Raw genomic sequence first — 288358 nt, forward strand, 5'->3', positions numbered from 1 at the left:
GGTGAGGCAGAATACCAAAGTGGCAGGGAGTGGTAGAGGAAAGTTTCTCAGCTCATGGCAGTCAGCAAATATGGAGAAACAGAGGAAAGGCCAGAGACAAGATACAGTCCCCAAGGGCATGACTCCAGTGACCTACTTCCTCCAACCACGCCCTGCTTATAGTTTCTAACACCTCCTAGTAGTTCTTTCAGATTATTAATTAATCAAATAGATTAATCCACTGATGAGGTTAAAAGCCTCATGGTCCAATCATTTCCCAAAAGCCCTACTTCTGGATGCTGCTGCACTACGGACCAAGCCTTTAAGCTTTTCAGAGACATTCCAGATCCAAACCATAGAAGCAGCCAAGTACACTCAATATGTTAGGACTCTGTTACAAGTGAAGGAGTCCAACTCACAGAAAAGATGGAGGTGGGTGATGTTTACTTATCTATTGGTATATGGGTCACATAATTAAAATTCAGGGTTGATGTAAACTTTGGCAAAACTGGATACAGCATGTTTTGTTTTGGATATGATTTGAGTATGTCCCCCAGAGATTTATGTGATGGCAGCTTGTTCTCCAGTGTGCCTATGTTGAGATGGTGGAAGCTTTAAAATGAGGGCTCCTAGTGCAAGGTAATTAGATCATGGGGGCTTATCTTAAGAAGGAATTAACATAATTCTCAGGAGACCTTGTTAGTTCCTTTGAGAGCTGGCTGTTAAAAAGGGTAAGTCTGACCCTTGAGTCTCTCTGATTTCCTGTCTCACCATGTGATCTTACCCTTCTTCAGGTACCATTTCCCTTTCTGCTTTGCCATATTCTCCACAACCAGAGGAGCCTTTACCAGAAGTTAAAATACCTGATCTTGAACTTTCAACCTCCAAAACTTGAGCACTTTATGCAATACCCAGCCTCAAACATTTGGTTATAAAATATATACAGTTCTCTCTCTCTCTCCCTCTCCTTCTCTCCTTCCTCCCTCCCTCCTTTCCTCCCTCTCTCCCTCCCTGCTTCCCTCCTCTTTTTCTCTCATCACTGGGTTGTCTTTCTTCTTCAGCAGGCTAGTGGTGGCAAATATGAACACTAACAGTTCATGTCCTTCTTTTTCCATGTCTCATTTTTACAGACAGCAATTCCAGAGAAAATAGAACAGATCCAACAAAAGTCCCAGAGATGCTGCCACCTGGACCAGCTTGGGTCATATGTCCTTCCCATATGTCCTTCACTGTGGCCAAAGTGAGTCTGATTGGCAAATCCAGGTGACCAGCCTAACCCTTGTAGTGGGAAAAGGTTATCTAATCCCAGAATGGGACTATTGCCATATCCAGTCCCAGAATGGAAAAGGTGAGACCTGACAAAAATAGTAGTAATCTACTGAGATCTCTCTAGTGGACAGCTGCCATTTTTTTTATGCACCCAGTACTTTTGAACATCCATTCCATCTGAGTGTCTACCACATGCAAACTAGATTTTTTTGGGCCCGGGTTGTAGCTTAGTAGTAGAGTGCTTGCCTAGTATGTGTGAGGCCCTGGGTTTGATCCCCAGCAACACATAAAACTAAATAAAATAAAGGTATTATGTCCATCTACAACTAAAAATATTTAAAAAAAAAAAACAGATTTTTTCCCCAACCTCCCTTGCAGATGGAGTACAGGCACGTGACCCACATACAATGGCAAAAGGCTGAATTGGAAGCTCTTGAAGCAACAATGAAGGCAGGCTACAGAATTCACTCTGACAAGGGTGAATAAGTGAGACTGGGAGCACAGGCTGATCCAGGTTTGAAAGCTGGCAAGAATGGAGACTTGTACTTGGCTTCATTACTTTCACTTCATTTTACTTCCAAATCAGAAAGCAAGCAGGAAAGAGGACACCAGTGAGTGATCAGGGTTCTCCCATTGCCTCATGGATTCCTTATGCAGTTGCAGTAAAAGCTTGGAAGCCCAGGAGCCCTAAGAAAGAAATATTTCAGGCCAGAGATGTTCAGAACTTGAAGATCACTGCTCTTTATATTATTTTGGTGGAGGGAGGGAGGGGAGAAAACCATATGAGCAGTTAAGTATCTCTCTCAAGGCTACCTTGCTGTGTAATCCAGGGGTTATAATCACACACTGGGGTATGCAGCATGCTAAGTGGCAGCCTAATGTTGCCTTATTCTGTGCAAGGAAATTCTTGTTGCATCACATTTTTGGATACCTGTGTTATTACTCTTACAAAGTCATTGACTTACTCCAGGTTGTCACACAGCAGACCCAGCCATGCCCACCCCAGTGGTGCCAGCTGTTTATCCAGTGTCCAAAGTTGGTAGAGTGGTATGACATCTTCTAACATGTTCTTTTTGACTTTACTGGCAAGAGGTGGATTCAGTTGTTAACACCCAAAAACTATGCCTAATAGAACCTCCTTGAAACACTCCTGGCTTTCTACTTTTCACATGAGAACAAGAAGGCTGGTAAGAAGGCAAGGTAGGCTGTTTCATCCTTACTGGAGTTCAGATCAACTGGATTAGGCCACCATTACCACACATGTGCTCCACACCTGTTCTAAATGCTCCAGAACATTTTTAGTGAAAAGGTCAGGTTGTATATGGAATGGAGGTCAGCAAATACACTCCATTCTTAGCTACAAGAAGAAACAGGGCTTTGCTTCTTAGGCAGATTTCTGGGCAGAATTTGTGAGGCTTTGAGATAACTGGAGTCTTAGTTCAATGGCTTCTCAATTATTTTCACCTGTTCAGAATAAATGGAACTCAATTCCATTGGGTTCTTTAGAAATAATAGTTTCTTTTCCTAACCCTTATCTACATTCTCCATGTACATTGCTTATTTATAAATTAATTTCCTCCCATGTATTTATTCTGTTCTTTAAATTATGCTAAAATATAATTTATATACAATAAATTACAGTGTGTGAAGTATGCCAAATCTTGATGTACAGACTTGAGATACAGGGTATTTCCATCCCCCCAACATGTCCTCAGGACCCCTGTGGCCAAGGATCTCTCCCTCCAGTCCTGGACAACCACTGGTTTACTTTCTGTCACTAGAGATTAGATGACATGTTCTAGAGTTTTATATAGGACGAATCATGCAGTGTGTCTTTTTGCCTAGTTCCTTTCTCTGGGAATAGTTGTTTTGAAAGTCATTCATGTCCTTATGTATTGTGGGCTGTGTTATGAGTTAACTGTTTAACTATTTATCTGTGGATGGATATTAGGTTCTTTTCAGGTTTTGACATTATTAATAAGGCTGCTACAGATATTTGTGTACAAATCTTTGTATAGAGACTTTCTGTTTTACAAACTTGCACCTAAGTGAAAAAGAAACCAGCTTTTTACAAAAATTCCTGCTCTCCTCAAACTCTTTGGGTGCCCCCTGGGACCCTCTTTCTCCTCTTGTCCTTACTCTGACTACCCGCCAAGTCCTCCTAAGCATGGAAGCCGCGGCTGGGGTCTGGCTGGCTTTTCATAATAGGATGTGACTTTGGAAAATGCCACCACAATGCTGACTAATCCTGTGCCAGTCCTAGGGCATGGGTGAGGTTATGGCTACAGGGTAAGTTTAGTCCTGTTTGCTGTAAAACTCCAACAGGGGACTCTGGGGGAGAACAGCACTTTTTAAAGTCTTCTTGCCCCGTTTTTCTTATTTTCAGTGTTTCTTACACCCAAAAGCTATCCAGACCTCCCTGCAACTTCCCACCAAATATCCCTCTCCTAACCCAGCCCTTGATGCCTGCCTCACACCTGACTTGTGCCTGATCTTCCTCCCCGCTTTTTTTTTTTTTTTTTTGAACCCAGGGAACTTTACCACTGAGCTATATCCCATCCCTTTTTTCAATTTTTATTTTGAGACAGGGTCTTGCTAAATTGTTTAGGCTGGACTTGACCCTGCAATTCTCCTACCTCAGCCTCCCCAGTGACTAGGTTTATAGGCATGTACCACCATGCCCAGTCTCTTTCCTCTTTCATTAGCAGCTCTCTGTTTCCAGTGTATATCTTCTGGCTTCTCTCATTTCACCTGTCCCCCACCATTTAGAACTTCAGCTTACATTATAAGACCAACCAAACAGGCAGACTTGAACCTTCTGCACCAGTTAGGTTTGGCTGCTTATATATGAAACCCAAAATAACATAAATTCAAGGAACAAAGCTCCTTTCCTTCCCCCATTCACAAAGTCCATAGGTGAGTGGTCCAAAACTGAAATGATGGCCATCAGAGAGACCCAGGCTCTTTCTACCTTTTGATCAGCCATCTTTGCACATGACATCGATCCTTAAGGATACCTTATAATCCAAGATGGCTACTGAAGAACCAGAGCCTTTTTAATATTCACTTTCCAGCCAGAGGGAGAAAGAGCACAGTGGTAAAAAGGGAACACTTCTCAGCCCATTCAGCTCCTTGAAACTGCCTTGCTAAAAGCCACTTCTCCTTACCTCTTGCCTGGTAGAACTGACAGCGCTATATCAAGCTACAAAGAAGGTTGGGTGGCAAATGAGAAAGGCATCCCCTAAGCTGTGGGCTTGGCTGCCCTAAAGAAAAATATGGTGCTATTAGGAAGAGAAGGATAAACAATAGCAACTGTCAGTTGCAACCACCCCGAAGGTAAGGATTTGGTAAGGCATGGTCTGCCAAGGCAGAGCTAAGTGATCAAAGAGAATTCTCTTTAGAGAACAGGAGGAAGAGAGCCATTCTAGTCTTCTGATGAAACAGTGTGTCTTTCATGCTCATGACAATTTACATATTTACTTGTGCAGCCATGTATTTAATGTCTGCCTCATCCCCTCCCCAAAATGCTCAGCAATCAGCTCCCCTACTGCATTCCCTTGAATTACCAGTAAGTCTGACCACATCCAGGCATAAAGCTCAACCCAGAGAGGACAATTAATAATTTGTTGAATGAGGGGAGATTCCTTATTGAGCAAAGATATCGTTCCTTTGTTGTTAGGGATAATCATCAGTCAAGTAGATTTAGTAGGGTCCAGGCTATAAAACCATCAGCTTTGGACAAATATGACTGAATCTGAGAGATGGAAGAAGAAACACATCTTTATTTTATTAAATTAAATAAAACTGCTAATTTTCAAATCCACTACCAACCACATGTTGACCAGAATTCTAAACCCATACTTATTCACTCTATTTGAGCAAAATGTGGTTTTGTTTTTGAATTCCTATTGTCAAGGTATAATTTACATGCAATAAAATACATGTGTTTTCACTGGAATTCAAAATATATATATATATATAGGCACTGGAGATTGAACCAAGGGATGCTTAACCACTGAGCCACATTCTCAGCCCTTTGTTTTATATATATATATATATATATATATATATATATATATATATATATATATTTAGAGACAGGGTTTCCCTGAGTTGCTTAGGGCCTAGCCAAATTGCTAAGGCTGGCTTTGAACCCACAATCCTCCTGCCTCAACCTCCCAAGCCCTTGGATTTACAGATGTGCACTACTATACTCAGTAGGATTCAATAATTTTTGATAACTATATATACCTGTTTAAACACCACAGTACTCAAGACATAGAACTTTTTTCATCACTTCAGAAAGTTCTGTCTTGTCTCATTGCAAACAATCCCCATTTTTGGTCAAAGCTGATTTGCTTTCTGCCACTATAAATCAACGTTGCTTGTTTAGAAGTTCATATTTTCTATCTGGTTTCTTTCAGTTACCATAATATATTTGAGATTTAATTGTATTATTACATTATTAAATATGTCAATAGTTTCTTAGTTTTTATTCATGAGTAGTATTCTTATGTTCGAATATCACAGTTTGTTCATCCATTAACTTGTTGACAGGCAAGCTTTTCTACTTTTTAACTACTATCAGAAAAACTGCTGTAAACATTTGTGTACAGGTTTAGTGTGGATATTTCTCTCCAGTAAACTCTTAAAAGTGGAATGGCTATGTCATATGGTCAGTGTATGTTTAACAGTTTTGCTTTTTGGGGAAATCTTTTCAATCAGCACATATTAATTATACATATTAATGGGTTTCAAGGGTGTAGTTGATCAAATCTAAATACTTTTTTTTCACCCTCCCCACTTCACGCTTAATATTTAATTGCCAGATTAAGCAAAAAACAAAAACAGGACACAGTTAAATGTGAATCTCAGATAAGCAATGAATGATTTTTAGTATAGGTCTCATACAATATTTGAGACACAGTTACACTAGAGAAGGTATTCATCATTTATCTGAAACTCACATTTAATTGAATGACCTATATTTTTTTCAGGTAATCCTATTTTGATAATTCTAACAAAATCACTAAGTTTGAATATATCTGGCTTCATCATATTTATTTAATAATGTAGGCTTTTGATAATAAATTTAAATAATATAAACACACATTAAAAAGCAAATGCTCATGTGATAGTTGCACAACTCTAACATGATAAACACCATTCTACAGGACACTTCAAGAGGGTGAATTGCTGTGTATGTGAAGTATATCTCAATATAGCTTTTTTAAGAAATGTGATCACACTGCTCCAAAGCCTGGGCTTCCTGGCTCTTACAAGTCCGAGTCTTCATCCATGAACCCAGACTGTCTGCAAGAAGTGAGAACCACAAAACATGTCCCTACTTTCAAAGAATGTGCTATTCAGTTGAGAGTGCAGAGGGAAATCACAGAGCTTGTTATTAAGGATCAAAAGGAATGTCCCAGACAATAAGCTCTTGAACTGTTTGAAGCTAACAGATCACTGGAGACTGGCATGCAGCAGAGAAGGCTTTGTGAGCTTTGAGCCAGGTGTTCAGTAAGAAGGATTTTACTAAAAGAGAAATGGAGAGAGTTTTCTTTGCAAAGAAGCTGGCATGAGCCAAGATGTGAAGGCAAGAAAGCACAGGGCATGTTTGGAGGTAGGGTGGTAGCAACCAGTTTGTAGTGGGCTGCCTGTACACACTGGGAACTAAGGCAGTGAGGTGGGTGTTAGCCACATCCAACATGAAGCTTTGTTCTCAGTTGCATTAGCAGTGGGGACCCAGGTCGAGGTCTTGAAGCCAGAGTGGTTTCTTAAATCTTGGCAGAAGTGTGCAGGGTAGATTGGAGGAGAGAAGCAAGGATATCACAATGCAATGGTACCACAAAATGAGTGGAGTAAGGACCCGGACTCCTGTGCAGCCACAGGACAAGCAGGAAGAAAAAAATGGCAGTGTTCAACTGGATGAAGACTTGAAAGGGTGACACTGCCATGGAGCTGAGGGAGAGGGAAGAGTCAGAGGGGACTTTAGCCTCCCACCAAGAGCGAATGGATAGACTTATCCATTCAACAATATATAAATATATCAAAACATCACATTGTACCCATAAAAATGTTCAATGACATGTCAATTAAAAATAACACTGAAAAGAAGTGATTGTGCTCCCTCGAGTCCTCTTTTCCTTCCCCCAGAGGTAATCACTGTTTGGCTTGAGGGGTGCCCTTCTCCTCTCAGCATGCACAGGTCACACTGTCCTGTCTATAGTTAGTTTTACCAGAGCTTTCCCACTTGTAGTCCTCCTGGGTCACACAGGTGAGAATCCACACCTACATTCCCCAGAATCCCCTTCTCTGTAAGGTTCCAAGTTTGCTTATGAGAGATATTTGCTCATATCCACAAGGAGGAAGAAAAGGAAAAGGAGAGGCCATTTTCCTCGGGAGGCAGTTGCCCCAGACAGGTAGGAAATGTGAGGTTCAAAGCAACTTGGAGAAACTGTTCAGTTTGGTCCTTCAGACTGAGACCATCAGCTGCAGCTTCCCTGATCTTCCTTTCCCCAGTCCTTTCCATACTTTCCCTCAGTGAAACCCCCATCCCTGGAATGTGTGGACACTCTTCTGATATCCTGACCAAATCCCATACAAAGATCTACCTCCATCTTTTTTAACAGCTGCATAGTATCCCACTGTATGAACATGTCATAATTTATTTAACCTCTCCTTTATTGATAGATCTTGGGTTTTTTCCAGAAGTTTACTAACACAAATAGCATCAGGATATCCTTTTTAGACCACACACACATGTACACACAGTTATTTCTTCACCAACCTCCTTAAGCACATGACTGCTGAGTTGTGCTTTTTGTGTGTTTAAGGAAGTTTCCATCACGCCAACATGTCACATTCTTAGGTTCCTGTGACCACTATGAGGAAGAGGAGGGGAAGGGAACCCTGGAGGCTGTAATGTTTAGATTTTCTCTTCACTGTCTTCAGTTCACTAAATATAATCCAGCTGTTAACAGAGGGGCTCCTTGAAGCATCCTCTAAATTAGGGAAAATTTTTTTCAAACATCTATGCAAGTCTTAGTTGCCTTCTAATCTCTTTTTGTTACCTGGAGTAGAGGTCTCTCTCCCAATTAATTCTACCTCTTAGCCTTTATGTCAGTCAGCTTTGTGTTGCTGTGGCAAAATACCTGGAAAAAGAACTTAGAAGAAGAAAGATGTATTTGGGATCAAGGTTTCAGTCCATGGTCAACTGGCTGCATTGCTGCAGGCCCTTGATGAGGCAGAACATCATGGCAAAGAGAGCATTGTGTGGGGAAGAAAAGAGAGAGAGAGAAAGAGGACAGGGACAAGACATACCCTCCAGGGCACTACCTGAAGTTTCCACTACCTCCCAGTAATCCATTCGGCTATGAATCCCTCAATGGTTTAATCCAGTGATGAGGTTAGAGCCCTCATGATCCAGTCACCTCCCAAGAGCCCCACCTCCGAACAATGGTACACTGGGACCAAGTCTTCAACACATGAGGAATACTTCATAACCAAACCATAATCACCTCTGTTCCACCATCATAACCTCTGTTCCACCCTAACAATTCACAAAAATTGGGGAAAAAAACTTGAAATTTCCAATTTCCTTTCTTCTTTCACCATTGTCTAAGGACTACAACCCAAACTAAGAGAAATCTACTGCTACAACCTTCCAACCTCCATTACCACAGGGCTGAGATCCAGTCCCCCGACCCATGCTTGGCTTCCTAGCCTCTGTGTTAGTTCCATGGCTTTGTGATGAACAGTCTTCCGGGTCCTATAGTGCCCTTATCCTGTATTGTGATGTATAGCCATCACCCTGAATCCATGAAGTTGAACTTCTAGCTGCACTAATGCAGCATCTGACAGAAATATGTTGAGCATCCTTTCTGTTGCTGACACCAGAGTAAACTATCACCAACAACACCACCACCACCATCATCATCATCATCTTACAAACCTCTCTGGGCTAGCTTCATTTTTTGAAGCCCTAGAGTTGAACTGTAAGATCATATAGGTCTCCAGTTAATGCCCAATTATACTTTGTTTTGTTTTTAATAAAATGGATCCTTCCTTCCTTCCTTCCTTCCTTCCTTCCTTCCTTCCTTCCTTCCTTCCTTTCTTCTCTTTCTCTCTTTCCTCAGTACTGGGGATCAAATCCAGGGCCTCATTCATGCTCAACTAGTACTCTGAAACTGAACTACAAACCATAATAGTCTTTTTTTCTTGATCTTGCAGATTTTTTTTCATTTTTTTATGTTTTGCCTTCCTATCCCCAGTTGTGCAATGCTACCAACCCCATTTTCTAACTCCTGCATTGGAAGTTTTCTTCCTCCACCTTCTCCCTCTCTGAAAGATTCCCACCCCTCTCCATTAGTGCCCTCAATTGCATAGGGTTCCTAATGAAACTTCCAGCCTACTTTGCAATACTGTTTCCTTCAGGCTGCAACATTTGATGACAGTTTATAAGCAAAAATTTCTTTTTTAAAAAAAATTACATTTTAGAAGTAGTTGGACACAATACCTTTATTTTATTTATTTAATTTTATGTGGTGCTGAGGATATAACCCAGGGCCTTGCATGTGCTAGATGAGCACTCTACTGCTGAGCCACAATCCGAGCCCAAACAAAACTTTATTTTACTGGAACTTGGTAGGCTGAATGAATAAGTACTATTCATAAAATAGCATAATATTGCTGTCAGCATTGTTTCTAAAGACTTACAAATACTGCACTGTTGGTATTAGTAAACATTTGTTTTGAAGGTTCAGTTTTGGGGTATTCTTTTTTCTTTTTCTTTTTTAGGTACCAGGATTGAATCGAGGGGCAATTTACTACTGAGCTAAACCTCCCTAGCCCTTTTAATTTTAATTTTGAGACAGAGTCTTACTAAATTGCTGAGGCTGATCTCAAACTTGAAGTCCTCCTGGGATTATAGGTAGGCACCACCACACCCAGCTAATGTCTGTTTTATCAACAGAAAACTATGATCAGAAACAGGAATGGTATAGAAGTTATAAGCGTGACCTTGTAATTACGTGATTTTCCAAAACAATTTTTCTAACTCTACATATATCAGCTATCCTTTGTCCTTTGAAATAGTACTTTATTTATCTCATCATAGTTGCCTAATTTCTATTTACTTATGAGATTTAGAACAGAAGAACACAAAAAAGTCACTCGAAACAAAAATTTTAATTAAATTACTAATGCAGAAGCAAAAAACACTGGCCTGCTATCATTACTTAAGGTGGGATCAATATAAAAATGTTTGCTAATTTGATTTTTTTTAGTCAATTACATTTATAGTATTCAATGATATCTCATTCTATAACAGTTTGTGTATATGTATATATATATGTGTGTGTGTGTGTGTGTATATATATATAATACATATATACTTTTAAAAATTATTTTATTTGTTTATTTTTTATGTGGTGCTGAGATCAAACCCAGTGCCTCACATGTGCTAGGCAAGAGCTCTACCACTGAGCAACAACCCCAGCTCTCTCTATATATATACTTTTTAAAAAGTGGTTTCTCTACTCTTCCAAATCCCACTATGGCCAACACCTTTTTTAAAAAATATTTAGTTTTTAGTCTTAGATGGACACAATGTCTTTATTTTATTTTTATCTGGTGTTGAAGATCGAATCCAGTGCCCTGCACATGCCAGGCAAGTGAGCTACTGCTTGAGCCATAGCCACAGCCCTAGCCAACACCTTTCTGAGCACATTATGAGGCCCAAGGTCAAGTTTCTCCTTTGGCATGTTCTAGAGTATAGCTCATCCACCACTTGAAATGCTGGAGATTACTTTGCAAGGTTTTATATTAGTAGTTAAATGTGTATTTTATTAAAGATTAGAGAAAGCATAACTAAGCCAGGCATAGAGGTGCAGGCCTGTTATCCCAGCAACTCAGGAGGCTAAAGCAGGAGGATCACAAATTACAGGCCAATCTCAGCTATTAAGCAAGACCCTGTCTCAAAATAAAAAATTTAAAAAGGGGTGGGGATGTGGTTCAGTGGTTAAGCACCCCTGGGTTCAATTACCAGTACCAAAAGAAAAAGAAAAGAAAAAGTAAAAGCATATCTAACAACTTAACAAATTCCTAATTTTATGGGTACTGTTGCTTAGATAAAGGATAGCTAATGTATGCAAAAACAAATATTAAGTAAAAAATATGATAAATGGTACCCAAATATGACAAAACTATGAGGTGGTTCAAGAGTGGCTAAAGTGGAGACAACTTTGCTCTTTTTCATTGTGCTTGAAACACTGTGGTTCTTCATCAGAGTTAAATAACATGATGCCCTGGTCCTCATCCATCCTTTTTCCTGCTCTATTCAACTCCTCTGCCATGGGCATAGCAAGCTAACTTAGTGACTGGCTTTTTGTTCTCCTCTGTTTCCTGGAGCACTGAGGCAGAACTTGCCTGCTGGATTAATCGTGCTGCATTTGACTATCAGAAAAGATCATTGGCATATCTGTTTCTATGATTTTGATTTATTCTGCTTTTGAGGAAAGGTATAGTAGCGTCCTGTGCAGCTCCAGAGTCCTGTGCAGCTGACTTAATGTCACAGGGTTTGCTGGCTGGAGGCATTTCAACACAAGGCTCAGGCCCCTACAGAGGAAATCCCATGACTCCATGGGACTGCCCTAGTTACTCTTGTGCCAGAATCTGGTAGTCAGTAATACTGCTTAAGTGAATAGATCCTGAGCCATCTTTTTGTTTTCTGGGAATTTTATGGAAAGAGTGTGCTTAATCTTGGAGGATTTGATTCAATCATTGTCACTTACTGATTCAATTTTTTTTTCAAAAAGAATATGAGATAATTTAAAAATGCATTCAATAAGATAAGATATTTAGACTAGTAGATAAGGAAATAGGGGCAAAAGGAAAATGAGAACAGGAAAGATACAGTAGAACTAAGAGTGAGTACTGTACCCCAGATATGAACTATAGAGGCTCCCTTTGCTGGTGGTGTGACAGAGTTTGCTCTCAGCTTATTAGCAACAAGATAATGAAAGCAATAATGAATTATGTATCTCACAGCGTCCCTAACATTTTCTTATAAAAAAGAGAACACAACTAACCAATTGCTTACAGAAGGCTAGGAATCCCACATGCTGAGATCAGAGAGAAGCTTCTCTTGTACACATACCTTCAACAGAGCCCTGAATGCTTTCCCTGGGATGTGCCTCAGTACAGCTGTTTCATTCATTATCCTTTAGCAGACATGGGGCTTCAAGAGTGAGCATCACCAATCAATTCTACAGGGAACCAAGACTATGCCTTTGGGGAACACATTTCAGCTGATTAGCTTAATTTGTGGGCAAATTCTGGACAGTCTCCACTTTGTTATCCACTGCTCCATAGACACTGTTTCTCAGCAAGCTCTGCAGACTCTCCAGCATCCATGAGTTCAGAGAAATGCAGTTGTTCCAGGCTGCAGGACCATGTAATTTAAGGGGCTGAGCTGGAGGTGAGCTCAGGACTGGCTCTGTAATTTGTGGTGCTCAGCATAAAGTGCAAATTCAGGGTTCATTGTTCAAAAAACCAGAGGAGGTAAGCAGGTCTCTGAGTGACAGGAGGGTGCTGATGGGAGAATCCTGTGCCCTTAGATGCTGTTCCGCCATACCAGATCCAGAAGAACTGCCTGAGCTAGACAGTAGACCCAGCTCTGCACCACTAGCTAGAAGTCACAAGGCCTTGGATTCAGGAACATCTCAAGCAGGAACCACCAAAGAAAATTTTGAATTCTTCATTCATTAAATGCATATTTATTGAATGCATACTAACTAGATCAAACACCAATCTTGAGACTTGGAATACAGTCAAGAACAAAACAGACTAAAATTCTACTCTTAGGAGTTTACATATTACTTGTAGGAGAAATTTTTTCTTAAATGAAAATTTTTAAATTATACTGTATATAGGAAAATGATGAGTACTATGTAAAAAATACAAAAGAAAATAGATTATACTGTAACTATTTATAGTTATTATAAATAGGGTGGCCAAGTAGTCTCACTGAGAAGGGAACCCTACATAAAATAAAAAAGAGGCAAGGGAGGAAGCCAAGCCAATACCTGGGGGAACAGCCAATGCACAGGCCCTGAGGTCCAAAGGTACCTGTGGGTTTGAGCCACAGCATAGTGAGCATGGTGGGCTGGGAAGAGTGGTGTGGGATGAGGTCCGAGAGGCCACAGGGGCCACAGCACAGGCCATGGCAAGATTTTTTACTCTGAGTTAAATGGAAAGTCTTTAGAAGGGTTTGAGCAGGGCCATGATCTTTTGAGTTTTTTGTTTTGTTTTGTTTTGTTGCTGTTGTGTTTGGTCTCAAGATGATTCTTCTTGCTGTCACATTGAGAATACATGGTGGAAAAATCAGAAGAAGATAGTGTAATGCAGCAGAGAGCAGCTTCTTCACTTGCTGTGACAAAAACACCTGACAAGAACAATGAGAGGATGAATCATTTACTTGGGGGCTTACAGTTTCAGAGGCCTTAATCTATAGGTGGCCAACTCCATAGGACCTGGGATGAGGCAGATCATCATGGTGGGAGTGTGTAGCAGAGGAAAGCAACTGAGGACATGGCACCTGGAAGCAGAGAGATCTCTGCTCAACAAGGACAAAATATATACCCCAAAGTCACACCCCAGGGACCCACCTCCTCCACCCATACCCTACCTGCCTCCAGTTATCACCCAACACAGTAGCCCTTTCAAATTATTAGTCCACCAAATGGATTAATCCACTGGTTAGGTTACAGCTCTCATAATCTAATCATGAGCTTTCATGGGGCACCTCATATCTAAACTATAACAAGAGATGACCAATATTAGAAAGAAAGAGGTGTGTTGGTGTTGAAACTGCTCCAGCCTAAAGAGTAGGAGTGTCTGCAGTAGTCACCAGCCTTGGATATGAGGGCTGGCCCCATTGTGTGAGACAGAAGACAGAGGCTGGAGCGAGACTCTGGGGAAGGGACAAGCTGACATCCAGCCAGACATCGACTCTCCTATAGACTTGCATCGTCTGGATGTTTCATACAACAGAGTTAGGTAAAATATGTCACAATGTGTGCCTACACCTTTCACTCAGCATGTTTTCAAGGTTCCGTGTTGTAACACATATGAGCACCTCATTCCTTCTTGGGAATGGAAGATATTCCACTGTATGGATAAGTCATATTTTGTTTATCCATTAATCATTTCTATCTTTTGTTTGTTGTAAATTGTGCTCCTATGAACTTTAATGTACAAGATTTTGTTTCAATTCTTGGGATATAGGAGTGGAATTGCTGGGTCATATGACAATTTAATATTTTACTTTTTTAGGGATCCAAACTGTTTTTTACTATGGCTGCACCATTTTACATTCCCACCAATAAAGAGCTTGGGTTTTGATGTCCCCACATCCTCATCAACACGTGTTATTTTTCTTTTCCTTCCCTTATTTCTTTCCTCCTCTTCCTCCTCCTCCTGCCTCCCTTCCCCCTTCCTTCTCCCCCTCTTCCTCCACCCTGTCCCCTCCTTCTCCTCTTCTTCTCTTCTTCTTCCTCTCCTCCTCATCCTTCTACTCCTCTTCCTTCTCTCCTCCCCTTTCTTTCCTCCCCTTCCCCCTCCTCTCCTCCTCCTTCTCTTCCTTTTTCTTTTCTTCTTTCTCTCCCCACCCACCAACTCTCTTTCATTCTCTCTGTCCTTCTTTCTTGGAGTGATACCTCAGTAATTCACTGTGGTTTTAACCTACATTTCCCTAATGACAAAGGACAATAAGCATCTTTCTTGTGATTTTTAGCCATTTGTATATCTTCTTTAGAAATGGGTATTCCAGAGAACTGGAGTCGTCCCTGAATAGAGTATTGGAGGGCCTTTTTTTCCAGTATTGTTTGTTTTTCAAGTGTGAATTGAGCCATGGCATCTCATAGAGTAGATGCAGATTTATTAAACAAATGAACACTGCTGAGATGGTCACTATTCTATTCTCCATTTTATTTAGGAGGAAACTGACACTCACATAGCACTAAGTGGAAGAGTCAGGGCCATTAGATCTTTCCACAGAAAGCTTAATTTTGGAATAAGGTTAATGAGCTTATGAGGCTCATGCAAGAATCACACATGGGACACAAAATCTGCTCATCAAAAATAAGTTCCTAGAGGCCAGAATTGTAGCTCGGTATTACAGTTTGATCCCCAGTCCTACAAAAAATAAAAGAAAAACATAATAGCAAAAATAAGTTCCTATTTCTCTATCTTCCTGATAGTCCAGTCTATAATAAAGTTTCTGAAAGGGAGTCTGATCTTTCTCAGCCCTCCAAGAAGACCTTCTTATCTATCACTTCCTACCCATCAGTCCTCTTCACTCTGCTTGCTCTTCAAAAAAAGTCTTTTAAAAGTGGCTCAAAAGTTTCCTCCTCCAGGTAGTCTTCGAAGATTGAGCCTACCATACTCTTCAGTGTCTCCAGCCACCTGTCAATCTATGCCTGTTGATGACAGGCTTTATGGTCTCTGTATAATACCTCTATGCACATCAAAACTTAAATGTTCATGTGGCGTTATTCATAATAAAGTGGAAGCAATCTAAATGTCCATCAAATGATGAATGGATAAATAAAATATGTAATTTATACAATGGGAAAAAGCAGAAATCTCTATTCCAGTCACAAAGAGGCTGATAGAAGAGACTAGGACATTGTGGGTCCTGTAATCTAAGAAAAGGCAGATATCTGATGGTGCTGTTAGGTGAGATGAGAACTGAGAGTGGACCATGAGTTCTGACATCATGGAGCATAGTGACCTTGACAAATGCTCTCCAAAGGAATGGGGGGAAGAGAAACTGCATTAGGCAGTTTTTTGCCACCATTACCAAAAAAACCTGACAAGAACACTTTTCAAGGAGGAAGTTTATTTGTGGTCTCACAGTTTCAGACATCTCAGTGCACAGACAGCCAGCTCTATTGCTCTGAGCCTGAGGTGAGACAGAGCATCTCTGAAATGTGTGGAGGAGGAAAGCAGCTCAGGACTTGATAATCGGGAAGCAGAGACTAACCTTGACCAAATATAAACCCCAAAGGTGCACCCCCCAAAAAACCTATGTCCTCCAGCCACACCCTACCTGCCTACAGTTACCATCCAGTTAATCCATTCAAGTAAAATAATGCACGGGTTAGATTAAGACTCTCATAACCCAAATTTTACCTCAAAACTTTCTTCCATTGTTTCACGCATGAGCTTTTGAGGGGACACCTCATATCTAAACTAAAAGAGTATGGAAGAGGGTGTGAAGGCAGCATGTGGATATTCTTTTGACGATCTGGGCTACAAATAGCAGCAGAGATCTGGAACAGCAGCTAGCCAGGAAGAAAAGAGGAATGTCAGTCCTACAACCACAAGAAACTGAATTTTGCTAACAACTGCAGGAGCTTGGAAGATGACCCTGGGATCTAGAAAGGAAATCAGCCCAGCTGACATCTTAATCACACCCCATGTGACCCTGAGCAGAAGATCCAGTGAACAGCAGAAGATCCAGTGAGGTTGCTCAGATTCCTAAATCATGAAAATGTGAGATAAGAACTAAGATGTGAAGAGAGGATTAAGTACAAAGTGATATTAAGGAATTATTGTTAAAATGTAATTTGTTAACATGTTATAAAATATGTTTTTTTATTTTGTATTTGGGTTTTTTAGGATCCAGGATTTGCTTAAAGAATAATATCAAAGAAATAAATAGATGAAAAATGTAGGAATAAATTATGACCAAATATTAGTAGTGATTTCATGATAATGTTTTTATAATAAAATTAAGATTTGGGGGCTGTGATTGTGGTTCAGAGCACTTGCCTAGCACATATGAGGCACTGAGTTCAATTCTCAGCACCTTATATAAAAAAATAAAATAAAGGTTCATTGACAACTAAAAAATATTTCAAAAATAAGATGTGTGTGTTTGTGTGTGTGTGTATATGTGTGAGTGTGTGTTTGTGTGTGTGTGTGTGTGTGTGTGTATGTGTGTCTGGAGAGAAAGAAAGGCCACTCTCAAAGCCTCCTTCTCCTCCTCCTCATTTCTTCTGTGGTAATTTCACTTTATCTCACTGACTAGGCTGTTCTCTCTCGGCTTGCTGTCTTTCTGCAGGATGTGCCTGTTAAAGCATACTTTTAGAATCTTCTCCTCATAAAAGTCGGGTTAAGCCTTTAACCTGCAGCCCTATGTGTCATGGCATCAGTAAGAACTGACCCAGAAAAACAGCAATCTCCCCTCAGGGGGTCTGCTTGAGGCCCAAGGGGCTGACATGTCATAGTACAATGACTCATTCGGGCCCTGGTGGGCCCTCCTGGTGCCAGCCCCAGCTGTCTTTCTCACCACTCTGAGCCTCCTCCACCACCTCGGCCCAACTTTCCTTCTTTCTCAGAAACCCCATTCCCTCAGCAGAAGCCACGTGTTCCGCTCAGGCCCCATCTGACAGCTGTGGCCCCTGGCCCAGCCCCACAGACCACCAGTGTTCCCTTTCACAGGCTCTGGTGTGTTCCTGCCAGAAAAGTCCACTTCCTTTACGATCCTCTTTTTCATGGTGTCACTTTTTCTGGCCTTGTGTATCATGCCAATTCCTTGCACACTTGATGAAAGGATTCAGGGGCAGAGAACTTGAATCAATGGGGTCTTTTTATTTTTGAACATCAGTAAACAGCACAAATCAGTTCAATGAGTTCAACCCCCTCAGTTATTTTCATGCTTACTGCAGTCCCTGCCCGCCATTAAACCCTCTGAAAATGCCTCTTGTTACCGCCAGCTAATGAAGAATGTCGTTCTTTTTTCTTAGTTTGAACACACTCCAAAATGTTGGCCTGAAAGATCAATTTAACATTGGAGAGGCCCAAATGCAAAAATCTTTAACCTTCCTTTTTAAACAGTTCATTGTCGTTATTCTAATCGTTTTCTTTCCTCCTCATTTTATTCTGCTCACTGGTAGTATTTTGATCTGTTTAGTAGTGCAAAGTGCAACCTTTTATTTCCAAGGCTCAGAAAGACGTGCCAAAATCCTTTCCACTGATTAAGGTACAAATAATGTAATTAGAGATTAAAAGGTCCAGTTAACCTATTAACTTTCCTTCATCAAAATGGACCCCTTAGGCTCTCTCTCTTTTTTTTTTTTTTTGCCAATCTCAACATTCAGGTCCAAGAGGGACAGTCTGCAGAATATTTAGTGTTACTAACGGAGAACATGGTGCTCCTTGTTTTTGACTAAAATTAGTCAGTGATATATTAATTGCCTAATAAGTAAAAATCATAGGAAAAATATCCCTAAAACAAGGATTTAAGGGCTGAGGGGATTACTCAGTGGTAGAGGAGCACAGTACTGCCAAAAAAAAAAAAAAAGATGGGGGGGATTTAGAACCAAAAATATATATGGTCTCCAGTAGTTCTGAATGCTTAATATCTAACAGGAAAGACCAAACCTTTCTTCCTACTTGAACTTTTAGGAGTGTAAGTTAAGGCTGCAGGTGACATAGCTTCACCAGATACTTCAAACACCCAATGAAACCCTCAGCACAGTAGGAGGGTTCAATAGAAAAGTCTGGAATCAGACAGCAGGGGTTCAAATCCTAGCTCCAGTGATAACTAACTATGTGATATTGAGCAGATTACTTCACTCTCACTCTCTGTGCCCTGGTCTCCTCATCTGTAAAATCAATTAAGAGTTCCTACCCCGGAGGGTTGTTGTGAGCATGTTCCCAACTTGGGGAAGTGACCCTCACTGTCACCACCTTTGTGTCCCAGGTGGATGATAGTTAGCTCTCTCTGATTCAACCTCACACAACCCTGCCACAAAGATTTTCCCCACCTACTGCTCCAGGCCTTTCTCAGGCTTCTTCTCCCTGATACCTGCCTGTACCTGGCAAACCTCCTGCATTTGCCCTTGTCACATGGTCTGCCACTCCCATGAGAGGACATTACCCTGTGGCATGCTAAACCACCAAGCCTTCTCTTGGAAGCAGCAAAGAGCAGGAATCCCTCAGGCCATAATATAAAGCAGAGCCATTTTCCAAGTGCTCTTTAACTTTTGCTGTAGTAGCTGTTGGTTATGAAGGTAGGTGAAGAAAGTTGAATTAATTTTATCCTTCAGTTCAGGATACATTTTTGCCATTAATCCATGTAAGTCTTTTTCCCTTATATTTTATTTATTCTTTTATTCACTTTCCTATTTCCATATCCTCCCAGGTCACTATTCTGCTTCCAAAAGTATTTGGGTAAAGGGGCTGTTGTTGAGGCAAATGTGAGTCTCTAAGTTACTAAAGGACATGTGAAGCACCCCCTGGTCTCAAGATCTGGGCTGCTGAGGACATCTAGACTCCCCTAACTGCTGCCTGATGCCCTGGGTTACATATCCTTTCATTTGATTATCCCCTCCCCCAGGAGATGGTCACCCTAGTTGCTTCTCTGTATAAAAAACCAGAAGGAAAAGAAATTTCTCAAAAGATAATATTGAGAAATCTTGCTACTATGTGGATAAAAATAAAACTGGGTCTCCACCTAATACTACATATAGAGTGAATTCTAGATGGAACGAAGATCAAAACATGAGAGTTAAAACAGTGACATTTAACAAAAGAAAATATAGTGGAATATCTCAGTGACCTGGAGAAAGATGTTCTTAAACAAAATTTCATAAGCATAAAATTTCTTCACCATCTTTTCCATCCTGTCTGGCTTTTCAGTCCTCTGTTTCCTCTGAGTCAGACTTTCTCAACTGCAGAGAGATTACCTTCCAAGGACACAGACAGAAAAAAAAAAAAAAAAAAAACAACTTTAAACTCTATCTTTTCCCTACTTTGTTTTTTGTCCTGTCTGATAACAGGGAGTCATTTTGTTTTCTTTTGTTTCTTTCTAGGCTCCTCATTTGCCCAGGTCAGGCTTGGCCAACTCTGGCTGTGGGCCAAATCCAGCCCACCACATATTTTTATACAGATAAGAAAGGCTTTTATCTCTTTACTTAGTTGAAGGGGAAAAAACTCAAATTAAAATATTTGTGACCATGAACATTATATAAAAATAACTTTCAGTGTCCATTAATAAAGTTTTATTGGAACACAGCCAGGATCATTCATTTACTATTGTCAGTGACGGCTTTCTCACTACGACTGCAGAGATGAGCATTATGACAGAGGTCATATGGCCCACAAAGCCAAAAATATTTACTATCTGGCTCTTTACAGGAGAAAAATTCCCAACCCTGCACAAGACATGTGCCCCTCGAGGTAGGGAACATATCCAATATATCTTTTATTTCCCTGATTGTTTAGCATAGGACCTTGCAGATAATCAGTGATATTTCTATTCTTTGAACTACTTTTTGCTTCAAGTAATAGAACACCTGTTTGAAAGGGTTTTGAATTCTGGTATGACAAGAAAGCTAGAAAGAAGACTGGTCTTGATTCCAACTCAATAATATTAGACCAGGGCCCTGGGTTGGTGTCTCTTTCCTATGCCCTCACAGTTTCAAGTTGGCTGCTCCACCTGCTTGGATCATTTCCTCATGTGGGCATGTTCCAAGACAGGAAATTGGCAGAGACACAGGCAATGGACTTAATCTAGTATACTGCCATGTGGCATAATGATGTTTTGGTCAAAGACAGTCTGCATATGTAATGGTGGTCCCACAAGGTTTCATGGAGCTAGGCTGAGGATGGAGCTCAGTGGTTGATCTAGCATGCATGAAGCCTTATCACCTAACGACGTCGAAGCTGTTGTGACATTACTCACATGTTTTTGGTGACCCTGGTGTAAACAAACCTATGGCACTGCCAGTTATATAGAAGTATAGCACAAAGAATTGTGTATGGTACATAATAATTGATAATGATAACAAAAGACTATTCTACTGATTTATGTATTTACTGTGCTTTTTGTTATTTTAGAATGTACTCCTGCTACTTATTTAAAAAAAAAAAAAAAGCTTACTGGAGAACAGTGCACTACCCTACCCCTGCAGCAGACTCCTTCATTTCTTGGTTGCATCAAAAGGCCACATAGAATGATTGACTTCTGCCATCTAGGTTGTGTAAGTGTGGATGTTCCCACACGATTACAATTGTCTAATGACACATTTCTCAGAATGTATCCTGTCATTAAGCAACACCTGACTGTACATCTCTCCTTATAGGGGAAGAAAATAATCTGTGGAGCTGCCCCCAAAGCAGACTTCCCTCTATTGCATTATCAGAAGTGGATCATAAGCTCCCTTAGACTGGGGCCTGGACCCCTTCCCTTGAGAACCAGAGATCTCATCTCCACCAAAACTCCAACAGCATCAGGGAATGAGAAAGAAAAGAATAGGTCTGAGATAGATAATGAAAACTCTCCCCCAGAGCTCACTAATAGGGAGGCTGAGATTGGGGTTTTTTTTAAGAATTTAACCTTTATTTGTTATTTATCTGTTTTTTATGTGGTGCTGAGGATTAAACCCAGTGCCACACGCATGCCAGGTAAGTGTTCTACCACTGAGCTATGGCCCCAGCCCAAGAGGCTAGTTTTTGACCTTGATAAAGCAACCCAGAAATTTGAACTATTTTTTTTGTGTGTGTGTGTGTTGAACGAAACAATAGTTTAATTCCAGCCTTCTCTAAGATGAGTACCTCATTTTAAAAGAGAATGAATGACTTTCAGATAATTTCAGGTGCTTTCCAAACCAAAGAAGCACAAAAGGAAGCTGAGTCACTTTATAAGTCCGATTGTCCTTTCTAATGAAATTTAATGTTCTACAGAAAGGCCCCTTTAGCTGCTGGACAGTCACATGGAGCAAGGCCATAAGTTGAATAGCATCCCACAGGGCTTGTATAGGCAAAGCTCTTAAATTCATAATGACTAACTTGTCAAGATCACAAGAGTGCTCTCTTGCAATGGTTACACAAGCTATCAAACAGAACTAGAGTAATGGTTTATAGCCAAAGTGCACACGGAGCACAAAAAAAGAAAGGCTGGGATGTGAACACACAGGTTCCAAGGAGACCGGGAGCCAAAGCTCAGCATGTGACCCTGGCCCCCATGAGTCAGAGCCCATGAGCATGCCCTGACAGATGGCTCCTTTGATTCTCCAAACTCTATGTTACATGTCCTGTTTATGAACCTCTGCATGCTGGGCTCAGCAGATGTGCAAAGGAAGCACAAATAAGGACCATTAAGGAAGGCAGCATAAGTTTTAAAACTAGAAATCTTCAAATATCCACTTGATAAAGTTTTTATATGACAGTATTTATATACTCCTTAAAATTTTGGTTGGACTGGGACTGGAAGCATGGCTCAGTGGAGAGCATTTGCCTAGCATATATGAAGCCCTGGGTTCAATCTCCAGCATTGCAAAATTAAATACTAAAATAAATTTTGGATGTTCTATTTCCATACCAGTGATTCTCAATTATTTCCATTTGTGACATGGGCAGGATCTGTCCCACACTCTTCCCTGTCCTGTTCTGATCATCCCAGCTGCCTCTAAGACCCGGGTGTGAACACAGATGAGTCAATTCACACAGTCCTCTCCCAGAGGAACCTGGAGCAATTAGGGGCTGTGGTGAGAAATTACAGATTATATGAAGCAAACAAAATGCTGGTTTTTACAAAGGGAATTGCCTTGACTAGTGCACAGTTCTGGCTCTGTCCATGTTCCCTAATGTCAGAAGATGGTGAAGAGTTGCTTAAAACAACAAATCACATCTAAGTTGTTAAACTTTGAGCTTAGACAACTGCTATGAATGCTAGCCTATCCATTCTTCTCCCAGAAATTCAAAAATATAGGGTATCCTCTCCACGCCAAATGTTGAAATTTTAGGGTACTCTTATCTCCCCACAACACACACACACACACACACACACACACACACACACTTCAGTAGAATTTACATTCCATGAAGAATGGGTGGAAAATAGGGAGGCAAGAAACTCATGTCAGCTTCCAGCCAGTCTACAGGTCCTTGGGTGGAAGCTGGACAAGGTCTGGAATGCTGGTCTTGTAATAGAACTTTTCGTTTCATTTGGTATAGGTAGGCACATTCTACCAAACTCAGTTTCTTTGGTCTCTATTTCCATATTTAGCCTTTACTGAAAGGTATTGGGTAAAACTCCCATTTCATTTTTCAGTCATTCCATGTAAAAGACTAATGAAAATATACCATTTAGCTATATAGATTTATCAGTTTTAGATTTACATGATTGCTCTAAGGAAGGTAAATAAATGTATGAGAAAGTTATAGTGAACTGAGAAAATGCTGAAGATGGAGGGTAAGGTAGAAAACTTCTGAAATGCAACCTCTTTAAAAAACTGATCTGTTGTAACAAGGGAGAGCATGTTGTCATGTATGTGAGCTAAGGTATATGGCATTACATTTATGTAAATGTTTTCTGTGAAATCACTTAAACTTTTTTCAGAATTTTCCCATATATACTGAAGTCAGAACAAACTTGCTGCTTTTTATGTCCATGAAACTTCATCTTGTAAATAAAAATTGGAATGGCCCTCTCTTATTGACATAGACCTGCACACTTTAGTCAACAAGAATGTTCTGTAGTCTGTTCTATACCTTGCCTTGCTAAGAGTTTGAATATATTTCTGTTTAAATCCTATCAATTTTAATGAATAAAAACTGTTTAAAAGTTATTCGAAGATGTGATGCACTGAAAAAGGAAGTAATAGCACATATGTGTTATTATGGCCCAAAATGTACCTAAATCTAAGCATAAGACCACTCCAAAATGAGGAACATTTTATAAAAAACAGGCTAATACTAATATTATGAAAGATAAAGTAGGCTGAAGGAACACATTCAAGATCAAAAGAGATAAAAGGAACAGAACAACTAAATGCAATTCAGGATCCTAGATAGGAGTGGTGGTGCTCCAAAAGATATGATTGGGGGCTACGGGTGGCAGCTCAGTGAAAGAGCACTTGCCTAGCACATGTGAGGCACAGGGTTCAAACATCAGCACCATAAAAATAAATAGATAGATAGATAGATAAAAGTATTGTGTCCATCTACAACTAAACATATTTTTAAAAAGATTGCAATGATAATATCTTGGCAAATTTGAATAGGTTTGTTGACATTAAAGTTTCCGATTTTGATAATTATACTGCACCAATGCTAAGAGGATATACTTGATCTTGGAAACATCAACTAAAGAAAATAAAAGTAAATGAGGATTGGGGTTGTGGCTCAGTGGTAGAGTGCTTGCCTAGCATTGTGAGGCATTGGGCTTGATTCTCAGCATCACATATAAATAAAATAAAGGTACATGGCTATATATTGGCTGTATATTTTTTAAGTAAATGAGCAGGATGTCTGCACCTTACAGTTCATTTAAAAAACATAATAATGGCAAGTGTGCATATGTACATGTATATACTACAAGTATGTGCAAATTAAATATCATGTAAGTGTGACCAAATTTTCAGATCCGTGAATATGGAGGGTACATGAGAATTCTTGTATCATTCTTGTAACTCTTCATATGTTTGAGATTATTTCAAAACAAAATAAAAATTTTTAGTTATGGCTTCATACCCTGCACTTCTGAAATCAGTTACTCTGAGAGATTTTATTCTGCATTGACACTGAAACATTATCTTGAGCCAGACGCTGATGACTAAGTTGAGATCAAAAAGGTTTACAACCAAGTTTTGCAAGATTTATTTCTACTTTGAAAATAATGCTGGAGACGGACAGTCGGGTGTGGGAAGTAGTCATTAAATCAATTATGTGTAATGGGAACTCAACTTCTATGTTTCCTCTTTATCTCCACTCCTGGGAAATCAGTCAGGGGAAAAAGTACCTGATGTACATGAAAACATCCTCCCTCTTCTACTCACTTTCCTCACAAATCAGGGTGGACTCTCCACGCAGCTAACTGGCAAGCAATGTCACTTTTACAACTCGCAGGCATATGCACTCCCTTGGGCTGAAGCTCCTGAGACTATCCCTGCTCAGAGAATCCCAAGTCACAGCCCCTCATGAAGTCATTCATGTTCCTCCAGAACTATGCTGTCCAGTATAGTAGCCACTGGCACGTGCAGCTGTTGAACACCTGCAATGTGAGGTTGTATATTGACAAGTGCCCTAAGGGCCGCGGGTGTAGCTTGAGGGTAGAGTACCTGGGAAGCATGCACAAGGCCTTGGGTTTGATCCCCCCGCTCTGCAACAAATTCAAATAAATTGACACATGCTGTCCAACACACACTGGATTTCAAAGGTGTTTCATGAAAAAAAAGTTTGTAAAATATAAATAATGTAGTAGTTGATTACCTATCAAGGTGTTTTAGATATATTGTATTAAACAAAGCACGCTATTCAGATCATTTTAATTATTTCCTTTTACCTTTTTTATGTGGCTACAAGGAATTTTAATTTATACATGTGGCTCACATTATATTTGTATTAGTGCTTGAGAGATGAAATGGAACAGCCCTGTCCTCCAAGCCCTCGCTATGCACCCTGACATGTTTCCATCAGAGCAGGGACAAGTGCTTCTCCACCTGACTGCTGCCTCTGCTGGGCTGTAGGCTCCCTAAAGCCAGAGCCTTACTCTTTACACCCTTGGTTTTTAGCCTCACCTCTGCCTCACCTGATCAAGGTGTGTTGTTGAATTAATTGTTCATGTTCATTCTTTTTGGGTTAAAGTGAAATTCATATTATAATATTAGCCATTTTATTTATTTATTTTTAGTTGTTGATGTTAGCCATTTTAAAGTGAGCAATTCAGTGGCATCTTATACACTGATAATGATGAATAACCACCACCTCTATCTAGTGCTCAAATATTTTTATCACTCCAAAATAAAACCCATTCATCAGTCACTCCCCATTTCTATACTCCCTCCCTACAGCTCCTGGAAATCGCCAATCTGCTTTCTATTCCTATGAATTTGCCCTTTCTGGACATTTCTTAAAAATGGAATCACACCGCATGGGACTTTTGTGTCTGGTTTCTTCCCCCAGCATAATGTTTTTGAGATTAAGCCACATTGCAGCATGTTACCAGTATTTCATTCCTTTTTTTTTAATATTTATTTTTTAGTGGAACACAAATCTTTATTCATTTTTATGTGGTGCTGAGGATCGAACCCAGGGCCCCGCATATGCTAGGCAAATGCTCTACCGCTGAGCCACAACCCCAGCCCTTTATTCCTTTTAAAAAATATTTCTTCTTCTATTCATTCCTACATGGAATGCTCTCCTTCCAGGTCACTTTTGTCTTATCAACTAAACTCATGGTTTAACTAGGTCAATTCATACTCTTTTTTTTTTTTTTTTTGTACCAGGCATTGAATCCAGGAGTGCTTCACCACTAAACCACATAACCAGCCTTTTTTTTTTTTTTAATATTTATTTTATTTTTTTTGCTGTAGTTGGACACAATACCTTTATTTTGTTTATTTTTTTATGTGGTGCTGAGGGTCAAACCCAGGACCTCACATGTGCTAGGCGAGTACTCTACCGCTAAGCCACAACCCCAGGTCCCCCCCAGCCCTTTTTTATATTTTATTTACAGACAGAGTCTCACTGAGTTGTTTAGGGCCTCGCTACGTGTCCGAGGCTGGCTTTGAACTCTCGACCCTCCTGTCTCAGCCTCTTGAGTCACTGAGATTACAGGCGTGCACCACTGCACCCAGCTGCAATTCATACTTTTTCCATAAACACTTCTCTGTTTCCTTCATCTTCTCTAAACTCCTGTAGTTCTATCTACATGACTTCATTTAAATGTCACATACCAGTAATGTTTAGGATTGACTTAAAACTAATCCAAAAGTGCCGGTGGGGGGGTAGGGGTGGATGAAACACCACTGGCTCTATCCTCCCTCTCCCTATACTGTCATCTGCAGGTGATGGAGATGTTGTTCATTGTGTTATTCTCTCTATTTGGGGGCTTTGGGGAAAGTTTCCACAATAAAAAATTCAATTTTAGAGGCTAATGCCTTATCCTCCCAATGAGATCCTGGGCTCCTCTAATTTTTATTCCTGCCTTAGAGGATAATAACTTATATAGAAAGATAGCCCTCCACTGGCGCTTGCTGAATTAATTCTATCTGATGTGTAAAAACTTCCATCCGGAAAAAAAGCTGGATTTAGATGTGAGGAAAAAGATCCAAGGTGCTAGTCTATCTCGTTTCCTGGCCTTTCTTCCACAGCCAAACCTCTTTTTGATTTCTGATCTAGCTACCCTTCTCTTGGGCTTATCATTGATCTCCAATGAATAAATGCAATGCTCTGGCCCGAGTGTTCTGAGATGTTTCTGGATAACCCATAATTATCATAAAACTGGAAGCCAGGTATGTATTCTGATTCTTTTTGTGGCTCCCTCCCTTCTTTCTCAGCATAGATCCTATTTTGTTCTCCTTCCTGGGTCCCACCGTTCTCCTCATTCCCCATGGCCTCCTCTGCTGCAGTGTGGCTGGGGTGTTGTAGCTCAGAGGTAGAGCCCTTGTCTGGTGCATGCAAACACAATCCACAATGAGCACTCCTTCTACACTAACGATTCAGAGAAAGTTCTCTAAAACCAAAACTAGTACGTAAATAGTGTGGTAATCCACATTTTTTCCTACAACCACTGCTCTTTCTAATTTTAAGTGGGGCCAGGAACTCCACAAGAAGAGTCATGTCAAAAAAATGTTTGCAGCCAGCATCCAAGAAGAAAAATCTCTTTTCTCACATCTGGTGTCTAATTCCTTCAGGCAGAAAATCAGCTAAAACGACAGCAGTTATTTCCACTTTGATTGTAGAGGCAACCGAAAGGGACACACTTACCTTTGAGATCCATTTTCTTCTCATTTCCTGAAAAGTAAGGAGAAAAGATTTTGATGGGAGAGTAATTGCAAAATTTAGCAAACCTTGGAAAGAAGGAACTTTAATTACTCATTCGTGCGGAGAATACCCAGACAGGAGAGATGGAAGAACTAGACACAGAGCAGAAGTCTCTGAGTCATTTGCTAATGCTTAAATCTGAAAACCGTGACTCTGATTATGATGCGTTAAAAAGCCTGCACTTGGCAAGGCAGTCACATGGGCTGGCTCGTTCCCTCCCCCACCCTCTCTCCCCGAACTAATTCCTTTATCTTTGGTTTATTCTTGCCTTTCCACTCTGCCAAATATCAAAGGTTTTGTTTCAACAGGTCTGTAATCTGTAATCTTTGGGAGGTACTTTCCATTTTTGTTCCTATTACCCACATTCTTCAAGAATAAAACTCTCTGCCAAGTCACCTGCTATATGACTGTGCTAGGCAGAATAATAGCCTCAAAAAATCCACTTCCTAACCCCCCGAACTGTGACTATGTTTTATGGCAGGGTTGGGGTAAAGCTTGCAGATAGAATAACCTAACTGGGCCCAGTGGTCCCATAAGTGAAAGAAGGATATGGGAGAACCCATGTCAGGGAATGAGATATGAGGAAAACCCAACTAGTTCTTGCTGCCTTTGGAAATGGAAAAAAGTTACAAAATAGGATATGTGAGAAGCTTCTAGAAGCTGGAAAAGTCAAGGAAGCAGATTTATCACTAGCGCCATTCTCCTGACACTCCAATTTTAGCACAGTAGTCCCATGGCAGACTTCTGACTTTGAGAACAATAATCAGTTTGTATTGTCATAAGCCTTTGAGTTTCTGGCAGTTCGTTATAGCAGCAACAAGGAACTAATACAATAGCTTTTTACAAGCGATGGCAGGGAAGGGACCTTAACTAATTTTTATGATCGAACTTAAAAACACCAGTTTGAACTGAGCAATTTCTAAAACTAGCAATGTTAATACCGACCTGGGTGATACTTGTGTGTGGTGGATGCCTGCCACTGCTTGTTCCTTTGAGTGGCTGCTGTCATCACATCCTAGGTACTCCTCAAGTTGGGGCTGAGGCCACCAGGAAGGGTGTCAGAAATCAAGATGCTTAGAGGCAAGTAGTAACACTTACCAAAAGTTGGCTATTGTTTGCCTGCCTTGGTATCATTTCTTTTTTATTTCCTTCCCTCCTTCCTTCCTTTATTTTATTTTATTTTTATACCAGGCATTGAACTGAGACGTGCTTAAAGCGTTGAGTCACATCTTCAGCCCTTTCTATTTTGTATTTTGAGACAGGGTCTCTCTGAGTTGTTTAGAACCTCACTAGAACTGGCCTCGAACTTGCAATCCTCCTGCCCCAGGCTCTCAAACTGTTGGCATTACAGGTGTGTCATTTCTAAATAGAGTAATTGTGTCTGTAATACCAAACAATTCAGATGTTTCCCTTTTTTCAATCAATTATTTCAATCTTTTTTCACAGTATGATTTTTATTTTTCAAAAATAAAACAAAGTGTAGATACTCTTTATCTCAAAGAGCCCTGTCTCCAATTACTTTATATATTGTCAAACTCTGGTCATTAAGGGATAAATTATACAATTTGTAGTTCTTTGTAATTAAGAACTTCTGGTGAGAGAGAGAGAGAGAGAGAGAGAGAGAGAGAGAGAGAGAGAGAGAAAGGACAAGTGAGCTTCCAGTTTCTTGTTCACCTCTGTCCAGCACCAACCTTTGACTCTTGCCCTGTGTCACTGTCTCTCCTTGATGGGGCAGAGAAGGCAAGAAAACAAAAGAAAATTTAGTCATTGTGACTCCCTAAACAAAACTAAGGTTTTCTTATGGAAGAGTTTAACATTTCCAATTTATTTAGAGACAGAGGACACTAATCCAGCCAAAAATACAAGCCAGGACTGTGTCAGCAACAAAGAGCAATAATATTTAGTAATAGTAGGAAGTTTTTCCTAAATTGAAAAGCTTTTTTTTCAACTGTATAAGTTATACATATTAGGTGTGGTGGTGCACACCTGTAAGACCAGTAGCTCAGGAAGCTGAGACAAGAGGATCAAAGGTTCAAATCCAGCCTCAGTGAGACCCTGTCTCAGAATAAAAAATAAAAAAGGCTGGGGATGTGGCAGCGTGAATGCACCCTTGTGTTCAATTCTTGGTAGCAAAAAAAAAGTTACACGTTTTGTGAACAGCAAATAGAACTATGTAAATTACATGACATAAAACCAATAAATATTCCCATGATTCACTTATTCGTCTGTATTTGAAAACAGTTGTCTCAATCATGGATTATGGGCTCATTTGCCTATCTTTCCCTTGATATTTGCTTCAAAGGCTCTAAAAGGAGCTCTAGGCAGCTGCATATGGCCCAGGTGTAGGAAATTGGCTGTCTCTGCTCTACGGATTTCAGTTTCACAGACTCTTTCTATTCCCCTCTAATACAATCCAAACATAAACCAGTACTCCACATTTTCCCCTCATTCCCAACAAGGACTTCTAATGCCCTGAAAATGGTCACATGGATGTGCTTTGGAGAAAGATCACATGCAATAGAGTTCATGTCATCTTTGACTGTATAAAATTTATATTTCAGGCCAGCTTGTTTTTACGCCAATGCCTGCTTGCCATAAAATGAAATAAATATGCAGTGTGTTTTATGTAACTGACCCTGAAAGATATAACATGCACGCACATGCTTTAAGAACAGTCACCTAAGATTATGCAGGTTGTTCTGAAAGTTATAAGGAATCGCACTGATATTCCAAATGTGCTTCTGAGTAAATTTCTCAACTACTGGAAACCTGTGCAGCTGTTTCCAGCACATTCTGGCACAACATCTACATTATTAGCTATATATGTATAACACTATCTCAAATGACTGGAGAGACCCTCCCCATCTGTCCCCTCTCGGGGAAGGGAATGCAGAAGCATCTGCTAGTGTTGGGAGCTGATCATTCTAAAGTACAGAAGAAGATCTATCCTCTGCACATGAGCTGAGTGAGTGAGGAACCAAAGCAAGTTCATCATCAATGAGGATGGAGAACTGAAGTTTTATTTGGTGAAGAATATTAAAATGGGGTCATAGGATAGGAAGTTCCTCTAAAACTAGTAAATATGAAATTACAAAATCCAAATTGGGCACATCCAAATATCGAATAAATAGATGCCTGGGGTGAGTGAGTCACAAGCACATGAGCTGTAAGAGGTTGAATTCAAGAAAACAGATCAGGCAATGCTGCTTAATACCATCACATGATCTGCCCCGAGGCCCTGTATTTCATTTAATAAAGAGTGGGGCACGGCGGAGCCCAGAAGAACACTGGTGCTCTCCGTGGATGGGGCCAGAGGAATTGAAAGTTACATCCTGATTGCCAGGGCAATTCAACATGGAATGTCTCTACTGTGTCCTAGGATTTCTGTTTCTGGCTTCTAGACTGCCACTTGATGCAGCCAAACGTGAGTAATTCTATTTTTATGTTTAACCCCTCCTCTGACTGTTGGCTAGGTGATGGATAATAATATCCTCTGAGCTGACCTGGACTGAAACTCCCCAGGAAGCATTCACGGATTCGGACTCATTCATTTCTCCTACAAACCACTGGGAATGTTGAAACTACTGCATCCTCCAACCGCAGCCTTGTTTCAGGCTCATGGAAAATAGAAATCATGCAGCCCTATGGAGCTCTTTTTTCATTGCCAATTCCTCCTCTGCTGTTGCCAGACAGGGGTTGAAAGAGGGAGGATGGTCCCTGTCCCTAGAATAAAGTAACTCTACCAACAAAACTTTGTCTGGCTTCCTTTCAACAGCATGGAGGCAGACCTCAGATGAAATGGGGGCTCAAATCTGGAGACAAGCTCTTTCACACCCTATCCAGAAACTTGGCTGAGCTTTCTCTGCAGACCTATAGGAGCTTGCTTCCCCTTCTCTGAGGTTACTGAGAGAAGGGCTGACACCTGCTTCTCTGCCCTGGTTATGCTTTAGAGACTGGGGCAGTGTGTGTGCACTCCTGGGCGTGTGGTACTGGGGATTGAACCCAGGACCCTTTTACCATTGAGCTATATCCCCAGTCCTTTTTATTTTTATTTTGAGACAGTCGTGCTAAGTTGCAGTGACTGGCCTCAAACTTGAGGTTCTCCTGCCTCAACCTCCCTAGTAACTGAGATGACAGATGTGCCCCACCGAGCCAGCAAGACTGGGCACTTACAACAATGTTGATGCCAATCAATGAAATCGGCATGTTTGAGAGTGGGCTCAGCCTATCCTCACTTAAAAAGTGCTCTTGCCCTCCAGATGTGCAGCCAGGGGTGGGAACCACTGAGGTGGAGTGTGCCCACTTGTTTAGTGCATGGGTGACCCTGTTCCTCCGGGAAGAGCAAGCTAGTAAAGAGTGAAAGTGATCCATGCCTCTCCCAGAAGGTCCACCCCACCTTGCTCCAATAGAGCAGTGACCTTCTAGGGGTCCTGGTTCCTCCAGACAACTCCACCGGGGGTCGGCGAAGGTAGGGGTGGGTTTGAGCACCCTGGAATCCATACCTGACTGGTGCCCAAGTGTGTAGTCACTATGCTGGCCACTTGGTTTATGTCACTCAGGTAATGCCCACAACCGCATCCAGTGCTTTTGATCAGTGAGTCCAAACACAAGGATCTTGGCCAGCTGGGGCCAGGTGGCACTGCCCAGTTGGTATTGGTGTTTGGCTCCTTGGAAGAGCGCTGGGAGACTGAGGCTGTGATTGTCCCTCTTCCCAGAGGAGGAGCGAGACCATAGAGAGGGCAAGGAATTCAAGTGGAGTGTGCCCAGTGGAGTGGCAAGGCCACACAGCTGGTAGATGGAAGAGGAAAGAAAACGGCCATCTCAAACACTGTCCTTCCTGCCAGGGCTTGGAGGACCCACTTGGGTCCCCTGCCAGCAGGGCTGGTCCCCGAGTGACTTAGCTTCATTGAGTTTTCATTTCCTTTTACCAAACTGGTGATAAGTTCTTGTGAGATCAACTAACAAAAGGTGCTTGGCTAGGAGACATACGTGGTGGAAATTCTTCTCCTCTGAGATCTGCACCCCGATCCAGCAGACCTCCGAGGACAGACTCCCCAGGAATCTGCATTCCTGAGAGATTGAGATATGGGCACACAGACAGGTCCATGGGAGCCCCTGCCCTGATTCCAGCTGTGCTTAATAAAACAGATTAACCAGAGGATGAATCTGGGCTGTCAGTTTGAGAAGAGTCCCAACCTATTAGGCAGTGTTACAGAGCCCAGACATTCCTGGGTTCCTCTTGCCCTAGACTAAATATTCTGGCCCAAATAAATAAGGGTAGATAGCATTTAGCAGTGTGTCAAACACCGAGGGACTTTGAACCGTAGTCTTGGCAATCACAAATCTGTTCTTTGGAATCTGCCTTTTACAAAATGCAAAAAAGTTGATGACAGAGTAGGTAAAAAGCAGCCCCAGACACCTGCTCTCTGCTGGTGGGCAGAATAGGGAGTGGTGAGTATAGAGGGGGAAGCCCACCCAGCCGTGGGCCACTCAGTCCTACCTTCTGCCTGTGTCTCCTCCCCCCACATTCACACTCACTTGTTGCTTCCTTTTAGAGCCTGCATACAGTTTATTTATCTTATTTTCAAATCTGACCTTTCCTTTTGAAGTAATTATACATTCATATGAAATTGTAAGAAATAATAGATCTCGATGCACCCTTCATCCAGTTTGCTCCAGTAGTGAGATAAGGCAAACCTGGTATCATAACCAAGATATTGACATTGAGATAGTCAAAATACAGAACTGGTCATCACCACAAACATCCTCATGCCCTTTTATAGCCAAATCCACTCCCCCTCCACCACTTCCCATACCCTAGCAATCACAAATCCATTCTCCATTTTTATAATTTTGTAATTTCTGGAATGCACGCAAATGGAATTATTCAGTAGGTGACCATTTGGCACTGGCTCTTCTTTAACTCAACATAGTTCCCTGGAAATTTACTGAAGTTGCTGCATCTATTATTTGTTCCTAGCCGAGCACTGTGGCCCATGTCTATAATCTCAGCTCCAGAGGCTGAGTAGGAGGATTGCATGTTCAAAGCCAGCCTCAGCAACTTAGCAAGGCCCTAAGCAACTTAGCAAGACCCTGTCTCTAAATAAAAAATAAAAAGGGTTAGGGATGTGGCTCAGTGGTTAAGCGCCCCTGGGTTCAATCCCTGGTACCCCCCACTCCCCCAAAAAAAGTTTGTTCCATTTTACTGCTGAGTAGTATCCCATGGTCTGTATGAACCAGAGCTTGTTGAATCATTCACCCACTGAAGGACATTTGGGTTATTGCTCTTGGGTTTACTCTGAGTAAAGCTGCTGTGAATCTTCACGTACAGACTTTGATATGAACATAAGTTCATTTCTCTAGGATCATGTCAAAGAGTCAATTGATTGGTTGTACAGCAGTTGTGTGCTGTTCTACAAGAAATCAACAGCCTTGCTGTACCATTTTTACATTGCCACTAGCAATGGCTGACTGTCCCTACTTCCTCTGCTGCATTACTCTTTATTTGGGTCAAACTGATAGATCTATGGGGGTTTTTCATTGTAGTTTTATCAGGCATTTCCCTACTGGCTAATGAAGTTGGGTATCTTGCCATGTGATTATTTGTCATCTGTATATTCTGTTTGTTGATATATTTGTTCATGTTTTTTAGTCATTTTCTAATTGAATGGGTTGTTTTTTCAGGTTAAATTTTGAGAATTTTTTATATATGAGAATACTACTCCTTTGTTGGAAATGTGATATGCAAATAATTTCCCCTAGTCATTAGCTCTACTTTTCATTCCCTTACATAGACTTTGATAGAGCAAATTTTTTGTTTTAATAAGGCCCAATACATCAGTATTTCCTTTTATGGTTTATACCTTTGGTATCAAGTCTGAATTCTGGTCTAGCCCTGAATCCTGAAGGTTTTTGTCTATGCTTATTACTTTTTTTCCCATCACCTTTTGTTGAAAGTCCATCTTTTCTCCACTGGATAATTTCTAAATCTTTGTCAAGAATCAGTAGGCCATACTTGTGTGGGTCTATTTCTGGGCCCCCTATTCATTTCCACTGACCTATGACACTCTCCTTTTAAGTTTATATTTTTCCTTGACTTTTAACATTTAAAATCAGAGGAGAAATCTGTGTTTTGATTATATTTCTGGAAATTCTCTCAGGATCTGAGGAAGAAGAAGACTCTTTGAAATAGAAAGAACTAGTCGTGAGGATGAAAAGATGTGAATCTTCATTTCCACTACATTAAAGATGGCCCTAGGTGAATCATATCAGTCTCTAGGCCTGGCTTTATTCATCTGCAAAGGGAAAGAGTTCATTCCTTGTGACTCAATTAAAAGTGAATTTCCTATTACAAACATTTATTGATAAACATGAATTTCCTGTCCTCACTCAGTATCTGTTTCCAAATAAGAATAATGACAGAATCATATAGCATTTGGGTTTTGTCTAATTTGAAGGTCCAGGAAAAAACATATGACCTGAGGTCAGACAGCCAGTTTAGTAGCAGAACCGAGGCTAGAACCTAGGTTCTATGACACCTAGTTCAATGTTCTCTCCCATTCCACCTGACTCCCTGTTAAGAGGGGACAACAAAATGTCTCTTCCTGGGGGAAAAAACAAACAAACAAACAAAAAAACCTCTTTCTCCTGCTGGATATAAAAGAGCCAGGCTCAGTGACACATGCTTGTAATCCCAGTGACTCAGGAGGCTGAGGCAGGAGGATCAGAAGTTTGAGGCCAGCCTCAGCAACTTAGTGAGCCCTGTCTCTAAAGGAAAAATAAAAAAAAAAAATTGGGGATGTAACTCAGTAGTAGAGCACTCCTGGGTTCAATCCCCAGCATCATCAAAAAAAGGAAAAGATAAAGGAGGTCAGTAGCAAACATTCAATATAGCTTCTCTGAGCACCCACTAAATACCACACCATGTGATAGACCTTTTCCAGAGCTTAAGAAAACAGAGTTTTGGGCCTTTAAGAGTTTGTGGCCAGGTCAAGCCAGCACTAGATTAATTGATGAGACAATGATTTTTAAAAGCATATGATTAGTGGCTGACCAAAGATTTCAGGTAATTGACATTTGGCTATGAACGAAATACTGTAATTCTGAAAGGAAAAAACAGGGAGTTCGTTCTCTCGTGTCTCTTTTTATAAGAGAGGAAACTTTGTCCTAGAAGCTCTCAACAGATTTCCTCTCCGCTTTCATTGCCTAGGATTTAATCGTCTGCTTCTGCCCAAACTGTAAGAAACGCTGGGAAAGTGTCTGAAATTTTGATATGTTGTAGCAGAGCCTCTGTCAGGAGTGTGAACAGGAAACGGCTGCTAGTAGCCAATCAACCAACCTGCTTCAGTCTTCAAAGAAAGTGGAGACCACGTGACCAGAGTTGTCAGGCAAGGAAGACATCAACAATGAAGATCAGAAAGAATTTTAAAGGAATTATAATATTATAAACTCTAGAGCAGTCATTCAAAACAAAATAAGACAAAGACATACAGTTAATAAGCCGGTAGTAAAGAAAGAATGGAATACAAATAAAATCCTAAAAAGTACAGCTAGAGAAGAAAGACAGGAAAAAAGAACAGATGGGACCACCAGAAGACTTAAATTGCACAGTATTCATAATTAAATTAAATATAAATTATCTAAACACTTCAAGTACAAGGTGGAGATTTTTTTCAGACTAGATTTGCAATAACAGAGCCAACTAGATGGTGTCTCCAAGAAACCCATTTCAAACATAAAAATGCACCTAGGTTAAAATTTTTTTTAAAAAAAAGAAAAAATATATATACCAGTTAAACACTAAGCATTAATATCAAAGTATTTTTCAGAACAAAGAGTATAACCAGGGGCAGAGGATCAATTTCTAATAAGAAAAAGATCAACTCATCAAGAAGACTTAACACATCTAATTGCATATATACCTAAAAACAGAGCTTCCAAAAACATGTAGCAAAAACTGACAGAAATAAGCAAATCTTTGACAATGCACAATTCTAAAGATTTCAAGATTCCTCTCTTAGTAATTGAAATAACAAGTAGACAAAACATCATCAATTAGCTTAACATAGTTCCTTTTTTTTTTTTTTTTTTTTTGTAGTATGGGGACTCAAACACAAGGTCTTGCACCTGCTAGGAAAGCACCCTGCCACTGAGCTCTAACCCCAGCCCCAAATATAACTCTACAAGTGCATAGGGAACATTCACCAAGCCAGATTATATTCTGAGCTGTAAAAAATTTCTTTCACGGTGGGATCTCCAGACCTGGTATGTGTCTCTTGGAATCTTGGAGGCATTCTTGAGCCTAACTTTCCTTAGCCAACAGCATAGTTCAGACTGGAAAAAAGATGCAAAAACTGGTCTGGAGAACACTGGCATCCGAGTTTTCCTAAGGATATTGTACCAAATCCAAATTTTCGGAAGATATAAGAAGCCAAGAGATGTCGAAGAAATACTGGCTTTCAAAACATTTTTTGGTTCATTTAAAGTACATAAAAGACATGGGTTCCAAATGCTGTATGCAAGTTATTTCCAGTAAACTCGTTTTTTAAAAAGCACCCTCTGTTTACTTGGCATGCTAGCTGTATTATGGATGTGCTTTCCAACGGTATGAAATGAAATCTTCTTTAACCATTGTTGCATAAGGACTAAATGAGGGATGGAATAGACAAAGTAATTTGTTTTTCAAATATCAACACAGGATTTCATGATGTGCTGGGCAATGAAAGGTATCCTGGTTATATGAGGAAACACAACCAATTAAATGGCTGGTCTTCCGATGAAAATGACTGGAACGAAAAGCTCTATCCCGTGTGGAAGAGGGGAGATGCAAGGTGGAAAAATTCCTGGAAAGGTAAGCCCAATTGAACCCCCACAACTGGAATGTCTGACTTTAGCAAGTCTTGGAGGTTACAGAGTTCAGGCTTTCTCCAATGACAGCGCTGTTACTTCCAAGTGCATGGCACCCGGATTTGATGATCTCTCCTTTATCCCGACTGTTTCACTTTCTAGACCACTTTCTAATCTTAGAATTTTCCAAATTTATAATGCTTGAAATATTTTGGAAAGTCAGCAGGTTTAGTCTCAAACCTTTCTAACCAACGTGGGAATGGTCACCTTCAGAAAAATGTGGTTCATCACAAAGCGAATATCTTTCTACTTAGATAAATAATGAGTCCTTCAGTCCTTGGGTATTGAGATGAAAAAAAAATGTGAACTTTTAACATTTGTCTCCTCCATCCCATTGAGCAGATTTTTTTAATCATCATAAGTAAATATTCTTTCAGTGGTTAGAAAATTCTTTCACGAGTCCGATTTCTGTTTATCTTCTAGAATGTTTTATTCTGAAAGCTAAAATAAGGAATTCAGAAAATAAATTTATTACAGCATAAAGAGACATATGGAGCCAGGTGATGTGTGCCTGTAATCCCAGCTATTCTGGAGGCTGAGGCAGAAGGATTGCAAGTCTGAGGCCAGCCTGGGAGACATAGCAAGACCCTATCTCAAAAACAAAAAAGTCCAAAAAGACATATGGATCCTCTGGACCTTATCAATTGATTAAACTTTACTTTAAATGTTTATTAATGGGTGAAAGGTAAAAGATCAGTGAGCTCCATTTCTTGTTGCCCTAGGAGGCCGTGTGCAGGCGGTCCTGACCAGTGACTCACCGGCGCTGGTGGGCTCAAACATAACCTTTGCAGTGAACCTGGTATTCCCCAGATGCCAAAAGGAAGATGCCAACGGCAACATAGTCTACGAGAAGAACTGCAGAAATGGTGAGAATGCAGTAGTTCTCCTGAACTACAGGAGACCCGTCTCTACCCCTTAATGCTCACAGGTACTTCTGAAAGGGCAAGATGCTGCTGCTGTCCTTGCCACCCTCCTCCTTGTGCTGGACAACAGCGAGGGAGAGTGTGGTCCTACCAGGTTCCTTCATCAAATCAACAGCAGCTTGGATCCCTCTTTAAAAACTACACTGTCCCACCCAGCTTTTTCTTAGTGTCCAGTTGAATGGACAACCTCATTGATCTCAGATTATGATTTTATTACTTGGAACTTTTTTTGGAGATCAAAATTGCCTATTTGACAGATGTTTGCTGATGAGTTTAATTTCTGCTGATCAGTATTTCTCAAGCAAATGTTATGTGGCTTGCACAAATGCTTAAATGTGTATTTTGGGGCTCTTAAAGAGATAAGCTCTTTAGCCAGGCATGGTGGCACATACCTTTAATCCCAGCAGCTCAGAGGCTGAGACAGGAAGATCACGGTTTCAAAGCCAGCCACAGCAATGGTGAGGCATTAAGCAACTCAATGAGACCCTGTCTCTAAATAAAATACAAAATAGGGCTGTGGATGTGGCTCCATCAAGGGAAATTATCTTTTCAAAGCTGTACATTCTTTTTATTATTATTATTATTATTATTATTTTATTCTTACGTGGTGCAGAAGATCGAACCCAGGGCCTTGCACGTGCTAGGTGAACACTCTAATGATAAGCCACAACACCAGCCCTAAAACTGTATATTCTTTTTTTTTTTAATTTTTTAATATTTATTTTTTAGTTTTCGGCGGACACATCTTTGTTTGTATGTGGTGCTGAGGATCGAACCAGGGCCCCGCACAAATGCCAGGCTAGCATGCTACCGCTTGAGCCACATCCCAAGCCCTAAAACTGTATATTCTTAAAAAAGAAAAAAACAGCTAATTTACTGAAGCTTATTCTTCTATCAGTGCTAAAGCTATTCGATGTCTTTATAATCTGATTTTATTATTTAGAGTTTTTATTAAACTGTTGATGAGTTCATGCCATATTTTTTTTTACCTTCTCCCCTGGAGAAAACATTGAATTCTATATGGAAAGGGCTTAATTTTTAACACATATTAAGTAATATGGTCTTTTTTGTTTGTTTGTTTCTTCTTTTTTAAAAAAGCTGATTCTTATGACAATCTAGTCCTGTGAGCATTTTTATGGGAAATAATCCTTATGAAAATGTTTATAACTATCTATCATCACTAAAAAAAAAAAAAAGAAAGAAAAGAAAAACTAGGAATCTTTACAGAAGTGACCGATTCCAGGTGTAAGGTAAGAAAGTATAGGCCATCCTGAGACATCTGTTGTGCCAGAAAATAAGAAAGAGCTCACAGACTAACCAGGTTATGTCAAAAGGACACAGGAACCAGCTCAAAGATCTTCCATTGGCCGTGTTTGGATAATTTAAATATAAAAAGCAACAACAACTAGTAGATTCATAAAGAAAAAGGGTCAGGCACAGTGGCACACACATGTAATCCCAGTGGCTCCAGATACTGAAGCAGCGGGATCATGAGTTCAAAGCCAGCCTCAGCAAAAGTGAGGCACTAAGCAACTCAGTGAGACCCTGTCTCTAAATAAAATACAAAATAGGACTGGGGATGCGGCTCTGTGGCAGAGTGCCCGTGAGTTCAATCCCCAGTACCCAAATAAATAAATAGGCTTTTCAAGGGTTGGGGATGTCGCTCAGGGGTAGAGAGCTTGCCTAGCATTGTGAGGCCCTGAGTATCATCCCCAGAACTGGGGAGGAAAAAAAAAAAAAAAGATTTTTCAAAAATATCAGTGACAATAAATAAATAAATAAATAAATAAATAAATAAATAAATAAAAGAGGGTAAGGGGACTGTTCTAGATGAAAAGATATTGACCATTACTTGTTTAAAATGGAAAATTTCATACACACAGAAAAATTGAAAGCACCCAGATACCTTCCACCTACGGTCAACAATCTAAAGTTTTTGCTATATTTGCTTCTCTCTGTAAGTTTATATTTATATCTGCATAGGTATAGATATAGAGATTAATTTATTGTCGCAAAACAAAAACTAAAAAGGGCTGGGATGTAGCTCAGGAGTAGAGTGGGTTCAAAACTCAATATGGGGTAGGGCTGGGGGGGAGTTAATAAAATATTTAATTCAGAGTTGAGCATGATAATCATGTCTTGTTTCTTTCTCTGTTCAGATTCTGGCTTGTCTCTTGACCCGTATGTTTACAACTGGACATCCTGGTCAGAGGACAGTGACTGGGGAAGTGGCCCCGGCCAAAGCCAGCACAATGTGTTCCCTGACGGGAAGCCTTTCCCTCACCACCACGGATGGAAGAAATGGAATTTTGTCTACATCTTTCACACAGAAGGTTAGACTTTTACAAACTCTTTTAGCCTCTTCTTTGCCTTTTAAAAAAAATTTTAAGCTTCACACCAGCTGTGGGGCACACACCTGTAATCCCAGTGACTTGGGAGGCTGAGGCAGAAGGATAATCATTTTTGAGGCCAGCCTCAGCAGTTTAGTGAGACCTTATCTCAAAGTAAAAATGAAAAAAAAAAACCCACTGGAGATGTAGCTCAATGGTAGCCACCACCCAACTCCCCAGATATAAGTCCCCAGTACCAAAAATAATAATAGAGAAGAATAATGAGAAGAAAACCTTAACCCTCTCTTTTCTTACACTAAAATTGAAATGATAACACCAAAACTTTAACAACAGTTACTCCATTAACTCTCCTGAGTTTGAATGGACATAAGAGAGAAAAATAAAATTCTGCTTGACCTTGCTAGATCTCCAGGACACCAAAGAATTAAAATGAGAAAAGAAGAAAAAAAACAGATCCAGTCAGTCTCTCTCTCTCTCTCTCTCTCTCTCTCTCTCTCTCTCTCTCTCTCTCTCTCATTTTTTTTCCAAAACAAATCACTCAATTATTTAGGCAGAACCAGTAATATGAAAAAACCTATTAATATTTATTCATTCAGATGACACATGGATGGGCATTTATTCATTTATTCTTTAATGTCCTCAAATGAATTTTTAAGAATTAAATGTATGCTCTTTGAGGGGAATTTGGGAAATGCAGAAAAACACAAACAAAATATACACTTCATCCATTGAACATGATGGTGTTTTCAATACTAATATTTCCTTTCTGTTTGTTGTACCTGGAATTGAACCTAGTGTCTTGCACATGCGAGGCATGTCTTAAGCTACATCCTAGGCCTTTGGATTTTATTTTGAGACAGGGTTTTGCTAAATTGCGAAGACTCCCCTCAAACTTATAATCTTTCTGCCTCAGCCTCCTGGGATAATAGCCATGTATCATAGGGCCTGGAAATATTAATTTGTCTTTTTTTTATACCAAGGATTAAATCCAAGTGCACTGAGCCACATCCCCAGCCCTCTGTCTTAAGATTAGAATGTATAGCTGTTTTTGCTTGCTATTACGAGCTACTATCATTAAAAGCTACTATCATTAAATGTATACCTGTTTTTGCTTGCTATTACAAGCTACTATCATTTACATTATTTTAATGGCTGCATAATATTCCATTATGTAAAAATAATATCATCTAATTACTGTTCTTCCTTGACATAGCCTACCCTCTCTTTTTATAAACCATAAATGGTGTTCTCTTTGCTTTATTAGTGGAAAAGTGATTTATTTTAGGAGAAGCAAATTTAGGTTATTATTAGCAAGGCTGCTAAATTTTTAATTTAAAATGTCACCAGAGGGCTAGGGATGTAACCGGGGTTAGAGTGCTGTTAGCAGTGCAAGATCCTGGGCTCTATCCCCAGTATACAATTAAAAAAAAAAAAAAAGGCTACCAGGCAATGTTTGAAACTACTACCAAACAGCTTCCACATCTCTAAATGTTTCTTCTTTCCTCATAAATTAGAGAATGTTTCTTTCTCCTCAATGAACTTATTTATATATAAAAACAAAATCATAATACATACTTATTATTAAACAAAGTACAAAATGTCAAATATTATGCCCATCAATTGCTTTAAAGCTGTTTTTTCAATTCCATCTTGGTCCTGTCAGTCAACTCACCAAACATGACTTCCTTGACTCATCAAGGGTGTGTTCTGACTGTTTACATGGAGTCACTTATCTTCACTACCACTCCTGGCACCATGTAGTTAAGGGGTTTTTGAGGGAATGGGATTTTTTGGTGATGCTGGGGATTGAACCCAGGGCCTTGGTGCATGCTAGGCAATCACTCTACCCACTGAGCCATATCTCCAGCCCCCAAGTTGAAGTTTAAGTTAACACTCTTTAGCCTAGTTGCGGTTAAGTTCCTTCAATTTAACCAGATCAGATGTCTTTGCTTAAAAGTCAGTCTTCAACCTAGAAATTGCTGTTTTTCTATCAAGACTCCCGTGAATTTCCATCCTCTACTGAGGTCTCAGAGTTTAGTGATATTCCCAACTCAACTAAGTTTGATCACATCTCTCAGGGCTGGGTTTAACATTTTCCACTTGTAAAACTATTCCTCCATTCCCTCTTCTATCTACATCTTTCTCTTATCACTTACTTTATCTTTATATAGTATACACACACACATACACATATATGTGCTGGTTAAATGTGTGTGTGTGTGTGTGTATACATATATCTTTATATAGTGATACTGATACAAATACTATCAGAAAGTAGAGGATTCCTGTGCCTCTTTTTTTTTTTAATCCTGTTTAACAATATAGCTGTAGTCATATTGTCAACAAATTAAGGTAGAACACCTCACTGTTACATTAAATGCATTTTATTTTTTTATTTATATATGACAGCAGAATGCATTACAATTCTTATTACACATATAGAGCACAATTTTTCATATCTCTGGTTGTATACACAGTATATTCACACCAATTCGTGTCTTCATACCTGTACTTTGGATAGTAATCCACCATCATTTCTAACCCCATGCCCCTCCCTTCCCCTCCCACCCCTCTGCCCTATCTAGAGTTCGTCTATTCCTCCCATGCTCCCCCTCCCTACCCCACTATGAATCGCCCTCCCTATATCAGAGAAAACATTCAGCACATTAAATGCATTTTCTGTGGGAAAAAAAATGTGTACTTCAAGTGCCAAATCACTTCAGTCATGTACAGTATTTACTTGTAAACTGAGGGCCAACTGTATTATCCCAATAAATAGCTCTTTTCATTTTAACCAACAACCCACAATGATGTGTGTACACTGTGGGTGCGCTCTAGAAAGCGCTACATAGAAACCATCTTCCTTCCTGGAGCAGCTCTATCTTCCCTTCCCATCATCCCTCCTCAGGGCATTCCCTCCATGGCAGTCACTGGTCTTTCAGAATCAACTTCTAGAAGGATGGTGTGATGTTGCAGGTAACTAAGAACGTCCATCTCCTTGTAGGTCAGTATTTCCCGAAGTTGGGACGATGCTCCGTGACAGTTTCTATAAACACAACCAACATGACGCTTGGCACCCATATCATGGAAGTGACTGTCTATAGAAGACACGGCTGGTCGTACATGCCCATTGCACAGGTTAAAGATGTGTACGTGGTAACAGGTGCGTGGTGTTGTGGGCTCTGAGGATGAGGCACATGGCTCTTCTGGGGGTTAAGAAAGAGCACTGAGTCTCCTGGGTTAGGTTATGATTCACCTGGGCCCCTACCCAAGCTTAATTATGTTGTCTCCCATCTATGTTTTCCAGAAGAACGTGGGAAAACTCTAGAAAACTTACATACAAAAAGGAGAGCATGATGCTGTGTTACCCCTAATTTTTAACCTAAAAGCCTCACCCACTTGAGATAAAGCCTGGTGCAATCCTTCTTCTTTGTGATGTTTTTTGTAGATGAGATTCCTGTATTTGTGACCATGTCCCAGAAGAATGATCGAAATTCATCGGATGAAACCTTCCTCAGAGACCTCCCCATCAAGTTTGATGTCCTGATTCACGATCCCAGCCACTTCCTCAATGAGTCTGCCATTGACTACAAGTGGAACTTTGGGGATAACACTGGCTTATTTGTTTCCAACAATCACACTTTGAATCACACGTATGTGCTCAATGGAACCTTCAACCTGAACCTCACAGTGCAGGCCGCCGTGCCTGGACCTTGCCCTCCACCTTCACCCAGACCTCCAAAACCAACCTCCTTTTTAGGTAAGCATTTTATGGAGGATCCTGGAGGGAAACTCTTTTTTAACATTTAAATTTTTTTTTTAGATATACATGACAGTAGGGTGTATTTTGACATATTATATGTTTGTGGATTATAACAGTCTAATTGGGATCCCATTTTTGCAGTTGTACATGATATGGAGATTCATTAGTTGTGTATATACGGAGGAAAGTTATGTCTGATTCATTCTACTGTCTTGTCTACTCTGGGGAGAGATTCTTTAGTGGCTAAAAAATATTGATGTATGTTATACACACACACACACACACACACACACACACACACACACACGTTGTGCTGGGGATCAAATCCAGGGTTATATTATTAAACCCTGCTTAAGTTAAGGGTCTGGGGCAGCTCAGTGGTAGAGTGCTTGCCAAGCATGAGCAAGGCAAGGTTCAACCCTCAGCACCATACAAATAAACAAATGCCTTTTGAAAGAGTTGTGTAGAAACTCTGCAACGATTCCACTTTGGACCTGTTGATTTTTTAAAACCACTTTATCCCCATCTTAAAGAGCAAGGAAGAAAGGAAAACGTGTTTAAAGTCACTTTCCAGGTAGAATTTGATGACATGTACTCGGCGCTTTGACGCTCCTAATTTGCGCTGCCTCTTGCTATGTATGTGATGCTTTCCCTCTGGGAGCCTGTCACATTTTTGTTTAGCTCCCATTTTCCATATCGATGAGAAGACACACTGGCCTCTTGTAAAGTTGGGCCCTCTGCATTTTTCCTTCTGCCCCCTCCCACAGTACTGATCCCACACTTATTCTCCTCCCCTACCCTATCCACTCTCATCCAGTGTCCCATGAAGGCATAGCTATACTTGAGAGCAACTGCCAAATGGCTCAAGCAAGAATATGCTTGCAGACCTTTCTGGACCAGCAAGCCTGGGCCACTCCAGCCATTTCAGTTGCTCCAGATAATAAAGCTTGATTAATCCAATACCACCTTCTATTAATAGTCTGTGAAGACATTCAAGAAGTTCTTCAGAGGCCACTTTGAAGAGACTGGCTCCCATCCCCACTACCCCATGCCAGGGCCACCCTTCCTCACTGGGTCATTTGCTCATCTTAGCACCCCAGGCTGACATCCTCTCAGTGGTCACAAGAGGGCGCCATGACCAAACCCAGCAGGAACACTCCATCAGGATGCCTGCCAGTGCCTCCTGTGGTTGTTTCTACCAACACTTGTTGGTTATAAATAACAAACTCCTCAAGTGTAAGTAATAAAATGATATCTTGTTAAATCGAGAACATCTCCGGTTGGGGTTGTAGCTCAGTGGTAAGCACCTGCCTAATGAGGCCCTCAGTTCAATACCCAGTTCCAAAAAAACTAAATCAAGAAATCAAGACACTGTATGGTATTAGTACTGACTCTGATTGTTTTTTGAAATGTTTTGAATTACAAAATTAATGTACGTTCCATAGGGAAAAAATCAAACAAACAGCAAAGTCTAGAGTAAAAAGTAAAAGTCCCTATTACATTCTCCTTCCTAGAGTTAAACCCTGTTGGAGTTGGCAGTGGGTTTTTGTTTGTTTGTTTTGCCATACCAGAGTTACATCCCCAGTCCTTTTTATTTTTTATTTAGAGACAGGGTCCCTCAAAGTTGTCATCCTCCTGCCTCAGCCTCCCAAGTAGCTGGGATTCCTGGTGTGTGCCACTGTATCCAAGGACTGTTTCTTTTTTTTAATATTTATTTTTTAGTTTTCAGCGGACATAACATCTTTGTTTGTATGTGGTGCTGAGGATCAAACCCGGGCCGCACGCATGCCAGGCAAGTGCGCTACTACTTGAGCCACATCCCCAGTCCCCAAGGACTGTTTCTTTCCAGATCTTTTTCTGTGCATTTACAAACATATTCTGTATATACATGTATATTTATCATTTTGGGTTTTATGTAAGTGGATTCATGATAGATAAGCAAACTGTGTAAATATGTTGGATATATACTTATACAGTTTTTTAATGAACAACATCATAGATATCTTTCCATTATCAACAAATATTAATCTATCTCACTTTATTCAATTACTACATAGTGTTTCATAGGATGTAGATGTTATTGTTCATTCTCTTTTTGATGTGATAAGGTTAATCCTAATTACAATTACAAATACAACTGTACTGAACTAGTTTAAATATATAACTTCATTCTAGTTGTTTTTGTTTTTTTGGGTTTTTTTGTACTGGGGATTGAACCCAGGGGTGCTACACCACTGAACCACCCCGGCCCTTCATTCATATTTATATAAATAAATTTATATAAATAATATATATAAATAAACTTAGGGAAAGAGTCTCATTAAATTGCTTAGAGCCTCACTACATTGCTGAGGCTGGCTTTGTACTCTCCATCCTCCTGCCTCAGCTTCCCAAGCCACTGGGATTACAGGTGGGTGCCACCACACCTGGCTTTCATTCTAGTATTTCTGCAGATGAACCAATTTCTTTATCTATAAGTATTGATGGTCTTCCTTACAACTAAGAACAGGTGTAAAATTCTGCTATCATTTTTCCTAAGTTAGACCATAAGACAAACTAGTAAACCTTATGAGTTAGTTAAGTTTAATTATGAAGGGAAGTTTCCTGGTTGGTTTTTATCTAAACGTGTTTAATCAATCCCCAAATGCCTTGAAGCTGTGCAGGGAGGGAAGAGTGGGGCTAATTAACAGGCACTGAAATGGACCAGCCTTGGGGAAAGGCATCAAATCTTCCTAAGACCCCCTTGTCTAACTTCCTGACATGTTAGGATAAAGCTAGTTGGGTGGTAATAGGAGTCAACTCATGGCTTTTAAAAGGGGTCTTTTCTTCTAGGGGCGGGGGGTGTAGCTCAGTGACAGTGGTGTGCGTCTAGCAAGGGTAAGGTCCTGTATTCTGTATTCAAGCACTGCAAATAAATAAATAAACAAATGGAATTTTTTCCCAGAGAACAATTCTAACTGTGCTCTCAAATTAATGGGCTTGGATTACTGAGCATTATATTATTATTTGTCCAAAAATGATGCACCCCCTGCTTTAGCAAGGGGCTTCATATGGAAAAAAAAAAAAAACAGCTCAAAACAGAACCAAGTGCAACCACAGTCATAAGATGGTTACAGAGTTGAAGAGGTGATGACGTTAGCTGATTAAATCATGGGGCAGGTGTGTGTGCACTATTTTTGTCACAGAATGCTCTTTCCTTAGCTGACAGTGCTCTTGTTTATTTTTCAGATTTTTTGGGAGAGAGGGTACCAGTGATTGAACCCAGGGATGCTTAACCGCAGAACCCTTTTCTATGTTTTATATTGAGACAGGGTCTTGCTAAATTGCTAATGCTGACTTTGAGCTCACGAGTCTTCTGCCTCAGCCTCCCAACCTGCTGGGATTACAAACATGAGCTACTACGCCTGGCCATTTTTCAGATTTTTGTGAGAAAATCTAAAGCGATCCTTGTAAGACTGATGCTGATCGGTGTAATATAATATGTGTGGTATATGTGTCTGGATATATGTAAGGATCTGAATAGATACCATACATAGGTTCTGATATATATTCACATGTATACATATATACCATATCCTATCATATTAGACTTACATAAAGAATCAAACTGGGTGTGATGGCACAAACCTATAATCCCAGCAGCTCAAAAGGCTGAGATAGGAGGATCATGAGTTCAAAGCCAGCCTCAGCAACTTACCAAAGCCCTAAATAACTCAGTGAGACCCTTCTCTAAATAAAATATCAAAAAGGGCTGGGGGTGTGGCTCAGTGGTTGAGTATCCTCGAGTTCAATCCCTGGTACAAAAAAAAAAAAAATCAAGATCTTTACCTCCCATTCTACCATTCTCTGGGTAACAGGGACATAATTACGGAATTAAGGATAAAATGTGCCTTTTTTTCCATCTTTTAAAGTGTTCATTTCTTTTTATTAACCCTTTAATCATACCTTGACTTTGTGGATATAATATCTATAAAACTCCATGTGCATTTTATAAACTCTCTACATAAGGTAGAATGACTGAATCTTATTATTTGGTCTTTTTAAAAAATAAGTTTTGTTTTAAAATATGACAAGGTCATGGTTCTATGCTCTAAATTCTGCCTGCCAAGAACCTCAGAAGAAGGAATTTTGTCATTTTCTGGGGAAGAACTAGTGATCTTAAATGTCCTGCACAAACAAATCTATTTCTATAAAGTATATCAGCCTAGTCTTGGGAGAGACACTTCCAAATGACCACTGTGAAACTCAAGGGACATTCCCAAGAGCCTGCAACAGCCTGTCCTGATAATCCACTGCAGTGCCAGGACCTCTCTAAGATCCACTAAGCAGCATGCATTTCCCAACTGTCATGAAGCACTAGTTTCTGGAAATGTGCTGAGAACAGCTCTGAGAAGCCCTTTCCAGGCACAAGAGAGTCACAGGTCATGTCACCCACAGTCACAGAAGCCCTGGAGAAATCTCCCAACTGGCTTCATCCTTACATGTCATGAAGCCAGATAAGGGGCTCCTAGGAAGCTTTGATCTTCCCCAAGGCTCGTGCATTTCAATGAAATGAAACTAAAAAGAAGGGCTGAGGATGTGGTTCAGGGGTTCAAGCCCCAGCACCTCAAAAAAATAAATCAATAAAAAGAGATGATAGGGGCATATTTTCAGCACCATATTTCCTTTCTAGTCTTTTCATCTTGTTCAGAGAGTGGCAACACCTTTAAAATGATAACTAGTAGGACATTAGAGTCTTTGCTCTAATTATACTCAACACTTATTCATGTCTTACATTCTCTTCTCTTTTTTTCCCATAATTTTCATTACAGTAAGATTCTTAAAATGGATCCTTTGGAACTGTGAGTCATCCAAACAGAGAGAACTAGAAAACTGATATTTAAATATTTCCTATGGGGCAGCCATATGAGAAGCAGGTTTTATATACCTTATTTCATTTAAGTTTCATGGTTCGACCCTGGGAGGACTATAATTTTTATTCCTGTTTTATATATGAGCAGATAGAGGCAAAGTTAAGCTATGTGGCTATGGTTTCAAACAGCTAAATATGAGTGGTGCTAGAATTTCGGCCCAGAATGCTTGCCTCCCAAATTCAAATGTGACTTCATCCATCATGACCTACTTTATTTCACTGTAATCCTATATCACAGATTTTTTAAATTTTTATTTATTTTTTTGGTATTAGGCATTGAACTCAGTGCACTCGACCACTGAGCCACATCCCCAGTCCTATTTTTTATTTTCTTTAGAGACAGGGTCTCACTGAGTTGCTTAGTGCCTTACTGTTGCTGAGGCTGGCTTTTAACTCAAGATCCTCCTGCCTCAGCCTCCCAAGCCGCTGAGATTACAGGAGTGCACCACCGTGCCCAGCTTGTATCACACATTTTAATGTGGCTTCAACTTTTCATTTGTTCCCTGTGTTTAAACAAGATATAGGATTGTGTTTGGGGCTTGGGGTATAATTCAGTGATAAAGGGCTTGCCTGGCATGGGCAAGAATCCTGGGTTCCATCCCCAGCACTACCAAAAAAGGGGGTTGGGGATTGTTTATTTACATAATTTAATAATTATAATACCTTATAGCCCTCACATCTGTATGAATCTTTATACATTTAGTTCAAATTTCTGCATCAATTTAAGTATGCAATTCTTAATTTTTTTTTCAACATAGCAGATAGATAAATGTTTAAATTTTCAGTTATATCCAAAGGCTGAATGTTTTCCCTGGTACACAGATGCTAATTCACAATAAGGGGTTGGGGAGAATACACAAGGGAGGGGGGAGAATAGGGGTAGAGTGAAGGGAGGGGAGGGAGAATAGGGGTAGGAATGATAGTAGAATAAATCAGACATTATTACCCCATGTGCATATATGATTGCAGGACCTGTGTAACTCTACATCTTGTACAACCAGACAAATGAGAAGTTATACTCCACTTATACATGATGTGTCAAAATGCATTCTACTATCATGTATAACTAATTAGAACAAATAAAAGTATGTATATTAAAAAATAATCTTCATTTCTGTCATGTACATCTGTTACATTCTTAGCAAGTGTTTTAAAATCTTATTATTCAAACACTCCAGTGCCTGCTGGTGACAACTCCCTGGAGATGAGCGAGACTCCCAATGGAAACTGCCAGATTAACAGATACGGCCACTTTAGAGCCACCCTCACCATTGTAGGTAAGGCTGAAGGCCAGTGGGGAAGGATGCCAGAGTCTACCAAGCTCACCTATCACTTTACTTTCTCTAGAAGGGTAGAGGTGGGGAGCAGGGACATCCCACTGGGTCCAAGGTGATGCCACAGGTGCATGAACAAATGCTCTCCTAGTTTCCAGATTCCCTCCTGCCCACCTGGGCCTTCCTTAGACATCCTATGGAAGTGAGCCCTGTGTGGCCCATATGCTAAGGAGCTTCTCTGGACCTAAACTCCATGTGTGCATCCCAGTAATCTGAATGATTAGGGGGTGAAGCGGGGCCAAGATAGAGTTGCCACAACTTTTACTCTCTTCTTCTGGCTGCTTTTCACAATGCCATCCTTCTTAAGTGAAAAGGGGAAATGACCAGCCACCCACGACTGTGCACTTTGGACACTACTTCCAAGGCATCCAGCAAAGTAGACAGGAGGGACCAAAGCCCAGCCTGTGCATCCTGGGCTAAGCCACCTCTGCCTGGGAGCTGGCCTCACCTGATGTGGGGCTGCATCAGCCCAGGGGTCACCTTTTTCTAAAACATCTACCCAGAGAGGTTGTACTTTCTAATAGGTTCTAGAAATAAGAATCTAGATTGGACAGAAGAATAGTTCATTGTAACTTTGGAAATGCTTCATGGACATGCATCCAAGACTATGATCTGGTGTGTTTCTGTTGGCAAGAAGACGGTCTCTATTTTTTCCTTTTCTTTTTCCTTCCTTCTTTTCTTCCTCCTTCCTTCCTTCCTTCCTTCCTTCCTTCCTTCCTTCCTTCCTTCCTTCCTTTCTTTCTTTCTTTCTTTCTTTCTTCCTTTCTTTCTTCCTTTCTTTCCTCATTCCTTCTCACTAAGGAGTGTGTCTTAGTCCATTCCTCTATAGTACCGTACATACGTGGTTTATATATTTCTCACAGTTCTGGAGGCTGGAAGTCCAAGATCACAAAGCACTGGCAGATTTGGTGTCTGGTGAAGGCCCACTTCATGGATGACCATCTTTTTGTTGGGTCCTCACATGGAAGAAGGGGCAAGGGAACTCTTTGGAGTCTCTCTATAAGGGTACTAATCCTATCTCCTACCTAAGGCCTTGCTTCCTAAGACCTCCCTTGGCTAGGATTTCAACATAAGAAGTTGAGGGGACACAAACAGTCTACAGCAGAGCGGTTGTTTTCTTTTTGTTGTATTTTGATGTGTTTTTGTATGGTGGTTCTTTTGCTAGAGGGAATCCTAGAGGTTAACATCATCCAAATAGCAGATGCCCCGATGCCCAGACCAAAACCTGACAACCCCCTGATGGACTTTGTTGTGGCCTGCAAAGGAACGTAAGTATATGTCTCTATTGGAGGGATAGGTCAGAACAAAGACCCTGGGTCTGAACAGAGGCCTGGACTGCCAATCGTTTTCTCTAATTTAAACAACCATTTATTGCTGGGCACAGTGTCACACACCTGTAATCTCAGCAACTCAGGAGGCTGAGGCAGAAGGATCACAAGTTCAAGGCCAGGCTGGGCAATTTAGCAAGACCCTGTCTCAAATTATTTTTTAAAAAATACAAAGATAGATAGATAGATAATTGGGGAACACCCCTGGATTCAATACTCAGTACTGAAAAAGTAAGTAAGTAAATAAATAAATAAATTCCTATTTTTTAGAAACCCAAATGAGGAAGGACTTATGAAATGCCACAGAAAGTGCTCTCGAGCACATACTTAGTTTGTTAAGAGTAGAGAAATGCTCACTATTTTTAACTGTTGATAGTTGAATAATAATTATAGCAACTAATATTTAACATGTTCTCAGTTATATAATTATATCAACTAATATTTAACATGTTCTACATCTTCTTCTCATATTAAATCCTCACAACAATCACAAGTCTCTCCATCTGACCAGAGGCGCGTGAGGCACACAGTGATCACAGAGCTCACTCACAGATCCACAGTGGCACCAGCAGAACTGGGCTAGCAGCCAGAGGTCTGGCTCAGAGCTGGTTGGTCTTCAGCTCCCTGGGGCCATTCCTAGTGGGTGGAAGCCAATGTGAAACTGTCATGTGATAATCCTCTCTATACAACTTACAAAGCTTTTTCTAACATAATTTGATTTCCTATGATTTGGTCATGACTATATACAATAAAATACATATAAATTAGTACAAAATATATCAATTAATTAAATATATCTTGACAAATCAACTAATTTAACATGTATATAATTTAGCTAATAAAAATATGGATGTGTCTAAATATAGAAAGTAATCAAGAGAATGGAATAGTATAAAGATGTGACCTCATTTGGTAGGAAGGAATATAACTAAGAAGATCTCTGGCTTGGGGAGATGAGTAGAATGAACTGTTTGTATGACCTTGGACAAGTTATTTCCCCTCCCTAAGCTGGTTTGTCACCTGTTACACTGGGATAATATTACTTTCTTCTTGAGCCCAGAGGGACAAGCAAGATCATATCATGTATCTAAACCCAGCTCCTTGCACATAGCAAATCCTGCATGGTGTGTTACTGGACCAAGACAGGGCCCACTCCAACATCTAATAATATCTTTGCCTAACACCTAAGCCATGGGCACCTTTAGACTTTCCAGGGAGCCAGAATACAAAATATGTGAAGAGGGCTTCACATATTTTCCATAGTCCCTTGCCTTGGGAGACGTCATCTCTTCCTCCTCTGTCCTCTGAACCTCACTTTCCTGAGAATGCAGAGGAAATAGTAGCAAATTCCCCAGGTTTATTCAAGAGTAAACCAGGCGTGACAATTCAACATCAGATGATTTGGGTAAGAACAAGATGGGGTTCAATTTTACAGAAACATAATGCTTTTTTTAATTCTCTATGAAAAACTGACATTACATTCCTCTCTCCACCCTCTGTGATCTGTGTGTTCTCCCCCACCCCTCCCACGTCACAGCATCCCCACCGAGGTCTGTACTGTCATTTCTGATCCCACCTGCCAAGTTGCCCAGAATGTAATCTGTAGCCCTGTGGATGCGGAGGAAACCTGCCTGTTGACTGTGAGAAGAGCCTTCAGTGGGTCCGGGACATACTGCGTAAACTTCACCCTGGGTGATGACACAAGTCTGGCCCTCACAAGCACCTTAATCTCCATCCCTGGCAAAGGTGAGGTGTGTGTAAGGTTTCTATGAGCATTTCACGTTGTAAGTCAAGTGTCCAGTAGTAAAGCCATTGAGGGCTTTGCTGACAATGTTTAATTTTATTTCAGTGCAAAATTTATTGAGCTCTGGTTAATAAGGATTTGAGAACTGGCATTAAAATAGAACCACAAATCTACTTAGGAAAGTGATGAGAGAAAGAGAGACTCTATGAAATAGTGGCCAAAGAAAAGCCTTTTGATGAAAAAAAAAAATCAGCTGTTAACCATGGATGAGTAATAATGGAATATGATCACTGCATGCTTGAATAGATTTGTATTTCAAGAGGAAAATGTAAAGGCCAGGATCAAAAAGTAACAATGCTCTCCAGTGGAATGATAAGAAAGGAGAGGCTGAAGTCACATTTCTATGAGGGTCAACTGGGTAGATATGAAACTAAGAGAACGAGAAACCCAGTGGACCCTCAACTCCCTTCTCACTTGGCATGTGTCCTTTCTTTCCGTTCCCCCAATCTACCAAACATTATACTGACAGTAACACACCAACTTGCCTGCCCTTGAGATGTTTGCCAGAAAAACTACTCTTGGCCCTCCTCAATCTTGAAGAGGTAAAATCTCAACAAAATAGACTAAAGAATTACATTAGATGGGGCAGGAGTGGTAGCTCAGAGCTCTTGCCTAGTATGTGTGAGACACTGGGTTCCATTCTTAGCATCACATATAAAAAAATAAAATAAAGGTCCATTGACAACTAAAAAATATTTAAAAAGAAAAAGAGTTTCATTAGAAATTTGCATTTACTGGTGGTACCCTATTTCCCCCAGTCCCCAAATTAATGCTCTACCTAGTGGCCCTAACTGAATCTCAGTTGGAGCTGACTTTGTGGTCTGACTGAGGATCGAACCCAGCGCCCGGTGCATGCCAGGCAAGCACGCTACCGCTTGAGCCACATCCCCAGCCCCCTGACTTCTTTATGTCTTAGGAGAAGTGCTCTTTGGTGGAAGGGACAGGAAAGAGTAATGTATACACAGTGTGCTAATTTTACTCCTTAATTTGAGTATTGTCAGGTACAATCTAATGACTTGCAACTCCTTTGGATAAACTAAAATGTACTTATATCTTTATTCACTAATCATACAAAGGGCAGCTTTAACCTCACTGGAAGAAAAGTTTAAGAAATCATACACATACAACCACGTGTCTTTTGATAAAAGGGACACGTACTGAGAAACTCACCATTGGGCAATTTTGTCATTGTGGGAACATCCTGCCATGCATTTTGACAAACCTAGATGGCAGAGGTCAATCACTCCACTGGCCTCTTGATACCATCAAGCTATGTAGTTAAAACAGATAGATGAGGGCCTGGGTTGTGGTTCAGTGGTAAAGCGCTTGCCTGGCATGTGTGAGGCACTGGGTTCTATTCTCAGCACCACATAAAAATAAATAAAAATAAAGGTATTGTATTCAGCTACAACTAAAAAATAAAAAAATAAGAATCTACAACTAATATATATTTTATTATTATTATTATTATTAACCAGATAGATGAGGTGCTGCCAGCATAATATGAAACATTGATTCTTGGTAAACTTTTTTCTTTTTATAAGTAGAAGGCACACACTCTAAAATAACAACAGAAAGCATAGTAAAGTATAGGATTACATATATCAGTAACATAATTTTTATCATTATCATTATCATTATCAAATATTATGTGCTATACATAATCATGTGTGCTAACTTTTATACAACTGGCTGGGCAGCAGCTTCGTTTGCACCAGCATCACCACAGATTGTGGGTACTGCTTTGCAGTATGACATTATGATGGCTACAACATCACTAGGTGACATAAATTTTCGTTTCGATTGGTGTATCATAGGACCACCATTGTATATGTGGTCCATCGTTGACCAAAATGTTGTTATGCAGTCAGTTCTTGGTAGTTAGTATGAGTTATTGTTAGTGAGATTCAAGGTGCAGATTTAAGAACAAAAACAAAGATACAAGGGTGTCCTGCTTCCTGCAGGGTAGGATGGGTTGGAGCCTGCGTAAAGAGCTGGGGAGGGCAACGAAGCAGCCAGAACTTCTGCATCTGAGTGACTGTGGACTTTCAATGCAGTCACCTCTGGGAACTGCTGAGGCTTTCCCTCTAGAGCTACCACAGCTCCTTGGAACTACCTCTAGAATCATAACTCAATTTACTAACCTTCCTCGGTGCTGGCAGACTGCTGATGTCTTGTGTGGATTACATGTTTAGATATTAATTTTCCTTTAATTATTCCTATAGCGAGAGATCATGCCGGGTGTGACTTAAGCCATTTTCAAAAACAGAGTAAAGGGGACAGGGGATGCCCAGCATGTGTGAGGCCCTGGGCTCCATCCCCAGCACCGAAAGAAAATGAATAAAGGAAGCTCGGGAGGAAATTTTTAATCCATTAGATATTACAGCTTGATAATTAGAGTTTCAAAGTCAGATTATCAGAAATAAATCATGGCTCAAAAGCAAATTCATGGACTTTGGGCCCACACTATTTGATCCAATGAACATTCATGGAGCATATTTCAACAAATAATCATTAAGCATCTACTTCAGACCCAGTACAGTTCTGTGCACAAGATAAAACTCTAGATACAGGATCAAGACAAAACAAAAGTCCCTGATTTTCTTAGCTGTGACAAACGTTACAAAAAAATTTTTTTAAAACATGACATTTAATCATTTATTTAAACACTGAATTAAGCAACACTCAGAGCCAGAAAAGTTTGAGAGAATCCCCACCACCACCACTGAGGGTTTGGGGTTTTTGGCACTGGGGTTTATTATTATTAAGCATTGGAGATTGAACCCCAAAACATAAGCCACATCCCCAGCCCTTTTTACTTTTTTTATTTTTGAGGTCTCACAAAGCTGTTGAGACTGGTCCTCCTGCCCCAATCTCCTGATTTGCTGGAATCACAAGCAGGCATGGTGGCATCCCAGTCAACAGTGAGCTTTTTTGCAGTGCTGGAGATTGAACCCACCGCCTCATGCAAGCTAGGCAAGAACACTAGCACTAAGTCATAGCCCAGGCCCAGCAGTGAGCTTTTTTAGAGGCCAACCAGGACACTAAGCAGAGAAATCACCTAAATGGCTCCAGCAGTTCTTTAGAGCTGCCTGTGATTGGCTGCAACTGGGCAGTTGATTACATTCTCCTAAATTAGGTTTCCGTGCTGTGGCTTACCCTCTAAGCTTCCCTTTGTTAAGTGGGAACTAAGAATACTTGAACAGCCTCAGGCCATGAGCCTTTTCCTTATTTAAGACAGTCAAACAAATAAGCAAGAGAGTATTGTGAGGAAAAGGAAGCCAAGCCCGGGAATGGAGAGCGAGGAGATCAGGAGGTGAGAAGACGTCCTACCCACTCAGGGGCACCTTCTCAGTGAAGGGCCTCCTATGAGAGGGACCCAATCACAAGGAGAGGCCCATGTAGATCCTCAGGGTTCGTGTCAGGGTCTGGTTGTATTCTGTGTGCTGGGGCAGCCACAGGCAGTTTAGAAGCATGGCCTGGTTGTCACGTTAGGAGAGAAATATATGTAAAGAATTAACGGCAATAGAGTCCTCAGGAAGAGAGGCAAGCAGGGTAGCCTCAGAATCACCTGGGAGGCAGCATGTAAGAGGGAACTTGAGATGAGCCATGTCCTGACATGAGAGGTTGTAAAGGGTGTCAGGAGTAAGGTCAACTCCCAGATTTTGAACACAGCCTGAAGGTAGATAGTGGGAAATGAGGTCAGAGGCAGGAACTGTGGATCCCTGGAGCCCTTCACCACCTGGGTGCAGCTCAGCAGAGACTTGAGCAGGTGTCCCCAGGCCATGACATTGCTTTCTCTGAGCCCTTAACACAGTGTTCCAGACACAATAACTCATTCTCTAAATGGAAGATAAGCTGACCCAAAGACTATGTATTATTTAATGGAAAAGATTACCAAGAGCCTAGAGGGAGCCATACATCTTCCGTGATAGCTCCCTTCCTCATTTATTTAATGGCATTACAAGTAGCATGTCCTCTAAGTGAAAGATGTAACTAATATGGTCCTGCTTCTATTTAAGACCCAGCCTCCCCTTTAGGAACAGCGGGTGGTGTCCTGATCTCTGTGGGCTGCCTGACCCTATTTGTTGCTGTGGTCGCCATCTTGGTGTACAAGTAAGTTTTGGGTTCTAACACTTTAAATCTCTACGTTATATTGTCAGAAGAAATGTGCCATTTCCTTTTCTTTTTCCTTTCAAACATTTGTGTATGAGAAAAAAAATCTTCCACGGAATCCTGAATACCAAATTGGCCTGTTAATTTTGCTGTGGTTTATTTTAAAAACCTACAAGTGCTACCAGATGTCCATAATGTTACATCTATGTAATGTTTAACATGTAATTTCAAGTCATAGTAAGCAGGCACATTTCTCGCATGAAGAGAAAATAACTATTTTCATAAAATGCCAATCGTGTTACAAGTCATACATTAGATTAAATGGAATTAGACTTTTTGTACCTGACGAGAAAAAGATTGTAGAAAGTAATGTATTTTAGCTGACAAGCTTTATTTAACCACTGTCCAACACATCATTTTCAGAAAACGTAAGGAATACAAGCCAATAGAAAATCATCTTGGGAACGTGGTCAAAGGCAGAAGCCTGCATGGTTTCCTCCACCACACGAAGGCGGGCTTTTTCTGGGGAAACCAGGAAAAAGATCCACTTCTCAAGAACCAACCAGGAACCCTTTAGATCTTCAGCCTAATTTCTGACTGAGAGCCCACCTCAGTGCCATCTATGTAAGCTGCATGGGAGTGAATGACTATTAACTCTTTTTTCCTAAAGATTATTGTAAAATATATATATCATGATTGGGGGGTGGGGTTTTTTATATCTTAATGACACTTTAGAGAAGTGGTAAAAAAATTTAGCAGGGCTTCCTTTCATTATTTGCTAGGATTTACATAGAATGTCTTAGGTTATTTGTAGAGTAGACTGTTCATTAAAATCTGACCCAGGTTAACTAGAAGGGGAGGCTGGGTACTTTCTCCATTTAGCTATGTGCATAAAACCAAAGTATTCCTAGTCTGAAGATTATGTTCCAAGCTAATTGAATTCTATTTTGTTGAATATGCATGAGATCCTGACAGAAAAATAAGGTCCAAGACTTTCATATGATGTACATGCTTGTCATACTCAGAAAAATAATAATAATCTAATAAATAGGTGTGAGTATTGTATTTTGATGACAACCTGCCTGCCCAGCTGAAGGAAGGAATATTATTCATTCATTTATCCCACAGACATACATTTAGTGCTTTCTATATACCAGATATGGTGCTAGGCACATGACCCTGTACCTAGAGAAATTTTATATATATATATACACATATGCACATGTATGTACATTTCTGTGCACATATTTGGAATCATGTTATGATTTTCAAAGGAGACTTCTAGTTTTCCTACCAGTTTCTCTGTTTAAATGATATGGAAACTTGATCAATGAGGATTTAATCTCCATTTATATCTGAAATTATCTGTCATATGTTAGACATAACATTAATTTTATCTTTCTTGAAAAATAAATTGTGGGAAGAGACAAGGCCTTGGTATTGTAATTGCCTTTCAATTTCATTTATAGTTTTTGACAGCTAAAAAGCTCTCTATCATCACCCCAAAGCATTACTAACTGAATCTCATACTTTCTAATATATATGTATATATATATTAAATTTCAATTAAAAGGTTTTTAAAAAATATTTTAGTTGTTATTGGACCTTTATTTTATTTATTCATTTATATGTGGTGCTGAGAATCGAAGCCAGTTTCTCACTCTACCACTGAGTCACAACCCCAGCCCTCAATTTAAAGTTTTAATATATACATGGATTTAAACAACCAATCTAAAATAAGAGATCAGGGCTGGGGTATAGCTCAATGATAGAATACTTGCAAAGCATGCATGAGGCCCTGGGTCAGATACCCAGCACTGCCACAATTAATAATAATAATAATTAAAAAGAGACTTTCTATAAGCAATTTTTTTGGACTCTGAATAGTCAGTAACATATTAAAAATAAAGACAGAAAATAGAATGCTATGTCACAGTTTGGCAAACTTTTCCTGTAAAGGTCCAGCTAGCAAATATTTTAGGCTTTGTGGTCTATACAGTCTCTGTCACAGTTATTCAACTTTACCATTGTATTATGAAAACAGCCAGAGATATTGCATAAATGAAAGTGCATGACTGAGTTCCAGCAAAAACCTATTTATGAAAACAGGTGGTACACCAGCTTCAGTCCATGGACATAGTTTACCTGTTCTGCACTAACAGAGCCTAAATAGACAGCAGCCAAATGCAATCTGAGACTCTAGATTGGATCCTGGCTTGGTGGGTGGGGGAAGCAGCTCCGAAAGATTTGGGGGATAACTAGAGAGATTTGAATGCTCCCTGGATGCTATATGGTATTACAGAATTAATGTTAATTTTCTTAAAAGGTAGTAAAGGTATTATGGAGACCAACATTTAGCCTCGTTCCCTTGGATTCCTGAACTTTTTTTTCGGAAATCACTTCCAAAGTATGCAAAAATTGTTCAGCAGGAATTGTGTGAGTTCTACTCATTTGTGTGATGACTGTAGGGCAATGGCTGTCAACCAGGGATGATTTTTTCCCTTGCCAGGGGACATTGGCAATATTTAGAGATATTTGTAGTTCTTACAACTGGGGCGGGGTGCTACTGGCATCTAGTGGGTAGAGGCCAGAGATGCTTTTAAATATCCATCCATAGGGCAGTCCCCCCCAGTGAAGAATTATCTGGCACCAAATGTCAGAAAATATGCTATATAGGGCTGGGGATGTGGCTCAGGCGGTAGCGCGCTCGCCTGGCATGCGTGCAGCCCGGGTTCGATCCTCAGCACCACATACAAACAAAGATGTTGTGTCCGCCGAGAACTAAAAAAAAAAAATAAAAATATTAAAAAAAAGAAAAGAAAATATGCTATATAGTAACTGAAGTAGTGCTGGGTGTAGATATAAAAAAGACAATTTGAATCTGAACCCAGCCCTACCACTCAAAGCTGAGTAAATCCAAATGTGAGCCTTCCCTTTCTCAGTCTCCTCATCCGTAAAGTGAGTATGAAGTTTCTTCCTGACTTCAGAGCTGCTGAAAATCCATCTTCAGGAATAAAAGTACTTTGTGTATGGCCCAGTTGTATATACTCTGTGTGAGGCCTAGGGACAGAAGCAGTGCAGAGAGGCTTTATCATTTTTGTGATTAAAGGCCAAGACATTAGTACCTTAAGCAGAAAAGTAATTTCAATTTACAGCAGAATCACCTGGAGCTATGTTGAAACAGAGATGGCTGAGTCCACCCCAAGGGTTTCTAGTTCAGTGTTGTGGGATGGGTCCCATAATTTGGATGTCTTACAAGTTCCCAGGTGATTGTGATACTGCTGGTCCTCAGGCAGTTTTTTAAAATTTGATTTGAGCAATTAGTCTTGCCATCTGCTCTTCCCTTCTCCTATCAATAGGGGGAAGCAAAGAGCAGCAAATATATGGTCACCAAGGAAGCAGGTGGAAATCCTCATCAAACCTCCCTCAATTTCAGTCTAACAAACGGCAGCAAAGAAGGCTGAAATAGTAAATTATTTAGATTTATATTGTCCAAGTGACCCTGGCAACTAGTCATTTAACTTCCTCTGAATCACTATCTGTAAAATGGAGAAAATAAAAGATAGTGGGATGGCTTGATTAATGTTTGATGAGAATGGGGAACTTCCAAAGAAAGTTGTATGTGTAGGTAATAAATTATTCTCGGAATTTCTTATTCCTTAGAAACTTTTTAAAATGTCTCCATTTTAAACACTCCTGAAATTTTTATAAACATTGTTTGCCCTCTTTGAATTTTCAATTTTTCAATAGTTTAGAAGGCAGAATGTTCAAGGTGCTCATTACACCCAGAATGTACAGTGACTCCAAAGCCAAGTGACAGGCCAAGGGTGGACTGATGAGAAGACAATCATCCAGAGGGTGAAGGTGACCTCCCTCTGGCAGGAGTCCTGGTGGAGGGAGAAAAAAAAAAACCTTAATTTTTTTTTCAAAGAATGGGCTCAAAAGCTGCTAGAATAGGTACCTAAAAAATTCAGAGGTCAGCTTATATAAGACATACCCCTGATGGACTGATTTTGATCATTCAACCATCATTAACTGAGCACCAGTATGTTCCAGGCTCTGATCTACAAGGCAAAGTAGTGACAAGAAAAACACAGATAGCTTCATGGAACTTAGATGCCAGACTAGTGCAGCATGCCACTGTGAACAGGTGGGTTCACTACAGTGAGTGCTGACTTCTGATTCACCCCATCCTGGACACCCCATTGGCCTCAGCTTAATCCACAGGAACAAAAAAATCCCCTTCTGGTTAGAACTGAAAGGCCACTCCCTTTGTCCTTAGGATTCTGGAATAAAGTTTACTTTGGAACCTTCCATAGGCTCTTTGGAACTCGGATGCCTTAATGTTATTTTAACCAATTTTCATTCCATGTGTAACTTCCCCACAAATATGATGTCACTTCACTAATTAAAATGTCTCTCTAATTTATGATGTAATTTCCAACTGTTAATTGCAATCATATAGGTTTTAATGATACAAATTACATATCAAGACTCAAGCTTATTGAGTTCTTAATTGTAAGGTGTTATTAAAATAAGTACCTTTAAGGTGAAAAGAGATTAATCACTGCTGAAATGTGGCAGCAGATTTTGTGGCTGTGGAGGCAGTTTTAAAATTCGATTTGGAATTGAGTAGAGGAAGATAGGTAGGGCTTTAATTGAGAGCCTTGAGCTCCAACCTGACATGATGTCGTCCCTAGCTGGGTGGCTGGAAGCCAGACGTTTCTCCTCTGTCCTGAAGCTTCCTCATCTATCAAATGGAGCCAAGGAGAAGGGAGGAGTTAAACTAAATGCAATCTAATGTCTCTGGGTTCTAATACTCTACTGTGCAAAATGGAGAGGATAGTTCTATTCAGTTTCCTTACGGAGAAATGTCAGAACAATTGTATTCTAAATCAGAAGTTGGCACATTGTAGCTCCCCAGCCAAGGTCAACCCTCTGCCTGTTTTGCGTGGGCCACAATTATGAAAAATCACTTACAAATTATTGGAGGAAAAAATCAAAAGGATAGGGCTGGAGTTGTAGCTTAGTGGTAGATCACTTTGCTGGGTCTCACACACACACAAAAAAGTACTATTTGTGACATAAAATTATATGAAATACACTGAATTGTGTCCTTAAAGTTTTATTAGAGGGTTGAAGATGTATCTCTGTGGTAGAACACTTGCCTAATATGCTCAAAGCCCTGGGTTCAATCCTAGTACTGTAAAAAATAAAGTTTTATTGGAACCCAGCCGTGTTCCTTCATTTACATATTGTCAGCCACTGCTTTGCATTTCAGCAGTAGAGCTGAGTATTTGTAACAGAGGATGTATGGCCAATACAGCCTAAAAATATTTGCTCTGTCACCCTGTACAGAAAATGTTTGACAAGCTGTGTTCTAAAGCATTGTCAGATTCTGTTCTGCACTGAATTAGGAAAATAAGAATTATTCAGAGAACTTTAATTACATGAGGTAATTTTCTTGGGTGCTTGAACAGTCTGTCATGTTTTTCTATAATAATGACAAATGCTATATTTTGTGATATAATATGTAATTGCACATTGCTTATGAATTGTTATGTAGGTATGTCATAACAGGCCTACCTGAAGAAAAAAAATATGAGTACTCACAGGAGAAGTGATAAATAGGGGGCTGGGGCTGGGGCTCAGTGGTAGAGCGCTTGCTTAGCATGTGTTCGATCCTTAGCACCACATAAAAATAAACAAATAAAATAAAAGCATGTTGTCTATCTACAACTACAAAAATAAAAAGGGAAAATAAAACGACAAATAGGAAAATCACAACACCAAGGACCAAGTGATGGGGCTGAGAGTGTAGCTCAGTGGTATAGAAGTTGCCAAAATGCAGGAGGCCCTGTGTGGGGGTGGGGGGAATGATGTTCAGAACAATAGGAAAGACAACCCAAATATCCACCAACAGTCGAATGGAAAAAACAGTTGTGATATACAAGGAAGTGCAAATAATCAGCCAAACAAATGAAACTACAGCCTTCACAACAAGAGGAATGTTAGAGTCTGTAAACAAGTCAAGATGGCACCTGGCATTTTGCAGAGGGAGTGGTTTGTGAAGTAACGCCAGCCAGCCATTAAGTGTGGAGATTCCTTATTGGTTGACTGCTGTATCTAGTTTATGTTAATTAAGATAAGCTGTGTGGAATGTATATATACCCCTCCTGTCCTACAATAAACGGCTTCCACTCCTGCTGTATCAATGTACACAAGTTCCTCGTCACCCCCAGGTTATTTTGCTGCAGCCTGACTGCGGCAAGGGAAGATTCTCATTAACCATGTTGACAGAAAAAAAAGCAAGTTGCAAAAGAATACGTACCATGCCATACCAGTTATACAGTTCCCCGAAGCATGGAAAACTAAACAATATGGGAACACATACAAGCATAGGAAATAAGCCTATAGAAAAGAAGGCAAAATAATTATTATATAAAATTCAGCACAGTGGTCCTCTCTGAGAAGGAGGAATGGGGTGGTGTGGGGTGCAGTAAGGGGCAAAGAGGGGGCTTCCCTAGCATTATGATGTTGCACTCCTAAAGCTGACCCTTAGGCTCATTTTACTGTTATCTTTTATAGTACCTATGTGATATACATGTTTTTAGTAGTCTTTAAGTATTGCTTATTTTTATGTAGAATAAAATAACCTAAAAAGAATTTTAGAATAAAGACAAACTGAAAAATTGGCAAAGGTTAGCGAACAGACAATTCGCAGAAGAAGAAATTCAAATGCCAATAAACATGAAAAGATGTTCGTTTGGGGCTGGGATGTAGGATGTAGCTCAGTGGTAGAGAGTTTGTGCTGGGGATCCAACCCAGGGCCAAGAGAGAAAAATTCGACCGCACTTGTAACTAGGGAAATGCAAATGAAAAGAACAAAGATGTGTCAATAATAAGCCACTGGTGCAGTAGAGTAGTTATTTAGGTAAAGTTTTGAAATATTTAAAACAATATCATAACTTGTTCATGCATACATATGTATGTGCACGAGATGGTCTGCAGAAAACTCGGGGCTGTGGTTATCTAGGATAGAACCCCCATAGGGAGGGGTGGGAGGGGCTTCAGCTAAATCTGTAACAGTTTCTTTCTAAAGGAAAAAAGATCTAAAATAAATAGCAAAATAAAGATTTGCTAAATCTGGGTGGTTCATTGGTTTCTCTGCACTTTTCTGTTTGAAATTTTTTATAATTTTTAAAAAGAATGAGTTATGGACCCTCTTTTCATTCCTCATGTGCTGTCTGAACAAACTAATAGGAATCTATTCTGTTCAAAACTGTTCAGAGCTCTGACTTCTTGGTCTTTTTCTGAAAAATCTGCTTCAGATGAGGTTCCTATGGACATCAAAAACACTCCAAGGGGCATCAGGTTCAACAGTCAGGGGTATTTTCTTTGTTTGCTTTTTGTTTTGTTTTTGTGGTGCTGGAGATAGGTCATGCATGCTGAGCTTACCACCGAGCCACATCGCAAGGCCCTGCCAGTGACATTTTGATTCCAGTCTTAGCCTGAGTGTCCCCTAATGTTTCTGAAAAGAGCAGAGGAAGTATCTTCAGCAATACTATTTTGTCCCCTGAGGACTATCTTTAAAATGATCTTAAATGATGAACTCTTCTAAGATGACTTCAAGTAGGAAGCCCTTATAAGTTTGTTTTTTAAAATCAAACAAAAGGCCAAGTGCAGTGGCCTGTAATCCCAGGGGCTCGCAAGGCCGAGACAGGAGGATCCCAAGTTCAAAGCCAGCCTCAGCAAAAAGAGAGGTACTAAGAACCTCAGTGAGACACTGTCTCTAAATAAAATACAAAAAAAGGGCTGAGGATATGGCTTAGTGAGGGATATGGTAACCCCCCCCACACACACACACAAAAAAAAAAAAAAACTAACAAAATATCTGTTGTTTCCCCTACAACAGTCTTCCATCAGGTGAACACTTCAGGCATGGATTATAGTCATGTCTTCCAAATGTTTCTCTCAGCGCTCATGCGTTTCTTTCTCTCTCTCTCTCTCTCTCTCTCTCTCTCTCTCTCTCTCTCTCTCTCTCTCTCTCCTTCTCTCCCTTGGCCACCTTTTAAAAGATAACTGGAGCCACCAGTGATGAGGCACACACCTGTAATCCCAACAGCTGGGGAGGCTGAGGCAGGAGAATCATGAGTTCAAAGCCAGCCTCAGCAACAGTGGGTTGCTAAGCAACTCAGTGAGACCCTGTCTCTAAATGAAATGTAAAATAAGGCTGGGGATGTGGCTCAGAGGTTGAATGCCCCTGAGTTCAATCCCTGGCACCCTACCACCACCCAAAAAAGATAGCTGGAATTGTCAAGGCAGCTTTGAACAACCTTCAGTGGCCCTCCATCACCTACAGGGAAAATCTAAACTCTTGGTGTGATTGGATAGATTCAAGTTTAACTGTGAAACTGCTACCTTGCATGATGCAAACAGAGCAGGAGAACAGGAAGTTGGTTTTCCAACTAATGCCTGGGGCCCCGTGTTTGGGATCATGACCTACATAGATGGTCCTTCACTGTGTTTGTCAAGACTACAAGGGAATACAGGCACTCTGCTGTCTGTAGCCCCCTTTCTCTCCACCCTCATGGACCACTACTTTTTTTTTTGCTAAAAAAGCGTCAGTCTGGCCATTTGTTTTACTCACTCTCTGGAATCAAACATTTCATTCACCCGTCTCCAGGCTTGGGGCTCTCAGGGTTCCCTTCACTCTCCTCCTTCCCCACTCAGCATTGCGTTGTTGACAAGAATGTTTATGGTGCTAGCCTTATGCCAGACTCTCTGCTGAACTTCTTTAACACAGTCTGAGCTGCTTGTTTAAAATCAAGATGAGTCCCCGTTACATTTATCCCCTGATTAGTGATGTAAAATAACTGCTTTATTGTGCTCACAGATTCTGGGGATCTGGGTTTGGGCAAGGCGCAAGAACCCTGTTTCTCCTCTATAAAGTCTAGGACCATAGCTGGAAACACTCAAAGAGCAGAGGTTGGAATCCTTCCGAATCTTCTTCACACATGTGTCTGGGGCCTGGACTGGAATCACTCGAAGGCTGGACTGACATCACCCGGGGCTAACCAGGTTGTTGTAGTTGTCATGTGTCTTGGACTTCTCACAACATGAGTGGCAGAATCCCAAGAGGGCCATTTGAGAGAGCCAGGGGGAAGCTAAGTAGCTTTCCCCACCTAGACTCAGATGTCACATGGTGTCCCTTCAGCCTTACTCTATAGGTGGAGACACAAAATCATTCAAATTTAAGAGCAGGGGACATAGACCCCACCTCCAAGTGCAAAAAGTGTCAAAGAACTTGTGGTTATGTTTACAAATGCCCACGAGGCATCATTCTATTGAAGCGTACACTATCCTTTAAATCCTTTCTTACTACTTTTCTGTTTCATGTTTGTTTTTTACTTCTCTATGTAGAGAGTCCAGGAAAGCCAAAGAATTTCTCTGGGGGACTGGAGACTGAACCCAGGGCCTCACACATTCTAGACAAGCACTCTAACACTGAGCTCCACCTCCAGTCAGTCAAAGACTCAGTCTTTCACAATCCTGAAATATCTGGTCAGCCCCTTTCTGTCATAGGAAACCCTTTGAAGATATCTGACTTAATATAGTAAGCACTGAATGGCTGCTTCAAGCCAACTCCCTGATTGACATCTATACAAAATCCCACAAATCACAACTTCGGGGCTTTAGGATTCTCTTACAGGATTTACTGATGCATATATTTAGCCAAGTGTGGTGCCACATGCCTGTAATACTATAATCTCAGCAACTCTGTAAACTGAGGCAGGAAGATCACAAGTTTAAGCAAGACCCTGTCTCAATATAAAAAATAAAAAAACAAAGGGCTAGGAATGTGGTAGACTGCCTGGGACACAATACCCAGCGCCCCCACCCCCACCAAAAAGAAATCTTTTTTTTTTTTTTTTTTTGCATTTAAAACTCCTAACACTCAAACCTTCCTAGCTTCTTCATGAGCATTCCCTGTAATCAGATGGGTAGGGGACCTCAGAAGAATATGCTTCAGAAACTCACATTTATACATCCCCTCTCTGTTGAAAGCTACTTTTTGAAGGTGGGTGGGAGGAGTGGGTATCAGGATTGAACTCAGGGGCACTCAACCACTGAGAGCCACATTCCCAGCCTTATTTTGTATTTTATTTAGAGTCAGGGTCTCAATGAGTTGCTTAGCACCTCACTGTTACTGAGGCTGGCTTTGAACTTGAGATCCTCCTTCTTCAGCCTCCCAGGCCACTGGGATTATAGGAGTGAGTCCTGCCACCGTGTCCTGCTGAGGAGCCACTTTTGATGTGGCAACCTGGTAAAGAAGAGCAGACCCAATGTAAAAGCAAAAGTCAAACAATATGAAGTTCAAGTCCAGTGTGGGTGTCCTCACCAGGCTTCCAAGTGGGCTCCCCAGGCAGCTGAAAACACCTTTCCTGGTGTTTTTCCCACTTGTCATTACCTGTTCAGCCCAGTGCCTGAACATTTCCCTGAACACAAATTGCATAAAGAGAAAGAAAAATTCTGGGGAGTAGTCCTTGAAAGGAACTCTGGCTTAGAATTCCTCTCTACTGAGATCTTTTAAATATAGGATTGTTTCAACTGATTTCTTAAAATCAGTGCAGGCCAGCTGATTTGCCCAACTTTAGGCCTTGAAGTCACAGCAGTTGCTACTGTGACACGGTGGCACTGTGCCCCCTACCAGAACTGTTTCCATTTTAATTACATCATAACCATGCTATTTCAGAACTCTAAAGAGAACAAATGGGAGCTAAAAGAAGAAAGCAACCATTCCCAGTGCAGCTCAAGTTAGGAAGCCTCTTTCAGCAGAAACCTCTCATAGGAACCGTATTTTAAAGAAAACAAAGGGCAAAGTAAACTCTTTGATTTTCATAAGCAAGACTGCTCCATCCTGACATGATGTGAGACTACATAAGATTCCTTGTTTCTTTTTCTTCCCTCCAGTACTTTTTTTTTATGTGAGAGTGGGTCTCCCTATGTTGCCTAGGCTGTTCTCTAACTCAGGGGCTCAAATGATCCTTCTGCCTCGGTCTCCCAAGTAACTTTGCAGTTGTGTGCCACTGCATCCAGCTTGTAAGATTCTTCCTAACTCATCTTAATACATCCTTAGGTTTAAAGAGAGATAGCTGAAAAGTATACTCTCTTACATACTGCGTTTTGGTTTGGAGCTTTGATCTTGTAAATGCCAAAAAAAAATGGTCTAATTTCCTCACCGTTGAGCTCATCAGTTGAATCCCTGGTTCACTAGGCATGTAACTTTGAAACTATTTTTTCCTGTAACCTTCAGATACTTTGATTTGCAAGAAAAGTTTATTTTTTCCCTAAGCATTTGTAAAGTAGTGGAAATAAAAATAATGAATTAAACAACTAGACGCTGAAAAGATATTTGTACTTTCTTAGGTTCTTGCTTTTCTCAAGCAATTAATGCAATTTTATCTTTGGGGATGGGAATTCATCTGTGTGACAAACTGAAAGTTTTTTTTCTGGAAAAAAATTACAATTTATGAGTTCAAACAAAAACAACAACTCAGTCTATATGGCACTTCCCATGATTCTTAGATCCCCCCTCAAGTTCAGAGCCTCTTTTTCAAAGAAACTCTCAGCAAACCGAGCATGGTGGCGCATGCCTGTAATCCCAGCAGCACCGGATTGCAGGTTCAAAGCATCAAGAGAGGCCCTAAGCAATTTAGAGAGACTCTGTCTCTAAATAAAATAAAAAAGGGCAGAGGATGTGTCTCAGTGGTTAAGTGCTCCTGGATTCAATGCACAGAATCAAAACAAACAACAACAACAACAACAAAAACTGCACCGAGAGGCTGAAATCAAAGGAGGTCAAGATGAGGGAGCTACCAGCTCTTCACTATGTAATGGGTGTTTTGTTTTATTTTGTTTTGTTTTTAGTGTCAGCTGGAAATGACTTTTGGGGGGAATTTTTTAAAAAAAAGATAACGTCTGATTGATGTGGCAGGAAACTAAGGAGATTCATTGATGGCCAAAAACTATCTAAGAAAATACAGATTATGCTGGGGATGGAGCTCAGTGCAGAGTGCTCACCTAATATGTATGAGGCCCTAGGTTTGATCCCCAGCACCTGAAAACAAACAACCCCTGGCCCCACCAAATCTACAGGAAAAAGCAAGCAGTGGGGCCAGAGGCTCCCCTGGGGGACACGCACGTGCACATCTCTGCTGGCCTTGGGCTTGGGTTTAAAGGCTCTGCTCTTTGGGATAAAGATAAACAAATAATGAAGCCTGGATGAGATGAGAGAAATGCTCCCCTTCCACACATACTCCCTTCCGCATAATATGGGATCCCTGGATGATACGTTCAGTGGGTGAAGCAGAGAAAACTCACCCCTGGAGGGAGGGTGGAGACCTGTGCCTCAGTTGGCGAGGACTCTAAGGCTGGTGCTAAAGAATAAAATGAACAGTCCCCCCTCAGAATTCCTAACCCTGAGCCTGTACTCAGGTGGGTCTAGAACTGGGATTCACATGGAAAAACCTCATGGCTAAACAGTTCATTTAAAGTGGTTCTGGACACCTAGTGCCCCCCTGCACCTGGCAGAAGCCATGCAAACTTTCTTTACTGGAACACTAAACTTCAGTGAACTGCCACAGATATAAATGCGATGATGTGGGACCACAAAATTAAAAACAACAACAGCTCATACATGTACAAACAATCCTTTATGAATGAGTCAAGAGAAGTAAAAGAAGCAGGCTGGCAACTGTTGCAGAGATTGGAATGATCAGATATAAGGTATGAATTAAATATATTTTAGCTGAGGATGGTGGTGCCTGCTTGTAGTCCTGGCTACTGGTGAGGTTGAGGGAGGAGGCTTGATTGAGTCTACCCCACCCTACAGAACAAGATCCCCGACTAGCTGGGTGTGGTGGTGCACACCTGTAATCCCAGAAGCTTGTAAGGCTGGATCCCAAGAGGGTCGAAAGTTCAAAGCCAGCCTCACAATTTAGTGAGACCCTAGGCAACTCTGGGAGACCCTTGTCTCTAAAATAAAAAGCTGAGGATGTGGCTAAACACTCCTGGGTTCAAATCCTGGTACCAAAAAAAAAAAAATTCATATACAGCTATCAAAAAAATGAAACTCAAAGTGTGCTTAAAGGAGTAAAAATCAGAGTCAACCAACATTGGCTCAATGGACTGCTACCTAGAAGCTTCTTGAGACCAAAATCATGATCCTAAACATTAGAAACAGTGAGCAGAATCTGGGCTGTGTTTTTTTGTTTTGTTTTGTTTTTTGTTTTTGGTATGGAAAATTTCAAATACATACAAAAGGAGAGTAAAACCATGATGTAGACATAATCTAGCTTCCACAACTATTCAATTCATAGCCAACCTTATTCTATATATATCATTATCACTTTAGTTCTAAAGGAAATCCCAGAAATTAAATAATTTTATTCAAAATATTGCAGTACATATTTCCAAAAATAAAAACTCCTTAAAAAAACCCAAAAGCACAATGTAATTATCTCATATAAAATAATTAACAATTTCTCTACCAAACACCCAGTTGATGTTCAGATTTCCTTGATCATCTCGTAGTTATTTTGCAGTTTTGGTTTTTTTCCCACAGCACAGGAAATTGAACCCAGGGCCTCGAGCATGCAAGGCAAGCACTCTACCAACTGATATACCCCTAGCCCCTGCTTTAGTCTTTTAAAATGGCTTAACAGCAGACTGGACAGAGATAGAGAGAGAATCAGAAAACTGGAAGCTAGATATAAAGAATTCTCAGACCATGTGTCATTGGGCTAGGAATACAAAAGAATCCCAGCAGAACTGAATAGAAGTCTAGACACAGATTTATACCATCTGACACAGGTGACACTGAAGATCAGTAAGGAAAGGAGGAATCGTTCAAGAAATGCTGCTGAGTAATTAAATATAAATGTTGGAGAAGAAAGAATTCTTACCACACGCCACACACAAAAATCATTTCCAATTGAACCAAGGACTTAAATGTAACAGGTAAAACTTTAAAAATTTTAGAATATAATGTCTTTATGATTTTAAAAAGATAGGATTTCCTAAATATGACAAAATATCTCAAGCCAAAGCCTAACCATTTGACTTCACTGAAACATTAAAAGACAGAACAAGAAATGTGAAACTTCTTGCCATCAACTGGGAGAAGATGAAAGCATATATTTAATATGTATAACTGATGAAGAATTACCATAAAGAATATGTAAAGAATTATTCAAATCAACAAGAAAAAGACAAAGGAGCAAAGACACGACTAGGCGTTTCAAAGAATTATTATAAAAATGGTTCTCAATTTAATAATGGTTCCACTTCTGAACAACTTTCCAGTGGTTCAAAAATGAAACATTAAATAGAAACTATATGTCAAGTTTTGATCTTTTCCCCAGTTAGCAGTATGTGGCACAATGCTATCTCTGATGCTGGGCAATGGCAGTGAGCCCTAGCTGCCAGTTAGCCACTTGATCATGAGAGGAAACAACCGATACTCTGCAGTACAGTGTTGCTAAGCTAGGATGTTCAGTGTTCACTAGGTTAGATGTACTGAAGACATTTCCTTCCTTCCTTCCTTCCTTCCTTCCTTCCTTCCTTCCTTCCTTCCTTCCACCCAGGGACACTTCACCACCAAAGAACTTTCCCAATCCCTTTTTATTTCTTATTTTGAGTCAGCGTCTCTCTAAATTGCAAAGGCTGACCTTGAATTTGCATTCCTCCTGCCTCAGCTTCCTGAATTGCTGGAATTACAGGCATATGCCACTGTGCCTGACCTGGATGCATTTTCAATTTACCATATTTTCAATTTATAGTGGGTTTACAAGCATGTATCCCCATCATAAATGTAGGAGCATCAGACAGAGACAATTGTCATAAACCTAATCATCACAGTTTGGGGATGTAGCTCAGTGATAAGAGCACTTGCCTAGCATGTACAAGCCCCTGAATTCAATCTTCAGCACTGCAAAACTTTTAAAAATTCAAAAATCATATGAACTGGGGGCTGGGGCTATAATTCAGTGGTAGAGTGCCTGCTGAGTCTGCGTGAAACCCTGAGTTCAATCCCCCAATACTGCCCCCCAGTTTCCCCCTCCCCCAATTTACATGTTGAAGTTTTAATCTCTAATGTGACTGCATTTGTAGGTAGAGCCGATAAAGAGGAAATTAAGGTTAAATGAGGTCATAAGGGTAAAGCTATGCATCCAATACAGGATAGGAGGGGGATTTTCCCAGGCTGGTCTCTAACTCATAGGCTCAAATGATCTTCCTGCCTCAGTCTCCCAAGGTCTTATCTCATGCGGTGATGCGGCAGGGACACTGATTGGGTTTTTGAGTCAGGAGGCAGCAATGTCTCTGAATCGTTATTTAATACCACAATTCACAATTTAATACCAGGGACAAAATATTCCACAGGCCACGTAGATACAGATGTAAATCCCAGGGGATTCTCTGGGTTGACATCCATGGTATTCTGCTGACCTGGAACATCAACCCACAAGCCTTCCAATCACATTCCCGTAGAGATTGTCATCCTCTGGAGTTCAATGTGAGTGGACCCCTGAAGTCGAATGAAGAGGGGCACTGCAGAAGCCTTCTCTTTTTCTCTGCTTGAGGCCCCACATCTGTTCAAATATTGCCTCCTGGTGGAGGCTACCCCAACTCTGGCAGAACTGCTGCTGTGCCCTGCAACATTTTGTATCTCCTTTTCAAATACAGGTATTGATGACATGTACTCTAATCTTTTATTATTATCTTTAGTTGTAGATGGACACTATGCCTTTATTTAATTTATTTATTTATCGTGGTGCTATTTTTATGTGGTGCTGAGGATTGAACCCAGTGCCTCACACATGCTAGGCAAGCACTCTACCGCTAAACCACAACCCCAGCTCTAATCTTGACCTCTCCTACAGTCTGGGAGCTCCTAGGAGGCAAGACCTGTATTTCTTTCTCTTTCCCCTCTCTGTCCTAGCCCAGTGCCTGGTTCAGGAATGTTTGTTGGCTCCAGCCTTGGGGACGGTTTGTAAGGAGGGGTGAATTACAGGTCTACTCAGAGTGACCCACTATCTGTAAACTATATGCAAACTGCTCTTACATAAACTGTTCCTCAGTGGGAGGAGAAAATGCAGTTCTCATTGCAAGGATGAGGTACAAGTCGGCCTGGTAGGTCTGCAGCTTTCTAGCCATTCCTGTAGACTATGAGAGAGGCAATCTCCTGGCTGCAGACAGAGATCAATAATCGAAGGGGACAGGTGAGTGTTCAGAGGCCCAACTTCCGAGCAAACAGTGACTTTGAAGGATGAGAAAACAGTGCCGACAAACACAACTGAGAGAGGTCAGAGGCAGCACTTTGTGCCAACAAATAAGAATGTGGAGAAATGGTAGAAGAGGTGCCTCCTCTGGTAGGAATCTTCTGTGTGAGGTTTCGAGATGCCCTTGTCGTCATGAGGGAATCCAAGGAGGTCTGGAAGCTGCCTCCACTAAGTCCTTCTAGGTTCTTGACTGTGTGACAGAACAGATTTTAAGGATGGGTCAGGTTTCAACAGAGAGGAAGAGCTTTCTTAGAAAGTGAAAGGCAAGCCCCTCTGGTGATGCATATCTGTTATCCCAGCTACTCAGAAGACTGAGGCAGGAGGCCAGCGTGGACAATTTAGCAAGACCCTGTCTCAAATTAAAAAAAAATTTAAAAGGCTGGACATGTAGCTCAGTGATAGAGTACCCTGGGGTTCAATCCCCAGTAACTCCCTCCCTCAAATTGAGATGCACCACCAGGGTTTAATGTTGAGTTTTTATTAGGGCATACAATCAGGTGGAGTATGTATGAACCAAAAGGGCTGGACTTTTCTCACAGCTGGGAAATATTGAGCAAGGTCGTGTATCCCCATTAGGAGGTCTGGTCTGGTATGTAGGTTTCAGCTTACGTTAAGATCTCTGGTGGTTGGTGGAGGTGATTTGTGTGATCGGACAAGATCACACAAATGGTTTGACCAGATGTTATCTCTCACCTCCTGAGGTTAACTGTCTCTTTCTATTGAGGTCTTGTTCCTGTTTTGCAACATTCCAGAAAATTTATAGGGAACTAGAAAGTGACAGAGAGTCATTTTATGAACTGTGTAATATGTCCTTACATTTTGGCCCTTTTCTGTCCTTTGAGATTCTTTGTACAGTTCACAAGTTGTTCCAAGTTGTTTGTTCTATATTTTAACAGGAATATTTTTCCTAAAGAGACTCGGTGTTCTTTGCGTATATCTACATTTGTATCTCGCCCTCAAGTAACAGGCATGGTACTTCCTGAGAAGCCAACATTCATCTTAATGCAGGACTCAGTGTCCACCTGGACCAGACTCCCTGTCCTCGCAGCACACAGGACAAAGCTGGCAAACCAGCACAAAATATCTGAGCAGACACCTCAGATCGCCTACCCTGGGAGCCTGGGGTGCAGTACCCAAGGTTTGTCTTCTCTTTAAAAGGATTTTATACCCTTTCCATTTAGGTTTACAAAGTGGGTGACAAAATCATTTTTAAATAGAAATATAAAACGTGAATTCATAGTATTTACAATGTATGTAATTTATAAGAGAGGTCATTTAATCCTAGCCCTTCAAAGCCTCAGCCATTCTCTGAAGAGAAGAAATGGTACACAGAGAGGGGAAATCCAGGAGAAATGATTCAATTTAAATGACAGGAATATTCACCAACTGCCTAGTAGTGTCATGGGCTGCCCTGTGAGGTTGGGAAAGGTTGCCCAGACCGTGGAGTAGCAGTCCCAACCTTTTTTATTATAGTGACTTTTTGCTCAAAAAATTGTGGCTCTTTACATATTAATCATTGAATAGACACATGACAAAAAGCTGATTTGAACTAAGCAATACCTTTAAATAACCTTTCGTTGAATTCCAATAGTTTCTACTGTTGAGAGCCACAGCTGAAGGGGCCCCAGCAAACTTCCAGCTGATTGGCTCACCATGGCCCCAGCAAACTTCCGGCTGCCAGCTGATTGGCTCCTCTGTGGTGATGCTCATTGGGCTGTTTCCCCCGCCCTTTCAGACCACGGAGCTGCTCATTGGGGGACTCTTTTGGCTCCGCCCATGCGACCCAGCCAATCGGCCTCAAGAGTGGGAGGAGTCGGGGTTGAGAGGCTCACAGGAAGCCTGTGATGGCAGTTGGGTTCTGAGGGAATTCCTGAAGAGCTCTTGTGGTACATCATGTGTTCTAAAAATAAAGTTTGTTTCTGCTTGATAAGTGGCTCGTGAATTGTGCCCAGCCAGACTGCAGCATTCTACCTCCATTTGCTTAGGAAACATGTTTACTCCCTCCAAAGACAATGTTTGATGCATCTGTGGGTTTGAGGATCCTTTGTCGTCAAAAGGAGGTTCAGGGTCCACAGATTAGGAAATACAGGTGTATAATAAATGCATGTGGGGAGTAAGCAAAGGTTAGACTTGATAAACTCCCCAGTCCCCAAACTACATGAATTCAGTCACTCACCTATAACACAACGATGTGCCAAACATTGTGTTATTGGGCCTTGTGGTCCAGTTGAGGGTAAATTCAAGAAAATTGCTCAGTTCTTCTCTACTTCAGCCCCTGTGTCTTTTTTCTGGGCCAGTTTGCTTCCTGCTAGTCTGTTTTTTTGTTTGTTTGTTTGTTTTTTAAGCAGGGCTCTGTGAGAAAAATTCTCTGTGACTGCAATTTCCTACAAAGCCCAGGAAACAAATTTGGGAGCCTTTTGGCCTTACTGCCAACAGAACACATAGGAGGCTCCTGGCATCAGGAATGTAATTAGGGTCTATAACAAGGAAGCCCGTGGAGTCACGAACCTGGTTAATTTATAATTCCTGACTCCTTCAGAAAGCTGATGTGGGCCTCAATCCTTCCTGAGTCTTAGTTCCTCCAAAGGTAAAGATCATTAAACTACCACCCCCTTCTATTCTAACTTTAAAAAGTAACAAGATCTGAAAACAAAGTCCAACAATAGATGGTCCAGTTCTCAAGGAGTTGGATATTTGCATTTCTGAGGACGTCTCTTACAGATAATAGCTATTTCTGAGTCTTTACCTCAGGTAAGAGGTATGACTTGTAAAAACAAGCTTTTGGTAATTGACATTAAGGATACAGTGCTGGCACCATAGTTTCTGAAATTATATGATAAAACACTGCTGTCTGGAATGGCATCCCTGAATATCCCAGTCTCACCTGCAGATTATTAGGCACGGGTGTCACTTTGCATATAGACACAGCTTAGCCATGTCAGTCAAATGAAACTAAGAAACTATGGATGTAAAAGAATGTTAGTTGTGGTCTTAGAAATTGCAGTTCAGGAGACATAGGTCCATAGAGTTCTGAATCATTTTTCCAAAGAAGGCAGGTGTAAGGAGCATCTGCCATAGACATGCTGGGACATGCTTGGACTCACTAACTTGCTGGACATTACGAACAGCAGCCATTGAACTGCTTAGTCATGTCTGCTTGCAATTGATAAAGAACTGTAAGGGGGCACTAGCCATAGGCATGCTAAGCAATGACTGGTTACAATTGATAGGGAGCAAAGCTCCATGGACGTGCACAAAGAACATGCCCAGCTGCAATTACATCACCTCACTGGACACCTCAATGGACATTGACTTTCATTGGGTGTAACCAATCACCCACATACACCACCAACTTGGAACTGTATTTAAATTGCTGGTCCTGCCACATTGAAGAGTTTTGCTTCAAGGACATCAGTGAGACTGGCCTCCTTGCTGACCATCCCTGGACTGACTCCACCATTCCCTGAGGTCCAGCCGTCAGCTGGAGAGAACCACCAGACAAGGACAATGTCTGCTCTTTGGCTAAGAGAAGTCTTATGGTGTTGGAGGTATTTTGGGGCTTGTGGTTGCCCTAGGTTGCATTAATTGTTTATATTTAACAATTGGTGTGATTGAATATGCACGTGCATTTAAAGACAATTCACCTCTGAGTAATTATTAATAGCGCCACTTGTGACAGCAGGGAAGATGGGAACTTATACAAGCAAACTGTTATTACAAGGCAATAAAAATTCTTTTGTAGGAAGAATTCTGTTAGAGTTGAGAACAGGGGCTGTGTGACTGATAGAAGATAAGAAAAAGAATGTATGTGCTTCATAAAAATGTCCATAAAACAAAAATCTAATAGTCTCTTGAAATACATATGTAGTCTTGGGGCACAATGAAATTATCTATTCCAGATGCCTACACTCAAAGGGTGGAGGTGACCAAAGTTCATGTTTCTAGGCGGCAGCTTGAATCATGCATCATAAGTCCTGCCTCCCTAAAAGCCTCCTGATTCCATTCAGAAAAAGCTCTTTTAATGTCGCTTTTATTTTAATTTTCCTTTTACTTTCACAGGTATCCCTCCTCTCCCAAGTATAAAAGTCCACATTTATCTTAACATGTAGATTTCTAAGGACCCTGAGACTGCTTCTCAGCCTTGATAGTAACCAGAATGTGATATTCGTAGTGAAGCCTAGAACAATGTTTCTAACAGGACCTGATTTTTTCCAGACTACACAACTCTTGTAAGTGATTAACCATGACATCCTCAGTTCCAGAAACATTCTCCTGTCTCTTGAACAAGATCATTGAGATATGCAATTGCTAAACTATCTATTTCTAGAGAGCACTGACCCCATTTCCCCTGGTCTCTTCTTTGGTCTCTTAGACTCATGGGACACAAGCATAAGCCTTAAGCCAAGACCTTTCTCTTCCCTCTACTGAAATGCAACCCACCTTTTTCTTTCAATTAAAAACAATTAACTTTTAGTTATACATGACAGTAGAATACATTTTGACTATCATACATACATATAACTTCCCATGCAACCCACCCTCTCTTGGGTGCAGCTTCCTTGGCTAATTTCAACCACATGTGTGTGCCTGATGGTCTTTTTCAAATGGGTTTTATCAGAATGACTGAGTACAAGGCGTTTCCTTCCCATGAGGCCAATTTGTAGACATAATATATAGTCATGCATCTTATAACAATACTTCAGTGAATGACTGACTGCATATACAATAGTGGTCTCCTAAGATTATATTTCCTCATGCCTTAGCCATCTTAATTTGTGCAAGTATGATATCTGCATAATGAAATTGTCTGATGATGTATTTTCCAGAACATATCCCCATCATTAAGTTATGCATGACTATTCTAATTTCCTCATGCAAGTACTATGGTATATACAATAATCTTTGATGGCAAATACAGGTGGTGAAGCAGGTTTGGGATGATCAGAAACAAGGGTGAGATCATGGAACAGAGGGCAAAAAACTGGGAGAAACATCAGATTCACACCTATGGGAAATGGAATTGAAGACAGTGGGACTGAGAGGGAGTTACGTCTCCTCTGGGAGGACAAAGGAGACATAACTTTATTTGTAATACTTTTCCTTACTTTCAAAAATAACTTCAAGTGATTGAAAAATTTGAGTTGGCCACACAGGTGCTTATATTAGTTTCTGTATTTTATGAATATTTCTATTGAATTAGTGTTTGGAGTTCTTTTAAAGAAATTCAATAATGTATTGGACATTTTTGGAATACCTACAATGTGCTTGGCAGAGTTTGAAACAGACTGAATTTGTGCCCCATCCCCATTTGAAATTGGGAATGGCTTTCTCATGCTGAGTGGAGGCCGGGGGGCTGCCCTAACTCTAACAAGCACCAAAGAAGATTGGAACCTGTGTCCACTTAGTCCTAACACAGGCTAAATAAATCTGCATTGCACATTTTCTACCTTTTGTCACTTCCCTGCCTTTTCTTCTTTAAAAGTTCTACTTAATTTCAGGGATTTTGAAGATAGAATTTTTGGAATAAGTTTCTTCTCTTTCCCTCAAAACTGGCTATTTTCCTTCCAATTTGAATTTCAATATTTCTAGAGCAGCCAGTGTCATAGCTTAGCCTGTTTCCTCCTCAGGCACTATTACAGCCCCAGGGCAACATGTTCCAGGCAATGGGGATATTTGCCTACTTTCACTGTCCTCTCTAGGAAACTTCCTTTCAGGAAGTCACTTTTTTTTTTTTCTTCCAGACACCCTACTTCCAGTTTCAGCTTGGCTATTAAGTATGTGACGCTAGTCATGTCAGTGTTCCTCATTCTCACGGTGCTTCCACTGGCGGAAACTCTTCCATTCAAGGGTGTAGATGAACAATGGACTTAAGAACTTTTCCCATAGGGTACTTTACACCTCTGCCTTCTACCCCACGTTATCCAGGATATTAGATTTTCCTCATGGGATTTCAGATTTTCAAAGGAATATTGAATGTTTTTTGGAAATGGGAGAGGGTAAAAATTACGTTGTTTTGAAGTGTGGGGGGGGAGTGTCTGGGATTGAACCCATAGCCTCGATATGCTAACAAGAGCTCTGCCACTGAACTACACCCCAGAATCAGAAAATTTATGTCTTAATTTGCCTTAAGTAGTACGGGACAAAGAAGAGACACAAGAAGAGAGAGAAAACTCAAGGTCAGCTGTCACTAACCAACCATTAACTCCCTAGAAAACCTACTCCCAAGTTAGCCAGTCCTTCTGGGTCACTGCAGTGCTGCCATGGCTCGGGACCCCGCCCACGGCCCCGGCTCCGCCCACGGCCCCGGCTCCGCCCACGGCCCCGGCTCCGCCCACGGCCCCGGCTCCGCCCACGGCCCCGGCTCCGCCCACGGCCCCGGCTCCGCCCACGGCCCCGGCTCCGCCCACGGCCCCGGCTCCGCCCACGGCCCCGGCTCCGCCCACGGCCCCGGCTCCGCCCACGGCCCCGGCTCCGCCCGTGTATCAGACGCAGAAATTCCAGGCCGTGCGGGATTGACTGGGCCAATCGAAAGATGCAGAAGCTGCTCGGGCTCCATGGAAGCCCCGCCCCGCGGCGTGACGCGCTGCGACGGCGATGGAGTTCGGTGTTTGTGCGGCGCGGCGCCTCGGGCGGCTCCTGAGGCTCCGGGATGTCTCGCGGCGTGCACCACTACCGGCTGCGGTTGTGGGACCCCGGCTGCAGCTGCTGGCTGTGCGGCGGCTTCCCGCGAGACCAGCGCTCTGCCGGGCCAACCTGACCCCGGGCCTTGTGCGTGGCCTGCACAATGGGCCTCAGCAGGAGGAGCGGACACCCGGCGAGGGATTCCCAGAGCTGGACGTTTCAGGTACGGGGTGGAGGGAACCTCTCTCCGGATAGCTGGGAGCCAAGTCCTGACCGAAGAGGTCGTGGGTTCCCTGCTTTATGTATTTCTGTTAACGAATCACGTAACTACAGAACCAGAACAAGAAGGTTCTTCAAAGGTTGCTGCCGCCAGCCTTCCTGTTTCACGTGGAAGAAACAGGCCAGAAGATGAGCTGTAGTCTTATTAAAAGCGTCAACCGTGGCATGGCCACACCGGACCCTGGGCATCAAAACGTCGCCGTACTCCCCTCCCTTCACTCTCGACCTTAGGTCCTGGGAAATGAGATGTGAGATTCTTAGGAAGAACCAGGGGCGGGGGCCAAGGTATGCGTGAGAAGCGCCAATAAGGTGAATCCCAGTTAAATACTGTAATTATTGCAAATGTTTTTAGAAACTTGAGAAATGGTAAACAGGTTATATCCAAGAAGTAATAGCCGTGCACGGTGGCGCCAACCTGTAATCCTAGCGACTCAGGGAGGCTGAAGCAAGAAGATCTCAAATTCAAAGCCAGCCTCAGCAACTTAGGAAGACCCTGTCTCAAACAATTTTTAAAAATTTTAAAAAGGGCTAGGGATGTGGCTTGGTAGTTAAGCACCCTGGATTCAATCCCGGGTACCAAAAAAAAAAAAAAAAGTTTATTAAAAAAAAAAAAAGAAATTGTAGACTATTAGAGGGCGAACTCTTGATGAATTTAGCTTCTAGGTCCTTTGGAGTCAGCTTTAGCACTTAGGTAAGCTGTAAAATTATAGGTTCTAGTAATACTACAAGCTGAAGAAGTGAGTGTTGAAATCTCTACATGAAAAAAAGATTTTCATAGGTAAAAATTGCTAATAACCCAAATTGCTTTATGAGGAAAAACCTTATGAGTCAGTTTTTGAGAATCACTTTAGCTCTTACTGATTGATCATAGCCCACACTAGTTCTATTAGGACCTGTTTCTTCATCTCACTTGAAGGTTGTGACTATTTGAGATCCCTTCTGGCTCATAATTTTATAAACCTTTATGGCAGGGATTTGATTTAATATGCCCCAGAATATCATCTCCTTCCCAAATTGTGCTACTGATTTTTTAATAGCATTTCTTTCTTTTTTTTAATATTCTATATCTGTTCTTTTTTTTTTACTTTATTATTTTTTATGTGGTGAGGATGGAACTCAGTGCTTCATCTGCACTAAGTGCTCTACTACTGAGCCACAACCCCAGCCCCTTTAATAGCATTTCTGTGTTTGAAATGTATTGCTCATTTTAGTTATAGTGACTAGAAAGTCATTTGTCACTGACCTACGGTTCTACTTTGCATGTGGTATTAACAAAGGAAATACAGTGGCTGTGTGTAATCTGAGCAAATCATGAAAGCCGAGCAATGCTATATGAAACTACTACCCAGGTTCAGCTTCCAGAAGGCCTAGGCCCTGCCATCTTTTAGAACATTTTGAATCTTAACATCCTCTTAGAGGAGCAGTTTTAGTCTCCTCTGGGAGGCATCTGCATCTCTAGGTGCATATAGGTCTCTTTCCTACTTGTACATGTCACAAACAAATACTTGTGCCTTTCAGATCATACTGGTCCCAAGTTTGACATCGATATGCTGGTTTCACTTCTGAGGCAAGAAAATGCAAGAGACATTTGTGTGATCAAGGTTCCTCCAGAAATGAGATATACAGATTACTTTGTGATTGGTAGTGGAACTTCCACCCGACACTTACACGCCATGGCCTACTATATTGTGAAAATGGTAGGATGCTTTATTTTCTTTTTTGGATCATTAACTAAGTGGAATAGTGTCAGTGTCAAAGCTGAGCAAACATTTACAGAATGAATCATTAAGAATAAATTTTTAAGAAGCCCAACTTCAGAATTTGTAAAAAGTGTATTTTATGTTCTTTGGTAGTGAAAGGTTTAGGAACAGTGTCCAGCCTTGTTGAGTCAGGCTATTTCCAATTTTTGACTCTTGTGACCACTGAGAAAAAAGTTAAAAAACAAAACAAAACAAAAAAACCCGAAGGCAGGCTAGAAGACAGTATAAGCCAGAAGCATTTCTAAAACAGCACTATTATACAGTAGCCACTAGCTACATGTGGTATTTATAATTGTAAATTAAACTTACAAATTCAGTTCCTAACTTGTACTAACCACACTTCATGTGCTCAGTGGCTACATGTGGCTGATTGCGACCTTATTGGAAGTTCATAAAACATTTCCATATTTGCAAAAAGTTGTCTTTGTTGGCCTAGATTTTTAAATCAAATATTTGAGCACTGTGCTCAGCCTGGGGAAAGTAGTGAGATGGATGTATTCCTTGCCCAGTGAATTCACAGGTACTAAATACTAAGTCTAATTACTAATTAGGCTTAGTATGAATCAGAATAGGGGGTGGGGCTATACTTGGAAGTTTCTAGCTGATTCTGGTACAATTCTAGAGTGGAATGGACTTCTCTTCCCTGTTGAAAACTGGCCAAAGAGAAGGCAGTTAAGACCAAAAGTATAGCTGAAATTGAATTGTGAAACAAGGGGTCTGAAAATGCCCTGATGTAACATGTTAGAGCAAATTCCAAAAACATAGTTAGATCTGGGAAGAAAACCAGGAGAGCAAGAAGAATAATTATCAGACAGTGTCTCTATCATATGCAGTATTAGGATGGAGTAAGATAAAGACTTAGCAGTCACCATTAGATTCAGGACTATAAAAAAAAAAAAGACTGCGAGGTTTTTCAAAGAGGTTTCTGGAAGAGTAGAAATAAGGGATTAGAAGTTATTTTTTTGAAAATTCTAGATGAGAAAGGAGAGAAATGCTATGTCAAGAACATTTTGTTGTTTGTGTTAGAATATATATAATGAAGCACCTACCATTTTAATCATTTTTGGGTATATATTTGTTGAGTAAGTACAGTAACATTGATGTACAATCATTACTTATCTTTCATCTTCAGAACTTTCTTCATCTTGCAAAACTAAAACTGTAGCTATTCAACAATAACTCTTCATTCCCTCTTCCCCAACTACCATTCTACTTTGTTGCTCATGAATTTGACTACTCTTAGTATCTTACATGAATAGAATCATATAGTATTTGTCCTTTTGAGACTAGCTTATTTCACTTAACATTGTGTCTTCAGGGTTCATCTATGCTGTAGCATATGCCAGAGTTTCTTTTTTAAGGCTGAATAATATTCTATTGTATGTATATATTGCATTGTTATTCATTTACCACTGATAGGTTGCTTCCAACTTTAGGCTACTGTGAGTAGTACTACAATAACACGGTATCAAAATACTTGTTCATATCCCTGCTTCTAGTTCTTTTAGATATAGTGGAATTGCTGGTTCACATGGCAATTCTGTTTTTCAATTTGGCAGGGAGGGGTACTGGGGATTGAACTCAGGGGATCTTGACCACTGAGCCACATCCCCAGCCCTATTTTGTATTTTATTTAGAGATAGGGTCTCACTGAGTTGCTTACACCTCACTGTTGGGGAGGCTGGCTATGAATTTGCTATCTTCCTGTGTCAGTTTTCCTGAGCCGCTGGGATTACAGGTGTGTGCCACTGTACCCTGCTTATTTTTAATTTTGTCTTCCAACTAGTCATGTTAAAGTTTCTAACTTCTCCAGATAGTAGCCAAAACAGTTTTTGTTATTTTTTAATAATAGTCCTTATTATGGGTGTAAAAATAATACTTCATTGTGGTTTTATTTGCATTCCTGCTTAGTGACGTTGAATGTATTTTTATTTTATTGAGCGTTTGGAGGAATGTCTATTTAAATAGATAATTGTCTTTTTTTTTTTTTTTTTTTTGTGGTATTGGGGATTGAACCCAGGGCCTTGTACATGTGAAGCAAGCACTCTATCAACTGAGCTATGTCCCCAGCCTGACACTTGTCTGTTTTTAAGTATTTGATTTTTTGTTGTTGTGTTGTAGGAGTTGTTTTCTGGTTATTAATCCTTTAACAAATTCGTAATTTGCAAATATCTGCTTCCATTCTGTGGGTAGCCTTTTTGCTTTGTTTGCCAAATCATATTATACAACTTTTCAAAAATTTTCTTCTACAAGTTTTATAATTTTAGGTCTTATGCTTAGGTATTTAATACGTCTGGGAAGGTACCAGGAATTGAAAGCAGGGATGCTCTACCACTGAGCAAAATTCCAGCTCTTTTTAAAAATTAAAAAAAAAAAAAAATTGAGACAATGTCTTGCCAACTTGGTGAAGCTGACCTCAAATTTGCAGTCCTCCTGCCTCAGCTTCCCAAATTGCTGGGGTTACAGGTGTGTGCCACCACACTCAGCTAAGCATGCACACTTCCTTTTTGCAGCAGTAGGGATTGAACCCACGGACATTGAACTATATTCCCAGTCCTTTTTATTTTGAGACAGGATCTTGCTAAGTTGCCCATATTGGCCTTGAACTTATGATGCTCCTGCCTCAGCCTTCTGATGTGCCACTGTGCCCAGCATTAATCCATTTTAAGTTAGTTTTTTTTTTTTTTAAAGAGAGAGTGAGAGAGGAGAGAGAGAGAGAGAGAGAGAGAGAGAGAGAGAGAGAGAGAGAGAGAGAGAATTTTTTTTAATATTTATTTTTAGTTCTCGGCGGACACAACATCTTTGTTGGTATGTGGTGCTGAGGATCGAACCCGGGCCGCACACATGCAAGGCGAGCATGCTACCGCTTGAGCCACATCCCCAGCCCTTAAGTTAGTTTTTATTGATGGTATAAGGTTTTCCGTGTGTATAAATCTTCCCCAGCACCATTTGTTGAAAAAACTAGCCTTTTCCCATTTAAGATCTCAGTACCCTTGCAGAAAATCATTCAACCACTTATGTGAGGGCTTTTTTTTTTCCTTTTCTTTTCTTTCCTTTCTTCCTGGATTTTATTCTGTTCCTTTGGTCTATAGGTCTGACTTTATGCCAGTACTACAAGTTTTGATTACTTTAACATTGTACTAAGGTTTTAGCTTTGTTTTGTTTTTGCAGGGGCGAGGACATGAGGTGGGTCCTGGATATTGAAATCAGGGCCTGTTGGGCATGTCCTGAGCCACACACCCAGTCTCTATACTGTTCTAAAACCAGGAAATTTGAGACCACCAACTTTGTTCTTTTATAGGATTGTTTTAGTTAGGGTTAGGTTAATTTTTCTACTTTTTCAAAAAACATCATTGGATTTTGATAGGGATTGAATTGAATCTGTAGATTACTTTGGATAGTATTGACTTCTCTACAATATTAAATCTTCCTTTTCATGCACACAGAATATTTCCCATTTATTGATGTCATCTCTTTCATCAATGTTTTTTGTCTTTTGATACTAGGGATCGAACCCAGGGGTGAACCACATGCCTAGCCCTTTTTATTTTGAGACAGGGTCTTTCTAAGTTACTCTGGGCCTTGCTAAATTGTTAAGGCTGGCTTTGAACTCATGATCCTCCTGCCTCAGCCTCCCAGGTCACTGGGATTACAGGCGTGTGCCACCGTGCCCAGTTCATCAGTGTTTTGAAGTTTTACTGTAAAAGTCTTTTTTGCCTCCTTTGCTAAGTTTATTCTTGGTATTCTTTTTGACACTATTGTAAATGAAATTTTTTCTTAATTTCATTAATTTTCATTATTATTTGAATATAGAAATGCAACTGATTTTGGTGTCGGCCTTGTATCCTATAGTTTTGAATTATTAGTCTTAACCATGTTTTTGGTGGCATCTTTAGAATTCTACATTATGAGATCACATTGTCTGCAAACAGATAATTTTTCTTCTTCCTTTCCAATTTGGATGCCTTTTCTTTTTCTTGCATAACTATTTTGGCGAGAACTTCCAGTAGTCTTCTGAATAGAAGTGGGCATTTTTGTCTTGTTCTTAGAGGAAAAGCTTTCAGTCTTTGACCATCTAGTATGTTAGCTGTGTGCTGTTTATATGTGGTATATGCTGCTTATTACATATCTTCCTTTTATTACCAGTTTGTTGACTGATTATATCTGAAAGGGCATTGAATTTTGTTAAATGATTCAGTTCAGATGATCATGTGGATTTTTTCCTTTATTCTGTTAGTGTGATATATTACATTGATTGGTTTTCATATGTTGAACCATCTTTGTATTTCAAAATGAATCTCACTAGATCATGGTATATAATCCTTTTAACATACTGCTAAATTTGGTTTGCTGATATTTTGTTGAGGACTTTTGTATTGATGATTTTCCTATCAGGGTGAGGTTTGCCTCAGAACAAGTTAGGGAGTGTTCACTCTTTGAGAATGATTTAATTCACCAGTGAACCTGTCTGGTTCAGGGCCCGGTTTTTTTTTGTGTGTGTGTGTTTTTATGGTTGGGAGATTCTGATTACTAGTTACAAGTTACAGGTCTATCCAAACTTTGTTTCTTCATAAGGTAGTTTGTGTATTTCTAGGGAATTTGCCTGTTACACCTAGGTTGTCCAATTTGTTGTATACAGTTGTCTATAGTATTCTTACAATCCTTTTCTCTTAAATTGGTAGTAATGTCTTCTTTCACTTCTGATTTTGAATTTCCTCCCCCCTTAAAGATTTGTCATTTTGGTTGATACTTTTGAAAAGTCAAATTTGGGCTCACTAATTTTTCTATTTTTTTTTCCTGTCCTATTTTTTCCTTCCTTCTGCCAGCTTTTTCATTTACTGCCTTATGGTATAAATTTAGGTTGTTGATTTGTAATCTTTTTTTAGTGTAAGTATTTACTATGAAATTTCCCTTTTGTTGCATCCCAGAAATTTTGGTATGTTAACTTTCATTCCTCTCATTATTTTCTATTTTCACATGTGATTTCTTCTTTGATCTATTGGTTAAGAACATGCTGTTTGATTTCTACATTTGTGGATCTTCTAGTTTTTTTTCCTGTTGATTTCTTTTACTCCATTGTGACCAGAAAACACTTTGTATTTCATTCTTTTTAAATTTAAGACTTCCTTTGTGGTCAAATACCTGATCTATCCTGGAGAATTTCCTATGTGCATTTGGGGAAAATGTGTATTTTGCAATTGTTGGGTCCGGTTGGTCTAGAGTGTTGTTCAAGTCCTGTTTCCTTACTGATCTTCTGATTACTCTGTCCATTATGGAACAAGAGGTATTAAAGTCTGTTTTTGTGCTGCTGTCATTTCAGTTGTCAGTAAGGTTAGGAGCTCTGATGTTATAATTGTTACATCTTCTGGGTAAGTTAAACCCTTTGACCTTATGTAATGTCATTTGTCTTTGGTAATATGTTTTGATTTACACTAATATCAGACAAAATAGCTGTATTGAGAATAGACACATGGATGATGAAGTTCCCTAAACATGTCCTGAAGCCAGATGAAATTAAATCAATAGCACCGAGATCTTGCCTTAAAATAGGAAAGTGACATCTGTCTTCCCTGAGAGTGAAGAAAAGGCATATTGGATATAAGGGATGATACAGATGAGGACCAAATGTTGAGTGGGCACCTTGGTGAATGAATAGGGTGGTCCTCTCAGGACTTACACAGGAGGATTTGGCAAAGAGGTATAGAGAAGATAGGAGGGAGATATTTTCCCTAAACCATTAATATTGGGGCAAAGTACCAAAACTAGTAAGCTAGTTTTCAAATTCAGGCCAGACAAATGCTACTGGATCCTCAGTAAGAGCAAAGACCTCTTCCCTCCTTTTAATATATGGACTGACTTTCTTTCAGTACAAACACCTGAAACGTAAAAGTGAGCCTTATGTTAAGATCGAAGGGAAGGATACTGATGACTGGCTTTGTGTGGATTTTGGTAAGTTATTTGGGCATATTTTACAGATAAGTATTGATATTGTTTAATATTGAGTTGATTTTAGCTACAAAAGGATTGAGATAAAATTGCTGAGTGCATTTCCAAGTAAGATTTTTGAAATTTTTTTCAAGTAATAAAAGTTCTGTTATAACTCACATGGTCTTTTTCACATGTGAAGTCTTATATCTAACAAAAGTACGCTAGATGAGACACTCTTGGAGGGAGACATACTGTATGGTGTATATGTAACTAGTCACTCAGGTCTGGAAGGATAACTATAGACACAGAAGTAGAGGAGATCCTTTAATGGTAGCAGAGGAAGGCTTGGCCATAAATAACTCAAATGAGAGCACAAGGCTGGAATTTTAAAAAGATACCAGGTTGTAGTAGTGAGTATAGCTTCAGAACAGCTCCCAACAAGAAGTTAGAGAAAATATCAAGAACTGAGGGGTCTGAAATTTTATCCTACTTGCAAGCTTGTAAGTTGTCCTTCCATTGTCATAGGTACTGGTAGAAAACATAAGACTCTTTTGGAGTTAGGACAGTTAGCAGCAGTAGCGGTAACCAGCATCATCAATTTTGTACTTGGTCTTTGAGCCCCGATCTCCTAGGACAACAGAGGGGCCAGATGACACACGTACAGAGTTTTAAGAGGAGCTCTGAGATTATTAAGATGATGTTTATAACATGGAGGAAGTGGGCTTGCTTGGCTAGAACTTCATGGGTGTTCATGATGACTGATGTGTAGGAATTGTCAATATAATCAAAGCAAATACAAGCTGTCTATCCCTGAGGTCGCAGCAGAATTTCCTGTAGTTTTAGCATTGGTCCTGTGTTGACTTTGATTTTTGTTAATTTTGCTTAAATGCAAGTTTTATTCTATGTAATGAATAGCCAAAATATTTATTTTTAATAACACAAAAGTATATCACCATTCGTGGACCCTATAACTTTTGAGGTGATAGAAGGCAGTAGTAAATACCACAGGATATTCTTTTAGTATAGCACTTCTACAGCCTTCACAGAAAGTAAAATATTATGTTTATCACCATTAATATTTTAGATTGGGTAATTTTGTTGAGTCTGGGCGATTATCTTGTATATCAGAGGCTATTTAGCAGTATCCTCCCCAATTGTGGCAATCAGTGTCCCTAGACATTGCCCATAATGCCCCCGAGAACCACTGCTGTCCTCTGTTCTGGAGGGAAATTCTGTCTTTCCAATAAGACAATGCACTATATAAACAGCCTTGGAAAGACAGTCTAGAGCCAAAGGCAGTGAGTACTTTCAGAAATATTTAAGGAGAATTGTTTCCTATGAGAAACCTGACAGATCATTTCCATCAGAAGTTTACATATTGACATCATGTACCTCTTTATATGATGGATGCAGTAAGGAACACACAGCATCATTTCTGTGGTATGTTTTGCTGGATTGAGGTCTGCAATTTGCCTATCTAAAAAGCTCCTGGGTGATGCTAATCTGGGAAACCACACTTTGATAACCACTGCTCTAGTTCCTAGATCCTAAACTTAGAGTTGAGAGTCAAGAGTAAACCAATTGTTTTCTTCATTAATTCTTATCTGTCTCTGATAGGCAGCATGGTGATTCATTTGATGCTTCCAGAAACCAGAGAAACCTATGAATTAGAGAAATTATGGACTCTACGTTCTTATGATGACCAGTTAGCTCAGATAGCACCTGAGACATTACCTGAAGACTTCATTATTGGAATAGAAGATGATACTTCATCCCTAACTCCAGTGGAGTTCAAATGTGAATAAACTTAAGATTGCTTTGAGTCAGATGAATTGGATTGTCACTTCTTGGAAAGCAGTTCCTAAATTGCACCTCCTTGTTAGAACAAATCTTATCTACCCTCATGGTTGTTTATGATGTGAATTGCTGATACAATCAAATCAAAACAAGTTGTCTATCCTGATCAGCTACCAAACCAAAATTTCCTGAGTTTTTAGCATTGGTCCCTGTGTTGAGACTCTGCTCAGATTTTTATTAATTTTCCTTAAATGGAAGTCTTATGGAGTGGCCAAAGTGTTTTTGTTAACACAAAAGTACATCACCATTCACTGACCTTGAGGTGATAATAGTAGTAGTAAATACCACAGAATATTCTTTTAGTATAGGACTTCTACAGCTTTCACAGAATGTATTAAGAAAAACCCTTGGAACCTGTAGTCACTAATTTGTATGTAGTAGTCTAATCAGTGTTCACATTAATGTGCCATGGATGAGAGTAAAATCTACAAGTATTGGTGCCTATTTTGAAACCAACATTCTGTTACTAAAAATCCAAGTTTGTAGACTAAATATAAAACATTCACATTCACCTGGAAACATTACACAACAGGCTGTATCTAATGATGAAAAACTTTATTCTGCATCAAGGTATCTGGAAAATGAAGCTGCATTTGGGGCACATTATAGATGAGGAATGATCCATACATGGGGAATACAAAACTCAATTATAGAATTATTTCTTAGCTAGTACCAGATACTCCAAATTACAAATGCTTAAGTGAAAGTAAAACATGATTTGCCACACTAAAAGGCTAGAAGTGAAATATGGCAGAATTTAAACCAGCAGATATAAATGCAGCACCTATCTGAATTAAAAAAAGAAAAATACTAGAAAAATCAAATATTGAACTCTGGCCTTAAACACATCTCACCTGAAATCCAACCAAAAGCCAGTCTGATTTTTAGCAGTTTAAATTCATTGTATTAAAAAAAAAAAAATGAATGCTAGGTGAATTCAGTGACAAAAAGGGCACTTTTTTGCTAAAAACTACAAAATTAACTGGTTTTCTGAAATATTTAGGAAAACATTTTAAATCATTGTCAGGTCTAATATGATATTGCTAATCTTCAGAAAAATTTACCTAAGCATGTAGAAATTCATCTTGAATTATGAACGAGGCAAAATGATTCTTAAAGGGTTATGTAATGCCTTTCAGATTATAATAACATGATGACTGTGATCATCTCATGAACAAAAGCAACACAAAAATTTAGAGAGCAGCGTGGCCTAGAGACCACCCATACCCACACAATTGTACATCACTGGGCTTTGCCATTGAGTTAAGGAATGGGCAAACAATTTCATTATCAAAGGCCAGATGTTTTCACAGTCATTCAAATTATATTCCCAAAACTATTTTCTTGCATTCTCTACCTTTTGACTTATTTTCAAATAACTGGTTGCAGATTACACAGAAAATCTGCTATATTCTATTTAATATTTTAGTTTTTTTTTTTTAATCCATTGCTTAAAAATCTTCAAAACAGCTTAGTGAGGATCATGACAGCGCCAGGCATAAGGAGATGTAGCCCATTTGTTGCTTTTAGACACTGTCACACCATCTGTCTCATTGGTCTTCGCAAAGCAGTTCTTTAGGAGTCTGCTTAAAGCGTAGACCGATCGGTCTGAAGTGTATTGGCAAACTAAACATCCTATAAGACAAGCTGGAGCTTGTTTTTTGTTATTTACTTATTTATTTTTTTAAAAAACCTTTCAAAGTTTTGCATTTTTTTGTTGACGCACTTTCTTTAGGTAGTGATAGTCAAAAGCACAAAGCATTTATGCATTCAGTCATGTAGCTAAACAAAAACCTGAAGTCTCCTGAAGCCATTTAAACTAGCCATTCCAAAACCTCCTGTCACCACATTGCTCTGTTAGTACCATCAAAAACCTCCCAACTATAAACAAAGGAATAAATGGTATTGCTGCTCTCCAAATATAGGCACTGCTCCATATCTTTGAATATTTACTGGATTTTCCAACTAATAACTGTCAAAAGCCTCAAAAAAAAAAAAAAACTCCTAAAATTAATTTTCCAGCTTTACTGTCACTAGCCAGAAGTAAAATTCCATTCTCAATTATTTTCCTGTTCACTAATAGCTGTTGAATTTTAATTTTTAAAAAAAATGGTTGGACTTTTCTTTATAAAGTATATAAAATTTTCAAAAAAGGAACAATTTTGTTTTTTACTGTATTACTGAATACCTGAGGTAGTTGAGTAAAAATGCACATTTAATACCCCTGCCAACACCATTCAGCACTTCCCTTAGGTTATTCATGTTAGTGTTAGATAAAAATAAAAAGGTTTTCTATGCTAATGGCTTAACATTTAAGTTCCTGTGATAACCCTATTCTGATCCAATTTTAACAACTGGATTTAGGAGCAATCTATTTTAATTAATTTGATGAATTTAGCACATGTACCTTTCAAGCGAATTTCTGGCATTATGGGGGAATATTTAAGAAAAATTAGAAAATTTGTTATGCTGTGAAACTCCAACAAAGGGAAGTGCAGAGCTCTTCTCTTTCCCTCCCTCCCCCATTTACTTTTTTTTTTATTTTATTATTTTTTTTAAAGCTGGGTGTTATACATTTCAGAGAGCATAAAGTATACATTCTCACAGAGACAGGAGTTCAAAAGTTGCCTGGTCCTCAGAAACAACTGGCTAGGTAAAAACTTGTGCATGTGATTCTGGATGGGGTCAGCGCCCGTCTGTTGGTTAAGCAATCTGTCTTTGGTTTGGCATCTGCCTCTGTGGTGGGCTGTTTCCTGAGCCTTTACTTCCGCCTTGACTGAGGTGGTCCACACTGCAGAGCTTTTTGCTGTTGGTGCTGCTTTACCTGAGTCAGAATTTCCTGAATTTTTCTCTGGGCAACCTGCAAAAAAGACAGCTTAAAAAATCTACCTGATAGAAAGTTACTTTACTGTTTCAGCAACTTCAAATAAAATGCATTTTTTTTTTGGTTCTTTTTAATTTGACCTCTCTATACAAACATGGAGCATACCTTTTTCTAATTAGGATTAGAACACATTTGCTTATTAGAAATATATCCTAATCAGTTTGCTAGTCATCTCTGAAATCATCTGCCAAAAGGAAGACTAAAAGTGTTAAGCATCAACTAGGTGCAAGCAACAAGAGAGGCTGAGGCAGAAGGATCATTTGAGCCCAACAGTTTGAGGACAACCTGGGCAACACAGCAAGACCCCCCTCTCCCCCCCCAAAAAATAACACAAATGTGTTAAACATCAATCATTTTTGTGTGGTATACTCATGGAGGATTGCTTCCAGTTGAGAGAATCAAAAGTGATTACATTATTTTAGAGTCCACTTGCCTGGCAAGCATAAAAGTGACCAGTTATTTTGACAACCACTTGGTCATTCTCATCAGGTGTCTGGTCACGGGGGACAACAACTTCAGCACTTGACAAATTCTGGAGTTCATTCACCTGAAATAGACAAATACACATGATTTTAAGTGGCATTTTAAAAAAGTATCATTCCCAAGCACTTATTGTGTGCCAAACACTGAGCTATAGTTTTTACAAATTTCATTTAATCCTAATGATTCAAGAGCTTAACTGTTTTGCTCTCATTTGATTTTGTGCTGTGTATAGACTCTGGGGGCATTTTAGTAACTGAGCTACATCCCAGTCCTTATTATTTTTTAATTTTGAGACAGGGTCTTGCTAAGTTGCTGAGGTTGGCCTAGAACTTGGAATCCTTTGGCCTTAATCTCCCAAGTCACTGGATTATAGGTGTGTACCTGGCCTTTGTTTTAAAACATGGGAACTAAGGCTCATTTGAAAAAAAAAAAACTGATTTAAGCCCATTTATACAAGTGAATGGCAAAGTTAGATTGAAATCCTGAAAATCTGATTCCAAAGTGTGTGTTCTCCATTACTTCCAATTTGTAAATAGCTTTGGATATTTCTTAGAAAAAGAACCGACATCATTTGTTTTTTTCAGTTATAAAAGTACAACTTATAAATGAAATTTTTTCAGTTCGTGTTCAGTGTTAACATTCTTAACATTAATGCTGAATGCCTCTGACTAATATGGGACAGTCCTCTCACAGTATTCTGAAAGATATATTACTTTCACTAGTATCCAACATCCACATTCAAGTACAATAGGCACTCTTATCCAAACCTTGGTCAAGATGGTCCTGCTTTTTATAAATTAGCCAAAATTCAGGGATTGGAACTCCCAAGTACCTTTCAATGCTTTCCCTTTCATACCACTGCACAGGTTTTGCTGAAGTACTTGCCGTTTTGCCTCCTTTTCCAATAACTCTGCCAGCAGCAAAGGATGGCACTCTGATATGAGCTTCAAGTTTCACCTCTTCTTTAGGACTAACAAAGTTTTCTTCTTTAATTTTTCCATAAATTCTTCCCTGAGCCTATAGGTGAGAATATAGCTGATCAGAGAATATAGCTGATTCATGTTTGAAATACATAAAACCAATTACCCTTTAAGTTGGCCTAGCTCCAACTGGAATAACCCTTTGTAATGATACACCTGTATTTGGAAGACTGTTGAGAGTAGTTTAAGAGACAAATTACGAAAAGAGTGACAATACATGCACCTTGGGTGAGATGATTCAATGATAAAAGGATAAGCTATATTTCTGATGAAAATAGGCAAGTCTAATGAATAATTTGTGTCAGATTTTATTTGCTCTCCCATCCTGAAAGGTAAAACTTTTTATCTGACGATGAGAAATTAATTGCCTTTTAAAAGCAAGAAAGACTGGAAAAAACTACACAGCCAGCTACACCAGGTTCATGAAGAGCCAAGCTCATGTCTAAATGAGCCAGTAAGAAACCTGCTGAGAGGAATATTTCTATTTAACCATGTTTATCAATGTTATCCAGGTGATTTCTGTTTTAAATAGGCTACAAAATCAATTTAATGCACACTCCTGATATTCACAACCAACATATCTCCTACCACATGCAACTAGTTATTACATATAAGAAACTACTTCCGTTATGTACAAACATTAATTTGCTCTGGTATACACCAAAGGAAAAAGTCCCAAGAGTTGGTCGACTCTGACAAGATGTCAGGCAAACCTTAAAAACAAAAGGTGGTTAGCATTTCTGCACCAAAAGTGCAGGCCAAAGATGTACATATTACCTAATACAATCAAAGGACACTAGCAATGTACACTATCCTCCAAAATAGAAGCTCTCGAATGAGAAAAGACATGGATTAGGTTAACTATTCCTTAGACTTCTAAAACAACATTCATTTGGAATTATCACTGATCACATAAATGAGATTTAACCATTATAGCTTACAGTGTTATATTTAACTTAACTGTAAACCCTGGGAATTGCAAGATACAGGGAAATAACTTTGAATTTCCCATCATACAAACATAGTAGTTCCAAGATAGTAATTTCAGTTTTAAAAGAGCAAAAGCTCAAATCTAAGGAGAAACATGCAATAACTGATGTTTGTATTTACCTTTTAAGATTTAAAATTAAGAACCCTAAAGGTTCAGCATAGAAAGTAATTTTCATAATTCCAGAGTTATGAGCTGCTTAGACCACAAGGCTGCTGTGCAGGAGTCCATTTCTTCACCTAAATGTGAACCAACTGTACTCACATCTCAAAGCACCCCCTTTATTTCCTATTCTTTCTGTAAATGAAGTGAAAACAGCTTTGGATTTTTAGTTTAAAAAAAAAAAATGGCCTGAAAGAGAGGTCAAAGGAATGATGGGGGAAAGGGATAGGATGCTAGGAGTGGGTAGAATGCCTAGGACACAGGAGGTCCTGGGTTCAATCCTGAGTGACCCACACCTGTAAAAGGGTGGGGGTGGGGGGAGATAGTGAAAGTGGGTGATTGAGGGCTGGGGTGTGGTAGAGTGCTCACCTAGCGTGGGCGAGGTCCTGGGTTCAATCTTCAGCACCACAAAAAATAAAATTAATTAATTAAAGATATTGTGTCCAACTACAAAAATAAATTTATATATATATATATATATATATATATATATATAAAAGACAGTGGGTGATTGGCACATTTCCGATATGCATGTGACATAGGCAGTGTTACTGGCCAGTTTAGAGGTAAGGAAAAGAAGGCTTAAAGTTAGATGGCTGTCCAATTATACAGCTGCTAAGTGGTCAGTTAGACCAAGATATATGGGTTTTGGATAAACAACAGAATTTAGTTGCTTTTATCTAAGACAAGGTGTTCCATACTAAATTTTTTAATTTGTTCTACTTAGTTCCATATTAAAATTTAAAATTAGAAATACATTCATATTTGTGAATTTGGCATGGTCTCAGTTGGTTCACCTTGGATTGGCTGTATACCACTACCAGTAGCACACTGATATTGTGCTGCTCAAGTTTTAAGCACTATTCTAAGCACTTTGTATATTATTTAACCTAATCTACGTTAGGTTGTAAATGTTTTTATCTTCATTTTATAAGTGAGAAACTGGTCAAAGAGACATAACTTGCTCCAGGCTTCAGATGGTAAATGCCAGAGCTGGGATTTAGACCAGCAAACTGGCTGCCATGTCTGCTTTATATCACCCTGCTACATTACCTTTGTGTATACAAGGAAAGGCCTTCTGGCCCCAAACTCCAATAAACATGTGCAGTGGTTCACAAAGGTCAAATGCTATGAGAGCCCCTGCTCTTCAGGCCTCTAAAATCCCATAGATTAGAGTGAATTGTGGAGAGTCTATGGGCAAGGGGTAATAGAGTTGATTCCAGAGTAAGATGAAAGGGGGACCTTTTGCTTGTTTGTTTGTTTTTGGTGGTGCTGGGGATTGAACCCAGGGGCCAAAGTGGGGCACTTTAATTCAAGATTAGAACCTCTTGGAGACAGAAAACTCTGGGCACACATTTCCAAGGCACATATATTAATAGGAAAGTTTCTAAGTTTCCTCTTAAGGTCTCTCCTTCGCGTTATGATAGAAGGGTGTTGAACAAATCACCTTTGGGAAACAAATGGAACAACCATTACAGAACTCAAAATTAAAGGCTTTTGGTTTATTTTTAAAATACAATTGAGTTGTGGTTCCATTCTGATCTTAGACACGAAATTTCCATTTTTTTTTTTAACTCAGTAGATTTTTTTATTCAAAATCAGGAATTCTGAGAGAAGGCGGCATTATGGTTCTTTCTACCATCTGTAGTCTGGGGGCATATACCTTGAACTGAGCCTCTGGTGGTCCAGTGATAATCACCATCCTCACTTTAGCATCTGGTGCTTCAGCTGGAGCGATCTGTAATAGACCCATCACCAACGGGTTATGATACTTTCAGGTGTCATTGATAGAACACTTAGGCCAACCAGCTTGACATTTGCATGACTGACCCGAAATGCAGAATTTAAAGCCTTCTGAAAGGAAATTATGGAGAGGCAGTGATTAATATGGGTTCATCAGTTAGAGCTCCTGCTATATACTATAAACATACACTATGCCTATCTGATGTAAACCTAAACATTCAGACTCTCAGCCAACCTGCCCCACACCCTGATGAAGAATGACCTCTACCTTACAAATGGGGAAATGGAAGGCTGGAGAAGTTGAGCAACCTGGCTCATGAACTCAGTGGTTTGTTTCCATTGAGAACCACTGGTATTATTAGCATAGGCAAAGTGTGGCCCTTGATCTGCTTGCATCAGAACCTCTTGGGTTTCCAAGAGACCTTCCACCTTATATTTTGAGGCTACTCTATCCTCTTTTATAACTTTCAGAGTTGCTGAGCCCCTTTTACCTAATTTAAATAAAAGGAAGTCTTGCTTTCTTAAGCTATTTGTACACATTTTTTACTAAGTCCACAAATCAAAGATTATTAGTAAATTATCCCCATGTATGTTCACTAAAATAAAATATGAAATAAACAAACACTGATTAAGTGGGAGAAAGGTGAACTTGGGCTTTTCTATTTTCACAGAATATATGAAATCACACAAAAAGCCCCAACTCGGGAAAGTATGCAGAAACTTATATAGAGAGAGGAACCAACATTCCACCAAGACCTAGGACAAAAGGATTTGGGGACCAGTTGCTAGAAGTTACTTTAAAAGAACTGGTTAGGCATGATGGCACTTGCCTATAATCCCAGAAACTGAGGCAGGATGATCATGAGTTCAAAGTCAGCCTCAGCAACTTAGCAAGGGAGACCCTAAGCAACTTAGTAATTCCCTGTCTCAAAAAAAGAAAGAAAATTTTAAGAAGCTTTCAGTGGTTAAATGCCACTGAGTTCCTCTTATCAAAAAATAAAGAAAAAAATTGCTTGACATTTACTATACAAAATACAATAAATAACTATGTAATACAAAAAAACAATATTGCATATAGGAACAGGAAGCAAAAATACCAAATTGCACCACAGTGATGATCACTGTCAATTATGTGATACATTCTAGACCTTTCCCCACACAATTTACATCAAAAATATCTATTTTTAATGAAGCCTTGCGTTCTCTCTCCATAATAAAGCTAACATCTCTTGTCACCTACTTTATGCAGGGCACTGACTGGTATTTGAGTCTATAAATAAACAAGCAAACAACTACTTGTTTTTAATCAAAACTCTTTAAGGAAACCACTATTTTAAAAAAGGTATTCAATTTTCCAGCTTTGTTGTTTTGTTTCAAATACCTTTGTTTATTGATACTGGTGATAGAAGGCTGGGACTAACTGCACTCTTACATTTACGTTAAGAATATAAATTGCTATACTCTTTCAAAGCCTGAAAAAAGCACATGCCCTCTGACCCATTAAGTCTACTTTCCATAAGCTTAAACAAATAAGGCTGTATATCTTATTTATCACTGTACTGTTTATGCAGGATAAACGAGGAATGATCTGAATGTAAAGTAAATGAACACAAATGATAATTTGGTAATAACTAAATATTACATCCCTAATAAAGTAAAGTACATGGAAATTTGTCCATATGTAAAACAATACCAAGTATTGGGAATGGTGATGAATTTTTCAGATTATGCATTTCAGGCTTTTAAGAAACAAAAACATTTTTTCAGCCTCATTAGAAAACATTCATGAAAGCCAGAAAGTAGAACTGAGCCTCTAATACCCAATTCTTATTCTGAAATGTTCACTTCAGTTTTTCCAAAACAGATCTACTAGGGTTTTTTGTTGTTGTTGTTGTTGTTGTTGTTTTAATGTGTCAGAATTTATTTTTAACTCAATCAGGAAACTAGGAGGATAGGAAAGGTGTTTCACCACTTGATCTTTTACCATGTCTTTTCCTTTGCTCACTTATTTATTGCTATACAAGAATATATAAGGGCTATTTGTTTTGATTTTTAATTATTTAATTTATATATAGTAAATTCTGTCTTTTGGTGTCCTGGTGTAGGAGGTGACAAATGCATACTCATGTATCCACCACCACAATTAAGATACAGAACACTTTCCATCACCCCCTAAATCTCTTCCAACATCTTCATTATGCTCAACCCTTCTCTGCTTCCTTCACTTCCAGCAGCCACTGATTTGTTTTCTTTCTGTCCCTATATAGTTCTGCCTTTTGTGAAATTATCATATAAATGAAATCATACAATGTGTGGCTTTTTGAGACTGACTTCCTTCTCAGCACAATACATGAGAATCCTTGCAAATTGTTTTATCAATAGTCTCTTTTCATTGCTTAGTAATATTTATTGTATAGATGGACCACATTTTATCCATTCACCAGGTTTCTTATTTTGGGACAGTTATCAATAAAGATGATATAGATAACTTAAGTATAGTGTGGTGTGTGTGTGTGTGTGTGTGTGTGTGTGTGTGTGTGTATGTGTGTGAGTGAAAACCCAAATTTTCATTTCTCTTGGGTAAATATCCAGGAGTGGGATTTATGAGTTGTATGATAAGTGTACTATGTTGTATGTTAATATTAATTTTTAAAGGTTCATAAAACAGTCAAAATAAAACCTCTGACTGATGTTTTCCTGAAGAAAACTATAGATACATCAAGCTTTTTAATATTATGTTGTTTTAGCACGTCAAAATACAGAATCTTCAAAAAACACACTGTTATATTATGGCAGAAACATTAACTGTCTTCTGATATTTGTTACTCTACTGTCTGTAATAATGAAATGTTTAGCTAACTATACACAGTATAGTTATATACACTATTTCCCTAATGCCCCTTCAGCTTCATCTGGCCAAATCCTGAGGAAATGTCCCTAGTAGAAAGGCTTTGTTGTGTCCTACTTGCCCCTTCTGGCTTGGACAACAGACCAGATTGTTTGAGCACTGAATGATGTCTTCTGGGATCATGGGAGTCCAAGATCACACCTGGCAAAGATGAACTCGAAGGAGCTTAGAAGTCCAAGGTTTTGAGGAGCAAAGTAACCAGCCAGCCCTGGATTTCTTGCCTCCCGAATCAGTCTGGAGGTTAAGCTACTGTTGTTTGGGGTTTTCTGTCAGGCCCTATGTAACCAAGACTACCTCTAACATTCAATTCAAATTATTAAGTGGAAAGATTTATCTTGGGGCTGGGGATGTGGCTCAAGCGGTAGCGCGCTCGCCTAGCATGTGTGCGGCCCGGGTTCGATCCTCAGCAGCACCACATACCAACGAAGATGTTGTGTCCGCCGAGAACTAAGAAAAAATGAATAAATGTTAAAATTCTCTCTCTCTCTCTCTGTCCCTCTCACTCTCTTTAAAAAAAAGAAAAAGAAAAAAAAAAGAAAGATTTATCTTTCTAATTTGCTTAAAGAACCAGGACAGCCACAGTTGGCAAAACAGTACCTTAATTGAAGCTCCTGCAAAGCGAGAAAGCTGTTTGATGTGCTGGCCCTGCTTGCCGATAATGGCGCCGACTGAAAGAGCTGGGATAAACAGATGTACAGTCTCCGTTTCTGATTGCTGATAGAAAAGAAAGCCAGAAAGTACATGTTTATTTGCTACAAATCAGGGGGGTTTGTTTTGTTTTGGGTTTTGGCTTTTAATCATCAGCTTTGGCATGAGCACATTCTCACATACAGTACAGGTATTAGAAAGGTTAGAGAGGAGGAGAAACTATCAAAACAAGTTGACAAGAATTTATCCCACAAGTCAAGAAGGTCTTATATTCATTCTGAAACCATTTGTATTTCAAATTCCACTTTTCTGTACATGATTTTTTTTTTTTTAAAGTACCAGGGATTAAACTCAGGGGCACTCGACCACTGAGCCACATCCCCAGCCCTATTTTGTATTTTAGAAACAGTGTCTGAGTTGCTTAGCACCTCGCTTTTGTGAGGCTGCCTCAGCCTCCCCTACCACTGGGATTAGAGGCTTGCGCCATTGCACCTGGTTCTATACATGATTTTCTGAAAATTTAAGATGTCACAGAGTTATAGATTTAAATGATACACAGACATTATAAAGTTTAAACAAACATTAAAGAAATAATATTGCCTTAAAACCAACAATCTTCCAACCACTATATCCAAAGTAATTTCTTTTTTTTTTAGTCTTTATTTTTTTTTAGTTGTAGTTGGACACAATACACTTATTTTATTTATTTTTATGTGGTGCTGAGGATCGAACCCAGGGCCTCGCACATGCTAGGTGAGCACTCTACTGCTAAGCCACAACCCCAGCTCCCAAGGTAGTTTCTTGATAAGTAAAAGAAATTCTGGACTGTAGAGCAACACAGCAGCATTCAAAGATGCCAACTCCACACCTCATCTGTGTAGGTTTCACTTCTTAAATACATGGTGAACTCTCCTCTAAGAAAAACACCCAGGTCTCATCATAAAGAACTAAATCATGAGAAAACAACCAATGTCATTCCATTCTCATTACACTAGCAGAGGACAGGATTAGAAGAGGACTAATTCACCTTAGTGGTAAAATGCTGTAATTACTTTCCCATATAATTCCTTATTCCTTCTATTTCTGTCTTCCCTTGCATTTTTATATATAAGTGAATTAGAAAACGTTCTGAAGGCTAACTCTTGTAAGGCCGTGTTTATATGGATTTCATCTGAATACTCATTCCTACACCTAAAGCCACCTGTGCCCTTTAACAGAGCCATTCTCGAAAGCAAAACAAAACATTCAGTGACTAGATTCTTTAAAATGCCAATTAGAGGTTCAGTAATGTTACCAATGAACTTAAAAGTTGTAAAGTATAGAAGCCATACTCATATTTATACAGTTTATACTTGTTTACTTATCTTAGTAAGAAAAACACTTCCAAGGATAATTCCAAGAAAAGTATTACAAGAAATATTTTTAAGATGAGCCACAATAGGATATGCCAAGTAAAGCAAAATATGCATTTATTTAAAAAACTATATATATCCGGGAGCTGGGATTGTGTGGCTCCGTGGTAGAGTGCTCGTCTAGCATGGGCGGGACCAGGATTTGATCCTCAGCACCACATAAAAATAAAGGCATTGTGTTGTGTCCACCTACACCTAAAAATAAATATTAAAAAGAGAGAGGAAAAAATAAATATATATACCTAATAAGCTAACATTTCTAAAGATGCTTGTAATAAGAAATTTACATGTGAATGACTACGTAAAAACATTTCAGAATTATCTGTTGAATCTTCTTATTCCCATTCTAAAGGACGTATGAATTTATTTCCCAAGCACTGAAGTCAATCCATCAATACTGTAAAATATACACCAACATACACTGCCATAAAATGTTTCTAATTTCTAATATTTAAACCGAAACACTTCTCAAATTTCTAATGCCTTGAACAAAAAGTATGCCAACAGTTTTGCTCAAACCAGGGAAATATTTGCAATTTGATTATTTTAGAAAATTTTTCAAAATCAGAAATTTGCAACACAAGGCTCTGACATTTTTATTGGGTGTGGAAACAAATTTTGTGCCACTAAATGTTGATCTACCAAAGGACACCATCACTCTTACCACAAAAAAATTATTACTGGCATTAATGGCTCCATATTCTTTTTGTAAGCAGAGTGAAGGCAGAGAGCAAGGCATCACAAACACTATAAGAGAGACTGATAATCAACTGCAGAACCCCTCATAAAGATGAATAAGCTGTCCGACTTATCCCTCCACAAAGACTTTTCGGAGCTTATTTATTCTATGTCACAATCTATACATGCTACTTGGTAAGAATTTGAACCATGTGGATTTAAATCTGAGAATCATTTTCCTTTTCTTTAGACTTCCATCTAACATTTATGGATAAAAATTAGTCCTATATGGACAATTGTTGGGTCAGAATCTTGTTATTCATTTTGTTTGTACCAAGGAACAAACCTAGGGGCGCTTAATCACTGAGACACACCTCCAGTCTTTGTTTCTATTTTTGTGTTATTGGAGACAGGGTCTTGCCAAATTGCTTAGGGCCTCACTAAGTTGCTCATGCTGGCTTTGAATCTGCCTCAGCCTCCTGAGCTACTGGAATTATAGGCATGCACCATGACACCCAGCAGAACCTTGTTATTTTTAAAAAATTTTCAAGAAAAATCTCAACTACTGTATCATCTTAAGTTTAAAGGAAAGGTTCAGTTACATGTTTAAATTAAAAAAAAAAAAAGTAAGTCTTTAAATTTCTTTCTGCTGAACAAAAAGATTAAAAATTTATTGGGCCATGGTAGAGCATAACTATAATTCCAGTGACTCTGGAGGCTGAGACCGAAGACTGCAAATATGGCCTGCCTCACCTTGTCTCCAAATAAAAAGGACCGAGGATGTAGCTCAGTGGTAAAACGCCCCCAGGTTCAATCTCCAGTATCAAAAATAAATTAGTTAACACTATAGAAACAATAAAAGGGCTTTTCTTTGAATACAAGGACTGACTTTTGCCTACAAACCCAATAAAATGGAAATGCAATATAGGAAGTGATACAGATGATACCTAGACAAATTTAAAGTACAACAGTATGCAAATGAACATTAAGATAGCAAAAATGTGTTAGGAATTTAAGTCAGAAAAAAGTAAGCTGACCAAATTACATAACTTCACAATCAATCAGTTATCTAAATAAAGTGCCAAGTCTAAATAGTTTCACTAGTTAGTTCTTTCAAGCCAAATGCTCAGGAAGAATGACAAAATCCTAGTTAGCAGACAGACATGGAAACTAGAAGCAGACAGGCACGTTTAATGGGCAGACAAAAAGTACTGACACTATAAAGAAACAAATGGGCAGAGTACAAATAGTATGTTCTAATTGCTTGTCTACATTGATCAGATACTTTTAATATCTTCCTATGTCACTATTTCACTCTTCCAATAGAGTATTCTCTTGAATAGATATACCTCACCCAATTTATCTCAGCCCTAAAGGCAAATGCACATAGATTCGGTTGAAACATGAAAATTGGAGACTATCTATCTATCTGTTTATTTTTTACTTGCCAGGGATTGAACTCAGGGGCACTCGACCACTGAGCCACATCCCCAGCCCTGTTTTGTATTTTATTTAGAGTCAGGGTCTCACTGAGTTGCTTAGTGCCTCACTTTTGCAGAGGCTGGCTTTGAACTCCTGCTGCCTCAGCCACCCCAGCTGCTGGATCCCACAGCATCTGGCTGAATCTTTTTATTTATTTTAGTTGTAGATAGATAATAAAGGTATTGTGTCCATCTTTTTTTTTCTTTTTTTTTTTAAGAGAGACAGAGAGAGAGAGAGAGAATTTATTAATATTTATTTTTTAGTTCTTTGTTTGTATGTGGTGCTGAGGATTGAACCTGGGCGCACGCATGCCAGGCGAGCGCACTACCGCTTGAGCCACATCCCCAGCCCCATGTCCATCTTTTTTTTTTAATCAAACCCAGGGCCTTGCACATGCCAGGCACTTGCTCTACCACTGAAACACCATCCCAGCCCTCAACTGATTCTTTGTAGACAAATTTTTGTGCCCTTGTTCAAACACCTCCATGATACAGATTAAGAACTACTGGGTTTGAACATTTTAAATCAATAATTATCAAATTGTCATCTTGTTTAGTCTACATAGAATTCCAGTTATTCTGTACCACTAGAATTCCAATTAAGACATTCATGGCACTTTTGAATGCTAGCTTTGTGTTTTTTAATGAATAGTGAAAAATGGGTAAAAAGAACACTGAGCTAAAATTGAGGTTAAGAGGGGAATAACTGATGAGGGAGCAGGGTATGTGGCAACTGTGTGAGAAGATCTGTTGAGTTTGTTGTTTCAGGTACTGTGCCTGAACTCATTTGTACCTCATGACTAATAACTGATACAAACTATTGACATTTTCATTTAAGAGATGAGAAAATGAATTGGAGAAGTTAAGTCATTTGTCCAAGGTCATATGACAGATGGTAGAGAAAGGAGCCAGACTTGGGTATGTTCTAAACCATATTCACAAAAAATCAGTGTGTATCCTTCTTTCAACAGATATGGATGTGCCCTGTGGAAAATACAGATATTTTGGCTCTTAAGAGCCAAACAGCACTGTTGTTTGAGGTGGGGCTGTTTTCCCTTTCTTATGACTTCCTTAGTCAACTGCACACAACCAAATATTATGCATGTTCGAGACACTTAGCAACTTAAAATATTAAAGAGTTTCAGTTCCCTTATCTTCAGTGACAGTTAATTTTCCTGCTATATCTGAGGGTGCTTTTATACCACCTTCAGAGTTAAGTTTTCAGTTTGTCACCAATTCATAATAGTACAATTGAATTTTTAAATATAAATCTTCGTCCTTGTATAAATACTTTAAAGAATTTATGTCAAGGGGCTGGGACTGTGGCTCAGCGGTAGAGTGCTTGCCTAGCACGGGCAGGACCTGGGTTCAATTCTCAGCACCATATAAAAATAAAAGCATTGTTTTGTGTCCATCTACACCTAAAAAATAAATATTAAAAAAAAGAATTTATGTTAAGACCTACTGGGTCAGAGAGCACAAACATTTAAAACTGACTTCAACTAATTATGCCAGTTCATTTATTTCATGGTCAATTAGCTTAATAAAGAAAAAGAGAGGTCATATCCTTAATTTTCATGAAAAGTAAAGCAATGTATGAATCGGGACCCCATGCCTAGTTTCCTATAAATGAAAACCATTTGAACTCTGTTCTTTATCTCTTCCTTTATCTTTGTCCTTAACCATTTAATAGTTAACGCAAAATTCAACTTCAGGGAATATTCCTGACCTACCCCTCTCTGATCACTGAAGTTTGTTTCTTTAGTATACGTGCAAATAGATGAGCTAACTAAATTTCTACTATTTATTACTTGATAAAATTCTTTGGTTTTCCCCATGTTTTCCAGGACAGTGTAACACATTGCAGGCATTAACACAGTTCTCGGTTGAATTACGTCCCCCTGTAGCTCTAGAAGCCTCCCAACTCTGAACTGTAAAAATTTGTGATAAGGCCCTATCCTGCCAAACTTGGCCAAATCACTTCTGTTGCTTTTCATCATTGAAAGGCACCAAATAAAATCATTTCATTCTTTAGTACTTCTAAATATAGTGCCTTTCTTTGGAAGCCTCTAGTATGCTATCCAGTCCCCTAAATCATCTATCTTTTTAAGTCCTTACTTTGTAACTGGATAAATCAAGTAAATTGATGGTGACACGGACCACAAACTCTGCTCCAATTTAGCATTATTTTGTCATTTTAGTCCTACAAAGACCATTAAGTAAATCATGACCATTTTTTTAAAAAGTAGGGTAGGATCTAAACATTTTTATCTTAAGAACATCCAGAACATGTCCTATATAATACAGGAATCTACTTTGCTGTAGTTATTGGCTTGATGATGATAAAGACCTTTTTAATGGGTAAGACTAAATCTCTTGTGTAACTAGCTAGACTCTACCCCATAGTACTTCATCATAACTATGTGATTACTTCTTGGGCCTCATTCCAGAAAGAATTTTATGGTGCTTATAAAATATACATAATCTATAAAGATAAAACAATGGTGGGCAAAGAAATAAGAGCATAGAATCTGAATGGTAAATATATATTGATGCCAAAACTACTGTTATTATACAAATTTTGCTCTAAGCAGGAAGTTTAGAATTAAAAAAATAATAATAAATCAGTTGTATGACTTACCAGATCTAAGGGAAAAAAATTTCATTTGTTTAGTAAAAACTTGTTTTCCTGGTACTGATCCCAGAGACCAGCTTCTAAATCTCTTTAGAAAATAGTAATTTAACAGGCATTAAACTCAACAACATTCTCAGAGTCAAAATCCCAGAGCCTCAAAAGCACATCCCGAGCATGTGCCTTAGCCTAGAACACATCAAAGACAGCTGCTATGAGAAAACTCAGGCAAAAACAGGGCTGAAGCCTCAAAAGCTTAACAAAAGCAAAACTCTCTTCCTGACACAGTGATGAAAGGCTACCGTGTTTTTGTTTTGTTGATTTCAGGGGTGGAAGTACAGAGCTGTCAAATTCGATATGAAGATTAAGAATAAATTTTGTAAGCAATATGTGGAGCTTTGGAAAAGGAATGATCATCAGGAGAGAAGGGCTGAAAGGACCAAAATAGAAAGGGCAAATACATAAAGAATCAATACACACATGTAAAATCAGCTAGACTGGGATGAGAACAGAAGCAACAGAACCTGTCAGTGGGAAAAGGAGTTAGAAGGGAACTCATTTTCTGTAATTTCCTCTGTTCCAATTTCTTATCAAGCACCTCCCTGGCCACAAATTATTTTTCCAAGGAGATTTTCCTCTGAAGATACCAGATAGTTCACATAAGCATCCTGTCTACTTGAAAATCTGGCACAATTCATTCTTGGGTGGGACTCAGCATAACAGGCCATGTTTTCGGGATTTGAACATCCCAGTAAGCAGATAATTTCATTTTTACCTACAAGGCTAAACGGCCAGAAGAATGGTTGTGAGAAGCCTGGGAACTTGAGTTTCAGACTTGGGGGATAAAAAAACTTTAAAATAAACAATCCTTGCATCTAAGGAGACATTCAGTTGTACTATCCTGAACCTTCCTTTGTAAATCCTTTTCTTGACATGGTTTTTGGGGGTGAATGATATTCACAGGACACAAGCTGCTTCCCAGTGGATTTCTGCCAGATTCCCATCAGCAAACCTTCCTTTGGACTCCTTGGCAAACTCTATGCTGTGGCTTGAAGTAACAGAGCAAAGCTGCTCAACTGGAAGTTTGCGTAACTGAAGTCTGCCAATGAATAATTCCTAATCATCTATCGTGAAGAGACAGAAGTATGAGCAAACAGTAAGGTTAAGTGTATTTACTTTGTGGGGGAAAAAAACCTAAGACATCACACAGGCACGGAGACTTGCATTTCAGCCAACAAGACCAGCCTCCAGGAACCTGGACTGAGGCCAACGCTTCCCTTTGGCTTGTTCCTGGGGTTTTTTGCTTTTGTTTTTAATGGATTTTGGTCTGGAAGTGAAACCAAGTTTACTCAATTCTATAACCTGAACAAAAATATTGAAGTACTTAAAGAGAAAAAAGTGGAGGGGGGAGTTCCTTCCCATAACCAAGGTGTCTTAGGAAATAACAAATGTATGCAATGAGTTATTGAAAATTGTTCACTGAAAAGAAAATTTGGGTGTGTGTGTGCAGTACTGGGAATTGAGCCCAAGGGTGTTTTACCCTGAGTTACATTCCCAGTTCTTTATTTTGAGACAGGGTCTTGTTGGCTCTGAACATGCAGTCTTCCTGACTCAACCTCCCAAGTTGCTGGAACTACAGGTATACGCCACCTCACCCAGCAATATTTTGTTTCTTTTTTTAAGAGAGAGTGGGAGAGAGAGTGAGAGCGAGAGAGAGAGAGAATGAGAATTTTTTTAATATTTATTTTTTAGTTCTTGGCGGACACAACATCTTTGTATGTGGTGCTGAGAATCGAACCCGGGCCACACGCATGCCAGGCAAGCGCGCTACCGCTTGAGCCACATCCCCAGCCCAATATTTTGTTTCTTAAAGAGTACTTTTTATCATGTATAGCTATAATGGATTAATGAAAGTATTTTTTTTTAAGTACTCTTAAAAAAAAAAAAAAAAGAGATCTTTCTTAGCTCTGTCATGGGCAGAAAGTTAGCTATTTTAAAGTTACACAACCTTTCTGGGGACTTCTGAGAAAACTCCAAAGAGACTATCAGAATGGCGGAGACAGCCCCTGGGCTTACTTCTGCCAGCCCACCTGCACGCTGCCAAGACCGTCCAGCAAGACAGTGTGCACTATGCCAACTCCAGTTCTTATTCTGCTTTACTAGCTGCCAATTCCCTCTTCCCGACTGTTTGAGCATTTCTGAAAGAAGCATTTCCTGTCACTTATAAACTAGAAGTTTGCCAATTAAGTACTGTATGAGCCAGCTGCCAGGCAGGAATTAGAGACCTTTTGTGTGTTGCAAGAACAAACTCTGTGGCTCTATTGGAAAAATCAACCTGGCAGGTTCCGGGAAAAAGAGAATATTGTGGTAGGATAAGTGGGCAAAGTACTGGAATGGAACAGAGGCAAGGGATTTATCCAAAGACAAGATACAGCATTCTATTTTCATGTTACAAAGAAAGAATGAGTAAACATGAGTAAAGAAATGAAAACATTCTAAAACAAAGTATTTCTAAAAGAAATAGTAGAGTCAGTTTCTTTGGTACATTTAGCCATCAAAACCTAGTTCTTTGCAGATAGTATCCATTTAAAATAAAAGTAGGGATTCATCGTTAATGTACAGGACATAAAGGATTAAATGATCTTTTGGGGGCCCCAAAAGATCACCAGGGAATTGAACTCAGGGATGCTCGATCACTGAGCCACATCCCCAGCCCTATTTTGTGTTTTATTTAGAGATAGGTTCTCCCATAGTTGCTTAGCACCTTGCTTTTGCCGAGGCTGACTGAACTCATGATCCTCCTACATAATAAGCCTCCCCAGTTGCTGGGATTACAGGCGTGTGCCACCGTGCAGGGCCAAGCTGATCTTAAAATGATATCACAATACTATGATATTCAACAAGAGTAAAAAGAGTCAAAAGGAATATAAGAAACAACAATAAGCAAAGAAATTAATACTGTTTGATGAATTTAACCACTGCCTTTAAAAATAATAGTTTATTTGTATTTTTTAAAGAGGTAACTACTAAGCAGACATTGTTTTAGTTAACTTCTTCACTGCTGTGAGCAAAAGACCTGACAACAATTTAAGAAGGAAAAAATTTATTTGGGAGCTCATGATTTCAGAGGTCTCAGTCCATAGATGGCGGACTCCATTCCTCAAGGCTCAAGAACATCATGGCAGAAGAGGGAAGTGGAGGAAAGCAACTCAAGAAATGGCCACCAGGAAGTAGAGAGAGAGCGCTCCACTGGACAAGGACAAAATAGATACCCCAAAGGCACACCCCCAGGGACCCATCTCCTCCAGGCACACAGTACCTGCATATAGTTACCACCCAGTTAATCCCCATCAATGGACTAATATACTGGTTAGGTTAAGGCTCACATAACTCAATCATTTCACCTCTAAATCTTCTTGCATTGTCTTAAACATGAGCTTTTGGGGGACATCTAGTATCTAAACCATAAAAACAACAAGAACAAAAAAAAAAAATACAGTAGTACCCCTTTCTCCAGTCCTAAAATTGGGACGGTACCAAACCCTACATGTTCTATGCTTTTCCTACATATATCTATAAAGTTTAATTTATAAAATTAGGCACAGCTAGAAAGGAATAACACTTTCAAAAATAGACCAATTAAAACAATGTGCTTTAATAAAAAGTTATGTGAACACTGTCTCTAAGAGTCAAGAAAATATTAATATTTTTGGACCACTGACTGCAGGTAAAGTAAAACCAGGAAAGCAAAACCACACATGAGCAGGAAATACTGTATGGGTTTAGAAAAAGAACAAACCTAAAAATTAGATAGTGAAGGCAAAGCTCATTCCAACTATGTACTCATGAACCCTGCCTTGAAGTTACATACTGAAACACAACTTCAATGTTAGAGACACAACATAGTCCCCTGAATATTGGTATTTACCCCCCCCCTTTTTTTAAAGATGAAAATAACCTGTAGGAGTGGAATCTGGAACACGTAACTTGTAACTTTCTCCAGAATGAATCTAGATCCTCTTCTTTATGAGAGGATTTAAGTTTACTTCCTCCCCCAGGCTCTGGGAGGTTCCTTAAACAGGTAATAATGCTAAGTGGGACAGAGTCAAAGAGGTGCTCCCAACATCTATTCTCCTTTAGAAACAGAGCCTGTGTTTAATGAGCACATTTCTGCCCTCTTGTAGAGTGTGCCTGCTTCTCTTACAGCAAGATAAGGCCAGGTATTATTTTCTGAACAGGATAATGCTAGTGGGAGTGTAAAGAGCTTCCCTTAGGCTCTGACCTTAAGTAATGCTGCCACCAATTTTGATTTTTTATGCTTCTTGCTCACTGGAATAAAACCCAGTGTCTAGAGGTTAAGTACCCTGGGCCAGGGGACACACACTTAGTAGAGTGCAGAAGGTAGACAGAATCATCACCACCTCAGACAGTCTGTGCTTGAATTCTCATGAAAAAACTCATTTAAGTCACTTTTTTTCTTGTAAAACAGCTAAGTTGAATTCCAATATGTACAGCTTGCCAAGGTAGATTCAGAAGAGTGAAAACAGATGGCAGCACCCCACATAAGTTTTTGGCCTGTATGTATTTAAGAGTCAGAATGACAAGTGGCCCAGAGTTAAAGGGATACGTCCATTCACTACTTTTTAAAAAAAAAAAAAATATTTATCTTTTAGTTGTAGTTGGACATAATACCCTTATTCATTTATTCTTATGTGATGCTGAGGAACAAATCCAGGGCCTCACATGAGCTAGGCGAGTGTTCACCACTGAGCCACAACCCCAGTCCAATCCATTTACTACTCTTTAAAGTAAACATTGATCAAGATACAAAGAGAGACAGACACCAGAGGTGGGCATTTATGCTTACCCAAAAATGTATTCTGACATGCATTGGTGTTGACAGGGAATATTCTTGCCACCACTGAAGTCCTCTCTAGTAAACATTCCTTGTAGACAACAGTTCTTGGCAACAAATGAGCAGCAAAAAACTCCTGATGACCATTCTAAAACTGCAAGTCTCCAAGCTCCCACCTGCTCCACTGAGGTTCAGTTTAGGTATGAGGGTAGGGTTCTTACCCAGTTAGGACAGAGCAGCTGTTGTTAGCCTTGGCTACCCACTGAAGTCACCTAGGGAGCTTTCAAAAGTGATGGCTGAGCCAGGCAAGGCATTGCACACCTGTAATCCCAGCAGCTCAGGAGGCCGACACAGGAGGATCACGAGTTCAAAGCCAACCTCAGCAAAAGCGAGGTGCTAAGCAACTCAGTGAGACCCTGTCTCTAAATAAAATACAAAGTAGGGCTGGGGATGTGGCTCAGTGGTCCAGTGCCTGAGTTCAATCCCGGGTATACCACCCCCACCCCCGCGAGCAAAAGTGATACTTGTGCCTTGGCCTTACCCCTAGGGTAATCCAATTCAAAAGTTGTTGAAGGACCTTTATTTATTTATATGTGGTGCTGATAATAAAACCCAGTGCCTCACACATGCTAGGCAAGTGCTCTACCCAGGCCAGTCCGATGGCCTAGGGTGATTCTAATGTGGGGGGGGGGGGGATTCCTCTTGAGGCAGGAAGTAATTAACACTGTACAGAAGATTGTGGAAAAAATAAATGAAAAGGAAATAAAAAAAACAGTACTATATGATTTGTACAAAAAACAGTACTATATGATTTGTACAAATGTCAGAAATACGAAACTTAACTGAATCAAAGACTCCTGAGAAGATACACATTCTCAAAGTGCTGATGACTACTTACTCATCGTAAATGAGAAGTCTGACAAACAGTACCTGAACTGTATGGCCAAATTGAATGTGAGGAATAATGAGACAAACTAATATAATTTATTTCCTGATGTGACTTCCTGCCACCCCTAATAGATATGCTCTGAACCTAATAATATGGAGGCAATCATACAAATCCTTAGAGGCATTCTACAAATCATCTGGCTTTTTTTTTTTTTTTAAATGTCAGTGTCATAAAAAAGTGGAAAATGGGACTGGGGGTACTGTTTGAGATTTCTAAAAAGGACTAAATAGAGATGTGAGAACTGAATGCAATTCATCATTCTTAATGGATTCTTCATTGAAAATACTATTTATGATATTATTGGGACAACTATAGGAACTCAAATATGGACAGCATATCACATAATATTGTGCCATATTTTCTGAGAGTGATGATGACATTGGTTTTTTAGATAAACATTCTCCTCCCATCTCTGGTACTAAGGGTGAACCCAAGGGTGCTTTACCACTGAGCTACATCCCAGCCAAGGTTTCCTGAAGTTGCTGAGGCTGGCCTGCAACTGGCAATCCTGCCTCAGCCCCTTGAGTTGCTGAGATTATAGCCATGCACTACTGCACCAGCAGAGTACGTAGACGTTTTTGAAAAAAAGTTCAAATAGAACAATGTTCCATTACTAATTAATCATCTATTGGGGCTGGAGTAGGACTAAGAGATGAAGCTAGCAATAGGTTCAAACCTACAGAAAAATTAGTAGGTGTTAATAAACATATGTTAAGACATTCACAGCTGATCAACTGCTCCAGCCCGACAGATGTCAGAATGACCTTTCTTCTACCTTTAACATTTTGAGCGGTACCTCCTAACAACTGAGGGACATGTCCAGGTGTATATTTGAGGATTTCATTTTATCAAAGACATGTAGAATAAAGCATAATGCCTACCACTATTCCACAATGAACACATGTGCCAAGATTGTCCTTGTTTTATCCGGGTAAGATCCACCATTTCCTTCATCTGTCCTTGAACAGCTAAGGTGTTCTCAGATCCTATCTTGCTGCAATATTTCCACCTTTACTATGGCAGCTTCTGTATCTTCTGTTCTCATGGTTTACTTCTAATTATACTTAATTTGACTTAAATGTCTCAGGAGAAGCAAAGATCACCTATTCCAATGAGATCTTCCTTACATTTACTTTTGGCTCACTTTTAGTAGAGTAAGTAAACATCATTGGAATCTTCTTCCCATTCTTAAAACAAAATTGTTATTTAGGTCACTCAGGTATTTAAGATCATAAAAGCGCTTCAAAAATTATTCTCAATATGATCTTACTTTTCTTGAAACATTCTTCATTTTCCTAACAACACAGGAACCTAATATACATAATATTATCAAATGAGAAAACTGACTAAATCCAGAAAATATTAATATGCATTATCTTCTATAATTTCTATATTTTTAAAATAGCTACATAATAATTCACTTTAGGAATTTTTGCCAATAAAGCATCCATATAAAAGACAAATGTCCAAGAATGTTCAGTTAGAACACACTATAATAATGTGAGGCTTTGGTGAATGGAGGCTGTCATCAGCAGAGATAAGAAAAAGTTAATGGGGCTGGGGATGTGGCTCAAGCGGTAGCGCGCTCGCCTGGCATGCGTGCGGCCCGGGTTCGATCCTCAGCACCAAATACAAACAACCATGTTGTGTCCGCCAAAAACTGAAAAATAAATATTAAATAATTAAAAAAAAAAAAAAGAAAAAGTTAAAGGAACACTTCAAAGGGAACGTGAACATCGGAGCAGTTAAGTGATTTGCCCAAAGAGAAGTCTAGTTCAGGGCATTCAGCAGAAGTGTATATTAGATGTGACCTTCTCCAGCACAGAGTTACTTTATGTAATCAGTACATTGTATCATTTAGTAAGGGTCACTACACAGAAATACCAGGGATATATCCCCCTACATTCAACTTTATGATAAATGAGCCTATTCATAATAAGATGGTGGAAATATTAAAATTTAAGAACATATACTCTCAAATTCCTATTTTAGCCCTTCGCCAGTTTTCATACAATTTGAAGTCTGTAGACTAGAAACATTTGACCTGAAAGTTTTTAGACTTCATTCATTTAGTTCAGGTTTTTCTTTTGCAGGTAAGAAAACAGATCCAGAACCAAGAGGACCTTTGGTGACACAAACTCTCAGCAGGGCAAGGCTAGACCTCAGCTCTGCCTCCAGGGCTCTTTCCACTAGACCCCTTTAGCATGAAAGTTCAAATAAATAGGCAGCTACTTAAGAAAACTTCAGGTAATGCATAATGAATCTATTTGTACTTGATGTCAGTTGAAATTTGGGGTTGATTTGTTTCTTGATGAAGTCTTGCTATGTTGCCTGGTCTGGCATCAAACTCCTGAGCTCAAGCAATCTTCCTGTCTCAGCCTCTTTGAGTAATAGGGACTATAGGCATTGGCCACCACACATGGCTTACATTTAGCTGAAATTTTTGTGGTTGTCCTCAGCCTTGTTACATGGTTTCCAGGCCTGAACATACTAGAAATGACAGGTATGAAGAGACAAAAGGAAGATAAAGGGACAAAACATGGACAATCTAGTAATCTGTCTTCTCTATAAAATTTCATGTCAATACCATTTTACTCACATATTTATTCTACACAGCGATATAATGGTATGCTCGACCTATTCCACTTGGATGTTTTTCTGAACGGGTAAGACAGCCAAACAAGGAGGGAGGGATGTAAAAACACATTGATGACAAAAGACCCTAGAAAGCTGTTATTTGAGTGTCTTCCACCAATTATGATTGAAAATGCACCTAAATTACAAACTACTTTCAAAATACTTTATCAGATGTCTGCCCTGATGAAATTATGTTCATGCTATGCCTAGTCTCCTATTGCTGACCTGAGAGAAAACATTATTCTTAAAGACTAGATATAAAAATAAGTTTTCTTATAGAATCTACCAAAGGTCATTTAATATTTGCACATACAAAACAGAACTGTAGAAAAAAACCATCCTAGCTCACCGATTTAAAAAGTACAAATACTGAAAATGGAAAGCATGCAGTTTTTCCTGATCTTTCAAAGCAGTTAACTTTCAGATGACAAAGATGAAGGAAGCCTTTTAAAAATCCTTTCCTTCAACATTTAAAAATAATCTTTTCCTTCTCCCATAAGAGCCACAAACTCTTATGCTTTTTAAAAACACATGTTGACAATCCTACTATCCACAGTTTTCAAAATAACTCATAGTCTATTACTTTAACTAGGGTTCAAATGACAAGACCTAGAGAGTTACACAGTAGTTGTAAGCTGATAATAGATCATATGAGCCTGTGATAGATCATAAGGGCAGACACTTGCACTGCAAGAGGATAAGAGCCCCAGACACTATCAGCCTGGTGAGTCAAGGACAAGGAAAGGAAATTCTCATTCCTAAAGTGACAAAACATAATCTAGTAATCTGTCCTAATTAGCACCGAATCACATTACTAGTACCAAGGATGTCTGACTGCATCCATCTGCCCACATTCCACTCAACCATAAAGCAAGCCAAGGCCAATGATCTTACCTCAAACTGTGGGTAGGGAGGAGTCATAGCTGAAGGGGGCCCTGAGGTGGGAGGTGGCATCCCTGAAGTGGGTGGGAACAGACCCAAGGCATTCAGATTTAATCCAGGAATTAAATGTGCTTGAAGCTGTAATGGTTTAAAAAAAAAAAAAAAAGGTTCTTTAATTTGACAATTAAAAGAATCAAAGGAAAGTGAAACGCTTTTTTTTTTTTTTTTTTTTAAATATAATAGGGATTGAACACAGGGATGCTTTACCACTGAGCTACATCCTTAGCACCCTTCATTTTTTAAAGAGCCAGGGCCTCACCAAGTTGCTGAGGCTGGCCCCAAACTTTAGGTCATCCTGCCTCAGCCTCCCAGGTTGCTAGGATTACAGGTATGCATGACTGCACCCAGTGGAAGCGAGCATTTGTGACAATATTCAGATTGTGTATTATGTGTATTTTGTATGATGGCATAAATTTCAGAACAAAGCAAATATTCCAAGTGACTATACTTCAGTAGATAATTTACATCTGTTTACATCTCTAAGTATCTTTAAATCTGAGATGATTTGCCCCTGCCTAGATCATCAGTTGCCCACAGGTTTTTCAAGGAGAGGGAGCATGGCCTTCCTTTCCCCCACTAGAAAGAAATTGCTTAGCCAAAATGGTACTGTCTGCCGTGAGCACTCCAAAAATACGCAAAGAATGCCTTGAATCAGTTGAAGGGGTGCACAAATAAGAGCTGCTCTCTGAGAAGCACACCAGGTGCACTCAACCAGCTGTAAAGAGATCTCTACTCCTTATAAAACCCAGCACTCCTGGGGTTTCAGGCCTAAGAAAGTCCAGCGCTTTGGAAATCAGGACCCAACACCATGTTAGTACTGCCAACCAAATCTTTGGAATGGATACAGGAACCAGAAGGGAATTTTAATTTTAATTTTATAAAAGCTGAATAAGCAAGGTGGAGAGTAGAACTAGGCTTCAGTGTATCAGAAAATCTTTGCACAAGGCCTGGAGTTGGAATTAATCCCAGTTGATTAATCCCAGTTGAAACATTAGATAGCAGTGATGACATTAAGGTAGGCAGGCTGTCATGTGGGGTAAAATTAACATTCTAGGTTTTTCTCACAAAGGTAATATTGTCACATTTCCCTTCTTTGTTTCATATGACAGGTCCAATTGATGAATTTTGTTAATGATTTACTTCAAAATTTAAGATGGACTTTTGAAGTGTTTCATGTTCAGAATTAATCAATCCATTAAGGAATGTCATAATTTGCTTTAATGATACACTACAAATTATTTTTCATTTTATTCATTTATTTTTTAGTACTGCAGTTTGAACCCACGGCCTCACACATGCTACTGTACAAGTACTCTACATTCCCAGCCCCTAAACTTGTATTTTTAATAGTAACTTGAAGCCAATGCTCTAAAGTTTAGACGTTTGCTAAAATCACAGAGTGTGCCAAGCCTAATGTCAAAGACTGTTCTTTCCTACTAAGCCAGGGTACTTGGTATGGTGCTAAAAACCCATTAAAATCATTTCTTCTGATGCTACCACTAAAGAGACTTAATATCAATGCAAGGAAAAACATCTTTTAACTATTCATCAAAATAAGCACAACTCCTTCATATTAAAACTAACATTCATAGAAGCAATATCATTTTCATAAGACTCCCTGATTTTCTTCATTATCTCTTCCTCAGCTTTGGCACATGTTTCAACATTGCCTTTAACCGTAATGGTGCGTTCTGGATTATACAGCGTCAATTCCTGCAATCTGTAGATTGAAAAAGAAGAGAAAGATAAAGAATGGAAATTATAGGAGGAAGACAGTTAATAATTCAGTCACAGATAGCAATTAAAACCAAACTATGGATCCTGGCATTGTGTAAAAGTCGGTGGTCAAACACGATGGAAAATGAGTAAGCCCCAAAAGACATGAATCCAAGCACTGCAAAGCTACAGAAAAGAAAAAAAATTTCCCCTCCCATCCTCTCAATAAAAATCACTGGGTATATATACTTTAAGCCCATGTTTTAAATATAGCTTGCTTATTGACCACTTAAAGTCAAACCATTTTCATAATTTAAAGTGAATTGAAAAGGAATTATTAGAAGGATGGACAGATTTAGTGGAATCCAAAAGCATATAACCTTTGTATTGACCAACTCGTAACTGGCATTCTCATGCAATTGCATTTTCTGGGTAAACAAGCAAGGAAAATGCATGGAAATATTCCCAAAAATAAATCAGAAATTATTGTCTACATTTAGTTTTTATGAGTATTTTTAGAATTTAGATTAAAGTAGAATGGAGAAAATAAATCAATCCATATTGACTACATTTTTAAAATGGTCCATTGATGACCATTCCAACTACAAAAGAGTTGGATAGCAAAATTCAGAAACTCCCTGCTTAGCCCAGGTCCTGCTAAAGCTTCAAAATCTACAAAAAGTTACATCTGAGAACACCTAACAAGCTTAAACTGGTCAACAGCCTCAAAAAAACAAGTATAGACATTTACCATGGAAAACAGAACTATTTAACACAGATTGAAAGAATATGTTGCATTGGTACAGCTCTCCTTCATACTCCTAGAGTTAAAGTCCCCATTTTCACTATTAGCAAATGTTGTAGACTAAATTTGAGTCAGATATTATTTCTTCTTCTCAAACTTACTAGAAATGTAAACTAAATAATGAAGAAAATGGAGTCTATGAAGTCTCTTCTCTTGGACTAGTTAAAGTAGTATAGAATTCTAATCTCCAGTCTCAGCCCAGCCCTGCCAAGCATTTTGTGTTACAATTTTATCATTCTTTTCTAGTTCATCAATTTCATCCCACCTTTTTAGGTCCTCAGATGAAAACTAGGGTACTCACCCCCAGAAAAGAAACCTCTCCATATAATTTCAGAGCATTCACGGACTTCAGGTGTTGTAGCCCGCCTCCGAGATGATGCCCCTCTCCAAGTTATCTGTAGTCCCTACACACATGCTGAAGAAGGCTGACTTGTTTAAACAACATTAGGAAATGATATGAGAGTAACTTCTGAGATGCTGTCATAAATAGACACTGCAGCTTCTACCACACTCTTTCTTGGATCATTCCCTCAAGGAGGAGAGTATGAGCTGTCTGTCTAGGACACTTAAGCAGCCCTGTGGAGAGGTCCATGAGGTGAAGGGCTGAGGCCTTCCACAAACAGCCAGCATCAACCTAGCAACATTATGAGACCCTGAGCCAGAACTATCTCACTAAGCTGTTCCTGAATCCTGAACCACAGAAACTGAGCAATCCATGTTCATTACTGTCCTGAGCTGTTATAATAATCTGTTATACAGCAAAGGATAATAAACTAGATAGCATATTACAGTTTGAGGAATACAGGAAGAAAACGCCATCAAGACCTCAGCTAGAAAATATGAATGAAAAGCATTTAGATGTAACTGTCTTTTGTGAAAACAGATATTGCTTTCGATATAGATTAGAAATAGTAGGCAAGTAGATAGAGTTTGAGAAACTGTCTAAAGGTGACAGTACAGATTAACAAACAGCTGTAAAGAAGTAAAAAGCAGAGCTTAATGTAAAACACACAGTAAAAAAAATGCAAGGCTGCACTTACGGAGATATTGTGATTTTAGTATCTGTGTCTTGCTCAATTTTTTTAAGATTTCTTCCTTCTTTACCAATAAGACGGCCTACAAAGTTATTATGGGCTAAAATCTTCAAGGGGAGCTCTTCTGTGCTGTAGATTAAAAAGAAAAAAGAAGTCAAAATCAGGGAAAGTAAACCTACTCTTGGATTTTTAAAAAAAATTTTTTTTTAAAATTCATTAAACATTGACTTCCTACCTACCAGATGGGAAACGTTATGCTAAGTACAGTGCTGACAATTAGCCTACATTTTAGCAATGCATGAATACAGGGAATGAAAAAAAATAGCAAGTTATTTGAATAAGAGTTAATTTTTGAAATTGTTTTTCTTTTATTCACTTCAGGGAATATCTACCTTCAAAGACATATTCTCTTAATGAAATCCATACTCCTAAACCCCTAATGCCAGAACACAAAGGCATGGATACAAAATAGTGTGATCCTAGTATAAATTTCAAAATACATACCTGGAGTGTTATGGTTGGGATATGAGGTGTCCTGCAAATGCAGGAATGTTCAGAGGTAAAATGGTTAGATTATGAAAGTTGCAATCAAATCAGTGGATTAATCCATTTAATGGATTAATAATTTGGAGGGACTAACAGGGTGGTAACTGTAGGCAGGAGGGCATGGCTGGAGGAAGTAGGTCACTGAGGGCATGCATTTGGGGTTTAAGGGTCCAAGGCGTGGTCCCTCTCTCCCTCTTCACAATCCTTTCTCTGCTTTCTGGTTGCCATGAGCTAAGCAGCCTTGCTCTGCCATGCCTTTTCTACATGATGTTCTGCTTCACCTTTGGCCCAGAGAAATGGAGCAATGGACTAAACTCTGAAACCATGAGCCCAAAATTAACTTTTCCTTGTGAGTTGTTCATGCCAGGTAATTTGTTCACAGTGATGAAAAGCTAACTAACACATGGAGATGAGTATATAATTTATAGAAGAAACTTAACAATGGTACTACTTTGGGGGATAAGAACAGAAGATAGATGTTCCTATTCCTTTTACTGTGCATTCTGTATCTTGCACAATTTCTAAACTATATACATATCACTGTTTAAAAATGTCACTAAGGTTATCAGATGGTAGGCTTTTCCCTTATTTTTCTCTATACTAAAAAGTAATTATGTTCTTATACTGCAGCAACCATATATAATCCTTTCTGCTAAGAAGATATTTAAATGTCTCTGCAAATTAGGCATTGGTGATGAGGTCCCCGAGCTAACTATAGAGCCTTCCTCTGGATTCAGTTTTTAGTGTGGCTATTCTGTATACTAAATGTAGCTCAGAACCCAACCACTACTCAAGTTCCTATGGAAGAAATATTAAGAGTTCCAACCTGCAAAACCCAAATAAATCTCCAGTTTACCTTTGCACACATTGAGGCATTTCCTTACCTCTACACTTCCGCTGTTCAGGGGTGGGGAGGAGCAGAAGACAGGGCACCCAGGGGCTCTGAGTAAAGGACAAGTGAGGATTTGGGGTCCCTGTCTCAACAGAATCCCAGGATGCTTCTTGGTCCTGGGTTGGCTTCCTATGTACTCCAACTACCCTCTTCTATAGCTGGATTTCTCTTCCTCATTATCATTACTCACTCCACATTCAAATACAGATGAAAGTGAAATATTTAAATATTTAAATCAGATTTATGTTTCACAACCAAATCAGTAGTGCTAACCACTGTAGCTCATCAGGATAGCATTTCCCTTTGTTTGCTGGGAATCTCCAAGAACTGTGTCATAGAAACTCAAAATAAAACACCATATAAATCTCTTGTAAGTTAGTCCCCTTTACTCACAATTTTATATCTTGCGCTTCCTTATGCATAATCTCCAGAATAGACTTACAAGCCGCGGAGGTGCCTTCAGGGGTGGAGAGAATCGTAATTGACTTCTCAGCAGCCCCTGCATTCTCTTTACGATGGACATCAATTCTGAGAGTGAGCACAAGCAGAGAGAAAGTGAGAGCTATAAGGTATATTCACAACAGAGTTTTTGATTACCAACTGCGAAGCCCCAGGACTTCTAGGGAGAGAGTGGATGACCCACTTCCCTCAAGAGCAGAAACTCTGTACCACATGTCAACACTGATGCCTCTTAGGCAGATGTTAATTCCAGGAACATGCCCCTCTCTTTACTCAGTCCAACCAAGCAGGGATATCTTTTCATTTAGCCCAAGCTACTGGTGCTTAAAACTCCCTTTCAGATGCCACAGTACAAATATCTCACAGGCAAAGAGCCTGGTATTCAGACAAAAGGCTTTCTTCTGCTCCAAAACAGATAGGAACTGGAGTGCGTGCCAATGGGGCTGGGGCTAGAGCTGGAGTCCCACAAGCCAGGTTGAATTCCTTGTTCTGTGCAGAATATCCATTAATCATGGTGAGCACATTTCATTCATCTGCTTTCTTTTTGCAAGGCTTCTGTGTTTGCCGTCTCAATAGAGGAAAGTCTGCAACAAATGTGGTGGAAATGGAACCCAAAGAGATAGCAATTCTACTTCACGGAAAACCAAATGGTCAATAAATGCAAATAATGTTCAGACTTACTAGTAATTTGTATGCATGCCAATTGAAACATCATTTTTCTCCAAATCTGCAAATATTTTGAGATGGATAAAATTAAGTTTTAGTGAGATGAAGGGTAATGGGACACATCCACACTTCTGATGTGAGTACATAGCAAACTGGCAGAACCTATCAAACGTAACACTATTGTCATCTTTCAACTCAAGAACACTTCTCATAACATCTTGTATAGACAATCACATATGTGGACCAAGAGTGGTATTTCTCACTGACATTTTAAGCCAGATTCATTTGTTTTGTGAATGGTGCATCCTGTGCATTGTAGGATAAGTAATAACATCCCTGACCTCTTCCCACTAGATGCCAGAAGCATACCCTTTACCCAGTTCTGACACCAAAAGTGTCTCTAGACATTGCCAAACGTTCACTAGGGGAGACCAGCCCTTGCTGAAAACAATCAGCATAATAATGCTCACTGTGGGATTGTTTCTAATAGATAAGAAAAGATTTATCTTTAAAATTCTCATAAGAATGAGATAGTTAAATAACAGTTACAGTATATCTATGTCATAGAGCTAGTTTGTTGTTTTGTTTCTGTATTTCCAGAGATCTACCCTAGGGCCTTGCACATTCTAGGCAAGTAGTCTACGTCTGAGCTTCATTCCCAGCCCATCAGAAAGCTATTTATCAAAAAGGTGATGAAACTACAAGTACTAATATAGTGTGTGGTCATCAGATACAGCAAAAATCACTTCCCTTCTTCTCTATCATCAATCTAAGAGAAAAATATATACCATAATATGATTTCTTTTTAAAAAGCTACAAAATAGGGCTGGGTCATAGCTCAGTGGTAGAGCGCTTGCTAACATACATGAGGCACTGGGTTCGATCCTCAGCACCACATAAAAACAAATAAAATGAAAATGTTTCTTTTAAAAGGGGGGGGGGTGGCTGGGGTTGTGGCTCAGTGGTAGGGCGCTCGCCTGGCATGCTCGAGGCCCTGGGTTCAATCCTCAAAACCACATAAAAATAAACAAAATAAAGGTATTATGTACAACTTGAAAAAAAAAAAGCTACACATTAATAGATGCAAGGAACAACTCCTATAAATACATACCCAGCTTCATCTCACTTTTGACTATCTCAAGAGTGAGATGAAGCTGGGTATGGTGGTGCACACCTGTAATCCCAGCGGCTCAGGAGGTTGAGGCAAGAGGATCACGAGTTCAAAACCAGCCTCAGCAATGGCAAAGCACTAAGCAACTCAGTGAGATCCTGTCTCTAAATAAAATACAAAATAGGGTTGGGGATGTGGCTCACTGATTAAGTGTTCATGAGTTCAGCCTCCAGTACCCCCCCCCCAAAAAAAAGAGCATGGGGTGAATGCTGGGTGTGTGGCATGCACCTACAATCACAATAATGAAGGCCAGGGATATATGCACCCTGGGTTCCATCTCCAGTGCCCTCCCCTCCAAAAAAAGAAAGAATGAGATGAACCTTTAGCCTTTCTTATTTTAATTCCCAAATTTGTACATTTGAATTAAACACAGAATAAGTTTGCTGTTGCTTATCCCAAAAATCTAAGTTTTAGGGAAAATTAAGTACTTATTGAGTCAGAGTCATGAGTATGATTACCACTTCATTATGCCAATCATTTCAAGGTTTGGGTTTCCTTTTCCTGAACACTTGGTTGAAAATTAAAGCTTTGTGCAGAAGTAAAACCTGTAACTAAAAATAAGGGTAATATAGAAATGAAACAAGTATGGGCTCCCTAGAAATAAAAAAAAAAAAAAATTGTCTTATATAAAAGCACCAATCTCAGGAACCAGCTTCCTAGGTTGTTTCAATACCCAATCAGTGTCAGTCATGCATATCTTCTGGTAACTTGTTAATATATCCCTTCTGTTTATTTCCACCCTCTGTGTTAAGGACTACCAAACTGTCATCCCCTGAGAAAAGGGAACTTAACTTTGGAGATTAGGGTGGTCCCCTAGAGACCATTCCAGAAACAGAGGTTCTGATAATGATTAGTTTCAACGGCAAGAGTTAATTAACTTCACTGGCAGAGTTCTGCAAACAAATCATCAGATACAGCAAAAATCACTTCCCTTCTTCTCTATCCCCCATCTTCCTGCCTTAAGTAAAACAAATAGTTCAATTTAAGTCACAGTTCTTTCATCCAACAAGGAAATGAGGAGCTCAAAAACGAACAACTCTAATCTGCCACATGACAAAGAAAGCCACGTAATAAGTTTCTGCAGGTAATGGAAGGTCATGGCAAGCAAATAGCTTTTAAAATTTAAGATTAAAGTCAGGCAAATTTATCTAGATTATGGTTCAGCTGTCTTCCCTACCTACTATATTATCAGGTCAGAGCCATCAATTTTTCACACAGGTACCAACCTAATGTCTCTTGCTTCAAAGTAGAAGTCAAAATAGGACATCATGGGGGCAGAGTGGCAGTAACCACCACAAAATACAGTTCCTTTTAGTTCTACATGAAAAATGAGTCAGACAGCTGAATGTAGACAAGGTGCCTGTGATGAATATGGATAACTCCCATGCCTGGTGGAACAAAGCACACAGCTCTATTTTCAGAGAAAGACATGCATAACTCCTCAAATCACATAAAACCCTCTTACTAAACTAAAAAGGCAAAAAGGATCCAGTCATCTCTGTAGTCATCCCAAGGCTTATAGAACAACATTTTCTATACCCAACCTCTTCTCCCTAGTGCAAGCATAGGTTCTCCAGAAAACACAGTTGGAACAGGACCAGATGTGCCTTGTAGCATTTTACAGAGCCCTGGATAGGGAGAGATCATCACCAAACCCCAGAGTCAAAAATATGCACACCACAGTATGGTTTAGAGAGTCTAACAACTAACATGTAATGCACTGGAGCTTCTAAATTGAGGAGGTAATTTAGATATTTATATAAAGGGCTTTAAACACCATTCACATACACACTCATTTCACTCATTTGATAATGTAAGAGCCACGTCTGCATCTGGCAACAGCCTTAGCACTGTGGCTATAGTAGTGATAAATAAAAATAGTTGCTGGGGCTGGGGATGTGGCTCTAGTGGTAGTGCGCTCGCCTGTCATGCGTGCGGCCCGGGTTCCATCCTCAGCACCACATACAAAGATGTTGTGTCCGCCGAAAACTAAAAAATAAATATTAAAAAATTCTCTCTCTCTTAAAAAAAATAGAATATAAAAATAATTGCTTTCTACTCCTGAAAAGTTACCTCCAATGTTTGAACATTGTAGTATAGTGGTAAATAAAAATAGTTGCTTTCTACTACTGAAAAGTTACCGCCAATGTTTGAACAATAATCTTCCAATCCCCTTAAAACCTGCCCATTAGGGCCAGGGTTGTGGCTCAGTGGAAGAGCGATTGCATAGCATGCGTGAGGCACTGGGATCAATCCACAACATCACATCAAAATAGACAAATAAAGGGATTGTGTCCATCTACAAATAAAAAATATATACTATCAAACAACATCCTGAAGAAAAAGCCATTCTAAATAGCCAGGCTTAATCACAGGGTAAATTTGGATCTGACAAATAAAGGGATTGTGTCCATCTACAAATAAAAAATATATACTATCAAACAACATCCTGAAGAAAAAGCCATTCTAAATAGCCAGGCTTAATCACAGGGTAAATTTGGATCATAAGATGAGCAATTCTTTACTGAAGAAAAGAGAAAACCATCTCTGTATTGAGGCCACAGAAGAAATGGATTAGAACCAGAAGGTGACTTCCAAAACCACCGAAGGCTGGCAATGAGGACGGGGTGAGGCAGGAATAACCTGGCACTGCCCTTTTGTCTGCCAGGGCCTTTCCCACCAAAAGAGGATTGGGTATCATTTGTTTTCCATTCATGTGTGAAAACTGGAGGTTCCCTCTTTGAGGTTTTACACAAATGAACACTCATAAACACTCATATCAAATCACAAGGTTTTTTTTTTTTTTTCCCCCCCTCACATTCCCAAATGCTGTACAAAGAGGTTCCTAACCTGTTCAGAAGGGCAACAAGTTCCTGAACAACACACCCTGTTAAGATTCAAAGGGGATGACAAGAACACCCACCACACAGTAACACTCACTTAGACTGGGTCTGTTTGGTGATATTCCGGATAGTGGCACCTTCTTTTCCTATAATGGCTCCAACGAACTGGGTGGGAACCAGCAGGCGCAGAGGCAAGTCACATGGCTTCTGTTTGGACACTGATCCTGGGGACCCTTGCCTTGATGAGCCTCTCTGCCCAAGCCCACGGCGCCCCCGGGGCTGCTGTGAGGAGTTCTGCTGGGCGGCTGTTTCATCAGGGATGTAGGCGACTTTCAAGGTGAAGTTCTCTAACTGGAATCCGTTCAGTTTGTCTAAGGCTCTGAAGGTTCATAAGGAGCAGGGGGTGGGAATGAAAAGTAAGTGATACAATGAATCTGTAAGCAAAGCAACAATCACTCAGAACTATTAGCTCCAAAACTTCTGAATAAAGCCGCTCTACCAATAGCAAACCAAACACACACAATCCCACCACCTCCCACACTTTTCCTTTGAAGTCCACACAGGGAGAAAAAGGCTAACAGGTTCCAAGGGGGGACTTACTAGCAATCTACCAAAGAATAAAGGAAGTAAAAAAAGAAAAAAACATTTTGTCAAACATTTAATTGAGTTTAACCCTGAGGTTAGTAACAGCTTAGAAATGCCCAAATAGCAAGGGAGAAATGAGCAGGCAGCTTGTCCTGTCTAGTTTCCTAGTCAGAATGCAATGACCATTACAGTTCATCCTCTAACAACATGAATGTTTAAAACATTCAAAGAATCAATGAACAATCTCTCTACATAATTTACAAGAGAAAGGTTTTTTTTTAAAAAATGGGGGATGGAGGATATTGGACATTGAACCCAGAGGCACTTTATCACTGAGCCATATCCCCAGCCCCATTTACTTATTTATTTTATTTAGAGATGGGGCCTTGCTAAATTGCTGAGGCTAGGTTTGAACGTGCGATTCTCCTGCCTCGACCTCCCAAGCTGCTGGGATTACAGGCCATGGCAAGAAAGATAAAATTTAATACCAAAGATAGCACTTTCTGTGAGTCAGTCCCTGAGAAAGCAGTTGTTCCTGATCTCATGAGCCTGGGATCTGACTTGGGAGAGAGAGGCAGGGAGGCGATGAGCACAAAAGAGGAAGACTGGGAAGAGAGTATTTTTCCTTCCATTCATCACACTCTGTATCTATTGTAGAAGAATTTTCCCCTGCCCATTTTAAAACTTCATTTTAATGTTTATGTGGAAAAGTACCCAATTTGTAGACATCTCAGTGAATTTTCACAAGGTAAAGAGATACATCCAGACCCAATACCGGTGCCTCAGAAGCCCACGAGTACCTCCTTCCAATAATTACTCCTTTCCTAGACTTCCAGCACCATGGATTAATTTTGCCTACTTTTAAATTTTATGGAAGCATGAGTACACGAGCTAAGCACTCTTTCATTTCTGTCCTCTTTTATTTATTATAAAAGTCATCCAAATTGTTATGTTCTACATATTTTAAAAGGCAAAAAATTTATGAATAAATAGTATAGGGTGCATAGCCAAGATTTTTTAAAACCACATGATCACATCCCCAGAAACATACCTTTTGAACTTCCCAATATACAACAAAATGGAAACTCAAAAAAGGTCCCACACTTTTCTTAGGCTCTTCAGGTTCTTGTTCCTATTCTGTTACAACAGGCCCCGAGAGCAGCCCACACAGGGAAAGAAAAGCAGGCATACAATACTCTCTCCCGCTGCTGTGTGGTGATTTACATTTTATATACACTCGTTTCCCTGTTTGTAATTCTTTTTTTTTTTTTTTTAGGTTGTCAATGGACATTTATTTATTTATATGTGGTCCTAAGAATTGAACCCAGTGCCTCACACATGGCTAGGAAAGCGCTGTACCACTGAGCCACAACCCCTATTTGCAATTCTTGACCATGATGGAAAGAGATGGGTCCAGCACCAGCAAGGGTACGGAGAGCACAGAATAGAAGATAGACGCAGACAAGCAGCTGCAGAGGCTCACTGCTGCTCTTGGGCCAGAATTCTCCCCTTTCCTCATGTCAAGCTCCCAGCATATGAATGAATTCTTGTTAGAGATCTCAGTCATGCAGAAATACAGAAGTAAATGGAAGATGCTCTGTTCCCACCACTCAAAGGCCCTTCCCAGAAATGCTGCTGTGATACCTCTGTAAATGGACCTTGCCACTTTCCATGTCTACAAACATGTGGATATGTTCAATACCTTCTTCAAAAGCCTAACTGGGGGCTGGGGATGTGGCTCAAGCGGTAGCGCGCTCGCCTGGCATGCGTGCGGTCCGGGTTCGATCCTCAGCACCACATACCAACAAAGATGTTGTGTCTGCCGAAAACTAAAAAATAAAAATATTTAAAAAAAAAAAAAAAAAAAAAAAAAAAAGACCTTGTCTCAAAACGAAAGATAAAAAGGGCTGGGGATGTAGCCCAATGGGTTCAATCTATGAAACCAAAAAAAAAAAAAAAAAAAAAAAAAAAAAAAAAAAAAAAGCCTAACTGGGGTCATGATGTACATTGATTGTTCAGTGGCTTGCTTGTCCTGGGACGTTTCCATGTAATTTCTATGTCAGAGAACCCTTTTTTTTTTGGGGGGGGGGTGAGTAGGAAGGGAGTGGGGGGCTTTTATTGGTGAATTACAATTGTATATAATAGTTGCGTAATTCTGACATCATCATACATGCATGGAATTTTATTTGTTCCATTTCAGTCCCTAGTGCCCCCTCTTTTCCTCCCCCTATTTCCATTCTTCTACTCTAGTGGTCTATCTTACACACTAATCTACATATTTTTAATTAGTGCTTTATATATACAAAGGTAGAATTCATTGTGGTATGTTTATACGTGTACATAGTGTAATTGTGTCTAAATCATTCATCATTTTCTTCCCCTTTCCTGTCCCTCTTCCTTCCCCTTCAATCTCTTCCTATTGCTGATTTTCCCTCTGTCTTTATGACATCCAACCTCTTCACACACAATTTTTGTCCTCCTTATTTTGCTCTACCTTCTGCATATGAGAGAGAACATTTGACCCTTAACTTTCCGAGTCTGGCATATTTCATGTAGCGTGATGTTCCACAGTGCCATCCATTCACTGGCCAATGCCACAATTTCATGCTTTATGACTGAATCAAATAAACTCCATTGTGTACATATACCACATTTTTTTAATTCATTCATCCACTGACAGGTACCTGGGCTAGTTCCATAACTTGGCTATTGTGAGTTGATCTGCTATAAATATTGACATGGGTGTTATCAGTATAGTATGTTGCTTTTAGTTCTTTTAGATAAAGACCAAGGTGTGGGATAGCTGGGTCACATGGTGGTTTCATTCCTAGTTTGAGAAATCAGAGGACATTCTTTTCACAAGCAACAGAGGAGGATAATGGGCACACACTGTGACTTATTTACTAACATCTTGATAGCAGAACCTTAACATGCTGTTCTTTACTTCCCTGCCGTTTTCTTTTTTCTTACGGGAAAATGGATTAAGGGCCCTAAAATATTTTGGTTATTTCTACAAGGAAACTGACAAGTTTTATTAATGTGGTATATACTTATTATAATAGAAAGTTGGAACTGTAGAAGTTCAAGAGATTCAAAGCGACTTTACACCTTTTTGAAGACCAGGAGAAATATCATCAAAAGTTCCTTAAAAATAATCCAAACTTAGAAACTCAAAGGTCGAATGTTTTCTCTCATATGTGGAAGCTAGAGTAAAATAAAGGAAAGGGCGAGGGAAGATAGAATAACATTAAAGAACCAACTAAATATAAATTAATAGATGAGCAAAAGGAAGTCTACTAGAGGAAGAAAAATGGGAGAGGGCCAAGAGGACGGGAGGGGAAATGAGGGGATCATGAACTGAAATCAAATTGCATGCATATGTGAGTCTGTGAGGATGAACCCAACTATAAAGTTCTAACAAAAAAAAAAAAAAAAATTTCCTTCAAAAACCTGAAGGAATGAACTGTATCTATAGGCATAAAAGGCAATACAGTTCACAGTTAAATCCTTTCCCATGACAGAACTGAGTTGCCAGCTTCAGAAGAGAGTAAATTTTGATTATGGAATGAAAGCCAATGTTATAAAAAAGGGGTTAAAAAAAAAACACCTTATTTCTGGATTGAGTGAGACACGAGACATTCTTCTCCATAAGGATAAACAGAAGCAAACACATAATTCCAGAATACATAGAAACATCCGGTAACTTATGTCCCAGTCATATGTCCAAGAAACACCCTCTCAACTGGGCAAAAACTAACTTATAAGCCCCTATTGTGTATATATATTAGGGTTACGGCCCCTCGGACCACAGTGTTTCAAATGCAAACATAGCTGTAAAGAAATGAGTAACCTTGCTGTAGAGTAATGACTTTCTCATGAGATCTTCAGTTTCTGAACTTAAAATTAACCACTGAAACCTTTGTCTGAACAGTTTAGGATATTCAGCTATGTTACAAAGTGGTCAGCTAAGTTCATGGGGATATTTTTAAATATTTTCACCAAGCCTACTGTATATATAAGACATAAAGATGAACAATTATAATCATCCAAAACATACACATGCGGTCAACAGAACTCAGGATGTTTATCCACCAGTGTACTACTCAGGATCCTGTGTTCCATCATTATTTAACTCTTTGCACTGAAGGTATTTATAAGATGCTGAGTAATTTTTTTTTTTGGTTGGCAGCACTTAATTATACTGATAAGAAGTTTACTGGGGTGGATCATAGTTTACACTTGAAAAAAGCCTTGGTAGAATAGCTAGTTCAACTTGAGGATGAGGGAAGGAGAGAAAAGAAATTAACCCAGGGAAGTTACATTTCCCCACAGATCCACACAGAGATTTGAAGGTTGAAGAGTGTGGAGGATAGAGAGAGACCAGCACCCTAGTCCAGCTGAACAATAAATAGCTATGTTTTCTCACAAAAGCCATTCCTTGTTTGGCTGTTCAGCTATGAAATTTAAAATTAGACTTATAGTCAGTTTCAACTCTAAAATTCCACATCTAAAGTCTTTCTCTTTTCAGTGGGGGGGGTGCTAGGGATTGAGCCCAAGGCCTTTCACATGCTATGCACACACACACTTGCTCTACCACTAAGCTACATCTTCAGTCCCATTAAGTCTCCTTTTTACTTTCAGATATCACTGCTGTGAATAGGTAGGTCTTAATAAGATGAAGTTTAGCCATTATGGAAAAGTCACAAATTCAGTTCTCTCTCCTACCATGCTAATGATCATGGTATTTGGAGATGGGACCTCTGGGAGGTGATTACAATTCAATGAGGCCACGGGGCGAGATCCTCATTCCATGGGGCTGTGGCTTTATAAGAGCAGGAAGAGAAGAGACCTGAGCTATCGTGTTCTGCCATGCCTTGTGAGGGTCCACACTGCCTCAGGACACAGCAGAGGGACCCCACTACTAGAGTCCTCACCAGCAAAAAGGACCTCACCAGATGCAGCCACCTAAACTTCCCAGCCTTCCATAACCATTGGCTAAATAAATCTTTATTCTTTGTAAATTACACATTTTGTGGTACTCGGTGACAGTTACAGGAAACAAACTAATACATACCAAGAATAAAGATATTTGACTCAGCAGTAATTATCAAAAACCTGATAATACTCTTGCAGGGATTTTTAAATTTTTTTGTTCTGGAGATAAATCCCCAGAAGCACTTAACCACTGAGCTACATCCCCAGCCCTTTTTGTATTTTATTGAGACAGGGTCTTGATGAATTGGGCCCCGGTGAGTTGCTGAGGCTGGTTTTGAACTTGCTAAGTCTCCTGCTTCAGGCCTCCTGAGCCACTGGGATTATAGGCATGCACCACCATCATACCCAGCAGAGGGACATATCTTAACAAAATAATTATGGACAAAGACCCATTATTTACATTAAAGGACTTTATTACTAAACTAGTCCTAAAAGCAAAGCAAAAACAAAATTCAACAAGTACATACACACTAGATGTATAATAGAAAACTAGATAAATAAATAAACTACAAAGGCTACTATATGGAGAATATAAGTGGTATAAATGTATTTAATTAAGAAACAGCTCACAAAACTTTGCAGTGTCATCTCTGTAATTTTGAAACTCATGATACATGGGACAAAGTCTATAAACTCTATGCCAAATTTAACAGTGGTTATCTTTAAATGGTAGGGAATTAGTTTGTATTCTTAATTTATTTTTCCATAATAAATCTATTTACATAATTTTTAAAGTTTAAATGTAGATTTCCTCCCTGAGGCATTAGCCAAGTTCTTCCAAACACTTCTAACCATAACTGCATGCCTGATTCAGATCTTCATACTGATATAAAAGGATCTGCGATGACAGTTTCAAAGCATGAACATTCCTAATCTCCAACAAAAAATAAACTCCAGAAACAAGAATCCCAGACAAGAAAATATAAGAGCCAAATGCCTACACATTCTACAGGATTATTTCTATGTCACACATCACACATCCTCCTATGAGTACTTTCTGCCCCTGACAGCTTTATCTTGGCATCTCTCTGAAGAGGGAAGGAAATAGGTGAACCAGAGAATTAAGCCTGTCTTGCTCTAAGTCCATTCGCGAAACATACACTTGTCTTTTTAATGATCTTTAAGCTTTCATTAACTTCAGTATTTTACTAATTTAGTAATTTAAGACTAAAGCTTAAAACAATCCTATGTTATTTCTAATATTGTGTGTTATGAATCTTTTAATTTTCTTAGCCACAAGGTGGCAGGAATATCCATGTTAAAATCTATCTTAGAAATAAAGCCATATTTCAGGAATCCTCTTTAAGAGTGGCAATCACAGAGCTTTAAGTAACAAAAAGAGGCGGCTATGAACATTTAACCTAGGTCTCTAGCTCCTCAGGATCCACCAGGCAACATTTGAAGTGCAGTACACGGAATAATAACAGGGTAGAACCAGCAGCAAAAACACATTGGGAAAATTCTAACAGCTGCTAACTTTTGAGCTCTCGCCACCTCCTATTATGGTAAGTGCTTTGGAGGCATTATCTTAGTTTATACCAACAGCCTCATGAGCCAAGGACTATAATTATTCCCATTTTAGAGACTAGGGGTGAACCAACAGATTAACTTGACCAAAATCACAGACAGGAAAGTGGTGGCACCTCTGTGTCCAGTCCAGGCCACTAGACTCTGGAATCTATCCTCTAAACTTCCAAGCTCCACTCACACCCTCACAAGCATATCGCAGTCAAAAGACTTCCAAGGAGCAGATGCCAGGAGGAGAAAAGAGCTCAAATAAGATCAACGAGGCCCTTGTCACCTCAAGATTTGACCTGTAGGTGGCCTGCCAGAATGTCATGGAAAAATGACACTGCATTGGTTTAGCCTGGAGCAGGCTTGCAGGGTTCAGAGGACCAAGTCCTGGAGGGAACAGTCTTCCTAGTTCAAGGTGCTTCAAGCTACTCCAGAAGCAGCCCAGAACCCAGTGTGTTTAACAAAAGGTACTATTGCTGAAAGCCTATATGCTGGGTTTTTAGATACACCTTTTTTTTTTTTTTCCTTCCCATTTTGCTGTTGGGATTTGAACCCAGGGATGCTTTAACACTGAGCTACACTCTAGCCCTTTATATCAAGAAAGGGTCTCACTAAGTTGCTTAGGGCCTTGTTAAGATGCTGAAGCTTTCCTCAAACTTGTGATCCTCCTGTCCCAGCCTCCTGAGTCCCTGGGATTATAGGAGTGTGCCACTGTGCCCAGCTTGATAACTTTATTGGGGGGCTGGGGCTGGGGCTCAGCAGCCAAGTGCTTGCTTGGCATGTGCGGGGTGCTGCGTTTGATCTTCAGAACCACATAAAAATGAATAAATAAAACAAAGGTATTGTGTCCAACTGCAACTGAAAACATATTTTTAAAAAATTATTGGAAAACTGAAAATTTTCATGACACTGTCACAAAACTGAATTTTCTAGTCTTTAAATCCATTAACTTTTTAAAATACCCAATTGCTTTCTAATTGTCTTTGATCTTTGGAATTCTTGAGAGAAGGTGGAGAAACACACACACACACACACATATATATATATACACACACACACATTTATATATTTTTAAAAGAGGTATGGACAGATTTAGGAAAGCAGAGATAAATTCAAGGGAGAATGTGGACCATCTTGGGAATAGGAAACAGTGTAACTGGGGCTGAATTCAGAGGCACTTTACTAATGAGCTACATACACTTCCAGTCATTTTTTATTTTGAGACAGGATCTCACTAAGTTGCCAAGGCCTGCCTCAAACTTGAAATCCTCCTGCCCCAGCTTCCTGAATCACTGGGGAGTTAATACTTAGAAATTATTTTCTAAATAATATAATAAAGTATATACCCTATCAGAGTAAACAATTTTTGTTATAAATATATGTATTAAGTCTTTGACATATTACTAAGAATCCTTATATAGAAACATACTTCTGTAATTTTATTTTAGTCATTTACATGTGCTTTCAGATTTCCTTAATAACCCTCAAAGGAAACAGCTCTAAATTAACACTTTAAAAGTTAACTATTCTCCTTTGCAGACAATATTTTTATAAGCTAACTAGACTCAAATAGCAACTAAATTCAAATGGTCCCTCTTCAAATACTCATCTTGCACTGTGGGAGGCACATCTTTGAGGACAAGGACTTTGCCTTAAATCACTGGTAACTTGTGGTTGAATTACTACTGGATAAAATTTAACTGATTTTGGGACAGGGTGGGAGGTACTGTGGACTGAACCCAGGGCTTCATGCTTGGCAAGCAAACACTATCACTGAGCCACATCCTAGCCCAAAAATTAACTGAATATTAGAATAAGGGTTATTGTGAATTATTTTCCTAGTTAAAATGCCTAATTTATTTATTTAGGTATTCTAATTATCTAAACCAGACAATTCCCAACAGCCTTCCTTCTACCCCCCTTGGTATCAATAAGACTAATATCTATTATAAAGAATTTTTAAAAAAGAGAAAGAATGTTTCCACCTTCACCTTGATGTCATGTTAGGGGCACATTCAGAATAATTCTTCTTTGACTAGCCAGTCTACCTTCCTGTGCTTTGGAACTTTTTATTATTATTATTATTATTATTGTTATTATTATTATTATTATTATTATTAAAAGGAGCAGGAAGCTAACTGCTTTCTCTCTACCAAAGTTTTTCTTAAGCTTCTTCAAAGCAATGTAGGTTGTCTCCAACAGGATTTCTCCCATTTAACTATTAAGCATCCCCTCCTTAATTTTGTTAGCCTCATGAAAATTTTCAAATAAGGCAACTAAGACAGATACATGACAATCTCCAAATACTCTGGAATTTATTCTCTCACCCCATATTTCCCATTCAACAAGGACTTGATTCTACTAAGTATTCAATACAGATCTTTGTAAAGAGTAAAACATGTTAAGACAAATCATGCATCTACTTTTTCAATGCCCTTACTTTTATCTCCTAATCTACTGAGGGTTTAAAAGGTGAAATTTTCTTGTTGTTGTTCTTTTTTCTTTTTTTTTTTTTTTTTTGAGAGAGAGAGAGAGAGAGAGAGAGAGAGAGAGAGAATTTTTTAATATTTATTTTTTAGTTTTCGGTAGACACAACATCTTTATTTTATTTTTATGTGGTCCTGAGGATTGAACCCAGTGCCCTGCGCACGCCAGGCTAGTGAGTCACCGCTTGAGCCACATCGCCAGCCCTTGTTGTTGTTGTTATATAATGTAGTTGAAGGGCAAAATTTATAAAATATCATTTTATAAGACCTCGTCTCAAAATTTAAAAAAACAACACTCATGTCACATTTTCTATTATGTCCAAGACCTTATATAAGAGACATAAGTAGTCATAATAACTTTAAATTTTTAAAAATTCTATTTGTTCTTTTTAGATATATGACAGTGTATATTATTCATACACGGAGTATTAACTTTCCATTCTTGTGGTTGTACATGATATGGAATTACACTGATCGTGTATGAACATAGAAAAAGCTTTTTTAATGAACCAAGGATACAAAGAAAATGCTCTTAAAACATTAAAAGCCTTCAATTTTACTTGAGAGAAATTTCACCTCTTAGAGTGGTAAATTTTGATGAAACCCACCCTGGGGAGACTATGGAGAAACCCTCTCACACACTGATGGGCATATAAACTAGCTCTAGAATAAATAAAATTAGAAACAGAACTCTACACCATAGAATTTATCCTATATGTAGACTCACACACATACGCTGCAAAAGACTGAAAACAACCAAAATGTGCATCTTGGGATGAACTAAATAAGTCATTTCATATCAAGAAATCATTCTCTGCAACTATAATACCCATTATTTGGGAGACTGAGGCAGGAGGATCGCTAGTTCAAGACCAACCTCAGAAACTCAGTGCGGCCCTCAGCAACTTAGCAAGACCTTGTCTCAAAATTTAAAAAAAAAAAAAAGGTTTGGGAATGTGATTCAGTAGTAAGGTGCCTCCAGTTCAAAAAGAAAAAAAAAAAAGCACATACACGCGTAAAACACTTATGGTATTATTTGAGCTAAAAGGAAAAAAAAATACAAACATGTATTTGTCTTCCATATGGTTATCTCACAGCTCTCACAAAGGGGAGGCAGCTAGGGAACAATACAAGGAGGAAGATTTGCACTATGCTCATCTTTAGATCTTTTTAAAATTTTGTACCATATGAATATTACCAATTTAAAAACAGTTCTTTTTGTGTTATACAAATTTCCTTCTCCTTCCCAGGCTTATTCTTCCTGCCATAGTCCTTCTGTGAGTGGTTCTGCCTTTAGTAACTTGAATTTCCTCTCTTGAGGTTTATTTCCCCTTCCCTCTCAGGGTCCACCAGTGCTGTCCTTCTTGGCACACAGAAAGGACTGTCCGTTTCTGCCTGCGCTGTATCTGGAGGTGACTCTTCCGTAGTCAGCTGACACCTAGTGTTCTGCTTCATTTCTTAATAGTAGGGTTTCTTTTTCTTTTATTTTCTTCTTGGAATGCTGGGGATTGAACCCAGGACCGTGGGGCATGCTAGGCAAGTGCTCTACCACTGAGCTACATCCCCAGCTCTGTGCTGGGTGCTTTGTATGTCACTTATCCATGTTCATGTTCTGAATAGAGCTGTCAAAGGCAGTATTCGTGGGATCCTTGTTTTCTCTCTCTAGTGCTCAGTCAGTTCATTAGATCATTCAAAGCCTGCAGAACCTTTTCCTAGAGGGAACTGTGAAGTTAATTTTAATTAACTGCATTGGGCTATACTTTTTCCATAAATCTATAAGCAAGTTACATTTGTTCAATGTCTGCCTGCTCCTAAATGACAATAGTAATAACTAGATAATTCAGGGAGCAAGACGACAACATCTGTTAGTTTAACCCACGATCAACTTGCCAGCTTCAGATAAAATAGCAATGAAGTGTCATAATAGCAATGAAAAAAAAATGTAACTTGGAAAACAATATACAGGCCCAAGACTTCCAGAAAATAGGGTGTAGTTCAGGGTATACTACATTACTCTGTTAATGGCATTGAAGAATATTGAAAATGTAATAAAATGCAGTCTTTCCTAAACATTCAAACTTCTTTTAAAAATGCTTAATTGCAGGGTCTAAGTTTACCAATAGTTTCTTTCTGCTACCCATCATCCCTTCTCCCATTAAGAAATCCACAAAATATAAGTTACTGTACTTAACCTAGTGATTACATAAAGTTAAAAAGTTTCAAACTGCTTACTGTCTAGCTTGGTCCTTACTGGAATAGGTTACATTTACCACTGCAGTTTCCGAGTCAGTGTTCACTAGAGAAAGAGAAAAACAGAGAGAAGACAGTTAGTTTTCTTTCTACTTTCTTCCTTTTACAAATTTGAAAGCAATTCAGAAGACATGTACCTTGCTCACAGCTCTCCACCACTCCATACTGGACTAGTAAACTATCCAGCACCTAGCAGGAGGGGGAGAGAAAATTATAAATTTTGAGTTTTCCCAAGTCGAGTTTCCCAAACCAGGGTAGATTTAAAATCACTAAGTAACTGTGATGGAAGAGAGTCAAAAAAACTAACTGGGGAAGGACACCACAAAGAGCACACACGATGGACTTCTCTCTCCTGCCCTACTGGTCCCCAATCTCGATCTCATTTCCTATGGCTAAACAAGAAGCAACAGGGACTCAGGAAAGTGTTCAAGCCACAGCTGCCCAACTTGAGGCTGAAGGAGAAAGGAGTGCATCTTTCTCACACACCCAGGCACACACATACACCCATATTTCTTATATACCCAGAAGAATTAAAGTTGTTCATAATATCTAAAAGTAGAAATAACCCAAATGTCATCAGGTGGTGAAGTGATACACACAAAAAAAAATGTGTTACATTCATACAATGAAATATTAGTCAGCCATAAAAAGGATATATTTAAACAAACTACAATATAAATGATCGTTGAAGATATCACACTAAGTGAAAGAATCCAGTATCAAAAGATCACATATTAAAATGATCCCATTCGTATAAAATATCCAGAATCATGAACTCTATAGAGACAGAAAGTAGATTAGTGGTTGCACAGGGCTGTTAAGAGAGGGAGGGTAGAAGCCAAAAGCTAAGTTTTTTTTTTTTTTTTGGGGGGGGGGAGTTGGGGAGGAATGGGAGAGGAGGGGTACTACTGGGGATTTAACCCAGGAACACTTTTACCACTGAGCTACATCCCTAGCCCTCCTACCCTCCACCTCCTTATTCTGAGACAGAGTGATAAATTGCTGAGGGTGACCTTGAACTTGTAACCCTCCTGTCTAAGCCTCCTAAGTCACTGAGTTTATAGGCATATGCCACTACACCCAGCTGAAAAGTTCAGGTTTGAAGAGACAAAAACATTATAAAGTTGTAGGTGATGGTTGTACATGTCAGTTAACACACTAAAAAGCATTGCATTTTAAACCATGGATTGTATGATATCTGAATTATAACTAAGATCAACATTAGTAAGTAATGACCTAGGGGTTTTGTTTGTTTCTAACTCTGAAGATTTTTGCTTCCTGATATTAGGACCCACTACTCGGGTCCCACTGCCTCTAAACTATCTGAACAAGAGTATGACTTTCATGCTTGCCTCCAGTCCCAAACCCTAATGCTATCCCCCTGCCATAAATTTCAGCGGCTTCAAATCCCTGGTGTAAATTGTCCACATTTCAACATGACCTAAGAGGCTGTCAGTTGCCTGGTACTGCCAACCTCTTCCATAAACTCAATATACTTCCCCCACACCTACGCTCCAGTCACACCCTCAATACTGGGTAAAGTGACTCTCTGTCTCCCACTTGCTGAATACCTGATCCTGCAAATGAAAGCAATATCATTTTATAATCTCTTTATCTTTTTTCTCCCACTAGACTAATAATTATTAACCTTAGTGATGTGATTGCCAGGAGTGTCACAAGTAATCAATTCCTCATTGTCACGCTGGCTTCTGTGCTTAAGGTGGCAGACAATTTATAACATGTGTATGACCTTAGATTATAAATCTTCTTATTTGCTTATGTGTTACATGTGTTTCAGGGACAACATTGAGCATTATAGCTATACACTCATCTGTAAACTGAAGGTCCCTCTGGAAATGGGTTACTCCTTCAATGTGGCTCTCCAACACAGCTGCACAGACCTAGAAGATCTAGGCTCTGTAAGAGAAGGAGGCATGCTACACTTTTGAACCCAATGCTTAGCTCAGTGAGGAATAGTTTTTGTCTTAAAGGCAAAGGAAGCTAATTCTAGGTTCCCTTAAAAGCCCATAGTAATTTAAGCTAACAGATATTTGTATGAATTCATACAAAAAAAATGTGGAAGTAAAAAAGCAAACATTAAAAATAAGTGAAATTAAGCCAGGCATGGGGCCGCATGCCTATAATCCCAGTGGCTTGGGAGGCTGAGGCAGGAGGATCATGAGTTCAAAGCCAGCCTCAGCAACTTAGTGAGGCACTTAGCAACTCAGTGAGACCCTGTCTCTAAATGAAATATGAAAAAGGGCTAGGGATGTGGCTCAGTGATTAAGCACCCTGGGTTCAATCCTCAGTACCAAAAAAAAAAAAAATGTAAAATTAAAGTAATATTCAAAGCAGAAGCACTTAATATCCTTTGACCACAACACAAACTTTACTAAAACATTTTTAAAAACTTTACTAGAACACCTGTCCCTGTAACCTTCCAAATACCCAAACCAGTGTCAGACATGGGGAAAAGTTTACCAGAAAAAGTCATTTTGACCATCTCATTTCAACAAGATAGGGAAACATCTCCACTGAATCAATTTTGTAGAGCTAGGAGATGAAGGGACGTTCCTTCAAATACAGCTCAATACATTCTACAGCAACAGGAACCAGTTGTTGAATATGGGTAAAATCTACCCAGAAGTTTGTTTATATCTATCTATGAGAAGACCAACTATGTGACAAAACAAGGAAGCCTATATTGGCATCCCAATAATCATTTTTAGTAGACAATGGAACAAAATGATTTTCAAGTTGAGCGGGCTTGCATTCACACACCAGATAATTGACAATCTTATCAATCCTGCTGCTGCACTTCATTCTGACCACTGGGAAAGCCCAGGGGGCAGCTCAGCTCCTACTATTCAACATGGATGTCCTGGCATTGGAGCTACATAGATCAAAGCCCACACAAGTTAAATCCTGCAACATGGGGAGGAGGTGGAAGTTCAGAGTTCTAAAAGGTGATGTGATCAGAGGGCCCAAGAAAGGTGCCATCTACTCACAGAGCCTCTTAAGTCACAGTGAAAGAGCCTCTGGAGCTAAGTGGCTAACAGTATGTTTCTAATGAGAACTGCTGAGCTAGGCTGGGTTTTAAAAGCTGAGCTGGATCAAGTCACACCTAACTTTAAGGGCTTTCCCTCCTATTTTGGACAGAACTCAATCCCTGACAAGTGCCCTGAAGTTCCTGTGTGACCCATTCATCTCTCTAACCACACTAGCCTTCACTGGGTTATGAATTGTGGCCAACTGCTTTCTAAGTAGCAATAACATCCCAAATGTTTGATCTGTTTTAACTCATTTAATAGACACAATCCCATGAGGTAACTTTATCCCATTTGTAGACACATAAACTACAGCACCAGGATGTTAATAATGTTAGAACTTGGATAGTTAAGTGCTGGAGAAATGACTCAAGCCCCAACTGTCAAATTCCAGAGTCCACCCTCCTAACCACTTTGTCTTATAATAAGATCCTTCACTTCTCCATATAGCTGAAAAATATAAACATACAGACTGAAGCCAACTCAATCCTTATTTGGCATCACCTGCAATGGAAAACAAAACCTGTCCTTCGTCAGGTAAAGAGCTTTATCCATTTTCAGGGGTCAATAAGCTTTCCCAACCAACATTTCAAGTAGTGAAGACTATGTCAATATACATCAAGTGCAGGTATGAACCAGCATTAATTTGTGTAATACTTGTAAAAACATTCTTTCTTGTATAAATTAGGATTTTTTTTTAAACCACCTGCTTCCAAAAGAGGTATACCCCACACACAACTACAGAAGAAACCACTTTCAGTTTGGTGAAAGTGGTGGTCTCTCCGGAAGTTTTTAGAAGTATGTCATATGAAAACATTAGGAAAATGCAAATCAAAGCCATAAGGACATATCATTTCATGCCCATTAGAATGGCTTGTCTCTTTCTACACACACATACTTATAATAGTGTAAAATAATTGTTGACAAAGACATGGGAAAAATTAGGAACCGATATAACATTGCAGGAAGGAATGTTAAGATATTGGAGCTGCCACAGAAAACAGTAGAGCAATTCCTCAAAATATGAAAACAGAATCACTGTTTTCAGTGATCATACGATCCAGCAATTACACTTCTGGGTATATACCCCAAAGAATTGAAAAAAGAGGGCTCACAGGTATTTGTACACTCGTGTTCATGGCTGCATTATTCACAATAGCCAAAGATAAAAGCAACTCAAGTGTTCACTAACTGGAGGATAAACAAAATGTGGTGTATATACACAATGGAATACTATTCATTCATAAAAAGAATGAAGTATTGATCTACGCTATAGTGTGGACAGACTTCAAAACACAGTGTGCTAAGTGAAATAAGCCAGACACAAAAGGCTACATATTGTATGGTTGCATCCATCTGAATAGGTGAGTCCACAGAAACAAATGGATTAGAGGTTGCCAGTGGGCAAGGGTAGGGGGATGGGGAGTGACTCCTAACAGGGATTTGGGGGTAATAAGGAAAACAATCTATATCAGTGGTGACAGACACACAGCCTTTTTAATATACTAAAACCTACAGAATTTTACCTCGATGTTTTTTAAAAGTATGTGTATCTGTTTATGCTTATCTATTCACAGAAGAGCATAGAAGAGCATATATTCTGTTGAGTTTTTAATTTTCATGCAAATAGGTATCAAGTAGTGTCTTACACATCTTACATATACTTATTTACTCCTTCAAACAGGGTTATTATCCTCAGAACAGATGCATAAACTGGGGCAGCCTTTAAGTAATTTGCTTAAACACAGCATTTCCCACATGGCTCCCCACCACCACCACCACCATTCCATCTGATTTCTTGGTGATCAATCCACGCTGGCAAATACAAACCTAACTTCTTATTAACTGCCACATGGAAGTTGTCCACTGTACCAGCTATTAATTTATTTTCATTACCTTTTCTTCAGACTCTTTAAGTCACAGGGTCCCCCCACCATGCAACACACCACACAGTTGGGAGGAGGAATCAAAGAGTTAGGACAGCACTGTTCAAGCCTCAGCACCAAATAAAAAGAGGCTGGAGAATCCAAGAATCAAACAGCAGTTTCAGTAGCTTGCTAACTTACTCCTGTAGCAGACAGACAGGGATAATCACATCAGACTGCTAACATGTCACCAGATAAAAGGGGAAAGGTAGGTCAAAAGTCTAATTGTGATTCCAACATTATTCTAGGTAAAAGCACTGATCAAGTTGCTAGGGGACAGACAGGTATGAATGGTGGGAACCCGAGGTTAAGAGAATAGTTCTCCAAAATGGCCCACAGTGCTGACCCCCACGTGCTTTCTTTTCCAAGAAGCAATTTACCTGCAGCCCTGCCTGGCCTAAGTGGACAGGATATGTCACATTCCTCAGCAAACTACCTGTTAACTACAGGAGAAATGCAGGCCCAAGATAATGTTGATAAGAGGAACCCCAGTTTCTCTGAAGAGGGGAATTTTATGACCCTTTTCTCAGACCAGATCCCAAAACTCAAGGAGATAAGGATAATTTCTCTTAACCATAAAATCTCTAAGACTGTAATGGTTTAGAGTCCTATTAGAACACGTCAACATGGGCCAAAATGACCTGGAGTTGCCATGGCAATGGGAACTTGAAAGTCTGATGTCATCCTGCTTTTGGTCAAAAGTCAGGAGGTGGAACAGAGGACCCACTCTCTCCCTTTAGAGTGTCCCTTTCCCTTTTCCTATCCCTTCAATAAACTCATGCCTGTTACTCTGAAAGGCTTCTGAGATCTTTTTTTACTTGAACAGGGTGGTGGTGGTAGGGGTAGGGATGTGCTGCTTCAGTTTCCTGAGAGGCCCCAACTCTAACAAAATGAATTGTCTACTAGGAGTGGTGGCACACACCTGTAATCCCCAGAACTCAGGAGGCTGAGACAGGAGGAGCCCAAGTGAGGCCAGCCTTATCAACTTTGCTAGACCCTGTCTCAAAATAGTAAAAAGGACCGAGGACGTGGCTTGGTGGTAAAGCGTTCCTGTATTCAATTCTGGTCTAGATAGATCGATCAATCGATCAGTCCTTTAGGCGTGCAGTAGTTGTTCTGGCTCTGCATGGCTTTATAACAAAATACTTGAAACACTTAGATGAAGGGAAAAAAGAAAACTCATGAGTCTCTGATTGCTGTCAGGACTGGACTGAACATAAAGGGTCGATGGTATCACTTGTAACAGGTATAGCTAAGAATACCAGATCACAAAAATACATGTTCTGGTAAAACTACCCTTAAAACACACCAACAGTTTAGAAAAACAACCGCTCCAGTTATAAATAGACAAAGACACCAACAGGCCCAAAGGATGGTGGTAGCATCAGAGCCAATGTGCAGTCTAACAAGGGGCACTGAAGGAAGCCTTGCACTTCCCTGGCAGAAGTGTTACCAGGTCCATCTTTCCAAAACATCTGACACCAATAAAAAAGCAGCAGCCAAACACTCCTACTGCAAAACACTCCTAACCTTTGACCCACTAATTTCATTCCTATTTAATTATCACTAAAGAAATACTCAAGAATGAGGGTGAGCCAGGCACAGTGGCACATGACTGTAATCCCAGCGACTCAGGAGGCTGAGGCAGGAGGATCACAAGTTCAAAGCCAGCCTCGCAATGGCAAAGCACTAAGCAACTCAGTGAAATCCTGTCTCTAAATAAAATACAAAAAAGGGCTGAGGATGTGCAACAATGGTCAGGTGTCCCCGAGTTTAATCTCATGTACCGCCCCCCCCAAAAAAAAGAATGTAGATGAAAACTTATGCAGATATTTTCATGGCTATGTTAACCATTGGACTGATAAATGGAAAATTATACAGCCAACAATGAGAAATGGTTAAGAAAATTACCATTAAATAAGTACACATAAAACAGAACAAACAATCATTATAAACACTTATGGAGCCCAGTGACATAAAAACTGTTTAAAATGTGAGACCTTTATATTTCAAAGAATGTTAACAAGAAAATGAAAAGACAACTCACTGAATGGAAGTATTTGTAAACCATATATTTATATTACACATAAAGGGACTTTCATCTTATGTGAAACAATGCTCGTCATCATAGTCACAGATGACATACGACTTCATACCCACTAGGACAGTGATCATCAAAAAGCCAGAGATTAGCAAGTGGTTGGCAAAGGCTATGGTGAAACTGGGACCCTCAAGACATAGCTGGGAAGAACATAAAATGATGACATTTGGAAAACATTTTGTTAGTTCCTCCAAAAATTACTTATGACCCAGCAATTCCACTCCTAGGTCTACAGCCAGGTGAACTGAAAAATCTAGGTACACAAGCGCACAATCTTCATGGCAGCATCATTCATAACAGGAAAAAAGAGGGAAACAACTATTAACTGAAAAGTAGATAAATGTTATGCGCTACATGCATGCAACAGAATATTTTCCAGCCATGAAAAGGAATAAAGTACATGCTAAAATATGGCTGCATCTTCAAAGAAGATGTAAAAAGATGTTGAAAGAAGACAGGCACAAAAGCCCATATATTGTATGATTCCACTTATATTAAATGTCCAGAAAAAGCAAATCTATAGATAGAAAGTAGGTTAGTGTTCCTAGGGTCTGGGAAGAAACTAGATAAGAGGAAGGGCAACTGACTGGGGTCACTGGGGGGTAATAAAAATGTTCTGGAATTAGCTGTGATGGTCCTAATCTTGCGAATACATTTAAAACCACTGAAATGCATGCCTCAGAAGAGAGAATTGCATGGTATAACAATTGTAGCTTAATTTTCATAAGCAAAAAAAAAGCTTAAAATTTGACAGGATATACAACTATATATACAACATGACCTGAGCATGTTGGGGGGAAAAATGCTTCTAATAACATTACCACTGGGGGAAAAACTCTTTCTCTCTTATCACTTTCCCAATGAACATATAATTTTCCAGTGAGGAAAAATAAATAAATAAAACCAAACCACTAACCTTGATTAGACAAATTGTTTCCAAAAATAAGGAATGCCAAAAGAAAAAAGGAAATGCCTAGAAAACAGAAATTTCTTCTCTCCTTTTTGGAGAGGTGGGTGTACAGTGGGAGGGGGCGGGGATCGAATTCAGGGGCACTTAATCACTGAGCCACATCCCAGCCCTTTTTTGTATTTTATTTAGAGACAGGGTCTCATTGAGTTATTTAGGGCCTTGCTAAATTGCTGAGGCTGTCTTTGAACTTGTGATCCTCCTGCCTCAGCCTCCCTAACCACTGGATTACAGGCGTGAGCCACCCCCTCTTCTCTCCTTTTTGTTTGTTTTGGTACTGGGGATTGAACCCAGGGGCACTCAACCACTGAGCCACATCCCCAGCCCTGTTTGGTGGTGCACCACTGCATCCTGCCATTTGTTTTTAACTGGGAATTGAATCCAGGGATGCTTTACCACCAAGTTACACCCCCAGTTTTTGTTTGTTTGTTTTTTTATTCTTATTTTGAGACTGGGTCTTGCTAAATTGATGAGGCCCTCCTCAAATTTGTGATCCTCCTGCTTCAGCCTGTCTTCTCTCCCAATCGTAAGGCTTTCCCTGGAGAGACAACTGAACCACAAGCAGGGTCAAATGTGTGAATTATTTGGGGCTTGGGCAGAGGAAGGAAAGATGCTCACCACATTCACACACTGCAGCATTTGCTGAGCAACCACCAAGACAAGGTCCGAGTGCCGGAGGAGAGCAGACAAAGGACCAAAAAGTCAGTGGAGTTCCTCTGGTGGCCGTTATGATCGCCATCTATTTCCTAAGAAGTTCCGTGACTTTGGAACAGACGAGGGATGAGTCATCACACATTACCAAGCTAATGTCAAAAGGAGTTCATACTAACGTTCTTGGAATTTTCTTCTTCTGAAATTAGTTGGTGGAATGACGAGGTTCTACGGGGCAAAACAGGGTTTCCCACACTCCCCACCATTGCCCTCAGTCTCCACAGTATGTATTCAAGAGATGAAAGTCTTACTTAGCACTCAGTCACGCTATATTTGCTGTACTTAAAAACTGCTTAATTAAGCCCATGACGACTGTTTTTGGTCCAAAATTCTATTGAGCAGCTTTTCACCCAGATCTTACCCCTCAGATTGTAACACGATCCTGCTTCATGCTGTTTAGAAAAGATCTGAGTACCGATTTGGATGACACTAATGAATTGGGACTGGAAGCAGGCATGCTTGAGTAGTTTTAAGGTTTTAATAAGTCACAGCGATCCATCAATAGCCAAGGAGGAGTTACAGTTAGAAGTCAATTTAATTAGCTGCAAACTTTTTAGGAAATCATGCTACAATGGCAAGCTGACTTCACAGAGGTTCTACTTACTAACCAAATTCACAAAGAGTGTGTTGTTGTTGTTGTTTTTTAAAGCAGAACAAAATTAATAAAAATTAATTTTTATTCTTCAAACTACTTCTCCCCAAGCCTCTGCTTCCATCCCCAACAGTGGAGATTGCTAGAGTTCCATCTACAACTCACTACTCCTAGTACATACGATTTGGATCCTGTATGCTCTTGTAACTTCTATTTGATCACTTTCATTATATACAACCGCATAGTTTCTAGCCACATAAACTCCATGCATCTTTTATTGCTCACAAGTGAGTCCAGTTCTTACACAGGTACATGTGAGGGGCCAACTCAGGCCAATCCAGGGTCAGATGTCTTGCCATAGGGAGTGGGGACACAGGGATTTGAGTATCTGCTTCTAGATGGGTTGGGAGATTCAGAACCTGGTAATTTCCTTCAATATAGAAAAGCTGTTTCAAAATTAATGTTCATCGCTAAATACAATGAGCACCTACTACATTATGTGAGTTGAGTTTAAAACCTTTTAGACTTCCCATGGCTCTAAGGGGGGAAAATAATGGAAATTAATAAGGTTCAAGCCTACTGTCAATGTTACTATACAACCTCATCTCTCATGCACTCCCCACCGATTTCCTTCTGGCTGGATCTTTAAGAACACACTTTGGGTCTTATACCACTGTTAACCTGGGTTAACAGTTGGTACAGGGTTGAATATTCATATCCACCAGTACCTGAGGGTGTAATTCTAGTCCAATGACTGGTATCTTTTTTAAGAGAGAAATTTGGTCAGAAACACACCAAAAAAACACAAAGTGACCATGCTAAGAATGGAATTGTGTAGCTATTGGCCAGGCAGGGACTATCAAAGAGTACTGGCAACCAGCCAAGAGACAGGTTGCCTATGTTTTGATTTCAGGCTTCTAGTCCCCAAAACTGTGAATGAATGAACTTCTGTTGTTTTAAGCCTCCCCATTTGTGGGGATCTGTTACAGCAGCCCAGGGAATTCATATACCTCTCACTGTCCACAGGTGAGACCTAAACCTAACCCAGAGTGGTTCATATTAGTATAAGTGAACAAGCCATTATTAACTTGCCTATGTCTAAATGAGACTGTACTTCACTGTTGTATGTGGAACAGGCCATTGCTGCAGGCTGCTCGGCCGGGCCGCGTGGGCTCTGCCGAGCTCCGCTCCCGCAGAGCACCGCCTGCTGCCTTCCTGCTGGGCGCCTCCCTGCTGGGCTGTCAGTGCACGCTTGCAATCTTGCAACCCGGCTGGGCACAAAAACACAAGCCAGTCAAACTGAAACAAAGTTTTATTTTGTGAGAGGCCGTGTGTGTCCCCTAACAAGCCGGTCCACACACCTGTGTGTCTACCTGAGCCGGGGGCTCCACTTCCCCCGGAACACCCTCCTACCATCCTTCCCCAACCAATGGGAACTCTCCAGGAGTCCAGTAACTTGAGTTCCCAAACGGGCCTAGGTGAACAGCAGGAGTCCATTTACATATGAATGTAATACTTTTGCAGTGGCTCCTAGCAGGCCATAGCTCAGTTAAAGATTCTGGGAATCCAACATGGCAATGGAGAATCTCACCACATCCAGCATCCTCTACACCCATACACTGTAACTAGCCACCAACAATGTCCCCACCCCCTAGAGTAAAAATGGCTGTATTCAAAGCATGAAGAGGACCACTATTACATTTCTCCACTGTCAATTTCTACATTCCAATTCTATGGGAAAAAAGGTGCACTGCCATCTCCAAGCTGCTTCCTGCTGAGAGAGGGCTATGTTGGGGAAGTGTTCTCCATCAGGTTGAGCATGAACAGTTAAGGGTACTGAGCAGCAGGATTCCATGGCCACCACACACTCTTGATCGTTCACATATATTATCCCACTTAATCATCCAAATAATCTTCCAAAGTAGATATTAACCCTGTTTTCAAGATGCAAAAACTGAGCTTCAAAAGGAAAGGCCTCTTGCCCAGTCAGGAAGCAAAGACAGAAAGGATTCTGGATTTGGTCCCACCCTATGAACTATAAAGCCAGTGCTCATTGGGGGTGACACACTATGCATTTCTCAGAAAGTTGCCATTTCATATAGAAAATGATTCTTCAAAATCTCTTCACATCAACAAGAAGCACAAAAAGTTGGTTAGTGTTGAGGCTGGTTGATGGGTACATGAGGTGATTCATTACAATCATATATAAGCAGAAATTTTTTTAAAAAGTCTTGATACTCAATAAAGGCTAATTTTTGAAACCTACTACAAAAGTCAAACAAACTAACAATGATCCTCGGGCAAAGGTAAAATACTGTACTGTTCATTAAACCTCACTGTGGAGCTGGAGCGTACCTTAGGTTACAATGTTTGCGTAGCATGTGTAAGAGCCCCGAGTTCAATCCCCAGTATCACAAAAACAAAACCACAACTTCACTATATAATGCATACAAAACAGGTCATTACCTCTGAAAGCCACAAACACAGATTCACAGAAGAGCTACTTCCCCATTTTCAAAGAACCATGTAGACTTATAAAGTAAAATGAAATTTAATATCAGATTTATTTCTCAAGATGAAGTTTTCCCTTTTTATGTAGTATTGACTATATTACATAAGAAAATTTTTGCCTTGTTTATATTTTCCAGACAGAAACAGTAAAATTTCTAAAAAAATAAAATAAAAACCAAAAACAAAATGGAAAAATTCAAGCACAGAATTTCAATCACAATCAAAAATTCTGTTAAATGTAAATTCACCAGCAGTATGCCCTCAGCCACCTCCATAATTCAACTCACACAGGCACTTTTCAAACAACTGTTCTCTCTTCTGTGATTAAACAACAGTGGCTCTGCCCATTAATGATAATTTGAATAGCAAGATCAAAACTCTAGAACCCCATAACAAACCCACTAATCTCCCACATGATAAAAATACTTAAGTATTTTTAAGTATTTGTGGCACTGCAAATTGGTGCAACTGCTATAGAAAGCAGTATAGAGATTCCTCAGAAATTTTGGAGTGGAACCACCATTTGACCCAGGTATCACACTCCTTGGTTTACACCCAAAGGACTTAAAATCAGCATATTACAGTGACACAGCCACATCAATGTTTATAGCAGCTCAATTCACAATAGCTAAAGTATGGAACCAGCCTAGATGCCCTTCAACAGATGAATGGATGAAGAAAATGTGGTATATATACACAATGGAATATTACTCACAGCCTTAAAGAAGAATGAAATTATGGCATTTTCAGGTAAATGGATGGAACTAGAGAATATCATGCCAAATGAAATAACCAAACTAAAAAACCAAAGGCCAAATGTTTTCTCTGATAGGGGGATGCTGATCCATAATGCAGGGAAGTAGGTAGGGAAGAATGAAGGAACTTTGGATTATGCAGAGGTGAGTGAGGGGCAATGAGAATGGGAAGGACAGTAGAATGAGACATTATTACCCTTCATACATTTATGATTACACCACTGGTGTGACTGTGCACCACGTACAGCCAGAGGAATGAGAAGTTGTGCTCCATGTGTGTACAATGTGTCAAAATGCATTCTACTGTCATGTATAACTAATTAGAACAAATTTAAAAATTAAAAACATGAACACTTTGATGAACAAGGCTTTAATACCAACTATTCACATACATACAATGAATACTGATGCAAATACAGAGCAAAAATTAGGAATTTTCACTTTACATGCAGACTAACAAGCAAATCACATATCTGATAAGGGACTTGTGTCTAGAATACATGAAGAACTCTTATGATTCAAAAATAAAGACAACCGCAGTAAAAGGTCGAGGAGGATCTGAATAGGTATTTTTGCAAAGAAGACATGAAAATGGTCAGATAAGCACATGAAAAGTCGCCTGTCATCAAGCACATGAAGACACCTCACTTAGTTACCAGGAAAATGCAAACCAAAGCTACAGTTAGAAACTATATACCTTTTAAGATGCTACAATCAAAATGCCAAATAACAAGTATTGGCAAAGGGCATGGAGATATATGAACCCTCATATAATGCAAGTAAGAGTGTAAAATGGTGTGCTTAGAAACACAGTCTTGCAGGGCCTCAAAACATTTAACAAATTACTATGTGGTTATAGCAATTCTACTCCTAGGTATATATCTAAGAGAAATTTTTAAAAGTAATATGTATAAACACATATATACACCCACACACACACAAAAAAAACCACTTGCACATGAATGTTTATATGAGCTTTGTAATAGCCTAAAACTGGAAACAACCCAAATGTAATACATAGACAAGCAAAACATGCTATAACTACATAATTCAGCATTATTCAGCCACAGAAAGGAATAAAGTACATGTTATAACGGGAAAGAATTTTTCAAACACTTTGCTAAGAAGCCAGACATGAAGACACATTATGTAATTACATTTATATGAAATACACAGAATAGGCAAATCTGTAGAGACTGGAAGATGGGGAGGCAGGTGTCAGGATAGTGATAGCTAAAGGCTCAGTGTTACTTCGAAGTGACAAAAATAAAAATATTCTAAAATTGTGGTGATATCTATCTATGGATACATTCTAAAAACCATTGAATTGTATGTTTAAAATGGGTGGGCTCTGTGGTTTGTGGAGTATGTCTCAAAGCAGTTAAAAATATATTACATGGGCTGGGGATGTGGCTCAAGTGGTAGCGCGCTCGCCTGGCATGCGTGCGGCCCGGGTTGGATCCTCAGCACCACATACCAACAAAGATGTTGTGTCTGCCGAGAACTAAAAAATAAATATTAAAAATTCTCTCTCTCTCTCTCTCTTAAAAAAAATATATATTACATTTTTCTTGGGTTGGTGCTGTAGCTTAGTGGCAGAGCACTTGCCTAGCACGTGTGAGGCACTAGGTACAATCCTCAGCATAACACAAAAAATAAGTAAATAAAATAAAGGCATGCTATCCATCTACTACTATATTAAAATTTTAAATATATATATTTAAATATATATATTACATTTTCTAACTATGCAGATTAAAGAATGGTTGAGTAGACATTTGCAAAGTACTTGGTAGATGCCACCAACCAGGATTGAGTGTGTATCACCCAACACATAACCAAAAAATAAAACTGAATATTCAGAAAGTTCTTCACTAAGGCTAGGGGAGTAGCTCAGTGGTAGAGCACTTGCCTACCACGTATGAGGTCCTGGGTTGAATCCCCAGAACAGCAAAGAGGAAAAGAGAAAAGAAAGAAAGCCAAAGCCACCAGTACACAGGTAAAATGACCCAAGAGCCAACCTGAAAGAGCTCCCACTGAATAAAAACGGGAAAATGTGACCATCAATAGGTTAACAGAAATAGAACCACAAACAATGTTAGTATTATAAACTCAAGTGTTTACAGAAAATATATCATTTACCACAAGAGAACTGAAAACTAGTAAATAAATAGCATAAGTACAATCAAACATTAATCTTATTTTTCTTATAAGAAATGAATCTCACAGAAACCAAGTAGCATACCTGGAAAAGTTTCTCTTTCTACAAGTGTCTCAATTAACACGTCAACATAATTGGAAAATGACCTCGCTGCCTTCCTTTTTTGAAATAACAAATCTCTCATAAATCTATGGATGCTAACACTACACAAGGAGAAAACCAGATATGTGATCCCTGACAGAAGTCTATGCTACTGTCTATAAAGTATTCTTGCTTACAGACAAAGAGTGGAGGAAATGAAAATGAACCAGCCTTTCGTGGTTCTCAGCCTTGGCAGTACAGCACAGTCTCCTGGAAAGCTCAGTCCTGACTCTAGAAGTTGACTTACCAGGCAGGGGGTGCATAGCCTGACCATTAGAAATTGTGAAACTCCAAGTGATTATAGCATGCCATCAAGGTTGAGATCACTGCTTTGCATATTCCTACCAATTCTCAGGGAAATGGGAGCCTAAGGAATGTGTACTACACTACAGAAATGAAATCAATTAATAGAAATGTGGCAGGACAAAAAACTCCTCATCAGTTTCTTCAAGAAAGGGCAAAGTAAGCTGGGTGCAGTGGTGATTGCCTGGAATCACAGTGGCTTAAGAGGCTGAGGCAAGGAGGATCACTGAGTTCAAAGCCAGCCTCCACAGCACTGAGGTACTAAGCAACTCAATGAGACCTTGTCTCTAGCTAAAATACAAATAGGGCTGGGGATGTGGCTCAGTGGTTGTGTCCCCCCGAGTTCAATTCCTGGCACCAAAAAATGAGGGAGAAGAGATAAAAGCAGAAGGAACTTGAAAGTGATAAACAATCAATTGCAAAATATGGAACTTATGTGGGCACTGATACAAACTATTTTTTAAAATGTGAAACAACTAAAATATTTGAAAACTTTTCACATTTTATAATAATTTTTGTATATGATGATAATTTGTTTTTAGAAGTCTGTACCTTTTCAAATATGGGCTACAATATTTACCAATAAGATTGTTTATATAAGATTCATTTAAAAATTATCTGATAGAGGGAAAGTGGTAGATAGAGAGAACATGAGATTGGCCACAGGATGGTAATTGATTAGGATATAAGTACATTCATTTTACTATTTTCTTATATTTGTATCAGCTTTAAACTGTCCATTCTAGAAAGTTTTAAATTTTTCAAAAATTTGACATTCAAGCTCTACTGACATGCCTTACAAATGAAATCGATAAAAAAAATTTTTCTTTTTTTTTTCACCCAAAGTTCCTTGAAAAACACTGAACAAAAGTATGAAGCCTTAGCCGGGCGTGGTAACCCACGCCTGTAATCCCAGCAGCTGGAGAGGCGCTAAGAAACTCTCTCTCAATAAAATACAAAATAGGGCTGGGAATGTGGCTTAGCAGTCAAGTGGCCCTGAGTTCAATACCTGGAACCACCCTCCCCACCCCCCAAAAAAGGATGAAGCAACAGACTGGAAGCAAATATTTAGAAACATGTCTGACAAAAATTTGTCTCAAAATATACAAAGAAATCTTTAAACTCTATGAGAGAAAACCAATTTTAAAATGTTCTAAAATTTTTAACAGATTTCATCAAAAAATATGAAAAGCAAATACATAGAGAAAAAAAATGTTCAACACTGTTATTAATTAGGCAAATGCAAACTAATGAAATCAATTTGCCCTCCAGGATGGCCAAACTGACAGTAGTAACAAGTGTTGGCAAGGATGTGCAGAAACTTTAACACCCATCATTCCAAGTAACATTGTAAAATGATGCAACCACTTTGGAAAACTGTCAGGCAGTTCCTCAAAATATTACACAGGGTTATCACGTGGTTCAGCAATTCTGGAAACCGAAAACATTCCCATACAAAAACTTGTACACAAGAGTTCATAGCAGCATTACTCACAATAACCAAAACGTGAAAACACAACTGCCTACCATCTGTGGCACCTGATAAGCAAATGTGGTGTGTCCACACTTTAGTGAGAAATTTAGCAATCCAGAGGAACGAAGTATCATATGAAGTCATGTTTAGCTTAATCTAGGTGCAGATAATTACACGTGCGCACGCACATAGGTTGGTGTATAAACATGGATTTTCTCCATGAGCTGAGAGTATCTAGAAGCAATGATACCCCAGTAGCAATGCTCACACACCGCCTGCCCTGTACCAATACCACTCTCCAATAAAAGGAGCCAGGTTCCTTAGAGAAAAGGCTGATTAGGGAATAATCCTGGAACACCTCATAGTGCCCAAGTATGGAAATATTCAAAAGAAAAACAACTGCCACAAGGCACCGAAGAGACACAAGAGCCAACAGAGTTCCCAAAAGTCAAGCCTGGACCAATTTGAACAGCCAAGTATAGTAGTATTAGATTACAACCAAAGGTACAAAACAAGTATTTTCAAGTCTGAATGATTGGAACAATCCAGGAGATCAAGATGAATATGAAGTGGTAAGTCATGTTGACAGCAATGTACCCTTGACATGATAATATTAAATTTTCATTATATCTGAGGTCTTCCTCCCACAAAACTCATCAACCCAGTTTAATCACAAGAAAGACTTCAGCCAAATCCCAACTAAGGGGCAAAATGTAATTCTACAAAATATCTGACTACTCCTCTTAAAAAATTGTTAAGATCATCAAAAACAAAAAGAGAGTCAAGAAATTGCCACTGATAAGAGGAGCCAAAGGAGAAACAATGACCACTAAATGTGACATGGTATACTGGATAGGATTCTGGAACAAAGGATATTAGGTAGGTACTAAGGAAACCTGAATAAAGGATGGCTGTAGCGTATCATAAACAATATACAGCAAATGTTGGTTCATTAATTGTAACAAATACAGCAAACTAAAATATGAAATTAATAACACAAGAAATTGGGTCAGGAGTATATCCCCTACTATCTGAAAACAGGGTTTTTTTTTTTAATATATTGATAATTCCTCTAAACCAAAAAATTCATTTAAAAAAAATGAACGAAGCACTAATTTATACGGCAACATGCATGAACCTTGAAACTAAGTGAAAGATTCCAGCCATAAAAGCCTACATGTCAGGTGATTCCATTACAGCACATGAAACCACAGAGACAGAAAGTAGGTTAGCACCTGCCAGGGGTCAGAAAGAGGAGGAAGTGAGAAGTGAGTATAGGTTTAGGGTTGCTCTTAGGGTGATGAAAATGTTCTAAAAATTAGTGGTGATGTTCCATAACTTAGTGAGCATTTGAAAAACTACTGAATTGTGTGTTTTTATAGTGATTCTTGAGTATCTCAATAAAGCCGTTATCAACAGTTGTTAAGATACTACAGTTTGGGGCTGAGGTTGTAACTCAGTGGTCGAGAGCTTGCCTAGCACTGGTGAGGAACTAAGTTCAATCCTTAGCACCACATTAAATAAACAAACAAACAAATAAATAAATAAATAAATGTGTTTTAAGCATACTACAATCTTACTAGAAAGGCTAAGATTAAAATGCCAAGTATTGGCAACAACTGAATCTGCTGATGGAAACAAAATGGTACAACTACTTTTCCAGGACAACTTGGAATTTTCTTGAACATTAAATATGCATCTTTCTTATGACTTAGGTATTCAACCTTTAGATGTTGACCAAAGAAAGTACTGGGAGGGAAAACTTTTCCCCTTGCTCACTTGGGCACAATGGTTGGCATTTACAAATGTAACTGGCCATAGAGAGATATGCAGGAGAAAAACTAAAATGTTTTCGCAAGTATATAGAAGTGTATAGCAAGGCAGCCCCCTAAACTGGTAAAGATGAGGTTTGATTTACTTAGCTTAGGGAGAGAAGGTGGGGAAAGAGGCACCTATGGGAGGAACAAGTGGGCTTCTAGGACAAAGGGACGTAAAGAGTTTGCAATGTTTGTTTATGCAGGAGCAAGGGGTATTCTCAGTCATTTTCCCCAAGACCAAAGATAAAATTCTTAGGAAAAGAACTTACCAGCTTCACTCCCAGCAGTTTCTGCCTTTAGTCCGATTAGGAAACCTCCAAATAGGCTTCTTTCTTTATCTGCTGAATTTCAAATTCTTTAAAATAATCTTCTGGGCACAAAGGTACACACCAGCAGTCTCAGCTCAATAGGCTGAGAAAGGAGGATCGCAAGTTGGAAAATAGCCTGAGTAACTTAGTAAGACTATTTCAAGATAAAAATATAAAGGAAGTTATGCACAGGGTGCAATGGAGCACAGCAGTAATCCCAGTGGCTTGGGAGGCTGAGGCAGGAGGATCACAAGTTCAAAGTCAGTCTCAGCAACTCAGGGAGACCCTGTCTTTAAATAGAATATTAAAAAGGGCTGGGGATGAGGCTCAGTGGTTAAACACCCCTGGGTTCAGTCCCTGGTATTTTTTAAAAAAAAAAAAAAAAAAAAAGGAAGCCAGCCATGATGGCACACACCTTTATTCTGACAACTCAGGAGGTTAAGGAAAGAGGATTGCAAGTTCAGGGCCAGTCTCAGGAATTTATCAAGACCCTGAATCCAAAAGGGGGTGGTGGTGGAGAGAAGGACCCTGAGGAATATAGCTCAGTGGTAAAGTATCCCAGGTTTAAATCCCCAGGACCAAAAAATAATAAAAATTAAAGGGGTTGGGAGTGTGGCTCCATAATAAAATACTTGTCTAGCATGTGTGAGGCCCTGGGTTCAATGCCAGTAGGGTAGAACAGAAAAGGTTGTTATATAATAAAAAGGGGGTAAATTCACCAACAGGATATAACTCTAAATATATATGCACCAAACACTGGAGTACCCAAATATACAAAGTATTAATTGTTCAACAGGAATACATTCCAATGTAATAATAGAATGGAAACCCACTTTCAGAAATGGACAGATCATTCAAAAGGAAAACTGACAAGGAAACAGTTAATTACTCTCTGAACCAAAAGGGCCTAGTAGACATTTAGAGCTTTTCACCCAATCACTGCAGAAAAAACATTATTCTCATCAGCACATGGAACATTCTCCAGGAAAGACCATGTTAGGGCACAAAACAAACCAACAAAAACATGCTTCTGAACAACCATTTGAGGAATGAAGAAATTGAGAAGGAAACTTAAAATTTTCTTCAAACAAATGAAAACAAACACAACACACCAAAATTTCCAGGCTACAGTAAAAGCAGTACCAAAAGGCCTATATCATAAAAGAAGATAGATTTTCAAAAACCCTCAAACCAACCATGTGTGTTGGTGCACACCTATAATCCCAGCTACTCAGGAGGCTGAGGCAGGAGGATCATAAGTTCAAGGACAGCCTGGACAACTTAGTGAGACTGTCTCAAAAATTTAAAAAGGGTGGTCAAGGGTAGATAGTTAAGACAACAGAATGAATCAGATATAACTTTCCTATGTTCACATATGAATACACGACAAGAATAACTTCACATCATGGACAACAAGAATGGGAAGTTATACTCCATGTAATGTATATGACAAAATACACTGTATTGTCATGTATATCTAAAAAGAACAAAAGGGGAAGCTGTGGATGTAGCTCAGTGTTGTAGAACTTGCCTAGCATGCACAAGGTCCTAGGATCAATCGCCCGTCTCTCCCTCCCCCTCATGAACAATCTAATCTTCCTAGAAGCCTATGCTGATCTTTTTAATTTCTTTAAAATTCAGCCCAATAAAACACAAAACTGGGACTTTATCATAATAGCCAATGAACTGCAGGTGCCTTCCTCAGAAACAACTATCACCAAAAGAAATGTTTCATTCAAAAGATTTCAAAATTTTCAAATCAAAGTCACTAAAAAGCACTGACCGTCACCCATAGACAAACCAGTTCATAACCTGGAAGAAAACCAACATGATTTTGTCTTTCAATGTGAACATTCATTACACACCACTTTCTCACTCTTCAATACATTTAGGTTTGGAGACAAACAATTCTAAGCATGCAAAATAACTAAAACCTGAATACCCCAGTAAATCTCCATTAATACATACCCAGTAATACCGTGAACTCAAGATTAAAATGTACAAAACTTATTTGCTTCCCCTAAACAGCACAGCTTCCCTACAAAAATACAAAATCAAGGTAGAGACTCAGCAACTGTGCCTCCAGAGGGACACCAGTTGTGAAGGCCAGGGTGTAGAACACAGGAGGGACAGGTGTGTGATCTGGATTGTTTGATAAACAATGCAATGCCTGTGGACTCTCTCCACATATTGGGAGGGTTTCTGTATATGAAAGAAATAGCAGACATTCTCAGGGGACTGAACTAAACAGAAATTCATAGAAAGTAAAACAAACACTTAAAAGGAGGCCAATGATGTTCATTTCATATGCCAGATTCAAACAACTGGTTGTATTATGTGGAGCACTGAGAAGGATTCTGAGGCTTCATACAGGCTCAGTGGGAGAAGCTCTCCTCCTGTGGGAGAAAAGAGCAGGGCATAAAAAGTACCTCCAATTCCCAAGCAGTAACCCCGCTCCATGGAATAGATCCTTGAGAGGCCACAAAGTTATTATGAGAGGTACATAAATCCATTCATGCTTTCAAGGTTTTATGGTAGACTGAATAAACAATATATCCTATACATATGTCATAATTGTTTTCAGATGTGAATATAGATTGTTTTTTTAAAAAATGGATAAGAGCTATCGATTTATAAAGGTAGAGAAGCATCTAATTCATACACCAAGGTCTTTTAGCTATGGAAAACCTGCACAACTAAAAAAATAAAATAACTACTCCCAAAAGGATGAAGCAACTTACAATCACCATAAGATTTTTTTAAATATCCATGACAGAAAAATAAAGCCAGGGAAATTAAGAGTTGAAAAATGAATAAAATGTCAGTGGTAAAATCAAGGCTCAGAAAATATACAGCAAGGTAGAGGTGACCCTTACACCAAACCAAACCTGGCAAGTAAGTATCACAGGCTCTACCATGTACTACAAGCTCTGTCTCTGGTTGCAAAGGGGAGCATATGAGCCAAGATCTTCTTTTTAAACAAACATTAATTACACAGCAAGTCAGTATAAAATTCCTACCATACAGAAACAAAGCTGTGACTGATGGAAGACTTGCCCATGTTTAGTTAAGCAAGAAAGAAACTATTAATATGAAGTCGTATCTTCTGTGGGAAAGAAATCAGATTATTTGAAATCAGAAATATTTGTTCAGCTGGGCAACTTCACAAGGTCCACAATCCTGGAGTCATGGAAATGCAAAAAACATGCTCAGAGTTGATGGCATCAGATTTGCTGAGAAAGGAGAACGTGGAGTAATGATGGGTGTGAGCTCAGGAGGGTTGAGCACTAATCCACCATAATGAGGCCAGCATCTGGGAGCCGAGCCGGCTCAATAGCAGCCAGAAGGAGCCCCACTCACTGATGCTTCTTACTGCTTTGCAACTTCTTTCTTCCACTAGTGAAGAAGTTGAACTTCTTCCAAAAAGAAAGTTAAATTTCAGATAAAGTATTAGTTTCGCTCAACCAAAGAAGCCTGAACTACACAAAACAAAGATTTAAAAACCTGCAAGATAACCTTTCCAATATACTTACTCCCTGATAGTGAAGAGCCAACACAGCTTGCACCAAGATTTCCATTTGCCTCCATCAAAAAAGGAAATCAGATTATTTAAAAAAGAAATTCAGTAATTGATTTCTACATTAATGAAACTCAATGACCTGGCACAACAAGTTTACATTCTATTTTCTTATTCTGACTCTCCCTACCAACCCCACACACAAAAATTCAGTGATCTATTTAAAAAACTAATAATAACCTATGATAGAGTTGACAGTTCAGGGAGTGAACACTGAGTGATCAGCTAGTCCACGCTGGGCATTTTTCTGGGTCTTTGAAGACCACATGGGGAAAGACAACTGTCCCCAAAGCTTAGGGTCAGTGAAAGAAAAAAATAAAATAAAATGCTTAGTGCAGCCATAGGGCTAAGCACAGAAAAAACATGGGAGCTACACCTAATCCAGGTGTGGCGGGAAAATGAAGACTTTGTAGAAGAATGACTCTCAGCTGAGAGCTAAATGGTTCAGTAGGAATTAAGAAAGAAAAAAGGAACAAAGTAATGCTTACTTTGAAAATACCCAAGAAGGGCTGGGGATGTGGCTCAAGCGGTAGCTCCCTCGCCTGGCATGCGTGCGGCCCGGGTTCGATCCTCAGCACCACATACCAACAAAGATGTTGTGTCCGAGAACTAAAAAATAAATATTAAAAATTCTCTCTCTCACTCTCTCTTAAAAAAAAAAAAAAGAAAAGAAAACACCCAAGAAATCCTGAAATGGAGAGAAAGGTGGTTGAGAAATTAAAGTACTTCACAGTAGAGGATCAGAATTTCCACCAAAGGAAGGAGAAATGCCCCGAAGAAGTGTATTAATTCATAATATGCTACACTATGCCCAGGTGAGGCACTTGTGTTATCTGCTGGTTTTCACAATGACCCTGGGGGAGGGGGGAGGACGGGGACCTCACTGCTAATCCCTTTTCACAGTTGGAAAAGAGGCTCTGTATGGCTAAGTTCCTTTGCCCAACACCTCACATACAGTAGGAAACTGTCCTCAAAGTCTTCATTCTCAATGCCACCATTGGTATTTGCTGATGGTTGGACACAGAAACATTATAGCCTCTGCCTTAATGTTTTATAAAAATATATTCTCCAGGGACCAGGGTTGTGACTCAGTGGTAGAGTGCTAACCTAGGATGCCTGAGGCACTGAGTTCGATCCTCAAAAAATTTAAAAAAAAAAAAAAAAACATTTTCCAGGCTTATATGGAGAATATATGCACAAGGCTGTGGAAACTCTTCATAAAAATCACAATGGTTTATTTTAGTCTTGTGGGGGCTAGAGAAGCTAACTTGGATAAAATATCAAAGCCGAGTCATGTAGCAGATTTACCCGCTACACACAGTAGGCACTCAAATAATTCAACAAAGACTAATAGAAAGCAGAGACAGAGGAGTTGCAAACTTGCTGGTTGAGGGAAGTGGGGTAAAACAGCATTAGGACCATGAGAGCACTGTGCTGTCAGCTGTCAACTCCAGCCTGAGTTGAGGCGTAGACAGTCTCTAACTGACATCTGACTGCAGCTGCCTCTTCTCTCAGGTCTTGGGGCATCAGCTCTTAACTGGCTTTACACCAACAGTGCCTCCTTCTAACTTGTTATCTGCTGGGAATACTGTACCCGTACTCTGCAAAATAACAAGACATATTTTGTAGAAAGATTCTGTGGGTTCTGAAGACCTTTAACTTTATAAATTTTCCTTATTAGAATCTCCACCCACCCTTAGGGTTGTGACCATACTTCTCCCCACCCCCGCACCCCGCCACCCCGCCAAAATAGAAATTGAACCCAGGAACACTCTACCACTGAGCTAAGTCCCCAGTCCTTTTTATTTTTTGGAACTGGGTTTAATTGCTGAGGCTGGCCTTGAATTTGAGATCCTCTTGCTTCAGCCTCGAAAGTAGATGGGACTACAGGCGGATGCCACCTCACTCAGCTCTCTGCTACCATGTATTTGACATTGAAGTGCTGGCTACACTTTATTCCTACTGTAGAATACTGAGTAATGGTCCCAAATACATTCACCTAATCCCTTTAACCCATGAATGTTACTCACATGACAAAAGGGGCTGTTGCAGTTGTGAAAAAGGACCTTGAGATGGGAAGATCACCTTATCTGGGTGGACTTGATGTAATCACCGGGTCCTTATAAAACAGGCAGAGGGGGACTGGGATTGTGGCTCAGCGGGAGAATGCTCACCTAGCACTTGTGGGGTCCTGGGTTCGATCCTCAGTGCCACATAAAAATAAATGAATGAAATAAAGGTATTGTGTCCAACTACAACTAAAAAATAAATATTAAAAAAAAACAGGAAGAAGAGTTGTCAAGTCAGAAAGAAGGCAGTGTAACAACAGAGGCAGAGAATGGAATGGATGCTTTTTGAAGATGGAAGACAGACCACACAGGAGCCGAAGAAGACATAACTATGACAATCTTGAAAAGGCAAAGACCAACCCTGCTGGTATCCTTGAGGCCAATTTCAGACTCCTGGCTTCTAGAACTGGAGAAAAATTACTTTCTGCTCTTTTAAGCCACCAACTTTGTGGTAATTTGTTATAGCAGCCATAGGAAACTAATATGCCTAACTCTCTTGTTTTATATCAGAATGTAAGGCAAGTTTTCTATGTCACCAGTCACCCTTGAATTAGTTCAAAATACTTCATCCTCTCATAAAAAGCAAATGAATAGTTTAATGAAATAAGAACAGAATAACAATAATCTTAAAAGCTGGGTACATAGACAGAAAAGGTAGCATATCCTATGTTTGAAAACTTTCAAAACACAGCATTAAAAAAGTCACTCACATTCCTAAGGAAGGTAGCACATTTCTACATCATCCCTCACTGAGGCCAAATGAGCCAATTTTTCTGCCAACACTGGAACAAGTGGTCATTTCTTTAGTTTAACACCAGATCAGATTATTGGCTGGTCGTTTAGGGACATGTGATATAAAAAGTATGCATCTTTAAACATGCTCTCAGTACAGCTGAGAAGCATGTGGGCACTCACTAACTGAAGCAGCAGTTGTGTGTCCTGTATCTTATTTCTCCAGAACAGAGGGTCAGAGAGCAAAACCATGTGCAAAAATTCTCCATAGTGTTATGTTTTTGCTGATCACATGTGGCTAAATCCACTAAGACAAATGCATTTCTAATGCACCTCAACTCTGTAAGAGTCCAAAAAAACAACAACAAAAAAAACCACGAAGTACCTTTGAATGATATCCAGGGAGGTGGTGATGGGCTTGGAGACCACTGCTGCCCTTGTCCTGCTCCTCCAGGATACATATTTTGAGAAGCACAATGTCAACAAGAGCTTTACTTCACAAAAACCAATTCTATCCGACCAAGAAAACAATCAAAGGGACATGCAGACCAGAAATAACCCAGCCTTGGAAAGCAGAGCATGTAATAAGAGTTCATCCTTCAATTTCATTCCATTTGTTACAGGCACCAAAAATTCTTCAACACACTGAATGTTTGTGTACCCCCCCCCCGATTTATATGCTGAAAAATCTAACCTGCAAGGTGGTAGAATTAGGAGGTGAGACCTTTGGTAAATCCATGAAAACAGAACTCCAAGAATAAGATTAGCACCTTTTAATGGTGCACGCTTGTAATCCCAGCTGTTTGAGAGGCTGAGGCAGGAGGATCATGAATTCAAAGCCAGCCTTAGCAAAAGCAAGGTGCTAAGCAACTCAGTGAAACCCTGTCTCTAAATAAAATACAAAATAGGGCTGGAGATGTGGCTCAGTTGAGTGCTCTTCAGTTGAATCCCTGGTACCCAAAAAAAGGGAGAGGGGCCAGAGAAGTCCCTCATCCCTTCTGCCATGTCAGGACTCAGAGGATGGCTACCTAACAACAATGAAAGCCCCTCACCAGACATCAAACCTGCCAGGACTTGGATCTTAGACTTCTCAGAACTGTAAAAAATAGTACTTTTTTGTTTGCCAGGCACAGTAGTGCATGCCTATATAATCCCAGCGGGTCGGGAGACTGAGAAAGGAGGATCTCAAATTCAAGGCTGGTCTAAGCAACTTAATGAAACTGTCTTTAAAAAAAAATAAATAAAAGCATTAGGGATGTACCCCAGTGATAAAGCACATCTGACTTCAATCCCTATGACACCCCCCTCAATAACTAAATGTTGTTTCTAAGCCACCTAATGCATGATAATTTGTCATAGCAGCCCACACAGGTCTAGTCAAATACCTAAGGGCCCAAGCTTTATTACTTCAGGTAAGAACTTCAAAAGCCACCTCAGGACTCTGTCCCAGGGTCTAGCCATAAATAGTAATGCAAACACATACCTAAGCAAAACATATGCACCACAGCAGAATGACTACATATGAACCAAGTTAGCTGGAAGCTCCAAAATGCTACCAAAACTGACTTTTAAATCACAATTGAAGGAAAAGTCTCTACAAGAAGATGCATTAATTGTTCTGGTACTACAGATTAGTAATCAGAAAACTCAGATAGTAGTCCCCTTCAAGTCACGGTGCCCAGCAGCCTAATCCCTCCAGCAGGGCTGGCCTTCTCCACTCAATCCCACAGGGAAAAGAGCTGCCAAAGGAAATCCATCATCAGCATCACCAGCATGAACTGCTAGAAACCTGGGTACATCCTACCCTGTTATAGGAATGATCTTGGATCACTAAGACTCAAAGTGTAAAAAATATAGCAAGTCTTCTGAAATTAAGGTTTGAAAAGTCACTGTTTTTCTGGGTGCAGTGGTGCATGCCTATAAATCCCAATGACTTGGGAAGCTGAGGCAGGAGGATCACAATTTCTAGGCCAGCCTCAACAACTTAGTGAGACCCTGTCTCCAAATAAAAAATTAAAAGGGGGCTGGGGATATAGCTTAGTTGGTAGAGTGCTTGCCTCACATGCACAAAGCCCTGGGTTCAATCCACAGCACCACTAAATAAATGAATAGAATGGAATGGAATGGGGCGGAACAGAACAGAATGGGAGATGGAGCTCAGTGGTAATTACAAGAACCCATGGGTTTAATCCCCAGGAACAAGCAAAATAAAACTAAAAGTCACTGCTTGCTTCCACAAGGGTTGTCATAAAGAAAATACAGATTTTTAAGTACATAAAGCTAAGAAGAAATAAAAAACAATGAGGCATGCCCGTTAAACCGTACTGCACATTTCTGTCATAAGAATGGATCCCTGCTGGTCGCAGTGGCACATGCCTGTAATCCCAGTGGCTTGGAAATTGAGGGAAGATGATCACTAATTCAAAACCAGCCTCAGCAAAAGCAAGGCACTAAGAAATTCAATGAGACCCTGTCTCTATATAATAGGGCTGGGGATGTGGCTCAGTGGTTAAGCACCCCTGGGTTCAATCGCCATACCAAAAAAAAAAAAAAGAAGTAGTAGTAGTAGTAGGGAAGAAGGGATCCCTTTAGTAAAGGCAGTTAAGTTCATTTCCATAACCATAAACTACTTTCAATAAAAAGTACTGTATTATTTATGACAAACAAAGGAGGTAGGCTGGGTGCAGTAGCTTGTGCCTCAAGTCCCAGGTACTGGATACAAAATAAAGAAGGGAGGTTGACGTGGAGAATCACTGCAACCCAGGGTTCTGAGGCAAACTGGAAAATATAGAAAGACCCACGACTCAAAAAAAAAAAAAAAAAAGAAAGAAAGAAAAGAAAAAAAGAAAAAGAATTAAGGAAAAAACAAAGATGGTGTTGGGATTAAAACATGTGAGTATTTTGCTTTGGATAATGAACTAAATCTTTAAAATGAAGATTTTTTTCAGAAAACAGGCATTCTGGGTGATGGCAGGGAACAAACCAAGAGAGGAAGTTAGACCATATCACAAAAGACAAATTCAAAGGCAGAGATTAAGCAGAGAGAAACTTTTTATAGCAGATGGACAGGGATTTCATGAATGCTAAATATAAAACAAATCATGGCTTGTCTGTTTTACTTAAAATTTTCATTTTTCTAATAACTTATTCTCGTATTTTATGAAATGTGGCTGGTTGGAAATTTTAAAACAGCTGAAAAAGTAGAAGGAATGATTCCCAGTAAGAAACTTCACTCCTTAGTGCATCATTTTAGAAATTTGTGGGTCCTTGGTGGTGAGAAAAAGGACCTTCGGTGACACTTGATAGGTAGAGAGCTGATTTGTCACACATCCTGATGTGTGTAGCAAAGCCTGTGTCCTGCACAGCTTTTGAAGGTCCTAGATATTTACATGCACAAGAATCCCCTTTATCTGAGCTTACAACCTAAAATTATTTATTGTGTAGTTTTAATACATTCTGAATCTTCCAAAATGGCAACATAGGTCCCCCAAGATTCTATTTTTATCTGCTTACCATCACTGTAGAAATTCACTTAACTGAGACCAATACAACTTTAAGTTGGCCATATATTCTTATATGACCATCAATCAGTCCATTAAAAGCTTTTTTACATATGATACAAGCACTTAACGATTTCATTATGCTGAAGCTCTTGTCCAAGTACATTTTGTTTTGCTGTTTTTTTCAACTGTGGTACAAGTAACAAAATGTACGTTTATACAGTCCAGAGGCATTAAATACATTCACATTGTTGTGCTATCATCAGCACCCATTTCAGAATTCTTTTTATCTTGCAAAACTGAAATTCTATCTATACTCATTAAGCAGTAATTCTCCATCACCTCTTCTCCCACCCTCAGCCCTGGCAACACCGTTCTACTTTCTGCCTCTATGATATGATTATTCATTTGTATGTTTTCTTTGAAGAAATGTCTATTCATGCCCTTCTGCCTTTTTAATCAGGAATTTCATGTGTATTTTGGATGTTAACCATTTACCAGGTTATGATTTGCAGGTACAGGGTGGGGAGGAGTTGCTGCTGCTGCTATCATTACTGCCCAAATTCAGAGCAAGTAGGGTCAGGGAGGAGACAGTCAGTGTCTGGGGTGTAGGGTCAGCTACCTATGCTCAAATATTTGTGTACTGAAATATTCTGTTTAAATGGCTTCCCTATTATGTCTTTCAGGCATTACTTGGATATTATACCAATTTTGACATCATATATGTAAGTGGTTAACTTTTCTGTGAATTTTAGTTTAGGATTATAATTCAGACACCACACAGGAGGAAATTATAGATCTGAATAAAGAAACTCCAATAAAATTGGTGTAGAAGTCATAAAGAGACTTGGAGGGAATATCAAAAGTCATCCTCATTGCTACATTTGAAATTACAGAACTACATACAGTTTATAATGCAGTGGCTAAGAGAAAGATTTGGAGGTCAGGTTGCCTAGTTTGAATTCCACTCAGCCAATGTTGGCTGCAAGAATTAGGCAAGTTTCTCCATTTCTTAGTTACTTTTTTCCTTTTTCTTTAAGGTAGGGATAGGACTATTTCCCTCCTTACAGCTAACCCTAGAACCCTAATCAAACGAGATTCACCCAAAGAGGTTCTCATATCTCCCTCCCCATGATCAATGTGCCCCACTCGTACACTATTCAGGTAACCTAAATCTGAAGGCAACAAAGAGCTAGGAATGTGATAAGCATAAACATGAAGAAGAAAGGACCAATCAAATGCAAGCTCCTTGCATTTGACTTGACCAATCAAATGAGAGCTCCTTGGAAGGAGAGGGCGGGGCCTATGTGAGCATGCGTGCACACAGGGTGTCTGGGACTGGAGGTGGTGGGACTCCATCCAAGCTGTGCATCTCGCACAATGCGCCTTACCTATTCTGCGGGGAGTGGAGATGCCCAGTCAAGGGAGTGGAGACCATAAGACAACTCACCCACACACAAGGATCATAGCACCAAGATTAAAGAAGGAAAAATTGTTGCGGATGAATTTACAAAACGGAAGAATAGAATATCTTGAATTAACTGAAAACAGAATACCAAGACACAGAAAATTTAACCAAAATCACAAGACCTTGATTTCATGTAACAATGTACAGCATTTGTTTGTTCTGCAAGCTTTTCTGTTGAGCATTTCAGCAAATATTTAGAGTAAGATTTATTGTATAATCTTAAACAGGGACTCAAAAATGGTAAGCAGTTGTTAAAAACTGATGTTAACTCCCAGTGTTTTCTTGTTATGTCCTTCACTTGAGAGATATTTTGACAACCCAGTCTGTGTAACATGAAAGAGGCAAGGTGTTCTTATGAAATGAAGAAGTCTTTAGAGGAATGAAGGCTGAAGCTGAAGAGAATGATTCTCAAATTATGTTTAATTATCTTGCCATGAATCTGGTAATTTGTTTCACTTTTCTCAGAAGTCTTAGGTCTTGTTCTTTCATATATTATCAAGCATCTCCTCATTATGATTTGGTAGAGCTGGGGGGTGGGGGGGTGTCACTGTAGCTTGCTTTGGTATTTTAGTACAGTGGGCAAGAGTCTGTCTCTCTCTTTAGTGGGCACTCAAAAACCTGTAGTAGCAAATCACTGGCAAGAAGTTCCAACATCTGGAATTTCTAGAGTTTACCCCAAAAATCAACTGACATTTCTAGATGCTTGATTTTTAAATCGTATCCTTGGAAACATATTTCGAAGGAGAATGTTATTAAAGAATATGTTAATAGACTGACTCAAATTTCAGCACTTATCAACCTTTGTGTTATTGGTAGCAAATGAAATCAAAACTATATCCTGAAAAACCCACTGTTCCTTTAGATATGATGTTGCCCAGGGCTCCGTTAGAAATTCACTGCAGCTGGGCATGGTGGCACACTCCTATAACCCCAGTGGTGCAGAAGGATTGAGTTCAAAACCAGTCTCAGCAATTTAACAAGGACCAAAGCATTGTAGCAAGTCTCAAAATGAAAAGGGTTGAGTACCCCTGGGTTCAATTCTTAATTAAAAAAAAGATATTTTTTAAATTAAATTGTAATACAATTGCACAATGTATGATATTTATTGAATGAGTTACATAAAAATAAAATTCCTGCTTTATTATTGTTCAAAAAACAAACAGTCTTTTTTTTTTTTTTTTAAGGAGTCTGAAATACCACATTCATTATCATCAACCAGAGTACGCCTATTAAACAATTTTGATCTTTGTATATTCAGGTACATGTAGGAGAGGGTAGGGGTTGTGGACATGAAACATTCACCAATGGAAGAATTTAGCAAGTTGAACACAGAAGTGTTCAGAAGCTGGTTGATGATGGCCAGTTGCCAAAAAGCATCACAAACTTCTGTTCAACCAGGCCACTGAACATCTACCATGATCTATCAGACAGGAACCAAAAACCAAGGAACCCTGAAAAGGAATCAGTGTCTAGGAAATCAGATGTCTAGGAAAGATCACAGAAAACTAAATGCTCTCCATAGAAGGACAAATGAGGCCACTCAGCAAGGCAGAAACAACAGAGGGGGAAATGCCCTAACACTGAGGCAACCCTTGCCTTTCTGGCTGCTGATGCTAAAATTAGAAATAGGATTAAGAGTGCCCTGCTGTTCCCAATTTATTACTCCCAGGTAGGGAACTTCTCCCTCTCCCATGTTGACCCTGAATATTTTATTCATTAAAATCAGAGGTTGGAAGCAATAAGAAAAGAGCAACAAGAAAAGGTTTCTACACACTTAAAATGAAAGGATGTGCATTACATATACATCTTTAGTGCTGAATCACATGGACAACTCAAATACATGTTCTTTTTTAAAACAAAGTCTAAGGAGACGTCACTTAATCAAAGGTTATCTACAAGTGAGCAGTGAATTTTAAAGCAATTTATTTGTGAGCAGTCCTCTGCGAAATAAAAGGTTCAACCTGCCTCTTTGGAAATTTAGAAGGAACAAAAAATTATAGTCCAAGAAACAAAAACTAACTCCAGTTTCTTGATCCAGATAAAACCAAACAAGTAAGTTTTCCCTCTTTCTTCCATTGAATGCAGCTATCAATTCTAAACAGAGTAATAAGGCAACTATTTGAAGACTCTGGAAAGTAAATGATGGCAGATGAGTAGAAGAATTTGTAGTAGTACTGACCTTGAGGTAGTCTATTTACCACTTTTCTTCTTCAGGTATGTCCCAGGCCAGACTCCGGGCAAAACAAAATTTGAAAGGTCTTAGTGGACACAGAAAATAACTTAGGAAAAAACCTGTCCTAGCTTCAGAGCAAGAAGGATTACCTAAAGCTGTGCTGAAAAGGAGGAACCCTGGCTTCAAGAGAATGGCTTGACTCCTGTTGCTATAAAACCAAAAAGGGAAAGAAGCCCCAGAGAACCATAAATACTAACAAGATCATGGAGAGGGAGGAGCCCAGGAAAGTCAGTAGGATAGCCTGAGTTTAGCCCCCAAATAAACAAGCTTGAATGCAAACAAACAACATACTTAACCATGGGATAGACTGGCCAGGTCCTGGACCAGCAGCCACTGGGTGATGCACATGAGACCAATCCAAAGAATACTTCAAAAGCTGCAAAAACACTACTGAAATTGGAACCCTAACCCACACAAGGCTATTTGCTACTTGCAGCCTGAACTCAGCTAAGTAAACTGTACCTAAAACGGAATCATCAGAATTCTCCACAGGGAATAAACCAGACCAGACTCTCATAATATTCAAGATGTCCACAATACAATCCAAAATTATGTGGCATATAAAAACTAGAAAAATCTAGACTCATGAGATAGACAATGCAAATGGCAAGAATAAAACAGACGTTGAAATTATCTGTCAAAGCCTTTAAATGCACTATATATATATAAAATACTCCACAAAGGGAAAAACAGAGTCCAAGAAATAGGAGATATTAATAAATTCACTATGGGCTCACAGCAGACTGGATTACTACAGAAGAAATTGTCTTTGCCCATGAAGACAAATCAATAGCAATTACTCCATCTGAGCAACCAAGAGAAAACAGACTGAACAAAATGAACAAAGACTCAAAGACCAGTGGGAAAATGCAAAATGCCTAAATTCATGTTACTGGTATCCTAAAGCAAGAGGGAAAAGAAAATTTTTGCAAACAAAAAGAATTTGCAAAAATGATAGAAAAGGTATTCCAATTTTGGCAAGATGTAGATCTGTAGACTTAAAATGTACAGTGAATCTCAAACAAGACAAATCCAAAGAAATCTATCTGTAGATATACATCATAACTATTTATCAAAGGTCAAAGGCAAAAAAAAAAAGATTTCAAAAACAGCCAGAGAAAAATGACATTACTTACAGGGCAGTGGTTCTTTAAAGAGATTTATATTGCCCCCAAAAGGATATGGGCAACTTGTGGAGGCAGAGATCTGCTGGAATCAAGTGGGCAGAGGCCAACTGTGCTACTAATGAATCCACAAAACACAACAATGCTCTGTCTTTAAGAAACATATGTCGGCTATTAGGCTATAGTCTCAAAGTAAAATGATACAATATACTATGCATGCATTAATCAAAAGCTGGAGTAATATTTAATTGCAGACAAATTAGAATTCAGAGCAAAGAAATTTACTAGGGATAAAGAATGACATTACGGGGCTGGGGATGTGGCTCAAGCGGTAGCACGCTCGCCTGGCATGCGTGCGGCCCGGGTTCGATCCTCAGCACCACATACCAACAAAGATGTTGTGTCCGCCGAGAACTAAAAAAAATAAATATTAAAAAATTCAAAAAAAAAAAAAAGAATGACATTACATCATGATAAAAGTGTGAATTTACCTTTGAAGACAAGGAATACTAAATGGACTTAGCAATCGGGTTTCAAAATATTAAACAGGGCTGGAAAGAAAAACACTTAAATCCATGATAATAGTGAGAAATTTCAATATTCCATTCTCAGGAATGGATAAGTAAAATTCAACAAATATACAGAACTGAATAGCATCAACCAACTGGGATTAACCTTTACAGAGCATACCACCCAATAACATGAGACATCCACCATCCATGAGAATATGATAAAATCTACCTCAAAACTATACCCATAAAACAAATTATTAATAGATTTTCAAGAATTATAAATACACAAGATAATGTTCACTAGCCATAAGAGATTTAAACTAGAAGTCATTAACAGAAAGGTAATAGGAACATCTCCAATCATTTAAAAACTATAAATAAAAAGAAAACTATAAATACATGTAACTTCTTAAGAGTGGGGTAGGGGGGGAAATCAGTGAAACCAAATGCTGATTTGGGGGACTTTTTTTTTTTTTTGAGGGAGGGGGAATCAAAGATGGAAAAATGGATAAACCCCTGGCAAGACTGACAGAGATAGAAAAGAAAGTGAGAGCAAGAGGACAAAATTTACCATTGTCAGATCTAAAAAAGGGATATCACTACATCCCCAAAGGAAGTTAAAGGTTAGTAAGGGAATATTACAAAATTCTATGCATTTCTTTCAACAGTAAAACAAACCAATTCTTCAAAAACTAAATTGCCAAAACTATTCAAGATGAAGTAACCAGAAGAGTCCTGTTAACTATTGAATAGTTTTAACTTTAGAAAGAAAAATCTGAGGTTTTGAAATTCTTTGTTCAGCTGATTTCACTAACAAATTCTACCAAACATTTAAAACCACAAAACCAATTCAGTATAATAACTGCCAAAAAAATAAACAGTTTCCAAACTTTTTTTCCCTCCTTCTGTGTGATGGTGGGCCTTGAACCCAAGGTCTTACACATAGTAGGCAAGTTCTCCACCACTGACCTGTATTTCCAACCTCTTCCAATATATTTTGACGTTGTGTTACCATGGTAACAAAATCAAAGACAACAGAACAAAAAGTACTCATGAATAGAGAAGTCCTTGATTTGTTAGCAAACTGAACCAAGCAGTATATGAAAAGAGTAAAACACCACAGCAGAGTTTACATGGTAGGAATGCAAGGTTGATTCAATATTTGTAAAATATTATTTATCATAACAGCCTAGAAAAATTACATGATCATATCAGTTTATGCAGAAGCAGCACTAGAAACAATCCAACACTCATAGATCAAATAGGCTATCAGCAAATGGAGAATAGAAAGAAGGCAATATTTTCAACCTGGACATCTACAGTAAAATCTGCTAACATTTTTATGTAAGAGCAAAGATAATATTTTTTCACAAAGATTGAGAAAAGAGTAAGGATGTTGGGGTCCTAGTCAATGCTTACAGCAAGAAAAAGAATGGAAAGAAAAAAAATAAAACTGCCTGTTTGTAATGACATGATTATCTAAGTAGCAAATCCTTAACTTTAAGAACTAATGTTTAGGAATGTCAAAGGATATAAGTCAATACACAAAAATCAAACATTTCTCTGTATTAAAAACCAACAAATGGAAAACAAAAATTAATATTTTCCCATTAGCATAGCTAAATAAGTGTTGGCAAGGATATGGAAAAATTAGAACACAGTACACTATTAGTAGAAGTGTAAAATGGTGCAGCTTCTATGAGAACAGTATGGTGGTTCTTAAACTAAAATAGGGACTGGGGTTGTAGCTCAGTAGTAGAGCTCTTAGCTAGCATGCAGAAGGCCCTGGGTTCTAGCTAGGGTGCTCTGTCGACTGGCCACAGAACTCTGGTGTCTGGATAACAATTACCCAATTTCCTAGTCCCAAGCAGTTAACTTCTCTTCCTCCTAGTCTTCATGCATGGATTCACACTTAAGGCTAATTGTCAACCTGAACTTTGAAGAAGTATAGAATTATGTAAAACACTGCCCAGCCAGGCATACCAGTAGTACCAGCTACTTAAGAGGCTAAAGCAGATCTCTTGAGACCAGGAGTTTAGGGCCTTCCCCAGGAAGGTAGGGAGGGGAGCTCTGCCTGAAATACAGATGAGAGACTTATTTACCAATTATTTCTTCTTGGATTGGCCATGAGTGCAAGTAAATACTACTGAAACAAAAGATCTCTCCATTTACAATGAGCACTTAATAGGTAGTCTGTGTTGTTGGTAGTTTGACATAATTCAAATAGAAAGGACTGAGTATATTCACTTAGGTTATAGAACGCATATGCAGACTGTGAAATTTAAAGAACAGCTCCACAATTTAGCACTAACACAGAACCCCAAAACTGCCAACCCTGCACCTCCTAAACATAGGAGCTTGAACACATGAAGCAGAAGCTGCCTGTGTATCACCCCTTATGAATGATAGTATCTACATTCTAGTTTCTCCATTTAAAAATATGAGCTACTTTTAAAAGGCTGAGTTAAGACTGACTCCTCTACAGGAAGGTGGCCAAGGGTATAGGGAAGACGACCAAAGGAAGCATCAAAGAGGAAGCAATTAAGGACACTTGGTGTCCTTTGGCCAGAAGGGAGAGGAGGACTACAAGACCAAGCCAGTGTGACTTCAGCAGTATTAAAGTTCAGAAAGAAGGCAAAGCAATACTTTGAGAGAGAAAGAAATTTGGTTTTAGATATCTCAAGTTTAAAAGATACCAAAGTACATTTACTTTCCACGCAGAAACAAAAATGCAAGAGAGAAGTGAAATTTGAGATGGTTTTTAAAAGGAAACAGAGAAAAGTTCACTTAGGAATAGAAAAGTACATGCCACAGAATGTTAGAGAAGAACAACCAAGATTGAGAAGATCTGCAGGGAGAGGAACTGAGGGCATAAACGTAACACAAAAATAAACCACAACAAAAGGCAGTGATTTGATTTCCAAGGGCATGATCACACAATGACCTTCAACACCATTTCCGAAGCAGCCAGGGCAGAGCAGAGGGCCAACCCTAGTCTTTGGGGACAGGAAGATTCAAGATAAACCTGGGGCTTCTTGTACCACAAAATTAAGGAAGCTAATAACTACTGAGGTGGCATCAAAAGTACACTGACACTAACTTGAAGCTAGCAAGGTCCTCGCAGGATAATATAAACATCATAGAGAATGATTCCAATAATACTGAAACCTAATAATATTTAAACCCATGAGCTTATAGTTTATACACAAATTCACTGCCATCCTTCCAGAATGCCAATACACCCAAAAGGGTGAGGGGAGGGTACCAAGCATTTGTCCCATTTCTTTTATACAAACTACACCTCAGAGTATTCCAACAACTATTGAGGACAAATTCCTCCTTACAAATGCACTCCAACTAATAAATGAAGAAATGGTAGAGCTCAAATACTACTAGTTCCTGCAAGCACACAATAATGAAATCTAAGCAATGATCAATGACATTTCACATCACAAAGAGAGAGACACCATGTACTTTCTAATTAAAGATATATACCACCTATATATCCTTTTGTCTTGTCAAAATAAACTAAAAGCAAACTTGTGTATAATCCAAGCCCACCAGGTATCAGAGGAATGTGTTAAGTGACCACATGTGGATATAGTTCAGCAAAATAAGAATGTGGAACACTTTCTACAGAATAAACCAACTTAAAGGAATAGGGCGGGGGAGCAGAAGGGTTGGGTATAGTGGTGCACACCTGTAATCCTAGTGACTAGGGAGGCTGAGCCTGGAAGGATTGCAAGTTCAGCCTCAGCAATTTACGACCTTTAGCAACTTGGCAAGACTGTGTCTGAAAACAAAAATTTAAAAGGGCTGGGGGTGTAGTTCAATCCCTGGTAGCGCATGGAGGAAAATAAGGTGCAGTTGGGGGGGCTATTGATGAGAGGATATGCAACAGAATAACCAAAAAGATCAACGAATTTTTGCCAGGCATGGTGCATGCCTGTAATCCCAGCAACCTGGGAAGCTGAGGTAAAGGGATCCCAAGTTCAAAGTTAGCCTGGGCAATTTAGTGAGACTCTGTCTCAGAATAAGAAGTGTTGTCAGGCATGGTGGTACATGTAATCCCAGCAATTTGGGAGACTGAGGCAGGAGGATCGCAAGTAAAAACTCATTCTCAACAATAGCAAGATCCTATCTCAAAAAGGGCGAGGGATGTAGCTCAGCACTGAAGTGCCCCTGGGTTCAATTCCTGGTACCAAAATAGACAGAGACTGACTTCTATGGGTTGAATTGTGCTCTCCAAAAAGATTCATGATAAAGTCTTAATTCCCAGTATTTCCAAATATTACCTTATTTGAAGAGTCTTTATGGGGGCAAATTAAGTTAAAATGAGGTTATTAGGGTGAACATAACAGGTCCTAATAAAAAGGGGAAGTTTGGCAACAGACACAGCAAGAAGGCTGTACCACAAAAATCAGAGTTGTGCTGCCACAATCCAAGGAATATCAGAAAGCCTAGAGAGAAGCTTCAAACAACTCCTTCCCTCATAGCCCTGAGAAGAGGCCCACCTGAAGACAACCGAGCATCCCTGACTTGAGTCTCCAGAAACATGATACAGTGAGTTTCTATTGTTCAAACCTCCCAGTTTATGTTATTTTATTATGGCAGTCCTAGTAAATAAGACAGTATCTTTTAAGGATACATACCAAACTCTTTAATAATGAGGAGATATAATGTTTAGGATTTACTCCAAAACAAACCTAAAAAGGGGGACAAGTGTAGATGTACAAATAAAACAAGATTGTTCCCCCCATACTTACAATGGTAATAACTGGGCTTCATTAGCTTATTTTTGTGTTTGATATTTTTATAACAAAACAAATAAAAAGCAAGAAGACCTTCAAGATCACCTCGGGGAGGGGAAAACACACACAACTACAGAAGTACAAAAGGAAAACAAATGTCCAGGGATCACAGCACAAGGTCTTGGAAAGCTCATGGAGATAGCAGGCAGGAACGAGAAATACTTGCCTGTCATAGGGAGATGAATTCTCCTGCATGCCAGTCACTAGATGATTTCTGAGAATGAAAGGTCTGACCCACCCCAGAGCAATCATGCACAAAATACCTACTGTCCACAGTTTCCTAAACACCAGAGTTTTCCAAAGACACTCATCACTCCTTCATCACTCAAAGCCAGAGTGTTTCCTCTAGACCTGGCCATTTCTGTCAGGTTCCCTGTCAGACTTTCAGGATCATGTTGAGAGCAAATTAGTGATAACCGCAAGAAAGAGAAACTTACGTTTTGCTGGAAGTTTCCTGATACAGCAACCTGACTAAGGGCTGGGTATGCAGCTCAGTGGTAGAGCACTTGCCTCCAGGTGTCAGTGTGGGTTTGATCCCCAGTGCTACCAAAATAACAAAGACAAAAACCAGAACAGAAACTCTGACCTCCTCCACCACATGACCTGGACACTTTCCTTACTCCACATCTGTGTAATCAGCGGTCTCATCTGTGAAGTGGGGACATAGGACTATTGTGAAGATTAAAACAGGTCAACCTGGTATCTAGCACCCAAGCACTCAGTGTTGTCATTTGTCATGTGATCAAAGTCAGGCCATTGTGAAGAAAATCACCACCCACATACCCAGTTATTATCAGCTTCTGCTTTATTTAAAGCTCTAACTTATCCTTCAATCTTTATGTGTTATTTCTAACATTTTACATTAGTGATTTCCATTACTTCTGGCTTGGTTCATGGTTTATATCAACTCAACTGCCTTTACACATTTTCTGTTCGATTGAGTTCAAGTACTTCATGTTGTCAGCTTTATATTATCAATTTTACTTCATGTTCTGTCTTGGGGTTGGGGCTGTAGCTTAGTTGATAGAGTGCTTGCCTAGCACATGTGAGGCACTGGGTTCAATCCTCAGTACCCCATAAAATGAATAAAATAAAGGGTGTCCATCTACCACTTAAAAAAATTTTTTTAATGCTCTGTCTCATGCAATTTCTAGCTAGTATTAATTCCTATAACCATTGTGAAACAGCTAACAACTGACCACAGCACCGAAAAGCAATTTGCACTTGGACAGAATGACAGGTCCTATCTTTACAGAGGGCAACGTCCTCCGTAGACCCCGTCCTAATCTCTTCACTTGAAAGTCACCCCACTGAACCCCAACCCAAGATAGCTCAGAGAGGAAATCCAGAGAGAAGACTATTTTATATTAACTATGGTATTATTCCCCACCACCACCAAAATAGATAACGTGGCATCACTATTTTCCTTATGTTTCTTAAATAGGGTCCCCTCAGTTTCCCTTTTTCTGCCAGAGCCTGGCTTACTGACATTGCTATTTCTACTCTTAATAGGATAGCCTGACCACCTTAGAAGGGAGGTCTCCTGCAGTCAGTCTTTTTTCCTATAGTCAGAGTTCACATAGACAGGAAATAGACATCCTTGAGATGTTACCAACCTTAAGAAGCCGTTATTAATCTTATATAAATTCATGACCTCTACAACTCATCCTCGTTAAGTAATATTCTAAATTCAGTGTGGATGACATAATCTCTCATTATAAGTACTTGCTTCATCTCACATGAAGATGATCATTTTCTAAGGTTTCTACCTTATATAGAACATGTGTTTTGATTTGGCCTGAAATGTGGGCATCTTTCCAGTACCCTTGGGTTTTAGCCAGAGTGGGTGGCTGATGCGAGGGTGACTCTCAGGAAGACTCTGCTGCCCTTTTCTAGGACACCTTGATATTCATGTAACACTCCCTACACCACACTAGGGAAGAATTAACTGTTTTTAACTGTAAAAAGAAAGCCAAGGGTGTTTTAATACTGTAGAAGTCAACTTTCTCTGAACTGGTTTTTAGGCTCTGGATTTAAAGGTAACGTCAAATACGGAAGTATTCTGTTAGAGCAATTCTAGGGCCCTAAAGAAGAAGAGGCTTTTAAGATTTCCTATAAAATCCACTTAGTGGCAAAAATTGCTTCAAGCACAGAAAGAAGCACCAAAATGATCTTTTAAAGATCATTAACCCATTAAGTTCCAAGTTTTCAATATTTGCACTCAATAGGTTAACATGTGTTGCTCAGTTTAAGGTTTTATAAATGTCCCACATCTGGGACAATGGGACAAAAGGATTAAGATAACTCTGCTCTTTGGATGGGGGCAGCAAGCAATATTGTATACTGCAATTTTCACCTGGACCTTTGGGTGTTTCATTGTTAGTATACCAGTTACTTACCTCCCAGAGCCCTAACCATCAGCCTGTATATACCCAGAAGATACTTCAACTATAAAGAGCCCCCCCTTATTTCACTGTTGGGCCCAAAAGGCAACTTCCACTTCCTTAATCACACCACACAACACATAATGAAGAAAAAACTTACGGTGCTGAAACCCCTTCAGAATTTCTTCCTAATATATTTGTCTTTCAAGTTCAATTAAATCCAGGAAAAATTAAATATCTATGTGTTGAGATAAAGCCAAAGAACACTATGTATTTTCCAGCAAAAAGGAGATTTTACAAAATGCATCCCTTTAAGTACTTGTCAGGCCACATATTCAAATCTTTGTCTTGGAAATACAGTCATTTCAGTCATGGGCAACATCAGGGCCCCAGCAGCAGATAAAAATCTTACAAAACAGGTGTGACCATCTATACCTCACATTGTTTTCCCTAAATGTGAACTCTGGAAACATCACTCCATCTGCTTCTGTCACTGACCCCAAGAGAGTGTTGCTCTTTAGTTACTCTATGACTTTATTTACATAGTTAATGGGTCATACAGTTCAAAGGTTGTATGGCCTCAGGCATTTCACTGAGTACTTATTAGGAATCTTTATTATTCTTATTAGACAATAATAGTGAGATAATAAATTAGAGAAAATTTTTTTTTCTAGAATTTTGAGTTTTTATTTTTATTATTCTTTTAATATAAAGAAAGATATTCCTTAAATTTAGAAAATGGGACACACTTGAGTAAACTGAAAGAAAAAGGACCATCACACATGTTTAAAGTTAAATATTTTACTAGGCCTGCCCCAAGCATGGTGTTTAATGAAGGAGGGGCTCCCTTCATATACAACAATCAATCCTTTTGTTGGGTGGTGGGGTAGTTAGGGGTTGAACTTAGGGTGCTCTACCACTGAGCTTTTAATTTTTATCCCCAGCCTTTTTCGTTTCAAGACAGGGTCTCACTAAGTTGTCCAGGCTGTTCAATTTGGCAATCCTTCTGCCTCAGCCCCCTGAGCAACTGGGATTACAGGTGTGTGTCGCAGGCCTGACTACAAATCTACTCAAGTTCCCCAGGCAAAAGTGTAAAGAACAAAGTTTTCTCCAATTTCTCATCTACATTCCACACATTTGGTGACAAACAAACCTTCCTAATTCTCAGAAGATCCTTCAAAAAATTAGTTTCCTCATATCATATCTTTATCTGCCATAAACACTTGAGAAACATTCGGTCAATCCAGTGTCCAAAAATGATTTACCATCACTCAAAACTAAATGGTTAGAAACCATTTAGCACTTGCTGAATGCACACAGTATGCAAGATACACTACCCAGAGAACTTGAGGAGTCCCCTTCTCAATACTTGGTCATTTAAAGATGATGAGAAACAGAAGTGGGGTTGACAGGGTAGCTCAGCAGTAGAATGTTTGCCTATCATGTGTGAGGCCCTGGATTCTATCCCCAGAATAATAGTAATAATGATGACGAGGACAAAAGTAAAGATAACAGTGGTATAAAGTAAACTGTCCAGTTACAAATCTTAAAGCAGCACTGTAATCTCACATGTGTTTCTGTGTGGTCCCAGATTCGGTAGTCCCAGCAGTGACCTCACAGAAAATGGCTTATGATGACCAGCAGAATGATGAGGGCGGGTCATCTTCCACTTCTAGGTTAGAACTTTGGGTACCAAAATTATTAGTATCCACTAAGCTCTAAATTGCAGATCCACTCTTGGGCTTTGTGATGCTGAGGTAGGACTCTTTGCACTGTTCACCTTTCCCAGCTGTTCCCTGTCAGTTTCTGTAGATAGAAAGAACTAGGAGACTAAGAAGCAGGAGGGCAGAGAGAGAGAGAGAGAGAGGACATGCACTCTCCTATTTGTAAGCTGTTCTTCTCAGCACTGCACTGTTTTAAGAGCAATAGCACGCATAATCCTATTTAGTGTTCAATGAAACCTAATGAGGAGGCTACATTAGAAATGAGGAAAATGAAGCGCAAAGAATTTTAAAAACCTGTTCAGAAATCATAACTAGACCACCCAACTAGAATGTAGCAGAGCCAGGATATAATTTCAAGACTGACCCCCAAAGCTACAATGTTTCCTACAAAATAACACTATAAGGCTTCTTCCAGGTACTCCAAGCCTTTCCACAGGCCTATTTACACTGTTCACAAGTAACTCACTGAAGGCAAGTGCTTGCTTTTTTAACTTCCTAAATCTTATTAAATCCCCTTTCCTTTTTCATGCCTCTTCTTATCTGCAAAACAGTATCATTTGTCCTATGGAATGTCCCACATTCTGAATTTGGCTATTTGTTTCTTTAAGGCATCATTTAATCTGTCCCTCCAACATCCATATTTCTTGTAAAATCCAAGTTAAATGAAAACAGAATCCAGTCAAACCCCTTTTTGAGGCAAGAATATTTTGTCTATGGTGCTATGCATTTTCTACTCCATCAAGTCAGGAGGTACATAATGTCTGGTTGTTCCTCTTTCTGTGATCCTAAAATTAATCAGTGGATTCAAAGCCTAATCCTTCCATTGTAATAGGAATCTGGAACTCTAAGTGCAAAATTACCACAGTCTACAGTAAGGCTTAGGCCCAAGACAGCCAGCATACCCACTATAATGGTATAAATAATGATATATAAAGTGGCCCTTCTCCAAAAAGAAATAAATGGTATTCACTCAAGTCTTCAATAAAAGGAAACACAAGTTCATCCCACTCCTTACAGGTCCTTAATAAATTTCCTTTTGTTAATCAACATATCAAACAATTAATGAATATTTAAAAGGAGATCAATGGTGAAGAGTTCCAAAATCTAGTTGCAAGCTTTTTCTGTGTTCTTCCTTAATTATTTTAATCTTTTTGCCCACATTTTCCCATTTGAAAATGAAAATGTCACCAACTGATGATACCTCAAAGGACTATGGAGAAGGTAAAACAAACAATGAAAGTTAAGAAAAATTAAGTTCAGCAAATAAAGGTTTGTTTTTCTTACTTAGATTAGATTTTACCCTGAATGAGGGAAAAGCTTGAGAAGCCACAAATCTGAATAGATACTATGAAAGAATTAAAAGAAAACTCTGCCATTAGCCTGTAACAGAATAACTTACATAGCCTGTACTAATAACTTACCTAAGATTGGCTGCAACTATTAGACTATTTCATTAAAAGTACATTATATTACATGTAATTCTTGAACAGAATATCATACTAAATCACATTTGAAACCATATTTAATATGGCTCATCCTCAAATACGGGTATCAAACTGCTAATCTTGATACCATAACAGATTTGGGGACCCAATCCCCAAGCTACTAAATGCCCCAAGCAAACAATCTAAAACAGAAAAATGTAGGAATTTAATCTTTTATCCTTTGTAGATGGAAACAGTGACTTATTTTTAATACATAGAATAACTTGAAACATTTAGCATATACCAAAAAAACTAATCCTTTCCTGCAAAGATTAAATGCAATAAAATTATTCAGAAGATAACATTGCTTAAAACATTCTGAGCACAAATTATTTGTTACCAACTGAAGGACCTTGGGGAATCAAACTGTAGACCTTCATTCCTCAACTCACCAAAGAACCTTTTTAATCATACTTTGATTTTTCTAAGTGCTCTGGTTTAGTGACCCATCACATGTCACTTCAGAAGACTGATCTGAAACACACAAAACTAGTTACTTTTTGATTTTTATATTTGAAATACATAAAAGCTGAGAAGTTTCCCTGCAGCACCTTCTCTAAGGCAGGTTTTAAGAACTTGCAGAATCCATCATCTGGAAGAGTCAACTGACATTTTCTTTGATCTCTTCATCTACTATTGCCTCAAATTCTCACCATGACATCCTTACAATGCTTTAGTAGATGCTGACACAGGCTATTCAACTCTGCTACATAGTTTGTGTTTATACATCATCACTACAGTGCCACCATCTGAGCAAAAGGAAGCAGAATAACATTTCAAAATAAAGTGAAGGTAGCACTACTCATCTTTTTAAAAAAATTGCCATGAGGGAACTTCGTAGTTTAATACAATTGACAAACTCACTAGGAAAAACTCAAACCAACAAGATCCTGCCCAGATGGAATGAGGAAGATAACCTGGTAATTCAAGACTGTGACAACTTTTTTTTTTTTTTTTAATTTCCAAGACAGACTTGTAAAAGATATACCATATCATTAGGAAGAAAAACTCACATCAAGACACAGGCCGTAAGAGAAGGATTTTGTGTTATAGCATACCGGATAATTGAAGGAAGGAGAAAAAACCCTGAAAAAACTAACAGCAGTAGACTTTGATATTTGGATCTTAAATTCAAATATAGAAATTCTTACCTCCCACTGTAAATGAGGCGGGATATTTCGTATCTGAAGTTTCCGAATCCTGCAGAATAATTAAAAACAAAAAAAAAAAATTTAAGAAAAACACAAAAGCAAATTACATTAACAGCCAACATGGAAGTTTAGAAACTGTATGAAATACCAATATCTTATTAACTATACACCAACATATAATGAGAAAATGTAGCCCAATGAAAAAGTTAATTGTAAGATGCATATTGAGACCATTTGGGGATCTGGCATTATTGGATTATTATGACATTTTAAAAGTCACTAAAACTAGCAGAAAAAATGTTTGAAAAACATTTTGTTGGATGACTACATTCAAAGTTCAAACACTTTCTCCTAAAATTAAGCCTCACAGGACACAAAGTCCAGATGTTTTTATTCTGAGATCACAGCCAAGACATGAATAGAATTCAGGGAACTCAAAATTGGGAACAACGGGTGAGAATCACATATTTTCACTACCCCCTGACAAAAATTTAACACTGTCTTCAATTATGAATGTAATAATAAATCATGGAATTATAATACATGTAATTTTGATATCAATATACATCAGATATTTTCGTGTCACATTAAGTTATTGGGAATCTTTAAATATCTCTACTTACTGCGGTAAGATACAAATAAGATTGCTAGAACTTGTTACTTAACATTAAGCACAATATTACTGAGTTTTAAGTTTGCTAACTATGGGGCTGGAGTTGTAGCTCAGTGGTAGAGTGCTCGCCTAGCATGCACGAGGCACTGAGTTCGATCCTTAGCAACACATAAATGTAAAATAAAGATATTGTATCTACCTAAAACTAAAAAATAAATATTTAGGGGAAAAAAAGCTTGCTAACTGTATTTCAAAGTTATTTGTTTCCTTTATAATCCCTATATATTTCATACATTTAAAAAGATCCTAAGAAGAATTGTATAGGTTTCAGACTGCCAAGAGTCCATAGTAGAGAAAAATGTTAAGAAACCCCACCTTAATCCAAATGCCTACATTCACACAATTATGTGAGACTGTACTAGAGATGCCACATACCCATAGCCCCTTAGTAGTAAGGAGTAAGTAAGTAAGAAGTTTTAGTTATCTATTAAAATCAATAAAAATTTTGTGGAATCAGGCCTCTCTGACCACATTAAATATCATCTTAAAAAATAAAATAATAAAAATAACAACAAAATCTGACAAGGGGCTGGAGTTGTGGCTCAGTGGAGCGCTTGCCTAGCATGTGTCCAGCACTGGGTCAAACTCTTAGCACCATGTATCAATAAATAAAATAAAGGCCCATTGACAACTAAAAAAATATTAAAAAACAAACACCCTGACTGGAGATATAGCTCAGTTGGTAGCATGCACAAGGCCCTGAGTTCAATCCCCAGCACCCACCCCCACCTCCCCCACCCCACCCCCCCAAAAAACCTAACAATGGAATTTGACATCAAGTGAAAAATTAGACTTCTTCAACTTATAAAATTTTAAAACTACAGTGAATTTCCCTTTCCAGGTCAAATAATTCATGTTTTTCAAGTTCCACAGCAAAACACCAGTTTACACTAAAGTCACAAACTAGTTCTTTGCCTCTTCCCTTTCCCTAAAAGCAAAAGAATAAATGCCGCAGCTGCTACCTATTCATCTGAAATGCCAAGGAAAATATAGATGAACCAAATTCAGGGGCACCCTATTTGCAATCATAAAAAGGATGAGGAAAGGGAGAACCACTATGAAATCATTTTTATGACAAAGCAAAACAAAGCAAATCATCAAGGAGAAGTCTACCAAAGAAATGGTAAAGGGAGTATCAATCTAAGGAAGGAAAACAATAAAAAAAATAAGTAAAACCATCTACTTAGAATTTGCAGATTAAATATTAGTTTGAGATTTGTATAAAAATAACTCAAGTGTTCATAATTGTAAATACTGCGGGACAGGGACTAATTTTCTATAAAAAGCTTAAAAGTACACCCTAACAAAAAAATGTTCCAACATACAGATTTCAGAACTGTTATATATTATTTTAGCTGACATAAAAGTTACTCACACTGTGTAAATATTTACTCAGGGTAACTAAGGATCATTTGCTACACATATGCAATTACTCATCTATTTTAATCAAGCATCTGACACCATAAGGATAGGAAGTAGAGTTTTAAAAAATTAAGTATTCACCCCTATTAAACTCAATTTGGGGAGTACAAAACTTTTCCCCCCAAACACAAATATACATGCTGAATTGAGGTCAATTAGCAGATGATTATTCATATTACAAAAACAAATATCAACTTCTCAGGGCTTTCAGGAAATTCTTTAAATAAGATATTCTTTTTGTAACATTAAAAGGAATGCATTAGCTCTATTTTCCAAGGAATTTCTACTCATTCTTCAAAGTGTACATTCAACATTTATTTACTTGAAGTCACTCCAGAATAACTAGTTCCCTTATATGGTTGTCCAGTTTCCATTATCTGATTCTCTCAAGTTCCATTTTAGACAAACATAAAAACTAATTCCATACAGTTAGTGTTCTGACATCTAGAATTCCATTTGCCCAGAAACTAATCTCACAATTTTACCTCTGATTTCTCTGCTCCACTCTTATCAGTACAAAAGCCAGAAGACTCAACATGAAAACAAGCCAACCTATGGCATAAATGGTACTCACAGAGCACAAAAATATGAACTTCTGCTATGGAGAGGACTTGAGAAACTCTATCCCACCCCTGTGCCTATCAAATTTGCTGTATACTGTTAGTTAAACACTATCACCCACTTCTCTACCACCTCCCACCTGAGCTTTTAGAACTAGGTTTTATTTAGATTTGATTTAAATATTTAGAAGTCAAGACAATAAATATTGATGTTTTAATTGACTGTTTCCACTACATTATTAAATTATTAAAGCTCAATTCAACAAAATAGTGTTTCACCTGCACCTGTAACACAAATAAGCAGGCTGTACTCCTTAACAACAGGTAGTAAATTAGACTATCTTGCTCACTGTTGCATTCAGAGTCTAGAATAGTGCTTGACACCTGATAAGCACTCTATTGATAAAATCTGTTATAATACATAGAAGGGAAAGAAAAAAGAAAATCACAAGATTCATGGATCCGCCATCAAGAAACATTTCCAGTGGTTTTTCTTGAAGCTTATAAAGTGAGAAAAACAACTGCTGCACTTATGTTTGAGGGAGAAAAAAACTGAATTATTGAAGTAGTTGCATTACTTAAAGAAAAAAGCCAACATAATCTATTTATAAATTAATTAATCATTTGGAATCATAAGGAAATTTAAGGATTTTCTCTCTTGAGGGAAAAATGGGATTAAAGTTCTCAGACTAACAGATAAAATTATTTTTTTTAAAGGTTTACTGTGGGTCTGGGAGTATAGCTCTATGAGACAGCATCTGCCTAGCTTGCAGAAGATTTTAGAGTTCATCCCCAGCACCACAAACAGAATGCCTAACCATGCTTGAATATTAGTTACCATAAAAATTCAAAAAGTTATTTATTAAAGCAGATTTAATTACAAGATAAAGAGCCAATAGAGAAGCTCATGTAGATTCTAAAGAGCATCTTCAAGTTCTTTAGTAATTGCTGAATTCGGTGGCTCACATCAATAATCCCAATCACTCAGGAGACCGAGACAGGAGAATCACAGGTTCAAAGACAGCCTCAGCGATTTAGTGAGACCATTAGCAACTTAGCAAGACCTGTCTCAAAATAAAAAATAAAGGATGGGGATGAAGCTCAGAGGTAAAGTGCCCCTGGGTTCAGTCCTCAGTACCAAACCAAAGTTTACTAATTGATGGAATTTGATTTTCTATAAATTTTCAAATTGGTAAAGTAGAAAAACTAGTAAAATGAGCATCCATATATCCATTACCAGCTTCAATTATCAATTATCTGGATCTTGTTGATTCTATACTTAAAGCTCGGTCAACATGTCCTATTTTCATATCAGATCATGCTGAAATAAATTAAGTAACTGTGATAAGGACCTTATTTCAACATAACTACAAATCTATTGTACCTAACAAGGAGTTTCTGGTAATCTCTGTTATCAGATGTTCAATGTTTATTCTCAAATGCCTGATATGAATAAATAAATTGGAAAAAATACTTATCAAGATCTCAAGATGCTCATATGCATGAAACTGACATGTCTTTTAGGTTTATTTAATACAAGAGTTTCCCTACTCTGTTTTCTTGCCATCTATTTGGCAATCCCAGGTAATAAATCCTATTATCTAATTCTGGATTTTACATATTGCATCAAGGCAGAAGGGTATAGTACAGCAAAGCTGCTTTCTCAATGTGTCCAAGAACCAGAGAGCAAGTAAGAGCACATGTAAGCCAGGTGCCAGGGATGACACATGCCCTCTAAAGCATGCCTCTAGTGACCTACTTCCCCCAACAAAGCCCCACTGCTACAGTTTCCACTGCCTCTCAATAACACCAAATACAATTCCTTCAATTGATTAATATTTAATTCTCCTTTAATGGACAAATCCTCGTCTCTGTCTCAACTTCAAGGAGTCCAGCCAGGCACAGTGATGCACACCTGTAATCCCAGCAAGTCTGGAGGTTGAGACAGGATGACAAATTCAAGGCCAGCCCAGACAACTTAGCAAGACCCTGTCTCAAAAGAAGAATTAAAAAGGAGCCAGTTGTGGTGGCACACACATGTAATGCCAGCTATTTCAGAGGATGAGGCTAACCTCAGCAATTTTGCAAGGACCAACATAGCAAGACCCTGTCTCAACATATAAAATAAAAGGGGCTGGGGATATAGCTCAGTGGTAGACTACCCCTGGGTTTAATGCCCAGTACTGAAGAAAGATCCAAAGACATCATTCTTTCTTTTCAGAATATAACTTGGTGTCCTGGCATTGTCCAAAGGTAATCAAGTATTTTAGTTTTTTTCAGTCTCATGAAATCACAGACTCATAAATACTGTATATATTAACCCATTGCACTAATTCTTTTTGATGCTCGACCTCCCCCATCTTTGGCCAGTAAATGGCCCCTTTGTGTTGCCTCCAACATCTTTCTACATGACTACAATTTGAGGGCTATTTTGCTTTCTGCTATGATATTTCAGGTTAAACTTTTACATCCTTTGCCCCCATCTGCAGTCAGCTTTATCTATGGAGCACTAGAAGTATACAGTATACTTCTGTATACTATAAGTATACAGAAACTATAATCTTGTCACTAGAGTTGTTCATCCTATTGGATTGGCCATTGTTTCAAAGCCACAGCTAGGAAATGCAATTTGTTTGGAACAAAAGTAAAACACGCATTTAATACTGATTATTTCTAATTCAAATTTTAGGTTACCAGGGTTTTACTGAAAGTCTTTGATATTTCCATCTTTTCTTCCACTGGTAAAATTGACAACTGGCGTAAAAAAGAATATAAACAAACAAAAAAAGCTTTGTTTATTCTTATTTAACTTTCACAGAATTGTATAGAGTAGCAAACAAAGCCAAAAGTAGTTTGTTTGTGAACCACAAGCTTATTAGTGACAGGGTCAGAATCCACCTCTGGGCATTCTGGCTCTGAAGAAGTATGTCCTCTTAACCATACTAAGTCTTACCAATTTCACTTATAATCCAACCAACAACATAACCACATCAAAAAAACTCTGAGGGGCTGGGGATGTGGCTCAAGCAGTAGCGTGCTCGCCTGACATGCGTGCGGCCTGGGTTCGATCCTCAGCACCACATACAAAGATGTTGTGTCCGCTGAAAACTAAAAAATAAATATTAAAATTCTCTCTCCCCCCCCTCTTAAAAAAAAAAAAAGAATATTAAAAAAAACTCAGTGAAAAGTACAAATTGTGGGCTGGGATAGTGGCTCAGCAGTAGAGTGCTCACCTAGCACGAGCAAGGCCCTGGGTTCAATCCTCAGAACCACATATAAAAAATAAATGAAGGGGCTGGGGATGTGGCTCAAGCGGTAGCGCGCTCGCCTGGCATGCGTGAGGCCCGGGTTCGATCCTCAGCACCACATACCAACAAAGATGTTGTGTCCGCTGAGAACTAAAAAATAAATATTAAAAAATTTTAAAAAATAAATGAAATAAAAGTATTTTTTTAAAGTACAAATTGCAAATTATATTCAAGGTAAAAAGATATGCTAATCCTAAGCAAAATTTTCACTTTACCCCTTGGCTTTAATTTTTTTTTTTTTTTTTTAAGTTGTAGATGGACACAATATCTTTATATATTTTTATGTGGTGCTAAGGATCAAACCCAGGGCTTCACATCTGCTTGGCAAGTGTTCTACCACTTAGCTACATCCCCAGCCCACCCCTTGGCTTTAAACTTAACAGTCATAATTTACATACTACAATCTACTATTCAAATTCAATATAATGGACAAAGTTATTCAGGTGGAGCATCTCTAACCTCAAATCTGAAACACTTTAAAAAAAAATTTTTTTTGAGCACTAAGCACCTAACACGGCACCGAAAGTGGAAATTTCCACATCTGACCTCATGTGATGGGTCAGTCAAAACAAATGTACTGAAAATATTGTATAAAATTACTTTCAACCTATGTATATAAGGTATATATGAAAACCAAATTTTGTGTTTAGACCTGGGTCCCCTACCCAAGATAACTCATTATGTATGTATACAAATATTCTAAAATTTTAAAAAGTCCTAAATCTAAAACATTCATGGTCCCAAACACTTCAAATAAGGGATCCTCAGGGGCTGGGGATGTGGCTCAAGCGGTAGCGCACTCGCCTGGCATGCGTGCGGCCCAGGTTCGATCCTCAGCACCACATACAAACAAAGATGTTGTGTCTGCCGAAAACTAATAAATAAATAAATATTAAAATTCTCTCTTAAAAAAAAGGGGGGGATCCTCAGGCTAGGGATATAGTACAGTTAGTAGAGTGCTTGCCTCGCATGCATAAGGCAGGCCCTGGGTTCAATCCCCAGTACCACCAAAAAAAAAAAAACAAAAAAAACACCAACCAAAAAAACCACCAACCAAATAAGAGATCATCAACCTCAACTCAACCTGTATATTTACACCAAGAAAGGAAGAAGGCAGGCAATTATACTGAAAACTGAACTACTCCTCTGCTTTCAGAGTTTATGAAAACTGTATACACAGGCATTCAGGTCCTAGTTATTTCATGTGAAATTCCAACACAAGCCTTGGAACCTTTCATTCAAATCAACTTCAAGTACTGAAAGTACATTTTCTTTATCTTATTTCTCTGTCTCACCCCTTTCTTTCTACCAACACTTATAAGAATCAAGTGGGACTCTTTCCCACTTCATAGATGAAAGATACTGAGGCTCAGACAGTGAGCTAACATTGCTAACAAGCCTGAAGGCAGGAGGAGAAAGCCAAGCCTAACTTGTATATTGTTCCTCTTTGCCTAATTTTCTTATGCCAAGGATTGGAATACAAGATCCACATTTGAAATGCTCATTCTCAAGTAAAAAGCCATACCACGTAGAGACGAAGAGCAGTACAATGTGGACTCTCTGACCTGCCACTTGGTGGCACTCCCTACTGGCTACAAACCGTTATTCCAGCTCAAATGCCCCAGAAGAATTTGTTCAGTTTGGATAAATACAATACTGTTACAAGGTAGTTTTATATATATATCCCTTCTTATTTTATACAGTTAAGAATTAGCTCTTTAAAAAAAATCAACTTCAATTTTGAGAAGGTTAATACTCTAAGTAGGAGTATTAACGGACCACTGCTACTTGGTATAACTTTGCCTCATTGCTGATTTGGCAATGTCTTACCAAATCCTCTGACAAGAGGTATTACCTATAACTCAAGGATTCATTCTTACATCATTTCCTTATGTAACATGCTCAAAGATTTATCTTATAAACAGGGAAAACTAGGAAGAATCTAGAGACCCAGGTAAAAAGAGATTCACTAAATTATAATATATGTAACAAAATCTAATGGAGACATTACAAATGTGAAAGAATAATGAACACATTTCATGATAGCATTCATTTAAAAAAAATCCAAACATTTGAGGGTTAAGGGTGTACTCGGTAGTATAGCGTTTGCCTAGCATGCATAAGGCTCTGGGTTCAATACCCAGAACAAAAAAATAGTCCCCACATTACAAAAATGAACATAGAATACAATCTCATTTTAAAATGAGTTTTAGTGCAATAAAAAATATTCTTGAGCAGGGCAAAGTTTTTCACATACATGTGTGTGTGTGTGCGCGCACACACATATCCACAAACTTAATAAGGAAGAGAGACACAGCACCAACAACATACAGCAATAAACTCTGGCTGGTAGAATCACAGAGCTAGCTTCTTTTAGCTCCTGTGTTTTATAATAAAACAAATTATTAAAAGGGAAATAATCCATTATAATCTAACCATCAGCTCCCCCTAGGTTTTACAGTCCAGCAAAAGAAATCACACATTTTAAGTCAGTCTAAAGGAAGATCAATAAAAATAGAAAAGATATACAGCAATCTTGAGATTGAGTTAGTAGATTCCTGTGAAAAACTGAATCATACCTATTGGATTGACAGAGGCCCCAGGTTATTGTTAAAAGGGGATGCCAGATTATAGTAAACTGAATACTGGATTCATGCAAAGGAAAAGACAGTATGCAGTCTCCTCAACTACAAAGCAAGCCACTGCAAGTGTGGCCTACATTTGATTAAAATTGTCACAAGAGCTGGCACACATGCCTGTAATTCCAGGGACTTGGGACCAACCTGAGCAACTTAGCAAGACCGTGTCCCAAAATTTAAAAGTAAAAGGTCTGGGGATGTAACTCACTGGTAAAGGGGTTCCATCAAAAAAGAAAAATGAGTCCAGTGTGGTGGTTCACACCTGTAATCCCAGCATCTTGGGAGGCTGAGGCAGGAAGATCACAAGTTCAAAGCCAGCCTCGGCAACTTATCGAGGCCCTGTCTCTAAATAAAATATAAAAAGGACTGGCAATGTGGCTCAATTGCCCCTGAGCCCAATCCCTGGTACCAAAAAAACAAAAACAAAAAAAACAAAAACAATCACCACAAGCTTGCTTAAAGTGCAGATTCTAGGACCCCCAACACAGACTTCCTTAAATAAAATCTCGGGATAGGGCAGGAGAATGTGACTACATACATATGCACATACTTGTACACACACACTGATTTAAACTGGGTGGAGGGGTGGAGTGGACGACAGTGAGATCTAATTAACAAGACAAGTCCCCTAAGGGAAAAATTACTTCTATCTTATTCAGTGTTATACACTCCAGTGGTTAACAGATTGCCCAATTCAAAATAGGCAATTATTCAGTCCCTTAACATTACAGTTTTAAGTGAGAATTTAAGGTGATTCTTCCATCATCCCCAGCTCCTAGATCTCCATGGGAACAACATGCATGTTGTAATCCCCTTAGCTAAAACAGAAATATATTTATCTTTCAAAGCTGCACACCTTGGCTGGGCATATAATTCAGTGGTAGAGTATGTGCTTAGTATGAGAGAGAACAGGATTCAATCTAAAGCATCAAAAATTTAAAAATAAAAATAAACTGTATGCCTCATTATCTTCATCTTTGTAGAAGTTGGACAGCCATAAATATAAGGATGGAAATTCAACTGAAGCCAGGACTGGTAGAGCCCATGAAAAGATACACGTTATATGTGTTACTCTTATCACTGATACTTTCATACACTACAATTTCTAAGACAGGGTCTCAGTGGGACTGGAGGTACAGTTCAGTGGAACAGTGTTTGCCTAGCATACATAGGGCCTTGAATTCTACTCCCAGCTCCGAGAGAGAGAGAGAGAGAGAGAGAGAGAGAGAAGAAAAAATTCAGTCTTACTATGTTGACCAATCTTACCTCAATCATCTACTAGACACACAAGCAATACTCTTGCCTCCATCTCCCAAGTATCTGGTGCTACAGGTACATGTCACTGTTCCTAGTTCTCTGGGTGTGTGTATATATGTACCAGGGATTGAACTCAGGGCCACTGGCCAACTAAGCAACATCCTCAGCCCTATTTTGTATTTTATTTAGAGGCAGGGCCTCAATGAGTACCTTAGAGCCTCACTAAATCGCTGAGGCTGGCTTTCAACTTGCAATCATCCTGCTTCAGTCTCCCAAACAACTGAGACTGAAATTACAGTATGCACCATGGGGCCCGGCCCAGCCCAGTTTTGTTTTGTTTTGTTTTAGTTTTGTTGTTGTTGTCATTGTCTTCAGTTTTTTTTTGTTTGTTTGTTTGTTTGTTTTTGAGGGGATATGGGGCATCAAACCCAGGGCCTCAAGCATGTTAAGCACATGCTCTATCACTGATCTATAGTTCCAGTTACCACATCTTTCTTTGGAGAGACTAACAGTTCCTTCAAAACCAGGGTATAGTCAAAGTTCTTACACTTGCATAGGATACATGCAAGATGGGAAGACAGAACACTGTGAAAACTTACAGTTGAAGAGTAAGGTGACTACAGATAACAATAATGTGATTTTTCAAAAAGCTAGAAAAAATAATTTTGTAAGTTTTTACCATAAAGAAATGGTAAATGAGGAGGTAAACTTTACTTGATTTAAACATCACACAATGTGGGCATGTATAGACATATCACATAGTATCCCACTAATATAATTCCTTTTTAACATTTAAACTGGCTGAGGTTGTGCACACCTATAATCCCAGCACCGTGGGAGGTGGAGGCAGGATGGATCATAAAAACCCAAGGCCAGTCTCAGCAATCTGGCAAGAACTCCTCTCAAAATAATACTAATAATTATAATAATAATAATAATAAATAATACTAATGATAATAATACTAAGATGTAGTTCAGTGGCATAGTATCCCTGGGTTTAAACCCCAGTACTAGGGAGAAAATTGAAATAATTTAATATTTTTCAAAAAGCTCAAGAGTGTACAAATTCTTAATCCCTGAATAGGCAAAAGATTTCTGTAGCCTTCACTGAGATTTTATCTGAAAAATGTGCCTTTCAACAAAAGTCACCACCAGTATTTCAACCAACCACAGAAATACCAGTAATTTAACAGTAGAGAAAGTTACTATTTAAATAAAAGCTTCACTGCCTGTATGACTCACACATATAGTTCTTTTTTTTTTTTCTTTTTTTTTTTTTTTTAAATATTTTATTTATATTTTGGTTTTTGGTGGACACAACATCTTTGTTTGTATGTGGTGCTGAGGATCGAACCCGGGCCGCACGCATGCCAGGCGAGCGCGCTACCGCTTGAGCCACATCCCCAGCCCGACATATAGTTCTTTGAAAAGTCTAACATTAACACAATACAGCAAATTACACAACTTCCTTAAAAACTAGGGTGATAACCAGTGAATAAAGGAGATATATATAACCTTTAAGGTATTTATCACACTGAAAATTAATCATTCTCATATTTCATAGTTCAAATTTTATAAATATCATTACATTACACTTTTCTCCAGTAAATACCAACATTTTTAATAGTGATTTAAAAAACCATATATCTTCAATTGTGCGGCTACTGAGCATCTGAAATGTGTCTACTCTAAGTTGTTCTGTAAATGTAAAACACACAATGGATTTGAAACTCAGTACCAAAAACAGCAAAATTTCTTGATTTATTATACTGTTCACATGTTCAAGGATTCCTACTTTACATGTATTGGGTTGTACAAATCTTTTTTTTTTTTTTTTGGGGGGGGGGGAAGTTGGGTAGAATTGGAGGAGATTGATCCCAGGGTGCTCTATCTCCAAGCTACATCCCCAGCCCTTTCTTACTTTGAGATAGGTTTAAGTTGCCAAGGCTATCCTTGAATTTGCGATCCTCCTGCCTCAGTCTCCCATCACTTGTCTCTCTTTTTTCTTTTTTTCTTTTTGTGGTACTAGGGATTGAACCCAGGGCCTCATGCAGGATAGGCAAGAGCTCTATCACTGAGCTACATCCCTAGCCCTCTTTTACTTCTTAATTTGGCTACTATAAAATTGAGATTACATGTAAATTCACATATATATAGTTACATATATATTGTATATCTCATTAAAGAGAGATAACAATGCACTGTCATTATGGTTTATAAGTTTTTACCATAAAGAAATGGTAAAATGAGAGAGCTGGATTCAATCTAAAGAACCAAAAAAATAAAGAAAAAAAAAACTCCATGCCTTATTATCTTCATCTATGTAGAGAACAGAGCTAACCTAAAACTTGGCAAGGCTAATTATGTTTTATTTCTTTTTGTCAAAGACAAAGATCAAGCAGCCAAGTTTTTTTTTTATAGAATATTTATTTTCCACATAGAAATAGCCATCACTAATTTAACTCTACCTGAAAAAAGAGGAGATTTAAGCTGACTAAACTGTTAAAATTGCTCTATTTCAAATATAGGAGTATCTCCACATAACACTTTTTATTTCAAATTACTGCTAAGTAGATATGGTTCATAACCAAGGCAGATCTTTGGATGTGTTTTTGTAAGTGGGAAAGTTGTGGCTGATTATCAAATTATACCACCTTCTCATCAACTTTAAAAACTACAATAATCACTACCTGAAAGTGTGAAGAATGTTTCCAAGAAGTCGTTTTAACAGCCCACATGATTTACATTTGCAATTTTAATGTTTTATATAATCAAGCAAATAAAATAAGCAAGCAATCATTACTGCTCACCAGAAAAATCAATATGGAAATTCTGTTTCATGTAATTAAAGAACAGTCATGTGCCAAGAAAGAAAGAAGGAAGACAAGGTTGATTCAAATGTCCACCTAGGCAATACAACTCTCTTCTGAGACATAATCGAACTAGACTTTGCAAATAGCCCTTTTCCCTACAAAAAGCGCAATACAAATGCAATGCTACCTTACCAAGCTCTGATAGCAATTTTTTCCTATTTAATAAACTCTCTTACCTTCTATTGAGATGGATCAGGTATGTTTATACCAAAGAATAAAGAAAAACCTTTCACTTAAAGCAACATACTTCTCCATCTCTTTCAATATTTCCCTAAACTTGAACTGGCCCACATTAACCCCTTACTTCTATTAGTAAATAAAAGCTCAGCCAACACATTAAAAATTTTCCATTTCTCACCTATGTCACATTTATCAATTAAAGTAAAAAGCGGGAATGAGACTACAGCTCAGTTGCAGAGCATGTGCTTATCATGTGTAAGGGTCGGGGTTGTTCCATTCACCCAAAACAAGAACAAAAGACTAGTCCTGAAAATGATCATGTCTATAGACCTACAGTGTCTTCTGATGATAAAGATACATATTAAAAGACACTTCAGTGGGCTGGGGTTATAGCTCAGTGGTACAGTGCTTGCCTAGCATGAGTGAGGCACTGGGTTTGGTTCTCAGCACCCCATATAAATGAATAAATAAAAAATACAGGTTCCATCAACAACTAAACAATATTTAAAGACACTTTAAAAACACTGAGCAGCCAGACACAGTGGCACATGCCTGTAATCCCAGTAACTAGGAAGGCTGTTGTCAGGATCCCAAGTTCAAGGCCAGCCTCAGTAACTTAGTGATACCCTATCTCAAAATAAAAAATAAAAAGGGCTGAGGATGCAGCTCAGGGGCAAAGTGCCCCTGAGTAATCCAGACCCTGGAAACTCCTGTACAAACACACACTTAAAGTTTTTAACAAATTGATTTTTTAAAAGGGAAGAGACCCAGCCAGGCACCATAGTCTAGCTATTCAATACTCCAAAGGCTGAGAGGAGGATTCCTCAATCCCAGTTAGAGACTGGCCTGGGAAATACAGCAAGACCCCATCTAACACAAACACACATAAACTTTATGGCCTCATCAACCAATTACAATGTAGGGAACTTACTTAAATCCCAATTTGAATTAACTAAAACAAAGGTAAAGAATTAACTAGACAACCAGAAAAAAAAAAAACTGGAATATTTGATAAATGAATTAGTGTGGTTTTTAATATGTAATAGTGAATTAACTAATTTTGTAAATCAAGAAATCTATTGTACTATGTATAGTTTTTGAAGTCCTTATCATTTAGAGATGTATAATAAATAATTTAGGGATATAAAATGCTTGTCATCTTGAATTTGTTTCAAAATAATTAGGAGAGGTGTGGCATTGGTGCAGAGAAAGATGAAATAAGCTAGGTGGTTTTTTTTTTTTTTTTTTTTTTTTTTGGAGGCGGGGTATACTAGGGATTGAACCCAGGGGCACTTGACCACTGAACCACATCCCCAGCCCTATTTTGTATTTTATTCAGAGACAGGGTCTCATTAAGTTGCTTGGTGCCTCACCATTGCTGAGGCTAACTTTGAACTCGTGATCCTCCTGCCTCCGCCTCCCCAGCCACTGGAATTATAGGCATGCGCCACCACAGCTGGCCATAGGTGATTCTTGAAGCAAAATGATCAGCATAGAATTTAGTACTGTTGAAATTTCTGCTTTTCCTACTCTCAAAAAATCTACAAGTCACTATCTTCACAAATGGTAAATTCCATTAAAATCAAATTCCAGGCTTATTAGTACCATGAAGAAGAAAACACTAGACATTATCTAATGTATCCCCACATTTTTAAAGAAAAGGCTGGGGTTGTACCTCAGTGGTAGAGAGCTTGCCTCACATGAGAAGCACTGGGTTTGATCCTCAGTGCCACATAAAAATAAATAAAGGTATTCTATCCATCTACAACTAAAAATATATATATATTTAAAAAAAAGAAAAGTAATTTGGGCTGGGACTGTGGCTCAGCAATAGAGCGCTTGCTTAGCACAGGCAGGACCCAGGTTCGATTCTCAGCACCACAAAAATAAAGGCATTGCGTTGTGTCCATCTACCAAAAAAAAAAAAAAAAAAAGATTATCATTCATTCATATTCTCATTCTCTCTCTCTCTCCCCCCCCACCCTCCTTTAAGAAAAAATAAAAAAGAAATGTTTTAAGTTTATAATACTGTTAGTAATTTCAACCTTCAACCACATTACCTTTCCTATACAGCAGAAAAATCAGATATGTTTCAGATTGTTGCATTAAACAAAATTCCATCTTCTTCCCTTGCCTAGGAAGGACTATACATTTAGATTCATTTTTCTGCAATAACCAGAGTAGAACTTTAAATGTAGAATATTCACAAAAATCTTGTTCCATAACTTAATGTGTATGTATTAATGAAATATACTGTAATGTTTACTCACAAAATCTTTCTTTCGTTGGTTACATTAGGATGACAATTCTTCATAATTTGCCTTTATACCAATTCTGACACAAACAGAGTTGCTATAAATCAAAGGCTGCATTTTTTTAATATTTATTTTTTTAATTGTAGTTGGATACAATACCTTTGTTTATTTATATTTAAGTGGTGCTTAGGCTCAAACCCAGGACCTAGCACGTGCTAGACAAGCACTCTAGGCTGAGCCAAAATCACAGCCCCAAAGGCTGCATCTTCTAACAAGCAGGACAAAGGTCAGCAGCATCCAGGAAGATTAATCATTTCTAGATTATTTCAACCACAACTACAATTTAACAATAAATTTTTAAAAATTTCAACTGGAAGTGAAATATCTGTAATAAGTTATCATTTATTCAACCAACTTCTAATGGATAAAGACTGACAGGTAGGCTGGGATTGTGGCTCAGTGGTAGAGTGCTTGCCTAGCATGTGTGAGGTACTGTGTTTGATTCTCAGTACCACATATTAATTAATTGGTTAAATGTCCATCGACGACCAAAAAAAAGCTGTGCCGGGCACTTCAAATACAATTTCATTGTTCCCTTATACCAAAGGTGGGAGGCAACTCTAAGATTCTCACTTTACAGATTTAAAACAGCCTCGAAATAGGTGTGGTGAGGCATAACTGCAATGCCAGCAACTCAGAAAGCAGAGACAGAAAAGCATATTTGTGACCAGACTCAAATTGAGACCTGTCTCAAAAAACAAAGGCTGGACATATAGCTTTTGAAAGAAAAGTAAGATAAGTTTACATCACTGGTAGTAAAGCACACCAGACTCAAGGGATTATTTTAACCAAAAAGCAATAAATAAAAGCTAAATTCAAACTCCAATGTCCATGGTATTTATTTTTACCTTTCTTTTCTTTTAGATGTCAACTACTTGGCTTCTATGTAAGAAAAGACTACACACACAGATCTTCATGCAAACTGTACAATATAATCCTAACAGTGTAAATCCCTATCTCCAGGAGAAAACTAGAAATTATCTAATGTATCCCCACATTTTAAAGAGGAGGCCCAAGGAGATCACATCAGCACAGAGTGGGTCATTTCAAGGAAAACAAACTTCCAGCCTCACCCACCTATCATGAAATAATAATTAAGACAAATATCTCCACTGACAATAAAAGATCCAATACATCCAACCATGTTTCAAGAATTTCCCTGTGGGCTAGAATGTAGCTTAGCGCTAGAGCACTTGCCTGGCATGTGCCAAGCCCTGGGTTCAATCACCAGTACCAGCTAAAAAGAGAAAAGAACATCACTTGACTGGGAAGTCATTTTGAAGGCTCCACATTGTTGTTATTGCTGTTACCTTGATAAAATAACCTTAAAACTACAGTTAGATATTCGTCTTTTAATTAAAAGTTTTTTTGATCTAGTTGTTGCACATATTTTCCCTTAAAACATCAGTAACTATGTCACACACATTTAACAAAATGTTACACACTTAAACAAAATGTTACATATCTGCCTAAGCAAGCATATAGCTCTGGGTTTCAACCCCAGGACCACAAGAAGAAAGAAACAAAGAAGTTACATATTGTTACATTTTAAAAGTGACAGGTTAAACTATGCCTATCACAACAATCGGGGACATGATACGCTATATGCTATAATTAATATGATTAAGGGATGGGGATGTGGCTCAAGCGGTAGCGCGCTCGCCTCACATGCGTGCGACCCGGGTTCTATCCTCAGCACCACGTACAAAGATGTTGTGTCTGCCAATAACTAAAAAATATTAAAAAAAATTCTCTCTCCCCCCCCACACTCTTAAAAAAATTTTTTTTTAAAAATTAATATGATTAAATGCAAAAGCACACTACCTATGACTTCAATATATCCCCAAGCCCATAGAGAATACAATTCCTTCGAAGAAACTCTTGCTCTCCTCCAGAATACTGGTGTAATTGGCCAAAGTGTTTAATATAATCCTAGAAATGGGGATGGAGCAGGCACAAACAACCAAAGGTATAAATAAATGACTTCTCTGCACAGTCTTACCCTAAAGAGTATCCACAGCACATCTACCTGCCCTCAGGCTTTTTCTATAATAGACACCAAGAATTTAAAATGACCCTTTCCTCCAGGCCAAATGTTCTACCCCTTTTGAAAGCTTTACAATTAGAAAAAGGATCATATACTAAATCTGTCATTAACAATCTGTACAGGGCATTAAACTTTTAGTGGGCTGGGCTTTAGACTTTAACACCTTGTAAAAGTGTTGAAATAGTGTTTTGGAAATGCATACACTTCAAGAAGTTGTTAAATAGCCAAGTACTTTAATTGCCTAAGGAGAGACTTGTAGAAACAAGCACAAAATGTAAGCTTTCAGAACAGACTGTCCATCGGGGGGCAGCACACCAGGACTCCAACACACCCCTAACCACCAGCCATCTGTCCACCTACATCATTTTTATTTTTACACAAGCTTTACTAGAACTGGAGAGGAGCCTAAGTCAAAATGTTAACATTTTTTTTCACCTAAGAAGCCCTGTATTATACATATACACTTAAATTTAGTTTACTGATAACTACAATGTGAACACATCTTAAATTTAAAAGTACATTATGTAAGAATTTGAGAAACAAAATCCCTTATTCACAGATTTTATCTGTGGACATTACTTGTTATTTAGCCCTATATTTAGAATTTTAGATATTTGGGGTCTTGGAAAGGTTTAAATATATAAAGTAGAAAACCAAAAAATTAGTTGCAGGGGCTAGGGATATAGTTCAGAGGTAAAACGCTTTGCCTAATGTGCACAAGGCATGCCCTAAATTTAATATCCAGACTGCCCCCCCCGACACACACACACAATTGCACAATCGGAAAAAAAAAAAAACAGAAAAATTACTTTTTGGTATGTCTTTTCAAGAGCATGCAAAGTCAGAATTATAAGTTATAAGACTGAATAGCATCAAAACAACCAGTCAGATTGATTTACTTTTATATACAGCAAGTCATACATCTTAAAATTCTATTTAAAAAAGAGCCTTAACTGCTTCCACCTCTTCTAGAAATTGCTAGTTATCTAATCAAGACAGTTTGAAAACCTCAGTCAAGCTATGTACTTAAAGTTACTGCCAGATCCAGGCATGGCACATATCTATAAACCCAACAACTAAGGAAGATCTGAGTTTGAGGCCAGTCTGGGCATTTAACAAGAACGTGTCTCAAAATTAAATAATAAAAAGGGCTGAGATTGTAGAATAGTGGTCAAGTACCCCCTGGATTCAATCCTACTAACTAAATAAATAAATCAATAATCCTATTACAAAATAGACAAAAAGTTACTGCCTGCTATGGCAATGGTTACAAATATGTTAATGTTCACATAGTTCATATAAATCTGCTTTTTTTAACAATGTTAATTTTTCTCTTTTAAAATTACCAGTCAAGGCTTCTCTCTCTTTAGCATCCAGACATAGCAGTTGCCCTTAAACAGGATTTAATATATAAATTGAAAGAAAATGAAGCTGGACATGGTGGTGCACCTGTAATCCCAGTGACTCAGAGGCTGAGACCGAAGCAGAAGGATGACAAGTTTGAAACCAGCCTTCGCATCTTAGTGAGACCCTCTCAAAAATCTAAATTCAAAAAGGTTTAAAGTTTGAAGATGTGGCTCAGTGGTCAAGAGCTCCTAGGCTCAATTCCTAGGACAAAAAAAAAAAAAAAAAAAAGTTGAACTGCAAATATAAGTAACCTTAAAATGCAATCCCTTAAAGTAAATTTATTATCAGGTGGCTATGAATTAATGTCATAAATCTAGCCAGGCCCTGTAATCTCAGTGGCTCAGGAGGCTGAGGCAGGAGGATTTCAAGTTCAAAGCCAGCCTCTGCAACTTAGTGAAGCCCTAAGCAATTCAGCGAGTCTGTGTCTCTAAATAAAGTACAAAAAAAGGGCTGGGCATGTGGCTCAGCAGTTAAGCACCCCTAGATTCAATCTTCAGTACCAAAAAAATAAAAATAAAATAAATTAATTTTGTTGAAAGTCTGAAACACAGAATAACTTTTTATTTTTATTTTTAGGATAACAAGACATAATACATAAACACACTCAGACTTTGCTAAGACTCATGTCCACATCTTAAATTGTGGTGCTTCAAATTTAATTGAAAACTTCAGTATTGACTGCTATGGCGCATGCCTGTAATCCGAGCCACTGCAGAGGTTTGAGGCAGGAGGATTACAATTTGGTGAGATCCTGGTTCAAAATAATAATAAAAAAAAAGGTTAAGCACCCCCGGGTTCAATCCCCAGTATCAAAAAGAAAAGTCCAAGTATTTGCTTTAGGTATTTTGATGTTGTTTTACCAAAATCTCATCTAGTCCTTTGACAAATTCACAGGTTTACAGTGGCAGTCTGTAAACCAAATGAAAATTTGCAATAAAACCAGCAACTAGAATTTTATGTTTATTCAATCATTTACAAGCAGTTTAATGAAATTCTAACATGCTAAAATTACTTACACTATGTTATTTATACATTAATTAGTGTAAGTAACATAACCCATCTTGGAATGAGTTTATATTAATACTGATAGTCAAATCTAACATAATTAAAAGTAAAATGCATCGAAAAGATCTACATACTCCAACAGCATATTAGCAATATTTTTAGATAAACTTAATGTTCAAAGTTAAAACACAGAACTGGGCTGGGGCTGTAGTTCAGTGGTAGAGTGCTTGCCTCACACATGTGAGGCACTGGGTTCAATTCTCAGAAATACATAAAAGTAAATAAAGATATTGTGTCCATCTACAGCTAAAAAAAAAATATTTTTAAGAAATACAACTAGGGGCTGGGGTTGTAGCTCAGTGGAGAATATTTGCCAAGTACATGTGAGGCACTAGGTTCAATTCTCAGCAAAATAAATAAATAAATAAATGGAATCACAACTACAACTAAAAAAAAGTGTTTTTAATGACAACTAATCTTAGATATATTATGCACCATTAAATTAATACCTATAATTTTACTATGAGGTATTTAATTATATTTAATTATGTTTGGGGGACTTTGGGGTTTTTTCTTTCTTTCTTTTCCCTTTTGTGGTGCTGGGGATTGAACCCAGGGCCTTGTGCACTACCAACTGAGCTATATCCCCAGCCCTTAATTATATATTTTAAGAGTTTAAACAAGTCTGTAAATTCAAACTCAGACTGATGTGACTTCCACCTAGAATTATAACACAGTATTTTATTAATTAATTAAAAATTCAGGGGCTGGGATTGTGGCTCAATGGTAGAGTGCTCACTAGGGTTCAATCCTCAGCACTATATAAAAGTAAATAAATGAAGATATTGTGTCCAACTACAATTGAAAAATAAATATTTTTTTAAAAAAAATACATCACAGTACATTTTCATTTTCAAAATAAAGTATTTGCTGGGAATGGTGGCGCACATCTGTAATCCCAGCAACTTGGGTGGCTATGGCAGGAGAATCACAAGTTCAAGGCCAATGTCAGCTAATGCCACTAGATTCAATATTTAGTATGAGAGAGAGAGAGAGAGAGAGAGAGAGAGAGAGAGAGAGAGAGAGAGAGAATAAAAAGAACAAAATATTTTTTAAAAATTTTACTTGAAAATTTTTTTTAGAATTAAGTTTTTTAAAAATCAGAATCATCTGTAACACTAATAATGAAACCTAAGATACTATACCATCCTGTTAAGACAAGACCTTTAAACCGGTTATACTGTATTATTGGATTACATATGGGTAAATACACTTTACTCCTAAATTAAGATGCACTATTTTAATAATACTGAGCATCCTATATTACCATAATTTTCCCTCTCTCACCTTCCATAGTGCCTTTAAAATGAGTTTTTAAAACTTTGACACAGTAAGGTACAGAAAACTCTGTATAATTTTCAGAAAAAATTCTACTTTCAAAGATGCTCATATACACATATAAATCTTCCCCAAAAGAACACAAGAAACTGCACAGTGGTTTTATCCGAGGAAAGAGAAAAGGCAATTTTAATGATTTTTATCGTTTAAATATTGTCATTGTGTACTATGTATTTTTAAAGTTTTCCTACCCTTTACTCTAGAAAAAAACTAGTTTGACTTAATTCCTATGGAGTTTTTGTACACAGTGTGACTCAAGAAAACAGCTTGCAATTCCATTTGTTTCAATATGTATACCATTCACCAAGAGACCCAAGAATAAACAGGGACACTGAAGAATGTGTGACAATGCTTTACCAATTTTACAGTTATTACATTGATAGTATGTGGAAATGCAACAGACTGGGGAAAATGATCAGGAGCTAAAATAAAGTAAAATATTATGGAAAAGATAACCTTTATAACATTATTTAAGTCACATACATATATGCAAGTTATTGTGTTTTCTGCAGAGCAATGTATCAAATTTAAGACTTAATATGTCACACATGAAGTAATCTGTTATCTTAAATCTTATCCTCAAAAAACAGTTAAATATCTCAGATTTATTGTATTAAGGTAGCTAAAGTCTGTAGGAAGTTAAGTACATAGCTGCTCAGCCTAAGCAAAGATTACATCTACCCCTGTGGGCATTAGATCAACACAACCATCCTTCCATCTCTGCAGAATCACTGCCTTCAGCATACCACCACCAAGTTCAAACATCTCTTACCTTAAAACCCAAACACTGACATCTGAGCAGTGAAACGATAGTAAAATTATAATCTATAAAATGGGGCCGGGGTTGTGGCTCAGCGGCAGAGTACTTGCCTAGCACACGTGAGGCCCAGTGCCTTGCCTAGCACACGTGAGGCCCAGGGTTCGATCCTCAGCACCACATAAAAATAAACAAAATAAAGGTATTGTATACAACTAAAACAAAAGTAACAATAATCTATAAAATGAGGATCCATAAGCCATATCAACATAAACAAATAAAACAAATGGGTTAGGGTAGTAGGGAAAGCTCTTAGAGTAAAATTCCAACTAATAAATGTAGAAGAAATACAGAATTAGGAAGTCACCATGTGACAGCCCTACACTAATAACACTTTCAGACAAGAATCAACGGATGCTAAAATTAGAGAAAGTACTGTAAGAAACAGGATATTTGCATTGTCTCAAAATATCTACCCATGAGGTTCTTGTTGCAAAGGAAAAGAAAATGGTCACTTTTCCCCTGGAGAAGCCTGGAAATCACCACCTTAAGCAAACAAATCAAAGTTATTATCACTATGGGAACAAAATCAACACTCTTGTCTCCAGATATCGACACACTGAAGGGGATGACTTCCAAGGTATTCCATCAACAATATATAACCTGGTGGCTAGAGATGTAGTTCAGCGGTAATGTGCATGCCTAGTACATATAAGCCCCTGAGATTGAGTCCCAGTGCTGAAAAAAAAAATTGTAATAACCCGATTCTAACCATGGTAGACATGCAAGGAGGGCAATTCTACAAAATAACCAGCTTATACCCCACAAAAACATGAAGGTCATGAAAGACAAAGACTAAGGATCTGTCCTAGACTAAGAGACCAATAAGAATCACACATAAATGTGGCATGTAATCCTGGATCAAATTCAGGATCAAAAAAGGACATTTATTCAGACAACTGTCAAAGTCTGAATAATATTAATCGATGAAAAATACTATGGAGCTAGGGGTGTGGCTTAGTGGTAGGGTGTCTGCCTGATATGCATGCAGCCTGGGCTCAATACCTAGCACCACAAATACATAAGTAAAGATATACAATAGTGCTTCCTGCTTTGTGTAGGTACCTGTGAGTGTATGAGCAAAAAAAAAAATTCTTTAAAAAACAAAATACTGGGGCTGTAGTTGTGGCTCAGAGGCGGAGCGCTCGCCTACCATGCATGAGGCCCTGGGTTCGATCCACAGCACCACATAAAAATAAAGATATTGTGTCCACCTATAACTATATATAAAACAAAATACTATAGGATCAATTGTTTGTTTTTGATAATTTTACTGTGATCATGTAACAGAATGTCAAACGTTAGCATTTAGGGATAATGGAAGAAGGATTGCATGTACAGCGTGTACTGTTTTTGCAACTTTCCTGTAAACTGAAACAGTGTTTTTTAGCTCTTCCTTTAACCTACAACCTTCCAACTGCCTTGCTATTCCTCTGAAGTCTCTTCTGCAAAAGTCCTTGAAAGACTAACCACGCTCTCTGTCTCTACTTCCTCTCCATCTACAGTTTTCAACCAGTTTCAACCCCACCTCATCATTAAACCTGCATCCATAGATAGATGACACATGCCTACAGTCCCAGCTACTTGGAAGGCTGACACAAGAGGATCACTTGAACCTAGAAATTCAAAGCCAACCTGCACAACAGAGCAAGACCCATATTTTTAAAAAGAGAGTAAAAGACTGCATCTGTCAAGATCACCAGTGGTTCCCCCTGATCTCAAGATCTCTCCTCCTCCTTCCATCTATTCACTGCGATATCTCCACATGTCTAACAGAATTTCAAACTTAACCTGGGCAAGCTGATCTCAGTATCCATCTCCCACCCCAACCATGCTGCTCCCACAATCCTATCAAAATTAGTGGAAGTCTGTCCACCCAGGTCCTTGAGCCAGAACTGCTGAGGCATCCTTGGCAACTTCTCACTCCCTCCACAGCCCCTCTCCATACTTACTCTTGGCTTTGGCTTCAAACTAGAAGATTCTAATCACTCACCATCACCACCAATACCACAATAACCCTGGTCCCAGTCACCACCATTTCTAATATGGATAATTAAACTGGTCTGGAGATGTCACCCCACATCCCCAGGACTATTCTCCATGGAGTAGCCAAAGAGGTCCCTTTTAAGGTAATCTGATCAGAACTGTCCCTTCTTAAAACTCTTCCAGGGCTTCTCATCTCACTCCATGGGAACCTGCAGAGCTCTTTGCCCTTCCACTAGCTCACTGGCGTCTCTGACCTCCATCTCCTCCAGCTCTCCCTTTGTGACTCCACTCCAGCCCTGACAGTGTCCTCATGGCTAGAAAGGCAGAGAGCACATGATGGCCCTGACACTCCTGGACTTGCCATCCTCTCCCTGACTGTGTAACTCTTCCCACAGACATCTTCTCATTTCACCCCTCACCTCCTCCAAGTCTTTTCTCATGCAGCAATTTCATGGAGAGGCATCCTACAGGAAATAGCGACCAAACCCCACTTCCTGCCAAGTATCCCCATCCCTCTTTATCCTATTTTTACATTTTTTTGCAGTTCCCCCACCACCCTGGGTACTGGGGATTGAACTAAGGAACACTCTAAGCTACATCCCCAGCCTTTTTTTTTTCTTTATTCCCCTCCGTGTGGGGATATGAGGCAGACAGGATCTCATTAAGTTACCAAGTAAGACCCTGTCTCAAGATTAAAAAATAAGTAAAATTGAAGGGGCTAGGGATATAGCTCAGTGGTAAAGAGCCCCTGAGGTTGGATTTGTAGTAACCTCCCCCCTCAAAAAAAAAAAAACACTAAGATCTAAGTCCAGCAAAAGATGGAAAAATATAATAATAATCTAGTAATCTACCAACCTCTCAAAATATAAACACATGAAAAAGGTGAAATACCATGAAAGGTCATTATTGTGTTGTCATTTTCAAAGGAAAAAAAATCATCATCTAAGAAAATTATCTCTCCAGCAATAGGAAAGAGACTCGTTATTTTCTAAAAATTTGGGGGGTGGGGTACCAGGGATTGAACTCAGGGGCACTCAACCATTGAGCCACATCCCCAGCCTCATTTTGTATTTTATTAGAGATAGGGTCTCACTGAGTTGCTTAGCGCCCCCCTGTTGCTGAGGCTGGCTTTGAACTTGCAATCCTCCTGTTGCTAGGATTGCATGCCTGGCTCTAAATTTCACAGTTACTCGGGGGAAGCAAAGCTGGCTGAAATATCTTTAAGTCTAGACTCTTCTTCATCATTCACACAAACACAATGAGCCACAAATTTCTAGCCTCAAAACATCTAAACTGTCAAAAGAAACTTTGATGGTGCCCTGCAATCTGAACTAGATTTCCTTAATGTTTTAGGAATAGCAAAATGTACCACACTGTTTTCCTTAGGCATGGCCTGGTGTCCACATGAAGGGATCACAGTGTTTTGAAGAACTTGAAGCCAGATTATGGATGCCCAATTGTCCAAAACCACTTCATTTTCCTCATGTGAATGTTTTCTATATTGTAACTATTCTAAATATTTTCTGTGTGTATGTTTTTCCCCTGCGTTTAAAGTTTCTTAATTTTTCTTCTTTTGTTTCCCTCTACCCACACCTGTTTTTTCACAAACTGATTTGTGTAAAATTCCCTGACAAGGCTAGCATGCCATAGTGTTGTATAAAATACTCACTCACTCTTGCAGTCTTCTGTTATGATACAAATGCATTTTCACCAAAAAAAAAGATTCAAACAATTTCAAACTACACATTAGTGTGGAGCAGCAATTCTCAATGTACAAGTGTATGAACTGTTTGGGGTTTTTTGTTTTGTTTTGTTTTGTTTTGTTTTGTTCCTAAGTTTGTTTTTTTTTTTTTCTTTTTGGCCAGAGTGAGGAAGTGGGTATCAGGAATTGAATCCAGGGGCTCTAAATCCCCAGTCTTTTCTGTTTTTTGAGACGGGTCTCCCTAAGTTGCTGAGGCTAGTCTTGAAGTTGTTTGTGATCCTCCTGCCTCACTCTCCAGAGTTGCTGGGATTACAAACATGCGCCACCGAACCTGGTCCCTAAGACACTTTCAGGAGATCCAAGAAAGTCAAAATTATCTTCCTAATAATACTAATTTTCCCTTCTCACTGTGTCCACATTTGTGTGGGTGGTATAAACAGCGGTGGATAAAATGCCGGCCCTTAATAGCATGAATCAAGGCAGTGGCTCTAAACTGTACTAGTAGTCAACTTACATTCTTCACTGGGACTTGCAATAAAAAAAAATTACCCAAGTTTTGTTTTAAAATCTCCTTACTGAAACAGTAAAAAATTTTATAATCATTAAAACTTCAAGCCTCCAACAACTCAGGAGAGGCTGAGGCAAGAGGATCGCAAGTTTAAAGCCAGCCACAGCAACTGAGCAAGGCCCTAAACTTAGGGAGACCCTGCCTCAAAACAGAAAAATAAGAGACTGGGGATGTAGCTCAGTGGTTGAGTACCCCTGGGCTCAATCCTCAATTGGGAGGGGGGAGGGACCTCTCAAGTACACATGTTTTAAAATATCTACATGGAAAAAAGGGAAATAAGCATAAAGTTATTTCTGCTACCTATCAAGGTGTCTGGAGAAAGGCACTGTGCAGGTATCAGGTACAAAAAGAACGAGTCACTTTCCTCCTGAAGTTTCTAACTGAAGGCACTCTGCAGGCAAACTAGCTATGTAAGTTTGAGTGGCTGGCAGACATGTTCTCAAAAAGGAACAAAGTGAGCCTGTTGCTTATAAAATAGTTTTGTCTGATTATTTGCTGCCAAATGGCTAAATTTGAACTTTTAAGTAAAAAAAATGGAATTCTGGAAAACTTTTTATCCCCCACCATAAATTCTTAAAGTTCCTCAATACTCAAAGATTCACTCAAAGTGCAAGAGGAACCAATGAAGCTTAATAGTACAAAAAAAGACATGCCAGATATGGTGGCACACACCAGTAATCCCAAAGACTTGGGAAGCTTTGGCAGGAGGATCACAAGTTCAAGGCCAGCCTCAGCAACAATGAGCCCCTAAGCAACATAGCAAAGGCTCTGTCTCAAAAAAAAAAAATTTTTTTTTTTTTTGAAGGGCTGGGATGTAGCTCAGTGGAAGAGCACTACCGAGTTCGAGCTCAGTACAGAGGGGGAAAAAAAAGGTCTTCAGCTATTACTTCAGATTTCACATTCCAAATAGTTTTTAATAACCTGTCTCTTATTTTATTTTGGTGTAGGATGAAAATATATCCAGAATTATCTGAGAAAAAAAATATTAAAGAATTCCTTTCCTAACTATCTGTGTGAGGCTGGATTTTCTCACATTCTTCGGCCAAAACAATATCACACAATTTGAATGAGAAGTAGTTGTGAGTATCCAACTACTAGGCTAAATCTACAAGGCCAAATGTTAAAGACATGTGCAAAAATGTAAAACAACTTCACTTTTCTAGAACTTTACTGGGTAGGGGTGTAGATCAGTGGTAGAGTGTTTATTTAGCTTGTGTAAGGACATTGGTTCAATCATCAGCATCTCAAAATAAATTAAGATAAAATAAATTAAAAAGCCGGGAGTGCTGGCATACACCTATAATCCCTGTAAGGAGGCCGACATAGGAACATCACAAGTTCAAGGCCAGACTGAGCATCCGAGAGAGACTGTCTCAAATAAAGAAGGGCTGGGGTACTCAGTGGTAAAGCATCCCTTAGTTCAATCTTCACTATTGTTAAAAAAAAAAAAAAAAAAAATGTTCTTTGTGTATTCTTGGGTTGTCTCCCTATGTTGCCCAGGCTGGCCTTGAACTCACAATCCTTCTGCCTCAGCCTCCTGAGTAACTAGGATGACAGGCACCATGCCCAGCTTGGGATCCTTGAGTTTTAAGCATAAAGGGACTGAAGCCCAAAAGTTTCAGAACCACTAGAATACAATATAAAACCAAAGTCCTCCCACCAGCTTCTCTCCTCCTCAACCAGCTTTCCTTTGCAAAATCACTCTGTTTGGTGGTCAACTTCCCAGATCTTTCCCTATGCTTTTGCACAGACACATGTACATGGAAGTTTTTTCTAGCTGGACACAGTAGCACACACATGTAATCCCAACTACTCAGAAGACTGAGGCAGGAGAATCAAAAAGCAAGTTCAAGGCCAGACTGGGGAACTAGGTTAAACCCTATCTCAAAATAAACATTAAATATGCTGGGTGTATAGCTCGGTGGTAAAGTGTCCCTGGGTTCAATCCCCAGTACCACACCCCCCCCAAAAAAAAAAAAAAATTAAGTTGTTTCTCAAATATCTTTGATCTTATTTTGTACCAGGGATTAAACCCAGGTGTGCTTAACCACCGAGGCACATCCCCAGCCCTTTTATTTAGAGAAAGACTCTCACTGAGTTGCTAAATGCCTTGCTAAATTGCTGAGCCTGGCTTTGAACTTGTTATCCTCCTGCCTCAGCCTTCCAAGCTGCTGGGATTACAGATGGGCGCTACCATTCCCAGCCAAATACCTGTCATTTAAGAACTGTTCCATAATTTGCTTTTCAGTTTGCTCTTATGTCAGCTGATATAAATCTATGTCCTCTTATAACTACTATAAAATATATCACAGTATATTTGGCCAGAATACGGAACATTTTCTTTTGATGGGCATTTAGGTTATTTCCAATTTTTAACTATTAAGGAGTACTGAAGGGCCAGGGTTGTGGCTCAGTGGTAAAGCACTTGCCTAGCATGTGTGAGGCACTGGGTTCAATCCTCAGCACCACATATAAATAAAGGTGTTGGTCCATCTACAACTAAAAAAAAAAAAAAGGAGTACTGAAAACACGACTTTTTGCCAAGTTGTTGCTTGCTTTGTTTTTGGTTTTTGTACTGGGGATTGAACCCAAGGGCACTTGACCACTGAGCCACATCCCAGCCTTATTTTGTATTTTATTTAGAGACAGGGTCTCAGCAAGTTGCTTAGAGCTTCGACATTGTGAAGGCTGAATTTGAACTTGCGATCCTCCTGTTTCAGCCTCCCGAGCTGCTGGGATTACAGGCAAACACCACCTTGCCAAGTATTTTTTTATAATAAAATACCACAAATGACATTGCTAACAGATACATGTTTGACAGGACTGGGGATATGGCTCAGTGATAGAGCGCTTGCCTAGCATGTGCACAGCCCCGAGTTTAATACCCACACACACAAAAAAAGATGTTAAACATACCTAAAAGTTATAAATTGTTTAATAGTATTTCAAAGTATTTTCAACAAAAAGCAAAAGGAAGGGAAAGGGACCTATTGTTCTCCTTTAAAAAAAAAAAAAAAAAATCTACCTTCTAAGCTCAAAAATAGGTAACTGCAAAATGTCCTGGAGAGTCAAAACTTAAAGCTAGGTTGTCTCTTTGCTTGAAAAATAGAAATAATGCTTATCCAGATTATCTGTATTATAACTATTAAAATGTGATGTGTAATATAATAAAGCCTAAAAATTCTGAGTTTATGGATTCCTACCCAGAGGCCTTTCTGGTTCTTGTTCCAGCGGAGCTGGGGAGCAAACCTAGGGCCTCACATCGACTAGGCAAGCACTCTATCACTGAGCTATCCCCCAACCTCTACCAAGTTCTTGATGATTTGAAGGGGTTTGTATGATATTGCTGAATAAAACTATACTTACACATTATAGAGCCATGAGTACTAGGCTATTTTCCATGATACTTCAAAGGTATTCACACTGAAGTCTGACAAAGTATCCCTAATCCCAAAATCTGAAATACAAAATGCAATCCTCTGAATACTGATCTGGCAACTCAAGAAGGTTGCAGGGGTTGGGGTTGCAGCTCAGTGGCAGAGCACTTGCCTCGCATGTGCGTGGCACAGGGGTCCAATCCTTAACATTGCATAAAAATAAAGGTGTTGTGTCCATCTGCAACTAAAATATATATAAAAAGTTTAAAACAGAAGGTTGAGATTTTGGAGCATTTCAAATATTCAGATTAAAGATACTCAACAAGGTCTATGCAGATATTCCAAAATCAACAACAACCACCTGAAACACTTCTTGCCCCAAGCATTTCAGATAAGGGACACTTGACCTGTAATGCCAAATGGCATGCACGCAAAGACACTTTGCCGACTTGTTCTATCTGTATGAATGTCCATTACTCCACTTTCTTGCCAACACCAGACAGTATTCATCTTACTCGTTTCTCCTAAACTGATAGGAAAAAAAAATGCCATTATAACTGGCATCTCCCTAATAACTACTAAGACTAGGTATCTTTTTTCTGGCTTTTCATATATTCCCCTCTGAACTACTACTTGTCCTTTGTCAATTTTTGCACTGTGTCTACCTCTTTGAAATTAGCAGGAGTTTTTTTTTTTTTTAACCTCCTAATCTATTATTTCCTTTAAGTTTGATCTCTTTTAAAAAACTATTTCTAGGGGATAGGAAAGGTAGCAGAATACAACAGTCACTAATATGCCATTATGTAAAAATGTGAGTATGTAACAGATGTGATTCTGCAATCTGTATTTGGGGTAAAAAAGGGAGTTCAAAACCCAATTGAGTCAAATGTATGAAAGATGATATATCATGAGCTCTGTAATGTTTTGAACAATCAATAAAAAAAAAAAAGTAAAAAAAAACTATTTCATGCAGTGGCAAACGCCTGTAAACCCGGTGATTTAGGAGGCTGAGACAGGAGGATTGTGAGTTCAAAGCCAGCCTCAGCAAAAGTGAGGCGCTAAGCAACTCAGTGAGACCCTGTCTCTAGATAAAATACAAAATAGGGCTGGGGATGTGGCTCAGGGGTTGAGTGTCCCTGAATTCAACCCTCAGTACCCCCACCAAAAAAGACTATTTCACAACTAAACACATTTTAGGAATCAAAGACCTATGTATGTATTGTATATATGAAATACAAATTCTTAACTTACTCAGTGCATAATCCATATTCTACAAAGAAATATAAAATGTTTCTATATATCTGTACATAAGAGACAAATCAAGGGATTATGCAGGAATCAAAATCCATCCTTTATCCTCCATGCTAAATTGTAAATGCACACATATATTACTGAGATAATACTACTTGTCAGATAATCCAAGAAGTCCTTGACAGATATTATCATTTAATTGCCAACAACCCCATGCAATAAGTTTTATTACCCTCATTTACAAATTAAAAAGAAAACAAAACTGAAAGTTTAGTCAGTTTGCCTAAGCAATGAGTCCAACAGAGGTCTGTGCAGATCCAAGCAAGATACCACTGGCCCTACCTACCACTGTGCTTTATGTTGCTGTCCCTAATTTCACTCAGTTAATAGTATATGAACATATAAAAGTGTCACTTTTTTCTCTAAAGGCCCATCATATCATTTGGGATGCCTTTAATAAAAAAATCAAATAATAGATGGGCACCACGGCACATGCCTATACTCTGCCTCCTGAGTCATGAGGAACACTAGTTCAAAGCCACCCTCAGCAACTGAGCAAGACCCTGTCTCAACATAAAAAATAAAAAAAGACTAGGAATGTAGCCCTAGTAACATGCCCTGGGTTCGATCCCCAGTAACTTAAAACAACAACAATTACAGGAGCTTTAATCATCACTATGGATGGTTGTCTTGCCATCATTAATCTTAACATGAGTTCAGTCAACCTTATCACAAATTGACTATCATAATTTACTCCACTTACTTTATGAGAGGGTACCCCTATAAGAGCAGCTCTGAACTGCTTTGTGGCAGAGTCATTCCCAAGGAACTCTGAGGAGAAAGCAGTTTGATAGGCTCTCTGGTGAACAGAGCCGAAAATTAACCCAGGCATCAAGTTGTCCACAATAATCCCAAATACCGATCTGCTAGATGTCATTTACTAAACTGATAGAGCCCCTAAGTTAAACACATGAGAATAGCAAAGTCACCCTACTAAGTATACAGGCTCCGCTAGCAATCCCTTCTAGGCTCAGCCTCAAGATCCTCCTGCCTCACACTTGTGCCTCTTTAATCCCAAACAGCTTGTAGTTCCCCCACACCAAGATGTTTCACACTCACATGCCTTGGCTCCTGTTGTCCCCTCTGCCTCTCCCACTCTCACTGATGGGTTAGCCTCTGCTTGACTTCACTTCCTTCTCTGAATCTATACCAAGTTATCTGTATCAACACCCAGGATAAGCCTAATGCCCCTTCTGTGTTTCTGGGGCATACCTCATAGACGCTATGACATAGTTAAACTTTTTTTTTTTTTTTTTTTTTTTTTTTTTTGGTACTTGCAAAGATTTTAACCTACCTTTAGGAACACTATCACAGCAAGCCACTGCTACTACTGAACATAAAAATAACATCATCCAGGCATTCAGCCAGAACAAAGTGAAAGCAACTGTACTCTACTCTACTTTTCTTCAGGGCAGGGTCTTGTTCTTTCTAGCCCCTGAACCTAGAATGGAATAAACTATGAGCACACATCTTCTATCTGCTTAGGCCATAAGTAATAAATTCATTTCTGAAATTTAGAAAAAAATGCAGAAATAGATAAACTGGAGCATAACAAATATAGAAATTTAAAATTACACCCACATTCAACTCAAAGAAAATGTGGGTAAATGCAAAACTGGCTGATTTTTCCCCCACCCCCAGAACTGGGGATCGAACACAGGTCCTCTATCACATCCCTAGTTCCTTTTCTGATTTTTTATTTTGAGACAGGGTGTAAGTTGCCCAGGCTGGTCTTCATCTTGGAATCCTCCTACTTCAAACTCATGAATTGCTGTCAGTATAAGCACACATCACTGTGCCCAGCAGTTTTTATTTCATTTTAACATACAGAGGGCACATCTAAAATGGGACAGTCTCAAGTCAGCATAACATTCTCAGTAGCAGGGTAATGCTGTTCCTAGAACCCTAGAAGCCTCCGTGCTTGAAAAGATAGTCCTGAAACTCTCCCTTCGCACTTCATTGTAAGAAGATTTCTTTGTTGTCAAATTATAAACAACCACATCAACATAAGAAATTTAGCTTTTTTTTGGGGGGGGGGAGCACTTTTAAATTTAAATGTTCTTATCTTTTGGCAAAAAACAATCCCCAGTTCAAGAAATTGCCAAAATTAATGGGCTAAGAATAAAGTACATGCAAAGCCGTGTGTACAATCCCTAGTACCACAGGAAAAAAAAATTCCTAAAAGAAGTTCAATGATACACATAGAAGCATGCTTGACAGGAGTTACTATGAAAAGAACAATTAAATTACTGTACACCCATGCTGAACAAATGCAGCTATTGAATGAAGGACAGAACTGCCGAACTCTGAAGATTCTGAGATATAATAGTTATAAAATTACTAAATTTTAAAGAATCATATTATTAACAATATGATTATTAACAATGTTTGTTCAAGGCTAACCTCAATAACTTATGATCCTGTCTCAAAATTTTAAAAACATGCAAGGAGCAGGGCACAATAGTGCATGCCTGTAATCCCAGCAGCTTGGGAGGCTGAGGCAGGAGGATTTTGAGTTCAAAGCCAGCCTCAACAAAAAAGCGAGGTACTAAGCAACTCAGTGAGACCCTCTCTAAACAAAATACAAAAAGGGACTGAAATACAGCTCAGTGATTGAGTGCCCCTGAGTTCAATCCCCAGTACCCAAAACTAAATAAATAAACACTCAAATAAATAAATAAAAATTAAAAAGGGCAGGGGATGTAGCTCAGTGGTAAAGCACCTCTGGGTTCAATCCTGGTTCAGTCCCTAGTACCACACCCTCCCTCCCCCCCCAAAAAAAAAAAAAAAAAGTTTGTGACTACATGCATAATGCATAGAAGAATTTCTGGAAACCAACATATGAAGTAACCAGTGATAAGGCCTGGGAAGCACATGGAGAGATTTGAAAAATAAGTACTTTTCACGTTTTACTTTGTATTTTTAATTTATTTGAAAGCACACATATGTAAAAATCACCAATGTACTCAATATTTATACAATATTGTATCTAGGTTATACAATAAGAAAAAGTAATACATGCTCACTGTAAACAAAAACACCATTCACAAATTTCATCCTGTGTGTGTTGGGGGTGGTTTACTGGGAATTGAACCCAGGGGCGCTCTACCTGAGCTCCATTGCCAATCCATTTTGAGACAGGGTCTTGCCAAGTTGCTGAGGCTGACCTTGAACTTGGAATCCTGCCTCAATCTCCCCAAACCCTAGGATTACAGATGTGTGCCACCACGCCAGGCTCCACAAATTTCTACTTAAATGAGTCCACGTTGCAAAACAGAACAAAGATCTTCCATATTTCTGTTTTCACCACCAAATCCATATTAATCCAACTTTCACATCTGAATGTAAGGGAAATAATACAGCAACTGCCATTGTTGACTATAGGGTTGTACTGTATTAATGTTTCACATAATAATCCTACCAGATCCTATGAAGCATCACTTCTATAACCTTCTTGGACCTCAATTTCCTCATCCTTAAACACTACCTTGCATTTATTAAATGGAGGTACAACTTAAACCCAGATCTAAGACCTCATATCCTACATCTTTCAAACTGTACCCTTCAGTCCAAAAAGGATACATAAGGAAAGCAGCAAGGCTCCTCACCAAGAGGTTTCAGCACATATTCTCCCTTCTACTCTACCAATCAAGCAACGATAATCTGAGTCAAAGACACTTCCTTCTGCAAACAGGGTCCTACCAGACTTGAAAACAAAATGGGACAAACAGACGCCATGGACTCCACTCCACACACCTTTACCTCTTTTGCAATCTTAAAGACTCATCCCAATGAGTCACAAACACCAAAGCCATTGCATCTCCCTCTCTGTGGTCCCTGTCCTACTCTCACATCTCCTTAGGCCCTTCTCATACTTCTCTGAAGTTCACTTATAGTAAGATGAAGCTGCTAAGAAAATAAATCAAAGCCAAAAGAAGTCCCATTTCCTGTCCTAAAACAGGATGTCAATGTTTTTATTCTATAAATCCCCAGTTCTAGACTACCTCTACTGTCTTTTTCCTGAAGGAAGACAACAAACCTACGTTTCAAAGAAGACAAACAAGATTTCTATACTTCAGAGAAGGCAAGGAAACAGGATATTTCTGCTCTGACTTGCCACTGCAAACAGGATCGGGCTCCTGTGTAAGCTACTTTAAGGATTTGGACAACTTAAATAGAAGGAATGAAGGCAGGCAGGGCAGAGTTGCAGGGCTGAGAAAATGGTTCCACTGATGACAGGCAGGGCTTCAGGTAGGTCACCTCTCCCAGGGCTTTATGGAGAAGTCTTTGGTAAAGCAACTAATACCACTAAAGAATATATTGTGTATCTCATTTATATTAGTTTTTCCTTTCTGAAAATAGCAGGTATTTAACACATTCCATAGTACTTTATGGATCAAAGGACTTGCATAGACTAAGAAAAAAATATCTTGAAAGGAGGTAGTTAGGCCTAGTTTTCTGTCTCAAAATCAATTGATCTAACATACCACCTAGTTTGGCAACTACTGTGACCATTAAAGACAGAAATCATTTCAAAAGCATGCACTTTTACAAAGAACCAGATTTTTAAATATGTAAAACTGAGGGAATTTGGGTACTTCCAAAAGATATTTCTTTTTTATTTTTTTAAACGTTTTTTAGTTGTTGATGGACCTTTATTTTATTCATTTATTTATATGTGGTGCTGAGAATTGAACCCAGTGCCTCACACATGTGAAGCAAGAGCCCTGCCACTGAGCAGGATTTGCTGATGTATCCTGTTGGCTGTTCCTTAGATCACTCTGAACAGAGAATGGCCACTACTCATTATCTCCATTACTAATATTTTCTTCCCAAGGTATTACATTGGGGGCTGCCTCCCCAGTTCCAATGAAGTTTTCAGATATTATGTTTGGTTTTTAGGTTTGTTTGTTTTCAATGATTGTTTTTGCAGTGGGGATGGGACCCAGGGCCTCACTGATGCTAGGTGAGTGTTCTATCACTGAGCTATATCCCTAGCCCTGTTCCAAGCATTTTGAAGCCACTTCACCTATTTGTGGAAGATAATCTAATGATGGCCAATACTGCAGTGCCTGGAAGCATATGCCTGTCTGTAATTCTGGCAACTCAGGAGGCTGAGGGAGGAGGATGCCAAGTCAGAGGCTGGCATGGACAACTTGAGAGCCTGTCTCAAAAATTAAAAAGGGCTGGGGATGTAACTCAGTGGTAGAGCACCCCTAGTACTGCCCAAAAAAGAAGGGAAAAAAAAAAACCACCCATTTCTCCCTCTCGCTCCACACATGCCACTCCTCCATCCAGAAATAGAGTCTCTTTCCAAATCCTCCTTTTTGGTTTTGTTTATTGTTTGTGTGCCAGGGGTTGAACCCAGGGGCGTTCAATCACTGAGCCACCTCCTCAGCTCTTTTAATATTTTATTTTGAGACTGGGTCTCACCAAGTTGCTTAGGCCCTTGCTAAATTGCTGAGGCTACCTTTGAACTCATGATCCTCCTGCCTCAACTTCCTGAGCCCCTGGGATTACAGGCACACAACACCATACTCTGCTACACATCCTCCTTAAATCTGGACTGGCTTGGTGACTTGTCTTGATCAATGGAATGGAACAGAAGCAACACTCTTGAGCTTCTGTCTCAACTTCCTCAGCCACTGAGATTACAGGCATGTACCACCAGGCCCAGCTGGGATCTATCTTTAAGTGAATAAGCAGCTTCCGGTTTCACTTGGGGCAGTTGGTCACTGTGCTATTAAAGCTATTCAGGCTACTACTGAATGATGAGATACTGTGTGGAGAAAGATCAAAGAAGAAGCCCATGGGGCTAGTTACATGAGTGAAGCTTTCTAGGAATCTTTTTGCCACCCTTAGTAAATGACCCAAAATGACATCACATGGAACAGAACCAATGACCTAACAGACCCATAGCATCACAAGAAGATTGGAGTGGATTTGTTAGGCAGTAATAGATAACTAAAATACCATGATCACAATAGAATCTGCTCCCTATAGAACTATCTGATAATGCCAAATATTCTAAGAACTTGGGACTCTTTCCTCTTATACTTCCATTGGATTTTTCTTGGACTACTTCTATGATAATTTCAAACCATTTCCTAATCAAGTTAAATGGTCTCAGAATAATTCTCTAAAAAAGTACAATTGCTGTACTATGTATTCCCCTTCAGGGCAATAAAATTCACACACTATGTTAATATTTATAACTATTTACCAATACTGAACACTTGCCAAAATACAACTTCAGACCATGATAAATTATACTCTTGATTTTAATGGAGCACTCAAAACATGCTTGCCACCAGCCTTTAAGCAAAATCCTGGCAGTCGAAGCCAATTTGTAAACACAGATTTATGGGGCAGAGAGTCTAAGAATGCCAGTCCTATCCTTTGGTCACTGCTACCACACTGCCACCTCCTGTCTTATGACTCTGAAAGCCTGAATCAGAGGCAATAGTCGATAAAGGAAACTCAGCTAAGAATAGCACAACTAAACATCTTTCCGCCTCTCCTTCCTCCCAGACCAAACCAACTGCCAGCATTACTGAATGGATAATTCATACCTTTCAAAAATTAGTTACTGCTAGAAAAGCTGCTGCCTGAATGCAGCTAAGGACAATTATAATGGAGTCACCTCAAATAGATAAAGGTAGTTCAATAGCTTCACTTTAAAAATCAACACAATTGCAGAGGTACTGCTCATAAAAGGATCTCAAAGCATGGCAAAGATGATTTCCCACTTGCTGACTGAATGAGGTACATAAGCAAAAGCAACTGAGCTACCATACTACAGAAAAATTCATGTCAAGCTCCTTAGAGGGAAAACCTCATCTCTAATTCCAAAAGATACTTTTGAGCCTTAGCTGATAACCCATTTATTTCAAGAAGAGTGACAAAACCTCAGAACAAACATGCCCCCTTACAGCTTATTATAAGGGCATTTGGCCTGAACAGAGCATGTCAGTGATCAAACAAATCAAAAGAAAATCCAAAAACAGAAGCCAAGATTCTCAATTCCCACTGGCTCCAGGGGCACCCATCACATTTCTACAATATCTTTCTCTGGTTTACGGTGGACGCATGGTAGAAGTTACTTAACATTTAGTTTCTAAATATGAAGGCCAAAGTAACAAATCTTTCAGGCTTGGGTTGTGGGTTGGTGGGAGAGTACTTGTCTAGCCTGTGTGGGTTTGATCATCTGTGGGGGGAGGCTTGTAAAGTAGGTATAATCTCAGTGACTTGGGAAGCTTAGGAGGGAGGATACCAAGTTTGAGGCCAGCCTCAGCAACTTAGCAAGACACTGTCTCTAAATAAATAAATAAATAGGGTCAGGGATATACCTCAATAGTAGAGTGACCTCCAGTTCAATTCCTTGTACAAAAATAAAGAAAAAAAAATCTTTCAAGCTGCACTGAGAAAACAATGAATCAAGTAAAATCCCTCCATCTACAGTTACATATTGCTAATCTTAAAATGGGCACTCCACAGATACCTTTGCTTGTTAATTCATAACAATCGAAACCTCAAGTATCTGCATGTGTGAGAAAGGCACTACACAAGATTCACCTGTACCATACCTATAAAGAAGGGGTACTGTTATGCATACCTGTGCTTAAATGTTCTACATTGAAATTAGCTATGCCATGCAGCTTGGTGCACACAAGGCCCTAAGCAACTCAGCAAGACCCTGTCTCAAAATAAAAAGGGGCTGGGGATGTGGCTGAGTGGTTGAGTACCCAGGGTTCATTTCCTGGTACAAAAATTTAAAAAAAAAAAAAAATTTGTGATATCCTAAGACTTTGAAGTTGGCCCACAGTGAGGGTTTATACATGATGGCTAATGGGCACACTGGTGGTCATGGCACCCTCCTATTCTTTACTATTTACTATTAAAATGCAACACTAGCTTCTAAATGGAGACTTAAAGTAAAATGCATTTAAAACCTCATCCAATTTATGTGTTAAACAAGTATTCCAAATAAAAGTTATTATTTTTTTCAAGAACATTTGAGTTTAAAGGATTCTTCTTGGGAAAAAAAAATATATTACCTATAATATTATGCCATTTTCTCTCCTTTATTTAAATGTGTTTCCTGCCACACATAATCCTAATCAAGGCCAACAGCTAAATTGTAAATGTTTGATCAAAAATAGTTAGGCTGTAGGCAGGTGTAGCAGCACACGTCTCTAATCCCAGCTACTCAGAAGGCTGAAGGAGTATTGGAAACTTGAGATCAGCCTCAGAAACTTAGCAAAACCCTATTTCAAAATAAAAAATAAAAAGAGTTGGGGATGTAGTTCAAAGATAGAGCATCCCTGGGTTCAACCACCAGTACCAAAAAAAAAAAAGGTATAAAACTTTAAAAATTTTTCAGAAATTGAAAGTTGCAGAAATTTAACTAAAAACCACCATCTTGTTCCCTCCGTGTCAGCAACTTTGCCATTCCCTCTCCCATGCCCAACAGCCCACAACATAATAAAAAAAGGACAGTGCTATTTATATAATCACATACGGGTTCATACAATGCCAACAAGATAGAGGTGGCTCTTCCAACCAAACTCAGCTAAAACAACTTTTTTTTTTAAGAGAGAGGAAAGAGGGGGAGAGAGAGAGAGAGAATTTTAATATTTATTTTTTAGTTTTTCAGCAGACACAACATCTTTGTATGTAGTGCTGAGGATAGAACCCGGGCTGCACGCATGCCAGGTGAGCATGCTACCACTTGAGCCACATCCCCAGCCCCTAAAACAACCTTTCAAAGTCACAACTATTTCCACATTCACCTTTACCTCCAAGAGGAAAAAAAATTTAAGCGTATCCTTGAAGTCACCACCAAGACTTCCTATGCTGCATCTTTTATATTTGTAACCTAAAATGCAACCCAATGTAATCTTCTCTTCATTTGGTATGTATTTGGATGTGGAGGACCTCAAGCTCTATATGGTACTACTATAATCTTCCCCAACTGAAGGATATCTGAATGCAGAAAAGCCACATTCCTTCCACATTCCCTTGGGACTTGGGTAATCAGGAAGTAAGCGTGGTCTGAACCAAACTCAACAATACCCCTTTTCGCACCCAACAGTGCTAGCAGTTACAGCTAGGCCAGTTTGCCAAGCATCCAATCACCTCCTGGACCTGCTCCCCTGTTTAGTCAGTGCAAGTCCATTCATCCATCTCAGAGTGCTGCCATAAGCATTCTCTGGCACCAGGTTCCCAACATGCCTTGCACAGCAGGTATAAAGGTCACTGCTACACAAAGGGGTGTGGCTGTCTCAGATGCTCACATGATGATGGGATGGAATGAAACTACTTCTAAGCATTAAGAGCACAATTTGGGGGCTGGGGCTGTAGCTCAGTGGTAAAGCACTTACCTTGCATATGTGAGGCACTGGGTTTGATCCTCAGCACCACATAAAAATAAAGATACTGTGTGTTCATCTACAACTAAAAGCAAAACAAAACAAACAAAAAAGAACACAATCTGGAGCCAAGCACTGTGGTGTATATGTGTAATCCCAGCAGCTTGGGAAACTGAGGCAGAAGGATCACAAGTTCAAAGTCCACCTCAGCAACTTATTGAGGCCCTAAGCAACTAAGCGTGACCCTGTCTTAAAATTAAACATAAAAAGGGCTGGGGATGTGGCTTAGTGGTTAAGAGCCTCTGGGTTCAATACCAAGGTCCAGAAAATAATAAATAAATAACACCACACCACCTGAAATCCAGCAGGCTTACAGGATTGACCTGAGGCAATCAACTTGCTATCAAACCCCACCATTGCCACCTCTTAACCTAGCCATAGGTACTGGGCACATGGTCCCCAGGATGCCTTCTTGGCCCTCTTCCAGACCCTGCACAGATGAAACAATCCAGATAAGGAAAACTACATCATAGCTCCAAGGTTCAGTTAAAGCAAAATTGTAATGTAGATTTCCAGCAAATTTACCAAGGCAGAAAAAGAAGGCTCTACTTTTAAGACATTTCAGCAGAAGCAAAGGATTTATAGTACTCAGCTGTTCTTTCAAATCAGTTTTTAAGTCTCCAATGTACTCAGTCCTGTTTACTTTGCTAGCAAAATACTATCATTTAAAATCCTAAGCATTTTAGCTAGTGAAAAATGAGCTTGAAAATTTAATCTACATTGTTAATAAAGTGAAGAAGTTTTCCACTGATAAATATTTGCTGCTACTGGTAACATTTTGCTTTCTGTTTTCCAAAAGAGGAACTGGTGTTTATTATAAAGTAACAAGTAACTAAGCATATTTTTAGGCTGCAGCAAAAGCCTTTAAGAATAAAACAGTTGTTACCAGACAATGTTTCTAATTTAATTCCCTACACGTGTGGAGAAACTAAACTCAGATTGGAAAAGAAAAGCAGAGGATAAGGTGAATTACATGCAGGTCAATGAACTGTAGAACTCAAGACATTTAGAAACTCTGAAATGCTAAAATGCGAATTCTTCAAATAAAATCATTTGCCTATCTTTAATATAACATTTGATGAAAACTAAGGGCTGGGAAAGGAGCTCAGTGGTAGAGTGCTTCCTTAGTATGCTTGAGGACCTGGATTCAATCTCCAGAATAAAAAAAAAAAAGGAAAACACATTGACTAAACATGAAACCAATTAGAATTTGTAGAATGTGCTTACAGTTTTTTTTTTGTTGTTTTTTTTTTTTTTTACCCAAGGTAATCAACTCATAGATTTTATCTTTCAACTTTCTTTAAGGGGATATGACTTCTCCCTTCATTTTTCAATTCCTGTAAAACTAAGATCAATTTAGATACTTTTCAGTACCCATTATTTTAGAAGGTTCTTAAAAAGAAGTATACCATACTATAACTTGATTCCTACCAAAATGCCCAACTATAATTAAATAAGGTCACTTGACTATCTCTCCAATTATCCTAATGAAAATTAAGCACATAAAGAAAGAAATCCACAAAAATCCAAACCAGTTCTGCACTATAAACAAGATATGTGAAAATGCTGTGCCTGGGGGAAAAAAGTTCAATCTAGAAACAGGCAGAATTTTTTTTTTTTTTTCCTGCCACCTATCTCTGCAAAGCTAACCCCTCAGGCTCTCCAGCACACACACACACACACACACACATACACACACACACTCACCAATACTTAAGAGACACAAGCAGACCTGGTTTGAATTAACTTCAAGCTTATTGTTTGGCACAGGATGGGGGAAGGTAGAAGGCAGTAACCCTAACCCCACTTTGCAAAACTCAGAAGGGTACAGGCCAACCCCAGAGGCACTGGGAGGGACCAGTTCCTTTCCAGTTAGAATTACAGAGCCCTGAACAGGCCTGCACTAGAGAAAGAAGCCATTTCTTCAAAACACTTCAGTGGCTAAAGAGTCTGCAAATATTTTGTAAAGTGACACACTACATATGCTCTTGGAAAAGAGAAATCCCACTGCTGAAATAGCACAAATCTTCCAGACTTCACTATCTCTGGGTGGTTATTTGTATGCAGAAATCATACCAAAGGGCCAGGAAGCATGGACAAAGGCAGTGTTTGCAGAAACCTGCATAACTCTGGAGTGATTGAAAGGCACTTCTGGGTTCACTCACATATTCCAACACCCACTAGCCAGCATACAGGGTTTTAAAAAAAAAAAAAAACCTTTCCTCTCAGAAGCACCCACCATGGTGTCTCAACCAAAGAAAGAGAAGGCAGGGCTGCCACACCAAAAGAAATGGACAGCTACCTTCACCTATCCTGGACCTGCAGGTATGGGGATCATCCATAGCTTCCTAAATCTGGCAGATTCTCAAAGACTGATCCTAGAGATTGATTTCCTGCTCTAGTAACTTGACCTGCTCTGCAAAGAACGTTAGCTGCGAGAGCTTCCTTGACAGACTTTTATAACCAGTAACAATAAACCAGCAGCAGGGGCCACAGACAAGCCCTCTATTCCTTCCCAGAATTATCAACAAACAGCCTTGCCATAAACTTAAACCGAGGGAAAAGACAAGAAAGGCCAAGCCATACTGCAGTCACTTAAGTATAAAAGAAAAAGAAATTGTTTTCAGCTGTGTTTTGTCTTGCCTCCTCAAAACTGGGTAAGAACAAAATAAGCAAGCTCACCTTTGCCTTTTGGGGACCGAGTGTTCAACTTCTATGGGTTTCCCGTGCAGTTCCATTTTACCTGTGGAAATACAAGAGGTGAGACCGTCGGTCAGGTTCAGCGGCTCTCCCTACCCTAAAGACCTGCACAGACTAAGCGACGACACCAATGGTTCCTGACACTCGGAATGGACCCCAGGGCCCGGACGAGGCTCAAGGCTGAAGAGAGTAACCAGGGCCACTAAATAGGAAGCTGACCCCCTCAGGTGGGTGTGGGTTTTAAACTTACAGATGGTTGAGGAAAGAGATCAAGTGTTGGACTCACGATCTGGGTAACATTCTAGCCCTCCCCCCTCCCCGCCGCCTTTCCCCCCACATCAAAGAGTCACCCAACCCAAGGTCCGCAAAAGGGAGGTGGCCACTACTCTCATCTCCTGGACACTCCCCACGGGACAAACTCGGGGGAGGGGGCGCCCAGGCCCTTCTCTCTGTTCAAACCCAGGCCCGAACACTTCGCGGTGGAGAGGGCAGGGAGTGGCAGGAAGGGGTCGGGGACAGCAAGGAGAAAGAGTGTACAGCCAGAGATATAGCTCAGTCAACTGAACCCAGGCGCCACCGGCGGCTAAGCGTCCCCATCAAGTCTGAGCTATAAAGAAGCCAAAAGGCACAGGATTCCCAAAGGGTCCCCACTGCAGCTTTCCTTTGAGTGTCCCACGCCAGCCTGCGGTCCTACCACGCACTGTCCCCGGGGCCGAGCGCACCCAGTCACCCCCAGAGGCCGCAGTCGCCCAATGCTGGGGCTGGGAGAGCGGCTAAAGGCGCAGCACCGTGGCTGTGGCTCCCTTTCTGGAGACAGGCGGCCGCCTCCGCCCACCTGCCCCCTTGCTTGTCCGACGGGGTGAAGTGGAACCCGGTAATCCGGCCCATTCGCTCCTCTCCAGCAGGGTGGAGAGGGAGCGCTGGGCCGCTTGTGCGAGGCACCAGCCCGCGCGGCCTCACGGGCACTGGGTCGAGGGCACTTTCTGTTCTCCAGGGCCGGGGGACAGAGAAGCAGACGCTGTAAATAACGTCCAGAGGAAAACACCAAGGAAGAAGAAACAAGCGCGCGTCTGCGCCCGGCCTCGGAGGCCCCGGGCCTGGAGCACGCGCTGGGCCCGGCCCGGGCGGGGCGGTGGGAGAGCGCGCCTTGCAGCCCGCGCCGGGGCGGTCTTGACAGCGCGTCTGCCCTCGCCGGGCGAACGTGGCCCGGGGGGCGAGTCGCGGACCCCAAATTGCAGCTGAAGCCGAGGAAAGCCCCGTGCCCCTACGCGTGTGAGCGCTCGGGCCTCACCCCCGCTCCAAGCTCGGGCCGGGCCTGGGGCCCCGCGGAGACGCCCGGCCCGCTAGGGCAGGCGGCGCAGGGCCGGGGCGGACGGGCGCCCGGGCTGGGGCCCACCTGAAAGCGCCTCGATGGCCTTGAGGGCCCAGCTCTCGTCCGGGCAGTCCACGAACGCGTAGCCCGTCTTCACCAGGAAGGGTCCCGACACCGGGATTTTAGCGTCCTTGAAGATACTTTCTAGGTCCGAAGGGGCGGCGTTCTCGCTGAGGTTTCCGATATACAGTTTGTTCATTGTTAAGAGTGGTCGTTTTAGAAAAAAAGGAGAAAAACGAAAAATTAAAACCACCCACGGTGATGGATGGATCCGGAGGGTTTTGTTCTCGTCTTCTCGCCTTTAAAATACACAAACACAGTAAGAACCAAGCATAAGAACGAGAAGCGAAAAATCGGATCCGAGGGTTCTTGTTTTTCCAAGTATTAAAAAAAGAGAAAGAAAAGAAAAAGCCTAGCTACAACCCAAACGCATCAACGACTCTTCCTAACTCTGAGGAGGAGGCGGGATTAGCGAGAGAAAGGAGGAGGAGGAGGGGAAAAAACTACTTTTTGTCTCTTCTCCCCAACCCCTTTGGCATCGGCCAGAGGACTGTGAAAATATCACACTACGTGAGGCAGGCGCCGCCTCCCCATAAAAAACCCAGAAGGGTGACTGGCAGGAGGGAGGGGAGACGGGGAGGAGGGAGGAAGGCGCAGGAGGCGGAAAAAATCCGCTCGGAGTGTCCGGCTTTTTGAATGAGCCACGTGTTCAAACTACAAATCAACGTCTCACGTGAGGAATCCCAGCGCCTCAATTAGAGTGGGTTTCGGAGGAAAGGGAGGAAAAAAAAAAAAAAAAAAGAGCAAGCGAGAGGAAGAGGGGGAGGGGAAACGAGATTGGGCGAGGGACCCTGAGGAGGGGGAGGAGGAGTAGGGAAAAATGCTAAAGCAGCCGCAGCCGGGCTGCAGAGGGGAGTGCCGCGCGGGGAGCTGATTGTCACCACCCGAGTTTAGAAAGGGTTATCTGGTTAGGGCGGATCCGAGAAGGGAGGAAGGGTTAGAATACTGATTTTCCTTTTAAATAAGGAAAAGAGTAACGGTGCTAACTTGACAATTGCTCAGCTCTAGCTCCTCTAGTTTTAATCATTCGATTTTTAAAAATAGGTGATTAACAACAAAACCGAACAGTCACAATCTTGAACTCGCCTGGTGGCTTTGATGACAAGGAGGAGTGTAACCCCGGCAAAGACTCGAGCACGTTTACAAGGGCTGGCGGAAACGCAGACAGGGAGTGGGTTGGGTGGGGGCGGGAGAGGCGGGCAGACGCGCCGCACCCTCTGCACCCTCCTCGGGCCTCGGGCAGCGGGGTGTGGGGCGGCCGGGGGCCCGGGTGGTGGGGGAGGGGAGCCCGCGGCGTCCTGGGCGGGTGTCTGGGCGACACCTCCTCCGCCTGAGCTCGCGGTGGCTCTAGGCTTCGCGTTTGCCATTGGCTGCTCGGTTCAGAAAGACTCAGGGATAAATGAGGCCGGGGGCGGGCTTGGCCACCGGTGGGGGAAGGGAGCGCAGGAGCGGAGGTTTCTGCTGTGGGGATGGGGACCTCGGGGGTTTGGGCAGCCGGAGGAGCAAAGTCAAAGTGGGAAAAGTCGGTACTTAAAGGGAAACCCTCTCTTCCTGTGGTTTCTTAGAGGGGGAGGGTCTGGGTAGGCTAGCACTTTCATTTAAATGATTTTAGTTGGAGAACTTGGGACTCTTAAACAGGAAGACTGCTCTGCGTTTCCCCTAGGTGGTATTCGCTCTTGAAAAACTGCTGGAGTCTCTTTCTGCCTGCATTAGACCATGCGAGCCATTCATAATTTTTCCTGTATGTAAGGAGTACAATGGTTGGTGAGTGGGGGAGGGTCTGGGCCCGGTGGAGCCTTCCAGGGCCAACAAAATGTGAACTGGACACCAGGAATACGGAAACAGAGGCAGTGCTGAGGTTCTTGTGGAAATCTCCCACCTTCGTTTAATGGTTGTGTACTGCACTCAAAAGCCTTCGTTTGTATCAGATACTTGTGATATATTTTTAACAAGTATTTCATGAAAAAGATAAAAAGCTAATTTTTAAAATGTAAAATTCTATTTTGCATGGAAATAGAAACACTCATAACTTGATATTCTTAATAGAAAAGTGTGTGAAGAGAAAAATAATTGTGATTTATATTGGAAACATTAGTAATTGACAACTGATAAAGTTTGAGTCTCTGTCAAAACTGTGGCACTTAAAAGGATGTTTTCCAATTAAAAGGTGAATAGCAGATTATTTTTAAACATTGGAATTATTTCAGGATATAAAGGGTCTTTATATTTTGTCTTTTAAAAGGAACTTAGAATTTTATGTTCAGTAACCGGAAGGTGTCAGATCATCCATTTTAAATGCCACTGTTCTAACAGGTTTTTCTTTCCTGCCAAGCAAATTCAACTTTATAAATGTAAACACACTTTCACAATATTTTCATTTAGTTTAATTTAGTGAGATGTTTTAACTTTGAGATGGGAAAAACGTGTTTTTGTGTCAGTGTTTAGAACTGTATTAATGAGCTCAATATGGAAATATTTCAGTGGCGAAATTTCTCTTTAGAGAGCCTACTATTTTTCACTTTCGTGCTTTTCAAGAAGGGAAAAATACAATGTATGCTTATGACTTCTTTCCCTTTCTAAAAAGGGAAAAATACAATGTATGCTTATGACTTCTTTGGTACTCTGTCAATATAAAGTTATGAATTTATTTTTTTAAGTACCTGTTGCATGTGATGAAAAATTATTTGGAGAAATGTTTTTGATTTGTATTTGCTTTTCTAAAGATCACTTTAAATATTACAATCTGTTGGTCATTTAACTCTTAGTTAATTTTTTTCATAACAACAGGTTTGTTATATTCAGCTTGCTTCCAAAGTTGATGGGAATGGTGGCTTCTGGATAGTTGACTGTATTTGTTCTTATTAAAACCAAGACCAAAGGAAATAACTACTTGTAAACCATGAGGAAAATTGTTTATTTTTCATAAATATTAGCCCATGCTTATCTGTCACTATCAAACAAATCTAACAGCTGGAATTTAAAACAAATGTGTGCTGTTTTGATGAAATGTGTTCCTGGGACTCTTGTGAACTTAATCTGTGTATTATTGTAATAAACTGGATACTCTGGCTAGGAACTTAAAAACATACACGAGCAATAAAAACTCAGACATCAAAAAGGGACAGGGATATAACCTACTTACAGTCTTGCAAGCATCTGAGGGATATATACTCAACGGCAGAGTAAAAAGATCATGGGTAACTGAGTGCAAAAATATCTTCGGTGGATTTTTAAGCATGAATATAAGTCGGTATAATTTACTGTCTTTATTAATCTCACACCAATTAACTGAATCTGGACTACTCCAAGTTCATTTGAAACAGTTGTGGCTTCGAATTAATTTTAATTCCACAAAGAAAGGACTCCCGCTCATCTGTTTACTCTTTGGACAGTTGCACCTCATCTGCTGACCTAACGGACAGTAAAAATGTTTCTTGTGGTCAGTGCAATATTACAGGAGAAAAGGTACGTATAGGAGGTCGGTTACCGATGCCGCATCCACAGGTTGTGGGGGAAATGCTGGGCAGGCGTGGGGGGAAAGGGCAATCCTGTCGCTCCCACCCCGCTCCCGACCTTCACGCGAGTGGGCACAACAATGCCCGCCGCGTCTCCAGGGCCTCATAGGAGGCATTTTTAACACACTCTTAGTCTTTCAAACAGCTCTACTGGGCTCTGATCTGTTTAAACTAGTGGGTTGATTAGCGGTACCTGGTTCTGCCCACGCTCCAGAATCTGTCATTTATTTTTGTTTAAAAATTAAAAAAAAAAAAAAAAAAGTGCCCAGGAGATGGGGTGGTTTTGTTTCCATTTTCCTCCGGCTCTGCCCGGAGAAAGAGGGCGGGATCCTCCCAGCTCAACACTAGGGAAGGTCTTTCGTGGATCGCCTGCCGCCTGGCAGGGCCTTGACCACTGGACGGCCCTCCCCTGGTCCTGCCGCGGGACAGCGCGCTTCTGGCTCCGCCTTGGGGTGCGTCCCTCCGCGAGGAGCCGCGTGGCGAGGCTAGACGTGAGGGCCGGGGGGAGCCTCTACGGTTCCCCTCGCGGAGCAACCCCACCTGAGATCCTTGCTTTCCCCGCGCCCGGGCGCGAGCCGCGGGATCCGATTGGCAGTGTACATCTGGTGACCCTCCCGCACCTCCGGCCTGAGTTTCGGGCACGCGAAGGGCTCCCCTGGGCTCGAGATGCTCGATACCCACGGAGAAAGCGAACCAGAAACCCTCGCAGATCCCAGTGTCTCCGCCTGGGGCGGGGCCGGGCCGCGAGACGGCGCGCGAAAGCGTCCCCGGGGCGGGGCTCCAAGACCAAGTTGAGCAACCGGCGTCGAGAGAGACACCGCCCCTGGCTAGCGGGGGTGGTCCTCTCACCCGATTGGCGGAGGAAGGCAGCCTATCACCGTTGGCTGCCTCCTCCCGAGCCGTTTGCTGGTTTCCACCCATTGGCCCCCGAGCCGCCCCTGGATTTCCATCTTTTGTGGCGCGAAAATAACCCTTTGCTCCCTCAATGGTTTTGTTGTGATTGAGGGGTCGGATCGGGTTCCTTTTTTCTTGCGCTCATTTTTCCTGCCCTTTAACTGCTCGCCCCCAACTCCAACCCCCAAGGAAGAAGGAGGGAGGTAGCTGTTAGGAGGGGTGGAAAATAGTTTTGCGTCCGCGTGGGAAGCCCGCCCTTTGGGCTGACCGCGTGGTGCCCGCAGAATCCCCTCCCTTCCCCCATCGTCCAGCGCCCAGAGGTCCTGGGTTTGCGCCATGCTCAGCAGCTGGAGTCACACACATCTTCGTTTCCAACCACTTAGAATTTATACCTTTTTTTTGTTTTGTTTAAAACTACAACCAAATACGTTTCCAGATGCCTGAACTTTCTTGAGCTTCTCGAGAAATCGACTCATTCTGCCCCTCCCTTTCTAACCCCCTTTGTGGTCCGCAGGGTTGTTTTAAGCAAAACCAAACAACCCCTCCAAAAAAAAGCAAACGAAAAATTCCGGGTAAGATCAACTATGCCGAGACCACGTTTTCGTTAAAGCAGCCCTAAAAGCAGTCAAGCTGAGGCCGACCTTGAAGGATTAACGATTTCTGTAGCTGAAATATTCTAATTTTACTGACGTTTGATGGACATGGTGAGAAAAAATACATATGAATTTGGCTTGGAAAAACACGAAACAAACGAAATAATCATATTTAATTGGGTTAACTTAAAAGGTAGATAGCCACAGTGGTGCATTCTAGGTACTGATGCTTTGGGTAGGTTTTTATTATTTTAAAATGTTGTTATTGGTCTTTTCAAAAATAAATTAACAAGATCAAAACTCTGATCATAACAGAAAAGAAGGAAGTATAGATTTGTTTGGTATATCTAATTTCATAACAGACTTTACCAATCTTTCATTGTCTGGAGAAAAGGAAATATTCCTGTTGGGAATATGACTTACTAATTTGTTCACAGATAATTTTTATTTTAAAGTCTTGACATACTCGATTTGGTCAAAAAACAATGAAACAATCATTCCTCGGGAAACATTAAAAACTTAGATAAAATTACTTTAAATCACTAAGTTCAAAAATGTTTCTCTATATTGTTAATTCTCAGATACAGTGAGCTACTCATCCTCTGTAAACTCATTTGGAAAAACTATCTTTATTTAGTTCTAGTCTCTAAAAACTGATTAAACTAACACTGCCATGTCATAATACTAAAAGTTATTTGACTAGCTTTACAAAAACAAATTTTAAAAATGAGTTGATTAGTACAAAAAAACTGTTTAAAACAAAAGTAATCATTGCACATATTTTGTTTACTTTTTGTATAATTCAACTATATCTCACCAATGGAGTTAATAGGATTTTTGAAGCTTTCAAGTAAAATTATTCTTCAGAAACATCAAAGTCATTTAAAAATCATTTATTTTTGAACAAATTGATTAAATTTTAAAGATTATATAATACATTGCTAATGATTACAGAACTAATAATTTTATAACACTGTAACCTAAGAAATTTAAAATCTGAGGACAGGATTATTTGTAAAATGACTTTAGGTTGGGATTTTTATACTTTGAAGTGATACAGTAGAAGAATCTTAAGTAACTTTTTATAGTAGAGAAAATTGCCATTAATTGCAATTTTTTTAAATTGCAAAATTAATCTAGACTAGCCAAAACCCTAAAACCTGGAATATTTTCAACTGTCCTTCTTAAAATCAAAGATTTACACATTAATCAGTAAGAGAGAAATTGATTTTTTTACTATTAAATCAGGAATGGAGTTTTCTCTATCAGGTAAACTTTATACATAATTTTAGAGGATCCTTTTTATTGCCATTCTATATTGTATTATACTACTTAACTTGGGTGAAAACTGTAAAATACTCATTCTTTTAGGGAGGTGGAGAATGAGAACTTTAATGAAAAAACTCCTTGGTAATTGATGAGTACAGAAATTATTTTCAGACCAACCTTAGAAAACAAAAGAGGTAGGGAGGGGATTGAGGAGGGTAGGAAGAGTTGGGTATTTAAGGTGTTAGTTGTTGGCAACTCATTTACCCTCCTTGTTTCCTTGCTAAGGGTGGAAGAAAGTGGGTAGAGAGAGCATATATTAACTAATGGAGTAAAATGAGACAGTAATCCAAGCATGAAATCCCACTGGATAGAACAATAAGAACCTACTCTCTCCACACTAAAATAATCTAAAAGCTAAACACATGCTTAGGTTGTAACTAGTTTTCAGCATTTTCTAACACATAAAATTAAAAGATACATCTTTGGTTACTATTTTCATAGTTGGACACTTTTTTGTTTTCCTCACCATTTCTATTCCAGAATTCCATTACAGAAAATTTAGAAATTAAAGTTCTTCAAATCAAACAGCAAACTTTATTACACACACACACACACACACACACACAAAGTATCTGCTTCTAGATGATCTTTGAGGCAAACTGGTGAATTCCTCATGCTGTCTATAAATGTAAATTTATTTTTTAGATTTAGTAAGCAGAACTTTTAAATTCCTTTCTTCCAAGAGTAATGGTAGATCATTACCATTTCCACTTTGATTCATTAAAATTCATTGACTTTACATTTTGATCTTGAGCCTCTCTAGCCTGATGATCCCAGCTTGAAAAAGCAGCAGCAAGCTAAGTGAGGGGGTTTGTATTTTGTTTTATTTCAAAAATGTCAAGTTCATAAAGAATACAGGAACATAAGATGTAGCAGAAAAAGACAAAACCTAAACTGAAATCTTTATGAAAATTAGCACTAAAAAATTTTTCCTTTTGACACACTTCTCTTAAAATATTTACTTTATTTTTATAGTAGATTGCTTAAAAACATGGAAGTTGGTAGTATTTTTCATTGCTTTTTCTCAATCAACTGTCTTAAATTTTCATTGATTTCTAAATTAATAATACTACTGACTTCCTAAAGGTAACATTTTGTTTTAAATGAGCTTTGCCCATAATTGAAATTGTTGTATGTATTTTAATTATTTATTTTTGTTTCTTGAGTGTCCAGTGTTTATCATTAAAGCAGTTTTTCTAGTTCTAAAATTACTTTTTCTTTGAAGGGCAAACTTGTTTATATCTTATTTGTAATCTGAAATGTTTTCCCTAGCACTTTCCAAGACATGGAAAATAATTGTTTGGGGAAAATAGAAGTAACTAAATCTTACTCTTTTAAAATATGAGTTATGACTTTTTAAGATATGCATGATCTTCTGTAAACCAATATAAAATATATTAATATTGAATATCCTCCATTAGGCTAAAATAACTGGTTCCTCTTTTATAAGTGTTTAATCTGTTTATTAAAAATCCGGTTCATAAAAAGAACACTGACAAAGAAACTAAGATCCAAAAGCCAAAAAAAAAAAAAATATATTTTGTTAACATCAGAAATAGATTGCTATGATATTGTTAACTTTTTGTTATAGAACAATTAATTGAATACAGAATGATGTTACCATCTTTTGTTTTTGTTTGTTGAAGACTGGCTAGAATTTTGCTTCATGCCTTTATTACCATGCCTTTTACAATAATGTCTTTATTTTTTTATTTCTTTGCTACCAGGATTCAAATGACATCTTTGGTTTTCATTTTAATGAATAATCATGAGTAAAAAACTACAAACAGAAAATAAACTAAACAATCAAAAGTTTAGCCTAGTATACTGTAGGTGCTTATCTCTGGCAACCATAGAAATATACTCAAAGTTTATTTTAATCTGCAGCTAATATTGTAACTTTTTAAAACATATGAAATTGAATTTTGTTTTAAATAATAATAAAACAAATAAACCAGTTGAGTAAATGCTTTAATCTAGTGAAATAGACAGCAGGGTTCAAGGCAGCATTACTGTGTTCCCTCAACAACAACAACAACAAATCTTCCAATTGAGGGCAGTTTGTCAGGTATGGAATGCAGTCAATGTGTGCTGTTGTACACTCTGAATATCTATACATATTCCTGCTTGGAAGCCCTTTGTGGAGATTTGTGAAGAAGCAAAAAGCAAGACAGAACTTGTGTTCAAATTCTGAGTTGCACGTTAAAACAAGCAAGGTAAGCACTATTTTAAAAAGATTTTTCTTAACCATCAGAATACTTCATATGATGTTTTGGAAGAGATAAAACTAAGAATACAAATTGAACTAGAATTAGAAGTCAATTAGTAGCTTTAGAATTTAAACAATCAAACATATTTTAATTTTAATTTAAACAGAAAAACATGTTTTCAAGTTTGTATCTCACTCTACCTTGTTTTCTATCTTTAAAAAATGTTCTTGTGTTTAATTAGTATCACAACATAAAATATCCAACAATATTATTAAAACATAAATGTAATCAGTTAATAACTGATGATAGAAGTAATACTGATCACATATTTTGAAAATGTTAAATTTATCTACAAAATATGAAGTTATCATAAATACCTACTATTGATTTGTTTTACTACTTCTATTTGTAGATATGATCCATTTGTGTTTACTTAAATCAAAATAAGCAATATTGAGAAAATGTCCTGAAGGAAGAGTCAAAGAAATTGGTCTACTCTTATAAAAACAATGTTTTTTGAAACTTAAACAGGGAGAGGAAACTCAGATTTTAAGTGAGACCTGGCTCCTGTCATTTACTGGCTTTTCTTTATTGGGAGTTAGGGGAGCTGAAATTAATATTAATATTGCTTCACGGCAGATCTTCTATAAAGGTTTTTAGTGGATATAAATGAAGAATGATGTTTCAGTCAAATGATATCCCCTTCCCATCACTGTTCTTGTAAAAGATCTTTTTTATTATTATTATTAAAGTATTCCTAAATAATTGCATTACAAAGTAGAAGGAAAAGTCATATGCTACTAGTATAACAAACATTTTAGCACTTGGATCCTTTAAACAGATGAAGAATGACCATTGCTTTTTAAACAAATAAAACATTTTATTTTTGTTTCAACTAGTAATTCATTTATTTTCTTTATCTATGGCAGCATTCTACTAACATAGTAATAAGCTGAATTACTCTCTGGGTGTATAAATATGTTACAGCCAAGCACTGAAATGTATCAGTAAGAAAAAAGCTCAAAATCCTCAGATTTATGGAACTCTTGGTTAAGCTAAATGTTAAAGTTTCTTCTCACAACCAAATTCAGTGATCAAGCTTAGTCTTTATTTAAAACCTATGAGCTAAAACTTGAATGTATAGTTGATATGCACTTATTTCTAACTATCGAGGGAGGAATCTTTTTAATGGTGTATGGTTTCATTTAATGTAAATTTTTATGTAATATAAATTAATTTTTTAAGTTTTTTTTCCATGTTTCTTTGTAGTAAATTCAGTCATGAAAGTTAACCTGAAGACTATTAGAGTTATTTTATAAGAATCTATTGTCTGTGCATTAACCTGTGAATTTGGAATATAACATTATAAAACACAGATTGAGCTGGGATACAACTCAATGGTTGAGTGTTTGCCTAGCATTTTCAAGGCACTGAATTTAATCCCCAGCACTGCAAAATAAATAAGTAAATAAAAGCCACCATATTTAATGGCATTTATAAACTTATAAAGCAGGTTTTGCTAACATTTTAAAATTTAAATCAATTTTTTAACTAATACATAATAACACAGATTTACACATATAAATGGAGTACCATGTTATGTTTCAATACATATTTACATTGTGTAATGTTAAAATCAGGTTAAATATATCTATCTACTCAAACATTTACCATTTCTTTCTGGTAAAAACATTCAATATCCTTTCTGCTAGCTTTTTGAGATATACAATACATAATTATTTTTTATGGTCACCCTACTATGCAATAGCACACCAGAACTTGCTCCTGTGTAACTACAATTTAGTATCTCTTGATCAACCAGTTACACTGACTTTTTTTTTTTTCCTTTTGTACCAGGGAATGAACCCAGGGTTGTTTAACCACTGAGTCACATCCCCAGTCCTTTTTAAAATTTTCTTTAGAGACAGGGTCTTACTAAGTTGCTTAGGACCTTACTGAGTTGCTGAGGCTGGCTTTGAACTTGTGATCCTCCTGCCTCAGCATCCCAAGATGGGGAGATTGCAGGCATGCACCACCACATCCTGGCTATGCTGATTTTTTGACAAATAATCTTAGAACTAATTTAAGAACATTGGAGAATTCGATTTTATGTATATGTAGCTGATTAAAGGTTGGATATTCAAACACAAATTCATTTTGAAAATAATACATTTCAAGCAGATTGTGTTCAAGCAGTGACTCAGGAGACTGAGGTAGGAAGATTGCAGCCTCAGCAACTTGTCAAGGTCCTATTTCCCAAAACAACAACAACAACAAGAAAAAATGAGCTAGGGATATAGCTTAGGGGTCAAGCATTTGTGGTTTCAATCCTCAGTACCACAAGAAAAAAAAAAAAAAACTCTGCAATGTACTATGAAGCTGTAGACTCTGAATTTTAAATTCTGCTTTGGATATATCAATATATTTGTTGTTTTATATATATTTTTTTTTGTTTTCAAGAGCTCAGACTAGAATGAATGTAAAGAGACTATGTTGTAAAGGGAAGTTAGTGGTTAAAATACTTTTAACAGGAAAAGATGCAAGAACCAGAAAGTATCTAAATTCATTATGGTTGATAGTGAGTTACAAATTCTCTAAAATGTAATTTGGTAATTAAGATTCTACCTTTAAAAGTGTATACTATTAACATTTTATTCAAAGAAAGAGATTGAGGCAATTTATGGTAGATCCCAATACTAGAAGACTCTAAGAGGGAAAATGTGTACCCTTTTTAATATGTATTAAAAATTATTGGATACTTCACATAAATTCTTTATTTATTTCCTTAATGGGTAAGTGATTATACAGAACATCTTTATATGATTTCCAGGTGAGCCCATTTCAAATAAGGTGATTCTTATCTTATGGAATGATTATTAGAGATCTACCAGATACCCATTTTACAGTTGAGAAATTGAGGCTAGGGAAGGTAAATACTGGTAGACTTATTGCAGGTTTAGTGTGATAACGAGAAAAACATCTTAGTTTATGGCTAAGATAGTGAGGTGCCTGTTAAAGCAGGTTCCTTGGCCCCGAGATTCATCTTCACTAAAGTTACTGAGGTGAGGAATTGAACCCAGGGGCACTTAAACACTGAGTCGCATCCCCAGTCTGTTTTTATATTTTATTTGGATACCAGGTCTTGCTAAATTGCCTAGGGCCTCACTAAATTGCTGACGCTGGCTTTGAACTCAAAATCTCCCTGCCTCACCTCCTGAGCCACTAGGATTACAGGTGTGCACCACCTTGCCCAGCTACCCTCAAAGCTTTCAATCTTAGGTTTCTAAGACAGGCAGAATTTCAGCTTGGGATAAGTATAGGTGTTTTTCTTTGTTCTTTGTTTTTTGTTGTTGTTGTTGTTTGTTTGTTTGTTTTGTTTTTTTAAATTATAGATGGACACATTTCTTTGTTTATTTATTTTTACATGGTGTTGAGAATTGAACCCAGTGTCTCACATGTGCAAGGCAAGCATTCTGCCACTAAGCCACAACTTCAGCAACAAGTGTAGGTGATTTTTAAAAAGCAATAATCCTGAGTCTTAGCAAACTTTACCTCTGGGTCTGCTTTCTTATCATCAAAATTAGGAGAAAGAAATGCTGTTACTTTCTCTCATTTAGGGTCGTTATATAATGTCATTCAGTGATAAACACATCTCAGCCCTGCTACTAAACCTGCAATAAATCTACCAGTATTTACCTTCCCTAGCCTCAATTTCTCAACTGTAAAATGGGTATCTGGTAGATCTCTAATAATCATTCCATAAGATAAGAATCACCTTATTTAAAATGGGTTCACCTGGAAATCATGCCGAGTTCAGATTTACTTCTGATTAATATCACTGGAGTTGAATTTAATCTTTGCTTTAGTGAAATTTTTAGAGGGGTAGGGGATACTGAGTATATGTATATATTCCCATAGTCCATTTTAAACTCTTTGTTCTGCTCCTATCTCCTGGAGGGAAGGGACACCTTACAGAAGTTCAAGCTACACCCAGTCTTCTTATGGAATGTGATCACTACTCATCACCACCCCTCACTTCTTACCCCTACCTAGATATAAACTAAAATATAGAACAAGATTTCATGGGCTCAAAGTCCCCAACTGTGCCTTTAAATTAAACGTGCTCCTCCATAAGTGTATTTACCTATATATTGGTGGGTCTTCCTGAACTGTGCATGTCATGTGGTGCCTCCTTCTGTGCATAGCTGACCCTGCTGTGACCCTCAACTGTAAAGAAAAGTTAAACTTATACCATCCTTTACCTTTTTCACAACACAAGGGCACTGAGTAGCCTTTGACAAATATTTGTGGAATTTAGTTTTCAGCAAAAGGAATAAGACTGGGGATCCAGTGAAGTTATTGGACCACTTCACCTTAAATCAACTTTCTAGAAAGTTCTCACTACATAGATTCTGAAAATTTTAGTTCCTATAAAATTTTTAAATATGATAGGTAAAACCAGCAGCCAGAATCTTCTAGTAAGTTCAACTGAATGGCATTTTCCCCCACTTCTTTCAAATAAATGAGAAAGACGAAATGTCTCTTCAATCACCTGGCTTGCTCCATGGAGCTTCTTTTCTTTCTTTTATAGAACATTCTGCTAAATGCAAGGAGGAAGGGATTACAGTTTGACACTGGAAAATAATGCAAGGAGGGATAGAGAGGAAAGAAAAGCTTAGTCAAATACCACAGCTAAGTAACTGTGTGTGAGGAAAGCACCATGAAAAAAACTCCCTGTGAAGGAATCCTTTGCTGATGCCTACCATTCACACAAGCCAACGTCCCGACCATAAACTTAAGAAATTTGTTCTACTCTCCAAGTAAAATAGCTCATTTTCATAAAAGGTTTCCTTCTGTTAGAATCAGTCCCTGTGTTTTGTCTGTACTTGGACAAGAATTATTATCATAATACAGATTTTAGAATATAAGAAAATGAAAAACAAAATCATCAAAATTTCAAAAGTCATGAGTCAAATGTCAAATTACTAGGTGACTCGTCGTTGCAAATGTTTAAAATAATTTATTTGGTTTTTAAAATTAGCTTTCTAACTGCTTCTTTTAGATTTCTGAAAAATGTATCTATTTGGATATTTTAATTTTATAGAAATATAGCCAGGCACGGTGGTGCATACCCGTAATCCCAGCAGCTCAGTAAGCTGAGGCAAGAGGATGGCGAGTTCAAAGCCAGCCTCAGCAAAAGTGAGGTGCTAAGCAACTCAGTAAGACCCCGTCTCTAAATAAAATACAAAATAGGGTTGGGGGTGTGGCTCAGTGGTCGAGTGCCCCTGAGTTCAATCTCCAGCACCCCTACAAAAAAAAGAAATATAGATGGAAGAAAAATTAGAACCTATTAAGAACAATTGGAAGGTATTCTAACCAAACTAAAGGAGACTTGGACTAAAAGGCTTGTACTTTTCCCCTTTATGTAGAATTGAAATGTTCATTTGAGCAACATTTAAGAAACAGGGATTTTCCCATAGAATTAAAGAATTCCAACACAGTTGCTCTTTTCAAAATAGCTTCAGCAGTGGTGTACTTGAAAAACTAACAAAAATAATGGAAATTGCAGGTCTGTGGCTTGGGGGAGATCCTGCAGATGAAACTATTTTAAAATTTTGAAATAAGTACAGATATAGAACTTAGCCCTCAATACCCTGTGATTGTGAGTTCTCATGTGCATTTTATCTATTTAATTCATTCTCACGAAATGATGAGCAGAGAAGCTTAATGGAGAAAGCGGAACAATTGAGAAACCATTCTTATTTCTTGCTTATTTTTAATAATGTAAAGCAAAAACAAAAAAAAATGCAATTCATTGAAACTTAAGCTGCTAGTTTCACCTATGATATTTCACATTTTTACAGGGACAAAAATTTTCAGAGTCCAGGCACATTGAAAGGATATTTCGTTAACATAAATTTTATTATGTGAAAGTAAACAAAGACCCTCAAGGATAACTTAGCAGAAGAATTTGTTTGGTTTAATTTATAGCCCGAAATACTTGTAAAACCACTAGAAAAGTAAATATAGAATAAAAGATTTTTTATTCCATAAAACTTAATTCCACTTCAAATTTCTATTTTTAAGGAGAAATGTCATTCTGCTCTAAAAACAGAACTAATTGTGTTTTGAAAACAAGAAAGACAGTCAAATTTTCATTTATTTGTCATTTTAATTTCTGAGCTGTTATGTTTTTTATGTTGAAAATCTTACATGTACGTAACATTCAAATGCAGACATGTTGTTTACTTCAAATTTTAAACTCATCTATTTTTTCACTTTTTTTAACATAATGAACTAAAAATAACATCAAGTGTTGCATAGTTCAGACTACTTACAGGCTGGACTCAATTCGAGTAATCATTTTCCATGAAGGCTCTTATCCTCAAACTAGAAATAATTTTCCTATCCTCTGACTTCTGATTTTTTTTTTCTTTTTTTATTCTGGGGATAGAACCCAGGGGCCCTTTACAAATGAGCTACATACCCAGTCTTTCTCTCTTATTAGTTTGTTTGTTGGTTGGTGCTGGGGATTGAACCCAGGGATGCTTTACTACTGAACTACATCCCTAGTCCTTTTTTTGTTTGTTTTTAGGTTTGAGACAGATCTCACTAAGTTGTCCAGGTTGGACTCAGATTTTTAATCCTCCTGCCTGAAAACCCTGAGTTACTGGGATTACAGGCATGCACCACCATGCCCTGCTTGATTTCAGAATTTTAAAGTGTATTTGACCTAGAATTTCGTTTTTATATTACAAAACATTTATTATTTTTTAAAAAATTAATGCATCTCATGTATGATATCTTCCTGATTAGGAAGGTCTGATTCATTTTGGCATATAAATAAATTCTGTGAGGGCAAGGCTTTTTTTGTCTATGTTTTTTGTTTTGTTTTGGTTTGGTTTGGTTTGGTTTTGGTACTGGGGATTGAACTCAGGGGCACTCAACCACTGGCTCAGTGGTTCCCCGGCCCTATTTTGTATTTTTATTAGAGATGGGATCTTGCTGAGTTGCTTAGCTCCTCACTTTTTGCTGAGGCTGGCTTTGAACTAGCAATCCTCCTGCCTCAGCCTCCCCAGCCACTGGGATTATAGGTGTGTGCTACTGCACCTGGCTTGTCTGTTTTTGACTTCTAATTTCCCAATAAATTATGTTAGGCACATGGTATATACTCATTTTTTTAATTTTTTTGGTACTGGGTATTGAACTCAGGGGCACTCAATCACTGAGACACATCCCCAGCCCTATTTTGTATTTTATTTAGAGACAGCGTCTCACTGAGTTGCTTAGTGCTTCACCATTACGGAGGCTGGCTTTGAACTCTCCGTGCCTTAGCCTCTTGAGTTGCTGTGATTACAGGCTTGTGCAACCGTGCCCACTCAATAAATATTTGTTGAAAGAATTTGTGGTATCGTTTAACACCCAGCCTTCTCTGCATGCAAGTTTTCAATAGAAGTTCAATAAAAGGAAGAGGAGGAGGAGGAGAAGAAAGGAAGAGGAGGAGGAGGAGGAAGAGGAGGAGCTGAGGCTGTGGTTCAGTGGTAAAGCGCTTGCCTAGCATGTGTGAGGCACTGTGTTTGATTCTCAGAACCACATATAAATAAATAAAATAAAGGTCTATACATCTAAAAAATATTTTTAAAAAGAAAGGGAGAGAAAAGATAAATCTTTTGGGGATTGAGAGTGTAGATCAATTTTTCCAAACCAAAATATCTTGAGACTTTATGGTTTTAGTTTTCAAAAGGTAATGATGTAAAGTCTTTGGTCATAAAGCAGCTATATTATACAGTCCTGTCACATAGAACATCATAAACTTTTATCATTTCATATGTAGACTAACTTTTAAGAAATAAGAACAGAAGCCAGGTGTAGTGATGCATGCTTGTACTCCTGGCAATTTGGGAAACTAAGGCAAAAGGATAGTAAATTCAAGGCTAGTTGAGACCCTGTCTAAAAATAAAAAAGGATTGAGCATGTAGCTCAGTGGTAGAGCACCTCTGGGTTCAATCTCCAGTAAACACATACACACACACACACACACACACACACACACACACAGCTATAAATTTTCAGATAGTAAAATATAGCTTTGCTTTTTATGGGATCCTTCATTTTAAATGTTTCTTATTTCCTGATGGACAGTGTCAAATATTCCAAATATAGTATGTCATAAGGTTTCACTGTGTGGTTACCTAACAAAAAAGATTGATATAAATCTCTAGATTCTGAAAATGACTATAGCAAACACATTTTTCTGTAAAGATTTATGTGTTGGGTATCATTTGAACTGGATTTGTTTCAAGTCAGCAATCCTTTCTGTTAAGTGTCATCAAAAAACATTTGGTGAGGGCTGGGGGTGTAGCTCAGTGTTGAAGTGCTTGCCTTGCACGTGTGAGGCCCTGGATGTGATCCTCAGCACCATAAATAAATAAATAAATAAAGTTATTTAAAAAAATATTTGGTGGGCTGGGGTCATGGCTCAGTGGTAGCACATTTACCTAGCATGTGTGAGGCACTGGGTTCAATTCCCAACACCACACACACAAAATACCTAAATAAACAAAATAAAGGTATTGTGTCCATATACAACTGAAAATGTTTTTTAAAAAATTGGTGATGGGCCAGGTACAGTGGCGCACGCCTGTAATGCCAGTGGCTAGGGAGGTGAAGGCAGAAGGATCTTGAGTTCAAAATTAGCCTCAGCGATTTAATGAGGTGCTAAGCCAACTGAGTGAGACCCTGTCTCTAATAAAATACAAAATAGGGCTAGGGATGTGGCTCTGTGGTCGAGTGCCACTGAGTTCAATCCCTGGTACTAAAAAAAAAAAAAAAAAAAAAAAAAAAAGTGGTGAAGGAGTGTTTACTTTTTCTTTTTTTTTTTTTTCTGAAAATGTAGCCATGTTTATTTATTTACTTTTTAGTTTTAGGTGGACACAATATCTTTATTTTACATTTATGTGGTGCTGAGGATCAAAACTAATGCCTTGTGCATGCTAGGTGAGCTCTCTACCACAGAGCCACAACCCAGCCTGGAAATGTAGCCACGTTAATTTTTTTTTTTTTAATGAGAGAGAGAGAGAGAGAGAGAATTTTAATGTTTATTTTTCTAGTTTTTTGGCAGACACAACATCTTTGTATGTGGTGCTGAGGATCAAACCGGGCGGCTCGCATGCCAGGCGAGCGTGCTACTGCTTGAGCCACATCCCCCGCCCCAGTGTTTACTTTTTCATTCAACAGATATCAATGAACCAAATAACCTCTGGTTGACAAAAATGGTTTAGGGTCCAGTAGAGGATAGAAATAGATAAGATGTGGTCCTTTACCACCCCTTAGGAAGAGGCCAGTGCATAAATGACATTCACGTTTATCTTTAAAGATGTCAGAGATGTACCCAATATACTGTTAGCTTTCTCTTTTTTTTAATATTTATTTTTTAGTTGGACACAATATCTCTATTTATTTATTTTTATTTGGTGCCAAGGATCAAACCCAGGACCTCACACCTGCTAGGCAAGTGCTCTACCACTGAACCACAACCCCAGCCCCCACTCTTAGCTTTCTCTAATGCCCTATTTTAAAACTTTGGTTTAGGGATTTATCTAAATCCTTTTGAACATATCTACTGAAGTAATTGATATTAAAATGTTAATGTGCTTTCAAAAAACAATTCTATCAAAAACTTAATTTTAAATTATTTTTAGTTTTTATTTATCCATTTTTATCAACCAGAGGTTACTTGGTTCATCATGTCCTAAAGGAATTGGTGGTTAGGGGCACAGAAAGTTCATTGTGTACCACTTAAAGGACTTTTTTTTCCTCCTTAAAACATCTCAAGATTGAAAGTACATGTACTAATTTTTTTTTTTTTTTTTTTTTTTTTGTAGTAAGGATTGAAAGTATTGAACCCTGGGGTGCTTAATCACTGAGTCACTTCCCAGCCCTATTTTGTATTTTATGGGAGACAACTCACTGAGTTGTTTGACGCCTCACTAAATTGCTGAAGCTGGCTTTGAAACTCTCAATCCTCCTGACTCAGCCTCCTGGGCCACTGAGATTACAGGCATATGCCACCGTGTGTGGCTGTTTTGTGTTTGAAATGGGATCTCACTATATTTCCCAGGCTGGTGTCAAACTCCTGGACTCAAGTGATTCAGCCTCCCTAGTAGCCAGGACTACAGCCTTGCATCACTGTGCCTGGCTAAATTATTATTATTATTAATTATTACTGTTACTATTAGTAGTAGTATTATATCAGGAGTGCTTAACCACTGAGCCACGTCCCCAGACCTTTTTATTTTGAGACAAGTTCTCACTAAATTGCTGAGGCTGGCCTCAAACTTGTGATTCTCCTGTGTCAGCCTCCTGACTTGCTGGGATTACAGGCATATGCTACCATGCCTGACTCTGCTTTCTTTGCTAAAGTACATTTTGAAATAATGTAAATCCTGACTCTATACATTTCATCAAAACTTATCAAAAAATTAAAAAGCAAAACAAGCAAACAAAAAACCATCATGCTACAATGTCTTATTTTATGGTTTTGGTGATTGAAATCAACAGTACTCTATACTGAGTACCCCTGAACTATATCCCCAGCCTTTTTCATTTTTAATTTTGAGACAGGGTCTTGATATGTTACCCAGGCTGGCCTCAAACTTGACATCTTCCTGCTTTAGCCTCCTAAATAGCTGAAATTATGAGGGTGTACTACCACACCCAGCTACAATTTTATACTTTATTTTTTTAAATTTATTTTTTAGTTGTAGTTGTACATAATACCTTTATTTTATTTATTTATTTATATGTGGTGCTGAGGATTGAACCCAGGGCCTTGCACATGTAAGGTGAGCGCTCTACTGCTGAGCCACAACCCCAACCCACAATATTATATTTTAAAATGATATATTTCGGGTATAGTAATACAGGCCTGCAATCCCAGTGACTCAGGATGCTGAGGCAGGAGAATTGCCAAATTCAGGGATTTTTTGTTTTGTATGTATCTTGTTATTTCTGAAACTTTAACCTATAGTTTTGTACCTACTTTTCAGTCTTGCCTTAATCAACTATCAGGGTTATAAAATCGTGACTTATAGGTTTTTTTACACCTATTTAATCTATTTGAAATTTTTATTGTTCTATTGTATTGAGTATTCATCTAACTCAGTTGTACAAATATATTTTATTGGTTTGTCCATTTCTCACCAAAATGAAATTCCATCTTTATCATGTAAATTTTCATAGAGGGCTGGGGTTGTAGCTCAATGATAGAGCTCTTGCCTGGCATGTATGAGGCACTGGGTTAGATCCTAAGCACCAAATAAAAATAAAGGTATGTAAAAAAATTTATAGATACTTCTATTAATTCTAGACTCTATCCTATTCCTCTTACATTTCTTACTTATTCCTATAGACATGCCTCCTTATTAATTCCTACATACATTCTTTCATGTAATCTTTGAAACAATTTCATCCAACACACCTTAAAATCCACTTTTGTGGGAGCTGGGGATATAGCTCAGTTGGTAGAGTGCTTGCCTTGCATGCACAAGGCCCTGGGTTCAATCCCTAGCACCCCCCCAAAAAAAATCCACTTTTGTAAGGATTAGTATGATTAATGATTAACAAAACCTTTCCCCTTCTGCATGAGAATTTGGCATTTCACCAGATTTCTAGCTAGTTCTCTGGCACCCTGATGATGTCAATTGTTACTACACTGTTGATGATAACAAAAAATATATGACTTGCAAGTTGCATTTTAACTAGAATAAAATGGAAATATTTGATGGAGACATCATACTTTGAAGCTTCCAAATGTGGTCACATAATCAGGCATGGCTTTCCAGAACTTTGGAAGCTAGGCCTATGGGTACAGGATCTAACAAACACTTTCAAAGCCAGGGGAATCCTGCCCTTGTTCCATATAGGTCTCATTTCTTTATATCTCAGTTGTATTGCTGTAGGGAATGCTTGGCATTGGCCTCCTGTGCTATATTTTTCTAAGTGAATATGCCAAATGTGGACTAAGATAGTTTTCTAAGTCTGAAACTGTATTTGAACTTCAGGTTATACTCCTTGATAAACAGCATTCTCATTGGAACTCATCAAATGTATACATAAGCTGAATGGTGGCTCTGTAATCTTGGCTACACAAGTTGAGGCAGGAGGATCACAAATTTGAGGCCAGCCTCAGCAATTTAGTGAGACCGACCCTTTCTCAAAATAAAAAAGGTTGGGTATACAATCAGTGACTTGAAAAATTGTGCTCTATATGTGTAATATGAAAGGGATTGCATTCTGCCATCATGTATAACAAATTAGAATAAATAAGTAATATAATAAAAATAAAAGGGTTGGGAATGTAGCTCAGTGGTAAAATGATCCTGAGTTCAAGCCCTAATACCCATATCCCAAATTGATTTGGGGTTCATGTTTACAAGTCAAAAAAAAAGTATTTATTCTTGCATTTTGAAAATTTACAGTACTAAAAAATAGTATTTATCACTTGAGCCCATAAGTTTGAAGACAGACAATGTAATGTAACAAGACACTGTGTCAAAGGAAAAAAAACAAACATTTAGGGGTTGGAGATATAGCTGAATGCTAGCATGTGTCAAGCCTTGGGTTCTATCCTCAGTATCAAAAAGAAAAATGAAAAAAAAAAAAAAAACAAAAAACAAACAAACAGGGTGGAGGAAGAGAACTGACTTTGAGTGAATTAAGAGAAACCAGAGCATACACACTGTAATTAAAATGTTGAAGTTTTATTGATTACAAATATGTGTATGCCTTTACAAAGTTAGGTATCTTTGCCTATGTTATTAAAATGATAAATTTGTTAGTAGTCAAAAATAATGAATTTTAATATACTGGTAATTAATTAAATTATATAGTATTTGAAAATAAATTCATGTTCCTTTTTAGGTTTCAGAGAAAGAACATTTTCCATTGTGATCTCTCTGCACAAGATTTTCTTGTGAATAACAGAGAATGCCTCACTAACCTAATATTATCAGGGATCCCAGTTTTCCATATAAGTGAATGTTCAAGGTGATTTAAGAACCAACACTTTTACAATTATGTTAAATTGCCATCTTCCCTTAGTCATCAGATAATTGAAAATGATCCCTAACACTTTCTTAGGATCATCACAACTGAATATATTTTCAACATAGGTAGCTTTTGTCATACTCACTTTATACTTCAGCTTACCTTGTTACTTTAATAGGCTGGAACTTTCTCACTGGGAATTTGTGTGTGAATGGGTCCTACTAATCATTTCCCAGTGGTAGTATCCTCATTCATTTACTGATTTATACAATTACCTGTTCCATGTCAGGCACCGTTCTAGACCTCACAGACTTAAGTCACAAGGCAAGCAAGTTACTTGGTTGATTCTTCATTTTGCAACTTCCATGTTGCAGAATATATCAGAGAAATAGTTATGTGGTGCCAAACTAGTTATTTGTGGATCTTTGTTTCATTTTTTGGCTACACATACTTCGAAATACCATTGAAATAATTTGTAAATAGTTCTGTGGCATTCAGTATATTCATATCATTGCACCAACCACCTCTAGCACTTTTTCATCTCCAACTGAAATTCTATATCCAATAAACACTACCTTCCAATTTCTCCTTATATTTATACTTCAAATTTTCCCAAATTAAGCAGTAATTGTAGCCATACTCTCTGTATTCTAAATCTGGTGGCTTGTACCAGTGTCCATGTTTGTTTCCCTTAGGGGAAAGCAGGATAGGTCTACTTAGGCCCACACTGATCATTTTCCCAAGGGTATGTCAATTTACCAAAGTACTACATTGTCATTTAACAGGCAACATATAGTACACTCCCTGTATCAAAGGAGTTTCTCAAATTTATGCATAAATAAGCAGTATTAGTTGTGAATATTGCACACATGAACCCTTATTCCTGGGTTAGACCATGGGGAGATGTACTTGGACTACTCATTACAGAAGCCTGTGAATACTTAAACATTGTTTTGTACTAACCTGTCACCTATTTTCCATGTTTCATGAGTATTTTTACTGTTCAGTTATGTTTAAAAATTACCTTAAATTCATTTTGAAATCCTTTTTTTGGTAGAAACTCAGAATATTTGTTTCTTTATTTTTAGTTAATTTACTCTTTTGTTAAAAAAAAAAGCCTCCATCTGTTTAATATATGGTTGGAGTATAAACTGGCAGGCTTTTATTCCATTTTTGTTGTGTTAAATTTCTGGAAGCTACTTAGACCCTTTTTTTCTGTATTCATTATTCCCATTGATGGAGTCATCTTTCATGTGACCTTTTAATATCAATATCTGAATTCAAAGTTTAGAAAAAGGTACTAATTTTGACCATTTAATTTCAAATCAGTTGGGTAAGAAAAAAAATTCATGCCCTCAAATTAACCCAATGTTTGATATCAGAGGTCAGCATATTTCAAATAAAACCTTATTTCAGGGGCTGGGATTGTGGCTCAGTGGTAAAATGCTCACCTAGCATGGGTGGGGCCTGGGTTCAATCCTCAGCACCATATAAAAATAAAGGTATTGTGTAGTGTCCATCTACACCTTTTAGGTACAAAATATTTAAAAAAAACTTTATTTCATATTACAAATACTGTACTTTTAATTGCCATCACAGCAAAAGAATATGTATTTGGGCATAAAAGTTCTCAAGTTGTTGACAGGCTTGGTGGCACTGTAATTACAGAGTACATCTGTAATCCCAGTGACATGGAGGCAGGATTTAAAATCTGTGGTCAGCTTCAGCAATTTAGCAAGACCCTGTCTCAAAAAGGACAAGGGATGTAGCTCAGTGGTAAAGTACTCCCACCCCCACCAGTTCAATCCCCTGGACAAAATAAAAAATTTTTCTTGAGTCCATGGGGTACGTCTATTATTTACTTGGTAGGAGTTTTTTTGTCTTGTCATTTTGTTTTTGGCATCAGGGATTGAGCTCAGGGGGTATTCAACTACTAAGACATATCCTCAGCACTATTTTGTATTTTTATTTAGAGACAGGATCTCACTGAATTGCTTAGCACCCCGCTAAATTCCTGAGCTGGCTTGAACTCCAGATCCTCCTGCTTCAGCCTCCCTAACGCTGGGATTACAGATATCTACTACCACACCAGCTGGTAGCAGTTTTGTTTTTTTTTTTTTTTAACCCCAGAAGGGTATAACCTTGAATTGTTATTTTATTGGTTTTTTCCAAACCTCTTTCTAGACTAGTACTCCACAGGGTAACCAATATTGGTGTATATTTTTAGTACAAAAAAATTTAAAATCCAAATGACTTATATACAAAAAATTGTTTAACAGGTGCACTTTCTCCTGGAAAACAGATTGCAGCTTTCCCAGATTTAAGGACTCCATGATCCAAATAAAAATTAGGTAGGGCCCAGGTGCAGTGGCGCATGCCTGTAATTCCAGTGGCTCATGCCTGTAATTCCAGTGGCTCAGAAGGCTGAGATAGGAAGATCACAAGTTCAAAGCCAACCTCAGCAATGGCTAGGCGCTTAGCAACTCAGTGAGACCTTGTCTCTAAATAAAATACAAAATAGAGCTGGGGGTGTGGCTTAGTAGTTAAATGCACCGGAATTCAATCCCTGGCACGCGCGCGCGCGCGCACACACACACACACACACACACACACACAAGAAAAAAAAAACCAACTAGGTAGGAACCACTGTTCAAAGCAGTTAAATGAACTAAATGAAACAAGTGTTTCTCATCTTCCAGTGAGTTATTAATAAATTTCAATAGTAGCTGGTTGTGGTGGCACATACCTGTAATTCCAGCGACTAGGGAGGCTGAGGTAGGAGGATCATTCAAAGCCAAGCCTCAGCAACTTAGGGAGGTACTTACAACTCAGTGAGACCCTGTCTCTAAATAAAATCTTAAAAAGGGCTGGGGATGTGGCTCAGTGATTAAGCACCCTTGAGTTCAATTTCTAGTACTCCCCCCCACGCCCCCCAAAAATAAATTTCAATACTACAGGTAACAAATAGTGGAGGTCCAGAAATACCCTGTTTCGGTATTGAGTAGTCATAAACCTAATACATCTAGTCTTTAAACTTAGCATCTCATCTATACGTGTGTGTGTGTGTGTGTGTGTGTGTGTTGGTGTGCGCGTGTACACACAACTACTGACAGCATTTTTTTTCCCCCTTTTGGTACCAGAGATTGAACCCAGGGGCACTTTACACTGAACTATACTCCCAATCCTTTTTCATTTTTGTCAATGTTTCTTTTTTTTTTCTTTTTTGTACTGGGCCTTGAATCCAGATGTGCTTAACCACTGAGCAACATACCCAGCCCTCTGTTTGAGACAGGGTCTTGTTAAGTTGCTTAGGGTCTTACTTAATTGCTGAGGTTGGTCTTGAATTTGCAATGCTCCTGCCTCAGCTGCTAGGCTGACATATAATTTGATTCTCTTGCCTCAGCCTCCCCAGTGGCTGGGATTACAGGCACGTGCCACCTTGCCCAGTCTGTTTCTGCTTTCTAAAAAAAATCTGTCTTGGTGAGTGTAGTGGTATACATTTGCAATCTCAGCAGCTCGGGAGGCTGAGGCAGGAGGATCAAAAGTTCAGCCATCCTCGGCAATTCAGCCAGGCCCCAAGGAATTTATTGAGATCCTGTCTCAAACATGCTAGGGACAGAGTGGTTAAGTGCGCTTGGGTTCAATCCCTGGTAGAAACTAAACTTGGCTCTACATTCTTTTTTAGTTTTAGGTGGACACAATCTTTCACATTTTATGTGGTGCTGAGGATAGAACCCAATGACTCATTCATGCTAGATGAGCACACTACCACTGAGCCACAATCCCAGACCTCTACATTCTTGAAAGCATCCATTCCTTTCCCACCCCAGCAGCACCCAGCTCTTTTTGTCATTTTTTCTCTAACATTCCAGGTATGCTACTACCTTAAGACCATTAACTTTGCTCCTCCCCCACATATTCAGACCTCTTGGCTCACTTTTAGATCTTTTAAAAAAATATTTTGTTTTTGATGGACCTTTATTTGTGGTTCTGAGAATCAAATCCAGTGCATCTTACATGCTAGGCAAGCACTTTACCATAGAACCACAACCCCAACCCTCACCTTTAGATCTTGGTTGAAATTTTATTTTCTTGGAGAAGACTTTTTAGTTTTAAATATTTTTTAGATGTTGATGGACCTTTGTTTTATTCATTTATTTATATGCAGTGATGAAAATTGAACCCAGTGCCTCACTTGTCAGCAAGTGCTCTATCACTGAACCACAACCCCATCCCCTTGGAGAAGCTATTTAAAACTTTTTTAGTACCAGGGTGAACCCAGGGACTCTTAACCACTGAGCTACATCCCCAGCTCTTTTTTTAAATTTAGAGATAGGGTCTCACTGAGTTGCTTTAGGGCCTTGCTAAGTTGCTAAGGCTGGCTTTGGACTCTTGATCCTCACACTTATCCTCCTGCCTCAGCCTTTTAAGCTTCCAGATAACAGATGCACCCTACCATGCCAGCCTAAATCTACACTTAAACTTGCATCCCTAACTCAGTAGAGGGGAGGATTCTAAATTCTAGGCCAGTCTGGGGAGACCATCTCAAAATTTAAAAGGTAAATGTGGAAGAAAAACAAGAGAAGCTGATGATCTAGGTCAATGACAGAACTCCCCCTGTGAAAAATACTTGTATGGGGGCTGGGGATGTGGCTCAAGCGGTAGCGCGCTCGCCTGGTATGCGTGAGGCCCGGGTTCGATCCTCAGCACCACATACCAACAAAGATGTTGTGTCCGCCGAGAACTAAAAATAAATATTAAAAATTCTCTCTCTCACACTCTCCTCTCTCAAAAAAAAAAATTTTTTTTATCCCATTCCTTTATTTTCCATAACATGTAATTTTAACATATACCAGTCTTCATTGTCTCTTCACGTGGCTGTTTTCACTGTTGCTAATATTCTACATAAGTCTTTCAAGTATTTCTGTAGTCAACGGTTTCTTATTTTTGGGTACTGGGGACAGAATCCAAGGGCTCCTTACCACTGAGCCACATCCCCAACCTTTTTTATTGAGACAGGGTCTGGCTAAGTTGCTATGGTTGGCTTTGAACTTGCGATCCTTCTGCCTCAGCCTCCTGAGTTGCTGGGATTACAGGAGTGCACCACCACGGGTGGGTCTTCTTTTTGGTAATAGGCATTCTACCAAACTCATGTTCTCTTTAAGGCAATGACTCTCCCAGTCTTTAACAACCTCATTTAACTAAAACCTATTAGGATATCCTTTACTGGCAAAACAAACAAAAACCTTAACAGACATGAACTACCTACTTATCTTTCCTACAGCAAGATACTGACACTGAATACTCAGTATTTGCTACCTGGTTCACTAAAAGAAAAAATGAACAAAGAGTTTTAAAATATCAGAGAGTAGACAAGTGTTGCACATTTGAGTGTTCAGGAAATTAACTCAGAATGGGCAAAACTTTATGTATGGATACATATTAGGGGAATGCAGAGAAAAGGAAGAACTGGTTCCAAATCAATCCAGTTTTATTTTTCCACTGTATCAAAATAAAGAGACAATCCCGTTTTCCAAGAAGTAACTTTTATTTGAAAGAAAACTACTTTTCTCCCACATGTATCTTCTAAGGACTCTATCCTATATAATAGCCTGCTTAACCAATGTCCTAATAACAAAATTTCTAACAGCAAACTATACAATTGCTCTAAATAATAAATAAAGGGTTGTCTTTCACTTATTAAGGATATACCTAACTCAATGAGTTCAACACACACACAAAAAAATCACACTTTAAGTTTGTAAAGTTTAACAGATGTATTTCAAATACAACATGTTTTGTAGGAATCCACAAGCTTTTAATCTCTAAAAAAGTGACTTAATTTTTAGGGTTCAAAAATTACCTTCTTCAAAAGAAATGTCCAAGTGTTTTCTTCTATAGCTTCAAACTTTTTACACTCAACTATTTGTTCTATGCCACCTCAGACAAATGTGACATGACTGAACTACTTCATATGTTACTATCTTCCCCCCAAAAAAAGTTAAAAAAGGAGTCCTCATAAATGCAGATCTCTAATACAGTGTCTAATACAATATCTGACATGAAAGCTTTAAAAAGATCATTTCTTTCCTCATATAATTAGCTAGGAGTTAATCCTCTGTAAAGGCAAAGAAAAATGATACAAAAACTTAACACTGGGTTCTCCTTTTTTTTAACTCAAGGTGTTTAACTACTCAAAATGACAACAATTACATCCTTTAAGAGTATATTAAAAGGGGTGGAAAACAGCAATGCAACTGAAAAAGTGTAGAAGCTAAATAAATCAAGGATTTTCTTTTCTTTTCTTTTTTTTTTAAGGAGTAGGAAAAATCAGAAGCTTGGGAAACTCCAGAATAAAAAAGAGAGAGGGGAAGGAGAAAGGGGGGAAAAAAAGTCCTCAACTGCAACCATTCCATTATCAATAGCGTCCTGAAAGAGAAAGAACAAAAATGTTAACAATTATAGTTCAACTTACCTAATGTTTTCCCAACTATTAACAGCTACCACATAAATCCTAATATTCTATAATAAGCCATTAATGAGAAATGAGGTTTTAATGCTACAAAAGCAAAGTTCACATACTTGGGCTGTAGGAGCGAGATCTTGATCGTGATCTGTATCGACTATAATAAGGAGAAGGCGACCTTCTTCTGTAAGAAATAAAAGATCACTTAGTATACCACACACACACACACACACACACACACACACACACACACACACAATCTACCATGGCGGATGATAATTAAAAAAAGAAATCCCCCACCACTCAAAATAGTGAGTCCTAGTCATTTAACCAGGCCCTGTCTCAAAATAATATGATTTACACTTTTTTTGGGGGGGTGGGTGGGGTCGGGGTAGTACCAGGAATTGAACTCAGGGGCACTTGGCCACTGAGCCACAACCCCAGCCCTATTTTTTTTGTATTGTATTTACAGACAGGGTCTGTGTTTAGTACCTCACTTTTTGCTGAGGCTGGCTTTGAATTCACAATCCTCCTGTCTCAGCCTCCCGGGCCACTGAGTTTTTTGTTTATATTTTTTTGTGGCGTTGGGGACTGAATATATGGGTTCTCTACCACAAAACTACATCCCCAGTCCTTTTTGAGATAAGTGACTTGCTAAGTTGCAGAGGCTGGCCTTAAACTTGTGATCCTCTTCCTGCTTCAGACTCTTGGGAGTAGGAGTGTGCCAACTATGCATGGCTTTTTTTTTTTTTTTTTTTTTTTAATAAAAAACCCCAGGGGTTTAAAAAACAATTCTTCTTGAACAGGACCAGGAGAAAAGCCAGGGGTGCTTTACTACTGAATTACACTCCCTAGTTCTTTTTTACTTTGAGACAGAATCTCATCAAATTGCTGAGATTTCGGGTGTATGCCACTGCATCTAGCTTGGCTTTTCTTTTTAAAAACAAGGTCTTACTATGCTGCCCAGTCTCGCCTTGATTCCCTGATTTCAAGTGATCTTCCCATCTCAGCCTCCCAAGCAGCTGGGGCCAATGCTAAGTCAAGTTCAAACATTCACTTTTTATTCATACAGATCAAACACATAAGTGCCAAATAATAGAGATGCCATCTAATTTAGAACAAAAATTTCAAAGTTAAAACATTACCTGTACCGGTAATCATAGTCTTCATATCTGTCATATCCACGATCATATCCTCTATCATAGTAAGAATCTCGACGCCTGCCACCACCTCCACCTCCACCTCCACCTCCGCCGCCACCACCACCACCACTACTAAAGAAAAATATAAAACATTACACTTTAGTGTCAATGATCCTTTTTCTGGGACCATTTAATAAAAATCAGCAGCTTGAAAAAAAAAAAAATGAAAGGAGGACAGTTAAGAAGAACTACCCTTGAGGTCATATGCTTATATTTCTTTTCTTTCTTTTCCCCCCCCTTTTGGTACTGGGGATTGAACTCAGAGGCATTTGACCACTAAGCCACATCCCCAGCCCTATTTTGTATTTTATTTAGCAACAGGGTCTCACTGAGTTGCTTAGTGCTTTGCTTTTGCTGAGGCTGGCTTTGAACTTGCAATCCTCCTGCCAATGGGCGTACAGGTGTGCACACTGCACTTGGCCCATTTACTACTGAATTCAATCTATGCAATGCACCGTAACATAAACATCACGTATCTACAAAACAAATTATAAATAATCCTTATATAGAGAGGTTTCCCAGGTCACATAGGAACAGAGAGACAAATGAATAGCATGTAATATTTTTCTAATACTTAAAAAATTTCTTATTCGGGCTGGGGTTGTAGCTCAATGGTAAAGGGCTGGAACCTCAGCACCACATAAAAAATAAATAAAAATAAAGATATTATGTCAATCCACCACACACACACACACACACACACACACACACACACAAAGTTCTTCTTGAACAAGACCAGGAGAAAAGCCAGAATTATATTTGCAATAGCTTATAAACATCATATTTTGCTTATTTGTATATTTATTAATATTTTAATAAACTATAAATATTAAAAATATATTAAAAGAATTCTGAGAATGTATGTAAACTAAATGACAGGAAAAAATATTTCCTCATTACATTTCTCATAGATTTCTGGCTCTTACAGTTTAGTTTATGAAAAACAATTTTTTTCCCTTGCTGCACTAGGGATTGAACCCAGGGTCTCATGCTAGGCAAATGCTCTACCACTAAGCCCCAGTCTCAGCTCTAGGCAATGTGAGATCTTACTGAGTTGGTCTGCCCATGTAGATGCCAGGTGTAGGTGTGTGCGCTCTCTTAGTGATAGAATAATCCACACGAATTCTTCTACCATCCAACTCCATTCCATTTGCCCTTTCCATAGCCTGTAAAGGAGAACAAGCACAGAAAGTCATGTATAATTCACTGGCCTTTAAGTAATAATTACTTAAATATTAAGTGCAAAATTATCTGAAATCCAAATAAACTCATCTAATTTGAAAACAACACAGTAGTGCAGGGGATTCTGACATTTCTAGACCTCAAAACTGTCCAGAAAATATTTAAATTTACTCAAAAGAGAAGTTAATACACCTTCCCCTCAAATGTCTGTGTCTGAGTTCCCACTCCATGTTCATCTTTTCAATCTAAACTTTTTTTTTTTCTTCTTTAAAATATTTATTTTCTAGTTCTCGGCAGACACAACATCTTTGTTGGTATGTGGTGCTGAGGATCGAACCCGGGCCGCACGCATGCCAGGCAAGCCTGCTACCGCTTGAGCCACATCCCCAGCCCCTCAATCGAAACTTTCTGTAGCTTGCCCAGGTAGGCTGCATTTCATACTTCCTCAGTCCTCAGACATTTATTTATAAAGACTGACTTCAAAATACTAAGAATGTTGGCCAAGTTTTAACTACATTTTCTCTGTAACCTGATTTTACTTCCCCCCCTTTTTTGAACTGGGGAATGAATTCAGGGGTGCTTAACCACTGAGCTACCTCCCTAGTCCATTTTGTTTTTCATTTTGATGGTCTCACTAAGTTGCTGAGGTTGGTATGAACTTCTGATCCTCCTGCCTCAGCCTGGAAAGTCGCTGGGATTATAGGGTGTGTGCCACCACACCTGACTTCCTTATTTCTTGTTCTTCAGTTTGCAGTCCAATATGCTGATAAAGAAGATTTACAGGTATAGAAGCACACACATTTATGGTACTACCTTTTCCAGTCTCTTGCTGAGAAGAAACCAATAAAGATACACGATTTTAATGTAATTCACAAATATTTTACTTTAAGATTCAAAGAGCTATTCTTCCTACTTATAAAAAAAATCTACACTCTGAAGAGAGGCTATCCTCTTAAGATAATCAAGATCTCAGCCAGGCACAGTGGTGCGTATGACTGCAATCCCAGTGGCTTGAGAGACCGAGGCAGAAGATTGCAAGTTCAAAGCCAGCCTCGGCAAAAAGTGAGGTGCTAAGCAACTAAATAAAATACAAAATAGGGCTGGGGATGCCGCTCAGTGGCCGAGTGCCCCTGAGTTCAATCCCTGGCACTAAATAAACAAATAAAATAATATCTCTTTTGGTTTCATCTTTCAAAAGAACAACTTTGAAAGGGTCCTTTTGGCTAAAAAACCCTTCACCTTAAGAAAACAATTATTTATATCTTAATAGATAAGTTTCTGAAACAACAAAACTGTCATAAATGTAACATTTTCTATTTTAAATTCCAAAACCTGAAATTTCCAAGCTGTTCTTTCAAATAAGGGTGAAGAGTTTATTAACAGCATTGGTTTTTGTAGTTCATACATATTTCAGCTAAGCCATTTCAGAAGGCCTGTGCAGAAGAAGTAGAGACAGCCACAGCCATACAGTAGAAACCACACAACCTAGGGGAAGTCTGTATAACTGAGGTTGGAAGTAACTGGTTTCAGTCTGGTCAACTCAAAATAGAAAATGCAGTTTAGCTAGCAATCTTTAATTAGCCAAGCCATGACTTAAAACACACTGCCACCTAGTGAACTTCAAATATAAAGAAACTCAACCTGCCAAAAAGTGCTCCTAAAGTCATTGGTATCTGAGCTCACATTCCCATTACTTTGCCCTAAGCACCAAGATAATAATTACAATGATATTTTAAACACTTTAGCAAATGAAAATATTTGAAGTAAGTTTTTGGAACCTAAGTAACATCGCCATTCTAACTTTACCCAGAAATAAACCAAGGGGAGAAAAAAAAAAAGCTAAGACAAAAAATTATCACAGGAAAAAAATTTGTTTTTTGTTTTGCACTTTGTATTTTAGGCCCCATATCTTAATATTTCTAAATTTACACCTCTATTGTTTGGGAATAGGAAAACAAATCACAAATACATAACAACAAAAAAGTCCAAACAATGACAAATTAAGATATTCGAAAACTAAAGTATTACCTTAGTTAAAATTATCAAAGGTTTCTCTACCCTGGCACTCTTAACATTTTAGGCCTCCTGATCCTGTGTTATAGGGCGCAATTTCTGGCATTATAGATTTTTTTTTTTTTTTTTGAGACAGGGTCTTGCTATGTTACTTAGGCTGATCTTAAACTCCTGGTCTCAACTGATCCTATACTTCAGCTTCCTAAGTAGCCAGGATTACAGGCACTAGATGACAATATCATCTATTATTTTTGAAAGATATACCTGTTCTTATTACTGCTTTTATTACAAGGATCATTTCTTGTGGTCTCACCTCACTAAGTTGCTGAGGCTGGCCTGGAACTTGTGAACCTCCTACCTCAGCCTCTGAGACACTGGGATTACAGGTGTGCACCATCACGCCTGGCTCAGACATAAGTTTTTAATCATCTGTTCAGAGTCATCAATGTGGTTTATTAAAAACAAAAAAACACACTTTACATTTTCCATTAACTTAAAATATACATCCCAGTTTACAAAAACAGATTTCAATCAGGAAATATATGTGTATATATATATATACATCTACACCAGAACAAAAGCGGAAAAGTCAAACTTTGGCTATTCTAATTGTAACACCAAAAGGGTGAGTTTGAATTAGAGTATGAGAAGAAACAATGTTTACAGAAATGGGAATTAGTTAACTTTTAATAGTAAATCAATACTATGCTCATGAATATAAAATTTTCTCAAAATGAAAATTTAAAATCAAGTTTACCTCCTTTGAGTCATCTATTCTCTCAAAATACACAAAAGCAAATCCCCGTGATCGTCCAGTCCGTTGGTCGTAAACCACATTGACACCACTCAATGGTCCATATCTAGAAAATACTTCACGAAGATCTCGCTCTGTTGTGTATAAACTGAGGCCAAAAACTCCAAGACAAGTGTTGGGATCTGGATTCGCCTATTGGATAAAGACGTTATTAAGCTCTAATTAAAATAAAAATATTTTGTTTCAAACACCCCACCTACCTCACATAGAATATATTGTTTCTAGTTATTTGGAAATAAAATTTTATGGAACTAAAGCAGATGAACCACATTTTACAGTTCAGAGCATTTAGATTTTCTATGGAATATACTTTCTAGTCATAGCCTGAATAAAAACAATTCTACTTTTAGCCCAGTAATTTTCAGAACATATCCCAAGAATTTGTCCTGTATATCCCTGATGGATTAGTATCTAATCTGATTTGGAATTACTAATTTAGAAGTCTCCATTTCTTTCTTTTCTTTTTTTTGGAATTGTAGATGGACAGAATGCCTTTATTTTGTTTATTTTTATGTGGTACGGAAAATAGAACATAGTGGCTGATGCATGCTGGACAAGCGCTCTGCCACTGAGCTACAGCCCCAGTCCCCATTTTCTTTATGTAGCAAGGATATACTACTTTCAATGTTTCCATGAGCCACATTTTAAAATTAAAAATACAAATTTCTAATCATTAAATACTGACATTCTGTGTAGACTGACTGAAACCTGAGTTTGGTCAACTAGTAAACAAAACCAAAAACACCTCAATATCACACATCCAAGATTTACTCATTTCCTAACAAGAAAATTAAAGTGTTGGTTGTTACTACTGCATAACTTTTGATATTTTCTTGGTTTCTCCCTATTATGGTAAAACTCTGCATTAATTATCTCACCGTTTATGCTTTTCATTTTTAATTCTTAGAGCTCATTTATCCCCAAATTTTATCTTTTTAAAAAATAACTAAAAAAAAAAAAAACCAGAATAAAATAGACATTATTGCTGTATGTATATACGTGACTGTATGACCAATGTGATTCTGCAACCTGTACACTCAGAACAATGAGAAATTATACCCCATCTGACTCAAATGTATGTCAAGATCATTGTACTGTCATGTGTAACTAATTAAAACAAAATTTTAAAAAAATCAAGATACTATACCCCCATTATAGAAGCTATCATGAAATGTAGGCTTGTTATGATGGTGGCATTTCTTTTATTAGCATATCCATAACATAAAAGGTATTCCTTTTATTTCCAAAGTTAAATTTGTTAAGAATGTTTCTGGAGTACCAATTTCTAAAACAATGCCTATCTCTCATAAAAGAGAAGACATTATGCCATGACTACACTCAAGAAAGAGAAAAATAAGTTTTCATTAACTTTTATACCCACATACCCTGCTGCCTGTATGTCTTCTCCGGTTAGACATTGGAGAGTGACTTCGGCTCCTTCGCCGTCGGTATTCTGGTGTATACGATCTACTTCGAGATCTTCTCCTATGAGAGTGAGAGTGGGATCTGGATCGAGTATAACGTCTATGAGAATGCCTTCTTGACCTTGACCTTTGAGAGAAACAAATGTAGGTAAAAATACTGGAAAATGGCCAACACTTTTTTCCAAGGATGTGTACAAATATCCATGCCTGTTCTCAGCTCTTTTTTGTCTTTTTTCTTTTTGAAAGGGGCCTAGGGAATCAAACAAGTGTTCTACCACTGAGCTACACCCTTAGTCCCTCTACTCCTGTGTCCTTTCCAAGAAAAAGGTATTCTTGTTTTCTTAAGTCACCGCAACCTCCCTTCTTTTGGTCTTTCCCTTCTAGATTCACCCCTTTCACCTTACCTTACAATCATGTTAAAGCTCTACCTTCTTTCCAGCTGTGGTATCAGTCTACAAAATAGCTTCTATAACATATTTCATAAATGTTATAAATGCTAAGGGCCAGAAAATTAAAAATGGCATAAGGACAGGCTGGGTATGGTAGTACATGCTTGTAATCCCAGCTGTTTGGGAGGCTGAGGCAGAAAGATCACAAGTTTAATGTCAACCGGAGCAACTTAGCAAGAACCTGTCTCAAAATAGAAATTTTGAAAAGAGTTAGGGATGTAACTCAGTGGTAAAGGTCTTGCCTAGCATGTACAAGGCAATCGGTTCAATCCCCAACATAGCATAAGGAGGAAGGGAATAAATGAGGGAAGATTTTTACAGAACTAAAAAAGCAAGCAATAAAGCTGGAAGACTTAACCTACCTCAAGTGCCCCTGGGTTCAGTGTCTTGTACCACCACCACCAAAGACATGGAGATGTGTTTAGAGAATACCAAAAAAATACAATCTGCTAAGATGTATAAAACTTCTGGGGGCTGGGGATGTGGCTCAAGCGGTAGCGCTCTCGCCTGGCGTGCGTGCGGCCCGGGTTCGATCCTCAGCTCACATACAAAGATATTGTGTCGGCCAAAAACTAAAAAATAAATAGATATTAAAAAAAAAAAAATGTATAAAACTTCTGAGGAAACACCACAGCTGTGGACCTCAAGAAAAGCACAGCTTTTTCTTTTTTAAAAGACATTAATAGACCTTTATTTTATTCATTTATTTATATGTGATGCTGAGAATCAAACCCAGTGCCTTACACATGCTAGGCAAGCGCTCTACCACTGGGCCACATGCACAACCCCACCTGCCAAAGTGCAGCCTTTTAAATGATTCTTTTATAATATGCTCCTTTGCAAGCAGACTCTATTAAAAGACAACTATGTCTTTACTCCAGAAATAAAAATGACTTAGCAAACAACTGTCCAGGCTTTTAAAAAATTCCAGCCTAATAGACCTGGGCCATGTGAAACCGTGAACTTTGCAGTAGTCTGTTAAGAGTTTTTGTTGTCAGTGGTGGGTCTCTGATTATCTGGAGTTGTCCCCCCTCCAATTATAATAGACCAGTGTTTCAACCTGGACATAGGAGTCGTACATAATCTTTAGATAAAATATGTATGTGGAATAAAACTCTTTTTTGCTACTGGGGATTGAACCCAGAAATGCTTTCCACTGAGTTGTTTTTATTCATTTGAGACAGGGCCTCACTAAATTGTTAAGGCTGGCTTCTAACTTGTGATCCTTCTGCCTCAACCTAAGGAGTAACTTGGATTATAGGTGTGTACCACTTCACACTTCAAAATTGTCATTTTTGCTGCACCAAATTTTGTTGGCATACAACCATACACTGATTCTCAAGTTCATTTAAGTCAATCAATGTATTTGTTTTAATAGCTATTATCCAATAGATTAACTGTGCAGAGACTCTTAATTTATCTAGAAAATATTAATTTCTAAATTCTAGAGTCTGAGAAAAACTATTTTATGAGCCTTTGGTGAAATTTCTGTTCAAAATGCAGCCATAAGGAAGAATTTCATAAAATCCCTTTGCCATAAAACCAAACCAAACCAAAAACACATAAAACATCTGAGGCTTTATTTTAAACACACTTACCTGGATTTTGATCTTGACCGAGAATGGGATTCAGAGTGTTTGGAAACCCTTGATGGACTACGAGATCCTGACCTGCTCTCCGATTTTACACGAGCAGGAGTTCCCGTTGGAGATTTTGACTGAGAGCGAGACTCCTAACAAAGAAGACAGTATTACAAATGGCACTGGTCCCGTAGATGCCTAACACCTAACATTTAATGTAGCGTAATTTTTTTTATATTGATTGCTCCTGAAAAACAAATGGTTAGGCAACACCCTCCAGAAAAAAATTTCAGCTCATTAATAACCCATTGTTAATACTGCTAACTGTCCTCAATAATTCCCTACTTGAACCAGATCACCAATTCTCTATTAACTAAGTAATCATGCAAATTCATCTACAACTTGATCATACAGACACTGGAACATAAACCATACATTTACTTAACCTAGGACCCATTCATTCTTCCAGATTCTTTTAATTCTACTTCACTCTTGCTTTCTACTTCTCTTCATTCTTCATTGAGTTTTTCATTTTTCATACTTCGTGTATTCTTCCCCAATTCAAACAATTCAAAATAGCCTTAAAAAAATATTCAAGTGCTTCTATCTGACCAATCTTCTGTTCAATTTTTTCCCCCATTCAATTTTAATTTTCTGATCTTTAATACTTTTCATTAGCCTTCTTTTATCTTGATTTATCTTCCACATTCTTGGAAAAAACTCTTCAATTTCTTCACGAACATTAACCTTAATGGAAAAAGAACATTTAGTATATTTAAGCACGTGGGGATTATAAAACTCTGCTGGAGTTCAGAATGTTATCTACCAAATGGAAAAGCCAGCAGGTAAAGTGCAAATAACTAGTTTATTAAAAAAAAAAAGGCAATTTTATAGTCTTTAAAATTGTTCAAAAGTGTAGTTTCTAACAAAGAGAATCTACTGAATTTCTCTAAATGTGTTTTTAAACCATCTCTTTACCCTCCTCCCCTTTCATGTTTCATTCTAATACCTAAAATGTGAACAATTTTAATATAAATACTTAATTCAAACAAATCTAACATAAAGTGTAATTTCCCCCCACCTACGTGTTAAGTTTCCACTATTTTAAACCTGAAGATTCTTACTGATCTTAGAATACGCTTTTACTAAGTCATGCTAAGAAATCGAGATATTGTTAAAGTAAAGCATCCCAGGCTGAAATACCTGTACACAACTATCTAAACTCATACATTATAGCATACATGCCAAAGGATCAAAGGAATCAAAAAGTCAGCAAAATTACTAACACCTTCCAATTCTGTTTTACTATCTTTGCTTATTTTGATTTAACCAGAAAGACTGGTTATGAAGACAGATAATATATGGCAAAAACTAAGGGAAAAGAGGAAGCACAAAAATTTTAATTATCCTCTTTGGTTTGAAACTCCTAAAATATATATTTTGCATTTTACAGCTGTGCCACTTTAAAGAGCTATATTCTCCAGGAAATATAAAAATTCACCATAAGTTACAAAAATTGTATCATTTTTGATCCTACCTTTCCTTGGGGAGGGGGAGTAGGGATGGGGTAACTGGGGATTGAACTTGGGGCACTCAACCATCGAGTCATATCCCCAGTCTCGTTTTGTATTTTATTTAGAGACAAGTCTCAGTGAATTGCTTAGCACCTTGCTTTTTGCTGAGACTGGCTTTGAACTTGAGATCCTCCTGAATCAGCCTCCCAAGCCAGGCTTGTGCCACTGAGCCTGGCTTGATTTTACCTTTTTTAAATTCAGCTTTTATGTATTTTATGTATTTATGTATACTTATAATTCCTTTGGTGACTATATTTCCTATATTGCAAAACTGGTTTCTGAAAAAGTTGGGTGTAAATCAAAACTTTCCAAATACATTTATTTATAACCGATTAAAAGCTTATTTGACAAACATTAGGCACTTTATGACTAAAACATAATGGACAATTTGGCTCCTCTGCCCATTTATGCCTGATTATTAATGTATAAAAAATTATTCCAATTTCACACCAATTTTCATTTATACCATATTGACTACGACACAACTTTTTTAAAAAAAGCTTTCTTAAAACTTTTACCTCTAAGGACATTTATCCAGAATTATAATAATGCTGGTAGGCCTATTTTTTTCCATATGAAAACAAAACTAATTTTAACTACTTTTTGTTCAATACCAACCTTTCCCATTTAACTACCTACAGTAAGTCTCTCACCACATTTTAGATACTCTCTAAATTCCGGGACAGATGCTTGGAGCAGCATATTCAGTGCTTTAAAAAGAAACAAAGAAAGAAAGATAGAAAAAGGCATGGCTAACTTGCTTGTAATTACAGTTTCACAGGCGGGTTCAGTAACTAAACTGATAAGAATATCTTCAGCTTTTCCTTCTATAAAACAGACCCTCTGACATAATATTCATTTATGCTCCATTGAACAGCAGTGGCTGGGAATTGTATCTACAAACATCACCACAGCTTTTATAATACATACATGTATAATTAGAAGGCTTTAAACTGAAAGGCACTTAAACTTTTAACTTTGCCATGACAGAAATAAAAATTCTTACATTAAAACCAAAGGTTTATTTGAAGTTTTTTTAGAACATGACAAAAACATAATGGTCCAAATATGTGCAATTATGACTTTGAAGTCTCCTCTCATAAACATAATTAACAGTTGCTGAAAATTATTTCTCAGAAATTAGTGTGAACAAGGTAACTCAGTGTTATCTTAAGTGCTCACACAATGTAAGAACTACACCACCAGTCCTTTCTTAAAATTTGAGAAAGGATCTTGCTAAGTCTCCCAGGGTGGTCTTGAATTTGTGATCTGCCTCAATCTCCCCAGTAAACTGGGATTATTGGTGTGTGTCACCATGCCTGGCCTGACAGGATGTCTTTTAAAAAGATAAACAAAATTTTATTATTTTAGTTGTTGATGGACTTTTATTTAATTTATTCAAACCCAGGGCCTCACACATGCTAGGCAAGTGCTCTACCAGTGAGCTACAATCCCAGCCCAACATCAATAAATGTTAAAAGAAGCTTTGCTGTTTATCATTTAGGGTGTCACCAATACCTCACCTCCTTTGCTGTCTACCCTTTCAGCTCCACAAAATCTAACTTTGTATGAGCTTCTTCATGGATTCATCCAAGGTTAAGAAATAGTCACGCTCTTAGCTCCAACTCCTATATCCTTCAACTATTAGTAATCTTAATCTACAGAAAACTGCTAGGTTCAAAATAACAATTCTTTAGACACTTTTAGTATACCAAAATATACTCATTATTGAAAGATGGTCATATTAGTATTTATCATTTAAATACAACATTTTCCAAATGCTATTACCAAAAAAATGCTATTTTCACTAAACTCTGAATTAGTAATCAAGCTTTAGTTAAGTCCTTCATAGAAGACAAAAACTAGATAATCCTTTTCTATCTTTGACCTGTCTTCATAATGAAATAATTTCAATATTTATTCATTTTTTTGAGAAGGTGGTGTCTCACTATGTTGGCCAGGCTGGTCTTAAACTTGTGGGCTTAAAAAGACTCTTCCATCTTAGCCTCCCAAATTGCTGGGGCTTCAGGTGTGCGCCATTATGCCCTGCTAATTTCAACTTAAAAAAAAAAATTATAAAATGATTTAGAAATTGGAAGCTAAATTTAAGAGTTGCAAATACAAAACAAACAAATAAATAAATGATGGGAAGGGGTAATATCTTCCCCCTTTCGTTAGACTAACCTGTTCTTACAGCCGTCTCATCAAAGAATTCAATGAATTCCTCAGTAATCTGGCTTATCCAACAATCACTGAATCAATCAACATTTTTTTCATTTAATATCACAAATTTTAACAAGCATCTTAAATAGGATACCCAGTCTACCTTACATACTATAAACAACCCACTTGAAAAGGTTTTGTTTTGGTGTTTGTTATATGCACAAATTATCACCAGATAAGAATAATTCCTACTGCAAAAAAATAGTCCTTAATTCAGCCAGTATATTATAGATGGGGAAAAAAAATATTCCAACAAAATCTACATGCTTAGCACTTAATACTCATTAAAAATAAACTAATAAAAGTATCATACTAACTACAGTAGATGGGGTAGAGAGAGAAGATGGGAGGGGAGGGGGAATAGTAGAGGATAGGAAAGGTAGCAGAATACAACAGTTACTAATATGGCATTATGTAAAAATGTGGATGTGTAACCGATGTGATTCTGCAATCTGTATTTGGGGTAAAAAATGGGAGTTCATAACCCACTTGAATCTAATACATGAAATATGATATGTCAAGAGCTTTGTAATGTTTTGAACAACCAATAAAAAAAAATCATACTATAACTCATTCCAATATTAAGGCCAGGCACATATTAGCCAGGTGATAGTGCCAAATTTACACAAATGCATGCCTATGGGTGTAAAACAAACTTTCTAACAATATTTTTCCTCTACTTTATAAAATTGGAGATTTCCATAGAAATACATTGATGAATTTAAATTATGTGTCCTCAGAAGACAGAATACACTTTAATTACCCAAATACCTTACAATATTATACTAACAACTTCATTCTTGTAAGAAATCTTTTGTATTTTTCTCAATTTTATTTTTTTCAGCCCCTAGAAATAACAGTTCTAGGGTACGATAAGGTATTTCTTTTACAGATTGTCAGGCTGATAAAATACTTCTGGTTTCTTCTTAAACCTAACCGCTATTAGAGCAATCTCTTAAAAAGAAAACAGATTACTCATATTATCTAATTTCAAATAATAATTTCCCTCCCTTTAAGATCATACCTGTCTACTGCATTCTGAGGTTGATGCCTCAATCTGCAAAGGCTTACATATATTCTAAAATTGTATGTCTACACATTCTCAAAAGTTTGGAATAATTTGGGGAATATTTTATCATAAATAATTTAGTAATTGCCACTTATAAAACTCATGCCACAATTGTGAATTTTCTTGTAAAATTCTGTACAAGTCTTAAATAAAGCTCATAAAATCTCCTAAATTTTCACAATAAACTAATTTTTAAAAGCTGATGTATGTGACAATTTCAAAGGTAGAGAAAAACTTATATGGACTAAAGTGATTTTGCTATATTAAAAAAAAGCCAATAAATAGCAACTAAACCCAAACTACTAAGAATCTGTTACAATATTCTCTACTTATGCTCTCATCTTCTGGTATCATGGAGTATTTAAGAATCTTGAATAAGTGAGATGACTGGGCCCTGATTTCAAGGAAAAGCTAACTTTTCTTTTCACATCAGTTCTAGTCACTCATATTTTGGGTGAATATCAACAAAACAAGGATTATACACAACTATATATATTAGTAACTTAAAAGGAGGGAAGAGGAACTACATTTCCTGTCATTATTCTTTTCTCAACTTTTCTACAGCATTTCTTTCTTCCTCATCTGACTATTACCATTGTCTTACTTCCACTTCTGCCCAGCTAAATCTTCTGTTAGAACATATGAACAAATAACAATCAATATTAATTCACTTAATATGGGAATATACATGTTTTACAAAGGCCTCAGGGCTAGTTATTGGGTTTCTGAGTACCCACTGATAATATCAATATCAAAGGTTTTCAGTCAGGCAGATTTTAGAAAAACCCAATGCTGATATTCATGCCATTTCACACTTTAGGATACCACAGGTAAATAAGTATGGTTCATTTACGTACACAAAGTTTGTCTGTTTTTTTTTAAAGACTCATTCCTAAATATTTAAATCCCTTGATATTCTTTCAATATCAAGGCTCTCTATTCTCATTTAGGAATAAGACAATCTATGGCATAACTGTAAAAATTACAGTTATGAACCGTGGGTTAAATTTCTTGCACTGCTCCTTTACAAAATCCTGCCTTTTACTTATATTGAGCAAGTTAGCACCTTTCGGTGAAAGAATTTCAAATGTAAAAATTTGAACTCTGTAAGGTCTTTTTCAAGTTTGCAAAATCTTTGCTTAAATGAGAGCGAGGGGAGAAAACAATAAAAAAGCATTAAAGCATAAAAGAACTTATCACTGGATAAATGATGGTACTCAACTTTATAAAAATAAACCCAAGACATAAAACTGTTTAATAATACTACCATATTACAAGGAAGGAAACTTTACCCTTTTGCAACAAGTCAATGTGATGAGATATAAGGGATTGTTCCCACTCCCACTCCAGCTGTAGAGAGCTGCCTAGGTCGTCTTGAACGGTGGTCAAGTGCTATGCTGCTGGGAGAACAGGAGCCAATAGCTAGCTGGTATTCTGGAACTAATTCATGCAACTATGTTGTTAACTATACCAGAATGTCAGTATAGTTGGGTTTTGAAAAGGTGGCTGTGGGGGGCTCTAGGAGTCTTTAAACCACAGCTTAATTGCCAATCTTATACCCAACTCCAAAGGATATTTCCACTTAAATATTAACTTAAATTACATGTCACAAGCAAATTCCTTTAGGGACCTTTTTGATTGCATATTATTCAAATCTATTTTTTCACTATCTTAGCACAATCTCTCCATTAGCATACCTATATAATCAATAATAATGTCTCTAATCTTTAGACCTAATGGAAGTTTTATATGTCAAAGTAAATCTTTCCCATTTCTTGACTCCTTTTCTGAATTCCTTATTAATTCTATCAGACACCACTTACTTTTACCCAGATTTGAATGGTCAGTCATCTCAGATTAGACTTCAAGTTTACTTTCCCTCAAGAACACCTAGCTAGCCCTAATTAGAAAGGCAGCAGATGCTCTAAACAAGTTTTACCTTGGATTACTTAAAATGGAATTCCTCCCTAAAGTTCTTTAACTGTATTCTTTAAAATGGAAGAAAGATTAATTTAAAATGGAAAATTAAGCTGTAGTAACTGCTTTGGCAAACTCCATTAATGGCTCGGAGACACTGAAGCATACTGTGTTCTTCACAAATGTTAACCAAAATACATATAGCATAATGTGTTTATATGAATAGTGGACTAGTACTTAGCTCAGATTCCTGACTGCAGTCTTTTGGGTCTCTCTTTTTTTTAAAGATGGACACAATATCTTTATTTATTTTACTTATTTATTTTTTATGTGGTGCTGAGTACCTTACAAGTGTGAGGCAAGCGCTCTACCACTGAGCTATGCCCCCAGCTATGAGTTTTATATTTCTAAAATGCTAACACTACTCCAGTCCTTGCAAGATTATCATGAGCAGTAAAACACAGAAAACGCATTAAAGATTTTTTGGCTGGTAAATTCTAAAATGCTACAAAAAAAGGTAAGCTAAACTAGTTTTGGTCCTACTTCCCCAGTATGTTTGCTAGAACCTAACTATCTAGAAAGTTTTCATTTAATTCTAAACATCTTTTTACTGAGATGGAATTAATATGTATCCTATAGACTGTTGGTAAACTAAATGAAAATGCACTTTATTAGTGCTAAAAACTCCTACAGAGAGGAAAACATTAATTCAAATTTGACTCATGATCTCCACAAACACCTCTGATAACCCTAAAATGTGAATACTGACCTTTCAATGTTTTTACTAATGTGGTTAAAAAAAAATTTTTTTAAAGGATGACAACTACTTACACACCTCACTTAAAAATTTTTTTTGATACCAGAATTGAACTCAGAGGCAGTTCACCATTGAGCCACACCCCTGGCCCTATTTTGCATTTTATTTAGAGACAGGGTCTTACTGAGTTGCTTAGCACCTCGCTTTTGCTGAAGCTGGCTTTGAACTTGAGAACCTCCTGCCTCAGCTTCCTGAGCTGCTGGGATTATAGGTGTGTGCCACCATGCCTGGCTCCTCACTTAAAAATTATTTTCTAGGCCAGGGTGCTGTTACCTTTAGACATCTTTAGCTGCAAACACAAGGGCACAGCAGTTTATTATATATAAAATTTAAACTGTTGGTTTATAGTCAGCCGAAAAAGGTCACTATAGTTAAAAAAAAAAAAAAATCAAATTCACTTATGAATGCCAAACTGCTGTGTGTGGAGGGGGGAGTAATCCTCCAGAAAAACTTCTAGCATTATTCTGTTATTATGTGTAGTAGTAGTAGTATTCGAGATATGGATTTGCTAAGTTGCTAAGGCTGGCCTGGATCTTGGGATCCTCCTGCCTTACTTAGCCTCCCAAGTCACCGGGCATGTATCACCATCCAGCCCATTCTTCTAATTCTTCAACCAATTACATATAAATCACCTCAACCTAAAAAGCTCAGAAAACAAAATGTAAAAAGATGTAACAGGTGAACATGGAAATTATTCAATCTACTAATTTAATTTACAATAAACTACACTTGTGGAAAAAACTTTTTTTTTTTTTTTTTTGGTACTAGGGATTGAACCCAGGGTACTTTTACCACTGAGCTACATACCCAGCTCTTTTCACTTGTTACTTTGAGACAGGGTCTTGCTAAATTTCTAAAAGTTGGCTTTGAACTAGAAACTCCTCTTGCCTCAGCTTCCTAAGTTGCTGGGTTTACATACATGTGTCACTGTGCCCTGAGGAGGGCAAAAATACTTTTTATAACCAAAAATAGCCAAGAAGGGAGGGGGGAAAGCAAACCTACTCTTTCCATTAAATAAATGTTAATATCAGCCCATGTTACTTTTATAGGTGGGTAACATGACAGTAGAACTTAGTCTCCTCCACTAGATGACATATTGAAAAGAACTAAAGAAATTAAGGTCCCATTAGTAGCCCACATCCCACAAACCAAATTAAAACAAGCATTAAAAACTTTTTTTGTTAAAGTTAATTGAAAGGAAGATGGACAATAAAAATTTTTTCCATACATGAACATTTTCAAACAAGAAACACAACTACTACCAATATTTTTATTGCATGATCTTAAGCATTTCTTATGAGACACTAAATCTATCACCCTAAACAATGAGCAGGTTCAATTATATCCATGCTCCAAATATCATTAAAAAAATCTAATCTCAAATGTAGCTTTGTTTCTACCCTATGGCTTTAAATCTCTTAATCAGCTTTGATTTGACTGATTCCAGGTGTTTCTATACTAAACTTCCACAGAAAGGACAAATTCATTCTATCCAGCACAGCCCTCAAGTGTGTGTGTGTGTTTTTTTTTTTTTTTTTAATGGTTCCCCTAGTGACTAGAATAAATACCAACACAACAGCAGAAACGTGTTGCCTGGGCTTTTGTTTTCAGATTTCATCTAACTCACTTCCACCAACTTCCCCTACTTCAATAACTTCTGAAATAAAACTCAAACACTGATATACACGTTCTAGCACTTATCCTAAGTTAAGGATAATGCATTCTTTGTGATGTTTATATTCATCCGACCCCAAATAATTAAAACCTTCTTCTGTGCCCTCTCTTCCTGGGGGAGGGGTGAGAAAAGAAATGTGAAGTGGGCCTGTAATTTTCAGGTAACCTTTTGAGTAAGAGAACAGTATAAACTGACTAGTTATTTTTAAAATACTGAGCCAGAAATTCGTTATGTAAGATTAAAGAAAGAGAAGATTCCTTCTTAATTTTTTTTTTACCATAAAAACCTGCAAAGGAGTGGTCAATTTTTAGATGAAAGGTCAAAGGAAGAAAAGCATTAGAAGCTGAGATATAAAGAGAAAAAAAAAATCCAACATCAAGGAATTAGAAAAAAATAAGTCGTTATAGCATTTCCACATTAATTTTGAAGTGAAAGCAAAGTTAAAAAGGGACATTAAGGGAAAAGGGCTCCTTGCGTAGTTTTCCCCTCACAGCTCTCGTCTTAAGAACGCTTAAGGGTCGGTGCGGTCGTTGACTAACCACTTCATTAGGCTCGTCCCACCTTCAACCTCAAGGCTTTCGCCTTTATAGACGCAACGCCGCCGGTTCCAACAGAGACGCGGCCGCTCACTGCAATAGAGAGCCAAGGAGACACAGGCCCCAGCTAGTCCCACGCCAGCTACTCCCCGCCCGGACAACAGCCCCGCGCACTTTCGACCCCGAGACCCTCTACGATGCTCGGGAGTCTCCAGATATGCTACCGCAGGAAGCACCTACCACTATCCGGCCGGGGTGGGGAACTCCCTGCCGCCGCCTCCCACCCCACCGCGACGGGGACCCACCTCAGAAAGAAGTAAGCAAGCCTCGGGGCGGGGAGAAGGGAGGGTGCAATGAGGAGGTGGGGATAGGACAGGAGTCCAGGTACCAGTCAGTCTCCAAAAAAGGGGAGGGAGGTAATTGTAGTGTTTGGGGAAGGAGTGGACCCAGAAGCCATCTTGGGATGTGAGAAATCACTCGCGATGGCTCCAGAGATTGCTCCCCGCGGGCCCCGCAGGACTCCCCGCAACCCGGCCCGACCGCGCTAGTCCCGGTAAAACCCCGAGCATCGGGCCGCCGCCGAAGACGGCTCCCGCGGCTTTGTACTCACTCTGCCCTCGAAGTTGTTCTCCTCTACATCACTCATGTCGGCCAGACGCTCCCCAGAACTAAATAAGAGACAAGTCTCGGCTTGAGGGCCAATGGCCTGATCAACCCGCTGACTGGACCGTAGGGAGGAGGAAAGAGTCGGCAACAACCGCCGCTCCACTCCGCTCCTACTCGGTCGCAGGCTCCGGCAAAATGGCGCCCGCGCACCCAGAAACCTAGCCTCTCCAGTGCGCGACGTAAGGGGGCGGGCTCTCCATGACGTAACGAGCCCCGCCTCCCGCGAGGCTTTGTGTTTGCCCCGCCGGCAAAATGCGTGGGGGTGGCGTGTGTTCCTAGCCTGGGCGCTTTGGAACCGCCTCCCCAGCGCTGACCTCCAAAATCCAGCCTTGGCTCTAACGCCTCCACCCCTTTGAAGATTTTCAGTCATCAGCTTTTATTGACCTCAGCTCCTTTGAATGTTGTCCACGTGGATACTGATATAAGAGAATAGAAAAAAATGTTATGTATATTAAATATGTACCATATGATCTTGATTCAAATAAACCAACTTTGAGACAATGACCAAAATTTAAAAAACTTGGAATTCAATGATATTTAGGAATTGTTAATTTTATATATATGTAGATAATGTATCTAATTAATAGGTTTTATTTTTGGATGTTTTCAGCTATTACTTTTCTTCATCATTTGCCCTTTGTAATGCTGTCGAAGTAATATATGCACTAATGGGGTTATCAGTCACAGTTTCTTGTCTCATTCTTCCTTCCTCCAGTCCCTCCTAATCAATTTTATTTGTTATAATGCTTAGTTCCTGATTTACCTTACTTATTTATTTACTTATTTATTTTTGCGGGGCTGGGATAAAACCCAGAGCCTTGCAATTGCTAGGCAAGCACTCTGACACTCAACTACACCCCCAGCTCTCAAATAGTCTCTTGCAACTTACATATTTCTTTCTTTCTTTTTAAAAATATTTTTAGTTGTAGAGGGACACGATACCTTTATTTTATTTATTTATTTTTATGTGGTACTGAGTATCGAACCCAGTGCCTCACATGTGCTAGTCAAGTGCTCTACCACTGAGCTACAAACCTAGCCCCCTAGATATTTCTTTAAAGCTTCATAATCAAGACCTCCCAAACTATGCGCTTAGCTCCCAGTCATAATTTATGAAATGATTTTGAGCTTTACTTGTGTAATGCAATTTAAAAACATTAGTTTCCTCTTTTTAAAACCCCCTTTTTTCCCCCATAATGCTTTGCAGTAACAGGGCTGACCTGGACCTTCAACTATAGTTCTATGTTAGGATAATGGAACATTATTGTGAAGATTTCTATCCCTGGACAGGATGTCAACATTTGACTGTGTCTGTTGTTGATATATATATATATATATATATATATATATATATATATAACATCTACTTAAAAAGAAAGATGGTGAACTTTATTATAAGGGAATTAAGCTGATCCTTTTAAATCTCTGATCAATCTTAGCACCATTAAAAGTGAGATCATCATTTAGATGTGATGGTGCGACTGTAGTCCCAGCCAGTCAGGAGGCTGAGGCAGGAGGATGGCAAGTTCAAAGTTAACCTGGCTCAAAATAAAATTAAAAAGGCTGGGAATGCAGCTCTTAGAGGTCAGAGGTAGAACCTCTTGGGTTCAATCTCCTGTAGTGTGGGGTTGGGGGGAGGGGAGAGATAAGACGACCAGTTATGAAATATCTCATGATATGATGTATTTTCTACTACATCTACTACAGGGCCTCCTATGAAGGGTTTGTTGGTTTGTTTTTATGGCAGGTGGAACTCAGGGAGGCTCTAACACTGAGCTACATCCCCAGTATCCACCCACCCCCACTGTTTTTCTTGAGACAGTTTCTTCTCAAGTTGCCCAAGCTTGCCTCCACCTTGAGATTTTCCTGACTCAGTCTACAGAGTAACTGGGATTACAAGTGTTCCTATTAAGTATTCTTGATATCAAAGCTAAGAAAGTCTTAGATCTCGCCAACAGTTTACAGGAAATATAGGGACTTGAAAAATAAGTTAAAAGAAACAAACACCAGGGCTAGGGTTGTACCTCAGTGGTACAGTGTTTGCCTAGCAATGCATGAGGCCCTGTGTTCAATCCTAAGCACCATGAAACAAAATTTTTAAAAAACCCCAGACCCCAAAAAGAAGTAATCAGCTTCCACAAGACAGATAACCTAATTTGTCCAACAGAATAAAACCAGAGGGGGAGTACTGTGGACTCTTATGGACTGTTGTAAGATACATAATTGAATGTGTACCACATGATCTTGATTCAAAGAAACCAACTTTGAGACAATGACCAAAATTTAAAGAACTGGGAATTCAATGATATTTAGGAATTGTTAATTTTATTAGGTATTAAAATGATTAATTCATTTAAAGAAAAACTTTTAATCATGAAATTGCTTATCTGAGATTTGCTTTCAGAGGGGGGAAAAAGACCAGAAAATAAAAAAACACCACAAATATGGGGAGGATAATTGTTAAAATTGGGTAGTGAGTACAAGGGGTTCATTATTTTATTTTTGCATGTTTGAAAGTTTTTATAAGTTTTTTTTAAAGCATCAAGAAATTGTTTTTATTGTGTCATACTAAACTGGTACTGATTCAGAGAAAAATGGTAAAAAATTGTCACTGCTTTACAATAAATGTCTAACATTTAAGATATAGCACTTTGAAGTACAATAATTATTTGAACAAAGTTCTATTTTTTATTTTGAAATAATTTCAGAATTATTTTTAAAAGTTATAAATTATAAATATAATAATATTTATTATAAATATAAATTATAAGTTATAAATTATAAATTATAAGTTATAAATTTAAAATATAAAATTATTTTAAAAAGTTATTCTGTAGATGGACAGAATGCTTTATTTTATTTGTTTACTTTTTTTAATGTGGTGCTGAGGATCGAACCCAGTGCCTCACACATGCTACGAAAGCGCTCTGCTGCTGAGCTACAGCCCCATCCCTTTGTCTTACATCATTTTAAAAATAAAAAAATTGTATCACAATATATTGATATAATTTTCCTGTTATTGTTAATCTCTTACTGTGCTTAATTTAAAAACATTATCATAGATATGTATGTATAGGAAAAAAATATATTTGTTTCATGAAGTGCTGTTTCTGGTTTCATGCAACCACTGGGGAGTTTTGGAATTACTGAGTGAGAATAAAGGGGATTATCAATAAATATATAGAAAGATGCTCAACATAATGACATGAGAATCAATAGCACAATGAAATTGTACTTCAAATGTGCCAGGATGGCTATAATAATAATTTTTTTTTAAAGCAGAAAATAACAAATGTTGATAGGGATGTGGAGAAATTGGAACTCTGGTTTACTGTTGGTGGGAATGTAAACTGGTACAGTTTGGCAGTTCCTTAAAAAATCAAAACCAAAATTATCATCTGACCTAGCAATTCTGCTCCTAGGTTTATAGTGAAGAAAATTGAGAACATATGTCGACACAAAAACTTTTACATGAATGTTTGTAGCAGCATTGTTTATAATAGCCAGAAAGTGGAAACAACTCAAATGTCCATCAGCTGATGAATGAACTAAAAATATTATTTATTTTAAAATATTTACTTTTTAGAAGTAGTTGGACACAATATCTTTATTTTATTTATTTATTTTTATGTGGTGCTGAGGATCGAACCCAGGGCCTCACACATGCTAGGCAAGTGCTCTACCAATGAGCCATACCCCCAGCCCATGGTATATTATTTAGTCATAGAAAAAAATGAAATTACTGGGCGCTGTGATACATGCCTATAATTTTGGTTACTCAGGAGGCTGAGGCAGGGGTTCAAGGCTAGCCTGGGAAACTTAGTGAGACCCTGTGTTTTTTTGTTTTTTTTTTTTTTAAAAAGAGCTGGGGATGTAGTTCATTTGTAGAGCATTCATGGGTTCAATCCCAGCAAAAAAAGGAGGAGGAGGAGGAAGAGGAAGAGATATTGTTGCATGGTATACAATATGAATAAACTTTGAAAACTTGCTAAGTGAAAGAAGCCAGATGCAAAAAGCTGCATCCTATTATGTGAAATTTCAAATCCATAGATAAAGAAAATAGATAAGAATTTTCAGTGGATAAGTGTGGGGACAGGAGTGAGACTAACAGCCAGTATGCACAGGGGTTTTTTGGGGGTGATGGAAATGTTCTGAGATTATCTAATAGTAATGGTGTACAACATGTAAAATATAAAGTAATGTGCTACATAACTACATTTTATTTCAGTAACAAAGCCCATATATGACAGTGGTCCTCTCAGTTTATAACGGAAGTGAAAAATTCCTGTGCCTGGTGACATTGTAGCAGTTGTAATATCATGTCCAATGCATTATTCACTAGTTTGTTGTGATGCTGGTAAATAAACCTTCTCTGCTGCCAGTCATATGAAAGTACAGCACATATAATTATGTACAGAACCAAATACTTGATAATAAAAAATTATGTTACTGGTTTATTTATTTACTATACTTTTAATCTTTTTTTTTTTTTTTTTTGTACCAGGGATTGAACACAGGAGCACTTGACCACTGACCCACATCCCCAGACCTACTTTGTATTTTATTTAGAGACAGGGTCTCACTGAATTGCTTAGTGCCTCACTTTTGCTGAGGCTAGCTTTGAACTTGAGATCCTCCTGCCTCAGTCTCCTAAGCTTCTGGGATTACATGCCTCCATGCCCAGCTTCCCAGCCCTTTTTGTTTTGTTTTTTATTTTGAGAGAGGATCTCACTAAGTTGCTGAAGCTGGCCTAGAACTTGCAATCCTCTTGTCTCAACCTTCTAGGTTAGTGGGATTACAGGCCTGTATCACTATGTATAGCTTGCTAAATTCCTTCTTGAATACTTCTTTCACCTTCTTGCTCTAGTCCATAGGTTCTCAACCAAAGGTGATTTTTGTCCCTTTCCTTAGAAGATACTTGGCAATATCTAGAGGTCTTATTTTTAATTTTTCCTGTTCTGGGGATCAAAACTAAGGTACTCTAAGGTACTCTACAACTTAACTATAGCCCCACCTTCTCCTTGTTTTTGTTTTGTTTTGTTTTGTTTTTTGAGACAGGGTTTTGCTAAATTGCTAGGCTGGCCTCAAACTTGCCATCCTCCTGCCTCAGCCTCCTGAGTCTCTAGGATTACAGGAGTGCATCACTGAGCCAGCCTTAGAGGTATTTTTGCTTTTTTTTTTTTTTTTTAGTGGTGTTGAGGATTGAGGATTGACCCTTGTGCATTTGAGGCAATCACTCTACCAACTGAACTATATCTCCAGCCTCTTGGATGTATTTTTAATTGTCACAATGGAGGTGGTGTTACTGGCAGTGATGTTGATAAGTATCCAGCAATAGGGCAGCCCTCCACATCATCAAAGAATTATCAGAATGCAAATATCTATGACATTGAGTTGAGAAACCCTGACTGCCCTGAAAGCACTGCTCCCCCTGTAGCATTCACAAATGTCTGGGTTTCTTTCTTTTTTCTTTTTTTTTTTTTTTTGTACCACTGGGTCTGGGGGTAGGGTAGAGGACTTCCTTCCTTTTTATTGCTGCTTCCCTAACTTATTAAACAATAAAACAGTTTGGCTTTTAATTTCACATCCTTAGATGTTACTTCTCACTACTTCTCCCTGTTGTCATGGAGAGATTTTTACCTCCTCTTTCAACTCTCATTCTCTCCCACATTAGGACTGTGTTAGATCCTGGCGATTTCATGATCCAGGCAGATGACCTTTCCAACATCTTGGACTGTTAGTACTCTACTCCTCTTCTTAAAGGAATATGACTCTCCACCCTTCCTGTGTCACTCTCTTCCTTACCATCACCATGAATTGCAACCCTACTGATATCTCAATTCCAGCATTCACTTTCTGACCACCACTTCCTTGTGTGTAGTTCTGATTTATTCTGTTTTTAGCCCATTTCCTCTAGAAGTGTGATTTCAACAAACCTTTGATCTGATTTTAGGACTCTCAATTTACTGACCCTTAGAAATTTTCCCTGTCCCTGGTGAAATTAAATTTTCATGTACACAGTACCTGTAATCAGGCAGCTAAATGTGGCAGGAAAAGAAAACCATTCAATTATGGTAAATATGTTCTGTGTTTATGTTCACAACTCTCAAGTGGGCCCTTAATATTGCTCAACAATATATTTGTCTAATTTATTTACTTGCTTTTCATTAACTATTTTACTCCTCCTTTTCCTTTAAATTTCAAACTTTCCTTTCTTTAAACTTATTCTCAGCTGCTGACCTTGCTTCCTGTTTCACTAGGAAAACAGAATAGAATTTCCATACACTTCCACTACCCCATCAACTCACACACCAGTTACTCTATCCTAAACTCCTGACATTTTCCTCCTGTCACTGTGAATGAATCGCCCAGGCTCCCAGACAGGGTCAACTCATCCAGCTGTGGTATGCTGGAGACCATCACAAGGCTCACAAATACTGATTTTTTTAAATTTCAGGAGTTTGGGGGTGGAGTGGTGACTCAGTGGTAGAGTGCTTGCCTCATATGTGTGAGGCACTGGGTTCAATACTCAACATCATATAAAAATAAATAAACAAAATAAAGATATTGTGTCCATATGAACTAAAAAACATATAGATATAAGGAGTTTTATGAATTGCTTATTAAATTGGAATCAGCCACTAGAAGAGTATTTATATTGTGGAAAAGAACAAGTGCTAAACATCAGTGCAAATCAGTGTTCTTTCTCAGAAAGCTTTTTGTTGTTTGTTTGTTTGTTTTTGTTTTTGTACTGGGGATTGATCCCAAGGGTACTTACCATTTAGCTACATCTCCAGCCCTTTTAATTTTTTTATTTTTGAGACAGTGTTTCACTAAGTTGCTGAGGCTGGCCTTGAACTTGTGATCCTTCTGCCTCAGTCTCCTGAGTAGCTGGGATTACAGGTGGAAATACATCACCATGCCAGACCAGAGAGCTAGTTGTTTTATATATATATATATATATATATATATATATATATATATATATATATATATATAAAACATTGAGAAATTTATGTAACTGATTTTAATATAGTATATTTTCTGATATAACTTTTCCCTTACAACATTGTGACTATGAGATACATTCAGATTGATATGTGTAATTCTGATTTATTCATTTTCACTTTCCTGCCCTACCCTGCAAGAATGTAAACTCCATGAAGACACAGATTTTTTTTTTTTTTTAATTCTCTGTTGTATCTCTAGGGCTTGATACAGTGCCCGGCAGAAAACAAACTCAATACATGTTTATTTGATGGAGTGAAAGGGGTGTGCCTGAAATTCGACGTCTGCCACTCCTCTGAGGTAAGGCATTGCTTAGTTTTTTTTAGTGATTAGTAGATTTTTAAAAATATTTTTAATATATATGTATATTTTAGTTGTAGATGGACACAATATCTTTGTTTGTATGTGGTGCTGAGGATCGAACCCGGGCCGCACGCATGCCAGGCAAGCGTGCTACCGCTTGAGCCACATCCCCAGCCCAATACCTTTATTTTTTAAATTTATTTTTATGTGGTGCTGAGGATCAAACCCAGTGCTTCACACGTGTGAGACAAGCACTCTCCCACTGAGCTACAACCCTAACCCTAGTGATTAGTAGATTTTAATACACTGAACCACTTGCATTTTCAAACTAATATCAAGGAATTAATTTTGCATATCCTTTTCTAACCAGAAGAGGGCAAACTTGAAAAAACTAATAAGCAATGGAAGTGTCCTCAAAGTAGAACTTTGCGTGATTTGGAGATCCAAAGCCAGATGGCAGTCTGAGCATGCTAGAAACCCAAAGTGAGGCAGCCAAATGCCAGGGATCTCTGAATGCAGGCCTGGGACCTCAAACATACACATTTCCCACTTTAATTTAAATTTTAGTCAACTCATCTACCTACCTACCTTTCTTTCTTTCTCTCTCTTTTTCCTTCTTTCCTCCCTCCCTTCCTTCCTTCCCTTTATTTCTTTTATACTGGGGATTGAACCCAGGGCCTCACACATGCTAGGAATATGCTCTACCACTGAGTTACACATCCTAGCCTTTTTTATTTTTTATTTTGAGACAGGGTCTTGCTAAGTGGGCCTTGAATTTGTGAGCCTTAGCCTTCTGCATCAGCCTCCCAAATTTCTGGGATTATAGGCTTATGCCATGGTGCTGGGCTCAACTAGTCTTTCATTACAATTTTTCTTCTGCAGATTTATATGTTATACTTTTTTCTCATATTTGACAATACTAAATTTAAGGTGTTGAAGCAAAATAGATTTTTAAAAAAATATTGAGCTAAAACATGTAAAAATCATCATTTAACCATTTTAAGTACAATTCAGTGGGTTTTGGTATATTCTCAGGTTTTGCAACTACCACCACTAATTTCAAAATATTTGCATCATCCTAGAAAGAAACCTTATGACCCATTAATTAGTTACTCCCCAGTCTTCCTTGCCCTCATCTCCTATTAACCACTAATCTACTTTTTGTTTCTGTGGATTTGTCTATTTTGAGGATTTCACAGAAATGGAATTAAACAATATGTTGGCCAGATTTTTTCCCCCAGTGCTAGGGATTGAACCCAATGCCTGGTACATATTAAGCAAATACTCTGCCACTGAATTAAATCCCCAGCCCTGTGAGCCAGATTTTAAACAGCAAGATTTAACTAAGAGGTAAACATATGAAGCTATGTTTTTAGGAGTTTCATTTAAAATATTGAAATTATATGCAAGATAGAAAAACACACAGTTTTGGAACAACTAGCAACCCTAACTTGCTTTCATAGTTCTTAATAGGTCATTAAAACCAGAATTTTAATGACAATCTGAATTGAGCTTATCTGCCTTCTTGGGCAGGAACATATTTTGATTCTTTTAATTGCTTTGATATAGAAATTGAAGGATGGAAGTCATCAGACTGATTAACTTCTTAGCAAAAAGTAAAGCAATATCCAGACTTTACCCATCATCTTTCAGGCTTCTGCTAAAGGCAAGATCCTTTCATAGACTTTTTGTCTCTGGGCCTGATGGTTTTGTCCACACTCTACAGATATCTCTGGGGACCACCGGGCTATTGTTAAGCAAACATTAGGGGAAGCACAGAGAGGGGTTTTTCTACCTTTATAACTTTCCAAGCCTAGACATTGTGAGTTCACAGCAACATTTATTCACAACTTTCTTCATCATATTTGGGATACATAGAAAATAGATTTTCTCATATTGCTTATAGATAAGCAAATTTTGTCAGGAACAAAAGCAAAAAGAATTTCTAACGCAAGGAGATGTAAATAAGAGGTTTGAGTATTTTAAGTAGAGATCTTTTGTATTTGGAAAGAATTTAAATTACATTTTGGAAAAAGCATGGGTCTTTCTTCAAAACAAATGTCTTTAGTTGTTAATCTCTCTACTACACATGAATCAGGAAATCATAATATAGGCATAAGGATCATCAGGCTTCAAAAAGTTTGAGATTCTCCCTCAGCACTGAAGGATGCATGTGCTTTAAGATTGAAATGCATTGAAATAACAAATGGGGAGAAATAATCCTATCTAAAGTTATAATTTTTATAGCAATAGGAATAGTCAGGTATGTCTTGAAGATTACAAAAAAATAGATTATAAAAAAGTTAAAAGAAAAAGGCATAATTCATTGGAATGATTTTTTATTCATTCTTTTATTATCATTCATTAAGTATTTAATAAGTGCCTATTTTTTGCTCTCTACTGTACTAGATGTATCATGGCCAAGGTTACTCAATTGACCTCAAATGCTCAATTATGATCACATAAATTTAAAATGACCTCAGTGAAGAAGAAAAGAAGGTGTCTGAAGATATCATTATAATAAAATGAATCATTTTCTGATTAGTTCAGATTTTAGTAGATAACAGGCATGATGGAAATAAAAACATGTGACTAAGGATGAATAGAGTGCCATACGCCTGTAAAAATGGCATCAGAAATCCCAAGTGAGTGGAGAATTGCAAAAATGCTAAAAACAAGAGTTTTATATATCATATTTAAAGAAAATAAATGAATAAATTTAAAAAATAGGTCTGCTACTTTGGGATGACTATAATATGGACAAATAACAGTGTAAGCAGAACTCTTTGAATCTTACTTCTGTGACAAAGAAAATGGCCTTTGTACTGAAAAAAAAAAAGATAAATCAACAGTGGGTTAGAAGGCACTGAAGCCTAAGATGAGTGAGACTATCAAAATTGTGCAGAGATCTAAATAATTTTCAATCATGTAGCCTATATGAATTATAACCTAACATTCTTAGCCTGAAATATGTAGCTAACCAGATGTTCCCTTATTTGAAACCAAAAAGAATGAAAGCAAGATTGCATATTGGCAAGTACAGCATCATTTTTCCAAAAGGAGAAGGTGAAACATCTAAAGTATATACTGGTGAAATTGATTTTGATCCTAGGCTAGATTCAAGAAAGGCTTATTGAAAGTATCATTAATGTGTTCTTACACAGGAAGCACATTATTAAAAGTGAGATTTTGTGTTGGGCACGATGGTGAACACCTGATATCCAGTGACTTGGGAATCAAAGGCAGGAGGATTGCAAGTTTGAGACCAGCCTGAACAATTTAGGAAGACGCTGTCTCAAAATAAAAAACTTGTGAGGATGTAGCTTGGTGTGGTAAAGCACCCCTGGGTTTAATTGCCAGGGGAGAAAAAAGTGAAAGTTTACTAGGGATATAAAAATATATTTCAGATCAACTTATTTTCTTCCCTTTTTTTTTTTTTTTTTTTGTACCACCGATTAAACCCAGGGATGCTTGACAACTAAGCCACATTCCTCCCCCCATTTTTTAAAAATTTCAGACAGGGTCTCGCTAATTGGCTTAGACCTTCTTTCTCTAAGTTGCTGAAGCTGGCTTTGAATTTGCAATCTCCTTCCTCAGCCTCAGGAGCTACTGGGAATACAGGCTTGTGCCACAGCACCCAGCTTCTTCTACTTCTTTTCTTTTCTTTTTTCAATTTGTTCTTTTTAGATATATATGACAGTAAAGTGTATTTTGACATATTATACATGTATGGAGCATAACTTTGCATTCTCCTGGTTGTAATTAACTTCTTTTGACAGGATTAATGGATTTGTAAAAGAAATATAAATGAGAGCAAATCTCTCTCTCTCTCTCTCTCTCTCTCTCTCTCTCTCTCTCTCTCTCTCTTAAACTTTATTTTATTTATTAAGAGGTGCTGAGGATAGAACCCAGTGCCTCACATGTGCCAGGCAAGCATGCCACCACTGAGCCCCAGCCCCAGCCCAAGAGCAAATCTTGACTTCTCTAAGGCTGTAGAATAGGTTTTCAGACTCCAAGGTCTGAAGTATAAAGGATTGTGCTACATTTGCCTTTGGGTCCTGCCAAATGTCTGAAACACTTTTTAATACTTTGTTGAAGTCTCTGCTCCAAACAAACAAATATACAAGTTGAACAAAGGATGCAGAAATATGACTCAGATGGTAGTATAGACAACTTTGCCTAAAGGGTTTATTTAGTGGGTGG

The 288358-nt window shown here is 38.7% G+C and overlaps 4 protein-coding genes across 9 annotated transcripts; 2 read left to right on the forward strand and 2 right to left on the reverse strand.

Annotated features, from left to right (window-relative positions):
- Positions 1-31374: 31374 nt before the first annotated feature.
- On the forward strand, positions 31375-60048 carry Gpnmb (glycoprotein nmb). The gene is made up of 11 exons (XM_026414828.2): positions 31375-31513; positions 37787-37939; positions 38718-38861; positions 41078-41251; positions 44274-44432; positions 44718-45029; positions 51123-51221; positions 52444-52546; positions 54144-54352; positions 58433-58526; positions 58950-60048. The coding sequence occupies exons 1-11, from the start codon at positions 31444-31446 to the stop codon at positions 59101-59103; spliced, it is 1671 nt and encodes a 556-aa protein (XP_026270613.2). The 5' UTR covers positions 31375-31443; the 3' UTR covers positions 59104-60048.
- Positions 60049-81444: 21396 nt separating this feature from the next.
- Positions 81445-101522, forward strand: Malsu1 (mitochondrial assembly of ribosomal large subunit 1). Of its 3 annotated transcripts, XM_026414815.2 has the most exons (5): positions 81445-81713; positions 83288-83466; positions 89397-89478; positions 91075-91254; positions 101461-101522. In XM_026414815.2, exons 1-5 carry the CDS (start codon positions 81464-81466, stop codon positions 101493-101495), a joined length of 726 nt encoding a protein of 241 aa, XP_026270600.2. In that variant the 5' UTR covers positions 81445-81463; the 3' UTR covers positions 101496-101522. The 3 variants fall into 3 exon arrangements, with proteins under 3 accessions (XP_026270600.2, XP_026270601.2, XP_026270602.2); XM_026414816.2 differs by lacking the exon at positions 101461-101522 and having other exon boundaries at positions 91075-91285; XM_026414817.2 differs by lacking the exon at positions 101461-101522 and having other exon boundaries at positions 91079-91281.
- Igf2bp3 (insulin like growth factor 2 mRNA binding protein 3) lies at positions 94076-229788 on the reverse strand. Of its 3 annotated transcripts, XM_026414813.2 has the most exons (15): positions 229614-229788; positions 228200-228260; positions 185242-185290; positions 139797-139848; positions 139642-139705; positions 127926-128207; positions 123083-123217; positions 121258-121380; positions 119281-119416; positions 117649-117774; positions 102060-102176; positions 98475-98549; positions 95567-95698; positions 94632-94745; positions 94076-94174 (listed from the first exon to the last, which is right to left on the reverse strand). In XM_026414813.2, the coding sequence occupies exons 1-15, from the start codon at positions 229786-229788 to the stop codon at positions 94076-94078; spliced, it is 1740 nt and encodes a 579-aa protein (XP_026270598.1). The 3 variants fall into 3 exon arrangements, with proteins under 3 accessions (XP_026270598.1, XP_077652861.1, XP_026270599.1); XM_077796735.1 differs by lacking the exon at positions 98475-98549; XM_026414814.2 differs by lacking the exons at positions 123083-123217; positions 127926-128207.
- Positions 229789-256787: 26999 nt separating this feature from the next.
- Tra2a (transformer 2 alpha homolog) lies at positions 256788-277065 on the reverse strand. 2 transcript variants are annotated; one of them, XM_026414820.2, is made up of 8 exons: positions 276789-277065; positions 266386-266519; positions 264300-264465; positions 262858-263046; positions 259956-260071; positions 258849-258977; positions 257820-257884; positions 256788-257666 (listed from the first exon to the last, which is right to left on the reverse strand). In XM_026414820.2, exons 1-8 carry the CDS (start codon positions 276822-276824, stop codon positions 257656-257658), a joined length of 846 nt encoding a protein of 281 aa, XP_026270605.1. In that variant the 5' UTR covers positions 276825-277065; the 3' UTR covers positions 256788-257655. The 2 variants fall into 2 exon arrangements, with proteins under 2 accessions (XP_026270605.1, XP_026270611.1); XM_026414826.2 differs by having other exon boundaries at positions 257820-257887.
- Between the last annotated feature and the right edge of the window lie 11293 nt (positions 277066-288358).

This window comes from Urocitellus parryii, chromosome 3, assembly GCF_045843805.1.
Source record: "Urocitellus parryii isolate mUroPar1 chromosome 3, mUroPar1.hap1, whole genome shotgun sequence".
In the NCBI taxonomy this organism is placed as follows: domain Eukaryota; kingdom Metazoa; phylum Chordata; class Mammalia; order Rodentia; family Sciuridae; genus Urocitellus; species Urocitellus parryii.

Bases quoted from the DNA above. Each gene is read 5' to 3' on its own strand.
- Gpnmb (XM_026414828.2), top strand. From the start codon at position 31,444: ATGGAATGTCTCTACTGTGTCCTAGGATTTCTGTTTCTGGCTTCTAGA. The intron at 31,514-37,786 runs GTGAGTAATTCT...ATATCAACACAG, and splicing joins GCCACTTGATGCAGCCAAAC to GATTTCATGATGTGCTGGGC. The intron at 41,252-44,273 runs GTTAGACTTTTA...ATCTCCTTGTAG, and splicing joins CTACATCTTTCACACAGAAG to GTCAGTATTTCCCGAAGTTG.
- Tra2a (XM_026414826.2), bottom strand. From the start codon at position 276,824: ATGAGTGATGTAGAGGAGAACAACTTCGAGGGCAGA. The intron at 263,047-264,299 runs GTATGTGGGTAT...TTTATCCAATAG, and splicing joins GAAGACATACAGGCAGCAGG to GCGAATCCAGATCCCAACAC. The intron at 257,888-258,848 runs GTAATGTTTTAA...TATTTCTTACAG, and splicing joins GACTATGATTACCGGTACAG to AAGAAGGTCGCCTTCTCCTT.
- Malsu1 (XM_026414815.2), top strand. From the start codon at position 81,464: ATGGAGTTCGGTGTTTGTGCGGCGCGGCGCCTCGGGCGGCTCCTGAGG. The intron at 89,479-91,074 runs GTAAGTTATTTG...TGTCTCTGATAG, and splicing joins CTGGCTTTGTGTGGATTTTG to GCAGCATGGTGATTCATTTG. The intron at 91,255-101,460 runs GTGAATAAACTT...ATGCCCCTTCAG, and splicing joins AACTCCAGTGGAGTTCAAAT to CTTCATCTGGCCAAATCCTG.
- Igf2bp3 (XM_026414813.2), bottom strand. From the start codon at position 229,788: ATGAACAAACTGTATATCGGAAACCTCAGCGAGAACGCCGCCCCTTCG. The intron at 117,775-119,280 runs GTTAGTTTTAAT...AAACCATTACAG, and splicing joins ATGATATTGCTTCTATGAAT to CTTCAAGCACATTTAATTCC. The intron at 94,746-95,566 runs GCAAGTACTTCA...TGTCTATTTCAG, and splicing joins TTGGAAAAGGAGGCAAAACG to GTGAATGAACTCCAGAATTT.